This window comes from Oncorhynchus masou, chromosome 6 (assembly GCF_036934945.1).
Source record: "Oncorhynchus masou masou isolate Uvic2021 chromosome 6, UVic_Omas_1.1, whole genome shotgun sequence".
NCBI lineage: Eukaryota > Metazoa > Chordata > Actinopteri > Salmoniformes > Salmonidae > Oncorhynchus > Oncorhynchus masou.
This window is the reverse complement of record NC_088217.1, coordinates 57,067,364-57,355,721: the sequence shown is the minus strand read 5'-3', so window position 1 is coordinate 57,355,721 and position 288,358 is coordinate 57,067,364. Positions and strand designations below refer to the sequence as shown.

General features: G+C 43.5%; 3 protein-coding genes across 4 annotated transcripts; 2 read left to right on the top strand and 1 right to left on the bottom strand.

Annotated features, from left to right (window-relative positions):
• The first annotated feature begins 27,102 nt into the window (after positions 1 to 27,102).
• LOC135541164 (transcription factor Sp7-like) lies at positions 27,103 to 36,744 on the top strand. The gene is made up of 2 exons (XM_064967276.1): positions 27,103 to 27,201; positions 34,558 to 36,744. The coding sequence occupies exons 1-2, from the start codon at positions 27,181 to 27,183 to the stop codon at positions 35,881 to 35,883; spliced, it is 1,347 nt and encodes a 448-aa protein (XP_064823348.1). The 5' UTR covers positions 27,103 to 27,180; the 3' UTR covers positions 35,884 to 36,744.
• A 58,290-nt stretch (positions 36,745 to 95,034) lies between these two features.
• Positions 95,035 to 238,211, bottom strand: LOC135542333 (kinesin heavy chain-like). Its single transcript, XM_064969219.1, has 30 exons — positions 237,641 to 238,211; positions 188,081 to 188,168; positions 184,154 to 184,227; positions 182,965 to 183,069; positions 176,420 to 176,468; positions 173,626 to 173,681; positions 169,446 to 169,533; positions 168,931 to 169,055; positions 167,631 to 167,735; positions 167,287 to 167,435; positions 146,945 to 147,093; positions 146,028 to 146,260; positions 144,258 to 144,326; positions 142,425 to 142,511; positions 142,187 to 142,306; positions 141,734 to 141,880; positions 133,749 to 133,937; positions 132,256 to 132,373; positions 131,970 to 132,034; positions 131,709 to 131,818; positions 127,280 to 127,381; positions 123,238 to 123,298; positions 122,745 to 122,816; positions 117,873 to 117,977; positions 103,739 to 103,955; positions 101,709 to 101,943; positions 101,296 to 101,564; positions 101,090 to 101,117; positions 99,198 to 99,301; positions 95,035 to 98,656 (listed from the first exon to the last, which is right to left on the bottom strand). The coding sequence occupies exons 1-29, from the start codon at positions 237,767 to 237,769 to the stop codon at positions 99,214 to 99,216; spliced, it is 3,432 nt and encodes a 1,143-aa protein (XP_064825291.1). The 5' UTR covers positions 237,770 to 238,211; the 3' UTR covers positions 95,035 to 98,656; positions 99,198 to 99,213.
• A 7,235-nt stretch (positions 238,212 to 245,446) lies between these two features.
• On the top strand, positions 245,447 to 283,379 carry LOC135542332 (dynactin subunit 2-like). 2 transcript variants are annotated; one of them, XM_064969218.1, is made up of 13 exons: positions 245,447 to 245,657; positions 262,608 to 262,676; positions 266,617 to 266,713; positions 268,582 to 268,643; positions 268,859 to 268,957; positions 269,157 to 269,317; positions 269,778 to 269,928; positions 270,146 to 270,250; positions 270,540 to 270,617; positions 270,816 to 270,887; positions 271,201 to 271,303; positions 272,668 to 272,759; positions 281,453 to 281,712. In XM_064969218.1, exons 1-13 carry the CDS (start codon positions 245,622 to 245,624, stop codon positions 281,537 to 281,539), a joined length of 1,212 nt encoding a protein of 403 aa, XP_064825290.1. In that variant the 5' UTR covers positions 245,447 to 245,621; the 3' UTR covers positions 281,540 to 281,712. The 2 variants fall into 2 exon arrangements, with proteins under 2 accessions (XP_064825290.1, XP_064825289.1); XM_064969217.1 differs by lacking the exon at positions 272,668 to 272,759 and having other exon boundaries at positions 281,453 to 283,379.
• Positions 283,380 to 288,358: the final 4,979 nt, after the last annotated feature.

Below are 288,358 nucleotides of genomic sequence, written 5' to 3'. Positions count from 1 at the left end.
TTTAAGTGGATCGATTATATTTGTATATTTTTTTTATGCCTGTTTTTCAAGACAGGTGCATGATAATGATCCATTCTAAATCAAAACAAAATTCACACATAAATTATTTAGTGAATATGTAAAGACAAGATTAAATAAAGAATAGTGTGATGGGTGACAATATAGTGAAGGATTTCCAGCTTAACGCAAACAGTGCATGCTTTCTTTGTGACTTAGTCGCTCACCTCACATACCCTAGCAAATAGGCCTGTATGTCTGAATAAGGTTTGTATCACAACTAAAGTGCCCAAATAACTTCGTAAAATTAAGCACATTAATCCACTTTACAATGGGTGTAGATCCTAACTGACATACATATGCAGCGTGAGAGTTTCAAGTTTGGGGAAGATAATTTTCACCATAAAAACATACCTTTATAATAAAAGCATAATCTTATTTTTGGTCACTTTTGAGAATGGTGTTTTCCTGTTAATGGAACATTCGTGCTCACGGCCTACTGCCGTGTTGCGCTTATAATGTGAAGTAATAGTTTATCAACATTAACATTATCAACATTCAACGTTCTCATCTGTTGCATTTCTTAAAACAGGTTTTTTTGACATTCGTTGTTGTTTTCATTTGGGATCTATAGCATCTCACAATTGTGTCAGACTATGTTTGGAATATTTATTTATCGCACAGAATAAAATAGGTAAACTTTTGTACTATGGGGGGCAGTAGATTGACATATGACATAGCCTAGTGCTTTTGCTGTTCGTTAGGCTGATGAAAAGTAAATGTGGACAGTTACACATTTACACATTTAAGTCATTTGGCAGACGCTCTTATCCAGAGCGACTTACAAATTGGTGAATTCACCTTATGACATCCAGTGGAACAGCCACTTTACAATAATGCATCTAAATCATTTAAGGGGGGGTGAGAAGGATGACTTTATCCTATCCTAGGTATTCCTTAAAGAGGTGGGGTTTCAGGTGTCTCCGGAAGGTGGTGATTGACTCCGCTGTCCTGGCGTCGTGAGGGAGTTTGTTCCACCATTGGGGGCCAGAGCAGCGAACAGTTTTGACTGGGCTGAGCGGGAACTGTACTTCCTCAGTGGTAGGGAGGCGAGCAGGCCAGAGGTGGATGAACGCAGTGCCCTTGTTTGGGTGTAGGGCCTGATCAGAGCCTGGAGGTACTGCGGTGCCGTTCCCCTCACAGCTCCGTAGGCAAGCACCATGGTCTTGTAGCGGATGCGAGCTTCAACTGGAAGCCAGTGGAGAGAGCGGAGGAGCGGGGTGACGTGAGAGAACTTGGGAAGGTTGAACACCAGACGGGCTGCGGCGTTCTGGATGAGTTGTAGGGGTTTAATGGCACAGGCAGGGAGCCCAGCCAACAGCGAGTTGCAGTAATCCAGACGGGAGATGACAAGTGCCTGGATTAGGACCTGCGCCGCTTCCTGTGTGAGGCAGGGTCGTACTCTGCAGATGTTGTAGAGCATGAACCTACAGGAATGGGCCACCGCCTTGATGTTAGTTGAGAACGACAGGGTGTTGTCCAGGATCACGCCAAGGTTCTTAGCGCTCTGGGAGGAGGACACAATGGAGTTGTCAACCGTGATGGCGAGATCATGGAACGGGCAGTCCTTCCCGGGAGGAAGAGCAGCTCCGTCTTGCCGAGGTTCAGCTTGAGGTGGTGATCCGTCATCCACACTGATATGTCTGCCAGACATGCAGAGATGCGATTCGCCACCTGGTCATCAGAAGGGGGAAAGGAGAAGATTAATTGTGTGTCGTCTGCATAGCAATGATAGGAGAGACCATGTGAGGTTATGACAGAGCCAAGTGACTTGGTGTATAGCGAGAATAGGAGAGGGCCTAGAACAGAGCCCTGGGGGACACCAGTGGTGAGAGCGCGTGGTGAGGAGACAGATTCTCGCCCTGCCACCTGGTAGGAGCGACCTGTCAGGTAGGACGCAATCCAAGCGTGGGCCGCGCCGGAGATGCCCAACTCGGAGAGGGTGGAGAGGAGGATCTGATGGTTCACAGTATCGAAGGCAGCCGATAGGTCTAGAAGGATGAGAGCAGAGGAGAGAGAGTTAGCTTTAGCAGTGCGGAGCGCCTCCGTGATACAGAGAAGAGCAGTCTCAGTTGAATGACTAGTCTTGAAACCTGACTGATTTGGATCAAGAAGGTCATTCTGAGAGAGATAGCGGGAGAGCTGGCCAAGGACGGCACGTTCAAGAGTTTTGGAGAGAAAAGAAAGAAGGGATACTGGTCTGTAGTTGTTGACATCGGAAGGATCGAGTGTAGGTTTTTTCAGAAGGGGTGCAACTCTCGCTCTCTTGAAGACGGAAGGGACGTAGGCAGCGGTCAGGGATGAGTTGATGAGCGAGGTGAGGTAAGGGAGAAGGTCTCCGGAAATGGTCTGGAGAAGAGAGGAGGGGATAGGGTCAAGCGGGCAGGTTGTTGGGCGGCCGGCCGTCACAAGAAGCGAGTTCTTCCAATATCTTCAATATTCACCTCAGAATTGGATAAGGACACGCCCAGTTGCATCCATGATGTGTCTGTATTCACTTGTAGCCTGTGAGAAAGACCTGATCACGTGACTGAGCGCCATGTGAGTGAGAGGTACTTCGGCACGCAGCAGGAGAAGGGAATTATAATTATTATATTCAGCCCAAAGGCATAATGGCCACTGGCTGCAAAAGGCATGGATTTTTTTAGGGGGACACAAAGAGGATGTACCTGGGAAAATCCAGACATTATCAAGTGCTTGTCAAATTGGGAATGAGAGACTGATGAACTGTGTACAGCCTGTAAAAAAAACAAAGCAGAGCTCATGCATCATGGAGCCTTAGAATGTATTGAAAATCAAAACATATAGCCCAACATTTGTATCATAACTAAAGTTTCATAAATAACTCGAAATTAAGCATATAGGAGTACCTGTTTCTTTGTTAACCGCTCAACACACAACGCTGCATGTGCGCACTCCCTCAAATTGTTTGGAGAAAATATCCTTCCTATTTCATTCAGCTATGTTCAATTGTATTATTTTTTACTATAAAATAATGCCATGGAAGTCTAGGCAAATCTTGTCTGTTAAATTAACTAGTGTAGCCCACAGTCATATGGCATAGCCAGATCCGGGCCTAACAAAAGGACAATGCAGAATATGCTTTTCTGTTCTTCTGAAATAGACATTTTCTTCATATGATGTTTAAAATAAAATAAATAAAAATAAATAATGGATTTATTGTGACTGTGTAGGCTATATTAAATGGATTTATTAGACTTTTTAAAATGTAGATGTTCTAAAGGTCAGTGGCTTGTAGGCTGTGTGGGAGACAGGAGATGCTAAATGTGTTTATGTTAATTAACGGTCAATTACTGTGAGACCGTCAGTTATTTGCTTGACAATCACCTGCTGACAAAATGTCATGACCGCTACAGACCTAGGCACAATGTATGAATTAATGATTCGATCAGAATCGCAGTTATAATCATTGGACAGTATGGAGAATTAAGTAAAACCACAAATTCAAATCCCTATCTCCATCCGTGGCTAATTTAGGAAAGGGACAATGGTATTTGGTATTTAATGCGATGTGATTGGTGTGAAGCCAAAATCAAAACTGGCTTCCCTTGACACTGTCACGTTCTGACCATAGTTCTGTTATTTTATTCATTGCTTTAGTATGGTCAGGGCGTGAGTTGGGGTGTGCAGTCTACGTTTGTTTTTCTATGTTGGTTTTCGTGTTCGGCCTAGTATGGTTCTTAATCAGAGGCAGGTGTCGTTAGTTGTCTCTGATAGAGAATCATACTTAGGTAGCCTGGGTTTCACTTTTGGTTTGTGGGTGTTTGTTTCCGTGTGAGTGTTTGGGCCACACGGTACTGTTTCGGGTTTTGTAAATTCAGCATTAATAATAATCGTTTTCTTTTCATCCAATTGAATGGGATGTCCTCATTGTCTCATGCTCAGGGCAGCATCACAGCCATAGGCTAGGCTGCGTGGTTGGGCGTGGATAGCGTTAATATTTTGCTGACATGACTGTCAGTGACTGACATAACAAGAGAAAAACTGCTTATGCACAACCAAATTTTGCACTTGGACCTTGTGTATTCTACTATTCTAACTTATCTCATTTATGCCTGGAGCCAGCCCGTTCTTGTAAAAGAAAGCCACAAGAAAGCTAAGCATTTCAACACATTTCACCGGAACTGGAGCCGGAGCTGCTCCTTTAACTAAGATCTCCCCTGGCTATACATTGTTGTTTTATTCTCTAATGACCCAGATGGAGAAAACTCTAGGAATATCTTATTAAGGGACAGCACGCCTACCAAAACCCAACACTACCCAGAACTACTCCAAGGATAACATCAAAATACCCGCCACATCACTATTGCAAAAAAAACAAACATACGTGACAAGAAAGACCTTTTCAAAGTTTCATATTAAAGCAATTTTTTGGAAAGGAATGGACTGTGAATATGTTTGTGCTTATGTGTCTGAGTGTGTGTATAATTCTGCTTGCATAAGATGTATGTGTAAATGCATTTTGTGTGTATGTGTGCATGCGTGCCGGTGTGCATGTGTGAGAGTGTGTTTGCAAAGTGAAGGAGTATGTATGATCAGTGTGGTGATGGTGGTTGTCGGAAGGAGGGGGTCCGACATTGAGAGACAGACGCCAGGCTGGGTTTGGAACAGATCCTGTGGAGGGACTGTGGCCAATGTAGTGTGGCTGGGTGGAGGAGAGGGGGAGAAAGACGGAGAGGGGAGGGGGAAAGAGGGGAATGTTTGTGTTATGTTTAAAAGTGCCAGAGTGATGCCGGGGTGGGTTGGTGGGTTTGGGGGGGGGGGGGGGTGGCTCATTAACTAGGGTGAGATTGGAGTCCCAGTGGCTCGCATTCAACCACATACTGCCTTTGATGAGGGCTGAATCCTCAAGCTCAACCAGTCCCACATGAGAGAGAGAGAGAGAGAGAGAGAGAGAGAGGGTTTACAGGAATCTAATTTTATTTGTCACATTTGCCGAATACAACCTTACAGTGAAATGCTTACTTACAAGTCCTTAACCAACAATTCAGTTAAGAAAACTACCTAAAAAAATAAATAAAAGGAACAACTAAATAAAGAGCAGCAGTAAAATAACAATAGTGAGGCTGTATACACGGGGTACCGGTACAGAGTCAATGTACGGGGGCACCGGTTAGTCGAGGTAATATGTACATATAGGTAGAGTTATGAAAGTGACTATGCATATATAATAATAGAGGGTATCAGCAGCGTAGAGGGGGGGGGGGGACAATGCAAATAGTCTGGGTAGCCATTAGATTAGATGTTCAGGAGTCTTATGACTTGGGGGGTAGAAGCTGTTTTGAAGCCTCTTGGACCTAGACTTGGTGCTCCGGTACCGCTTGCAGAGAGAACAGTCTATGACTAGGGTGGCGGGAGTCTTTGACAATGGTAAGGGCCTTCCTCTAACACCGCCTGGTATAGAGGTCCTGGATGGCAGGAAGCTTGGCTCCAGTGATGTACTTGGCCGTACGCACTACCTTCGATGAGAATGGGGGCGTGCTCGGTCCTCCTTTTCCTGTTGTCCACAGGAAGAAAAGTGTCAAAACAGAACCCAGAATGTCACTTAACCTCTCAATACAGTACTGTCCAAAACAATGTACATAATTATATATATTTGACTGGATGTTTGACTAGGTGCGAGTGTGTGACTATGCATATGTTTGCATGTGAGAGTTTACATATACAGTAACTTCATTGTGTGTGTGTGTGTGTGTGTGTGTGTGTGTGTGTGTGTGTGTGTGTGTGTGTGTGTGTGTGTGTGTGTGTGTGTGTGTGTGTGTGTGTGTGTGTGTGTGTGTGTGTGTGTGTGTGTGTGTGTGTGTGCTTGATCGTTTGACAGGCATGTGGCATGGCATCATTGTGCTGGGTGAATTCGGCATCCATTAGCAATTCTTCTGAAAAGTTCACACACACACACACACGCACGCACACGCACACACACACAGACGCCCTAGAAAGTCGACAGCAGCTCAATATCATTACCCCGTTACAGTACTGAGCAGCAGGAGTCTCATGAGTCACCACCCTCTTCCTTTTCCCTCTTCCCTTCATTATTTAAAGTTACCATTCTGCAGGAAGTAATGAATTGCTTCTCTCGTTAAGTGCATAATTAGTATGCATTTAACTAAATCTAAACATCTCCCTGCTCTCCCAGAAATCATCCCAGGCATTTCTAACACACAGGCCCAGACAAATTAGACAGGCCCACTGGGCTAAAATGGTCTAGCCCATCTGGCATTTACCCGAAATGTCAGGTGGCCAGTCCACCCTTGCACTCAACTGTAGGGTCTGCTCCCCATCTCATATAAGCCTATAGCCTATTTCTGAACAGGCTGACTTAATTTCAATAAAAGTTATATGGATGGTTATGTGTTTTCAAATGAGTTGAATTGACATGTTAAGGTGTGTTTTTGTGATCAGTGAGCAACAACAATTAAACATTCCACAGTAATTCTCCAAACAGAAAGTCAAAAACATCAACACATGAAGACAATCAGATATATATTCATTTTTTAAACTTTAATCTAATTACAATATTGATCCCAAATGAATTAACAATCAAAATGTTTTTCCTGCATGTCGAGGGCATAAAACAGACATTGTTGTAATGTACAAAAACTGGAAAACTGTTTACAAGTTCAGATACATGTTTTAAAGTACTATATAAACTGATTATCTTATCTGGATGGCAACCTGCAGCCTGGATGTTTTCTGACTTATACTCTCAATTGAATCCCTTGTGCTTCTTTGCAGAGGTCGATGTGTTGAGGTTTCTTTATTGGTTTCCTTATTTGGTGGCACTTTCCATTTTTATTTCCAAAAATAGTACTGTGTACTGTATTTATTATGTGTGCATGAGAAACATGTGTATGATAAGTCACCCGTCATAGCTGAAGCTGTGGTCTTTACTGTCAGTCTGTCTGTCAATGGAAAAACACTGAGTTTTTTTATAGACAGGACAGGCAAGGGTTGGAACAGGTTCAAAATACCGAGATTATTTGAGGAACAGAACCCAAACTTGAAACGAAAGTGATCTATATTGTTCCGGAAAATAAACGTTATTTTAAAAGCATGGGAACCGGTTCATATTTTTTCAGTCTACAAAAATCGTAACAAAGCGCATATGCAAAGCCCTCACTCTCTGTCACTCAGAAACTTATTGCAGCGTTTGCCTGCCAGCTGGAAATCTTTGTCAATGGGTGTGCATGTGTGTGTAAGCTGCCTGCCCCTCCCCTCTGAAGCATAGGCTACTGTAGCCTACTGATGATATTGCAAGCGTTATTCAGAAATTAGGGAGAGATTTAAAAGAATGGACTCACTTTTTTCAATCCTAGTTAAGGATACTATAGTTACCACGTTTCACATTGGATTTATTAACTACAAAAAGGTAAGACATGTTTTTAATTCTAATGCTGCTCTGCAAACAAAGCTTGTTAGCTAGTTAGCTAAACCAACTCGGAAGTTCAAAGACATTCAAAGTTCCTCCGTAGAAGCCTCTCCTCCGTAGATATAATTTTGTGGGCCTAATTGAGATAATGCATTTCATAACAAAATGCTTCAAGGCAAGCTTCCTCCATCCTCTCTCGCTCTCTGCTCACCTGCAACATTTCTGTTACATTTTGCTCCCTACACTGTGACTAGCAGCACAGTGTGTGTTTGTCTTTCATTTATGATTAACACAATGATGTTATGGCAAAATACAATTTCTCTTAACAACTTTCCTGTACAGATTAAATCACTTATCCGATCCATTGCAAGCTGCTCTATCTGCACTGATTGGTGAAGTCATTTAATGTTGAGTTAAATGTAAACAAAATATTGATTTCAGAGGTTTAAAAAAGAAGAGACAGGAACAAACGAAATAAACTGTTACATTTTGGCGGTTCGAACCAGTTCAGAACTTTCTTTTCCTGGTCGGAGTGGACAGTGGAACTGATCTAAAAAAACAAATTGTTCTGAAACGATTGTAAAATAATTTTGGTTCCAACCCCTGAAGAACAGGGGGGGGGGCTGAAGGGAACTTCAGTCTCCACATGTAGGAGTAAATTGCACAAAAATACACCAACTGACCACAGAGAGCACAAAGCCACTATTATGGAGGAGTAGAAAAATAATACTTTTGCATAAACACATGTGCATGGCTGCTGAGAAAATAAACAAAACAAATAAATGATCTGCAGAGGGATACTTCAGGAGGGAGAGGAGAGGGGATGAGAGTAGAGGGGAAGAGTGGAGAGGAGAATGGAGGAGAGGAGAAGAGGAGAGGAGAGGTGATGGGAGGAGACAAAAAGAAAGGAGAGGATACTTTTATCTAATATTTGTTAGCCATATTTGAACTTACTGTGAAAAGTTATTCTAATACAATTGGCCATGCATTTTCAAATCATGTACTCAAAGTGTGTACTCCTGCCGTCCAGGAAGCACTCTTCCAAAGATCAACAATGTTCATGAGTCAAGAAGAAACAACTTTGAGGGGCTGAACAAAACACACACAGTTTATTTGAGGTAACGGAATGAGAAGAACATGCACACCACATCACTATATCAATCTCCCTCTCCTCTCCTCCCTCCCTCCCTCCCTCCCTCCCTCCCTCCCTCCCTCCCTCCCTCCCTCCCTCCCTCCCTCCCTCCCTCCCTCCCTCCCTCCCTCCCTCCCTCCCTCTCTTACACACACACACACACACACACACACACACACACACACACACACACACACACACACACACACACACACACACACACACACACACACACACACACAGACACATAGCACACATAGCACTATGCCTTATCAGGCTTCAAAACTATTATTTGGCCGTTCTTCCTTGTAAATGTGATAATTATACGCTTCTAGCATCACAGAACAGTAGGAATACACAAACCCATTCAGCTGGAAAACACAAACCCCATAGGAATTCCCATTCCCATTCCCACCATTCGGCTGTTTTGCATAGAGTGGCATTACAGAGGATTGTCAAATAGCACATATAGGTGTGATTGTGCGTGTGTCTCCGTGCCTGCTTGTTTTTGTATGTATGCGTGCTTCGGTGTATGCCTCTGTGTGTGTTATGTGTTCATCCACATGAAGAAAAAAAAGGTTTACTATAGAATACTACAGTACTTACTATATCATTTTATAAATAACTACAGTATACTGTAGAATACTATACTACACACTGTAGTATCTTTCGAACATGGTCATTATGGATGTTGTTTCAAAGCCTAACATCTCGAAATGGACAAAGCTTTTCTGATGATTAATTCAAAACCCCCATAGGTATATTATAGCATATGCATAGGCTAATATATGAGCCCAAGCCCGAAAAAAAACAACCTGAATTCAAAAAATGATTGTGCCATTATACAATATGTAGCCTACTGCATATTACTCACCACAGAAAAACATTTGAAAAAACTGATTTAAAATGTCTTTAGTACATTGTTGGTCTAGTGTCACGTTCTGACCATAGTTCTTTTGTGTTTTCTTTGTTTTAGTGTTGGTCAGGACGTGAGCTGAGTGGGCATTCTATGTTGTGTGTCTAGTTTTCCGGTTTCTGTGTTTGGCCTGATATGGTTCTCAATCAGAGGCAGGTGTTAGTCATTGTCTCTGATTGGGAACCATATTTAGGTAGCATGTTTTGTGTTGGGTTTTTGTGGGTGGTTGTCTTCTGTCTTCGTGTGTCTGCACCAGACAGAACTGTTTCATTTTTTTCACATTTGTTGTTTTGTATTTTGTAGTGTTCACGTTTACTGTCTTTATTAAACATGATGAACACTAACCACGCGGCGCTTTGGTCCTCTCCTTCGTCCACAGAAGAAAGCCGTTACAGAACAACCCACCAACCAAGGACCAAGCGGCGTGGTAACAGGCAGCGGCAGCAGCAGCGCAAGAAGGAGGAATGGACATGGGAAGACGAGTTGGACGGAAAAGGACCCTGGGCAGAGCCAGGGGAATATTGCCGCCCCAAGGCAGAGCTGGAGGCAGCGAAAGCAGAGAGGCGGCATTACGAGGAGCTGGCGCGGCAGCGTGGCTGGAAGCCAGAGAGGCAGCCCCAAAAATTTATTGGGGGAGGCACAGGGAGAGTGTGGCAGAGTCAGGAGTCAGACCTGAGCCAACTCCCCCTGTTTTCCGTAAGAAGCAAGGAGGAAACCAGAGCCGGTCAGGGCGGTAATGGAGCAGTCGACGAAGTTGAGGGGTGAGTCTCAGATTGTCGAGGAGTTGTTGGACAGATTGGAGGAGAGTGAACGAAGGGGAGATTATGAGACATTCGAGGAGTTGTTGATGAAATTGGAGGAGAGTGAGGAGAGAGAGCTGTTGGTTTGGCGCAGTATGCACGGCACTCGTCCTGAGGTGCGTGCTAGTCGTCTGGTGAAGACTGTGCCAGCCTCACGCACCAGGCCTTCTGTGCACCTTCCTAGCCCTGCACGTCCTGTGCCAGCTCAGCGCTACAGTGCTCCTAGCTGTGCTAACCGTGGCGGGCGTTGTACTGGTCAGGCACCGTGTTGTGTGGTGGAATGCACGGTGTCCCCAGTATGCGTGCTTAGCCCAGTGCGCTACATCCCAGCTCCCCACATCTGCCGGGCTAGGGTGACGATCCAGCCAGGGCGGATGGTGCCAGCCCTGGTCTCAAGATCTCCAGTACGCCTTCACAGTCCGGTCCATCCAGTGCCATCTCCACGCACCAGCCCTCTGGTGGCAGCCCCCCGCACCAAGCTGTCTCTCCGTCCTTTGGCTACAGGTGCTCCCGCCTGTCCAGCGCTGCTAGCGCCTTCCGTCTGTCCAGAGCTGCTAGAGTGTCCCGTCTGTCCAGAGCTGCTAGAGTCTCCCGTCTGTCCAGAGCTGCTAGAGTCTCCTGCCTGTCCAGAGCTGCTAGAGTCTGCCGCCTGTCCAGAGCTGCTAGAGTCTCTCGCCTGTCCAGAGCTGCTAGAGTCTCCCGCCTGTCCAGAGCTGCTAGAGTCTCCCGCCTGTCCAGAGCTGCTAGAGTCTCCCGCCTGTCCAGAGCTGCTAGTCTCCCGCCTGTCCAGAGCTGCTAGAGTCTCCCGCCTGTCCAGAGCTGCTAGAGTCTCCCGCCTGTCCAGAGCTGCTAGAGTCTCCCGCCTGTCCAGAGCTGCTAGAGTCTCCCGCCTGTCCAGAGCTGCTAGAGCCAGTCTGTCCTGAGTCGCCAGAGCCGCCAGTCTGTCATGAGCCGCCAGAGCCGCCAGTCAGCATGGAGCCGCCAGAGCCGCCAGTCAGCATGGAGCCACCAGAGCCGCCAGTCAGCATGGAGCCGCCAGAGCCGCCAGTCAGCATGGAGCCGCCAGAGCAGCCGTCAGTCAGCCAGGAGCCGCCAGAGCCGTCAGCCAGCCAGGAGCCGCCAGAGCCGTCAGCCAGCCAGGAGCCGCCAGAGCCGTCAACCAGCCTGAGCTACCCATCAGTCCTGAGCTACCCCTCAGTCCTGAGCTACCCCTCAGTCCGGAGCTGCCCCTCAGTCCGGAGGAATTTGTTAAGTCCAGAGGTGTCCCTCAGTCCTGTGGGCCTAGGGTTCCCAGGTCGGGGTCGGCGGCAGGGGTCGCCGTTCCTAGGAGGACACTAAAGCAGACAAAGACTATGGTGGAGTGGGGTCCACGTCCTGCGCCAGAGCCGCCACCGCAGACAGATGCCCACCCAGACCCTCCCCTATAGGTTCAGGTTTTGCGGCCGGAGTCCGCACCTTGGGGGAGGGGGGGGGGGGGGGGTACTGTTACGTTCTGACCATAGTTCTTTTGTTTTCTTTATTTTCGTGTTGGTCAGGACGTAAGCTGAGTGGGCGTTCTATGTTGTGTGTCTAGTTTTCCCGTTTCTATGTTTGGCCTAATATGGTTCTCAATCAGAGGCAGGTGTTAGTCATGGTCTCTGATTGGGAACCATATTTAGGTAGCCTGTTTTGTGTTGGGTTTTTGTGGGTGGTTGTCTTCTGTCTTCGTGTGTCTGCACCAGACAGAACTGTTTCGTTTTTTTCACATTTGTTGTTTTGTATTTTGTAGTGTTCAGGTTTACCGTCTTTATTAAACATGATGAACACTAACCACGCTGCGCTTTGGTCCTCTCCTTCGTCCACAGAAGAAAGCCGTTACATCTAGCCTATACTCCAAAATGAAGACAAATTCTAGTAATCACATTTGGTTACTGCGCGTAGCATTGCATGTAAGGGAAGCCAGCGAGCATTTGACCTCCCTACATAAAAAAATAAATAATAATAATAGCCAATCAGTATTGAGGTAAACTGAGTGAGCTCAGCTGTGAATGGTCCTGGCCAATGTTCCCTCTAAGCTGTGCGGGTGCCAGGGAGCAAAGCTCATATTCTTTAGACCTGCATAAAATAAATAATGGATGTATTGTGATGGTGTATATTAAATAGATTTATTATACTTTTTTGAATGTAGATGCTCCAAAGGCCGCATCAGAGGCTTGACTGCTTTTGTATGCGTGGAGGTCTGGAGATGTTGCATGTGTTTCTGCTAATTAATGGTAAATTACAGTGAGACCGGCAGTCTTTTGCATGACAATAACCGTCTGACAAAATTTCATGACTGTCTCAGACCTAGCGCATGCCTGTGCGTTCTTCCATGTGTATTTGTGTGCTGGAAATCCAGAGCAATCATTGTGCAGCAGCTGAACCACAGGCCCTACTTCCCCCCCAAACCGCCACAACAAAAAGCAATTAAGAGCCGCTGCCTTTCCCGCTGAGGAGCCAACCGCCAGCCACACTTCCAGAAACAGGCAGATCTGTTAAAAAGCAAAGGAGAGAGGCAATAAAACAAACCTATACTGAGAGGAGAGAATGGGATGGGGAGAAGAGGAGAGAGAGAGAGGAGTGGAGGAGAGATGAGGTCCCCCTCCACTGATTCAAACCAGGTTTTCACCAGTTTAACCCAACAACCACTCACTCAGTCACTCCCGTGGTCTGAACACCCAATACAAATTATAGGCACTTATAAGGCAGTAATTATTAAATGAGTAAAGGGCATTTAGCTAGAATATGTATTATGAATGATCTTAGTACTGGAAATAGCATGGTCAAACTACAGATCAGTCAAAGAGGTGTTGTCAGCTTAACTCTCCATTTTTATTCAGATTACAGTTGAAGTCGGAAGTTTACATACACCTTAGCCAAATACCTTTAAACTCAGACATTTAATCTTAGTACAAATTCCCTCTCTTAGGTCAGTTAGGATCAACACTTTATTTTAAGAATGTGAAATGTCAGAATAATAGAAGAGAGAATGATTTATTTCAGCTTTTATTTTCTCCATCACATTTCCAGTGGGTCACAAGTTTACGTACACTCAATAAGTATATGGTAGCATTGCCTTTGAAATGTTTAACTTGGGTGAAACGTTTCGGGTAGCCTTCCACAAGCTTCCCATAATAAGTTGGGTGAATTTTGGCCCATTCCTCCTGACAGAGCTGGTGTAACTGAGTCAGGTTTGTAGGCCTTCTTGCTCGCACATGCTTTTTTCAGTTCTGCTCACAAATGTTTGATGGGATTGAGGTCAGGGGTTTGTGATGGCCACTCTAATATCTTGAATTTGTTGTCCTTAAGCCATTTTGCCACAACTTTGGAAGCATGCTTGGGGTCATTGTCCATTTGGAAGACCCATTTGCGACCAAGTGAATGACCCATTTGCGACCAACTGATGTCTTGAGATGTTGCTTCCATATATCCTTCCTCATGATGCCATCTATTTTGTGAAGTGCATCACTCTTGCAGCAAAGCAGCCCCACAACATGATGCTGCCACTCCCGTGCTTCACGGTTGGGATGGTGTTCTTTGGCTTGCAAGCCTCCCCTTTTTTCTCCAATCATAATGATGGTCATTATGGCCAAACTGTTCTATTTTTGTTTCATCAGACCAGATAAACAAAGTACAAGCTTTTTCCCGATATGCAGTTGCAAACCATAGGCTTTTATGGCAGATTTGGAGCAGTGGCTTCTTCCTTGCTGAGTGGCCTTTCAGGTTATGTTGATATAGGACTCGTTTTACTGTGGATATAGATACTTTTGTACCTGTTTCCTCCAGCATCTTTACAAGGTCCTTTGCTGTTGTTCTGGGATTGATTTGCACTTTTCGCACCAAATTACGCTCATCTCTATGAGACAAAACGCGTCTCCTTCCTGAGCGGTATGACGGCTGCGTGGTCCCATGGTGTTTACGTACTATTGTTTGTACAGATGAACGTGGTACCATCAGGCGTTTGGAAATTGCTCCCAAGGATGAACCTGTTACGGTTTTCTAGATGCGAAGGAGAGTCGGACCAAAATGCGGCGTGTAGATTGCGATCCATGTTTAATAAACAAAAGTAAACACGAATCAAATACTAAACAATAAACGTAACAAGAAAACCGAAAACAGCCTATACTGGTGTAAACTAACACAGAACAGGAACAAAAGGACAGGAACAAAAGGACAGGAAAAGGACAAAAGGACAATCACCCACCTAACACTCAAAGAATATGGCTGCCTAAATATGGTTCCCAATCAGAGACAACGATAAACACCTGCCTCTGATTGAGAACCACTTCAGACAGCCATAGATTCACCTAGAACACCCCACTAAGCTACCATCCCAATACACGTGAGAAAACCCCAAGACAAAACACACCACATACAAAAACCCATGTCACACCCTGGCCTGACCAAAACACAAAATAATAAGACCAGGGCGTGACAGAACCAGACTTGTGGAGGTCTACAAAGTTTTTTTCTGAGGTCTTGGCTGATGACTTTTTTCCCATGGAAGTCAAGCAAAGAGGCACTGAGTTGGAAGGGAGGCCTTGAATAATAGAAGAGAGAATGATTTATTTCAGCTTTTATTTTCTCCATCACATTTCCAGTGGGTCACAAGTTTACGTACACTCAATAAGTATATGGTAGCATTGCCTTTGAAATGTTTAACTTGGGTGACCTCACAGGTACACCTCCAATTGACTCAAATGATGTCAATTAGCTTATCAGAGACTTCTAAAGCCATGACATAATATTATGGAATTTTCCAAGCTGTTTAAATGCACAGTCAACTTAGTGTATGTAAACTTCTGACCCACTGGAATTGTGATGCAGTGAATTATAAGTGAAATGACCTGTAAACTATTTTTTGAAAAAAAATTGTTGTATTTTGCACAAAGTAGATGTCCTAACCGACTTGCCAAAACTATAGTTTGTTAACAAGAAAGTTGTGGAGTGTTTGAAAAATGAGTTTTAATGTCTTCAACTAAGTGTATGTAAACTTCCGACTTCAACTGTACAGTAAAGTTATGAAAATACTACAAAAGATTAAGTCAAAAACTTACAAAAGTGCAGTAACAATAAGGGTGAAAAAAAGAAGGTGATGTGTTTGCTTTGTCGGTAGAATTAAGTGAGGGAGCATGTGTAAGATCAGCTTATGATCGGCTATGTTGCAGTTTGACTTTACAGAATCAGTGATCAACAAATCATCTTGCATACCAAATAACTACTCATTAAGTGATCAAGATTAGCGATTCTACGCTTTGCCTGTAATGTTCCAACTGTTTGCCTCAAACATGTTGTATAGTGAGCTCAGTCATAGTTAGAGTCTCAGGGTTTATGTTGTTAGTAGCTGTATCATTATCACCAGCGAGCAAGAGATACCCCATAGCTTCACAACAGGCAGTAGCACCAGCTCCTCCAGGTCAGGACCGCGTTGGTTTAGAGTGGGCACATCGTCTCGTCTCGTGGTGTCTCTGGTCAGGCAGCCTGGAGCCCTTGGGAGCTGGCAAAGGGTGTGGCCAGCCGTGAGGGGCCCCGTCAAAAGCCATCTACGAGGGGCCACACCCACAGGCCCATTATGGTGGAGGGTTGTTCTGGGCTCTCCTTCCCGAGAACAACCGTAGACAGACATTTTTAGAGAGACCACATGCTGTGGCTTTAGGTTTAGGGAAATGGGGGAAGGAAGGTTTTCCTTCTTTATTTTCAGATGAGTAGTAGGCCTAGTCCTACACAGCAAATTGGCCAGTGCAACCAAGTGTTGATTTTTCAGTACAACATTTTTTGTGTTGATTCAGGAATTCAATTAACACTCATTGGTGAAAAATAACCACAGTGTTGTTGTTAATAACCAGTGTTGAGTGTGAGAGTGTGATTGTGTCAGTTTTACTCTGTGGAGAGTAAACCATTCCCATCATTGTTTTTGATATCTGTGTTTTTGTATGTACATTGATTGATGGATTAATCTCATGCTACACAAATACAAATAACAAAAACAACTCAAAACTAATACAATCAGTTAGTTACAGTATATTTATTGCACCTGATAATGAAATGGTTGTTCTAGTTTAATTTGCCTCAATTCGTCAGGGCATGGACTCTACAAGGTGTTGAATGTTTTCCACAACGATGCTGCCCTATGTTGTCTCCCATATTTCACACAGTTGTGTCAAATTGACTGGATGTTCTTTGGGTTGTGGACCATTTTTGATACACACGGGAAACTGCTGAGCATGAAAAACCCAGTAGCTTTGCACTTCTTGAAATAAACTGTTGCGCCTGGCACCTAAATATTTTGCTTTGCCCATTCACCCTCTGAATGGCACACAGACAATGCATGTCTCAATTGTTTCAAGGCTTAATAATCATTCTTTAAATGTTACAGCCGTTGTCGGAATGAGACCAAAGCGCAGCGTGGAAAGTGTACATCTTACTTTATTTTAGATGAACACTAAAAAAATAAAAATAAGAAACTAACATAAAGTTCTGCAGGGCTATACAACTACTGTGCAAAAACAAGATCCCACAAACTCGGTTGGAAAACAGGCTGCCTAAGCATGATTCCCAATCAGAGACAATGATAGACAGCTGCCTCTGATTGGGAACTATACCCGGCCAACAAAGAAATAGAACACTAGAATGCCCACCCACATCACACCCTGACCTAACCCAAGAGAGAAATAAAAAGGCTGTCTAAGGTCAGGGCGTGACATTAACCTGTCTCCTACCCTTCATCATTCTACACTGATTGAAGTGGATTTAACAAGTGACATCAATGAGGGATCATAGCTTTCACCTGGATTCACCTGGTCAGTCTATGTCATGGAATGTTTTGTAAACTCGGTGTATATACACTTTCTAGTGTTAAAAATACTATGAGATGTTATTGCATAACTAAGCACAGTGTTCATTTAACACTGAAAAGTGTGGACACGTATAGAAACTGGCCCTGTTTTCAATATAACACCATCAGTGATTTAACACTGGAGAATTAGCTGCATAGCACAGCATGGCCTAGGGAGAATTTCTCTATTTACAGTGCATTTGAAAAATGCTCCACATTTTGTTACATTACAGCCTTATTGTAAAATGTATTAAATTGTTTTCCCCCCTCATCAATCTACACAAAACCCCATAATGACAAGGCAAAAACAGATTCTTAGAAATTGTTGAATATTTATCACATTTACAGTTGAAGTCGGAAGTTTATACACACCTTCGCCAAATAAAACAGAATTCCTACCATTTGATCCTAGTAAAAATTCCCTGTCTTAGGTCAATTAGGATCACCACTTTATTTTAAGAATGTGAAATGTCAGAATAATAGTAGAGAGAAAGATTTATTTCAGCATTTATTTCTTTTATCACATTCCCAGTGAGTCAGAAGTTTACATACACTCAATAAGTATATGGTAGCATTGCCTTTAAATTGTTTAACTTGGGTGAAATGTTTCGGGTAGCCTTCCACAAGCTTCCCACAATAAGTTTTGTGAATTTTGGCCCATTCCCCCTGACAGAGCTGGTGTAACTGAATCAGGTTTGTAGGCCTCCTTGCTCGCACACACTTTTTCAGTTCTGCCTACACATTTTCGATGGGATTTAGGTCAGGGCTTTGTGATGGCCACACCAATACCTTGACTTTGTAAAGGTATTGGAGTGGCCATCACAAAGCCCTGACCTAAATCCCATCGAAAACCATTTTGCCACAACTTTGGAACTATGCTTGGGGTCAATGTCCGTTTGGAAGACCCATATGCGACCAAGCTTTAACTTCCTGACTGATGTCTTGAGATGTTGCTTCAATATATCCACATAATTTTCCATCCTCAAGATGCCATCTATTTTGTGAAGCGCCTCTGTCCCTCCTGCAGTGAAGCAGCCCCACAACATGATGCTGCCACTCCCGTGCTTCACGGTTGGGATGGTGTTCTTCGGCTTGCAAGCCTCCCCATTTTTCCTCCAAACATAACGATGGTCATTATGGTCAAACAGTTCTATTTTTGTTTTATCAGACCAGAGGACATTTCTCCAAAAAGTACGATCTTTGTCCCTATGTGCAGTTGCAAACCATAGTCTGGATTTTTTTTATGGCGGTTCTGGAGCAGTGGCGTCTTCCTTGCTGAGTGGCCTTTCAGGTTATGTCGATATAGGACTTGTTTTACTGTGGATATAGATACTTTTGTACCTGTTTCCTCGAGCATCTTCTCAAGATCCTTTGCTGTTGTTCTGGGATTGATTTGCACTTTTCGCACCAAAACACGTTCATCTCTAGGAGACAGAACACGTCTCCTTCCTGAGCGGTATGACGGTATGCGTGGTCCCAAGGTGTTTATATTTGCGTACTATTGTTTGTATAGATGAACGTTGTACCTTCAGGCGTTTGGAAATTGCTCCCAAAGATGCCTTGGCTGATTTCTTTGATTTTCCCATGATGTCAAGCAAAGAGGCACTGAGTTTGAAAGTAGGCCTTTAAATACATCCACAGATACACCTCCAATTGACTCAAATTATGTCAATTAGCCTGTCAGTAGCTTCTAAAGCCATTACATAATTTTCTGGAATTTTCCAAGCTGTTTAAAGGCACAGTCAACTTTGGGTACGTAAACTTCTGACTCACTGGAATTGTGATACAGTGAATTATAAGTGAAATAATCTGTCTCTATAGACAGGTGTGTGCCGTTCCAAATCATGTCCAATCAATTTACCACAGGTGGACACCAATCAAGTTGTAGAAACATCTCAAGGATGATCAATGGAAACAGGATGCACTTGAGCTCAATTTCGAGTCTCATAACAAACAGTCTGAATACTTATGTAAATAAGTTAGTTTTTTCCCCCGTCAATTACTAAACATTTAGAAAAACATGTTTTCGCTTGTCATTATGGGTTAATGTGTGTGGATGGATTAGGGAAACAAGTAATTTCTCCATATTATTTTGTTCAAAAGTACCCCACACATCCACGTTATTGAAGTTTGTCTATTTTAAGTGGTGTGGTTTGTGGTAAAATGCAGTAATTCAAACCGCCAGAGATTAAATGAAAATGAAAAACTAAGAACCCAAGATATGATACCATTCCAATGTTTTTATTTTTGTGAGTAATTTCAAGTTTTGTTGAACTTTTTACTCGCTCTTATTGTCTCCACCCCCTCCAGGTGTCGCTTGTTTCCCCCAGTGTATTTATCTCTGTTTCCTGACTCTGTGACAGTTAGTCTTGTATGTTTCCAAGTCAACCAGTGTTTTTCCCGTTCTCCTGCTTCTTGTATTCTCCCTTTTCTAGTCCGCCTGGTTTTGACCCTTGCCTATTTCTGGACGTTTTACCTGCCTGACCATTCTGCCTGCCTTGACCTCGAGCCTGTCTGCCACTCTGTACATCCTGGACTCTGATCTGGTTTGGACCTTTTTGCCTGTCCACGAATATTCTCTTGCCTACCCCCTTGGATTAATAAACATTGTAAGACTCCAACCATCTGCCTCCTGTGTCTGCATTTGGGTCTCGCCTTGTGCCTTGATAGGCACACTGGAGAAGTGTGCTCTTCACGGATGAATCCCGGTATCAACTGTGATGATGATATGAAACGTAATGAATTGGGAGATTTCCAATGTTCAGCAGTTCAACAGCAGTACAGGTTTTTGGAATGGGTGACAGGAGTGTATTACGTTTTCACTGACAAGTCCTTTATTATTTATTATCTATTATGTTGAATACCAATTATACTTTTGTAACATGGTGTTTTGCCCCTGGCCTGTGTTGTGGCTTAGCTCATTCAGTTTTTTAACCTCGGTCTTTGTTCTTGAGCATAATATTCTAGGCTAATATAATTAGCCTACAGCTATTCCTTGCACAGGTGAATTGAGAATTGTTATTGTGCCTTCAGAAAGTACTCACACCACTTGACTTTTTCCACATTTTGTTGTGTTACAGCCTGAATTGAAAATTGATTAAAATCACCTTTTTTTTGTTACTGGTCTACATAATTTCAAAGTGGAATTATTAATTAAAAATGAAAAGCTGAAATGCATTGAGTCTAAGTATTCAACCCTTTTGTTATGGCAAGCCTAAATAAATTCAGGAGTAAAAAAATTGATTAACAAGTCACATAAGTTGCATGAACATGATTTTTGAATGACTACCGCATCTCTGTACCGCACACATACACTGAGGGAAAAAAGTATTTGATCCCCTGCTGATTTTGTACATTTGCCCACTGACAAAAATGATCAGTCTATAATTTTAATGGTAGGTTTATTTTAACAGTGAGAGACAGAATAACAAACAAAAAAATCCAGAAAAATGCATGGAAAAATAAATTGATTTGCATTTTAATGAGGAAAATAAGTATTTGACCCCTCTGCAAAACATGACTTAGTACTTGGCAATCACAGAGGTCAGACATTTCTTGTAGTTGGTTTGCACACATCTCAGGAGGTTTTTTGTCCCACTCCTCTTTGCAGATCTTCTCAAAGTCATTAAGGTTTCAAGGCTGACGTTTGGCAACTCAAACCTTCAGCTCCCTCCACAGATTTTCAATGTGATTAAGGTCTGGAGTCTGGCTAGGCCACTCCAGGACCTTAATGTGCTTCTTCTTGAGCCACTCCTTTGTTGCCTTAGCCGTGTGTTTTGGGTCATTGTCATGCTGGAATACCCATCCACGACCCATTTTCAATGCCCTGGCTGAGGGAAGGAGGTTCTCACCCAAGATTTGACGGTACATGGCCCTGTCCATCGTCCCTTTGATGCGGTGAAGTTGTCCTGTCCCCTTAGCAGGAAAACACCTCCAAAGCATAATGTTTCCACCTTCATGATTGACGGTGGGGATGGTGTTCTTGGGGTCATAGGCAGCATTCCTCCTCCTCCAAACACGGCGAGTTGAGTTGATGCCAAAGAGCTCCATTTGGGTATCATCTGACCACAACACTTTCACCCAGTTGTCCGCTGAATCATTCAGATATTCATCGACAAACTTCAGACGGGCATGTACAGTTGGGCAAAAACGTATTTAGTCAGCCACCAATTGTGCAAGTTCTCCCACTTAAAATGATGAGAGATGCCTGTAATTTTCATCATAGGTACACTATGACAGACAAAATGAAAAAAAAATCCAGAAAATCACATTGTAGGATTTTTAATTAATTCATTTGCAAATTATGGGAGAAAATAAAAGTTTATTTCAATACTTTGATTTTTTGTTGTTATTCTGTCTCTCACTATTCAAATAAACCTACCATTAAAATTATAGACTGATCATTTATGTGTCAGTGGGCAAATGTACAAAATCAGCAGCGGATCAAATACTTTTCTCCCTCACTGTACAAGTATTTTTTTTTACCTTTAGTTAACAAGGCAAGTCAGTTAAGAACAAATTCTTATTTTCAATGACGGCCTAGGAGCAGTGGGTTAACTGCCTGTTCAGGGGCAGAACGACAGATTTGTACCTTGTCAGCTCAGGGGTTTGAACTCGCAACCTTCTGGTTACTAGTCCAACGCTCTAACCACTAGGCTATCCTGCTGCCCCAAGTATCTGTAAGGTCCCTTAGTCGAGCAGTGAATTTCAAACCGATACAACCAAAAAGACCAGGGAGGTTTTCCAGTGCCTCACACAAAGATTGTTAGATTGGTAAAAAAACAAACAGACATTGATTATCCTTTTAAGCACGGAGTTATTAATTACACTTTGGATGGTGTATCAATACAGCCAGTCACTACAAAGATACAGGCGTCCTTCCTAAATCAGTTGCAGGGGAGGAAGGAAAACGGTCAGGAATTTCACATTGAGGCCAATGGTGACTTTACAACAGCTACAGAGTTTAATGGCTGTGATAGGAGAAAACTGAGGATGGATAAACAACATTGTAGTTACTGCACAATACTAACCTAATTGACAGAGTGAAAAGAAAGATACAAATAATACAAATATTCCAAACATGCATCCTGTATGCCACAAGGCACAAATCCAATTACAACCCATCACTGAGTACCACTCTCCATATTTTCAAGCATAGTGGTGGTTGCATCATGTTATGGGCATGCTTGTAATTGTTAAGGACTGGGGAGTTTTTCAGGATAGATTTATGGATTGGAGCTGAGCACAGGCAAAATCCTATAGGAAAACATAGTTCAGTCTGCTTTGCACCAGGCACTGGGAGATGAATTCACCTTTCAGCAGGACAATAAGGACAAGGCAAAATCTACAGTTGCTAATCAAGAAGACAGTGAATGTTCCTGAGTGGCCGAGTTAGTTTTGAATTAAATCGGTTTGAAAATGTATGGCAAGACCTGAAAATGGTTGTCTAGCAATGATCAACAACCAATTTGACAGAGCTTGAAGACTTTTGAAAAGAATAATGGGCAAATGTTACACAATCGAGTGCTCTTAGAGACTCAAAGCTGTAATCGCTGTCAAAGGTAACATGTACTCAGGGTTGTGAAAACTTATAGAATTATATATTTCTGTATTTCCTGTTCAATATATTTGCTAAACTTTCTAAAAACAGATTTTCCCTTTGTCATTATGGTGTATTGTGTGTGTGTAGACAGATGAGAGAGACAAATATATTCAATCCATTTTGAGTCCAGGCTGTAACACAACACAATGTGGAATAAGTCAAGGTGTCACGCCCTGACCACAGAGAGCTGTTTATTCTCTATGTCGGTTGGGGCGTGACAGTGACTAGGGTGGTTTATCTAGGTGAATTATATATTTATGTTGGCCTGGTATGGTTCCCAATCAGAGGCAGCTGTTTTTCGTTGTCTCTGATTGGGGATCAGATTTAGGTATCCATTTCTCCATTGTGCTTTGTGGGATCTTGTCTAGGTATAGTTGCCTGCGAGCACTACTCTGAGCTTCACGTTTCGTTTGTTCGCTTTATTCTTTTTGTTCTTTAAGTTTCTCTTCCAAATAAAAGAATGGAAACATACCACGCTGCATCTTGGTCCTCTCCTTATAACGATCGTGACACAAGGTATATGAATCAGAGTATGTGCTGGAGCGGAGCTTTCCCATTTTTACTGGAGAGTGGAGCGAGATTCCCAAAGGCTGGAGCGTCGGCCTTCTCGTCCGCTCTAATTTCGCTCCAGTGGCACTCACTTCACGAGCTCAGGGCATGCCCGCCACAGCATGCATTTGTAGTCTACTTGTGCTGCTATATAGCCCTTTGCTTTAGCTACTGTCATGAAGTTCGCAAAATATTTTCATAAAAAAAACGGATTGCTAAATCAATGTGACTTACAAAGATGTAGACCAAGAGCAAGAGAGGGAGTGCAGTAATCTAGTGTCCACAACTAAATAATCATTGTGGAATCAGAAAAAACACATATCCCAAAAGCATGATGGTGTACTTACTATGTAAACATGCTAAAATAAAGGAAGGAGATGGGTAGAAAACTACGAGTGTCATTGTAGCAATATATTTATTAACATAAAAATTAGATCTCTTAAATGTTTCGTTTATTTATACTTATATAATAGGCCACAATCGGGTTGGCCGAATAGTCCTGGCATATTCCCACTTTCTGTTTTGTTTGGGTTATTTTCCCTAAAAACCTATTGGCCTACCTATAAAAATTAAATTGTAAAAACTCTGAGGCATATTCTCCGCTGCTGGCCGGCTCTCTAGGCACCATTGCAAGAGCCTGAAGCCACAGACTGGCCAAACTCATTGTTTCTAAAAATGTATCAAAGCCACTTATAAGTCATTTTCGTTTAATTTGTATTTAATTCTAAGTAAGTCATAGCCTATATGTGCAATTTATAGACTATAATGATGCAATACAACAAAATGGTGTTTAAATGCTGAGCGCTTTATTATGTCCCTACCAGCCTATTGTGTCGCACTAGCAAATGCTTCACAATGTATTTATTTTAGACCTTGAAATAATTGAAATAATATAGCCCAAATAATTAATTTCCGTTCATTGTTTGGCTCCCTGTCTGGCTCCTGACATATTTAGTGTGTATATGCTTTTTAGTACGACATGGTATGACATATTTAGTATGACATATGTTCGCTTCTTACATTCACCTTTTCATATTTGTTCAAATACTTTTCATTCAAATCCATATGGTTTGGTTTCAATTCTTAAAAAACAATTGTTATGTCCAGGTAGTCACAAATATAGATGTGTGTTGATTAAAGTGTGATTTTAGTATAGAGCGAAATTGGAGCGAAATGTTTTTATTCTTGTGAGCGGAGAGCGGATTGTAGGAATGCAGTAGAATGGAGCGCCGGAGCGGTGTGCAACGATTGCTCCATGAGCGATGAGCAGGCTTTGCAACCGCTGAACTCTGCTCACTTGCTCTGGTATGAATTCTTTCTGAAGGCACTTTTATATGGTGTCCGCATTGCACTTCTTTCTGATTTAAGTGATGCATGTTTTTTCTTATATTCATATTAATTCATTTTGAAAAAAATAATGCTTATGTTGACAAAGTGGTCATCTCGAATGAAACAATGACATTGCATTTTACCAACTACACTGGTCAGAGATTGATAAAGACATGTTGGATTAAATATCTAGTGTAAAGTTACAACCTGCAGCAACATAGCAAGTGCACTGAGGAATGGAGGGAGCAGTACCACGTCGTCTATACTTCTGTCACTGACAAGTGTCAGTTCTTGTCCATGGTATGTTTACACTCAATTACCATATTAAAAAAAACGGACTGGACATAAGGTAAGCAAACACCAACTGTAATACAAATCAGTCTTCATATTTTGTCTTCTTAATATTTGCGTTGAAATACTTGAATGAATGATGGTGATGACTTATTCTTCCACCTATCCTTCCACTTATACTGTGTTTAAAAATACGACTCAAATACCCCTCAAGAGAGGCATAATAAGTAGTGAAACTGTGTAGAATTGCAGGAAATGCATTTTAAAATGTAATATGTATATATATATTTATATCAGATGAGGACCCTGGACACACTGTCTCCTGTTCATCCACCCAATAACTACACAATTTATCGCTTGCTAGAAACAATTTAAGTTACTTTCCTCAGCTTTATGCACTCTTGGTGAAATGTGATAATCTGAAAACATATTCTCAATCTTCTATAGCCTATATAATTCTGTCGCTATCATTTTTTGACATTCAAGTATGAATATAAATCGAAGTTAGACCTCAGATTAAGCGTTAACCGGCGATAGCAGACAACCACACAGCGGATGTTTTGGTGGTGTTGGATGTGGAACTGTATTGGAGCCTTCAAATCGGTGAGCAGCTGCTCTTGCGATCATAGTCCAACACAGTCTCACAATCATTCTGTACGTATATGCGCGAATTGAATGTGAGGCTGGGCTGCATAGTCATGAAGCCACACCCGCCCACTCCTGTTAGAAGTTCAGAACGATCAAATGTACGCTATATAGAAATATTTATGCTCAAATTGAAAAATCATTAAACTAAATAATGAGGATTTTTTTTATCCCATCATAATCGAGGTGCAGAACTTGTGAACAAGGCTGCATGGGATTTCTCTTAATTAATGCAACGCAGTGCAGCCAACAATGTCCTCTTTAATGGCATGGAGCGGCTTGTGGATTTGACAGCTAGCTATAACGCAGTTCCACTTCCGACACCCAACCACCAAGCAGATGTCGGCAAAAACGGATGTGATTTAATAGAGCCACTAATAAAGGAAGACAGGTGGTGGAAATTATGCTCTATAAAATATACGTTTCAAGAAAGACACAGGCTTTCTATGAGGTAGTCTGCTAAATCACAGCTATTTGCAAAATACAATTATGGAGAAATAATGTTGTAACAGATCTGAAGATGCCTACAGCTGTGTTGGAGTATTGTAAATATAGTAAATATTTCCACATGTAGGTCTACCTATTAAAATCGTCAGAGATTTTCTTTCTGGAGATTTAGGCCTAAACGAGGAAACAAACTCTTGTTCTTACTCCAACCATTAGCTTAAAAGCCGTGTTCGGAATTTATTTTATTTGATGGCAGTATTATTATTATTTTTGTTGTAATTTCGAGCAGTTGAATCCTTTCAATCATTAGAGATCATACCTAAAAAAGTATTCAACTGCGTTTCAGAATATTGAAAACAGAAAGCGGGTTAAAAACTCAACAATAAAACCTGTGAAGCAAACCGCATACCCGACCGGCTTAATTCACAACAATACCGAAAGCAAGCAGCTTTACTGCTAATAATAACATTATTATTATTATTATTATTGACCATAGTAGCCTAGACCCAATGGTATTATTAACTGTAAGGTGTAGTTGAAGTAGGGGCAGTTGAAGTAGTAGGCGTTTTACTATTAAGGTATTATTTTGTTATATTTGAAGATTCGGCCTATTTGGAGACCATAACGCATGCTTTTGCCAGTAAACATAGTTTCTATCAACGCATCATTAGCGCCAAAGATGTTTAACATTATTTAACTTAATATTAGCAGGTAGGCTATAAATAGGCTACCTATATAATGTCGACGCTGACAGAACGCATGCATTACTATATTGTGAACCTGAATGAGCATGGTGGTGGCTTTGATGCAAGCAGGGTGTAAATTACCAGACAATTGAAGTCTTTATCTATTCTTTCATAATAGCCCCTATAATAGCCAACCACCCATTTATTTCCCCAAGATTCATCTGGATTTGTCAATCTGAATTTTGGGAGGTGGGATGTCTTCTCTTCTCCTCCAATGCCCTCATTTTCCCTTCCCTCTCTCCTTTATTGCCTCAGCGAATCTTCAAAGATCGCGGACCCTATAATTAAGGGGCGGGCTCTCTCTTTCCAAAGAGGTCTGTGCGCTCGTGCCGGAGTTCTCCCAAACTGTCCTGGGACCACGAGCAGAGAAGATAACAGTCTATACAACTTCCCTCTCGACTCTTTGGACTTTGTTTCTCAGGGATGGCTGCATCTATCCTGGAGGTATGGAATATACTTGTATGTGTTTTTGAATTAACTTTTAAGTTGTTTTACAGTTAGGGCGCCAATTGCTGCTGTATTTTTCATGAACTGAGTGTCGAGGTCAACTTAATGCGCACTGGTAGGCTACTATATCTGTCTGTTCAGTGAGATCCTTGAACGATCAGTCATGTCGTTAGGGTATGTTCTTGAGGTAATGGAGAAAATGAGAAAGAACGTTGCACTGTTGACATTCCACAAATAGGCTTTTATAAGACAATATTAGATTGTGAAAACCTATAGGCTATGGCCTAAATGTAACGGTTGGCTCTCCATCTGTCAGAATTGGTGTGCGTACCTGCATTCTCTGACAAAAAAAATCTGTCAAAAGCAAGGACTTTATTTTGAAGGTCATCAACAGCATTAAAGTGTAGGTAACCGTTAGGTTAGGCACGTTGGATGATATAGCAGACCTAGGAAAACACGGCCAACATGAAGCTCTATATGACCGAAGATTCTTACTGAAAAGTTTGGTTAGGCCTACTGCTTAGACGACAGCTTGGAGCCCACATGTTTGGCAAATCAGTCAACAACAAAATCAACAAGAAACGCTACATTATGTTACACGCTATGTAATCTCTCTCCAACCCTTCCCAAAAGATTCCACTGCAATTAAATTATTAGCCTACATCTCTGCCGGTCATCAAAACTAAAGCAGGGGACATACAAGCTAAAACTCAACGGGGAGGGGATTGAAAATGGATTGACAGCAATTAACCTGGAAACGGGAGCTATGGCAACAGGATACGCCAAATCGACAGCAGGCGCTTATTAGGGAGACGGGTAAATTCACCCTCAACAGCCATGCGACGCCCTGGGGACTTTGTTGCTTCTGTGAGGAGACTAGAGACCTAATGGTCTTAAGTTTAATAACTTGAATCTGCCAAACAATCGAGTAGGCTATAGGGTACTAGGGGGTAACTAGCCTCCACTAAGAAGAATGTTATTAATTGTTGTTTTTAGAAAAGGGGTGTTTTTAAAGTATGGTGGTTATTGCAGAAAATTATGGCATAGGGTTAATCCATTTAATCAATTTTATTTCGAAATTCTTCTTCAGGATCAGTGGGTCCCCCACGAGACGGTTGAGCTAACGTAGGCTAATGCGATTAGCATGAGGTTGTAAGTAACAAGGACATTTCCCAGGACATAGACATATCTGATATTGGCAGAAAGAATATATTCTTGGTAATCTAACTGCACTGTCCAATTTACAGTAGTTATTACAGTGAAATAATACCATACTATTGTTTGAGGAGAGTGCACAGTTGAAAAGTTATTAATAAACCAATTAGGCACATTTGGGCAGTCTTGATACAAAATGTTGAACAGAAATGCAACGGTTCATGGATCAGTCTAAAACGTTGCACATACACTGCTGCCATCTAGTGGCCAAAATCAAAATTGTGCCAGGGCTGGAATAATATATTATGGCCTTTCTCTTGCATTTCAAAGATGATGGTACAAAAAAATTACAAAAAACAGTTGTTTTTTCATTGTTTTTTCTTTTCACCAGATCTATTATGTTATATTCTCCTACATTCAAATTGTCCACAAACTTCAAAGTGTTCCCTTTAAAATGGTATCAAGAATATGCATATCCTTGCTTCAATGCCTGAGCTACAGGCGGTTCATTTGGGTATGTCATTTTAGGCAAAAATTGAAAAAAAGTGGTAGATCCTTAAGAGGTTTTAACTCACCTGCACATTCATTTTCTTTGTTCTTTCTTCGTTGTTCTTTTTCCATGTAATCCAGTATGTACAATTGCACTAAATATTATTGAAATAATGCAAGAAAATCCCAGCAGTCTTTAAAATGACATTCAGGAGCAAAAGGTTTTCAATACTTGTTGTGAATTCCTAAAATAAAAATATATGAATTGGAATATAATATTAGAATGGAATATAACTAATAACATTGGAATATAAAATTCAATAATAATACATCATAACTCAACTAATTCAATGTAACAATGATGTTGCATCTCTCATGCTCTGCGATTGCACAATGCTAATTTGTACATAGGTCACAAATTAAGCTATGTACAGTGAAATTGGAGCACTACTCATGAAACCAGATCCTGTACTGCTCACACCTAATCCAGTCCCGACCTGTGAATGAAAACAGCTCCTTACAGAAAATACACTCTGCATCCCCTTCTTTGGTGGCTGATGTGGCTTGTTGTGTGGCAACAACCTTCTTTGAGACAACCCTTTTTTAAAGAACTTCTCTTTTCTTCTTGTTGATGTTTCTGTCGAGCATTTTCCTCCATCAACCTTTTGTAAGGTGAGGCTGTCAGCACAGCCGCAGACTCTGCCTTCCTCTTCTTCGGACTCTCCTCCTGGAGCTTCGGCCTCAGGGACAACTCCAATTGAACTGCTGTAGCTGTTGGCTGTTGGTTTAAGCAAAAACAAACAAACAAACAAGAACACGTGAGGATTGGTACAATAAACACTTCTAATCACTATATAGAAATATATATATATATATATATATATATATATATATATATATATATATATATATATATAAAATTTGATTTGATTTGATTTAGAAATACATATATTCCCTAAAATGAGTGCTGACTTTATTTTTTTTAACAACATTTGGAACAAGGGTAGGCTGCAGGGTGGAGGTTGTGGCAGAGGTAGATGTGGTGGAGGTAGAGATTTTGGTGTTAGAGCTGGTGGAGGTGGAGGTACTGTAGAGCTAGTGATGGCAGCGGTAGAGGTGGCAGCGGTGGCGGTAGAGCACTGTGGTTGAATGGAGACTATGCATTCAAAATAAACAACAAAAACAATACATTGGTGTTTGTACAATAAACACTTTCTACCACGTCCATGCTGCTTCTGCTATTTTTAATTCATTTAGATTACTTTTTCTTACCGGCAATGGGCTCAGGCTGCTCTATAACATTCGTGGCCAAGAAGTCCGCCTCTGTAAAGATGTCTTTTTCAAAGGTCACAGCCCACTGGCCCGGAAGCCTCTACTCCTCTCTCCACACTGGCCACCTTGTTATAGGCCTTTGCGAAGAGGCCAGCCATTTGGTTTATACCTATCTTTTCCCCAGGAAGCGTCGTCATCCACTGATCTCCTGCCCTGTTGTAAAAGGCCTTCAGACCCTTGAAGAAGGTACGGTCTAACGGCTGCATCTTCTGGCTGCAGTGGGGTGGCAGAGTGATGAGAATAACTCCCTGGCCTCTTGCTGGCAAGAAAGCCTCCAGGGTCTTATGGGAGTGGTGCCCATCGATGATAAGGATGTGGGGTTCCTCAGGGGTGCAACCAACACTGTGGGCAAAGTGGTAGAGCCAGTTGTCAAAGATGGTACTGTCGACACAGCCTGAGTCACTTACCCTTCCCACGGACCCTGGAGGTGGTCTAACCAGCATCTGTACAAACAATAGTATGCAAGTATAAACACCATGGGACCACGCAGCCATCATACCGCTCAGGAAGGAGACGCGTTCTGTTTCGTAGAGATGAATATACTTTGGTGTGAAAAGTGCAAATCAATCCCAGAACAACAGCAAAGGACCTTGTGAAGATGCTGAAGGAAACAGGTAAAAAAGTATCTATATCCACAGTAAACGAGTCCTATATCGACATAACCAGAAAGGCCGCTCAGCAAGGAAGAAGCCACTGCTCCAAAACCACCATAAAAAACGCCAGACTACGGTTTGCAACTGCACATGTGGTGAAGATAATACTTTTTGGAGAAATCTCTGGTCTGATGTAACAAAAATGAAACTGTTTGGCTATAATGACCATTGTTATGTTTGGAGGAAAAAGGGGGAGGCTTGCAAGCCAAAGAACACCATACCAACCATGAAGCACGTTGGTGGCAGCATCATGTTATGGGGGTGCTTGCTGCAGGAGGAACTGGTGCACTTCAAAAATAGATGGCATCATGAGGCAGGAAGATGATGTGGATATATTGAAGCAACATCTCGAGACATCAGTGAGGATGTTAAAGCTTGCTCGCAAATGGGTCTTCCAAATGGACAATGACCCCAAGCATACTTCCAAAGTTGTGACAAAATGGCTTAAGGAAACCAAAGTCAAGGTATTGGAGAGGCCATCACAAAGCCCTGAACTAATTCCTAAATAAAATTTGTGGACAGAACTGAAAAAGCATGTGTGAGCAAGGAGGCCTATAAAACCTGACTCAGTCACAACAGCTCTGTCAGGAGGAATGGGCCAAAATTCGCCCAATTTATTGTGGAAAGCATGTGGAAGGCTACCTGAAGAGTTTGACCCAAGTTAAACAATTTAAGTGCAACGGTACCAAACACTAATTGAGTGTATGTAAACTTCTGACCCACTGGGAATGTGATGAACGAAATAAAAGCTGAAATAAATCGGTCTCTCTACTGCTATTCTGACATTTCACATTCTTAAAATAAAGTTTTGATCCTAATTGACTTTAGACAGGGCATTTGTACTAGGATTAAATGTCAGGAATTGTGAAAAATTGAGTTAAATGTATTTGGTTATTAAGGTGTATGTAAACTTCAACTGTATATTTTGGTGGGGCAAACAAAAAAGAATAATTATGCATGCCAGCAACCCACAAAACAACACTAAACAATATACTGTATTAATTGCACTATAATGGTGACAAACAGTGCCCGCAAACTGTTAGGGACTATACCTTACAACTGCTACACCTGGCTATCAGCGGAGTCTTGTCTGGCAGTGAAACAGTTCATTCAGCCTCATTTACTGCCTTGAAAAAAATGTATAACTTATATGGCTAACTTGCTTAAACAGATGTGGTTTCTACTGACAATTGAGATGTACAAACTATGGCATAAGGGGATGATGAGCAGATGAGAGGCAGTCCTCTCATGTTTGTCTCAATGTTTATGCCCAATGGCCGATGAGCACCGATACCTTTTATCTATAATTTCTCTTCATTCTTTATATGAAATGTAAAAAATGTAACCCAGTCCTCAGGAACATTCACTGTCTTCTTGGTTAGCAACTCCAGTGTAGATGTGCCCTTGTGCATTAGGTTAATGTCCTGCTGAAAGGTGAATTCCTCTCCCAGTGCCTGGTGGAAAGCAGACTAAACCAGGTTTTCCTCTAGGATTTTGTCGGTGCTTAACTCTATTCCATAAATGTTGTATCCTTAAAAACTCTGCAGTTCTTAAACGATTACAAGCATACCTATAACATGATGCAGCCACCACTATGCTTGAAAATATGGAGAATGGTATTCAGTAATGGGTTGTAATGGATTTGCCCTAGACATAACACTTTGTATTTAGGACAAAAAGTGAATTATTTTGCCAAATGTTCTGCAGCACTACTTTACTGTTTTGTTGTAAACGGGATGAACATTTTAGAATATATATTTTTTTCTGTACAGGCTTCCTTCTTTTTCACTGTAAATTAGGTTAGTATTGTGGACAGTGCGACCCGTCATTCAGGCTGCCCCACCTGTTTTGAGCTCCACCTGATTAGCAATATATATATATAAATATATATTCTAAAATGTTCATATATAGTAAATTGTTTGCAAACTGAGGTGTGAAACATATTAATGACAAAATAACATGCAAAACAGGTCCCACATATTTTGGGGGGCATTAATACGTGTCACATATCAGTTTGCAAAAAAACTATGTAAATACAATCATCATCATCATCGTTGAGTTATTAAAGCCTCATACAAACTTAGTCTCTTTTTTGCTTTCTTGAGTAAGGCAGCTCCAATTTTCAGCCTAGCTCAGTGCTTTCTGTGGTGGGGTAGCCAGCGGAAAAATACTGAGTGTAGGGGTTGGTAAAGTTCTCTAATTATTAGAGAACATTAGTCTAGCGCCGTGATTGGCTCACTGTTCTGCCACTCATGGGGACACTACATCACTGCAAAATTGAAGGGTGGAGTTCGAAAATTCAAGCCCCTTGGGTGCTGCCATAGAGTTACATTAGAAGTGCCCACCCAGGAAGGTTTAAGGTCATTGGCCACAGATACAATTATATCAAATCACATCATATCTACAGTAGCTTTGATTGGACTGATGATGTCAACATCATACTTTCAACATCTTAGCTAGCAAACTAGCATTCATCATCATGGATCAAGTTGACAATCTACTGGCAAATTGAAAATTTAATGCAAGACATGGAAATGGCTGTCTAGCAGTTACAAACAACCAATTTGACAGAGCTTGAAGACTTTTGAAAAGAATGATGGGAAAATGTTGCACAATCGATGATGTGGAAAGCTCTTTGAACTCACAGCCGTAATTCCTGCCAAAGGTGCTTCTACAAAGTATTTCCTCAGGGGTGTGATTAGATAATTCGATATTTCTGTATTTCATTTTCAATACATTTGCAAACATTTCTAAAAATATGTTTTCACTTTGTCATTATGGAGTATTGTGTGTCGATGGGTGAGAAAAAATAAATGTAATCCATTTGAATTCAGGCTGTAACACAACAAAATGTGGATTAAATCAAGGTGTATGAATACTTTGTGAAGGCACTGCATCAGCCTAAAAGTCCTAAGACTTGATGTACACTATACATGCTAGAGGTTTCTTGAGCAACCTGGTCTCAGATTAAAACATATTATATTTTACTAAAATGTGTGCCACTCCCATTTAGTATGATATGTCACTATAGGTTACATTAGGTTAGGTTAGGTTACATTACATTGGCCTACTACAAATGTAATAGAGGTTGTATCATAAAATACGAATTGTAGGACGTATAGTATCCTACATCTTGACCGGTCAACTGCTTTAGTATGATATTCTATGTTTGACTGCTTTAGTATGATATGCTACGTTAGGTTAGAGCAGAGATTCACAAACTCGGCACTCTGGACCCCAAGGGTTGCACATTTCATTTTTTTGTCCTAACACTACACAGCTGATTCAAATTATCAAAGCTTGAAAATTAGTTGATTATTTGAATCAGCTGTGTTTTTCTAGGGCAAAAACCAAAACGTGCACCCCTTGGGGTTCCGAGGACCGAGTTTGGGAAACCCTGGGTTTTGGGTCAGGGTTAAGAGTTAAGGTTAGGGTTAGGGGAAGGATTAGCTAGCATGCTAAGTTGTTGCAAAGTATCAAAAAATTAAAATTCACATTCTAATCACATTTAATTCCTATTTTCCACTTTGCCAGTCACTTTGCCAAAACAAGCAGCCTATATTAAGACAGTCATTTCATTTAAATTCAGCTGAAAAACAAATGAGAGGGGAAAGCAGAAAAAACAGCCTGCCATACTGTTTTGATTAGTGTTGACACTGACAGAAGCAATAGTAGTAGCAGCCATTTCCTGTGTCTAATCCCTCCTGTCTCCTCATCTCTCTAGGAGGAAGCTCGTTATGGCTCCAGTTCTTTTGCTATGCTAACCGCCACCTGCAACAAGTTTGGAAGCCCTGTGAGGGACTCAGCCACACCTGGAAAGACCGGCACCGGCAGCACCGTTCCAGACAAGAAGCAGTATAGCATGACCTTAGACCTCCAGAAGAACGGCAGGGGAGGGGAGAGCATTGAGAACTCCTATACTGGGTTGTTGAGCTCCGGAGGGAGGCTACTCACACCCACCGAGAGTCCACTACCGTCTTCTGGGGGGTACACGTCTGAGTACAACCCTCTCTCCCACCCCTTCCAGACCTCCATGTCCCAGGAGCAGTCCTTGCTGGTGTCCAAAGCCCACGGCACAGCCGACTGTCTGACCAGCGTCTACACCTCCCTGGACATGACCCACCCCTACGGCTCCTGGTACAAGGCTGGCATCCACTCCGGCATCACCGCTGCCCCCTCCAATGCCACATCCTCCTGGTGGGAAGTCCACCCCAACACCAACTGGTTAAGTGCTGCCCAGCCCCAGACCGACAGCCTCCAGGGCTCCCTCCAGCCCATCCCTCCCCAAGCCTCCCTCAGCCCCCAGCTGCCCAGCTATGCCTCTGACTTCACCTCCATCAACGCAGCTCAGTACCCCTCAGTGAGCCTGGGCTCCTCATCACACCTCCTCCAGTCCTCCCAGCACATGCTGCCTCAGGACATGTACAAGCCCAAGCAGGTGTCCGGCGGGGGGCTGATGGAGAGTCAGATGGGCCTGAAGCCTGCAGCTGGATCACGAGGGTATGGAGGAACCACCACTGGCAGGTCTACCTGTGACTGTCCCAACTGCCAGGAGTTGGAGCGGCTGGGGGCCTCAGCTGCATCCCTGAGGAAGAAGCCTGTCCATAGCTGCCACATCCCAGGATGTGGGAAAGTCTATGGGAAGGCCTCGCATCTCAAGGCCCACCTCCGCTGGCACACAGGAGAGAGACCCTTCGTCTGCAACTGGCTGTTCTGTGGGAAGCGATTCACACGCTCCGACGAACTGGAGAGGCATGTCCGCACGCACACGCGGGAGAAGAAGTTCACCTGCCTGCTGTGTAACAAGAGATTCACCCGCAGTGACCACCTCAGCAAGCACCAGAAGACGCATGCAGAGTCTGCCCTGCAGCAGGGAAATACCGGGGAGGGAGAGACCCAGGACACCAGGAATGAGGAGATGGCAGACCCCAATAAACCCAACACGGCCATGCAGAATAATGGAGGAGTCCCTAGTGACCCTACTAACAAAGGAGAGAAAACTGGTTCAGGCAATGGGGTGGAAATGAGCAGTGGACTGCTGGAGATCTAACTTCATTCTATATGTTGTCTTGTAGGGTTAGTTGTTGCACCATTGTTGTGCTGCAAAGTTAACTATGTAGCTAAAAACAAACATCATTCTTTTGTATTAGTACATGCTTCCCACACTCTGACATTGTTTGTCAAAGGATGCATTTGACATTGATCAAGATAACCGGACAGGCAGGTTGAAAATACACATTCTGTGGACCACACACACACATGTACACACAGCCACCACACACAACATTTCTTCATTTTCTGCAAGAGCAGAGGTAAACTTACTAGGAAACCAAAGAAGAAAATAAGTGTAGATAGCATGAGGGAGTTTATGGGGTATTGCTTACTCCATAAAGTTTCATTTTGTACTTTATTACTTCAGTAAGAAACAGACAAGTAGTGGTTTAATCTGATACTGCATACATTTTGTTTTTGGGTTTCCAAATGTGTGTATGTATGCTTTCTCTTATGTATTATTTAATTTTCTATTTACACAAATAATCTAATTTATGTCTTATATTATAAGACTTAAAGATGATCTTGCATTGTGCAGACAGCGTATTATTGCCTCATAAATGGCAAGTTAAAGCTGGCCATTGATGATAATTTAGTAATTAAGATTTTTGTTGTTTCTTTTATTTATTGATTATAACTAAGATGATGTTGTTGGTGCTGTAGTGTTTGAAGGTTTAGTTGTTTCTGAAAACTACTATTTCTACATAACCTTTCTATTGGGAAGTCTGCACACCTGCCACGTTGATAGTTAATGAAAGCCTTTGGTGGCTTGGCTGATTCTAGTGCAGTGTTATTTTTCTGCCCTTCTCTGTTTTGTTGATTAACCTCTTTTACAACTAACTGTAATGAAAATGACACTTGCAACAACAATATTAAAACACTTAAGTTAGATAGTGATCAGATGGTATATTTTCATATCCTACATTTATCACACTAATGCATGATGGATATTTTGGATAATAAACTCTGGATATCTCTTTCATCTTTCCTTCCCTCTGTCCTCTAAATCCCTCTTTCTATTGCCATAATCTTACTGCATGTATTCCCCTCCACCTTGATCTTCTTGCCTCCACCCCTCCACCAAAATACCTTCATTATCTTCTTGCAGGCGCCACAAACAAAGCGGTCGACTGAGATGTACTCTCTGGTCGACACAATAACCCCTTTGACAGAGCCACTGTAGTTACACCACTATAGTTACCACGGAGACAATCAGGTCTCTCTTCAGCCTCACAGAGTCAATTAGACCTAGCAATGGTCCAGGTCCAGTTAAGTGAGGGAAGGAGGGAGGGAATGGGAGGAAGAAGGGAGATGGAGGAGGAAAGTAATTGCATGGTTTATTGAGGGAGTTAGAGAGAGATAAAGGACAAAAAACATGAGGATGTGGACTGGAGGGAATAGTTTCTGCATAGGAGAGGACCTACCTGAAGGTATGGATTACTGAGGTTAAGTTAGAATTAAGTGATTGTCAAGAGAGGTGTTGAGGGAGAAGACCGAGGAACATGGACATCAGTGTTGTCAATGACATGGTACTAAATACATTTTCTTTTGAAAGGAAAGGAAGAGTAATGTGGTTGGTGGATGGAAGGCAGCACAATGCAGTTTATGGGATTACAAAAATTGCTTACTTGAGTCCAAACTATTTTTCTTATCATTTCGAATTATATATTTCAAACTCAATTCACATTTTATTAGTGAGAAAATATGTTTGCGCACAGTGTGGTATACCGTGAAACAATTTCAACATTACATTTCAGAACATGTCACATTAAAGGACAGCTTTCCTCAAGCACTTCAAAGCTGTCCTAACCCCCACCCCCAACTCCCAACCCCCATACAGATTCCCCTGTCCTGCTCTTCCATTTACACTTCCCTTCCTCATGGTTCCAATTTAACTCTTCTAATGAGCTGTAGTTGAGGTCCATTTCTATAAAACATCCCCAGGCCCAGTCTGTCATCAAGGAGTGACATGTTTATAGTGGTCTGAAGTGGGTGCACTGCTCCTGCCGCACTGCTCTATGCTGTCCAGTCCACAACATATTAAAGGCTTGTAGTGGGGGAATGGGTAGGGAGGGTAGGGTGTGTCAGGCAAGGCAGAGTGGAGACAGGGGGTAGAGGAGGGTCAGTGGCTTTTAAGTAGTCTTGTACAACTGGTATTTTTCTCCCTGTTTAATATAGCTACCCCAGACGGTTAGCACAGCAGCAGTGGTGGTAACAGTGGTAGCTGGTAACCTTAACTTTATTTTTAGGAAGCTTAAAATACAGTCATAAAAAGATAAATACATGGCAAGTGAAAAACTGACAATTGACAAAAAAACTGACAATCAAAAAACTGACATATGGTACAGTCAAACTGTACCATATGTCTCTCTCTCTCCTACTACCCCCTACCCCAGACTCACAAAATTCTCTATTTCCTGATTCAACTAGGATACAGGGAGTCCAAAATATCCAAAGGACGCCTAACCAACCTGTTAAAACCATCAACACTGTCTATTCCCCCACCCAACTCATTGCGTGGCCTCATTGCAAACATTCAATCAAACCATGTTTAGTTTAGGAGTTAAGAAGATAGAACATGGAAGAATAACATGGACTGAGATAAAGTTCAATAACCTCACCAAGCTTTATGAATCATCATCACCACTCAGATTTGTCCCTAGGGCAATGTTTTCCTTTTAAAAAGAAATATAGATTGTTAGAATGTCTCAGCATATGTTAATGACACAGTCTTTCCTGCCTTTATCTTAGTATGGCTGAATAGCTGCAGAAACAATGGAGTTTACAGACAAAGCTGATGGGAACTTGTGGAGCAGAGCTTCCACAAGCCTCCTCAGCCCCTGGGTGTAAGAGGGCCAGGGTTATTAAACACAGGACAAAGGCACAGGTGTCTGCAGGTGTGACTAGGGTCTATCAACAGGGCTGGAGGCTGGGGAGAGAGAGAGAAAGGGAGGAGTGGTGACTGGAGGGGGAGAGAGGGAGGAGAATGTTGACGGTAGGCTAGGCAACCAGGCACGAGTGAAAAACAAGATAAGACCTGAGAGAGAGGGGGAAGAGGGGAACAGGGAAAAGGGGGAACTGACCTCTCTAAACCACAACAAGACTGATCGGTCAGTGAGGTCAGGAAGATAGAGGGAATAAAACAGAGAGAAAACATTTAGTTTGGAAGAAATAGACCCAGTTCAGTTTTATTATTAAAGTAATTCCATACCAACACTCCAAACTCAATTATTCCCATAGAAACTCCCATGTTGCTCAATAATACTTTCTACGTAACCTACTAGCCTAACCATTCACAGCCTAACCATTAATAGAAAACTGTCATGAGAGCTCTGTTCTTAGGCTGAGTTATACTGGGTGAACTAAAGAGATTCACCAAAGGCACCATAAATGAGCCCATTTTGTTTTTAGGAACTGTGGGCAGGTTGTAGGTGACTCAGGGGTGGTATCAGGACAAGACCCAGATGCAGACAGTTCAAATCACAGATATTAGTTACAATACAGGGGGCAGGTAAATGACAGATCAAGAGCAGGCAGAGGTCAGTAATCCAGGGAAGAGTCAGTAAGGTACAGAACGGCAGGCAGGCTCAGGATCAGGGCAGGCAGAATGGTCAAAACTGCGCCCATGTATCAACTACCGGGCCAGAATGACATCACTGGATGTGCAACAGGAGACAAAGGGCTGTGAGACCGGGGTTTAATTCTAGATACATGGAAAGCGGGATGTATACTGAGAGTGCGGGGCAACAGAAGGAGAACAGCAGAGGGGCTAAGGACCTTAGAGAAGGGGAAAGGGCAGATAAAATGGAGGGAAAGTTTGCAGAACTCCACATGGAGCGGCAGATCCCGAGAGGACAGCCATACCCACTGCCCGAGACGGTAGCAGGGAGCAGGCGTCCGGTGGCAGTCCGCCTGTCGCCGATACTTGGAGGTGGTCTTGAGGAGGGCGGACTGGGCTCTCTTCCAGGTACGGCGACAGCGGCAGACGAACATCTGGCAGAGGGTATGCTGACCTCTTCCTCCTGCTCAGGGAAGAGCGGAGGCTGATAACCCATGGAACACTCGAACGGCGAGAGACCAGCGGCCAAGCAGGTAAGGGTGTTGTGGGCGTATTCCACCCACACGAGTTGCTGGCTCCATGTGGTGAGGTTGGCGGAGATGAGGCAATGAAGAGTCGTCTCCAGCTCCTGATTGGCTCGCTCCAACTGGACGTTAGATTGGGAGTGAAAACCGGAAGACAGGCTGGCTGATGCCACAATGAAGGTGCAGAATGCCTTCCAAAACTGGGACGAGAACTGAGGACCACATTGTCCACTGGAAGTCCATGGATCCGAAAGAGGTGCTTCACCATCAGCTGGGCCTTTTCCTTGGCTGAAGGTAACTTGGGAAGGGGAATGAAATGGGCAGTTTTGGAAAGCCTATCCACCACCGTGAGGATAGTGGTGTTGCCATCTGATGGAGGGAGACCTGTGATGTCTAGGGAATGGGAAGAGGATGAAGGAGGCCAGCCGGAGCAGAGCTTTATTCTGGGTACACACGGTGCAGGGGGCGTGGAACGCGGAGGAACCAAGGTTAGCCACCAAAAACATTGTAGTGCAAAGGCCAGGTTGGCAGGCCAGTCGAGAAATGGTTGATAAACACAAACCGGTTCAACATGTCACGGATAATGTCATTAACCAGGGCCTGGAACACAGCAGGAGCATTGGGCAATCCGAATGGCATCACCAGATATTTGTAGTGCCTGCTAGCCGTGTTAATAGCGGTATTCCACTCGTCTCCATCCCGTATCCATACCAGATGGTAGGCGTTCCGGAGGTCCAACTTGGAGAAGATGGCAGCCCCCTAGAGAGGCTTGAAAGCCAAGACGATGAGTGGAAGCGTGTAACAACCTTTAACAGTGATGTCATTCAGGCCCGGTAAGTTTATACACGAGTGCAGGGTTTTGTCCTTCTCCACAAAGAAGAACCCTGTGGCCGCTGGGGAGACAGCAGGATGGATAGCCCCTGCAGCCAGGGAGTTCTCAATGTACATTTCCATTGCCTTGTTCTCTGGACCTGACAGGGAATAACGCCGTCCCTGAGGTGAAGTAGTGCCTGGAAGAAGGTCGATGGTGCAGTCATAGGGCTGATGTGGAGGAAGCGAGGTGGCACTGGCCTTGCTGAAAACCTCCCGGAGGTCCTGGTATTCTGCGGGATGATGGAGAGATCGGGGGTTTTCCTGAGCCCGCAGGAAGACGTTCCGGGGTAGGCTGTGCCTGCAGTCCAATCAACAAGGGGATTGTATCTCTGGAGCCATGAAAACCCCAACACAATGGGTACCTGAGGGGATTTGGTGAGTAGAAACTGGATCGACTCGCTGTGATTGCCTGACACTCACAGGTTGATAGGAACCGTGTTGTGGGTGACTCTGCCAATCAAACGCCCGTCCAGCGCTCTGACATCCATGGGAATTTATAGGGGTTGAGTGGGGATTCCCAGCTCAGACACCAGGGTATCGTCCGTAAAACTCTTGTCGGCTGCAGAGTCAAGGATTACTCGGAGAGATTTGGACCTGTCAACCCACAGCACTATGACATGGAGAGGGGTATGAGTAAGGGGAGACTGGACATTATCCGTAATGCCCACCAGTGTACTCATACCTCCTGATGCGCCAAGTTTTTTACAGGACAGGTAGCAATGTAATGAGCTGTAGTCCCACAATTCAGATAGCTCTTGGTATTCAGTCTGTGTAACCATTTGGCGGGAAACAGTCTAGCTCTGGAGAAGAGTCGGCAGACCTCCTCTCCCTCCTACGTTCCCCGAAGTCACCCATCGATCCAGATGGTCAAGGCGATAAGAGATTTGAGATTGATGGGCAGCTCCCGGGCTGCGAGCTCGTCTTTCACCTCCTCCGATAACCCATGAAGGAATGTGACGAACAGGGCTACCGGGTTCCAGGCACTTTTGGCAGACAAAGTGCGGAAATCGACCGCATAGTCTGCCACACTACGAGAGTCTTGGCGTTGCCGGAGTAGCTTCCAAGCAGCCTCTCTCTCGGACAACGGAGAATCAAATACTTTCTTCACCTCCGCCATGAGCTCCACTAGACTGAAACACACAGTGACTTGTTGCTCTCACACTGCCGTAGCCCAGCTGAGTACCCTCCTGGACATCAGTGTTATAAGGTATGCTACCTTCAAACAGTCCAAGGGGGGAAAAAGAGGGCTGTAAGCTCAAAGATGAGGGAGCACTGGGAGAGAAACGCCCAACATGTCGATGAATCTCCAACGAAGAGTTCTGGAGTAGGTAAGCAGGGTTCTCGGGAAGCAATGATGGGTTGGGGGGGACACACGCTACTGGGAGGTTACGGTAGTGGTTAGCTGTCTAATAGACAATCCGCAAACTTGTTCAAGCAATGTATGGAAAGTACCGCCATTGGGTTTTGCCAAGGTCTGGAATCCTTCCATAAGGTTGTGAAGTAGCTCCTCTTGTCTTCCAATGGTGGCTCTGTGGGAGGAGATGGTGTCGCTGAGCTGGTCCGAGTCTATTGGGTCAGTCATGGCCAGTTCGTACTATCAGGATAAGACCCAGATGCAGACAGTTCAAATCACATATGTTTATTATAAAATAGGGGGCAGGCAAACGACAGGTCAAAGGCAGACAGGGGTCAATAATGCAGGGCAGAGTCAGTAAGGTACAGAACGGCAGGCAGGCTCAGGGTCAGGCCAGGCAGAGGTCAGTAATCCAGGGCAGTGTCAGAAAGGTACAGAATGGCAGGCTGGCCTAGGGCAGGCAGAATGTTCAAAACTGGGAAGACTAGAAAAACAAAATCTAGAGCACAGGAAACATGGGAACTCGCTGGTAGGACTTGATGGGACAAGACGAACTGGCAACAGACAAACAGAAAACGGAAGTAAAAATACACAGGAGATAATGGGGACAAATGGGAGACACCTGGTGGGGGGTGGAGACAAGCACAAGTCAGGTGAAACAGATCAGGGCGTGATACCGTGCCCCTTTAAAAAGACAATGCTTCCCATTTAATATCCTCTGGATGACATAACACTTCCAGGGGAAAAACTAAGTTAAGTAAATTATGGTTCACTTAAAAAGACACACTCCCTCAACTTAATTATTTTACTTTCATAATTCAGTTAGGTACCGAACTAATATAAGAACGGCCAAAACCTCTGAATATCCACTTCCTTATTAAGTCATAATTTTAAAAGGCCAGTCAGCCATACATTTAAAGGTCTGCTGATGCACAGTGTGCTTCTTTACTTTGGTTTTATATACCGGTAGATGAGAACATGTCTTTTATTTAGTTTGATACAATTTGTTTTTTAATCTTTATTCAAAAGGTATATTTAAGGCACATGCACATTCATCTCATTGGAACGTACGGTTCATAGACAAGGGTAAATACATATACAGTACACAAATTAAATAGTGTCTGGACAAAACCCAGATAATTAGGGCACATTACAGCTCTAATAACCTTACAAAAGCTCAGTTTATACCTGGCTTCCACATGCGTCAGTTGTCCTGATCTATTCCACATTCTGATTGTGCTCACATTTGTCGAACGATGTAGACAATCAAAAGATGCATTGTGAGCTGATTTGGACTAGATCTTCCTGACCACCTCCTTAGGTAGTTGAAGACCACAGAGGACTCAGGGCCCAAAAGCCCATTTTAGCATGGCAGCGCTATTGAGGACTTTCGCATTTTGAAGTCCACTGGGTGGGACATCCTATGGGCTAAGGAAGGATCACATAATTCCATCCAGGTCATCAGGAGGGATCAGCCAATCAAGTGATAATCCTGAGAAGCCGGTGTTTGGAGGATATATTGGTACGACGAAGTCGAGGGCCAACAAACTGTGCCACTATATCCTCCAAACACCGGCTTCAAAGGCATTATCCCTTTTATACAACGGGTTACAAACATATTCAAATAATGATCGGCATATTTTCATACTATTTCATCCTTCCACAAGATACAGTCCAAAATACAAATCTAGGTTTGCTTCCCAATCCAGCTGGTCATTCGTTCTATCGGTTTGGTTGCCAGAGATCACACAGTCGTCTTTTTGTTCTGTATCTATGGACAGCGACCCAGTTGTTCGTTCTAAATGTTCTATTGCCATACCGGCTGGCAACGTTTTGATCCCTTGCTTGCTAGCAAGTCAACTGTCGATCATTTACATTGACGTCAAGCCAGAATAAAAGCAAAGTAGCTATATTTGCGTTTGTTTAAGCTGTTTTCTAGTGACATTTATTTGGATATATCCATAACAATGAGCTAATGAGGTGCGATTTCGCCTGGCATTGAAAATCAAATGCTAGTCTAAAGGCAATGGGAGATAATGTTTAGATTCTTTTTATAGTGGAGATTAATTAAGTTTATACATTGACTGGCTGGGCTGATGAGACAGTGGATAGCGTGAGATGGAACAGGGTAAATAGGCATTTCAACATCATAGCTTCTTTTTTTACCTTTTATTTTTTATTATTAATTAATTATCTTCGGAGGACACATATTTTTTTTATTTTTTTACATATTTTTTCCGACATATACAGTACATACATTTAAATATACATTTGACATACATGGTATATAAAGCGGTCACATAACAATAATACTTTACCAAACATAAGCTCTCAAATCCCAACCCTCAGCCACTCTCAGCCCATCCCACCTATCACCAGACTACCCTCATTTGGTTTCCATGTGCCATACATTTTTCAATTATGCTGTGATGTTTTACACAATTATTTTTATCTTTGTAATCGTATAATATCCACAGATTGTAAGCTAAAGATAAAAACCTTTCCTATGAGAATTATTATTTATTGACTGACTATGGCTTTCCAAATTGCCCAACATTGCTATTTGTAAGGTTAATTTTAAGTGCATGTTGTGATTTTTTAACCATTCCCGAACCTGTGACCAGAAACAAGCTACATAGAATACATGATCTGTTGATTCTGTCTCTTCTCAGCAAAATCTACAGAGCTGAGATTGTTGTATGCCCCATATATGTAGCATTCTGTTGGAGGCAAAAATTGTATATAATAATTTAAATTGAAAAACTCTAAGTGTTGAATCAAGTGTAGTTTTTTTTTACCAGTTCATAAACCACATGCCATGGAATTGGTACATCGAAAATCTCTTACCATTTATTTTGCAACCTGTATGGTGGAGCTGTCAACATTTTTGTCCTCAAATTAAACTGGAATATTTGTATATTATGCCAGTTCCTTTCAGCCAATTTGTATCTTTAATATATGGTAGGCAAACAAGTTCCCTACCATTTTCCACCTAATTTTTATGGTAGTGCTTTCATCAGTTGGTTGTAAATTTGGATTGGGCAGATATTCCCATATATTTTTGATAACTGCATATGTGGCATAACTCCTCCATTTGTATTCATGATATCATTAATAATTATAATACAATTTGTAAAAGAAATACATAAAGAATGTTTTTTTATTGATCAGCATATTCGAGTTTAACCATAAAATTTAATAGTAGATATTCCAAGATGCCGTAGCAGTTCAGACGTCTTTGTCTTTGTCTTGTCGTGTCCTGTGTATATATATTTTTTTCCTTCGTATTTATTTCGTATATATATATATTTTTTAAGCTCAGTTTCAATGTACTCTCCTGCAATCTGCCTCATCCAATGTGGTATGGATCTTTAGAACCGGAACCCAACAGAAGCTAGTCAGCTAACTAGCTACTAGCTTGTAGTCAGTTAGCCACGGCTAGCGGTCATCAGCTTAGCCTGGTCAACTCCTGCCAGTCTGCACAGCGCGATTCAATCCTGAGTATACTGGACTGCTTTTTCTCCACATCTCCAGTTTCCTACCGCAAGCTCTGAACCTTTTCACCTGGATCATTGCAGCTAGCTGCTATCTGAGTGGCTACCCCCTGGCTAACGTCTCTTTCCCGAAGCAAAAACAGGTGAGCCTGGAACTAGCCTCGTGCTAGGCCCATCTCCTGTCTAGCTGAGCCACTCCTTGGGCTACAATACATATTTTGCCAATTGGCCTGGACCTCTTATACTGCCGACACGAAGCCACGCTGATTCCATCACGACTGGTCTACCGACGTAATCCGCCCTTAAGGGTTTCAACAGGCTCCCCCGTCGCGACGTCCCTTGAAGGCTCATACGTTAGCCTGCTAGCCGCGGCCCGCTAGCTGTCTAGAGCATATCGGACTGTTAGCTGTAGGGGATTATCAGCCAATTTCTTGGGCTACAATACCTATTTTGTCAATTGGCCTGGACCCTTTACTGACTACATGGAGCCCTGCCGATCCAACATGACTGGTTTTGCCGACGTAACTGCCCGCTACAACAGACTTCTTCCGTCGCGATGTCACCCTAGGGTCCTTCTGCTAGCCTGCTAGCCCTGGCCCGCTAGCTATCTGAATCGCCTTGCCTCCAGCTCGCCTAGCTTCCCACTGGTCCCTATGATCACTCGGCTACACATGCCTTTCCCTAATGTCAATATGTCTTGTCCATTGCTGTTTTGGTTAGTGATTATTGTCTTATTTCACTTTAGAGTCTCCAGCCCTGCTCAATAGGCCTTAGCTAGCCCTTTTGTTTCACCTCCCACACATGTGGTGACCTCACCTGGTCTAAATGATGTCTCTAGAGACAAAACCTCTCTCATCATCACTCAATGCCTAGGTTTTTCTCCATTGTATTCACATCCTACCATACCCTTGTCTGTACATTATGCCTTGAATCTATTCTTCCGCGCCCAGAAATCTGCTCCTCCTCTCTGTTCAAAACGCTCTAGACGACCAGTTCTTATAGCCTTTAGCCGTACCCTTATCGTACTCTTCCTCTGTTCCTCTGGTGATGTAGAGGTTAATCCAGGCCTTGCAGTGTCTAGTTCCACTCCCATTCCCCAGGCGCTCTCATTTGTTGACTTCTGTAACTGTAGAAGCCTTGGTTTCATGCATGTTAACATTAGAAGCCTCTTCCCTAAGTTTGTTTTACTCACTGCTTTAGCACAGTCTGCCAACCCGGATGTCCTAGCCGTGTCTGAATCCCGGCTTAGGAAGGCCACCAAAAATCCAGAAATTTCCATCCCTAACTATAACATTTTCCGACAAGATATAACTGCCAAAGGAGGTGGAATTGCAGTCTACTGCAGAGATAGCCTGCAAAGTTATGTCATACTATCCAGGTCTGTGCTCAAACAACTTCTACTTCTAAAAATCCCCATTTTCAGAAACAATTCTCTCACTGTTGCCGCTTGTTATAGACCACCTTCTGCCCCCAGCTGTGCCCTGTTAATTGATTGCCCCCCATCTAGCTTCAGAGCTTGTACTGTTAGGTGACCTAAACTGGGACAAGCTTAACACCCTGGCTGTCCTACAATCTAAGCTAGATGCCCTCAATCTCACACAAATTATCAATGAACCTACCAGGTACAACCCCAAATCTGTAAACACGGGTACCCTCATAGATGTCATCCTGACCAACCTGCCCTCTAAATACACCTCTGCTGTCTTCAACCAGGATCTCAGCGATCACTGCCTCATTTCCTGCATCGGTAATGGGTCTGCGGTCAAATAACCACTGCTCACCACTGTCAAATGCTCCCTAAAACACTTCTGCGAGCAGACCTTTCTAATCGACCTGGACCAGGTATCCTGGAAGGATATTGACCTCATTCTGTCAGTAGAGGATGCCTGATTATTGTTAAAAGTGCTTTCCTCACCATCTTAAATAAGCATCCCCATTAAAAAATTGTAGAACTATGAACAGAAATAGCCCTTGGTTCACTCCAGACCTGACTGCCCTCGACCAGCACAAAAACATCCTGTGGCGGGCTGCACTAGCATCGAATAGTCCCTGTGATATGCAACTTTTCAGGGAAGTCAGGAACCAATACACACAGTCAGTTAGGAAAGCAAAGGCTAGCTTTGCCAAATAGAAATTTGCATCCTGTAGCTTTAACTCCAACATGTTCTGGGACACTGTAAAGTCCATGGAGAAAAAGAGCACCTCCTCCCAGCTGCCCACTGAACTGAGGCTAGGAAACACCGTCACCACCGATAATCGAGAATTTAAATAAGCATGCTAAGCATGCTAATAAGCACACGGCTGGCTATGCTTTCCTCCTGGCTACCCCAACCCCGGCCAACAGCTCCGCACCCCCGCAGCTACTTGCCCAAGCCTCCCCAGCTTCTCATTCACCCAAATCCAGGTAGCAGATGTTCTGAAAGAGCTGCAAAACCTGGATCTGTACAAATCAGCTGGGTTAGACAATCTGCACCCTCTCTTTCTAAAATGATTGTTGCATTGTTGCAACCCCTATTACCAGTCGTTTCAACCTTTCTTTCGTGTTGTCCGAGATCCCTAAAGATTGGAAAGCTGCCGCAGTCATCCCCTTCTTCAAAGGGGGTGATACTCTCAACCCAAACTGTTACAGACCTACAGTGCCTTGCGAAAGTATTCGGCCCCCTTGAACTTTGCGACCTTTTGCCACATTTCAGGCTTCAAACATAAAGATATGAAACTGTATTTTTTTGTGAAGAATCAACAACAAGTGGGACACAATCATGAAGTTGAACGACATTTATTGGATATTTCAAACTTTTTTAACAAATCAAAAACTGAAATATTGGGCATGCAAAATTATTCAGCCCCCTTAAGTTAATACTTTGTAGTGCTACCTTTTGCTGCGATTACAGCTGTAAGTCGCTTGGGGTATGTCTCTATCAGTTTTGCACATCGAGAGACTGAAATGTTTTCCCATTCTTCCTTGCAAAACAGCTCGAGCTCAGGGAGGTTGGATGGAGAGCATTTGTGAACAGCAGTTTTCAGTTCTTTCCACAGATTCTCGATTGGATTCAGGTCTGGACTTTGACTTGGCCATTCTAACACCTGGATATGTTTATTTTTGAACCATTCCATTGTAGATTTTGCTTTATGTTTTGCATCATTGTCTTGTTGGAAGACAAATCTCCGTCCCAGTCTCAGGTCTTTTGCAGACTCCATCAGGTTTTCTTCCAGAATGGTCTTGTATTTGGCTCCATCCATCTTCCCATCAATTTTAACCATCTTCCCTGTCCCAGCTGAAGAAAAGCAGGCCCAAACCATGATGCTGCCACCACCATGTTTGACAGTGGGGATGGTGTGTTCATTGTGATGAGCTGTGTTGCTTTTACGCCAAACATAACGTTTTGCATTGTTGCCAAAAAGTTCAATTTTGGTTTCATCTGACCAGAGCACCTTCTTCCACATGTTTGGTGTGTCTCCCAGGTGGCTTGTGGCAAACTTTAAATATTTCCGGTTCCGGGTTGGAGCGAGCGGTCGCATCTACACTTCGGTCCACAGGTAGTATAACTTTTCATTACATTTCATTATAGTACAACGGTTTGATTTGTCTAATCTTAGCAATTTCTTCTTAGCTAGCTACATAGCCGTCTTTGTATCAAAGATAATTGCGTAATTATCGTATTTCGTCGTCCTAACGTCGTCTACACTGCTATCTGCCCAGCAGCTAGCTAACGTCCACTAGCACAGCAGCTAGCTAACGTCCACTAGCACTGTAGAAACTATTACACTCAACGACTCGATTAGTGTAGTGTTAGCTAGCTACATAGTTGTCTTTGCTGTCTTCGTATCCAAGGTAATTGTGTAGTTTAGAGTGTGTAGACTTAGAGTGATTATCTTAATTTACCGAGGTTAGCTAGCCAGCTATTTGTCGTCCTTAACGTAGGAGATACTGCTAGCTAGCTAGCCAACAGCTAGCCAACGTCTTCCGAATTGAACTTCAACAACCCGGTCAACATTCCGCCTCGCTCCACAGGTAGTATCACATTTTCATTTCACTTCATTACAGTACAACGGTTTGATTTGTTTGATCGTAGCTAGCTAGCTACATAGCCGTCTTTGTATCTAAGACAATTGTGTAGTCTGGAGCGATTTTCTAGGTTAGCTAGCCAGCTATTGTCGTTCTTTTAACGTAACGTTACGTAATCAACACTGCTAGCTAGCCAGCTAGCCCCCGAATAGCAGCACTGTAGAAACTATTACACTCGACGGAACGACTTGATTAGTGTAGTGTCAACAACGCAGCCACTGCCAGCTAGCCTACAAAGTCAACAACGTAGCCACTGCCAGCTAGCCTACTCCAGCAGTACTGTATCATTTCAATCATTTTAGTCAATAAGATTCTTGCTACGTAAGCTTAACTTTCTGAACATTCGATAACTGTAGTCCACTTGTCATTCCAATCTCCTTTGCATTAGCGTAGCCTCTTCTGTAGCCTGTCAACTATGTGTCTATCTATCCCTGTTCTCTCCTCTCTGCACAGACCATACAAACGCTCCACACCGCGTGGCCGCGGCCACCCTAATCTGGTGGTCCCAGCGCGCACGACCCACGTGGAGTTCCAGGTCTCCGGTAGCCTCTGGAACTGCCGTTCTGCGGCCAACAAGGCAGAGTTCATCTCAGCCTATGCCTCCCTCCAGTCCCTCGACTTCTTGGCACTGACGGAAACATGGATCACCACAGACAACACTGCTACTCCTACTGCTCTCTCTTCGTCCGCCCACGTGTTCTCGCACACCCCGAGAGCTTCTGGTCAGCGGGGTGGTGGCACCGGGATCCTCATCTCTCCCAAGTGGTCATTCTCTCTTTCTCCCCTTACCCATCTGTCTATCGCCTCCTTTGAATTCCATGCTGTCACAGTTACCAGCCCTTTCAAGCTTAACATCCTTATCATTTATCGCCCTCCAGGTTCCCTCGGAGAGTTCATCAATGAGCTTGATGCCTTGATAAGCTCCTTTCCTGAGGACGGCTCACCTCTCACAGTCCTGGGCGACTTTAACCTCCCCACGTCTACCTTTGACTCATTCCTCTCTGCCTCCTTCTTTCCACTCCTCTCCTCTTTTGACCTCACCCTCTCACCTTCCCCCCCTACTCACAAGGCAGGCAATACGCTCGACCTCATCTTTACTAGATGCTGTTTTTCCACTAACCTCAATGCAACTCCCCTCCAAGTCTCCGACCACTACCTTGTATCCTTTTCCCTCTCGCTCTCATCCAACACTTCCCACACTGCCCCTACTCGGATGGTATCGCGCCGTCCCAACCTTCGCTCTCTCTCCCCCGCTACTCTCTCCTCTTCCATCCTATCATCTCTTCCCTCTGCTCATACCTTCTCCAACCTATCTCCTGATTCTGCCTCCTCAACCCTCCTCTCTTCCCTTTCTGCATCCTTTGACTCTCTATGTCCCCTATCCTCCAGGCCGGCTCGGTCCTCCCCTCCCGCTCCGTGGCTCGACGACTCATTGCGAGCTCACAGAACAGTGCTCCGGGCAGCCGAGCGGAAATGGAGGAAAACTCGCCTCCCTGCGGACCTGGCATCCTTTCACTCCCTCCTCTCTACATTTTCCTCCTCTGTCTCTGCTGCTAAAGCCACTTTCTTCCACTCTAAATTCCAAGCATCTGCCTCTAACCCTAGGAAGCTCTTTGCCACCTTCTCCTCCCTCCTGAATCCTCCTCCCCCCCCTCCTCCCTCTCTGCAGATGACTTCGTCAACCATTTTGAAAAGAAGGTCGACGACATCCGATCCTCGTTTCCTAAGTCAAACGACACCGCTGGTTCTGCTCACACTGCCCTACCCTGTGCTCTGACCTCTTTCTCCCCTCTCTCTCCAGATGAAATCTCGCTTCTTGTGACGGCCGGCCGCCCAACAACCTGCCCGCTTGACCCTATCCCCTCCTCTCTTCTCCAGACCATTTCCGGAGACCTTCTCCCTTACCTCACCTCGCTCATCAACTCATCCCTGACCGCTGGCTACGTCCCTTCCGTCTTCAAGAGAGCGAGAGTTGCACCCCTTCTGAAAAAACCTACACTCGATCCCTCCGATGTCAACAACTACAGACCAGTATCCCTTCTTTCTTTTCTCTCCAAATCTCTTGAACGTGCCATCCTTGGCCAGCTCTCCCGCTATCTCTCTCAGAATGACCTTCTTGATCCAAATCAGTCAGGTTTCAAGACTAGTCATTCAACTGAGACTGCTCTTCTCTGTATCACGGAGGCGCTCCGCACTGCTAAAGCTAACTCTCTCTCCTCTGCTCTCATCCTTCTAGACCTATTGGCTGCCTTCGACACTGTGAACCATCAGATCCTCCTCTCCACCCTCTCCGAGTTGGGCATCTCCGGTGCGGCCCACGCTTGGATTGCGTCCTACCTGACAGGTCGCTCCTACCAGGTGGCGTGGCGAGAATCTGTCTCCTCGCCACGCGCTCTCACCACTGGTGTCCCCCAGGGCTCTGTTCTAGGCCCTCTCCTATTCTCGCTATACACCAAGTCACTTGGCTCTGTCATAACCTCACATGGTCTCTCCTATCATTGCTATGCAGACGACACACAATTAATCTTCTCCTTTCCCCCTTCTGATGACCAGGTGGCGAATCGCATCTCTGCATGTCTGGCAGACATATCAGTGTGGATGACGGATCACCACCTCAAGCTGAACCTCGGCAAGACGGAGCTGCTCTTCCTCCCGGGGAAGGACTGCCCGTTCCATGATCTCGCCATCACGGTTGACAACTCCATTGTGTCCTCCTCCCAGAGCGCTAAGAACCTTGGCGTGATCCTGGACAACACCCTGTCGTTCTAAACTAACATCAAGGCGGTGGCCCGTTCCTGTAGGTTCATGCTCTACAACATCCGCAGAGTACGACCCTGCCTCACACAGGAAGCGGTGCAGGTCCTAATCCAGGCACTTGTCATCTCCCGTCTGGATTACTGCAACTCGCTGTTGGCTGGGCTCCCTGCCTGTGCCATTAAACCCCTACAACTCATCCAGAACGCCGCAGCCCGTCTGGTGTTCAACCTTCCCAAGTTCTCTCACGTCACCCCGCTCCTCCGCTCTCTCCACTGGCTTCCAGTTGAAGCTCGCATCCGCTACAAGACCATGGTGCTTGCCTACGGAGTTGTGAGGGGAACGGCACCGCAGTACCTCCAGGCTCTGATCAGGCCCTACACCCAAACAAGGGCACTGCGTTCATCCACCTCTGGCCTGCTCGCCTCCCTACCACTGAGGAAGTACAGTTCCCGCTCAGCCCAGTCAAAACTGTTCGCTGCTCTGGCCCCCCAATGGTGGAACAAACTTCCTCACGACGCCAGGACAGCAGAGTCAATCACCACCTTCCGGAGACACCTGAAACCCCACCTCTTCAAGGAATACCTAGGATAGGATAAAGTAATCCTTCTCACCCCCCCCCTTAAATGATTTAGATGCACTATTGTAAAGTGGCTGTTCCACTGATGTCAGAAGGTGAATTCACCAATTTGTAAGTCGCTCTGGATAAGAGCGTCTGCTAAATGACTTGAATGAATGAATGTTAAACGACACTTTTTATGGATATCTTTAAGAAATGGCTTTCTTCTTGCCACTCTTCCAAATCCATAAGGCCAGATTTGTGCAATATACGACTGATTGTTGTCCTATGGATAGAGTCTCCCACTTCAGCTGTAGATCTCTGCAGTTCATCCAGAGTGATCATGGGCCTCTTGGCTGCATCTCTGATCAGTCTTCTCCTTGTATGAGCTGAAAGTTTAGAGGGACGGCCAGGTCTTGGTAGATTTGCAGTGGTCTGATACTCCTTCCATTTCAATAGTATCGCTTGCACAGTGCTCCTTGGGATGTTTAAAGCTTGGGAAATCTTTTTGTATCCAAATCCGGCTTTAAACTTCTTCACAACAGTATCTCGGACCTGCCTGGTGTGTTCCTTGTTCTTCATGATGCTTTCTGCGCTTTTAACGGACCTCTGAGACTATCACAGTGCAGGTGCATTTATACGGAGACTTGATTACACACAGGTGGATTGTATTTATCATCATTAGTCATTTAGGTTATCATTGGATCATTCAGAGATCCTCACTGAACTTCTGGAGAGAGTTTGCTGCACTGAAAGTAAAGGGGCTGAATAATTTTGCACGATAAATTTTTCAGTTTTTGATTTGTTAAAAAAGTTCAAGGGGGCCGAATACTTTCGCAAGGCACTGTATATCCATCCTGCCCTGCCTTTCTAAAGTCTTCAAAAGCCAAGTTAACAAACAGATCACTGACCATAGGTAAAGCTCCGCCTCATCTCAGCTCACTGGTCACCATAACAACACCCACCCGTAGCATGCGCTCCAGCAGGTATATCTCACTGGTCATCCCCAAAGCCAACACCACTTTTGGTCGCCCTTCCTTCCAGTTCTCTGCTGCCAATGACTGGAACAAATTGCCAAAATCGCTGAAGTCACTCACTAACTTTAAGCATCAGCTATCAGAGCTGCTTACCAATTGCTGCAGCTCATACACAGCCCATCTGTAAATAGCCCATCCAATCTACCTACCTCAAAAAAAGCTGTTGACTGTTCTCCTTGAACTCTACCTCCCCCTATGTATCTTCATGCTTCTGGCCACAGAAACCCATTTCATGAAGCTCCCTTATGAACAGTTATTGTGCTGGAACTCGGTAGAGAGTGTTGCAACAGAGGACAGGCGATTTTTCCTTTCTACCCGCTTCAGCATTTGGCAGTCCGGTTCTGTGAGCTTGTGTGGCCTACAACTTCGCGGCTGAGCCGTTGTTGCTCCTACATGTTTCCACTTCACAATAACAATACTTACAGTTTACCGGGGCAGCTCTAAGGCCATTCAAATCAAAATCAAAATCCAATTTATTTATATAGCCCTTCGTAAATCAGCTGATATCTCAAAGTGCTGTACAGAAACCCAGCCTAAAACCCCAAAAAGCAAGCAATGCAGGTGTAGAACCATTCTACTGCCAATGTTTCTCTATGGAGATTGCATGGCTTTGTGCAAGATTTCTTTTACACCTGTCAGCAACGGGAATCCATGCTTTTGTATATATAGTCTAGGATCCATGCTCCAGTATTTCCTTAGGGAGTTCTTCTTCACGATTCCCGTGAGAAGGATTGTCACCAGGAAGGTATACATTTCACCCATTTAGCAAGCTTCCACCTCACTCCTGGCTCTCTCTTCTCCTGTAGCTCAAAAACAGCCTCAGAGGGAGATAAACTGTTGCAATCCAGACTAGGATTCATCAAAGCAAACAGCAGGGTCAGGAGGAGTGAAATGGATGGCATTCTTCCAGATCTCTCGTACTTCCCCCAATGTTGGTCTGCCTCCATCACCACCAGCATCTTCAGAGGGACCTGGAACGTTGTCGCTGGGCAAAGGGTCCCCAGATTCAGGCTTCTCAATGGCCACAAGGTTGGGGGGCAGCTCCTCATTGTCACTGTCGGAATATAATTCCTCACTTTCGTCCTCAGACTCATTGTCAGAATTTACAAAAATCTCCAGAATTTCTACTTTTGAACGAGATTGCTAATGCTACACACTGCCAGCATGTGCCACTTTTATCAATAAATCAATATAAGAAAATAGGGTAATATTTTATTTATTTAATGTTTTCCGATTCGTGCATAATTTGTAATGGACACAAATTATGTGTGTAAAATACTTTTTTGAAGGTTGTACTGATTATGATTACCTAATGCTAAGCTAATTGTCAGCTATGTGTTGAGCCATGTTTGTTGTCTTAATCCAATGCATTCTGGGTGTCATGCTAATGTTTGTCAGACCAAAGATGTTATAACAAAATGAGGAAGGGATTGTTCACTCGTGTTTCGAGTAAATTTCCAGAAGTGAATAATGGGAAGTGAATGACAGTAAGACAACACACCACCTTCAACATGCATTCTGCAAACATACCCAACTCATCTTGTCATCTCTTCTTGTCTTTGGTTGACACTGAAAAACAAACATGGCTGCGCGCACAAACTACCCACCATCCGATTACTTCCAAGTTTTAGAAAGTGTTTCACTCAATTATTTCAATCACTGATGGGCTCACCCATGATGTGATTCATTGTAAATAGTAATTGCTATTAGGTAATTTTTATTATGTTTTCTATCATCCGAGAGATAGCTAAATATGTTAGTTGACTCTTTCCTCCATTAGTACTAGGAATAATGTAAACTACATTCTCCAATTTGAATAAGAATTGGGCTATGCTGCTGCTACTTCTGTTAATGTCTGAACATCGCAATGAAAAATAAACTGATCACATAACATTGTAAAGACTGTGATTGTGCCAAATGTTTCTGTAAAAAAACAGTGTGGCCAGCTCAAATGTTGACTGTTGCATCAATCGTAACTTGATGTTCTAATAAAATGTCCTAATCACACCCATGTGTTCATAAAAATGGTTAACGCACAGTTTTTGTGTTTCAAAACTGTTGGTAGAGTTGAAAATACGAAGGAAACTTAAGCAAAAAGTACATTTTGTGTGCACTACGTCATCACGCACAGATTTGTACACGTAACAAGTTAGTTTGATGGAAACACACCACTGGACATGGGTCCTTATGTAGTTACTGCCATGGGTAGCTTTAGCGTAGCTTAACTTCTTCCAGTGTAAAATAATGGCTGGCTTGGTAAACTATATTTTCAAAGTAGCTTCCACAACTCTGGACATCAGGCACTTGGTATCTAATAAAGTCCATCTAATGAAGTCCAACCGGGATGAGTTACTAGTGCGCAATGGGACAAGGACATCCCTGCTGGTCAAACCCTCACCTGATCTTCAAGAAAAGAATTTGGAAATATGGAAGTATAGATTAGCCAAATTGTTTTACCTGAGCATAACCCCAATACTAAGGACTTATTAGCCAGCTCTACTCTGTTGTTTATGATTTTGTTGTCATGGAGTACTGATTGAGCTCATTGATTTGAGTTGAAAAATAAATGCTGCACTCATTGAATGGTATGCTGTCATGCCCTGGCCTTAGAGATACTTTTTATGTCTCTGTTTTGGTTTGGTCAGGGCGTGAGTTGGGGTTGGAATTCTATGTTTTGTGTTCTTTGTTTTCTATTTCTGTGTGTTTGGCCGGGTGTGGTTTTCAATCAGAGGCAGTTGTCTATCGTTGTCTCTGATTGCTACTGAGATAGCTTTCTCCCACCTGTGTTTTGTGGGTAGGTGTTTTCTGTTTTTGTGTCTGCACCAGACAGAACGGTTTAGTTTGTTCTCTTTGTTATTTCAGTGTTCAGTTTAATAAAAATCATGAACACGTACCACGCTGCATCTTGGTCCTCTTCTTCAAACAGTCGTTACACTTGCATTGAGCACTACTGAAAAGTGTTATTTACATGTGAAAAATGAATTCCATATACTGCATTTGCTATAGACCTATTGTTTACCTTTTTGTTGGTAACACTTTGATATCTTGATAATATACAGTTGTTTAACACTAAAGTTTCTAAAACTGTTTGAATGATTTCTGTGAGTATAACATAACTCATATGGCAGGCAAAATCCTGAGGAGAAATCAAAACAGGAAGTGAGAAATCTGAGATTTGTATGTATTCACCACAGTCCCCAATGAAATCCCCTTGAGATATTAATGATGTTGCACTGCCTAGGGGTTCCACGAAATGTCAACCATCTAAAGAAATTTGAATGAGACTTCTGTGTTGTGGGAGTGAATGAGAGCAGAATCTATCAGGTGTCTGGCAGTCAGCCATTTTCTGATCACGCTTATTCCTCATGTTAAGGGACAAATCAACAGATGAAACATTAACAAAATGATCGCCTTTGTCTCTATTTTGATAAAAAGCTGAGGGATGGACCTCTTCAACCTCAGGAGGCTGAAGAAATACGGCTTGTCACCAAAAACACTCACAAACTTATACAGATGCACAATCGAGAGCATCCTGTCCGGATGTATCACCGCCTGGTACGGCAACTGCTCCGCCCATAACCGTAAGGCTCTCCAGAGGGCAATGAGGTCTGCACAACACATCACCGGGGGCAAACTACCTGCCCTCCAGGACACCTACACCACCCGATGTCACAGGAAGGCCAAAAAGATCAAGGACAACAATCACCCGAGCCACTGCCTGTTCACCCCGCTGTCATCCAGAAGGTGAGGTCAGTACAGGTGCATCAAAGCAGGGACCGAGAGACTGAAAAACAGCTTCTATCTCAAGGCCATCAGATTGTTAAACAGCCATCACTAACATTGAGTGGCTGCTGCCAACATACTGACTCAACTTCAGCCACTTTAATACGGAAAATTGATGTAATAAATGTATCACTAGCCACTTTAAACAATGCCACTTCATATAATGTTTACATACCCTACATTACTCATCTCATATGTATATACTGTACTCTATACCATCCACTGCATCTTGCCTATGCCGTTCTATACCATCACTCATTCATATATGTTTTTATGTACATATTTCATTCCTATACACTTGTAAAGTGTATAGTGTAAAAATAAGGTAGTTGTTGTGAAATTGGTAGGTTAGATTACTCGTTGGATATTACTGCATTGTCGGAACTAGAAGCACAAGCATTTCGTTACACTCGCATTAGCATCTGCTAACCATGTGTATGTGACAATGTTTTTTTTATTTGATTTGGAGAAATGTAACTACTATCAGATTAATAGACAGAGCTATGGACGCAAGGACTGACCATCCATGAAATAAAAGTATTGTTTTAACCATGTTATGAGGCTTTGCAGTGTTTGTTTACATTTTCAATGTTTACAAACATTGGAGTAAAACAAGCTTATATTCTGGGATCTCATGGAGTATGACAGTTTAAGGCATTTATTAAGTTATATTCTGCAAGAATCAATGTATATACACTACCTTTCAAAAGTTTTTTAATAAAAAAAAAAAAATGTTTTTTAAATTTAAAAAGATTGTCCATTAAAATAACATCAAATTGATCAGAAATACAGTTTATAACCATTGTAGCTGGAACCGGTAGGTTTTTTAAAGGATTATCTACAGTTGAAGTCAGAAGTTTACATACACATATGTTGGAGTCATTAAAACTCATTTTTCAACCAGTCCACAAATTTCTTGTTAACAAACTATAGGTTTTGCAAGTAGGTTCGGACATCTACTTTGTGCATGCCACAAGTAATTTTTCCAGCAATTGTTTACAGACAGATTATTTCACTTATCATTCACTGTATCAAAATTCCAGTGGGTCAGACCAGCTTGTAAAATTCCAGAAAATTTGTCATGGCATTAGAAACTTCTGATAGGTTAATTGACATAATTTGAGTCAATTGGAGGTGTACCTGTGGATGTATTTCAAGGCCTAGCTTCAAACTCAGTGCCTCGTCGCTTGACATCATGGGAAAATAAAAATAAATCAGAAAAACAATTGCAGACCCCACAAGTATGGTTCATCATTGGGATTAATTTCCAAATGCCTGAAGGTACCATGTTCATCTGTACAAACAATAGTAAGCAAGTATAAACACCATGGGACCATGCAGCCGTCATACCGCTCAGGAAGGAGACGCGTTCTGTCTCCTAGAGATGAAAGTACTGATTGCAGAAAGTGCAAATCAATCCCAGAACAACAGCAAAGGACCTTGTGAAGATGCTGGAGGAAACAGGTACAAAGGTATCTATATCCACAGTAAAAAAATCCTATATTGACATAACCTGAAAGACTGCTCAGCAAGGAAGAAGCCACTGCTCCAAAACTGCCATAAAAAATGCCAGACTACCGTTTGCAACTGCACAATTTTGGGAGAAATGTCCTCTGGTCTGATGAAACAAAAATAGAACTGTTTGGCCCTAATTACCATCGAAAGCACCTAATTACCATCGACTGACTTGCCTAGTAAAATAAAGGTATGTTTGGAGGAAAAAGGTGGAGGCTTGCAAGCCGAAGAACACCATCCCAACTGTGAAGCACGGGGGTGGCAGCATCATGTTGTGGCGGTGCTTTGCTGCAAAGGGGACTGGTGCAAACCATAGACTTTTCTAGAAAACCCCACTATACCACAATCTCAATACCTACAAAAAAAACAAGACAAAACACACCACATAATAAACCCATGTCACACCCTGGCCTGACCAAAATAATAAAGAAAACACAAAATACTAAGACCAGGGCGTGACACAAGTTAAACAATTTAAAGGCAATTCTACCAAATACTAATTGAGTGTATGTACATTTCTAACCCACTGGGAATGTGATGAAAGAAATAAAAGCTGAAATAAATCATTTTCTCTACTATTATTCTGACATTTCACATTCTTAAATTAATAAAGTGGTGATCCTAACTGACCTAAGACAGGGAATTTTTACTCGGATTAAATGTTAGGAATTGTGAAAAACTGAGTTTAAATGTATTTAGCTAAGGTGTATGTAAACTTCCGACTTCAACTGTACATAGGCGTACAGAGGCGTACAGCAATCATCACTCCTGTGTTCCAATGGCACGGTGTGTTAGCTAACCCAAGTTTATCATTTTAGAAGGCTAATTGATCATTAGAAAACCCTTTTGCAATGATGTTAGCACAGCTGAAAACTGTTGTGCTGATTTAAGAACCAATAAAACTGGCCTTCTTTAGACTAGTTGAATATCTGGAGCATCAGCCTTTGTGGTTTTGATTACAGGCTCAAAATGCCCAGAAACAAGAACTTTCTTCTGAAACGCGTCAGTCTATTCTTGTTCTGAGAAATGAAGGCTATTCCATGTTAGAAATTGCACTACTCCCTTCTCAGAACAGCACACACTGGCTTTAACCAGAATAGAAAGAGAAGTGGGAGACCCCTGTGCATAATATAGCAGGAGGACAAGTACATTCGAGTCTCTAGTTTGAGAAACAGACGCCTCACAAGTCCTCAACTGGCAGTTTCATTAAATAGTACACGTATAACACCAGTCTCAACGTCAACAGTGAAGAGGCAACTCCAGGATGCTGTCCTTCTTGGCAGAGTTGCAAAGAAAAAGCCATATCTCAGACTGGCCAATAAAAAGAAAAGATTAAGAAGGGCAAAAGAACACAGACACTGGACAGAGGAACTCTGCCAAGAAGACCAGCGTCCCGAAGTTGCCTCTTCAAATCAATGCACTATGTAGATATCAATAAAAAGTCATTTCCGTATGGCCTTTGACTACACCTGCTGGCATCCTTAAGTCCGAGTGTTTATTCAAGTTGGATAATCTTGGGATGCTGACAGCAGTTGCACCACTGGAAGGCATAGTGTGCGCTGTTCTGTGAAGGGAGTAGTACACAGCATTGTACCAAATCTTTAGAGACTGTAGCCGACGAAAGCCTATTCCTTCTCTTTTCCCGCAATCAATCATTTGGTGTGTCATCGTAGTGGTCTGTGGTCAGACTCGCTCAGGTGGAACAAACTTGAACTTGCGCCTTTTTTCAATGCTGATTTGAATATCAGTGAGAAATCAGAAGTGGCAAAGATTTTTTTCCACAAACATTGATTCTGAATTGAAAAGTAATCCTCTAAGTAATCATCTACTTTTTCAAAAACATCTGTAATCTGATTACAATATTTTAGCTGGTAACGTAAATGATTACAGTTACCGTTTTTCTGTAATCCCTTACATGAAATGGTGCATGTTGTTTTATAAAGATTTTAGAATATTTGCATGTTTCGTTGTGGGAAGGACCAAAATGCAGCGTAGTTGTGATTCATTTTATTTAATATGGAAACTATACACGATTAAACTAACAAAATAACAAACGTACAAAAACCGAAAACAGCCTTATCTGGTGCAAAACACCGAGACAGGAACAATCACCCACAAACACACAGTGCAACCCAGGCTACCTAAATATGGTTCCCAATCAGAGACAATGACTAACACCTGCCCCTGGTTCAGAACCATATCAGGCCAAACACAGAAATAGACAAACAAGACATCCAACATAGAATGCCCACTCAGATCACACCCTGACCAACCAAAACATAGAAACATACAAAGTCAACTATGGCCAGGGCGTGACAGTACCCCCCCAAGGTGCGGACTCCGGCCGCAAAACCTGAACCTATCGGGGAGGGTCTCGGTGGGCATCTGTCCACGGTGGCGGCTCTGGTGCTGGACCTGGCCCCCGCTTCACCGCAGTCTTCCCCCACCTTGTCCGCTTCCGTGACCTCCCAGCCACGGCAACCCTACCTAACAACACGGGACAGAGGGGCCGCTTGGGACAGAGGGGCCGCTCGGGACAGAGGGGCAGCTCGGGACAGAGGGGCTCTTCAGACTCCGGCAGCAGCGCCGGACAGGCAGGAGACTCCGGCAGCAGCGCCGGACAGGCGGGAGACTCCGGCAGCAGCGCCGGACAGGCGGGAGACTCCGGCAGCAGCGCCAGACAGGCGGGAGACTCCGGCAGCAGCGCCAGACAGGCGGGAGACTCCGGCAGCAGCGCCGGACAGGCGGGAGACTCCGGCAGCAGCGCCAGACAGGCGGGAGACTCCGGCAGCAGCGCCAGACAGGCGGGAGACTCCGGCAGCAGCGCCAGACAGGCGGGAGACTCCGGCAGCAGCGCCGGACTGGCGGGAGACCCCGGCAGCAGCGCCGGACAGGCGGGAGACTCCGGCAGCAGCGCCGGACAGGCGGGAGACTCCGGCAGCAGCGCCGGACAGGCGGGAGACTCCAGCAGCAGCGCCGGACAGGCGGGAGACTCCAGCAGCACAGGAGAGGAGGAAGGCTCTGGCAGATCTTGGCTGACTGGCGGATCTGGAAGAATCTGGCTGACTGGCGGATCTGGAAGAGTCTGGCAGGCTGACGGTTCCGGCAGATCCTGGCTAACTGGCAGATCTGGAAGAGTCTGGTTTTGACTGGCAGATCTGGAAGAGTTTGGCTGACTGGCAGATATGGAAGAGTCTGGCTGACTGGCAGATATGGAAGAGTCTGGCTGACTGGCGGATCTGAAGGAGTCTGGCTGACTGGCAGATCCTGGCAGACTGACGGCTCTGGCTTCTCCATGCTGACTGGCGGCTCTGGCTGCTCCATGCTGACTGGCGGCTCTGGCTGCTCCATGCAGATTGGCAGCTCTGGCGGCTTCTTGCAGACTGGCAGCTCTGGCAGCTCCTTGCAGACTGGCTGCTCCTTGCAGACTGACAGCTCCTTGCAGACTGGCAGCTCCTTGCAGACTGGCAGCTCCTTGCAGACTGGCAGCTCCTTGCAGACTGGCAGCTCCTTGCAGACTGGCAGCTCCGGCTGCTCCATGCAGACAGAGCTCTGGCTGTTCCATGCAGACTGACAGCTCTGGCTGCTCCATGCAGACTGACATCTCTGGCTGCTCCATGCAGGCTGGCAGCTCTGGCTGCGCTAAACAGGCAGGAGACTCCGGCAATGCTGTAGAGGCGGAAGGCTCTGGCAGCGCTAAACAGGCGGGAGACTCCAGCAGCGCAGGAGAGGAGGAAGGCTCTGGCTGAGCTGAACAGTCGGGAGACTCCAGCAGCGCAGGAGAGGAGGAAGGCTCCGGCAGCGCTGGAGAGGCGAGGCACACTGTAGGCCTGATGCGTGGTGCTGGCTTTGGTGGTACTGGGCCGAGGACACGCACAGGAAGCCTGATGCGGGGAGCTGCCATCGGAGGGCTGGTGTGTGGAGGTGGCACAGGATGGGCTAGACCGTGAAAGCGTACTGGAGATCTTGAGAGCGGTGCTGGCACAGGACATGCAAGGCTAGGGAGGTGCACAGGAGGCCTGGGTGCGTATTGCTGGCACCAACTTCACCAGCCGACTAACACGCACCTCAGGACGAGTATGGAGCGCTGACCCAGGTGCCATCAAATCCCCGACACGCTCCGTCGGGCGAATTCCATACTTAAAGCACCAACATAGCAACTCCCTCATTACTCTCTCCTCCAATTTCCCCATTAACTCCTTCACAGTCTCTGTTTCGCTCACCTCCAACACCGGCTCTGGTTCTGGTCTCCTCCTTGGCTCCTCACGATAAACAGGGAGAGTGGGCTCAGGTCTGACTCCTGACTCTGCCACACTCTCCCTGAGCCTCCCCCCAAGAAATTTTTGGGGCTGACTCTCGGGCTTCCATCCGCTTCGCCGTGCTGTCTCCTCATACCGGCGCCTCTCGTCTTTCGTCGCCTCCAGTTCTTCCTTGGGGCGGCGATATTCTCCTGGCTGAGCCCAGGGTCCTTCTCCATCTAATTTGTCCTCCCATGTCCATCTAATTCGTCCTCTATTCCTTTTTTTGTTGCTCCTGCTGTTGCTTTTGCCTGTTACCACGCTGCTTGGTCCTGCTGTGGTGGGTGATTCTGTCACAGCTTTCGTTGTGGGAAGGAGGAGCGGACCAAAGTGCAGCGTAGTTGTGATTCATTTATTTAATACGGAAACTATACACGATTAAACTAACAAAATAACAAACTTACGAAAACCGAAAACAGCCCTATCTGGTGCAAAACACAGAGACAGGAACAATCACCCACAAACACACAGTGAAACCTAGGCTACCTAAATATGGTTCCCAATCAGAGACAACGACTAACACCTGCAACTGATTGAGAACCATATCAGGCCAAACACAGAAATAGACAAACAAGACATCCAACATAGAATGCCCACTCAGATCACACCCTGACCAACCAAAACATAGAAACATACAAAGTAATCTATGGCCAGGGCGTGACAGCATGAAAATCTGTCACAAATTGGATGGAAACCTAGCTACTGAGTCCAGACCAACCTTTTTATTTTTTCAGCACAAGCCACCAAATAATTCCTTGGAACGTTTCTAGGGAAGGAATTTACGAGAGAGAGGAGGGGATTGGTGAAAAAGAGGAAAGGTAGGCAAATCCTCTGAAAAAAGAAAGGTGGAGAGAGAACACAATAAGATAACTTTGCCTTTAAAAGTACACGATGTCAGAGGTAAACAGAGGAAAAGAAAACATGGATTACAATTTGGAAAAAAAGTCAACAAAAAAAAATGAAAGAAGAAGAGAGTGAGAGAGGGAGAGAGAGGGGGATTAGCGGAAGATAGGAGAAATGTGTAATTTTAGTTGGAAACGGGAGCATGGAGCTGGGGTTGGTAGGGGTTTGGTGGAGGGAAGAGTGTGGTGGTTCAGAAGTCCTCCAGCGCGAGGCGCCAGTGTGTCCGGCAGGGGCCCTGACCATGAGCAGCCTCACCGCCCAGAGCCACAGCCCCCCCCCGATCTTTGTGGTTTAACACACACACACACACACACACACACACACACACACACACACACACACACACACACACACACACACACACACACACACACACACACACACACACACACACACACACACACACACACACACACACACACACACACACACACATCACCACCACCACATATAAATAAAATAAGACCAAGAGCAGAGAGAAAATCTCTCTCTTTTTTACAAAATGTTTCAACATCAGTGTAGTAGGAGGAGTGAAAGGAGCTGCATATGTCTGACTCATTCAGTGTAGAGGGAATGGAAGTGTTGACGTAGCTTGGAGATGTGGAGATCCTTGCAGCAAACACAAAATACCTCACACATGATGCTTTCGTGTCCTCAAGATCAAGAAGTGTGTGTTTCAAAGTTGAAGTGCTGGAGGTACAGACCTACATCCTTGAAAAGTGTAAAGGTGGATCTATAGCAACAAAATCTGAGCCCCCAATTGACATCTTGGGATCTTAAGAGAGCCATGGAGTCCATGGCTACCTTAAGGAGTGTAATGTAGCCTATAAATGGGTGTTCATTCATGGAGTTTATAGGTGAAGTAAACGTGCATATGCAAGTCTTATCCTGTGTGTCTTTGGCCATAATAACGCTTGATCATTACAGAGCAATTCCTTCAGACAGCAATCCTTTAAACAGCCTTGGGTTTGGACCCTGTCTCCTCTCTCCTCAAGAGCCACTGCTGCTGCCAAAAATAACACTGGAGCACCACTCAAACCCGCAACTCACCACAGAGAGCGGCTCAGTTGCGTAAGTGAGGGATCAAAACACACACAAAAAAGGAAACACATCATATTGGGTATAGATTTTTTTTTTCTTCACATAACTCTACAAGTTCCTAAAATATATCTTGAATGTACTGGTAACTTGCCAAAAGGGAACCCACACACTCTAAATTGTGTGTGTGTGTGTGTGTGTGTGTGTGTGTGTGTGTGTGTGTGTGTGTGTGTGTGTGTGTGTGTGTGTGTGTGTGTGTGTGTGTGTGTGTGTGTGTGTGTGTGTGTGTGTGTGTGTGTGTGTGTGTGTGTGTAAAAATATTAATAATTAAGGAATAATAAAGGAAACTTGCAAAAGTTTGTATCCAGAGCCACACACAGTCAACAACACACAGGGCTAATTTATTGGACTTAAGCCTTCCTCCGGGACAAAAAAACATGCTTGATGGAGACTATGTTGAAAGTGCTTTGCAGTCCAGGAGTAAGCTTAATATGGGCTTGGCAAACCGGCCCATGCTCGATGGATGTAGCCAATATTAGGGGATATGAACACACAACCTTGCGGTTGATCAGCCCAGTGTGCAAACCAACTAAGCAATGGATAAAATAACTTGATGGTGCTTAATAATAATATAATAGTGATATATGCCATTCAGCAGTCATGCGTGCATGCATTTTACGTATAGAATTGTACCCACTATCCCAACCACTATCCCAACCATGAAGTACGGGGGTGGCAGCATCATGTTGTGGGAGTGCTTTGCTGCAGGAGGGACTGGTGCACTTCACAAAATAGATTGCATCATGAGGTAGGAGAATGACGTGGATATATTGAAGCAACATCTCAAGACATCAGTCGCAAATGGGTCTTCCAAATGGACAATGACCCCAAGCATACTTCCAAAGTTGTGGCAAAATGGCCTAAGGACAACCAAGTCAAGGTATTGGAGTGGCCATCACAAAGTCCTGACCTCAATTCTACAGAAGAATTGTGGGCAGAACTGAAAAAGGGTGTGCAAGCAAGGAGGCCTACAAACCTCACCAAGTTCTGTCAGGAGGAATGGGCCATAATTCACCCAACTTATTGTGGGAAGCTTGTGGAAGGCTACCTAAAATGTTTGAACCAAATAAAACAATTTAAAAGCAATGCTACCAAATACTAATTGAGTGTATGTAAACTTCTGTTCCACTGGGACTGTGATGAAAGAAATAAAAGATGAAAGAAATTATTCTCTCTAGTGATATTCTGACACTTCACATTCTTAAAATAAAGTGGTGATCCTAACTGACTTAAGAAAGGGAATTATTACTTGGATTAAATGTCAGGAATTGTGAAAAACAGAGTTTAAAACAGAGTTTAAATGTACATTTAAATGTACATAAGGTGTATGTACATTTCTGACTTCAACTGTAAGTGTACATTTATTTTGCAATGCTTGCACAAGCGATGCGAGGGGTGTGGTCAGCATGTTCGCGTAATAAAGCAACTGAGGAAAAATGTAATTGCTGCTGTGTATACCACTTGAATATACCACTTGAATGAAGAAGATAAATGCCATTTTTGTTATCTCCATAAAACATGCATTTTTGTCTGCAGTCAACTCCATCAGAGTTTTGAAAGTTCTGATAGAATGGTTGTTTTTATTGGGGATTTTCAAATGAATTATTTTCCATATTTAACAAATGTTTGTATAGAACTTTTAAATGAATTATTTTCCATATTTAACAAATGTTTGTATAGAACTTTTATTTGTAGCGGCAAAAATGTCTGTCAGAGTATCGGTTGTCAACTCCATCACTGATGGAGACAATATTTTTTTGTCAATATTCAGAAAAAATATTTGATTCACTGTTCTACAACAGTGAAGCTAGAGTGTGCCAAATTCAAGTAACACAATTTAAATATTAAACATTCATGACCATACAAGTATCTTACATAATTTAAAAGCTTAACTTCTTGTTAATCCAACCGCATTGTCAGATTTCAAAAAGGCTTTACGGCGAAAGCATAACATGCAATTATCTGAGGACAGCGCCCCACATCAAAATACTTTTTCAACCAGCACAGGCATCACAAAAAACACAAATAGCGATAAAATATATCACTTACCTTTGAAGATCTTCCTCTGTTCGCAATACCAAGGGTCTCAGCTACACAATGAATATTCGATAAAGTCCTCCTTCATATCCACAAAGTCAGTTTAGTTGGTGCCATTGATTTCAGTAATCCACTCCATCAACATGCATACATACAAAGGAATCCAAAAAGCTTCGTCCAAACAAGTCGAACAATATTTCTAATCAATCCTCAGGTACCGTAATAAGTAAATAAATTATCATATTTCATGTGGAAATAACGGTGTTCAATAGAAAAGGAAAATAACGAAGAGCGCACCCTCATTGACGCGCGCCAATGACCTGATGACCAGATGAGAACACCTTGGATAAACTACAACTACTTGTTCATTTTTCAAGAAACAAGCCTGAAACCCTTTCTAAAGACTGTTGACATCTAGTGGAAGCCATAGAAACTGCAATCTGGGTCCTTTTTTATATTTTTTATATATGTTTTAGTATATCCCATAAGCTAGCATTGAAAAGGCCTGTGACCTCAAAAAAAGTATAATTCCAGATGAATTTTCTTTGGGTTTTTGCCTGCCATATCAGTTTTGTTATACTCACAGACCCTATTTTAACAGTTGTAGAAACTTCAGAGTGTTTTCTATCCAATGCTTCCAAGTATATGCATATCCTTGCTTCTGGTCCTGAGTAACAGGCAGTTTACCTTGGGCACATTAGTCATGAGGAAATTCAGGATGCTGCTCCAAGCCTGAAGAGGTTTTAACCAATTTAAGTATTGCTGTGCTAGACCTAAGGGATCATGTTTGCTTTCTAAATGTTGTTTTCTGTTCTAAATCTAAAAAAAACAACTAATTTAGCATTGAATAGTGCTATAAAACAAAACATAACATGTTTGGAGATTTGTATTACATATTTGAATTATCTAATGTTAGAATTAAACAATCAAGGCCTTTAAACACTTGGATTGTAAAAATGAAATACCTTTTCATGGTGTCTGATGGAGATTACATAAATACAGTTATTTGCATTTTATGAAGAAAAAAAATGTATTAGGAGGTTAATTCCTTTTTGATAGCTGATTCTTTGGTAGGCACAACAAGCACCACCTCTTTCTTCTTAATCTGACCTTTCAATTTTTGCCCACCGATCATTCATGGGAGGGCATATAAATACTGGCCCTTAAATGGCTCTGATCTTACATTTGGCCTCACCTCTACCAAGTGGAGCCTGAATATCAGTTATATATGGTTTTAAAGCCCTTTGGCTATCTAGGTTACAATTTAATTCCCTCCCACACACAAGTGGGCTGGGAACCAGAAGAATCACACAACTACTCCGTCTCTCAATTCTCCATAATAGTGTTAATGCCTCCAATAGTAGATCACTCCTATTATATTTGCCAGAGAATAAACAATTAAATACAGACAGAGAATCTGAATATACTATAATTCTGACAGGTTGGAGGGGTGAGTTGACTGGGGGAGTCCATAGTGTAGGGAGGGAGGGGTTTTCTTGCAAAGAAACTTGCAAATAAAAGCCAGCGAAACAATAGGACAGCTTTCTAAGACAATGAAAATGTAATGGGCTGAAATCGGTTGAACCAATCAACTCGCCATCCAACTTCGAAACGGCGCCAGAATATAGGGTGGCCCCACCTCCCCTGTCCACTGTTTTGTATTCTGTTCAACTTATCATCATGGGAGAAAGACACAGACTGTGTCTCAATCAACAAGGATGCAGCCTTTTTGAGGCAGCATTTTGAGACAACTATAAAATTGCAGTCTCCTATTCCCAAGGTATCTTCAAATTTAAGAAAATTAGGCCACAGACTGGTTATCGTGGTTGTTATCGTGTTATTATCATGTAATTGTAGCACTAGGCATTGTATGCCTAGATTCTAAGTATTGTGGGCTTGTTTGCAAACTTGCACAATTCATTCTGAACAACAGAAAACTTAGCCTGCTCCCCGATCTGTTTCTGCTCCTTGTCACTCATCGCCACACATGACCATTTTGTGGAGTTGTCAAGAGAGAAGAAACAGGCTGGTTTCCAGGCTAACAGAAACCACTTCCAGAGCGACATACTTCAATGACACACTCAAGGGCTCAGAAGTGATACTTGTACAATGACACAATTTGTGGTCATGACCAAATGACCAAAGCACAAGATACATTGAGTTTGTTTACCCTAGGCTTTCCAGAATTTCTGTGTGTGTGTGTGTGTGTGTGTGTGTGTGTGTGTGTGTGTGTGTGTGTGTGTGTGTGTGTGTGTGTGTGTGTGTGTGTGTGTGTGTGTGTGTGTGTGTGTGTGTGTGTGTGTGTGTGCGTGCGTGTGCGCGTGCGTGTGTGCGTGCGTGTGCTTGTGCGTGTGCGTGTGTGTGTGTGGCTTTGTGCATTTCTCTGTCTCTCCACCGGTCTCAACTTTTTTAGTTATTCTATTAAGTACAGCCACTAGATGGCAACATTGACCTCTGCTTAATGAGGCAAGAGCTTCTGGTTGCTTCTGTGCTCCTTCCAATTAGTAGTCTGTAAAGACCATAGAGATTAGTTAATACATTTTTTTGCACAGTGGGTCTGTTTTAGCATTAAATTATCATTATCTGGCTAATAATGGAGTCCCTAAGGTTAAAACCTGTGTGTGGTCCTCAATGTATAAAATGGGCTGGTGTGTTAGAAATGCCAGGGCCGATTTCTGGTTCCAATCCGTCCCTGGTTGCAATCTCTACACATCTCTATGATAAATACTTTCTCTACCTACATCTGAGTTTGTAATCAGATAGAGCTCACTCTACTCTATTAAATGGAAGAAGGTGGCATGAGCCCCGTACCCCCTGTAGGCTCCCCCACCCCTTGTCTGCATGAAAATAGACACAGTAAGACCATGGTGCGGTCGGCCCCTATCTGTCCCTCTCCCTCAGCATTGAAACATCAGCAAGGCCATGGTTATCAGAACTCAGAGCTCATCAGAGCTCACACTAATCTCAATTAGTGTACAGTATTGTTCCCTGGGGTACAAAAAAAGATTACATTAACATAAGGCTCTTTTAAAAAACCTAAAGCAATGGTAAATCTTAGCACTGGCAGTAGTGGTATAGGTTTAGGGGATGTGTCAGAAATATTCTTGCTATTTTCACAACTGGAATTATCGGTGCAGTAGCTGGCGGTGGAGTGAAAGCTGGCTGTGGAGTTTTGATGAATAAACAAGTTGTGGATGTGTCAAGGCTTGGCCCCTCACTGGCCAATCAGAACATGCTCATGGCTAAATATGTGGTTGCTTCAAGTTGTGTTTTTATGGTCTTTTATTTATTGTGTTGTCATCAAGTCCATTTCGAATGTTAGTCTATTATAGCCTAGTTAGTTAAATAGCCTGCCTCATATTTGCTATATAAGTTGAACATGTTTGCAGTCCACATTGTTCTATAATTGCATTGATTCAATATGGAAATATATTGTTGAACATAGGCAATGACATTCACACTGAAATAGTGACTAGGCCTTCTGTAGTTGCAGTCTGGACAAAGACATGCCAAACGTAGTCAATAAGTAAGATTGACTTGACTAGGCTATTGATAAATGTTAAAGCCTAAAAAGGCTGTGTGTAATTCTAATAAGAAATAAAAAATGACTTGTTTTAAGTAGGCTATGTCTAAATACAGTTACAGGGACCATAAATGCTCCCCTTGGGTGTATAATAGAGACAGCGCAACTTAGACTATGGAGGGTTTTACGAACATCCAAACTTTTCAAAGGAGCTGGAAAAAGATCCAGAGAAAGGGGGAATGTCCACTCACTATTACAATGCTTGCAAATTTAATGTTTTATAAATGTCATGGAGCCATCTTAAAGATCATAATTGCACTTCTCCAGAAATAGCAGACGAAATTGCATTTATTCAAACCATGTACGTTCTCACAACAAACCCATGGACAGTGAATCTTTCAAATAAGTTTGGTTTTTAATCAAATTAAATTAAATGAAGGAAACAATCATTTTTGTATGTTTCTAAATACGAGATTCACTGGCACAAAAGGCACATATCTACTTCCATGGGCACTGTGCATCACGGCTGGATAGGCTTTGCTTCCTCTCTTAAAATCCATGTAATTTTCAACTGTGTTACCGTTAAGACCTGCTTTTTGTGTATCTTAAAACGTCCATCAGCACTGTATGAAATTGTCACTTTTGCTCTTGTTTTTAAGGACACACCTCAAATATTGCCACCTCTCCCCATCAGTGCAAGATAGCTGATGTTAGTGCCACGCCCTGATCTGTTTCACCTGTCCTTGTGCTTGTCTACACCCCTCTCCAGGTGTCGCACATCTTCCCCATTATCCCATGTATTTATACCTGTGTTTTCTGTCTGTCTGTTGCCAGTTTGTCTTGTTCCTTCAAGTCTACCAGTGGTTTGTCTCAGCTCCTGGGTTTCCCTAGTCTCTCTTTTTCTCGTCCTCCTGGTATTTGACCGTTGCCTGTCCTGACCCTGTGCCTGACCACTTTCTGTATCTGACCCTGAGCCTGCCTGCTGTCCTGTACGTTGGCCTCTGCTCTGGATTATCGACCCCTGCCTGCCTTGACCTGTTGTTTGCCTGCCCCTGTTCTTACAATAAACATTGTTACTTCACACAGTCTGCACTTGGGTCTTACCTTGATTCCTGATAGTTAGACAGGTAGTGTAAATTGCCAAACCTAGCATTAGGGCTGTGAAAATACCAGTGTGCCACTTTTCACATGCCAAAATTGAGAACTAACGTGCGTTTGACACTTGCGGCTCCTTAGCCCCACCCAAAAATAGAGGGCATAATGTACATTCAGAGGTACACAAAATGATCTCACATGGGACTGTTCAGTACATTTTAGGGTACATGTGCGGATATAGAGTATAACTGTATATTTTTTTATCCAATGTTTTGAATATAAATGTACAATAATCAGACTCTCACTCTCAAAAAAGGGGTACAAACGTATTTGCTTACACTCACTGATGAATAAGGTACAATGATGAATTTTAATTAACAAATATTTTTTAACTAATCCAATCAGTGTCACACCTACTCCTGCTCCCTCCTGCACTCGACATCGCAGGTCTACTAACCACCGGTCCTGGCAACCCATATTGCGTACACCTGACAACCGTCATTGGAGGGCAGAGAGGGAGATGAGTGACTTTTCCAACTCCTGCAGGGTGCCCAGACCACAGTGGAGTACGCCCTCACCTTTCGGACTGTGGCAGCCTGCAGCAGATGGAATGAGCCAGCACTCCGCACTCTATTCCACAGAGGACTGCGCGAAGAGGTCCAGATGTAGTTGGGATGACAACATATACTTGGAAGCTTTCGATGGCGATGGCTATCCATCTGGATAACCTTCTTCGGAAGCGCCGGTGTCCACCTAGCCACTCCCCTTCCTCATTTGGCTGTCCTGAGGCAGAGCCTGAATCCATGAAGGTCGGGGCCACTCACCACTCCGCTGCAGAGCGGCGTCCCCGGAGACAGCTGGGGCTCTGTCCCTATTGCGGCCAGGCTGGGCACAAGCTTCAGTGGCGTCCGGTGCGTCCCAACCCAGGGTCCATTAGAGCAGAGGGCATTGGCAGGCGTGAGAATTCCATTATCCTCATTTTCCCCCAACCTTTCTGGTTCCCATTTCAATGGCTGGCTGTCCCTCAAGTGTTGTCTCTCTGCCATGGGGAACTTTATCGACCAGGCTTTCGCCTCCTCCCTGAACTTAACTTCATACCCACTCTCCTCTCCTGTCCCTGGATATGCATCCACTAGGATCCGGCACAAATACGCACATTACAGCACCACTCACCCTCACCATGGACCCAAGCATCAGGAAAGCCTTCCCTTGCCACATGCATCGAATACAACAGGTGTAGCCCTTACCATGAAACGATCAGTTACAAGCCCTTAAACAACAATGCAGTTCGAGAAATAGAGTTTTGAAAATGTGTACTAAATAAACTAAAGTTTTAAAAAATCCTAAAAAAGGAGCACAATACCATAACAATAACGAGGCTATATACACGGGGTACCGGTACCGAGTCAGTGTGCGAGGGTACAGGTTAGTCAAGGTAATTTGGGTAGGTAGGGGTAAAGTGACTATGCACAGATAATAATCAGCGAGTAGCAGCAGTGTAAAAACAAGGGGGTTGGGGGGGGTCAATGTAAATAGTCCGGGTGGCCATTTGATACATTTTTTAGCAGTCTTGGGGTTGGGCTTGGGATAAAAGCCTTTAAGGAGCCTTTTGGTCGCAGAGTGAAAATCTTTGACAATTTTTGGGGCCTTTCTCTGACACTGCCTAGTATAGAGGTCCTGAATAGCAGGAAGCTTGACCCCAGTGATGTACTGGGCCGAATGCACTGCCCTCTGTAGCGCCTTATGGTCAGATGCTGAGCAGTTGCCATACCAGGTGGTGATGCAACCAGCCAGGAAGCTCTCGATGCTGTAACTGTAGAACCTTTTGAGGATCTGGGGACTCAGTCTCCTGAGGGGGAAAATGTGTTGTTGTACCCTCTTCACGACTGTCTTGGTGTGTTTGGACCATGATAGCTTGTTGGTGATGTGGCCACCAAGGAACTTGAAACTCTTGACCTGTTCCACTACAGCCCCGTCAATGTTAATGGGGGCCTGTTTGGCCCGACTTTTCCTGTAGGCCACAATCAGCTCCTTTGTCTTGCTCCTCCAGAGAGCATCATGGACCACGGGGGTGAGAGATTGGATGTTGACCTTAGGCACACACATCCCTCACCACTGGGCACCCAGGTATCACCCGCACCATTCAATCCTTCTCCGATAAATACTGGTGGCCCACCTTCGAGCAGAACATCGGCCACTATGTCATGTTCGGTATGTACTCAATCCAAATCTCCCTGACTCACTCCAGCAGGGAAACTACTTCCTTTGCCTCAGAGGCCTTGGTCACGTCTGTCCATAGACTTTGTAATGGATCTTCCCCTTTCTGATGGTTTTACCACTTCCTTTGTTATTATTGCCAAATTCTCTAAATCCTGTGGTTTTATCTCTCTCTCTGGTCTACCAACTGCTCTGGAATAGTTGCTGAAACAATGTATCGCTTAGTAAAACTGCATAAACCTAATGTCAAGTTAAAGTGTACTGTTAGCTAGGTAGCGTTAGCTGGCTGGCTCGCTCGCTAGCTAAAGTTATGTGTATGCTCTCCACTTTCTGGAGGACCGAGTTTTGAAATGAGTGGAATTTGGGTATGATAGCTAAGGAGATGGTGAAAACACCTTTCTGGATTACATCTGCAAACTAAGGGCAACCATACATGGCATCAGACAGGAGACACATCCAACCATGATGCATATGGGTAAGATAGTGTAGCTAGCTACATGTCTAATTTTGACAGAAAATGGTTTCATTTCAAGTGTACTGTTACCTAGCTAATGTTAGCTAGTTGAGTTGCTAGCTAAAGCTATGTGTGTGATCTTATTCTTCGAATATCAGACACTTTGCTTGACTACTGTAGTTATAACCATAGAACTGGGTGGTTAGCTACCTGCAGATTCATGCAGGGTAGTAACATCATGAGTTGTGATTACGGTCCATTGTTTAGCTAGCTAGCTAGTTTCATGCAAGTATCCATTTCAATAGAATGTCACTGCAACTATGTGATGCACTAGCTGGTAAATTCGCTCTGGCTATCTATTCCGATTTCAGATAACGGATAAGATTAGATCCACATTTTCAGCACTGTTGCAGTCACCATAACAGCCTAACCAGCTCTGCTAGGGTGAGTAATGTTCAGTGAGCTGTTCTCTCTCTCTCTCTTAAATGTCTGGAAGTAGCTGGCAAGTTAGTATAGAACACTTGGATCAACCCTTAACAATATGGCTTAAGAAGGTGTGAAGAATTATGAATGGGTGTAGACAAAGAAGGGCTTTCCAATAGTAGTACCAAAACATTGAGATGGTTTTCTCGAATGTCTCTGAGGACATAAAAGCACACACACATGTACACACCTTTGTCATTTTGTTGCTGGTCAAAATAGTTGTTTGTTCCAATTGGTGTGGTTCTGAACACTAAAAAGCTCCTTCCATTCTACATATTCTTCTAAAATTGATCATGTTTCCATACTGTTCCAATGCATATGCAGCAAACTCCTCTTCCCTTCCCCTCTCTTCTCCTCTCTCTTTCCCCTGCTCCACATTGCTCCACATTCCCTCTACCCATGTTTATCATCTTTCCACAAGAAAAGCACATATTTGGACTCCATTCCTGGGAATACCCTCAACCGTACAGTGTTTTATCATAAGAGCAGAGCACACTGGTCTCGCTGCCACATGGGAACAGTGTATTTATGTGTGTGTGGTTGGGTGGGGCGGTGGGGTGGGGTGGGGGCATCCATCAGTGCGTGCATGTGTGTGTGCCTGTTCATCTGACTGCTAAAGAAACCTATTTCAAATCTGTTACTGTACTTATCAACTATTTGCTAGCTAAGCTGTTGACCACACCAGACGATCATTTTTGTCCCTCAGAAACAGAGTTGATTCTTCAAGTGAGAGACTGATATGTCAAATATAAAAGACTTGAATGGAAACATAGTGTAGCCTACAGTGTTTATGTTGTTTTAAAAGTGGTGTCTTAAATATGACCTTAAAGCATTTTAATATTATTTATTTAAATAGTGATGTCTTTCTTTAGGGATAGGAACAGTACATTTTGGCTTGTATAAAGCAAGGGGAATTCAACCGGGGGTCCACCGCCCCCTAGGAGTCATCGGAGGTACTGCAGAGGGTCTGCAGAAATGTGTATATAAAAAAAAGAAAGTGGAGCTTACGTTTGGAGATACATTCGTGCCAACACAAGGATAACCTTTATCTAAGTCGGGGGAGGAAGTTTATTCTGAAGTGTCTGTCCTAAATCTGAGAAAGATCAGGAATCTATTTGTATATGTATTTAACCCCTTACTTTAGTCACTAATCTATATCCATATACACTGAGTGTACAAAACATAGACTGACCAGGTGAATCCAGGTGAAAGCTATAATCCCTTATTGATGTCACTTGTCACTTAAATCCACTTCAATTAGTGAAAATTGAGACATGGATTATGTATTTTGGATTATGTATGTGTGCCATTCAGAGGGTGAATGGGCAAGCCAAAATATTGAAGTGCCTTTGAACGGGGTATAGTAGTAGGTGCCAGGCGCACCAGTTTGTGTCAACAACTGCAGCTCTGCTGGGGTTTTCACACTCAACAGTTTCCTGTGTGTATCAATAATGTTCTACCACCCAAAGGATATGCAGTCAAATTGACACAACTGCGGGAAGCATTGGAATCAACATGAGCCAGCATCCCTGTGGAATGCTTTAGAGTTGAGTCCATGCCCCAATGCATTTCTGTTTGTATTTATTATGGTTCCCCATTAGCTGTTGATGTTTTGAGGTCAAAAGGGGGTGCAACTCAATATTAGGAAGATGTTCCTAATGTTTTGTACACTCAGTGTATAATTCCAATTGTTTTATAAGCTAGTACCTGGCTACCTTCAGATGAGTCTTGTGAGGCTTGTGGGCATCCTAGAGCAAAATATGTAAGTGTTCGTGAGAGTCTCGACTTTCCGTAGAGGGGTCATAATAGTTCAGACACTACAGACATTTCCGCGAGAAGACACAGATATCTCTTGCTTAAACTGATGGATATTGATGGGGATTTTTTTTATTATGTTAATTTGATTTCCGCGGGGGGTTTAACCAGCTAAACAGATGCTCTTAGCACAAATGTGATTGAAGCTACCTTTCTAGCTAATAGGCAATGTTAGAGTTCACACTTCCTTTTTCAATTATAATGTGGGGAGGTCAAAATAATGAAAAACAATCTACCAAATCTCCAAAAGGACTAATTCAAGCCAGAAAGGAGTTGGAGCACTCAACAAAAACATATATAATTTATTTCAGCTTCCTTAAATCCATTGTTTAGGATGAGTACAGGTGACTAACGTTTTGACGTCAAGCTGAAGTCTTCTTCAGTGTCGAAACGTCAGTCACCTGTACTCATCCTGAACAATGGATTATCATCCTCCTCTGCCTTTTTTGTTGAGTGCTCAAACTCTTTTCTGCCTTGAATTTTCTTTGCACGCCCTTTTCATGACTTTTTGTCATTTTTGTCAAGCACCCTCCCTTTCCTTTGTTTGCTGAAGTGTGAAGGTCCCACTGAACTCTTATCTACCAAATCTATTCTTTTGAAAATGTTGATTTCTTCTCCTTGCCATTATTAGTCACCTGATAATAAGACAAGATTTGAAATTGTTGAAGACCCCTGATATAAAGTATGAAAGTGTACAATATGTGGAAATTATGCATCAACCTCTAAGATAAAGAACGCGCTTTTCAAGCACAAGTTGCATACATACAAAGGAATCCAAGCACATTCTTCAGCTTGAAAGCCTCCCCTTTTTCCTCCAAACATAACGATGGTCATTATGGCCAAACAGTTCTACTTTTGTTTCATCAGACGAGAGGACATTTTTCCAAAAAGTACGATCTTTGTCCCCATGTACAGTTGCAAACTGTAATCTGTCTTTTTTTTAATGGCGGTTTTGAAGCAGAAGCTTCTCCCTTGCTGAGCGGCCTTTCAGGATATGTCGATATAGGACTCGTTTTACTGTGGCTATGGATACTTTTCTACCTGTTTCCTCCAGCATCTTCACAAGGTCCTTTGCTGTTGTTCCGGGATTGATTTGCACTTTTCGCACTGAAGTACATTCATTTCTAGGAGACAGAACGCGTCTCCTTCCTGAGCGGTATGATGGCTGCATGGTCCCATGGTGTTTATGCTTGCGTACTATTGTTTGTACAGATGAACGTTCAGGTGTTCCCAATGCCAAACCAGTTGGAGAATGTTCTTAGAACATATATATATATAAATGTAACCATGTTTTAACTTTTAGGAAAAGTTCTGTTAAAATAGTGAAATTCCAATTTCAAGTTCATTGAATGTGCTGAGAATGTTCCAAAGCCAAGTGTCTTTCCTGCACCATTCCCAGAAAGTTGTGGGAAGGTTGCAATAACCACAGGACTACCAGGCTCTCACGAAGCCCTAAGAAACATATGATTGTAAGAAAGGGATGAGAGCGATTGAGGAAGACCGATAAGAGGCAGTTCGAATCTCTTGGGTGTGAAGATGATTGAAGAGTCAATAATAATATGTCTCAGAGGCAGCCAGCCAAAGATTTTCTGAGCTGTTAGTCTTTTCCAATAGTTGCTGTGGAGTTCCCTCCCACTGGGCACAGACATCAATTCAACATCTATTCCATGTTGGTTCCAGTTAATTTCATTGAATATTGCTACCCTAATACTTTGTGATAATGCGCAAACCATAACGCAAAATATGCTGATTTCAATGCGGATTGTCACCAAAAAATGTGTTCATTCACTTCAATTTGGTCTCTCTCTCTCTCACTCTCTCTCTCACCAAAGATTATCTGTTGGGTTAATCGAGATGTAGCCTATCCGCAATACAGGTGAATGCATATTCAAAAGGAGAAGTGTGTGTATGCATTGAGTTATTGAGTTTGTTTTGGCTGATTTCATGGAGCTACAGATGACAAACATGACAATCTGTTTCCCTTCAAGTTGGGACTTATTTTATTATACAGATCAACAACGTGTACATAGAAGTAGCTTATTCTATAAAAATGGGTGGTGTCTCTTTTTAATGAGCAATGACGTCATTTACTAGGCAAGAGGGGGGCGGCCTGTTGGGTGCAATCAGCTTTGAAATCAGCATATTTTGTGTTATGGTTAGCAAATTATCACAATCAAACTACTAGGGTATTGAATTCATGTTAGCTTTAGCTGTCAGCTAGCCTACAAGATTAAGATTACTTCATTGGTCAATTGCACACAAGGTCCAACCAAAATTTGACTTCCGCTTTTAACCCAACCCCTATCGAAAGACACATACATTTAATACATTACACATTTTTTTGGCAAGGTGCAGGGGGGTGCCACACTGGGTGCCCTGCCGTTTTCCCTTGCTCAAAGGCATCTGGATTTCATACCAGCAACCCTATAGTTGTCAGCTCACTTCCGGACATATTTTCCCCATCGGACCCAGGATTTGAACTGGCAACCCTCCAGTTACTGGCCACCTTTCTAAACGCTAGGCTAGATGCACCTGGCGTATCTGTAGTTAATTACACTTTCAACATTTCTACATGCCGTGTCCCAATTGAAGTGTGTTAACTGCTGTGCAGCATGAGTGGGGAGCTAACATGATGCAGCACACTCCCAGTGCAGGCTAGCAATGAATGAGTGGGGCAGGCTACACTGATAGACAGGCTTCATCTGTGAGACAAATTTAAAATAATTGTCAATCTTCACCTAAAATGACATACCCAAATCTAACTGACTGTAGTTCATGCCCTGAAGCAAGAATATGCATATTCTTAGTACAAAGGAAACACTTTGAAGTTTGTGGAAATGTGAATTGAATGTAGGTGAATGTAACACAATAGATCTGGTAGAAGAAAATACAAAGAAAAAAACATATTTTTTTCTATTCTTTTTCTACCACCATCTTTGAAATGCAACAGAAAGGACCCACATCTAGCCATCACTCTGGTTGTAATTCCGATGGTGTCCACAAGATGGCAGCAGTGTATGTGCAAAGTTTCAGAAAAGGGGACACAGTCCTCCAGCTGATGGTGAACCTCAAGTTGGACTGCATTATTTCTGCCTCATGCACCAGTTCATGTTACTCTAATGACCAGAGAAAGTGAAATATTCCTCAATATTAAGAACGCTTTGCTACACTCATTCACTCATTCATTACAGCTGCAGTGCTGGTTGTACCGTGAGTGGAAGTAGGAAGAACATGTATTTTATTGGCTTATAAAGGTGTTGACAGTGCGGAATAACAACTTAAACATGAACTTACACATAAAACAGCAGCTCTTTGCTGTATTCGTTGAGTCTCTATCTAGTCATGGTTTTAAAAGTTTTGAAAGCGCACAGTATCAAATTTGCTAGTATGGTACCTCTGTATCTGATAGAAGTTTGTGGCTTCTTTTTACAGTCTGACTCAAAGAAACTCCGCAGACAAAGTGATCTGAGCTATCTGATTGGCCAGACGTAGGCCTATAGGTGCACTTGATTTGCTCTCTGGGCCTCTCAGGTAGGGGAGGTCTATCTTCAGACACATGAAATGATTGAAAATGGAACACTTTTTCTTCCCGGCGCTGCTGCTGTATCAAGTGCATCTATTGCCAACAGCGCGAATCAAATAAAAAAATAGGAACGCAAGGCTTTATTGTTGGATTTTTTTACAGAAATGTTTGGTGACATACTAGGAATGCCTTGGAGATTGACCAATAGGTGACCGGTTGGTGGCCACTGATCTAATGGATCCGGTTTATTCCACACGCATGCTTACTCTAGATTGGACTGTCTGTCCATAAATGCTTTTCCATCCCTTTCCATGTGCTTTCTGAAATGAATAAAATAAATATTTTGCATGAGAAGACAACCACAACAGCTAGTCACTTTCATACATTTCCCAACATCTATGTACCAATAAGGAAAAAGTGTTGCTTAAAGGTCATGGTAGAGAGTTTTTCCTGACCGTCTCTTGAACAGGAAAAACTGGGCCCTATATCACACATAGGTCCGAACCTGTGTGTCTTCATAAATACATCTTATACTCACCAACAACAACAAAAACAACAATTCACACAGGTTAGGAACTATGGCTCTTCTAACACTGTACAATTCTAGAATTGTTAGATATTGTTGCAATGTCGGAACTAGAAGCACAAGCATTTCACTACACTTGCAATAACATCTGCTAACAATAAAATTGTATTTTATTTATATCTTGCAGTTATGTATTCCTGAAGTCCTCTCAGACCCTATCAATTCTATATTTGGAACTGAGGTTGCCTGCAGTACTGTTCCAGGGCAGGAATGTCACCTCCAGTCACAGGGTTACACCACGTAAACAATGATATGATTTGCACTGGTCAGAAGTGGACAATCGCCACATAACACACAGTTGAGAGGGAATAATGAGAGGAAGGTAAGTTTTAGGTTTCATTTATTCTCATCAAATAAAATAAGTGAAATACAAAACAGTACAGGTACAAAACTGGTAAAAACGGTGTGCAGGTGAGGTTGGAAGCTCAAAGGGGCTTATATGAAAACCACACCACAAATATAAGAACTTAAAACAATAGTTTGTTCAATCAGTTAAAAGCAAATGATATTTGTACATGATATACTCAGTATACAAGAAAAAACATGTTTGATTATGTGTGTGTCTGTGAGTTTAAGAGTTGATTCTTGGGTAGTTTGGTTCATCAGGCTGGCCCACAATCTTCGCTTGAAGTTATTGAGGGATTTGGAGGTTTTGGCAATGTGAAGATAATAATTCCATAGTATGGTACCTCTGTATCTGATAGATCATTTACTATGTGCGTGGAGAGGGTGAAGGTTATTCTTGTGTTATATAGATGGATTTCAGAATTAACCTGGAAGAATCCATTGAAGGGTTTAGGGAAAGGGGGATACCTAGTGTCGTAGCGTGACTTCCATTAAATGTGAAGACTGTCATATTATCAAATAAATCCTCTATGTGTAATTATTCCTACCTAGAAAAAGTCATCATGTAAACTTTAATTAACTAGGGAATCGGGTCACCATTTGGAAAATGTATAAAGAGTCTCTATTTCCCAGATGAACTATTCTGATATTTTCGTATCTTATCGATTACAGTCTTCTATTACTGTATTACCTCATCAGTCTCATTCCTGAATGTCGTAAACCCTTGGATATCTGCACGAACCCTAGCTTGATAAATCATGAATCAGCGATATACAAATTAGCTTAATTATTTACTTACTAACTAACTAATCAATCACAGAATTACATAAACACATACACAATAGTTATACATTGGTTAAGGACATGATACACTGATAAGTGCCTGGTGGGCTAAGCCGATATGACTGCTTAGTAGACAAAGGAAAGGAGTGGGGCCAGCTCAAAAGTGGGAAACTCAGAGTGGACCCACGTCGACTACACTACACTCATGGAAATGCTAATACTTTGAACATGAACAACCGCTCATTCAAAAAGAAACTGCAATTGACATATTTACGAGTGTATGCCTTTGTTGTCCCTCTCTGTCATCGCCGGTCTGTTTGCTGGATAGTCAGTCGACAGAAAGTCTATGGTTAGTCCACCAGAGATCAAAGTCTTTCGTAGTTGTAGTTTGTTAGAATTTATACATCAGAGTACCATTTGGAAACATTCTTGAGAATGGATCTTTCAAAGTACCATTGTTCTTAGATCGGAGACGTTTACCAGGCTAAAGTATTTTAAACAGCTGAAGCCAGAATAACTGGTATTTTGTTTGTATATTTCTTATAGCCATTTCAACATGGGAACTTCCATCCCTGCGTTTTTAACTAAATATACATTTTGTCACGAGCCCTTTTATTTGAAGACTAAGATCACATTGTTATCTTTCCAGAAGTATTCTTATGCTTAATCATTTGTTTCATACAACATTCAGATGCAAACCCCATAATTGAAAAGTGTATACAAACAAAGAAGCAGTAATGTGTGTCTCCTGTCCTTCACCAAATGAAACAAACTCGACAAGACTGTTCCTCAATTATTCAACCTTTTGATGTCAAGGTTTGACCAAGTGTCTCTCTGTGTTCCACAGTCACATTACAATCTCCATACTACAGAGCCCAGAAGCAGAGTATTTTACGATTGCCATAAAGCGGCATTCCACTATTCCACCTCTCCCCCTCTGCGGGAGAGAAAGATGGCACTGTAGGGCTGTCCCACTGTAATCTGATCCTTCAGATATTTACAGGAGAGTCATGACACTAGTCAGTTGTACAACTGAAAGCATTCAACTGAAATATGCCACATTTAACCCAACCCCTCTGAATCAGAGAGGTGCAGGGGGCTGCCTTAATCGACTTCCACGTCATCGGCACCCGGGGAACAGGGGGTTACTGCATTGCTTAGGGGCAGAACAACAGATTATTTCCTCGTCAGCTCGGGGACTCAATCCAGCAACTGTCTGGGAATTTGTAGATGGAAGTGCATAATTGGAGTTCATTAGTGTCGTAAATAGACAACATATTGAGTTTATTAAACAAAGGTGTAGATGGAGCCAGGTAATTAGAGGAGGTGGCAAGTCTTGCAAATATATTTTGTATGATGAGTAATTTGTGTAGGTAGGAGGCTTATGTACTGGCCCAGACAATATTACAGCAAATATGAGATATGGGTAAATTAAGCTATAGTATAGAGTTAGGAAGCAAGCCTGATCAACCAAACCACTAATCTTTCTGATGATACCAACAGATTTCCTCACTTTGAGAGGAATCTAGTGGATATGACTTGTTCCATTTCATTCCCTCCAATTGAGATTCTGGCTTTTTTTTTAGCATTTTTGTTATTCTTACCAGTAAATACATTTAGATTTTTTTTTTTCAATTAAAGATAATTTGTTAAATACTGGAACCACTCAGAAAATGTGGCTATACCAGAGTTGGCTTCAGAATCAAAATACTTGTGTGATAAAATCAAATTGGTATCATCAGCAAAGAGAATGGGAAGTATGTAGAAGACACAGCAGCAAGGTCATTGATATAGATTAGGAAAAACAATGGTCCAATTATCAAACTGTCAAAGGAATTTAATAATTCTCTTTGCTTACATTAGACACACACACACACACATTCCTTCCTACACAATGGTTATCATTTCCAATTTTTTTATTTTTTTATTTCACCTTTATTTAACCAGGTAGGCTAGTTGAGAACAAGTTCTCATTTGCAACTGCGACCTGGCCAAGATAAAGCTTAGCAGTGTGAACAGACAACACAGAGTTACACATGGAGTAAACACTTAACAAGTCAATAACACAGTACAAAAAAAGGGGAGTCTATATACATTGTGTGCAAAAGGCATGAGGAGGTAGGCGAATAATTACAATTTTGCAGATTAGCACTGGAGTGATAAATGATCAGATGGTCATGTACAGGTAGAGATATTGGTGTGCAAAAGAGCAGAAAAGTAAATAAATAAAAACAGTATGGGGATGAGGTAGGTGAAAATGGGTGGGCTATTTACCAATAGACTATGTACAGCTGCAGCGATCGGTTAGCTGCTCAGATAGCACATGTTTGAAGTTGGTGAGGGAGATAAAAGTCTCCAACTTCAGGGATTTTTGCAATTTGTTCCAGTCACAGGCAGCAGAGAACTGGAACGAAAGGCGGCCAAATGAGGTGTTGGCTTTAGGGATGATCAGTGAGATACACCGGCTGGAGCGCGTGCTACGGATGGGTGTTGCCATCGTGACCAATGAACTGAGATAAGGCGGAGCTTTACCTAGCATGGACTTGTAGATGACCTGGAGCCAGTGGGTCTGGCGACGAATATGTAGCGAGGGCCAGCCGACTAGAGCATACAGGTCGCAGTGGTGGGTGGTATAAGGTGCTTTAGTGACAAAACGGATGGCACTGTGATAAACTGCATCCAGTTTGCTGAGTAGAGTGTTGGAAGCAATTTTGTAGATGACATCGCCGAAGTCGAGGATCGGTAGGATAGTCAGTTTTACTAGGGTAAGTTTGGCGGCGTGAGTGAAGGAGGCTTTGTTGCGGAATAGAAAGCCGACTCTAGATTTGATTTTCGATTGGAGATGTTTGATATGAGTCTGGAAGGAGAGTTTACAGTCTAGCCAGACACCTAGGTACTTATAGATGTCCAATATTCAAAGTTTACTCCAGAATCCAACACTGGATACCAATCAAGAACCTTACTGTACTAGAATTCCATAAAAATTGGCAAAATAGCTTTTTAGCAAAACTTTTTCTCAAGCAAGAATTTTGCTAAGCCTGTCTGGGAGTGGTCTGAGTGGGAAGGGGAAAACAGAAAACTAGTTGGCATAGATGGTGATGTCACCATGGAAAGCCGAAACTCCCCCATGCAAACCTGCTGATTAGAAGGTCTTGTGTAGATTGTATTTTCAACCAGCAATTATTTTCAACCACACTGATAAAAAAATATTGTTTTATCAGCTATTGTACAAAATGATATAAAACACAGGAAAAAACGGAATTTTAACTGTACTGGGCCTATAAATATTTCATATTATGGTTACTAATGGTTCATTAGATGTGATATTGTATCCTTTTTTACATTAATCTATTTTCTCATTACATTAAGACATAATGCAACAGCTTCAAAACCCCACAATACTATTTGTAGTAATAAAACCATACACACTGTGAGTAACTTAATATCGAGACCTAAGTGTCGTGATATGAATCATCTTTATTGAAAGAGTTTCATCGTTAATTGTCATAACATTTTTTTTCAGAAGCTACAGAGTCATGTAGTGCATGCACTATCCCAAACACTATAATCAAACAAACAAATAAACATACAAAGGTGGTTCAACTCGACTGTAGGTTGGTACATTGGTTTTAATATTCTTTTTTAGTATATACTGTATTAGCCATTATTTTATGCTTGTGATGCCTGTAGCACAATGTACTACAGTACCCATAATGCTCTGTAGGTGCTACAGTATCAGAGATATGACCAGAACATTTTTCATATTGATTTACAAATCAGACAAGAGTTTCATCATCATAATCACCATCCCCAAACCTTACAATTTCCACATCAAAACCTACAGTGCAGAGATCCAACCCACTATCTGTTCCTAGGTGGTCTGTATTGAGTTATACTAGGGTTCCCTTCGGATACTGTACACTTCTTACACTCTGTTGTAAACCGTTTTACATCAATACATCAACCTTTTACACCTAGAGTTCAAACTCTAAGTACTAGTGTTTATTTATTAAGGAAAGGCTGCTTTCAAATATTATTCAAACAAGTTGTTTACCTAAAGCACACAATGCATTATTGATTTTAAAGGGGCTGTTCCATTACACACAAAAAACATGTGACATTTGCAGTTTTACATGTGAAATGGCTGTTTTCACATGTTGACCTTAAATTTCACACGTGAAACCATATTTTCACATGAAATAAATGTAGAGTTCACATGTTAACATCACCTTTTCATGTGAGTAAAATAACATGTTTTCAACTCATGTGAAATGTAAGTTTACATTTGAAAAACATTAACGTGTGAATCTCTTTTGCAGTTTCACATGTAAGAAAACCCCATATGGAAATCTCACTTTCACAAGTGGAATTGCAAGTGAAAGTGTTTTTATAATTTTTGTCATTTAGCAGATGCTTTTATCCAGACCGACTTGCAGGAGCAGTTAGGGTTAAATGTCTTGCTCAAGGGACATCGACAGATTTTTCACTTAGTCGGCTCGGGATTTGAACTAGACCTTTTGATTACTAGCCCAACGCTCCTAACTACTTATTCTACTCACATATGAAAAAGGAGGGGTTATATTGCAGTAGCAATGTTTTCCACAAATGATTACTTATTATTTCTGAGCTACACCATTATTATTGTAGTCCTCCATGGTGTTGCATTGATATACGTGTATACTTAGCGCTACCACTAGGCAGAGGCATTCAGAGTGTTACTGCTGCAGGTGCGCGCCTCTCTTTTTCGTACGTTGGTCTGTGACCATTGGAAGAAGCCGAGTGAAAAAAAACAAAAGCTAGCTCTCTGTGTCTCCTTTTAATCTGGTTTGTACGCATAGTTACTTCATCAAAATCTAGAGAACTCAACACAGTTTAGTTAAACATGTTTTCCTGTCAATTTGATGTCTCATTGAACTGTTTTGACTGAGTGAAAAACAAGTGAGAGCTATTTGAAACTGTGTTAATGTGTTCGCTTTTGGAATGAATGTAAACAGTTACTTTTCTACAAAGAGATGATTTTGAATTGGGGCCTCCAGAGTTAATCAGGTAAATTGTGTTAAAGTAAACTCACTCACTTTTGTACATCACCTTGGTCCGTACAATTGACCTTATTTTAGCGCCCAAAAAACGTAATACTTCCAGATCAACTGTAATGTCAATACCATTGTAAAGTACAATTTCTCCCCTTTCCAACAGAATTCATGGCGAGACCTCCACGCTGCCTGTTTCTGCATGATTGAAGACGGCAATGAGCTCTTTCGGGTCTTTTTTAAAAATGGCGGGTGGGGAAGCGAAACTAATGCGTGGTAGAGAGAAGGAGAGGAGATGTGTGAGAAAACGCCTTTTTTCACTCGATCTGTCCATCTTATCACCTTATCCCTCTAAAATGTAAATACAACACTATAAAGAGTTTATATAATGTGTCATTACATACAGTGGGGAGAACAAGTATTTGATACACTGCCGATTTTGCAGGTTTTCCTACTTACAAAGCATGTAGAGACAGGTCTGAAATGTTTATCAAAGGTATACTTCAACTGTGAGAGACGGAATCTAAAACAAAAATCCAGACAATCACATTGTATGATTTTTAAGTAATTAAATTGCATTTTATTGCATGACATAAGTATTTGATCACCTACCAACCAGTAAGAATTCCGGCTCTCACAGACCTGTTAGTTTTTCTTTAAGAAGCCCTCCTGTTCTCCACTCATTACCTGTATTAACTGCACCTGTTTGAACTCATTACCTGTATAAAAGACACCTGTCCACACACTAAATCAAACAGACTCCAACCTCTCCACAATGGCCAAGACCAGAGAGCTGTGTAAGGACATCAGGGATAGACCTGCAGAAGGCTGGGATGGGCTACAGGACAGTAGGCAAGCAGCGTGCATGGTGAGAAGGCAACAACTGTTGGCGCAATTATTAGAAAATGGAAGAAGTTCAAGATGACGGTCAATCACCCTCGGTCTGGGGCTCCATGCAAGATCTCACCTCGTGGGGCATCAATGATCATGAGGAAGGTGAGGGATCAGCCCAGAACTACACGGCAGGACCTGGTCAATGACCTGAAGAGAGCTGGGACCACAGTCTCAAAGAAAACCATTAGTAACACACTACGCCGTCATGGATTCAAATCCTGCAGTGCACGCAAGGTCCCCCTGCTTAAGCCAGCGCATGTCCAGGCCCGTCTGAAATTTGCCAATGACCATCTGGATGATCCAGAGGAGGAATGCGAGAAGGTCATGTGGTCTGATTAGACAGAAATAGAGCTTTTTGGTTTAAACTCCACTCGCCGTGTTTGGAGGAAGAAGGATGAGTACAACCCCAAGAGCACCATCCCAACCGTGAGGCATGGAGGTGGAAACATCATTCTTTGGGGATGCTTTTCTGCAAAGGGGACAGGACGACTGCACTGTATTGAGGGGAGGATGGATGGGGCCATGTATGGGCCATGTATGTATATGAGATCTTGGCCAACAACCTCCTTCCCTCAGTAAGAGCATTGAAGATGGGTCTTGGCTGGGTCTTCCAGCATGACAACAACCCGAAACACACAGCCAGGGCAACTAAGGAGTGGCTCCGTAAGAAGAATCTCAAGGTCCTGGAGTGGCCTAGCCAGTCTCCAGACCTGAACCCAATAGAAAATCTTTGGAGGGAGCTGAAAGTCCGTATTGCCCAGCGACAGCCTCGAAACCTGAAGGATCTGGAGAAGGTCTGTATGGAGGAGTGGGCCAAAATCCCTGCTGCAGTGTGTGCAAACCTGGTCAAGAACTACAGGAAACGTATGATCTCTGTAATTGCAAACAAAGGTTTCTGTACCAAATATTAAGTTCTGCTTTTCTGATGTATCAAATAGCTTTGTCATGAAATAAAATGCAAATTATTAAAAATCATACAATGTGATTTTCTGGATTTTTGTTTTAGATTTCGTCTCTCACAGTTGAAGTGTACTTATGATAAAAAATGACAGACCTCTATATGCTTTGTAAGTAGGAAAACCTGCAAAATCAGCAGTGTATCAAATACTTGTTCTCCCCACTGTACCTATTTGAAGGTTTGTGTCGAATTCGGTTTTTAGGGCAGTGCTAAATTGATCTTCAGAAATAAACAGCGGCTTTGAGAGTGACGATCGCTTACAGTGATGACGCAAAAAACGACTAGGTATCCCCCTCTTACCCCCGTCACTGTCCATTTCTTGTTTTTAAACGATGAGAGAAGTGCTACACTTGGTGGAGAGAGATTGTAACACAGAAATAGTTGCTTTACATAACGGCATGACACGTCACAATGTAACGGAGGGTCAGTTTTTTCAACTTTTCTCCAATACCATAGAGCCATTACCATGTCGATCAACGCTTGAATAGAAACGTAGTTCACACCCCATATTTTGAAGTCAACACAGTCGCGACAGTCCCATTACTTTTCTTTGCAGACTCGTTTGAATGTCGCGGTTGCGCACATTTGTGCGGAATGGGGTGGGTGAGTTTATGTTACCTTTTTTTAATACCATGTCATTGTTGAATACTTGTTTCTGATTGGCTTGAAGGGCATTCTAGAACGTGCATTATGTACCTATAACGCACAGTATATTTGCAGGGTAAAATTCAATGGCTATAGTTCATTCTTACATGTTCTATGTTTGAGCTGCTTTTGAAAGCAAAAGTCGAATTTAAAACATTATTGACTTGGTGAATTAGACTTTCCTAATGGCAAGCTAGGACTGATGGTTTGGTTAGCTAAACTACCAAGTCTGTTTGTTTTGTTACCATGGCAAGTACTGTACCTATCTAGTAAACTTGCTAGCTACTTCAGTGGATGTTGAACATATTTCTACTGACAAATGAACACATTTCTAGCAGCAAATGTGCTAAATTATAACCATGGTGTAAAAGGGATAATCAACTCAGGGCTCTAAGTGATCTCTGGAAAATAATGCAACTCCATGGAAGGTCAGTTCCACTACTCTAGCCCTCATTGATTATACCTTACTTATACCATGGCTTTGTTGAATAATCATTTCTGATTGGCTTGAAGGGTATTTTAGAGCATGCATTATTTCCCTATAACTGTCACGTCTACTCATTTACTGACAATCGGTCCTGGCAACCCATCATTACGCACACCTGGCAACCCTCATTATGCACACCTGCTCCCCATCATTAGGTACACATGGACTTCATCACTTCCCCTTCATCTAGCAACCCGGGTTCCACAAGAGCAGAAGGATGGCCCCGTGATCATCTGCCTCTTGGGTTAGGCTTGAGTATTCCATCATCATCACTTTCTGCAAAACCCCTTTTAGTATCGATTTCACTAGCTGGCTGTCTGAACTCTAGTGGATTCCGGTGCCACTGGGAATTTTATTGATCAGACCCTTGCCTCCTCACTGAACATCACGTCATACCCACTCAACCTCTCCGTTTCTGGTTCAAGCGCTGGATCATCGACCACTGGATTCTGGGACTATCACACACATCACAACACCACTCACCGTCCATACATCAAGAAAGCCTTCCCTTTCTCATCATCAATGTACCCGTACACAAGATCATCCTCGGCCTCCCATTGCTCCAACGCCATAACCCCACCATCTCATGGTCGGAGATGTCTGTCACGTACTGGGCACCCGAATGCCTGAGGACCTGCTTTCCCTTCCCCTGTGGTTCCACGTCGATTGAGAGTGTTGTTGTAGCCCAACATCCCAGAGGTATACCAAGGCGAGCCCCACCTGTCTCCCTCCTCATCGCCCCTGGGACTGTGCCATCAACCTGCTTGCAGGCTCTGCGCCTCCGCATCTACTCTCTGTCAGTGGCTGAAACCAAGGCTATGGAGGAGTACACCCATGAGGTGCTCCAACAGGGTTTCATCCACATGTCCAACTCCCCTGTGTCGACAGGCTTATTCTTCATGGAAAAGAATGATGGAGGGTTACGCCCGTGCATTGATTGCAGAGGTCTGAATTCCATCACCACGAACTACCGTTACCATCGGCGTTACCCTCGGATGAATGGAAAACAACTTTCAGCACAGTGTCTTATGGATTAGCCGACGCTCCATCAGTGTTCCAGGCATTTGTAAAAGAGATGTTCCGGGACATGCTCGGACGCCAGGTGGTCATGTACAGTGCCTTGCGAAAGTATTCGGCCCCCTTGAACTTTGCGACCTTTTGCCACATTTCAGGCTTCAAACATAAAGATATAAAACTGTATTTTTTTGTGAAGAATCAACAACAAGTGGGACACAATCATGAAGTGGAAGGACATTTATTGGATATTTCAACCTTTTTTAACAAATTGGAAAAATTGGGCGTGCAAAATTATTCAGCCCCCTTACTTTGACATCCCAGTAGTCCTGGAACGACTCCTGGCTAAACACCTGTATGTCAAAGCGGAGAACTGCCAATTCCATCAGGAGGCCGTCTCCTTTCTGGGTTACCAGATTGGCTTGCAAGGAGCGAAAGTGGACGGTAAAAGAAGGTAAAAACTGTCAGGTCATGGCCAGTCCCAACCACCATAAAGGGGTTACAACGGTTTTTGGGGTTTGCCAACTTCTTCTAGCACCATTTCATTTAAGGACTTTAGCTCTATCGCCTCTCCTCTCACCTCTCTCCTCACGGGTATTCCCTGTAAGTTGGGGTGGAGTTCTGCAGCCGACCAAGCCTTCCACCTACTGAAGGGACGTTTCACCTCCACCACGTTGCTCAAATACCCAGATCCTACGCTGCGCTTCGTGGTGGAGGTGGACGCTTCAGATGTGGGTGTAGGGGCTGTCCTGTCCCAACAAGGAAATCCACAGAAATTGCCTCCATGTGCATATCACTCAAAGAAACTCCTGCAGAGGAACTATGACGTTGGCGATCGGGAGCTCCTGGTAGTGAAGTTTGCATTAGACTAGTGGTGACACTATCTGGAGGGTGCCAAGGACCATTTCTCATCCTCACCGACCATTGGAACCTGGAGTACATGCTGACAGTGAGGCGGTTTCACCTGCACCAAGCAAGATGGGCCCTTTTTTTCCACTCGATCGATTTCATTTAATATCATCCAGGATCAATGATGTAAATGTGGTCATTCGCCAGGCCCTGGGGAAGGAACCCTCACCCAGCTACCTGTCCTCCTGAGCGCATCTACGTTCCCACAGGGATAAGGGATCGGCTGCTGACCTGGGCGAACACAGCTGTCATCGCTGGACATCCAAGTATGAACCAAACTATTCAAAGTACTTCTGGTCTACCTTTGCACAGGACATCACTCGCTAAATTCCTCTTCCGTATGTGCACAAACTAAATCACCCCGGCACGCTCCAGCAGGGAAACTCCTTCCCGTGCCTCAATGTCCTTGGTCTCATCTGTCCATTGATTTTGTCACTCATCTCCCCTCCTCTGAGGGTGGTTGTGGACAGAATATCTAAATCCTGCCATTTTAACCCTCTCTCTGGTCTCCCTACCGCTCTCTCTAACTAGACAATAATTTGTTCCAGGTGTGATATCCCTCCTAAATAACTCGGGCTAGTGTTCCTATCAACTCAGTAAGGCCAGCAGGCTAGTCTTTAAAAAAATGTATGTATTGGTATGTAACTGTTATGAAAGTTGTATTGCCAATTTTGTTTTGTATTTACACGCCATTTTAAACGTGTACAAGACACTGCAACAACATTTCCCCGTGGGGACAATAAAGTCAGTAAGTAAGTAAGGTTGCTGCGGTACTGTTCCAGCAGGTCTCAGATCTGCCCCCAATTCATGTCACGGGTTTGGAAAGTCTTCATTTAGAAGCTGGGTGTCATGGTCTGCCTCACTTCCGGGTACCGGCCTCAGTCTAATGGGCAGGTGGAGAGGCTCTAGCAGGAGCTGGGGAGGTTCCTGAAGAGTCAATGCCAGGACCAGCAGGGGGAGTCGGCCCGATTCCTTCCCTGGGCGGAGTACGCTTACAATTCATTGCGTCACTACTCCCCCGGGCTGACTCCCTTCCAGTGTGTTCTGTGTTATCAGCCAGTCCTGGCTTCATGGACACCGAACCAGACCGAAGCTCCTGTGGTGGACGAGTGGTTCAGGCACGCAGGAGAGGTTTGGAACAATGCCTACGTTAGGCTCCAGCCACCAGAAGGAGCCGGCGGATCACCAACGCAGTGAGGCTTCTGTGTTCCATCCTGGGGATAATGTCTGCCTCTCCATCAGGAACCCCCCACTCCGCTTGTCCTGTAAGAAGCTGAGCACTCGGTTTGTGGGGCCCGCTCAAGGTCCTCGGGAGGGTCAACGAGGTGACGTATAGATTACAGCTCCCCACTATCTATTGGATCTCACCCTCTTTTCATGTTTCCCTCCTCAGGCCAGTGGTTAGTCGTCCCCTGGCGTAGGCCTTCCCCCACGACACCCCTCTGCCTCTCCTGGACATCGAGGGGAAGCCCCACCTATGCCGTAAAATCCCTCCTGGACTCCCGATGTCGTGGGGGTTGGCTCCAGTACCTGGTGGACTGGGAGGTGTACGGTCCAGAAGAGTGGTGTTCGGTTCCGGTGGACGACATTCAAGATCCCAACATCATCCGAGATTTCTAACTTCGGCATCCGGACCGGCCCCGCTCTTCACACTCGGGCCATCCAGAGCGCACACTGGACATTCTGGACGAGGAGTAGTGTTGATCCGAGTGTTTTGACAGGTGTTGATCATTCGTAAATTCATCAGTGATTATGCACAAATCGGTGTAGATAGCCAGAGCAAAGTTACGAATGCACCCTTTGAATCACTCTACGGTCTTTATTGATAAACTCACCAACTGCACCTACTTCCTTACTCCCAGCGTCATTGTTACAATAATGCACTATTTAATTGAATGATTATGAAGTTGTTTCTTACACGTTGTATGCTTGAGCTGCTTTTGAAAGCAAAAGTCAAATTGAAAACATTGGCATTGTTGAATTCGATTTTCATAACAGCAAGCTCCTGTTGGAGGACTGTAATGTCAGCTAAACTAGCAATTCCGTTTGTTTTGTTATCAAGGCAAATACTGTAGCTATCTAGTAAACATGGATGTACTCCTCCATAGTCTTCTTTGACTGCACATGGGCCCAATGGCGGCCGGTCCATTATGGAGTCATTGTTAAAAAAATGTAAACAAAATAAATTATATAATTCATGGATTGTTTAAATGTCCATAAAGTGTGTTCAATGTGTACATTTTACTGTTTCAAAAACAAGCTGTTCAGTTATCTACTTGGTAACTCTCAGCAAGCAGCAGCTGTGTTCAGCCGCCCAGCGCTTGGATTGCATTGCCAGTTTTGCTAATGGGGGAGACTGCATCAATGAGATTGCAGGATTTCATCACATGAATTTCACAACAAAAAGTAAATGGACCATCTTGGGGCACTGGAATGGGTGCTCAGGCCTTCGGCATCTGCTCTTTCAGGTACTAAACAGATGGCACTAAAGAGAAAATTTCAATGAACTTAAATAATCATGACAGTCATTGGGAGCCTGGGAGAAATTTTTTATTTAACCTTTATTTAACTAGGCAAGTCAGTTAAGAACAAATTCTTATTTACAATGACAGCCTACCAGGGAACAGTGGGTTAACAGCCTTGTTCAGGGGCAGAAATACAGATTTCTACCTTGTCAGCTTGGGGAATCAATCCAGCAACCTTTTGGTTACTGGCCCACCACTCTAACCACTAGGCTACCTGCCCCCTCAATAAGCCAGACGTTCATCCATCAAAGGACAGAGGGATACACTAGATATAACCTTCTCGCGTAGCTGTTAGAATCAATAAAACATAGCTCTGTGCCTAATTCGCAACATTGCTTTTTGTTTCCCCTGCTATTCATCATATGCTAGCTAGTGGGCAAGCTATGTGCTGGTAGCTTGCTAATTTCATGTCTACTGAAGTTAACCTGTGGGGTCATGCTTGTGACATGCTAGCTATCCCCATTTAGATAATTCATTTTCACTTGTTGTATCTGTGCTTGTGCCACCAATGCACTCGTGAGCTGGCTGCTCGTGAGCTGGCTGCTCATTCTAATCTAAATAGTTGGCAATCAAAACAGTCGCAGCAGTGGTGATTCTGTTTTTGCATGCAAAACTGAAATAGGTGTATTTATGCTGTTGTTGAAATGCACCGATCACTTTATATATACTGAGTATATAAAACATTAAGAACACCTCTTTCCATGACAGACTGACCAGGTGAATCCAGGTAAAAGCTATGATCCCTTAATGATGTCACTTGGTAAATCCACTTCAATCAGTGTAGATGAAGAGGAGACAGGCTAAAGAAGGATTTTTTTGGTCTTGAGACAAATGAGACATGGTTTGTGTATGTGTGCCATTCAGAGTGTGAATGGGCAAGACAAAAGATTGAAGTGCCTTTGAAAGGGGTATGGTAGTAGTTGCCAGGCTCACCAGCTTGTGTCAAGAACTGCAACGCTGCTGGGTTTTTCACATTCAACAGTTTCCAGTGTGTATCAAGAATTGTCCAGCCAATTTGGCACAACTGTGGGAAGCATTGGCATAAACAAGGGCCATCATCCCTGTGGAATGCTTTCAACACCTTGTAGAGTTCATGCCCCGATTAATTGTGACTGTTCTGAAGGCTCAGTGTATCTTTCCAAAAAAGAAACAACCAGTAATTTGAATGCTGCTTTGTGTACCAGCCCTGTCTACAACCAAAATGTATTCTGATTGATCAGTTAGCATTCAATAAACAATGAATGAATAAATAGTATATATTAACATAAGAACAACCATGTGCAACTCAAGAGTAAACATATACAGTAAATAATATCACATTCAACAATAAAAAATGAAATAATGAACAGTATAAAAATAGTTGCTACACAATTACTAAATCTGTTATTTTTTACCCAGTTATATTTTCCATTCTGTGTTGGTGAATGTAATCGAAAACCACTGGACACATCACAGCAGAACAAACATGTTGAGATGAAGGTACATCAGAAATCTAGAAAACCCTATAGAACCTTAGAACTCTATGGAACATATAGAACACTAGAGAATCCTAGAGAAACCTACGGAACCTCATGTAACCTACAGAACCTCCAACCCAGGTAGATAAAGTAGTATCTTACAGCTCCAAAGTATCTCTGTCTTTCTTTCTTCATAGAATATATATACTGTACAGTATATAGCTCCCTTCTTTCAGTCTTGTATTGATGCATTGAGAAGCACAACATTTTTTTTTTAATCCTGTCATTTTTTTCACCAGACTTTTTATTTTTTACTGTTAGTAGTTTGCATCCTAGCAGATAACTTATTTGATGAAAACCTTAAGAGTTACTGCATTAGTAAGCATACATTAAAGCATGCATTACTCTGAAAGCAAGCCTTGAAGGGCTTGGTTGGAGCGTCAGCATAGATAGACATGCATACACATACAAGTACAACAATGAACCTGCTATAGGAAGTTTGCGTATGACCTATGACCTAACTCATCCACATTCATCAGCTATTTACTCTGAGTATGATGCTGCTGTAAGCTCTATTTCTTATGGCATTTAAAAAACACTGCCACTAGCACAGCAATCTTGATCTGCCCTCTACCTACAGTACTGTTCAGAAGTCTCCAACCACACTTGGCCTGACCAGTGCCATATTTACAAAATAAGTAACTATATGGCTCTGGGCCTGACAACTCAACCGGCCATAAGGAAGAGAAGAAGTCATCTGTTGTCTTAATGGTATTGTGGAAGTTAAAGAAACAGCTGTCTGCTATGTTAACCTGCTCAGTTAGCAAACAGTATCATTATTACTATGACATCAGTCAGCTGTGTAAAATACTTGTCCAATACAAAATCAACCTTAATGAGGTGCATATATACATCGGTATTGTATATACTTCTATATACATGAATAGAATAGAGTGAAAAATGGTAACGTATGAATATGTTCACTTTTAAATTAAGACGTTGCCGTGCTCTGCGTGTGTGTATTACTTCGATTAATCTCCAATTGCAAGGTGGTTGTTAGTTTCGGTTGTTGTCTATTGTCACGCTCTGACCTTAGAGATCGTTTTTATGTCTCTATTTTGGTTGGGTCAGGGTGTGAGTTGGGGTGGGCATTCTATGTTTTGTGTTCTATTTTTTTCTATTTCTGTGTGTTTGGCCGGGTGTGGCTCTCAATCAGAGGCAGGTGTCTATTGTTGTCTCTGATTGAGAACCATACTTCTGTAGCCTTTTCCCACCTGTGTTTTGTGGGTAGTTGTTTTCTGTTGAGTGTGTGTATCACCTGTCAGAACTGTTTTGGTTATTCCTTTTGTTATTTTGTATATAGTGTTCAGTTTCGAATAAATAATTTGAACGCGTACCCCGGTGTACCTTGGTCCTCACCGTCTTCCTATGAATGCCGTTACATCTATTTTACAACCGATTCTCTTTGTGTTGAATAGAGGTATTAGGCTTATATACTCTTATTTTTGATATAGGTACAGAAAAGTCCAAAAGAGCCTAAAAGGATCATGTCTCGTCATTTACCCTCACAATGTACTGTACCTCCTAGACGGAGAAGAGCAGGATGAGTGCGCCCTATTGCCACACAGAACACTGCACCTTCACGCTCCAATCCTCATTGGCTAGTACAGCTTCAATTCATTCCAACAGGGTCAGAGGAATAGTAAGGGCTTAGAGGAAGAGGAAGCTGCCAATTCTAGGTTGTGTGTCGAATGGCACCCTACTCCCTTTATAGTCCACTACCTTTGACCAGAGCCCGACGGGAATAGGGTGCCATTTGGGACCTAAGCCTAGTGGTTCAGTTACAGAGTTTTCTATGCTGCCATGGTTCCTTTGTATACACAATCCATACAGTAGGCCTACTATACATACCCCCATACCCACATAGTACAGTACGTTATATTCATATCACCTACAAAGTATTGGACAAATGGTTCAAGAAAGTGGACAGGCGGATAGCAAGCAGGAGAGGCAGAGGGGAAAAGGTGGAGAAAGGGAGAGGGTGGAGGGCTACAGAGAATTCTACAGAGGGAGGAAGAGAGTTGGTATTACTGGGAAAGAGGGGAGGAGGATAGAGGGGTGATCAGAGGGCCGCTGATCGAATTTACGAGGTAAGTCTTGGCAGAACCGGACACCTGGAGAGGGAGAGAGAAGGAGAAGAATAAACAAGGCAGTGAGTCAAATAAGTACTTGCAGGCTTAGATTACGTCTGATAATATAGTCTTTATTGTGAGTGGGAAGAACTGTGGAGTTGAATTTCACTAGACTCAGCTGGAGTCTAATGCTGAAATTAACTCCTAGTTTGCATCCCAAATGGCACCATATTCCCTATATAGTGCACTACTTTTCCATTTAGGACGCATCCATCGTCCAACTCCTTATTTCCACCCAGCCAATTAGAAGGCAAGATGAAGCCATACTAATAACAATAATTCCTACATCTACCCAATAGGGGGTATATTAGGGGCTCTCTGGCCATTTGGAAATCAGCATAAGCACGTCCAGTCCATTGCACTCCATCTTCTTCTCCCTTTCTATCTCCCTCTCCCGGAGAGAAACAGAGAGAGGGGTAGAAAGAGAGAGGGCAGAAATACACAAGGCAGTGAATCTGCCATCTTAGATTGTCTGTTATGACATACTCATTCAATATTTAATATTCTCCCTCCCCTTCCTTACCTATCGAGCTGGGTCACTAGCTGGCAGTCTGTTCTGGCTGGATGACGTGGTGCAGTTTGGCTGGGTTCTCCTGGTTGTGGTTGTCGCAGTGCTGCACATCATTCCTGGAAACAGCAACAGTAGAGTGGACACTCAGAGACATGCTATACAACACCAGGCAGGGCAAGCGGGAGGCACTCAGGAAGGTAGGCCACAGCAGCAGAACGAAACCAGCAGCAGCACAGCATAGCAGTGAGGCACAAATTACAAAATTACATATAGGTTTTCGCACTCTGTAAACAGTCTATGGACGAGGTATGACGGCAATCCATGCTTTGGTTTAGTTTCCTGGCACTGTTTCCACATGCTAACATTTTAGCGTTCACTGCCTAAATCCCATTCAAGTCATGGGACAGATATGAGCATTTTTTGCGCATCATGGTCAAATCATCTGTAAGTGACTATGTTGAGCTTCACAATAGATTTTTGATACTTTTGCATGATTTGGACATGTGCAAAAAATGCTAGATACATTTTGGGATTAAGTAGGTTAAAATCTTATGAAAAGTAAGAGGATGTTTTATTTTTTTATTTAACTAGGCAAGTCGGCAACAAATTCCTATTCACAATGACGGCCTACCCCAGCCAAACCCGGATGATGCTGGGCCAATTGTGTGCCGCCATACGGGACTCCCAATCACAGCCAGATGTGATAGACACTGGATTCAAACCAGTGACTGTTTTGCCAACCGGGAGCACAGAGGGACATTTCAAAATGCGGACGTTTGCATTTTAGCAAGGCTTGATTTATGGATTTGTCTATGTGGTCTTTATTCAAATGCACTTCATGTAATATAACAGGCTTTTCAATATTTGTGCATAATCTTTACTTAAAATATCAAAGGGATACACTGTGACGGCCCTGAATTTTTCTGAACCGTCTCAGTGCAGCTCCTTCCAATAGGTTGCTTTCCCTTTAAATCCCAATTAAATAGCCAGCATCAGCTGCGCAAAAAGGGGGGTTGTGATGGAGACGTGAATGAGGATGTGTTCAACCCTTAGTTCCCGACGCGTCTCTATTCCGTTGTTTTGTTGCCGTTAAACGTGTGTTTTGTAGCCTAATTAAGTTTTACCCAGGATCGGATCCACTCTTTGCTTCCGTGGACTACACTTCACTGTTCTTCATGGCCTTTCTCCGCTGGAGATCTATTGGCGGATTGTCTGACTGACCACCACGTTTTTGTATACGGTATTTCATTTGTTTTGATGTCATGTGTACGGTGATTTATGTAGTTAGTTGTAGTTGAGGACTTAGTAAGAGTTGATACGCTTTAAAGTTCTGTGGTGAAATAATTGTTGTATGGATTGTATGATTAATACTGGGTTTACGCTACACTGAATGAACGGACAAACATTGCGTGACAGAAGTCACTTGAGTTCCCTGAACTCCTTTACCGGGCTGGACTCTTTTTAGGCCCGAGGTACAGGACATTTCTGGAGGAACCAGAACTCATTGTTATATTATATGTGTGTGTAATCATTGATGTTGCTAATACAACCCACACAAAATAATAGTTGTTTTGGACGTTATTTCCAATGTTTTAATGGTTTATGAAAAGTTTATTTCCATCCTGACTTTTACATAAGTCCTTTTGTATTGGTGTAGACTTGACGGACCAGATGGGACTCATTCCCTCCCAAACTAAAAGGAGAAACCAATGTTTTCTCTGGTAGGCACAACCTACCTGGCACCCCTATAAATAATAGCCTCAAGTCAAAACCGTTACAAGACAAGGCACTAATTTTGTGGAACGAGATTTGCATGCCACATAGTAGTGTGGTGTAGTACAAGCCTGCAGGGGGATTCAATACATAACGGCAGCCAGGTCTGTGACAGTGGTGGGCAGTCTTACCTGTTGTCATTGATATCTGTAGTGTTCCCTGTGGATAGATGAAGCAGGTGTCAGGGTGAGGATGCAGTCAGGCCAGTGTATAGTGAACAGCGAGGAGTGCAGATCATAGAAATAGAATTACACTAATTATATCTACTGTATTTCTATGGAGCAGACCAAGTGAGGAGTGAGTTGAAGTGGGGAACATTGAATGCTGTTAACCTTACCGTTGACACTGTCAACATCCACCATTTCTGTAGAGTTGACTGTAGGGTCCTTCAATGTAGAGCCTTTTTCTGTAGTGTCCTTCTCTGTAGGGTGCTTCACTGCGGAGTTATTCACTGTAGTGTTATCCACTGGAGGGTGCTTCACTGGAGAATGATCTACTGTGGCGACATTGTCCACTGTTGGGTTATCCACTGTAGTCTTCTGCACTGTAGTGTCCTTTACTGTGCCGTTGTCCACTGCTGTGGTTTTGATTGGCTCAGCTGGCACCCTACAAGACAGACAGACTCATCAGTCACCTAGTCATGAATGTACAGTGTTTCAATCAATAATGTAAAATTACACTTCAGTGTCATGTTTGCACTTTTGTATAAAGCTCATACACAGCGAGCTCCATTCCTATGTTTGTACTCACGTCTTGGTCTGATGGCGGCTCGTCTCACTGGAGTGGTGATTCTTGGTCTGGGGGGGGTTGGAGTTAGATGCTGTAGCTGGGGGAGTGGCAGGGTGGCTGGTGTGATGGCTAGCTGTCTGGCTGGGGATCTGGAACATGGCGTTACTAAAATGGATGGAGTGTTGCTGTTCAGTAATGCGAACCCATGGGTTGGTGGGGGAGCAGAGTGGGAACTGGCCCGGACGGACGGGCTTGGCTGGAAAGAGAAAACAAAGCAATGTTGGTATCAAAATCATCATTGTCATCATCGTAGTTATAATCATCATCATCATGGCACATGGTTAATAAATAGATATGCAACACGACAGCGGATTAAAAACTTTGAAGTTTTCAATTTAAATGATTATACTAAATTATTGAAACCAATAGAATTTTATATAAAATCAGCAAAAAAAGAAGCGTCCTCTGAGTTAATTTTCAGCAAATGTAACATGTGTAAATATTGGTATGAACATAACAAGATTCAACAACTGAGAAATAAACTGAACAAGTTCCACAGACAGGTGACAAACAGAAATTGAATGTGTCCCTGAACAAAAGGGGGGTCAAAATCAAAAGTAACAATCAGTGTGGCCACCAGCTGCATGAAGTACTGTAGAGCATCTCCTCCTCATGGACTGCACCAGATTTGCCAGTTCTTGCTGAGAGATGTTACCAAGGCACCTGAAAGTTCCCGGACATTTCTGGTGGGAATGGTCCTAGCCCACACCCTCCGATCCAACATGTCCCAAACATGCTCAATGGAATTGAGATCCGGGCTCTTCGCTGGCCAATGGGAAAACACTGACATTCCTGTCTTGCTGGAAATCACGTACAGAACGAGCATTATGGCTGGTGGCATTGTCATGCCTGAGGGTAATGTCACGATGAGTCTGCAGGAACTCCACATGAGGGAGGAGGATGTCTTCCCTGTAATTGTCTACAATGACAACAAGCTCAGTCCGATGATGCTGTGACACACCGCCCCAGACCATGACGGGCCCTCCAACTCCAAATCGATCCCGCTCCAGAGTACAGGGCTCGGTGATACGCTCATTCCTTCCACGATAAATGCGAATCCGACTATCACCCCCGGTGAGACAAAACCGTGACTCGTCAGTGAAGAGCACTTTTTGCCAGTCCTGTCTGGTCCAGCGACGGTGTGTGTGTGTGCCCATAGGCAACATTGTTGCCGGTGATGTCTGGTGAGGACCTGCCTTACAACAGGCCTACAAGCCTTCAGTCCAGCCTCTCTCAGGCGATTGCGGACAGTCTGAGCACTGATGGAGGGATTGTGCATTCCTGATATAACTCGGGCAGTTGTTGTCATCCTGTACCTGTCCCGCAGGTATGTTCGGATGTACCGATCCTGTGCAGGTGTTACACGTGGTCTGCCACTGTGAGGACGATCAGCTATCCGTCCTGTCTCGCTGTAGCACTGTCACAGTACGGATATTGCAATTTATTACCCTGGCCACATCTGCAGTCCTCATGCGTCCTTGCAGCATGCCTAAGGCACGTTCATGCCGATGAGCAGGGACCCTGGGCATCTTTTTTTGGTGTTTTTCAGAGTCAGTAGAAAGGCCTCTTTAGTGTCCTGTTTTCATAACTGCTTCCTTAATTGCCTACCGTCTGTAAGCTGTTACTGTCTTAACGACCGTTCCAATTGTTTATGGTTAATTGAACAAGCATGGGAAACAGTGTTTATCCTTTTCAATGAAGATCTGTGAAGTTATTTGGATTTTTACGAATTATCTTTGAAAGACAGCGTCCTGAAAACGGGCCTTTTCTTTTTTTAGTTTAGTATGTATAATCTGGAAGTAGAAGCATAAGTTCATTAGTTTGCTCCAATTAGTGTTAGTAATAATGATGTTAAAAAAAAAATTACTATCATTGTGTGTGTTAGGTATCTGAGCTGCGTGTGTTTGGGTGTGTGAGACCTGTGTGTTACCTACCTGAGTGGTGTTCATGCATTTATGTTTGTCTGTGCGTGTGTGTGCGTGTATCATTACCTATCTGGGCAGCATGTTGCCTACGGAGGGGGTTCTTGGCCCTCATAACGTCTTTGATACTCTCCACTTCCTGTTGATAGCGTCTACGGTCCTTCATGGCCCCCTCCTTAGCCTCTTTCAGTGCACCTTCCAACGCCCGCACTCTCTCAGCTGTAGACCGAAGACGCTTCTCCAGCTTAGGAAGCTCACAACGCAGGTCTGCATTATCACGTACCAACTGGAGAGAAAAAAAAGAGATGGGGAGGCAATAGTCATGAGAGTGATTAAAAATAGCCTGATGTCAACAACATATCTAATATTCGCTATTGGAATAGACACTATATATACAAAAGTATGTGGATACCCCTTCAAATTAGTGAATTTGGCTATTTCAGCCACATCTGTTGCTGACAGGTGTATAAGGTCGGAAACCCTGCCATGCAACCTCATAGACAAACATTGGCACTAGAATGGCCTACTGAAGAGCTTAGTGACTCATCGTGGCACCATAATACGATGTCACATTTTCAACAAGTCAGTTCTGCAAATTTCTTCCCTGCTCGTGCTGCCTCGGTCAACTGTATGTGCTGTTATTGTGAAGTGGAAAAGTCTAGGAGCAACAACGATAGCTGCGAAGTAGTAGGCAACAGAAGCTCATAGAACGGGAAGGTTGAGTGCCGTAGCAAGTAGCATGTAAAAGTCTTCTGTCCTCGGTTGCAACGCTCACCACTGAGTTCCAAACTGCGTCTGGAAGCAACTTAAGCACAAATGTTCGTCGGGAGCTATATGAAATGGGTTTCCATGGCCGAGCAGCCGCACACAAACCTAAGATCACCATGCACAATGCCAAGCGTCGGCTGGAGTGGTGTAAAGCTTGCCGGCATTGGATTCTGGAGCACTGGAGACGCGTTCTCTGGAGTGATAAATCAAACTTTACCATCTGGCAGTCCGACGGACAAATCTGAGTTTGGCAGATGACAGGAGAACACTACCTGCCACAATGCAAAGTGCCAACTGAAAGTTTGGTGGAGGAGGAATAATGGTCTGGGGCTGTTTTTCATGGTTTAGGCTCCTTAGTTCCAGAGAAGGGAAATCTTAACGCTACCGCAGACAATGACATTCTATACCATTATGTGCTTCTAACTTTGAGGCAAAAGTTCCTTCACTGTTTCAGCATGACAATGCCCCAGTGCACAAAGCAAGATCCATACAGAAATGGTTTGTCAAGATCTGTGTGGAAGAACTTGACTACACTTTCTGTCGTTTCCCCAAGGTGTCTGCAGCATTGTGACGTATTTGTAGGCATATCATTGGAAGATTGACCATAAGAGACTACATTTACCAGGTGCCCACTTGGTGTCCTCCGTCAATTATTGCGTAATCTCCAGCTGCGTGCATTTTTCCAGTTGCTTCAGAGGAGAAAGTCAACTGCCACGAATGATTTATCATCGAATAGATATGTGAAAAACACCTTGAGGATTGATTCTAAACAACGTTTGCCAAATAATCTTTTTGGAAAAACTGAACATTTGCTATCTACCTGAGAGTCTCCTCATTGAAAACATCCGAAGTTCTTCAAAGGTAAATTATTTTATTTGAATGCTTTTCTTGTTTTTGTGAAAATGTTGCCTGCTGAATGCTAGGCTTAATGCTATGCTAGCTATCAATACTCTTACACAAATGCTTGTGTAGCTATGGTTGAAAAGCATATTTTGAAAATCTGAGATGACAGTGTTAACAAAAGGCTAAGCTTGTGAGCCAATATATTTATTTCATTTCATTTGCGATTTTCATGAATAGTTAACATTGCGTTATGCTAATGAGCTTGAGGCTATGATTACGCTCCCGGATACGGGATTGCGCGACGCTAGAGGTTAAATACAAGTAAAACTAAATGCATGCTCTTCAACTGATCACTGCCAGCACCTGCCCAACATCACTACTCTGATTTAGAATATGTGGACAACTACAATTACCTAGGTGTCTGGTTAGGTTATAAACTCTCCTTCCAGACCCACATCAAACATCTCCAATCCAAAGTTAAATCTAGAATTGGCTTCATATTTCGCAACAAAGCATCCTTCACTCATGCTGCCAAACATACCCTTGTAAAACTGACCATCCTACCGATCCTAGACTTCGGCGATGTCATTTACAAAATAGCCTCCAATACCCTACTCAACAAATTGGATGCAGTCTATCACAGTGCCATCCGTTTTGTCACCAAAGCCCCATATACTACCCACCACTGCGACCTGTATGCTCTCGTTGGCTGGCCCTCGCTTCATACTCGTTGCCAAACCCACTGGCTCCAGGTCATCCACAAGACCCTGCTAGGTAGTCCCCTCTTATCTCAGCTCGCTGGTCAACATAGCAGCACCCACCTGTAGCACGCGCTCCCGCAGGTATATCTCTCTGGTCACCCCCAAAACAATTCTTCCTTTGGCCACCTCCCCTTCCAGTTCTCTGCAGCCAATGACTGGAACGAACTACAAAAATCTCTGAAACTGGAAACACTTATCTCCCTCACTAGCTTTAAGCACCAGCTGTCAGAGCAGCTGCACCTGTACATAGCCCATCCCTACTGTATTTATCTATTTATTTTGCTCCTTTGCACCCCATTATTTTTATCTCTACTTTGCACATTCTTCCACTGCAAATCAACCATTCCAGTGTTTTACTTGCTATATTGTACTTACTTTGCCACCATGGTCTTTTTTGCCTTTACCTCCCTTATCTCACCTCACTTGCTCACATTGTATATAGACTTATTTTTCTACTGTTTTATTGACTGTATGTTTGTTTTACTTCATGTGTAAATCTGTGTATGTATCGAACTACTTTGCTTTATCTTGTCCAGGTCGCAATTGTAATTGAGAACTTGTTCTCAACTTGCCTACCTGGTGAAATAAAAAAATAAAAAATAAGAAAAATAGCCGAATGCACTAGCGGTTAGAGCGGTGGACTAGCAACCGGAAGGTTGCAAGTTCAAACCCCTGAGCTGACAAGGTACAAATCTGTTCTGCCCCTGAATAGGCAGTTAACCCACTGTTCCTAGGCCGTCATTGAAAATAAGAATTTGTTCGTAACTGACTTGCCTGATTAAATAAAGGTAATTTAAAAAAAATGCATATAGTGTATTATGTTACATATGGATAGGCTCGAAATACAATTTCATGTGATCAAAAAATCACATTTTTGTCACCTGATTTGTAAACAACAGTAAACTAACATTGAAATGCTTATATACAGGCCATTCCCAACAATGTAGAATACAGAAAACAAACAAATAATAACAAAACACAAGGAATGAATGAACAATGATAACCTGGCTCTATACACACGGGTACCAGTACCAAGACTTAGTGGTCTGGTACCGTTTGCCATGCAGTAGCAGTGAGAACAGTCTATCTACAGTCTTGACAATTTTTAGGGCCTTCCTCTGAAACCACCTTGCATAGAGGTTCTGGATGGCAGGAAGTTCACACTACCCTTTGTAGGACCTTGTTATCAGATACCAGATACTTCACTGGGATTCTGGAGACGGTTGTAGACACAATAGGACCATAGCTGCAGCCACTTCTTCCAGTTCAGCTTGAATTAGTGGTTTATTAAAACAATAGAAAAATAAATATTGAAATGTTTGAGAAACTGCTTTGTCAGTGGATTATAAAATTAAGTGTTGATATTAAATGAATATCATGAGTGGTTACATTTCCACAGCCCCATCCCTGAGCTGTATAACCTAAATACATTTTGTGGACTGTGATGCGCATTGTCAAGTCACACTGGTGTCTTCTTCCCTTTCCACAAAGCTTTGAAAAGTAGCTATGCGAGTGTATAGCCTAATGCAGATTTAATGCGGCCTACTGTTTAAGCAATTGAGAATCAGTAGATGCTGTTGATAAATGGTTTACATAACTAAAACTACTATAACTTAGAAAGTTGAAGGTTTTTCTATATAAGAGTGAAGTCGTGATGACAGGATTAATCAGGAAATGTTTTAAATATTCTCTGCATTGTTGTCCTCTTCTTGATGTCACTTCTTCCTGTTTCTCCAATTAAGGTATTTGTCTCTTCGTGTCTTTCCCAGATGCTTTTTGAATATTTTGCACTTGTTTTCATGTTTCTATGTCACGATTGTCGTATGGAGGAGACCAAAGCGCAGCATGGTGTGAATGCATACTTTAATGATTGACGAAAACACGAAGTACACTAAACTAATAAGACGACCATGACCGCTATTGAAACAATGTGCTAAATGCAACATAACACAGACAATAACCCACGAAATACCAAAAGAAGATGGCTGCCTAAATATGGTTCCCAATCAGAGACAACGATAAACACCTGGCTCTAATTGAGAACCAATCTAGGCAACCATAGACATATATAAACACCAAGATGGTAAGCAACCCCATAAACTTACAAAACCCCTAGACAGTACAAAAACACATCACCCATGTCACACCCTGACCTAACCAAAACAATAAAGAAAACAGAATACCCAGGTCAGGGTGTGACATTCTATGACAATAAATATAAAAATTATTGCAATTAAGAGATATATAAAAGTTGAGCGACGTCATTTCTGGTCACAACTTGCAGACTTGTTTACGAGTTGCTTTTTACGAGTTGCTGTGTTTTGTTGCCAATCTATTTTGCTACCTGACAACTTTACGGTTTTTACTTTTTAATTATTGTTTATATTTTAGTTTTTTCCCTCAACTTTTTCACTCTGGACGATTTATCTGGACACGGTTCGTCAGGACCTCCAACAGCCGAAGCTAAGTAGTAACATAATGCCTTCTAATTGCAATCGCTGTACTCATACAGGAGAACGATATCCTTACGGCGAGGATAGCTGTGCTACAAGCCCAGCTTCAGACGCAATCGTTAGGCAAGGGTAATTTCAGTGTAGGAAAGGATGAAACAGCGTCTGTGCCACCAGTAAGTACAGATAGTAGTATAAATCCCCTGGCACAGTCCCCGCAGCCGGACAACTTTCTCACGGTTTCTGGAAGGCAATGCTGTAGGAATGCTCAACCGGTGTCGCTCATTCAGCCGACAAACTTTCAACCGGTTTTCCCCAAACCTCTTGATGCTATGGGGGTGCTATTTCATTGTTGGATAAAAAGACGTGCCCGTTTTAAGCGCAATATTTTGTCACAAAAAGATGCTCGACTATGCATATAATTGATAGCTTTGGAAAGAAAACACTCTGACGTTTCCAGAACTGCAAGGATATTCTCTGTGGGTGCCCTAGAACGGGAGATACAGGCAGAACCAAGATGAAACGGCATCCAGGAAACCAGCAGGATTTGAGGCTCCGTTTTCCATTGTCTCCTTATATGGCTGTGAATGCGAGAGGAATGAGCCTGCCCTTTCTGTCGTTTCCCCAAAGTGTCTGCAGCATTGTGACGTATTTGTAGGCATATCATTGGAAGATTGACCATAAGAGACTACATTTTCCAGGTGTCCGCCCGGTGTCCTGCGCCGAAATTGGTGCGTCTTTTTCAGCTGCTGGTATTTTTCCATGGGATTCTGAGGGGAAAGCAGGCTTCCACGAACTGCATATCAATGAAGAGATATGTGAAAAAACACCTTGAGGATTGATTCCAAACAACGTTTGCCATGTTTCGGTCGATTATTATGGAGTTAATTCGGAAAAAGTTTGACGTTTTGGTGACTGAATTTTCGGTTCATTTCGGTAGCCAAATGTGATGTACAAAACGGAGCGATTTCTCCTACACAAAGATTCTTTCAGGAAAAACTGAACATTTGCTATGTAACAGAGTCTCCTCATTGAAAACATCCGAAGCTCTTCAAAGGTAAATGATTTTATTTATTTGGTTCTGGTTTTTGTGAAAATGTTGCGTGCTAAATGCTACTCAAAATGCTAAGCTAGCTTAGCATACTCTTACACAAATTAGTGATTTGCTATGGTTCAAAAGCATATTTTGAAAATCTGAGATGACAGTGTTAAGAAAAGGCTAAGCTTGAGAGCAGGTGCATTATTTTCATTTTATTTGCGATTTTCAGAAATCGTTAACGGTGCGTTATGCTAATGAGCCTGAGGCTTTATTCACGATCCCGGATCCGGGGTGGGGAGTATCAAGAGGTTAAGCAGCGAGTCGGAGTCAGAGGCCGAGTCTTCTCTGGTCTCTACTCCTCCCGTTACGGGGTCTGAGACGCCGAAGATTCCCACCGTTAGCTCTGACAAATTGAAAACTCTAGTCATTGGCGACTCCATTACCCGCAGTATTAGACTTAAAACTAATCATCCAGCGATCAAACACTGTTTACCAGGGGGCAGGGCTACCGATGTTAAGGCTAATCTGAAGATGGTGCTGGCTAAAGCTAAAACTGGCGAGTGTTGAGAGTATAGAGATTGTTATCCACGTCGGCACCAACGATGTTAGGATGAAACAGTCAGAGATCACCAAGCGCAACATAGCTTCTGAGTGTAAATCAGCTAGAAAGATGTGTCGGCATCGAGTAATGGTCTCTGGCCCCCTCCCAGTTAGGGGGAGTGATGAGCTCTACAGCAGAGTCTTACAACTCAACCGCTGGTTGAAAACTTTTCTGCCCCTCCCAAAATATAGAATTTGTAGCTAATTGGCCCTCTTTCTAGGACTCACCCACAAACAGGACCAAGCCTGACCTGCTGAGGAGTAACGGACTCCATCCTAGCTGGAGGGGTGCTCTCATCTTATCTACCAACATAGACAGACAGGGCTCTAACTCCTCTAGCTCCACAATGAAATAGGGTGCAGGCCAGGCAGCAGGCTGTTAGCCAGCCTGCCCGCATAGTGGAGTCTGCCACTAGCACCGTCAGTGTAGTCAGCTCAGCTATCACCATTGAGACCGTGTCTGTGCCTCGACCTAGGTTGGGCAAAACTAAACATGGCGGTCTTCGCCTTAGCAATCTCACTAGGATAAAGACCACCTCCACTCCTGTCATTATTGAAAGAGATCATGATACCTCACATCTCAAAATAGGGCTACTTAATGTTAGATCCCTTACTTCAAAGGCAATTATAGTCAATTAACTAATCACTGATAATCTTGATGTGATTGGCCTGACTGAAACATGGCTTAAGCCTGATGAATTTACTGTGTTAAATGAGGCCTCACCTCTTGGCTACACTAGTGACCATATCCCCCGTGCATCCCGCAAAGGCGGAGGTGTTGCTAACATTTACGATAGCAAATTTCAATTTACAAAAAAATGACGTTTTCGTCTTTTGAGCTTCTAGTCATGAAATCTATGCAGCCTACTCAATCACTTTTTATAGCTACAGTTTACAGGCATCCTGGGCCATATACAGTGTTCCTCATTGAGTTCCCTGGATTCCTATCGGACCTTGTAGTCATAGCAGATAATATTCTGATCTTTGACTTTAATATTCACATGGAAAAGTCCAGACCCACTTCAAAAGGCTTTCGGAGCCATCATCGACTCAGTGGGTTTTGTCCAACATGTCTCTGGACCCACTCACTGTCAGTCATACTCTGGACCTAGTTTTGTCCCATGGAATAAATGTTGTGGATCTTAATGTTTTTCCTCATAATCCTGGACTATCGGACCACCAATTTATTATGTTTGCAATTGCAACAAATCATCTGCTCAGACCCCAACCAAAGAACATCAAAAGTCGTGCTATAAATTCACAGACAACACAAAGATTCCTTGATGTCCTTCCAGATTCCCTCTGTCTACCCATGGACGCCAGAGGACAAAAATCAGTTAACCACCTAACTGAGGAACGCAATTTAACCTTGCGCAATACCCTAGATGCAGTTGCACCCCTAAAAACTAAACATTTCTCATAAGAAACTAGCTCCCTGGTACACAGAAAATACCCGAGCTCTGAAGCAAGCTTCCAGAAAATTGGAACGGAAATGGCACCACACCACTGGAAGTCTTCCGACTAGCTTGGAAAGACAGTACCGTGCAGTACCGAAGAGCCCTTAATGCTGCTCGATCATCCTATTTTTCTAACTTAATTGAGGAAAATAAGAACAATCCGAAATTCCTTTTTGATACTGTCGCTAACTAAAAAGCAGCATTCCGCAAGAGGATGGCTGTCACTTTAGCAGTGATAAATTCATGAACTTCTTTGAGGAAAAGATTATGATTATTAGAAAGCAAATTACGGATTCCTCTTTAAATCTGCGTATTCCTTCAAAGCTCAGTTGTCCTGAGTCTGCACAACTCTGCCAGGACCTAGGATCAAGAGAGACGCTCAAGTGTTTTAGTACTATATCTCTTGACACAATGATGAAAATAATCATGGCCTCTAAACCTTCAAGCTGCATACTGGACCCTATTCCAACTAAACTACTGAAAGAGCTGCTTCCTGTGCTTGGCCCTCCTATGTTGAACATAATAAACAGCTCTCTATCCACTGGATGTGTACCAAACTCACAAAGTGGCAGTAAAAGCCTCTCTTGAAAAAGCCAAACCTTGACCCAGAAAATATAAACTATCGGCCGATATCGAATCTTCCATTCCTCTCAAATGTTAGAAAAGGCTGCTGCGCAGCAACTCACTGCCTTCCTGAAGACAAACAATGTATACGAAATGCTTCAGTCTGGTTTTAGACCCCATAGCACTGAGACTGCACTCATAGCACTGAGACTGCACTTGTGAAGGTGGTAAATTACATTTTAATGGCATCGGACCGAGGCTCTGCATCTGTCCTGGCCTGGTTTAGATCTTATCTGTCGGAAAGATATCAGTTTCTCTGTGAATGGTTTGTCCTCTGACAAATCAACTGTAAATTTCGGTGTTCCTCAAGGTTCCGTTTTAGGACAACTATTGTTTTCTCTGTATTTTACCTCTTGGGGCTGTTATTCGAAAACATAATGTTAACTTTCACTGTTATGCGGATGACACACATCTGTACATTTCAATGAAACATGGTGAAGCCCCATAATTGCCCTTGCTAGAAGCATGTGTTTCAGACATAAGGAAGTGGATGGCTGCAAACTTTCTACTTTTAAATTCGGCCAAACAGAGATGCTTGTTCTAGGTCCCAAGAAACAAAGATCTTCTGTTGAATCTGACAATCTTAATGGTTGTACAGTCGTCTCAAACTGAAGGACCTCAGCGTTACTCTGGACCCTGATTTCTCTTTTGAAGAACATATCAAGACTATTTCAAGGACAGCTTTTTCCATCTACGTAACATTGCAAAAATCAGAAACTTTCTGTCCAAAAATGATGCAGAAAAATTAATCCATGCTTTTGTCACTTCTAGGTTAGACTACTGCAATGCTCTACTTTCCGGCTACCCGGATAAAGCACTGAATAAACTTCAGTTAGTGCTAAACACGGCTGCTAGAATCCTGACTAGAACCAAAACATTTGATCATATTACTCCAGGGCTAGCCTCCCTACACTGGCTTCCTGTCAAAGCAAGGGCTGATTTCAAGGTTTTACTGCTAACCTACAAAGCATTACATGGGCTTGCTCCTACCTATCTCTCTCTGATTTGGTCCTGCCGTACATACCTACACGTACGCTACGGTCACAAGACGCAGGCCTCCTAATTGTCCCTAGAATTTCTAAGCAAACAGCTGGAGGCAGGGCTTTCTCCTATAGAGCTCAATTTCTATGGAACGGTCTGCCTACCCATGTCAGAGACGCAAACTCGGTTTCAACCTTTTATGTCTTTACTGAAGACTCATCTCTTCAGTGGGTCATATGATTGAGTGTAGTCTGGCCCAGGAGTGGGAAGGTGAACGGAAAGGCTCTGGAGCAACGAACCGCCCTTGCTGTCGCTGTCTGGCCGGTTCCCCTCTTTCCACTGGGATTCTCTGCCTCTAACCCTATTATAGGGGCTGAGTCACTGGCTTACTGGGGCTCTCTCATGCTGTCCCTGGAAGGGGTGCGTCACCTGAGTGGGTTGATTCACTGATTGTGGTCATCCTGTCTGGGTTGGCGCGCCCCCCCTTGGGTTGTGCAGTGGCGGAGATCTTTGTGGGCTATACTCAGCCTTGTCTCAGGATGGTAAGTTGGTGGTTGAAGATATCCCTCTAGTGGTGTGGGGGCTGTGCTTTGGCAAAGTGGGTGGGGTTATATCCTTCCTGTTTGGCCCTGTCCGGGGGTGTCCTCGGATGGGGCCACAGTGTCTCTTGACCCCTCCTGTCTCAACCTCCAGTATTTATGCTGCAGTAGTTTGTGTCGAGGGGGCTTGGGTCAGTTTCTTATATCTGGAGTACTTCTCCTGTCCTATTCGGTGTCCTGTGTGAATCTAAGTGTGCATTCTCTCCTTCTCTCTTTCTCTCTCTCTCGGAGGACCTGAGCCCTAGGACCATGCCCCAGGACTACCTGACATGATGACCCCTTGCTGTCCCCAGTCCACCTGGCTGTGCTGCTGCTCCAGTTTCAACTGTTCTGCCTTATTATCATTCGACCATGCTGGTCATTTATGAACATTTGCACATCTTGGCCATGTTCTGTTATAATCTCCACCCGGCACAGCCAGAAGAGGACTGGCCACCCCACATAGCCTGGTTCCTCTCTAGGTTTCTTCCTAGGTTTTGGCATTTCTAGGGAGTTTTTCCTAGCCACCGTACTTCTACACCTGCATTGCTTGCTGTTTGGGGTTTTAGGCTGGGTTTCTGTACAGCACTTTGAGATATCAGCTGATGTACGAAGGGCTATATAAATACATTTGATTTGAAATGCATTTTTATATGATTGAATTATTTCTACCAAATCAAAATCTAACTTGTGAAAATCAAAGTTTGTAAAAGTAGGACAGGCCTCTGTAGAATAATTAGCACCTGTTTTGATGTTTCTCTGACAATCATTGCAAACGTTATTGCGAACAAGAGATTTAAATGCATTTTTATATGATTTGACTATTTATATCATACCAACACTTTACTTTTTATGCAAATCAAAGGTTGTAAAAGTAAGACAGGCCTTTTTAGAATAATTAGAACTTGTTTTGATGTTTCAATGCAAAAGGTATTGAGAACAAGAGATTTCACGGAGAATGTCTGTTAATGTCTGATATAAAACCTACTTTACCTCAGTCCACAGGCTGTAGCGAATTTAGCTACAGTAGCTATGCCAGAGGTAACGTTAGCTGGGATTAACAATGCATGAATGCAACGACTTTCTATAAATGCATTAACTGGATTGTGTTTCGGAATGAACTTAGCTATATGTCATGTTGTCGATGGAATTTATTGACAGTCGGCTATCCATTGTAGCGTACAGCTGAGTAGTTTGATAAAGTTAAAACAAAATGCAAGTCTATTGTTCTTGGATCTACGTGGTAAAATAAGCTGATTGTCCGAAAATAGACTGACTGCATTGTGACATTTATAGTTACCAAGTGTCTATTTAATGTTGATAAGTTTAAATCTGTGCCAATATGTATAGGATAGTTACTATGATAAATCTGTAAAATGCATGAGCAGCCAACTAAAGGAAACTAAGGGGATTGTGAGGGAAAGTTAGGTAGAGAGGAGGAGCAGGACAGCCTTTTTATGGAGCCATTAAAAGTTATTGTACGCTATCTTTTTACTGGTAAGTATTTTTGAAAGATATGACAACTTTGTCTGATGAACATGTTTGTGTCCACAGGACTGTGTCCACAGGAGGCCTTGACTGCTCTCACACAACCCGACACGGTAAATTCAGCAAGGGCTCAACACAACCATCCAACTGCTATTTTCATGTAGTATTTGCGATTTACCTTCAATGTCCCTCATGCTTTGTGTACTGTATCTCTATCTAATCCTCTCTTCCCATTGTTTCTGTGCAGTCTTCAGATATCAGGCAGAGGCTAGCGACTGAACGAGCTGCAAAAAACACTCAAACTGGACCTGAACTGAAAAGAAGAGCGACCCAGGGATGTGTGTGCTTTGGGGACGTTTAACAGAATGTGACTGGCAGAATGGGTGTTGTATGTGGAGGATGAGGGCTGCAGTAGGTATCTCAGATAGGGGGGAGTGAGGCCTAAGAGGGTTTTATAAATCAACATCAGTGGGTCTTGTGACAGGTATACAGAGATGACAAGTTTACAGAGGAATATAGTGCAGTGATGTGTCCTATAAGGAACATTGGTGGCAAATCTGATGGCCGAATGGTAAAGAACATCTAGCCACTTGAGAGCACCCTTACCTGCCGATCTATAAATTAAGTCTCCGTAATCTAGCACAGGTAGGATGGTCATCTGAATCAAGGTTAGTTTGGCAGCTGTGGTGAAAGGGGAGTGATTACGATAGAGGAAACCAAGTCTAGATTTAACCATATGTCCAATCCAATAGTTTCAGAAAAGTAGTCACTTCTTGAGATCTGTATTAAAATATTTAGTTTAAGTAGTTGCGTTCTCAGATCTGAATTCAAATAGCTTAAAAAAGTTGTAACTTTCTGAGATCTGTATTCAAATGGTTTTAAAGTTTTAATTTTGTGTTGTCCTCCAGGAAAAATGTTTCTTTCCACAAAGCATAGTTAACTATAGTTAACCCAGGTCTGGTGTGTGTGCCAGTCAGCAGGTAAATCTACCAAAAGAAAGTGTGTGTGCACGCACTGTGTGCGTGTCCATTCGACCCAGTCTGTAGAGCCACCTCTATGTATTACAGCAGCAGCAGTATAAGTAACATTACATTTCCTGATGCTGTGTTTTTAGAGGGACTTTTATCTGGTTCTGCAGTACAGGGTGATTGATGTAGCTGGCTCTACAGTACTTAGTACCCAGAGGAGAGCACAGCCAGGACAAAAATAATTTGTTTTGTCCCTTTTGTCCCTCTCCTACTTATTCTGCTCTCTTTAAATTCCCCTCATTCTCTCACTGGTGCTCAAACACTAAGTCATAGGTGCACTTTTAGAAAAAAAGGTGTAAGTAGAACCATTCAGGGTTCTTCGGATTTGTCCCCATTGGGGAACTCTTTTGTTGCTGGCTAGGACCCTTAGAACCCCTCTGCAATCTATAAACCTCTATGTAGGATTCTTCAAAGAACCCCCTGTATAGGGTTCTACCTAGAACCCTCTATGAAGAACCATTTTATAATCTAAAACATTCTTCCTCGAATTGTCTATGAAGGGTTCTACCGAGAACGCTTTTATCTTTGGAGGGTTCTTCATAGAATGGGTAGAACCCACCAACCTTAGCCTTTCAAATTACATTTTTTATGACAATACATATGTATATCATAAGGCCTTTCTTTGAGGGTGTAGTTATACCCTAACACAATGGTGTTAGGAATCTCCAGGATTACAGGCCACATCAGGCTTGCAAGTCACATTATGCTGGCTTGCAAAGTGATGTGTAATTCCTATTGGAATCCAGCTAGAGTTAAGATAGCCGACAAGCGGAATTGTTAATCACACGCAACCTGCATTCAGCCAGGGTAGGGAAGATTTAATACTGAGACCTCAATCATCTACACTGGAACAACCAACAGTAAATCCAATTACTAACAGATTGGATTAGTTTAGAAATCTGTATGTTATTTATGTTTGTGTAGCATAAAATTTTATCAACCAATCAATGTACATGCAAAAACACATATTACAGTAAAACAAACAATTCTGAAAATTTCCCGGCAAATTATAATGCTGGGAATTATGCTGCGCCACTCTGGAGGCCCATGTAGAACCCTTCCTGCCTTCCAAAGAATCCTTCTTGCCTTTCAAATAACTATTTTTTTCCAAAAACAATTCTTAGTATGTTAAAGGTTCTAGGTAGAACCATTTGACTTACAAAGAACCCTTGTCTTCCAAAAAGGGTTCTTCTGATCAGAACAGTTTTTGGTAGAACACTATCCCTCAAATAACCTGTTTGGAACACTTTTTTTCTAAGAGTGTGTGTATGGAATAGAAATGGGCTTTGAAGTTTTTATGCAGGCTAGGGCCAGGGCCTGTATTCAGAAAGAGTCTGAAAGAAGGTCCCTGCTGGTCTTATATAATCTAATTCATTATGAACCTTAAAGACAAACCAGGGGGCCCAATGTATCTTTGCATATCAGAGTAAGACTGCAGATCTAGGATCAGGTCCACCTGTCCATATTATCTTATTCATTATTTTTATAATGTTATTCAATTAATCACTATTTTAGCACTCCTACTCTGAGACTTGGTCAAGAGTCCAGGCCGCTCTGCTCCACACACTCAACACTCATCCACCTACCTGTTTGTGAACTTTTGTAAGCTGGTCCAGGTTGTTCTCAAGAAAGGAAATCTTCTGCTTCTGGTGGCTACATCCACCGCTATCATCTGGCTCCATCTCTGAATGCTGCAGCGGGAAGAAACAGAGAAACACAGAGAGAGAGACAGAGAAAATGAGAATGTGGTTAAGATCACACTAGATATCATTAACTATTAAATCATTTAGATTAATGGTCACCAACCGGTCAATGGATCCTAGGCATTCCTAGTCGGTCACCAGACATTTATGTAAAAAACCCAACGATGTAGTCAACCTTGCATTCCTATTTCTTTTATTCGTATCGAGCTGTTTGCGGTAGGTGCATTTGATTCAGCAGCCCTAGCGCCGGGAAGGCAAAGTGTTCCCATTTTTAACCATTTCATGTGTCTGAAGATAGAGCTCTGTCTACCTGGCAGGTCCAGAGAGCAAATCAAGTGCACCGATAGGCCTACCGCTGGCCAATCAGATAGCTCAGATCACTATGTCTGCACAGTCGAGCCATAGACTGTAAAAAGAAGTGACAAATGCACAGCAAAGTTGATACAGTGAGATTTCAAAACGTTTAAAACCATGAGTAGAGAGAGACTCAATGTATACAGCAAAGAGATGCTGTTTTTATGAGTAAGTTCATGTTTAAGTTGTTATTCAGCACGGTCTTGGTTCAACACTTTTATAAGCCATAACCTATGCTTTCTCGCTACTTCCACTGACGCCACAAGTTCTGAAGCTGCTATACTCATTTATTGCAAAGTGTTTCCGGTAAGCTTGCGTTGCTACTATTAGCGGCTTGTGTCTTTTTTAATATCGAGGAATATTTAACTTTCTCTGGTCATAGGAGTAACAACATGAATTGGGGCATGAGGCAGAAATAATGCAGTGCGACTTGAGTTTCGCTATCAGATGGGAGATACCCTTTTTCTTAGCGGAGGGACAGTGAGGTGAGTAGAGTGTGAGGGAGCCTCACACTGCTCCCCCCATCTGCCTCATTGCCTTCATCCGTAATGGGTCAGCGGTCAAACGACCTCCACTCATCACTGTCAAACGCTCCCTGAAACACTTCAGCGAGCAGGCCTTTCTAATCGACCTGGCCAGGGTATCCTGGAAGGATATTGATCTCATCCCGTCAGTAGAGGATGCCTGGTTATTTTTTTAAATGCCTTCCTAACCATCTTAAATAAGCATGCCCCATTCAAGAAATTTAGAACCAGGAACAGATATAGCCCTTGGTTCTCCCCAGACCTGACAGCCCTTAACCAACACAAACATCCTACGGCATTCTGCATTAGCATCGAACAGCCCCCGTGATATGCAGCTTTTCAGGGAAGCTAGAAACCATTACACACAGGCAGTTAGAAAAGCCAAGGCTAGCTTTTTCAGCAGAAATTTGCTTCCTGCAACACTAACTCAAAGTTCTGGGACACTGTAAAGTCCATGGAGAATAAGAACACCTCCCAGCTGCCCACTGCACTGAAGATAGGAAACACTGTCACCACTGATAAATCCACTATAATTGAGAATTTCAATAGCTGGCCATGCTTTCCACCTGGCTACCCCTACCCCGGTCAACAGCACTGCACCCCCCACAGCAACCTGCCCAAGCCTTCCCCATTTCTCCTTCTCCCAAATCCGTTCAGCTGATGTTCTGAAAGAGCTGCAAAATCTGGACCCCTAACAAATCAGCCGGGCTAAAGAATCGGGACCCTTTCTTTCTAAAATTATCTGCCGAAATTGTTGCCACCCCTATTACAAGCCTGTTCAACCTCTCTTTCGTGTCGTCTGAGATTCCCAAAGATTGGAATGCAGCTGCGGTCATCCCCCTCTTCAAAGGGGGGGGGGGACACTCTTGACCCAAACTGCTACAGACCTATATCTATCCTACCCTGCCTTTCTAAGGTCTTCGAAAGCAAAGTGAACAAACAGATTACCGACCATTTCGAATCTCACCATATCCTCTCTGCTATGTAATCTGGTTTCAGAGCTGGTCATGGGTGCACCTCAGCCACGCTCAAGGTCCTAATAGATATCTTAACCGCCATTGATAAGAAACATTATTGTGCAGCCGTATTAATTTATCTGGCCAAGGCTTTCGACTCTGTCAATCACCACATCATTATCGGCAGACTCGACAGCCTTGGTTTCTCAAATGATTGCCTTGCATGGTTCCCTAAGTACTTCTCTGATAGAGTTCAGTGTGTCAAATCGGAGGGTCTATTGTCCGGACGTCTATTGTCCGGACCTCTGGCAGTCTCTATGGGGGTGCCACAGGGTTCAGTCCTTGGACCGACTCTCTTCTCTGTATACATCAATGATGTCGCTCTTGCTGCTGGTGAGTCTCTGATCCACCTCTACGCAGACGACACCATTCTGTATACTTCTGGCTCTTCTTTGGACACTGTGTTAACAACCCTCCAGGCTAGCTTCAATGCCATACAACTATCTTTCCGTGGCCTCCAATTGCTCTTAAATACAAGTAAAACTAAAAGCATGCTCTTCAACCGATCGCTGCCTGCACCTGCCCGCCTGTCTAACATCACTACTCTGGACGGCTCTGACTTAGAATACGTGGACAACTACAAATACCTAGATGTCTGGTTAGACTATAAACTCTCCTTCCAGACCCACATCAAACATCTCCAATCCAAAGTTAAATCTAGAATTGGCTTCCTATTTCGCAACAAAGCATCCTTCACTCATGCTGCCAAACATACCCTTGTAAAACTGACCATCCTACCAATCCTCGACTTCGGCGATGTCATTTACAAAATAGCCTCCAATACCCTACTCAACAAATTGGATGTAGTCTATCACAGTGCCACCCGTTTTGTCACCAAAGCCCCATATACTACCCACCATTGCGACCTGTACGCCCTTGTTGGCTGGCCCTCGCTTCATACTAGTCGCCAAACCCACTGGCTCCATGTCATCTTCAAGACCCTGCCACCTGTAGCACATACTCCAGCAGGTATATCTCTCTGGTCACCCCCAAAACCAATTATTTCTTTGGCTGCCTCTCCTTCCAGTTCTCTGCTGCCAATGACTGGAACGAACTACAAAAATCTCTGAAACTGGAAACACTAATCTCCCTCACTAGCTTTAAGCATGAGCTGTCAGAGCAGCTCACAGATTACTGCACCTGTACATAGCCCACCTATAATTTTGCCCAAAGAACTACATCTTTCCCTACTGTATTTATTTTGCTCCTTTGTACCCCATTATTTTTATCTTTACTTTGCACATTCTTCCACTGCAAATCTACCATTCCAGTGTTTTTACTTGCTATATTGTATTTACTTTGCCACCATGGCCCTTTTCCCTTATCTCACTTCATTTTCTCACATCGTATATAGACTTGTTTGTACTGTATTGTTGACAGTATGTTTATTTTACTCCATGTGTAACTCTGTGTCGTTGTATGTGTCAAACTGCTTTGCTTTATCTTGTCCAATTGTAAATGAGAACTTGTTCTCAACTTGCCTACCTGGTTAAATAAAGGTTAAATAAAAAATCTGACCATCAGATGCAGGCCATCAGTCCAGTAACAACAACAAAAGCTACCATCAGTCTAGTAATTTAAAAAAATATATGAATATGGTCACATAGCTATGCGTCACAAGTACATTGAACAAAAATCTAAACGCAACATGTATAGTGTTGGTTTCATGGGCTGAAATAAAAGATCCCAGGAAGTGTCCAGATGCACAAAAAGCTTTTTTCTCTAATGTGTCCTGCACAAATTTGTTTACATCCCTGTTAGTGAGCATTTCTCCTTTTCCAAGATAATCCATCCACCTGACAGGTGTGGCATGATCAAGAAGCTGATTAAACAGCATGATCATTACACAGGTGCACTTGGTGCTGAAGACAATTAAAGACCACTCTAAAATGTACAGCTTTGTCACAACAATGCCACAGATATCTAAAGATTCCAGGTGGCATGCAATCGGCATGCTGACTGCAGTAACGTCTACCAGAGCTGTTATCAGAGAATTTAATGTAAATTTCTCTACCATAAGTCGCCTCCGACATCGTTTTAGAGTATTTGGCAGTGCGTCCGACCGGCCGCACAACCGCAGACCACGTGTGTGGCGTTGTGTGGGCGAGTGGTTCACATTGTGAACAGAGTGCCCCATGGTGGCAGTGGGTTTATGGTATGGGCAGGCATAAACTACGGACAAAGAACACAATTGCATTTTATCGATGGCAATTTGAATGCAAAGAAATACCGTGATGAGATCCTGAGGCCCATTGTTGTGCCATTCATCCGCCGCCATCACCTCGTGTTTCAGCATAATAATGCACCGCCCCATGTCGCAAGGGTCTGTACACAATTCCTGGAAGCTGAAAATGTTCCAGTTTCCGCCAATATCCAGCAACTTTGCAAAGACATTGAAGAGGAGTGCATACGCACTGTGACAAACATGCTTATCTGTATTCCCAGTCATGTGAAATCCATTAATTCATTAGGCCGTAATCAATGTCAATTGACATATTTTCTTATATGAACGGTAACTCAGTAAAATCTTTGAAATTGTTGCATGTTGCACTTACAGAATATTTTTGTTCAGTGTAATATAACAAATTATACAGTGTGATCACACACCTAAAAAAATGTTATAATAAAAAAATGGTCTGTGAAGAACAACATTGACAGGGCAATTCAAGCTTAGCCAATATACAGAGATAATGTATTGGGCCTACTGCACAAACCTCATTACTACAGAACTGTTTTTAACTGGTTAATATTGCATAACATAAGCTGACGTCATTTCAAAAAAAAAAAGCTGAGCGGTAGATCTCTGCTTGGAGTCTTCCTCTCCCTCCTTTACTCCCTCTCTTCGTCCTTTACTCACTTACCCTTTTGACTCGAGTTGTGAGGTCTTGAACAAAAAGCTTCCGCAGGTTGTGCAGGGTCTGGAGTTCACGGGCCTGTGGAATAAAGAGAGAGAAAAAGACAGGAAGAGAGAGAGAGAAATAGCGGGAAGAAATAGAGAGAAAAAGAAAGTGGGAAAGAAGAAGGGATAGAGGCACGGCGGGTTGAAGGGATAGAGGCACGGCGGGATGGAGAGAGGAGGGAGAGAGAAAAGGGGAGAGAGAGGGAGAGAGAGGAGAGAGAGAAAGAGGAGAGAGGAGAGAGGCACGGAGGGTTGGAGAGAGAGAGAGAGAGAGGGAGGTGAGAGGAGATATGGCGAGAGAAAAACAAGAGGTTTGCACAAAGAGTGAGCAAAGAGAGAGAAAGAGGAAGAAAGAGGTGCATTAGTGAATTGTGATCAAATTCTCCTACAGTGGATTAAATTGAATGTCAGAGAGAGAGCGAAAGTGAGAGGGAGTGAGGGAGAAAGATACTCACCACAGTCTCTTCCAGTCCTTTAAGGTCCTGCTTTGACTGCTCGTGGCGCTCATGAAGAAATCTGGCAAAATGTGGAAGGAGCAAATAAATACAGTTGAAGTCAGAAGTTTACATACACCTTAGCCAAATACATTTAATCTCAGTTTTTCACAATTCCTGACATTTTATCCCGGAAAAAATTCCCTGTCTTAGGTCAGTTTTTTTAAGAATGTGAAATGTCAGAATAATAGCAGTGAGAATTATTTATTTCAGCATTTATTTCTTTCATCACATTCCCAGTGGGTCAGAAGTTTACTCAATATACTCAATTAGTATTTGGTAGCATTGGCTTTAAATTGTTTAACTTGGGCCAAACGTGTTGGGTAGCCTTCCACAAACTTCCCGCAATATGTTGGGTGAATTTTGGCCCATTACTCCTGACAGAGCTGGTGTAACTTAGTCAGGTTTGCAGGCCTTCTTGCTCGCACACACTTTTTCAGTTCTGCCCATCTTCTATGGGATTGAGGTCAGGGCTTTGTGATGGCCACTCCAATACCTTGACTTTGTTGTCCTTAAGTGATTTTCACACAACTTTGGAAGTATGCTTGGGGTTATTGTCCATTTGGAAGACCCATTTGCGACCAAGCTTTAACTTCCTGACTGATGTCTTGAAATGTCGCTGCAATGTATTCATAAAATTTTCCTACCTCATCATGATGCCATTAATTTTGTGAAGTGCACCAGTCCCTCCTGCAGCAAAGCACCCCCACAATATGATGCTGCCACCCCCGTGTTTCATGGTTGGGATGGTGTTCTTCGGCTTGCAAGCCTCCCCCTTTTTCCTCCATACATAATGATAATCATTATGGCCAAATAGTTATATTTTTGTTTCATCAGACCAGAGGACATGTCTCCATAAGTATAATATTTTTCCCTATGTGCAGTTGCAAACCGTCGTCTGTATTTTTTATGGCATTTTGGAGCAGTGGCTTCTTCCTTGCTGAGCGGCCTTTCAGGTTATGTCAATATAGGACTCGTTTTACTGTGGATGTAGATACTTTGTACCTGTTTTCCTCCAGCATCTTCACAAGGTCCTTTGCTGCTGTTCTGGTTTTTATTTTCACCTTTCGCATCAAAGTACGTTCATCTCTAGGAGACAGAACGCATCTCCTTCCTGAGCGGTATGACGGCTGCATGGTCCCATGGTGTTTATACTTGCGTACTATTGTTTAAACAGATGAACGTGGTACCTTCAGGCATTTGGAAATTGCTCCCAAGGATGAACCAGACTTGTGGAGGTCTACAATATTTTTTCTGAGGTCTTGGCTGATTTCTTTTGACTGCCCCATGATGTCAAGCAAAGAGGCAAAGAGTTTGAAGGTAGGCCTTGAAATACATCCACAGGTACACCTCCGTCTAAAGCCATGACATCATTTTCTGGAATTTTCCAAGCTGTTTAAAGGCACAGTCAACTTAGTGTATGTAAACTTCTGACCCACTGGAATTGTGATACAGTGAAATAATCTGTCTGTAAACAATTGTCAGAAAAATGTAAAACTCTGAAAAACTTGTCCCAGAGCATATCCCAGAGCATGTTTTGTTTTGTTTGTTTGTTTGCTTGCTTGCTTGCGTGAGTGCGTGCGACTCAGAGCATGTTCAGTCAGCTAAATGTTAAGGGTTCTTGGTGGTCTCATAATGGTAAATAAACAAACAGCTGGTCTCAATTCGCTCCCTACCCCCCTGGCCATAACCTTTCAATGTTTACTGATCTGTAAGGTTGAAGGAATGTGTTGGGAGCTCTGCAAATATTGAAGGGTTAAGGGTATTTCCCTTGAGAGGTGCAGAGTGAACCAACCGGCTGCGCCAGGCGCCAACCGGTGCGCCCCATGGTGCTTTAGCGTCAGCGACGCTTAGTTCAAAGTTCAAGTAAATTGCACTCTGTGCTGCGGCCGGCTTGCCTATTTCAAGTGAAAGGCCTTTTAGGGCTAAGACTGTGGGGTTATTTGTGGAGTTATAGGGTTCTATCAACAACCGTTTTCATCTGAAGAACCCTTTTTGGAATACGAGGGTTCTTTGTAAGACAAACTGTTCTACCTTGAACCTTTTTCATCCTAAGAACCGTGAACCAACAGTGTATTGTCTGGCACACAGAAAATTGGCCAGTGTTACCTAGTGTTGATTCAGGAGGTGAATTAACTCTGTGAAGAGTTAAATTAACACTCGGTGGTGTAACCCCAGTGTTGATGTTAACAACCAGAGTTAGGTGTGATTGATTATAGCTGCTGTCAGCCTACACTTTTAGGAAAAAAAAGTGTATTGGTTGATTAATTTTATTCCACACAAAGATAAATAACACAGTTTTCTAAATTTAATTCAAATCAAATTGTATTTGTCACGTGCCGAATACAACAGGTGTAGACCTTACAGTGAAATGTTTACTTACAAGCCCCTAACCAACAATTCAGTTTTAAGAAAAATAAGTGTTTAAAAAATAGATAAGTAAAAAAATATATATATATATATAAAAAATAACGAAAGTGAGAAAGAGCAGCAGTAAAATAACAGAGAGCAGAGATACAGAGGGTACCAGTACAGAGTCAATGTGCAGGGGCAGCGGTTAGACGAGGTAATTGAGGTAATATGTATATTTACAGTAGGTATAGTTAAAGTGACTATGCATAGATAATAAACAGAGAGTAGCAGCATAAAATGGGGGGGAGGGGGCAATGCAAATAGTCTGGGTAGCCATTTGATTAGCTGTTCAGGAGTCTTATGGCTTGGGGGTAGAAGCTGTTAAGAAGTCTTTTGGACCTAGACTTGGCACTCTGGTACCGCTTGCCATGCGGTAGCAGAGAGAACAGTCATTGACTAGGGTGGCTGGAGTCTTTCACCATTTTTAGGGCCTTCCTTAGGGTAATTAATCAAATCTGTTCATTTTCTAAACTAATCCAATCTGTTAGCAATTGGATGTGTTGCATCTGTTACTGAGATGGTTGGTCCAGTTTAGATGATTGAGGAAATGTCAGTATTTAATCTTCCCTACCCTAGTAGTCATTCTGAAAGCAGGTTGGGTGTGATTAACAATTCCACTTGTCGGCTGTCCTAACTCTTGCTGGATTCCAATAGGAATTACATATCACCTTGCAAGCCAGCATAATGTGACTTGCAGGCGTGATGTAAACCAAGAGATTCCTAACACCACTGTTTTAGGTTATAACTAGGTTATAACTATGCCCTATAACTGCGTAATGTATTGCCGTAAATATTTACATTTTAAAAGGCAAATAAGGAAGGTGGATTCTACCAGTTCTAGGAAGAACCCTCCAAAGATAAAATGGTTATTGGTAGAACCCTTCATAGAGGGTTCCAGGAAGAACCTTTCCTAGAGTATTCTAGGCAGAATCAAATACAGGGGTTCTTTGAAGAACCTTACATATAGGGTTCTAGATAGAAGAGTTCTACGCAGCACCAAAAAGGGTGCCCCTATGGGGACAAACCGAAGAACGCTGTATAGTTCTTGTTAGCACATTTTTTTAAAGGGTGCACCTATGACTTAGTGTTAGTGCACCAATGAGAGAGTGAGAGGAGTTCAAACAGAGCAGAATATGTAGGAGAAGAAGAAAAGGGACAAATCAAATTATATTTGTCCTGGCTGTGCCGCTCGTCATTTCTATCCTCTGGGCATATTTTTTCTACAAGTGTAGTGTCAGCCTATAAGGAGTTGGTAAGTGAAATGGCATTGTGGTACATGAAAAACAACCTCTCCCTCAACATCAGCAAAACACAGGAGTTGATTGTTGACTTCAGGAAGCAGAGGAAGGAACGTGCCCTGATCCAATGCAGTAGAGAGAGTCAGCAGTTTTAAGTTCCTCGGCGTCCACATCACCGAGGACTTGACATGGAACAACAATTCCACCACTTTTGTCAACAGGGCGCAACCATCTCCAAATGGTTCTACCTAGCACAAAAAAAGGGTTTGCCTATGGGGACAAACCGACGAACCCTATATGGCTCCAGTATAAAAGTGTATGGAGTGAATTGAGATGGTCTAAAAGAGACTCACGTCAGCTCCTCCAGTTGCAGTGTCTTGTGGTGCTCCTGACTCCTAAGACGGTCAAAGTCGCTCCTCAGCCGCTCCAACTCCAGATGAAGACGATGGTTGCGACTGATCAGGACAGAAGAGGAGGGAGGACAATATATTATATTAGAAACAGTTTGGTGTAGCCTTCCTAGTCTAGAATGCCAGGGGGTTAACTTTACCACAAATGTCATACGTTTAGATCCCATTTTATGAGGAAATGGTTCTGGTTATGACTGATAGACAGGAGAGGAGGGTGAAAATGCGGGTGGAGAGAGGGCAAAGACAGAGAGAGTAGATGCTGTAAGGAACAATCTGATCTTAATACACTTCTAGGGGATTAATTTAACAACAATTTAAGTACATTTACTTCCAAAATGGGACAAAATGTTTTATATATCTAAAATGTATATAATGAATATATAAATCTCTGGAATAGATATACACTTGCTATGCTCTTACAATAAAATGGGATAGGAAAGTATAAGGCTGAGGCTGAGATTCTGGGTAGACATTTAGAGATTATATAGGTGATTTTTCAACATGTGGTGCGTTGTTAAAATAGGCGTGTTAAAATATGCAGGCAGATGCTGTGTTGGTTGGATAACAGGTAGGGTATAGAATAGCAAAATAAAGGTACTGACAGGGAGGTCGTCACACAGCAGCACAGCTGCTATCTTGTGACTGAGGTAACACTGTGAGCATAACAAAGAGAGGGAGAGGTCGGTACTGGCTCAGCGAGGTCGTCAATGATCTTTGTAACCAGCACACTAGCACAGAAATCTACAGATGGAGGTAAGGTTGTGAGTCAAGTTAGGTAGAATGACAATGAGAGAGCAATGGGAGGGAGGAGAGAGGGAGAGAGGACAACAGTACAGATACATAGCGTGACAAAGCATGACAAGGGTAGAGGCTGACAGTAAGAAGGAGATGAAAGTACTGATTCACAGAGGTCGTCCCACAAAGCAGTACATCTGCAGGCTATGTAGTGAGGTGACACTGTGAGGTAGAGTAGAGAATGACAATGAGCGGGAATCGAAGGGAGAGGAGGGAAGTGTCGTGGCTCTCCTGACAGTGGATCAAAGGACCCATCAGCTAGGCAAATGCTTTAACCTGTTGATGCTCTGGGGGCGCTATTTCATTTTTGGATGAAAAACGTTCCCGTTTTTAACAAGATATTTTGTCACAAAAAGATGCTCGACTATGCATATAATTGATAGCTTTCGAAAGAAAACACTCTGACGTGTCCAGAACTACCAAGATATTTTCTGTGCGTGCCCTAGAACGTGAGCTTCAGGCAAAACCAAGATGAGACGGCATCCAGGAAATGAGCAGGATTTTTGAGGCTCTGTTTTCCATTGTCTCCTTATATGGCTGTGAATGCGAGAGGAATGAGCCTGCCCTTTCTGTCGTATCCCCAAGGTGTCTGCAGCATTGTGACGTATTTGTAGGCAGATCATTGGAAGATTGACCATAAGAGACCACATTTACCAGGTGTCCGCCCGGTGTCCTGCGACGAAATTGGTGCGCAAAAGTCAGCTGCCAGTATTTTTCCATGGGATACAGAGAGGAAAGCAAGCTTCCACGAACTGCATATCAATGAAGAGATATGTGAAAAAACACCTTGAAGATTGATTCCAAACAACGTTTGCCATGTTTCGGTCGATATTATGTAGTTAATTCGGAAAAAGTTTTACGTTGTAGGTGACTGAATTTTCGGTTCGTTTCGGTAGCCAGACGCAATGTAGAAAACGGAACGATTTCTCCTACACACAGACGCTTTCAGGAAAAACTGCGCATTTGGTATGTAACTGAGAGTCTCCTCATTGAAAACATCAGAAGCTCTTCAAAGGTAAATGATTTTATTTATTTGGTTATCTGGTTTTTGTGAAAATGTTGCGTGCTAAATGCTACTCAAAATGCTATGCTAGCTTTGCATACTCTTACACAAATTAGTCAATTTCTATGGTTCAAAAGCATATTTTGAAAATCTGAGATGACAGTGTTGTTAAGAAAAGGCTAAGCTTGAGAGCAGACGCATTATTTTCATTTTATTTGCGATTTTCAGAAATCGTTAACGTTGCGTTATGCTAATGAGCCTGAGGCTTTAGTCACGATCCCGGATCCGGGATGGGGAGTTCCAAGGATAGCCAGACCCCCTGTCTCCCACAGAAGAGGGGGGGGGGTAATGTGCCAGTCTTGACACCTTAACACTGGGTGGTACATTTAGAAAGAATGAAACTCCTTTGTTATTGAGAGACTCTTGCCAACCAAAACATTTTTTTCCACGTCACGAATGGTTAAAACTACAAGATCAGACAGCGTGGAGCAGTGGCTACCCGGCAGAAAATGGTGATACCCGTACATTGCCGGGTTGCTACTGGCATGTAAAGTGGTTGGGAGCTGAACCCTGAATAATCAACCATAGATTCCAAAAGATGTGAGACGTTAGTCTACACGTTGAAATAGTGAGAAACTGAAGCTCTCAACCTCAACACTAGAAAAGAAGATAACCTCACTTAGGAGACCAGAAACGTTCACAGTCTGCAGCTGAACTCTCAGTTCCAACACACACTCTACTAACAGAGAAGCTCTACAAAGAAGTAGGACATTGTGACCTTAGGTGGACAATCAGAGCCTCACAGCAAGCCGCTACCCATAGACTGATCAATTGGTTTCAACAGAGAGACAACAGAGAAAGACATATACGCATAAATACAGTATATGGCATTTCTTATCCGAATGAGAGGTGGTTAGGGTGCTAAGTATTCTGGTTACTTGGAGCGTAGTTTCCAAATGTATTTGCGATAAGTTGACTCTCTTTGTCTCTGTCTCTCTTTCTTTCCCCACCCCCTTTCCATTGTATAACAAGCCATCATATCGTGTCAGTCCACTAGGGACTTTTATTTCATGTAAATGTGTATGTGTCTACTGTGTTACTATTTAGTTAGTTAGTAAATAAATAATTAAGCCAATTTGTGTATTGATGTATGCAACATTCAGAATGAGACTGATGAGGTAATGATTGATGTAAGTGATATCTATATATCTTTAGAGTTTAAGTTGGGAGATAGTAACTTATTAACTTCTTCGATATAGGGGGCGCTCTTTTAATTTTTGGATAAAAAAACGTTCCCGTTTTAAACAAGATATTTTGTCATGAAAAGATCCTCGACTATGCATATAATTGACAGCCTTGGAAAGAAAACACTCTGACGTTTCCAAAACTGCAAAGATATTATCTGTGAGTGCCACGGAACTGATGCTACAGGCGAAACCAAGATGAAATTTTAAACAGGAAATGGCCCAGATTCTGAAGGCGCTGTGTTCCAATGTCTCCTGGCTGTGAATGCGCCAGGAATGAGCCTACACTTTCTGTTGTTTCCCCAAGGTGTCTGCAGCATTGTGACGTATTTGTAGGCATATCATTGGAAGATTGACCATAAGAGACTACATTTACCAGGTGCCCGCTTGGTGTCCTCTGGTGAAATTATTGCGTAATCTCCAGCTGCGTGCATTTTTCCATTTTCTTCAGAGGAGAAACACAACTGCCACGAATGATTTATCATCGAATAGATATGTGAAAAACACTTTGAGGATTGATTCTAAACAACGTTTGCCATGTTTCTGTCGATTATTATGGAGTTAATTTGGAAAAAAGTTTGGTGATGTAATGACTGAATTTTTTCTTTTTTTTCTTAGCCAAACGTGATGAACAAAACAGAGCGATTTCTCCTACAGAAATAATCTTTTTGGAAAAACTGAACATTTGCTATCTAACTGAGTCTCCTCATTGAAAACATCTGAAGTTCTTCAAAGGGAAATTATTTTATTTAAATGCTTTTCTTGTTTTTGTGAAAATGTTGCCTGCTGAATGCTAGGCTAATGCTATGCTAGCTATCAATACCTCTTACACAAATGATGGTGTAGCGATGGTTGAAAAGCATATTTTGAAAATCTGAGATGACAGTGTTGTTAACAAAAGGCTAAGCTTGTGAGTGAATATATTTCTTTCATTTCATTTGCGATTTTCATGAATAGTTAACGTTGCGTTATGCTAATGAGCTTTGAGGCTATGATTACGCTCCCGGATACGGGATTGCTCGACGCTAGAGGTTAAACAACTCTCCCGTGGCGCCCCAAATTCCTTAATTGTTACATGATCAATTTAATTGAGTAAAAAGTAAACATATTTAATTGATTTTATAAATAACAGTCATCAGGTTAATGATAGTCACATCACGACAAGAGGGAACGGGAGCAAGAGAAGAAGATGATGAGAGAGAGGAGGAGAGGAAGGTACTTACTCAGTGAAAGGGAGATGAAGGGTGAGAGAGTGACAAATGGATATCTGAGGAGAGGGGGAGAAGGGGATAGAGGGGTAGAGGGTTATGGAGGGGAGAGAGGTACTGACTCAGTGAGGTCGTCAATGATCTTCTGTTTCTCGTTGATGTCGTCTCGGAGACGTCCCAGTTGCTTGTGGTGCGTCTCACGGTGAGACTCCATCTGCTGCACCAGAGCCCTCTGAAATAGGGAGAGCAACAGACAGTTAGCACTCACACACAAACACAGGGAGACAGACATGCACACACACACACACAGCGTTTAATACACAAAATACTTTGAATAATGATAATTTTATCATTTCCACCACATAGTCAGTAAGCATAGTTACCTTAACATCAGCAGACTCTTCGATGTCCGCCTGGTTCTCTCCCTTTGTCACCTCTGACATGCTCTCTGAAACACACAAATATTTGCATTTCAGCGTATGCCTACAAACAAGTCATTTCACTCGTCATTTCAGCGTCGCTGGAATGCATACACAGTGTTGCACTAATTGTAGTGTCAGTCAATGAGTCATGTACCCTGGGCCAGAAGTTTTACTTTGCACCTGGAGTTTAAAACTCAGTTTAACACTGCACTGCATTATGTTGTAGTCATTGGGATGTCAAATTTACCTTGGGCATGGAGTTTGGCCAGCTCTTCACTCAGAGAGTCATAGTTATCCTCCAGCTGTCTATTCTTCAGCTCTATGTTCTGCATGTACTCTGTCAGGGAGTGGATCTTCGCCTCATGCTGCACACACATAAAACACAATCAATGATACAACCAATGTTATGACCAATGACAATCAACCTCACACCCTAAACAAGATGATGAGGTGCAGGAAAATACTTGAATGAAAGCACAAGGTCCACACATCTGGCATCAGAGCAAATTAGCTTTCCACTTGAATGACTAAGCGCTCCAGAATAAGCTGAAAGGTGCTCTCAGACTAAATGAAGAGTTTCATTCCCAAATGCTATATATCCATTTTCAGAAATGTTGGTAAATTACCTTGGATTGTTTAAAGAACTTATAAAAGATTGGTGTGTTTTCACTGTCTAATCACGGCATGGGGTTGACATGTAGAGTATTTGTGTGTGACGGAAGACAAGACAAAACCAATGGAAAATGAAAAATGGATCAGTGATGGCTAGAAAGTCGGTGACGTCGATCGCCAAATCACCCGAACAAGGAGAGGGGCCGACTTCGGAGGAATGCAGCCCGCGGCCCCCCTTTTGTAGGCCTGCAACCGGGGGGCCTCTATGTATTTTGTAAGTCACTCTCACTCAGATATCATATGAAAAACTGCAAACAGTTCTCTCCAACCTAAGGCAAAATGTGTAGAATTTCAGGAAATGAGTTATAATGTTATAACATTTTAGTATCTTCTTTTGCTAGCAAGTTGGATGGGCCCCTCCAACAAATCTTCACTTAGGGCCCCCAAAAGGCCGGCTCTGACTGCATACGTGGAGATGGATGTGGGATGCAGACCTCTGAGCCACTGTGGCCCCTCCTGATGAGTTATGATTTTTTGTGTTGCCCATCCCTCACCTCCATCACACAAAACACAAAGGGTGTTCTTTAATGGAAGCCTCTCCAAGATAATCCAGGTAGAATTAGGAATTCCACAGAGCAGCTGTCTAGGTCCCTTAATTTTTTAAATCTTTACTAACAACATGCAACTGGCTTGGAGTAAAGCCAGTGTGTTTCTGTATGCGGATGACTCAACACTATACACGTCAGATACTACAGAGACTGAAATGACTGCACTTAACAAAGAGCTGCAGTTAATTTCAGAATGGGTGGCAAGGAATAAATTAGTATTTCAAAAATCTAAAAGTATTGTATTTGGGACAAATCATTCACTAAACCATAAACCTCAACTACTGTAAATCTTATAATGAATAATGTGGAAATTGAGCAAGTTGAGGTGACTAAACTGTTTGGAGTATCCCTGGATTGTAAACTGTCAGGGTCAAAACATATTGATACAACAGTAGCTAAGGTGGGGAGAAGTCTGTCCATAATAAAGTGGTACTCTGCTCTCGTAACAGCACTATCAACAAGGCAGGTCCTCCAGGCCCTAGTTTGTCCCACCTGGACTACTGTATGCCCTGTCCCTGACCTGTGAGATGAGGAGTTGGCAGGAGGACAGCTCTCTTCCCGTCTCCTCCATCTTCCTATGACACTCCATCTGAAGGTTCTCCAGCTGACGACAGCGTTTCATCATGGACTTGACCTCCGACTTGATCTTACTGATGTAGAGACGGGCCACCGTAAACTCCTCCTCGATCGCACCCGTTATTTCCATCGGCTGGGGGAAGAGACAAAGATTACCATTATCATTGATTCAGTATGTTCCTATTTGTTTGCTTTGGCAATGTATATGGTTACACTTTCCATGCCAATAAAGCCTTTTGAATTTGAGAGACAGAAAAAGGAGATGGAGAGGGAGAAAGAAAGAAAGAGAATGAGGCAAAGAGAAAAATTTCTGCCGTTTATTTGTAAAAACAAACATCCATTATATTACAGATCATTTAGCAAACGCCACATCAATTACCATCTAAATGTGACAACGGTGATGTTGTTGACAGAACTCTGCTCTATCTTCCTGACAACTGGCATGCTGTACTTCCGCTGAGGGCCTTTTGGAGTGAAACTTCAAAGTAATGTTTTTCATACTAGAAAAAGATGAACTCTTAAAATCATAAAATGAGAGATAGCTGTGCCTATATTCATAAAGTATATCAGGAGTGCTGACTGGATCACGTTTGCCTTTTAGATCACAATGACTAAGATACAGTGGCAAGAAAAGGTATGTGAACCCTTTGGAAGTACCTGGGTTTCTGCATAAATTGGTCATAACATTTGATCTGATCTTCATCTAGGTCACAACAATAGACAAATAGACAAACAGTCTGCTTAACCTAATAACACAAACAATTATGCGTTTTCATGTCTTTGTTGAACACCCCGTGTAAACATTCACAGTGCAGGGTGGGAAAAGTATGTGAACCATTGGATTTAATAACTGGTTGACCCTCCTTTGAAAGCAATAACCTCAACCAAATGTTTTCTGTAGCTGTGGATCAGAACTGCACAATGGTCAGGAGGAATTTTGGACCCTTCCTCTTTACAAAACTGTTTCAGTTCAGCAATATTCTTGGGACGTCTGGTGTGAAGTGCTCTCTTGAGGTCATGCCACAGCATCTCAATCGGGTTGAGGTCAGGACTCTGACTGGGCCACTCCAGAATGCGTATTTTCTGCTGTTGAAGCCATTCTGTTGATTTATTTCTGTATTTTGGGTCATTGTCCTGTTGATTCATCCATCTTCTGTTGAGCTTCAATTGGAAACAGCCTAACATTCTCCTGCAAAATGTCTTGATAAACTTGGGAATTCATTTTTCTGTCGATGATAGCAAGCTGTCCAAGCCCTGAGGCAGCAAAGCAGCCCCAAACCATGATGCTCCCTCCACCATACTTTACAGTTGGGATGAAGTTTTGATGTTGGTGTGCTGTGGCTTTTTTTCTCCACACATAATGTTGTGTGTTCCTTCCAAACAACTCAACTGTAGTTTCATCTGTCAACAAAATATTTTGCCAGTAGCGTTGTGAAACATCCAGGTGCACTTTTGCAAACTTCAGATGCGCAGCAATGTTTTTTATGGACAGCAGTGTCCTCTGTGGTGTCCTCCCATGAACACCATTCTTGTTTAGTGTTTTACGTATCGTAGACTCGTCAACAGAGATGTTAGCATGTTCCAGAGATTTCTGTAAGTCTTTAGCTGAGACACAACTTCATTGAGCTTTCTGCACTGTGCTCTTGCAGTCATCTTTGCAGGTCGGCCAATCCTAGGGAGAGTAGCAACAGTGCTGAACTTTCTCCATGTATAGACAATTTGTCTTACCGTGGACTGATGAACATCAAGGCTTTTTGTCAGGACCCGGTTACGAACCTGGGTCTCCGGAGTGAGAAACAGTCACTTAACCAACTGAGCCACGAATAGTCAGCAGAACCCAGAAGATGAGGCAGACACAGCAGTACTTAAGACGGTGTATTTAATAAAGTAAAAAGGAGAAGTCCTAAAATACAAAAATGGCAAATCCAAAAGGTGGTAGGAATAGCACAAAAAAGCCTCAAGAAACACTCAAAAACAAAAACAGAATTCCACAAGAGTATCCACTGGAATCGACAGGAAAACACAGAACACTAGGGCTGGGTGCTAACATACAAACACAGAGCACAGAACTGAGGGAAACTAAGGGTTTAAATACAATCAGGGGAAACGAGGTACAGGTGCAAATAATAATGGGGAACAAGGGAAAAAACATAAGGTCAAAAAGCACAATGGGGGCATCTAGTGACCAAAACCCGGAACAACCCTGGCCAAATCCTGACAGAATCCCCCCCCTAGGAACGGCTCCTGACGTTCCTACCAGCTCTCTCGGGGTGGAGGGCCCTGAACTGACGAATGAGGTCAGGGTCCAGGATGTCTTTGGCAGGAACCCAGGAGCGCTCCTCGGGACCGTAGCCTTCCCAGTCCACCAGATACTGCCAGGACCGCTGCACCCGGCGGGAATCCAGTATCCGATGGACGGTATAAGCCGGCTGGCCTCCAATGACACGAGGCGGAGGGGAGGTCTGTCTGCCGGGACAAGGGGAGAAAAAACAACAGGTTTTAACAATGAAATGTGAAATGTGGGATTAATCTTAAGGGATCTGGGTAAGTGTAGGCGATAAGAAACTGGGTTAACTCTCCTGGCAACCTTGAAGGGACCGATGTATTTTTGGGACAGCTTGCGAGACTCCACCCGTAGAGGTAAGTTTCTTGTGGAGAGCCAGACTCTCTGGCCGGGGCGCAGGGTAGGCCCGGGACGGCGACGTCTGTTGGCTTGTTGTTGGTACCTCTGTGAGGAACGCATAAGATTAAGACGGGTCTTCCTCCACATAAGCCGACAGCGTCTGACGAACTTCAAGGCTGAAGGCACTCTGACTTCTGCCTCCTGGTCCGGGAACAATGGAGGAGCATAGCCAAACTGACACTCGTGGGGGACATACCAGTGGAGGAGGAGCGCAAGGTGTTGTGCGCGTATTCGGCCCAAACAATAAAGGATGACCATGTGGACGGGTTGTCACGAGTCATACATCGGAGGGTGGTTTCCAGCTCTTGATTCATCCTCTCTGTTTGGCCGTTGGACTCCGGATGGTACCCTGAAGATAGACTGGCAGAAGCCCCCATGAGTTGGCAGAAGGCCTTCCAAAACCTTGAGGCGAACTGGGGACCTCTGTCAGAAACCATATCTTGAGGAATGCCGAAGACTCGGAACACATGATTAATTACCAACTCAGCCGTTTCCTTGGCAGAAGGTAACTTAGTCAGAGGGACGAACCTGGCCGCCTTTGAAAACCTGTCGATTATGACTAGGATAGTAGTATTGCCATGGGATGGAGGAAGTCCAGTAATAAAGTCCAATGAGATATGGGACCAGGGTCTGTGGGGAACAGGTAAAGGGTGAAGGAGTCCTTGAGGGCGGAGGTGAGAAGATTTGCCCTGGCAGCACACGGGACAGGCATTGACGAAAGTGGCAACGTCTTCTCTTATGGTAGGCCACCAGAACTTACGCTGGATGAACTCCAAGGTGCGACCTACGCCCGGATGACAGTTGAGGCGAAAGGAGTGCCCCCACAGAAGGACCTGAGTCCTCACTGCCTTGGGGACAAACAACCGATTGGCAGGACCTCCTTTCGGGTCCGGTTCGCTAGCTTGAGCACGTCTCACGGTATCCTCAACTTGCCACGAGATCGGAGCCACAATCTTAGCAGCAGGAAGGACAGGCATGTCCGTGTCATCTCGAATGGCAGGAGCGTAGACTCGGGACAGGGCATCCGGTTTGAGATTCTTCGACCCGGGCCGATAGGTGAGGATAAACTGGAATCGATTGAAGAAAAGAGACCATCTAGCTTGTCTAGAGTTCAACCGCTTCGCCTGCTGGATATACTCCAGATTTTTGTGGTCCGTAAGCACTTGAAACGGGTGAGAAGCCCCCTCGAGCCAGTGTCTCCATTCCTTCAATGCCATCTTAACCGCTAGGAGTTCACGATCCCCCACATCGTAGTTCCTCTCAGTCGGGGTAAGCCGGTGTGAGAAGAAAGCGCACGGATGAAGCTTCTTGTCTTCACCCCTCTGAGACAGGACAGCTCCAACACCAACCTCTGATGCGTCTACCTCCACCACAAATGGTTCATCCGTAGTCGGTAGTATCAGGATGGGAGCAGAGAGAACGCGCTGCTTGAGTCCTTGGAAGGCCGTCTCAGCTTCTCTTCCCCACAAAAACCTTGCATTGCCACCCTTGGTTAAAGCTGAGAGAGGGGCTGCCACCAAGCTGAAGTTCTTGATGAACTTGCGGTAAAAGTTTGTGAAGCCCAGGAAACGCTGAACTTCCTTAACTGATTTGGGGGTGGGCCAATCCGCTACCGCCCCTACCTTCCTGGGGTCCATTTGGACTCGACCGGGTTCCACTACAAATCCCAGGAATTGTACTCGGGATGAATGGAATTCAAATTTTTCCGGCTTAACGTACAGATGGCTGTCCAGGAGGCGTTTGAGTACTTGTCTGACATGCTTAGTGTGTTCTTGAAGGGAGCTCGAAAAGATGAGGATGTCATCCAAGTAAACGAACACAAATATGTTAAGCATATCCCTAAGCACATCGTTTATGAGCGCTTGGAACGCCGCTGGGGGCGTTGGTCAGGCCGAAGGGCATCACCAAGTATTCATAGTGACCAGTAGGCGTGTTGAAAGCGGTCTTCCACTCGTCACCAGGTCTGATCCGCACAAGATGGTATGCGTTCCGCAGGTCAAGCTTAGTGAAAACAACTGCTTCCTGGAGCAGCTCGAAGGCTGTGGCCATAAGGGGTAGCGGGTAACGGTTACGGACGGTTATGGCATTGAGTCCCCGGTAGTCGATGCAAGGACGTAATCCACCGTCTTTCTTGGCCACAAAGAAAAACCCTGCTCCCGCCGGGGAGGTGGATGGACGCATGAGGCCTGCTTCCAGAGCGTCCTTGATGTAGGTATCCATAGCAGCTCGTTCGGGTGGAGATAGGGAAAAGATCCGACCCCTGGGGGGGCAAGTGCCCGGAAACAGGTCGATGGGGCAATCGTAAGGTCTCTGGGGTGGTAGCATGGTGGCCCTCTGTTTGCTAAACACCAGTTTGAGGTCATGGTAACACTCGTTTGAATTCCTCAGCAAAGGCAGAGTAGCTGGCACAGCAGGAACTATGGGCATCCCACACAGCAGTAGCCCAGGCCAGGGCTTTTTCCGACAGCAGGGTGATGATATAAGCGATCTTAGACCGGTCGGTGGGAAACGACGAGGGTTGTAGCTCAAAGGAGAGAGAACATTGGGTGAGAAACCCTTTACAAGCACTTGGATCACCTGAGAACCGTTGGGGAGGTGGAAGACGAGGTTCAGCCAGGGGGTTAACTGCCATGGGTACGTGAATCTGAGGTACTGGGACGGGAACTGTTGCCGGGGTAAGACGATCAGATATTTGCTTAATGGAAGTCAGCATCTCCGACAGAAGATGAGAATGTCTAGCCATTAAGGCCTCTTGCTGAACCAGGGTGGCTTCGTGGCGTTGGACAGTCTCCTGGTGGTGGGACAGCATGGCAAAAAGGTCCTGGGAACTGGCTGCCTCTGGGTTCATTTTTGGCTCTGTGTTTCTGTCAGGACCCGGTTACGAACCTGGGTCTCCGGAGTGAGAAACAGTCACTTAACCAACTGAGCCACGAATAGTCAGCAGAACCCAGAAGATGAGGCAGACACAGCAGTACTTAAGACGGTGTATTTAATAAAGTAAAAAGGAGAAGTCCTAAAATTCAAAAATGGCAAATCCAAAAGGTGGTAGGAATAGCACAAAAAAGCCTCAAGAAACACTCAAAAACAAAAACAGAATTCCACAAGAGCATCCACCGGAATCGACAGGAGAACACAGAACACTAGGGCTGGGTGCTAACATACAAACACAGAGCACAGAACTGAGGGAAACTAAGGGTTTAAATACAATCAGGGGAAACGAGGTACAGGTGCAAATAATAATGGGGAACAAGGGAAAAAACATAAGGTCAAAAAGCACAATGGGGGCATCTAGTGACCAAAACCCGGAACAACCCTGGCCAAATCCTGACACTTTTAGAGATTATTTTGTAACCCTTTCCAGCTTCATGCAAGTCAACAATTCTTAATCGAAGGTCTGAGATCTCTTCTCGAGGCATGGTTCTCATCAGGCAATGCTTCTTGTGAATAGCAAACTCAAATATTGTGAGTGTTTTTTTATAGGTCAAGGCAGCTCTAACCGACATCTCCAATCTCCTCTCATTGATTGAATTCCAGGTTAGCTGACTCTTGACTCCAATTAGCTTTTGGAGAAGCCATTAGCCTAGGTGTTCACATACTTTTTCCTACCTACACTGTGAATGTTTAAATGATGCATTCAATATAGACAAGAAAAGTGTGTTAATATGTGTGTTATTAGTTTTAAGCACACCGTATTTGTCTATTGTTGTGACTTAGATGAATTATCAGATTAAACCAATTTATTCACATACTTTTTCTTGCCACTGTATATGGACTGGGGAACCTAGCCTCGACCTCCAGTGTTCTAGGAGAGGTTCTCAGAGATAAGTGTTTAGAGTCTAGATCAGCACTCCTATTTTTTATACAGGTGTACAGGCCGTACACGCTTAGAATTATTGGTGACTCAAGGAACCCTGGTGATCCTCATGGAACCCCTGGAATTCCTAAAGAAACCATTGCTAGTCAATGGTTCATATTCACACCTTCAGTTAGTTGAGGGGTTCATAGAGGAAACTTGAATGGTTCAATGTAGGAACAGGTTCCTGGTGGAACCCTGGAGTGGAGGCGTGGCTTAGTAGTGGCGTGGCTTTAAGATAGGTCCGGCAGTTGGCCTAGTGGTTAGTGCGTTGTAACCGAAAGGTTGCTAGATTGAATCCCTGAGCTGACAAGGTAAAAATATGTTGTTCTGCCCCTGAACAAGGCAGTTAAGCCACTGTTCCCCGGGAGGCTGTCATTGTAAATAAGAATTTGTTCTTAACTGACTTGCCTGGTTAAATAAAATAAAAAGATATGTTTTGGGCCACCTGTTAGAGCAAATGTCATTACATCTCTTAGTGCCATTAGACGTTAAGGTTGAACTCTGACAGTTTTGTAGTTTCAATTAAGCTAACAGAGGTGTATGATCCCCTCAAAAGCCTATGCAAATCCCAAAGATACCCCTGTATTACTATATGTAATCAGCAATGTTAATATTATATTAGAATATATACTGTAAAAAATACCCAAGAAACATTTTAATTTGCACAAACTTAACATGATGAACAGGAATGACATTTAAGCTAAAGGGTGACCAAAAATAAATATCTGAATGCCAAACTTCCAATAAGCTAGACCTTCAGTCTGATAGGCTGCCACCTCTACATTACATTATTAAAAATACCCTTTTCAGAAGGGGAACCTTTTTCAGCGGGAAAGGTTCTGTATGTACGGCAACCCAAAATGTTCTTTCAGGCACCTTTACTTCTATGAGGGTGCAGCAGGTAGCCTAGTGGTTACTGTGTTGGGCCAGTAACCGAAAAGGTTGCAAGATCAAATTCCTGAGCTGACATGGTTAACATTTGTTGTTCTGCCCCTGAACAAGGCAGTTAACTGTGGCCGTCATTGTAGATAAGAATTTACTCTTAACTGACTTGCCTATTTAAAAAAAGGTCAAAAAAATAAGTGTACTCTTGGTAGTAGCAGACCACCGGAGGTTGGTGTCACCTTAATTGGGGAGAATGGGCTTGTGGTAATGACTTGAGTGGAATCAGTGGAATGGTATCAAACACATGGTTTCCAGGTGTTTGATTCCATTTGCTTCATTCTGGCCATTATTATGAGCTGTTCTCCCCTCAGCAGCCTCCACTGTAGCAGACGTACCAGTTTGATGTCCTTTTTGTTAAGTAAAAGTCAGGTATCAAGAATCAACAATCAAGCAAAGTGAAGTCAACTCAGAAATCATCTTTTTACAACTAAAGTAAAGTACTGACCAGTTTGATGTCTTTGTTGCCTACGATGGCACTGAACTCAGAGAGGTCCCTCATTAGGCCATTGAGAACCTCAGCGATGCGTTTCCTCTGATGACTGCTCACTTCCTGTAGACGAGACAGCTCCGCCTCAATTCGCATCAGGTGGGTCTGGAGTTGGGAGGAAAAGAAGAAGAGACTGTGACTTATCTTTTTTCATTTATCCTATCCCCCTGAGACACACACATAAGTACTCACCAAAGGAATAGAATGATAGATAGAACTGTAGATGGATGGATGCATGGATGGAGGAAAGGCACTGTACAAATACACATTTAGATTGATGGATTTATCAAAAGGTTACAGTAATGCACATAGGGATGGATGGATGGCTGGTTGTGTGGATGGGCGGATGGGGACAGTTGTACGTAAAGGACGGACGAACAGATTAAGTGTAATCCCCTCCCTCTGACATACCATTTTCTTGGCCAGTTCCTCAGCCAGTAGTTTGTTCTGTAGACTCTTATCCTCCACCTCCTGGCTCTTCTCGTCGTAGTTAACAGCCAGCTCCTCTAAGGCCTGTAGAACCTCCTTCACCTATAGACCACAAGTGAAATCAGTAACTGACTTTATTATTGTAATTTACCGGCTCTATATGTATTCAATTGTCAAATAAATTCAATCAATCAATCACTCAATTAATCGGCCAACCAACCTCCGCCTTGGCAATGTCACTCTCCATCTGTAGTCTGCCCAGCTCTGATGACACCTTCTCACTGTCCCCACGGGAGGAGACCAAGAGCTGGGAGTTACACAAAAACCCAATAACCATCACTCACTTATCTTCGATAGCTCTTTAGAGCATAGCACCTCAACATTTGGGCCAGTTCCCAGGCTGAATAACCATAACCATAGCATTAGAAATAAAATAAAAGTGATGACAGATTATCCAACGTGAGTTGAGTTCTCAATACAATTGCCAAATGAAATTACACTGAACAAAAATAACTGAAGCATGCAACAATTTCAAAGAGTTTTACTGAGTTACAGTTCAAGGAAATCAGTAAATTGTAATAGATTAATTCAGGCTTAATCTATGGATTTCACATATCTCCTTTGCAAAGAGTTGATCAAACTGTTGATTGTTGCCTGTGGAATGTTGTCCCACTCCTCCTCAATGCCTGTGTGATGTTGCTGGATATTGGCGGGAACTAGAACAGGCTGTCGTACAAGTCAATCCAGAGCATTCCAAACATGCTCAATGGGTGACATGTCTGATGAGTATGCAAGCCATGGAAGAACTGGGAGATTTTCAGCTTCCAGGAATTATGTACAGATCCTTGCGAAATGGGGCTGTGCATTATCATGCTGAAACATGAAGTGATGGCGGTGGATGAATGGCAGGACAATTGGCCTCAGGAGTTCATGAAGGTATCTCTGTGCATTCAAATTGCCATTGATGAAATGCATTTGTGTTCGCTGTCAGTAGCTTATCCCTGGCCTTAACCCCACTGTCACAATGGGGCATTCTGTTCACAACTTTGACATCAGAAAACCGCTCGACCACACAAGCCCCTAATTGCTGTCTGTCATCTGCCTGGTACAGTTGAAACCAGGATTCATCCGTGAAGTGCACACTTCTCCAGCGTGCCAGTGGCCATTGAAAGTGAGCATTTGCCCACTGAAGTAGGTTACGACAACGAACTGCAGTCTTGTCAAGACACTGGTGAGGCCGATGAGCACGCAGATCAGATTCCCTGACATGGTTTCTGATAGTTTGTCCAGAAATTATGCATTTGTGCAATCCATAGTTTCATCAGCTGTCCGGGTGGCTGGTCTCAGACAATCCCGCAGGCGAAGAAGCCGGATTTAGAGGTCCTGGGATGGCGTGGTTACATGAGGTCTGCGGTAGTGAGGCCAGTTGGACATACTGCCAAATTCTCTAACACAACATTGGAGGCGGCTTATGGTAGAGAAATTAACATTCCATTCTCTGGTATCAGCTCTGGTGTACATTCCTGCAGTCAGCATGACATTGCACGCTCCCTCAAAACTTGAGACACCTGTGGCATTATGTAGTGTGAATTATCTGCACATTTTGAGTGGCCTTTTATTGTCCGCAGCACAAGGTGCACCTCGGTAATGATCATGCTGTTTAATCAGCTTCTGTCAGGTGGATGGGTTATCTTGGCAAATGAGAAATGCTCACTAATCGTGATGTAAACAAATTAGTGCACAAAATTTGAGACAAATACGCTTTTTGTGTGTATAGAACATTTCTGTGATCTTTTATTTCAGCTCATGAAACACTTTACATGTGTTTATATTTTTGTTCAGTATAAATGAAATTAAATCACCCTGCAGATTCATTTTTCATTTGACAGTATTTTTGGCACAGATTTCTGCTCTTTTGCTTGACAAAAATGTCAATTAATCATCTCCTACCAACTACTCAGTCTAAGTGGAGCTCAGATGGGCTGAATAACAAAGGGATAGAGGAAGATAGATGGGGAAGAACATTGGGCTGAGTAGAGGGAGGGTGTTGTACCTCTTCCTGGTCCAGCATCTGCTCCTTCAGCTTCTCCGCCAGCTGACTCTGCTGGTTGATCTCATCATCCTGTGTAGACACACAAACAAACAAAACACACACACACACACACACACACACACACACACACACACACACACACACACACACACACACACACACACACACACACACACACACACACAGAAAACTAGGTATGTTATACAGAGCATTATGGGTAAAGTAGTTCATCATGCACATAGACAACCCACATGAAAAATACTATAGTATACTATGGTATAAATATCGTACTATTACTATATTTTTTTATACCAAAACATTGTTGAATACTTGTTGCTGATTGGCTAGAAGGACATTCTAGAATGGACATTAAAACCAGATAACGGGACAGTTGGAAAAGGAATCTGGACAGTTGGAAAATATTCACTAGGTGCTCTATGTGTGGTTTAGGTTAATGTTCCATCTTTTATGGATCTGGCTGTCAAGCAGCAGGAGGTGGCAATTGCCCATGTATTTGTCCATGTAATGTGTATAGCTAGCTAACTAGCTGATAATATTTGCAAATTAGTACCAGTAGCTAGAAACTTTGCACAGTGTCAGTTGGCTAAATGTACTTTTTTATTTGTAGTTAGCTTGCTAACACAATCCCCTTTTCAACATTGTTTTTAAGAGTGTCTAATGCTGCTAACAGATATAATAGGCTACATTGAATGATTGACCACATCAAATTACCTAGCTAGATAAAGACAGGTCATGTCAATTTGGCTAGTTGTGTTTTTTCTCAATCACGTACAAGCATATTTTGGGATCTGTGTTGAAACGTATCTATAGCAGAACAGCAAGTGTATGTAAACTTCTGACCCACTCGAATTGTGATACAGTGAATTATAAGTGAAATAATCTGTCTGAAAAATTACTTGTGTCATGCACAAAGTAGATGTCCTAACCGACTTGACAAAACTATAGTTTGTTAACAAGACATTTGTGGAGTGGTTGAAAAACGAGTTTTAATGACTCCAACCTAAGTGTATGTAAACTTCCGACTTCAACTGTAAGTACGACTGTGATAATCTTTTTGCATCAATATAGATATTGATGCATCAATATCTATCCTGCAATTTTGACAGTATAATATATCTTTGATTAATGTATTTATGTTTTGAGAAGGCAACTACATATTGAAAAATTATTTACTGTTTAGCAAAAGGACACATAGTTCTGTAATGCATGTTGTGAACTCTGTTTTGAAAATCGATTTTTAAAAAATGATTGAGAAAAGCTATAACAAGTTAACTTTCAGGGGATGAACTAGATAGCTAGTGATCTCATTGATTGATTTGCTTGACATCTATTAGTAGTGATGACAGTAGTCAAACTGGAACTTTACCTGGATGAGTTTTGACTCAAATACTTGTCGATGTCAAGCTCTTTCCAAAACAAAAGCCAATTTGATAACTGACACAAGTTGTTTGCTTAGCTAGCTATCTACAGTACATGCCAAATAGGTAGGCCAACCACACGTACCTAAAAATTTATTGATGATCAGTTGATAACAACCTATATTATTCTACAGTATACTACAAAATTCCATAGTATGTGCTACACATGATCGAGGGATACTACAATGTAGTATAGTATTTTACCAGAGGATGCTGGTGGGAGGAGCTATAGTAAACTGTAGTATTTTTTATGTGGGAATGACACTCCACTTATGTCACATCAAGCACCAACTTCAAATAGATGTTACATTTTGTGTGTGAACCCCCTCACCTTGTCGTCCAGCTGCTTGTAGAGCTTGCGTATCTCCTCCTCATACTTCTGTCTTTCCTCCTCTGAGATCCTGATCACTATAGATGAGGAACTGTCTTCTCTAGGCAGCCGACTCAGACCGTAGGAGGAGCTCTCTTCTCTGGGGAGCCGACCCAGACTGTCTTCTCTGGGTATCAGACACTCAAGAGACACAGCACCAGGACACAACTGATCCAGCTCTGAGTCCTCCTCATCTGAGGGAGGGACAATGGATCATGAGAAGGACAGGCCTCATTGGGGGAGGTATGGGTGTGTGTGTGTGTGTGTGTGTGTGTGTGTGTGTGTGTGTGTGTGTGTGTGTGTGTGTGTGTGATCTTCTTTAGGGCTAGCCAAGGAGGCCCGATGTGTGTGTCCCTCTCTTTATGTGGATCTGGAGCAGCAGACAAAGTGTCTACAGTCTAAAATATATGAGTCCATGTGTGTCTTGAGTATGTGGTGTCTACAGTATATAACGTACCTCTTAGGAGATGTTCATTTTTTTCTTTACCCTTTTTTTAACTAGTCAAGTCAGTTAAGAACAAATTCCTATTTACAATGACAGCCTAGGAACAGTGGGTTAACTGTCTTGTTCAGGGGCAGAACGACAGATTCTTAACTTATTCTTACCTTACCGTCCAATGCTCTAACCACTAGGCTACCTGCCGCCCCAGGTAGCCTAGTGCTCGGAGGATTACTGAAATATAAGAATCCATAAAGCATAAAGGCACAAAGAAATCTGCCTCCAGGACACCGTGGGAGAAGTCAATTAATCTTTGAGAGTATGTGTTCGTGTGTGTGTTTGCCTGCTCGTGCCGCGTGTATTTGTCGTGCATGCCTGTGTGTGTGTCTCAGTGTCTATGTGCCTGTGTGCCGGTGTGCGTGTCCGTAGGTGGCCTCACCATTCATCCACCTGTTGAGCTCAGACTCCAGCCTCTGTACCGTCTCCTTCATCATCCTGTTCTTCTCCTTCTCCTTCTCATACTTCTTCTTCCACTGTTCTGCCGTCAGCTCCAGATTCACTGACGCTGTGTTCCTGATCGTCTTAGCTCTGGGGGATAGAGAGAGACAGAGGAGATGGTAGTGAGGCATAAGGCTGTATGAGTTAGGTAGAGATTGTGTAATTGTATGGATTCTATTTTTCTGGATTGCCTTAGTGATTCAATGGAACATGCATAGGTAATGACTCAGTTGGATGAAATATGTAGGAGAATGTAGTGATGTATAGATAGGCTCTGTAAGTTTGACATGACATTGTTCTTAGGTACAGATTCTATAATTGTATGGATTCACTCTTGCCTAAATCTGTCCAGAATATGCCCAATGTGTTTATACGGGTTTAAAGGGGAATGGAAACACTATGAATTAAAACGCCAGCTAACAGTAACTGTAAATCGCCATATTGGCATTGTTGCGTCACTGGCAGGAGAGAACATATTGGAACTCCCAAAAATGTCTGATTTTACCGAGTCTGAGAAGGAGTTTATGACAGAGAATTAAATCATTTAAGTTAGGGAGCCAATAAACCTACTGAAGCCATTCATGTTTGAGCCGATCGTTGCCCCAGATCTCGTAGCAGTAACAGCACATAAAGTATATGCTGCCTGAAGCACCTCAGCTAGAGGGTCGGCGTAGGCAAACACAAACTGGTGTGAGTGGGGATGCTGCCAGGTAATGGCTAGAGTAGAAGTGTGTGTGTTGTAGAGAGATGGTGGTGATACAGCACATCCAGTCAGAGGTTCCTGTCAATCTGTCTGGATGGCGATGTATTTACTGGACGTGTCGGTGCTCAAAATATATAATCGGTATCCTATAACAATGTTTATCATCAGCGCTGTTTGGCGTGTTGGTAACACATTTACATTTAGATCAGACGACCGGGGTTCCAATCGCAGACAACATCATGATTCGTGAAATCTCATTCTAACCAATAATGGGGCGTGCTCATTATAAATACATTGTGATTAAGTTTCGGTAGCAGGCTAACTTTTTTTAATGATTTTGTTTGCAGAGCATACAGGCTGGCAGTTTATCGCCATTTCACCCTATGGGCAAAAGAGAGAATTGTACGAGATGTATGGCGTCTCATCCCTGTGTGTGTCGTTTCTTCCATAAGGCGTGCATAGCCAGAAGCAAAGGCATTGAATAAAAGTTTGAATTAAACCAGGAAATTTAGTAAATCTAGCCTAGCCTAAGACATAATAAACCATATGACATTAGTTTTCCATATCTCCCCACTGACAATTCACCACATACTTTATGATAGAATTATTGTTACATTATCCACTTTTTGGAAGTTAGAGTTTTGGAAAGGCAAAAGTCTCTGGAGACAAAGGGACATTCCTTTATCCAATACTGGAGGGTAGAGAGAGAGTCCTCTCCTGCTTAATTTATGACCGGGTGTGGAGGTGTCAAAACCATCCAGCATCTAGTGGATGCTCACAGGACAGTCATGACAACTACATGACCAAAAGTATGTGGAGACCGGGTGTTCGACCATCTCATTACAAATTCATGGGAATTAATATGGAGTTGGTCTCCCCTTTGCTGCTATAACAGACTCCACTCTTCTGGGAATGCTTTCCACTAGATGTTGGACCATTGTTGTACCCCAAACTGTTGCCACGAAGTTGGAAGCACAGAATTGTCTAAAATGTCATTACACACTGTACCGTTAAGATATCCCTACACTGGAACTAAAGGGGCCAAGCCAAACCATGAAAAACAACCCCAGATCATTATTCCACCTCCACCAAACTTTACAGTTAGCACTATGCATTCGGGCAGGTAGCATTCTCCTGGCATCTGCCAAACTCAGATTTGCCTGTCAGACTACCAACCGAGGACAAATTATTTTTACGCGCTACACACTTCAGCACTTGACGGTCCTGTTCTGTGAGGTTGTGTGGCATACCATTTCGCAGCTGAGCCGTTGTTATTCCTAGATGTTTCCACTTCACAATAACAACACTTACAGTTGAACGGGGCAGATTTAGCTGGGCAGAAATTTGATGAACTGACTTGTTGGAAAGGTGGCATCCTACGACAGTGCCACATTGAAAGTCACTGAGCTCTTCAATAAGGCCATTCTACCGCCAATGTCTGTCTATGGAGATTGCATGGCTGTGTGCTCGATTTTATACACCTGTCAGCAACGGGTATGGCTGAAATAGCCGAATCCACTAGTTTGAAGGAGTGTCCATATACCTTTGTATATTTACTGTATATTGATGTTTTGCCAAAATTATATAGTTACTCCTCTAAATAAAATCTATCAAAATACTTCACCAGAGAGAATGACTTAGCCACAGACGATCATTAGCTTCTTTCTGGATTGTTTCAAATCAAGTCGGTAGGCCTATGCCTATTTGGGAAGCTCGCAATTTCGGTAGCCCGTGACAATATACCAAGTTGATTATTGAGTTGCGGCTGTCAGTAATAAGCATCTATGAGTAAAGATAATGTGTCTTGAGTATAATTTTAAATATGAGACAAGGAGAAGGGTGTGTGGCTAAGATATGGCTCATCTCTCTTCAGAATGTATGCAATCAGCTGTTCCCTGACAATTGTTGTGCATTCATTGTTTTATTGTGTGAATATTTGCCCTTTGATTGTTTATTTTTATAAATTCCACAAGCACATATGGCCTAGTAAATGTACCGTTGATCCCAGTCACATTAATTTCTGTTAATGCATGTATTAATTACATTCGTTTACTGTTCTCATTCTCAGAGTGGAAACGTTGTTTGCATAGTTCACAACCTGCTACACTTGTGAGAAAAAGGTTTTGATTCATTTCATAACCATTTGAGTTGTCTTCTTTGGAGTGCTCCATGTGAGCAATGAGCATGTGTACGTTTCTCTATCCTGATAATGTTGTGGGAGATTGCGTGACTGAGCACACATAGCAGTACCTGGCCTGCTGCACCCAAATGTAGGAAAGGGATGTCTGATTTCTGATTGTATTAACTCACCACGTCTACCACTAATAACATGAGCCTCTCAGTAATTTTTCCTTCACCTCGTAGCCGACAGTCTGTTTTTCTAACATCCATTGCGAATGATAATAGTTCCTCACAAGCTAGGTTTTCATCCTTTTGGCAACATGATTTTCATTGGAGTCTGTAAGTCACAAAAGAAAATGTGTGTTAAATTATAGCGAATGTGCCACTCTGGTCTTGGCACATGTGTTCTAGCCAACAGCTGGCAGATACAGTGTGGGTATAGCCTACATGATGAGATTATTATGGACAAAATAGTGAGTTTGTCTTTAATTGTCAAGCCAAGCATCGTTCATCATGTCACCAGATTAAGATCCTCGATATTTATTGTAGTGAAGCTTCAAGCTTATCACCATATACAGTGCCTTGCGAAAGTATTCGGCCCCCTTGAACTTTGCGACCTTTTGCCACATTTCAGGCTTCAAACATAAAGATATAAAACTGTATTTTTTTGTGAAGAATCAACAACAAGTGGGACACAATCATGAAGTGGAACGACATTTATTGGATATTTCAAACTTTTTTAACAAATCAAAAACGGAAAAATTGGGCGTGCAAAATTATTCAGCCCCCTTAAGTTAATACTTTGTAGCGCCACCTTTTGCTGCGATTACAGCTGTAAGTCGCTTGGGGTATGTCTCTATCAGTTTTGCACATCGAGAGACTGAAAGTTTTTCCCATTCCTCCTTGCAAAACAGCTCGAGCTCAGTGAGGTTGGATGGAGAGCATTTGTGAACAGCAGTTTTCAGTTCTTTCCACAGATTCTCGATTGGATTCAGGTCTGGACTTTGACTTGGCCATTCTAACACCTGGATATGTTTATTTTTGAACCATTCCATTGTAGATTTTGCTTTATCTTTTGGATCATTGTCTTGTTGGAAGACAAATCTCCGTCCCAGTCTCAGGTCTTTTGCAGACTCCATCAGGTTTTCTTCCAGAATGGTCCTGTATTTGGCTCCATCCATCTTCCCATCAATTTTAACCATCTTCCCTGTCCCTGCTGAAGAAAAGCAGGCCCAAACCATGATGCTGCCACCACCATGTTTGACAGTGGGGATGGTGTGTTCAGGGTTATGGGCTGTGTTGCTTTTACGCCAAACATAACGTTTTGCATTGTTGCCAAAAAATTCAATTTTGGTTTCATCTGACCAGAGCACCTTCTTCCACATGTTTGGTGTGTCTCCCAGGTAGCTTGTGGCAAACTTTAAATGACACATTTTAAGGATATCTTTAAGAAATGGCCACTCTTCCATAAAGGCCAGATTTGTGCAATATACGACTGATTGTTGTCCTATGGACAGAGTCTCCCACCTCAGCTGTAGATCTCTGCAGTTCATCCAGAGTGATCATGGGCCTCTTGGCTGCATCTCTGATCAGTCTTCTCCTTGTATGAGCTGAAAGTGTAGAGGGACGGCCAGGTCTTGGTAGATTTGCAGTGGTCTGATACTCCTTCCATTTCGCTTGCACAGTGCTCCTTGGGATGTTTAAAGCTTGGGAAATCTTTTTGTATCCAAATCCGGCTTTAAACTTCTTCACAACAGTATCTCGGACCTGCCTGGTGTTTTCCTTGTTCTTCATGATGCTCTCTGCGCTTTTAACGGACCTCTGAGACTATCACAGTGCAGGTGCATTTATACGGAGACTTGATTACACACAGGTGGATTGTATTTATCATCATTAGTCATTTAGGTCAACATTGGATCATTCAGAGATCCTCACTGAACTTCTGGAGAGAGTTTGCTGCACTGAAAGTAAAGGGGCTGAATAATTTTGCACGCCCAATTGTTCAGTTTTTGATTTATTAAAAAAGTTTGAAATATCCAATAAATGTCGTTCCACTTCATGATTGTGTCCCACTTGTTGTTGATTCTTCACAAAAAAATACAGTTGTATATATTTATGTTTGAAGCCTGAAATGTGGCAAAAGGTCGCAAAGTTCAAGGGGGCTGAATACTTTCGCAAGGCACTGTACTTTCACCACCCTGTGAAGTTCACCATAATGTATTTAATCTGCAATAGAGGGTTTCCCAACCTTGTGAAGATACTGGAGGAAACAGGTAGAAAAGTATCTATATCCAAAGTAAAATGAGTCCTATATCGACATAACCTGAAAGACCGCTCAGCAAGGAAGAAGCCACTGCTCCAAAACCACCATAAAAAGCCAGACTACGGTTTACACATTACACATGGGGACAAAGATCGTACTTTTTGGAGAAATGTCCTCTGGTCTGTTAAAACAAAAATAGAACTCTTTGGCCATAATGACCATTGTTATGTATCGAGGGAAAAGGGGGAGACTTGCAAGCTGAGGAACACCATTCAACCGTGAAGCACGGGGGTGGAAGCATCATGTTGCGTGTGTGCTTTGCTGCAGGAGGGACTGGTGCACTTCACAAAATGCTGTCTTCAACCAAGATCTCAGCGATCACTGCCTCATTGCCTGCATCCGTAATGGGTCAGCGGTCAAACGACCCCCACTCATCACTGTAAAACACTCCCTGAAACACTTCAGCGAGCAGGCCTTTCTAATCGACCTGGCCAGGGTGTCCTGGAAGGATATTGATCACATCCCGTCAGTAGAGGATGCCTGGATATTTAAAAAAATGCCTTCCTAACCATCTTAAATAAACATGCCCCATTCAAGAAATTTAGAACCAGGAACAGATATAGCCCTTGGTTTTCCCCAGACCTGACTGCCCTTAACCAACACAAAAACATCCTATGGCGTTCTGCATTAGCATCGAACAGCCCCCGTGATATGCAGCTGTTCAGGGAAGCTAGAAACCATTATACACAGGCAGTTAGAAAAGCCAAGGCTAGCTTTTTCAAGCAGAAATTTGCTTCCTGCAACACTAACTCAAAAAAGTTCTGGGACACTGTAAAGTCCATGGAGAATAAGAACACCTCCTCCCAGCTGCCCACTGCACTGAAGATAGGAAACACTGTCACCACTGATAAATCCACCATAATTGAGAATTTCAATAAGCATTTTTCTACGGCTGGCCATGCTTTCCACCTGGCTACTCCTACCCCGGTCAACAGCACTGCACCCCCCACAGCAACTCGCCCAAGCCTTCCCCATTTCTCCTTCTCCCAAATCCGTTCAGCTGATGTTCTAAAAGAGCTGCAAAATCTGGACCCCTACAAATCAGCCGGGCTAGACAATCTGGACCCTTTCTTTCTAAAATTATCTGCCGAAATTGTTGCCACCCCTATTACTAGCCTGTTCAACCTCTCTTTCGTGTCGTCTGAGATCCCCAAAGATTGGAAAGCAGCTGCGGTCATCCCCCTCTTCAAAGGGGGGGACACTCTTGACCCAAACTGCTACAGACCTATATCTATCCTACCATGCCTTTCTAAGGTCTTCGAAAGCCAAGTCAACAAACAGATTACCGACCATTTCGAATGTCACCATACCTTCTCAACTATGCAATCTGGTTTCAGAGCTGGTCATGGGTGCACCTCAGCCACACTCAAGGTCCTAAACGATATCTTAACCGCCATCGATAACAAACATTATTGTGCAGCCGTGTTCATTGATCTGGCCAAGGCTTTCGACTCTGTTAATCACCACATCCTCATCGGCAGACTCGACAGCCTTGGTTTCTCAAATGATTGCCTCGCCTGGTTCACCAACTACTTCTCTGATAGAGTTCAGTGTGTCAAATCGGAGGGTCTGCTGTCCGGACCTCTGGCAGGCTCTATGGGTGTGCCACAGGGTTCAATTCTTGGATTGACTCTCTTTTCTGTATACATCAATGAGGTCGCTCTTGCTGCTGGTGAGTCTCTGATCCACCTCTACGCAGACGACACCATTCTGTATATTTCTGGCCCTTCTTTGGACACTGTGTTAACAACCCTCCAGGCAAGCTTCAATGCCATACAACTCTCCTTCCGTGGCCTCCAATTGCTCTTAAATACAAGCAAAACTAAATGCATGCTCTTCAACCGATCGCTACCCGCTCCTACCCGCCTGTCTAACATCACTACTCTGGACGGCTCTGATTTAGAATACGTGGACAACTACAAAGACTTAGGTGTCTGGTTAGACTGTAAACTCTCCTTCCAGACCCATATCAAATATCTCCAATCCAAAGTTAAATCTAGAATTGGCTTCCTATTTCGCAACAAAGCATCCTTCACTCATGCTGCCAAACATACCCTTGTAAAACTGACCATCCTACCAATCCTCGACTTTGGCGATGTCATTTACAAAATAGCCTCCAATACCCTACTCAACAAATTGGATGCAGTCTATCACAGTGCAATCCGATTTGTCACCAAAGCCCCATATACTACCCACCATTGCGACCTGTATGCTCTCGTTGGCTGGCCCTCGCTTCATACTCGTCGCCAAACCCACTGGCTCCATGTCATCTACAAGACCCTGCTAGGTAAAGTCCCCCCTTATCTCAGCTCGCTGGTCAACATAGCATCTCCCACCTGTAGCACACGCTCCAGCAGGTATATCTCTCTAGTCACCCCCAAAACCAATTCTTTCTTTGGCCGCCTCTCCTTCCAGTTCTCTGCTGCCAATGACTGGAACGAACTACAAAAAGCAATGAAACTGGAAACACTTATCTCCCTCACTAGCTTTAAGCACCAACTGTCAGAGCAGCTCACAGATTACTGCACCTGTACATAGCCCACCTATATTTTAGCCCAAACAACTACCTCTTTCCCTACTGTATTTAATTAATTTATTTTGCTCCTTTGCACCCCATTATTTTTATTTCTACTTTGCACATTCTTCCATTGCAAATCTACCATTCCAGTGTTTTACTTGCTATATTGTATTTACTTTGCCACCATGGCCTTTTTTTGCCTTTACCTCCCTTATCTCACCTCATTTGCTCACATCGTATATAGACTTGTTTATACTGTATTATTGACTGTATGTTTGTTATGCTCCATGTGTAACTCTGTGTCGTTGTATGTGTCGAACTGCTTTGCTTTATCTTGGCCAGGTCGCAATTGTAAATGAGAACTTGTTCTCAACTTGCCTACCTGGTTAAATAAAGGTGAAATAAAAAAATAAATAAAAAGTATAAATAAGTTGTGACATTCAAATACTATATGACTCTTTCAACATGCCTCTGAAAAGGTTGAAATATGCAATTAATTGTATTATACCTGAAAATGCTGCATCGTTTGCATTTGCAAATATGCAAATAGCAAGTTAGATCCTTAGCAAAAACAACTTTGAAACCTCTTTCTCCATCTGGGGGTAAGTGTTCACATGGTAAGTGTTCACACAATACCATATTTAAAGGGATAGTTCACTCGGAATACAAACTAACATGATTTTCCACTTACCTTGACAGTAGTTGATTAAAGGCCATTTTGGAATATTTTGTTTCCTGTCAAGACTTATTAGCCATATTTTTTACTGTTGGCATTCTCAGTAAGACTTAAAATCAACAACAATGCACTATTGTAATAATCAACGTTACTTCACATGTAAAATAACTTGTCAAGTGTTACTGTGTTACCTTATGTCTCACTCATTATGAAAATATATTTGTTAGCCATTGTGAAGCTGCAAAAGGGGTCTACTCTAAAGTTGACATTCCATGTCCCTTATGTATTTAATTCCAGGCTATAGCCAATATGAAGATTCACAGAAGAGCCCTTCAAACCAATTGATTACGATCATAATGTATATTTAGACTAATTCAACTAACTGTTGTAGTTTTTGTATCTTCATCAAATATTTGTCAGCCATCAAATACATATTTGTGTGTGTTCAAATGACTTCCTTATTTATATTCAATTACCTTAAAACATGATTTGGTTTTCTGAGAGGTATTCAAAATACTTTCCAATATCTTTTGTTTTTCTGAGACCTGTATTTGAATTTCATAGAAAGTAGTTGCCTTTTAGTTAAAACTGACTACATAGAGTATTTGAAAAGTTGGCATTTTCAAATAAAGTACAAAATACCACTATTTTCTGCCCAGGTCTGTGTGAATGTGTGAGTGTGTGAGTGTGTTTTTATTTATTCCTTATTTTACCAGGCTATCTGCGCTAATGTTGATATTTTGTAGAAAGCCATTGTTGATACTAGCCAGTTTGCAACAGCTACAAGATCTACAAGATGACAAAGAAACAATGTAATTCACTCTCCATAATCCCATACTGCCAGTGCCAGCTCACTCTCCATTACCCCATACTGCCAGTGCCAGCCCATAGCCATACAGTATGTTTAGCTACAGTAGCTAGCTAGCTAAGGACACTGCAATAACTCAGCAGCTAACACAGGCAGCTGTTGGAAACTAGCTAATCCATTGTGATTTTATTATCATATTAATACCAGCTACAGTGGTTAGCTAGTGTGGAAGAATTATTTAGTGTTGTGTGCATTGCATCTCTGCACTTAGCTAGCTACCATCCGTGGATAAACTGAGAAAATGCCCTATTCTTTATTTTTTTTGTTAGCTCCCCCACGCGGGGGTTTGCGCTCTCTGATTGGCTCAAAGTCAACTTGTTGGCCACTGATGACTGTTGCGATTCTATAGATATGGCCAAAAGTTTTGAGAATGACACAAATATTATTTTTTACAAAGGCTGCTGCCTCAGTTTGTATGATGGCAAAAGGCATATACTCCAGAATGTTACGAAGAGTGCTCAAATGAATTGCAATTAATTGCCAAATCCCTCTTTGCCATGCAAATGAACTGAATCCCCCAAAAAACATTTCCACTGCATTTCAGCCCTGCCACAAAAAGACCAGCTGACATCATGTCAGTGATTCTCTCGTTAACACAGGTGTGAGTGTTGACGAGGACAAGGCTGGAGATGTCATGCTGATTGAGTTTGAATAACAGACTGGAAGCTTCAAAAGGTGTTGGTGCTTGGAATCATTGTTCTTCCTCTGTCAACCATGGTTACCTGCAAGGAAACACGTGCCGTCAGGATATTGCTGCCAGTAAGATTGCACCTAAATCAACCATTTATCGGATCGTCAAGAACTTCAAGGAGAGCGGTTCAATTGTTGTAAAAGCTTCAGGGCGCCAAAGAAAGTCCAGCAAGCACCAGGACCGTCTCCTAATCAAATCAAATCAAATTTTATTTGTCACATACACATGGTTAGCAGATGTTAATGCGAGTGTAGCGAAATGCTTGTGCTTCCAGTTCCGACAATGCAGTAATAACCAACAAGTAATCTAACTAACAATTCCAAAACTAATTTCTTATACACAGTGTAAGGGGATAAAGAATATGTACATAAAGATATGAGTGAGTGATGGTGCAGAGCAGCATAGGCAAGATACAGTAGATAGTATCGAGTACAGTATATACATATGAGATGAGTATATAAACAAAGTGGCATAGTTAAAGTGGCTAGTGATACATGTATTACATAAGGATGCAGTAGATGATAAGAGTACAGTATATACGTATACATATGAGATGAATAATGTAGGATATGTAAACATTATATTAGGTAGCATTGTTTAAAGTGGCCAGTGATATATTTTACATCCTTTCCCATCAATTCCCATTATTGAAGTGGCTGGAGTTGAGTCAGTGTGTTGGCAGCAGCCACTCAATGTTAGTGGTGGCTGTTTAACAGTCTGATGGCCTTGAAATAGAAGCTGTTTTTCAGTCTCTCGGTCCCAGCTTTGATGCACCTGTACTGACCTCGCCTTCTTGATGGTAGCGGGGTGAACAGGCAGTGGCTCGGGTGGTTGTTGTCCTTGATGATCTTTATGGCCTTCCTGTAACATTGGGTGGTGTAGGTGTCCTGGAGGGCAGGTAGTTTGCCCCCGGTGATACGTTGTGTAGACCTCACTACCCTCTGGAGAGCCTTACGGTTGTGGGCGGAGCAGTTGCCGTACCAGGCGGTGATACAGCCCGCCAGGATGCTCTCGATTGTGCATCTGTAGAAGTTTGTGAGTGCTTTTGGTGACAAGCCGAATTTCTTCAGCCTCCTGAGGTTGAAAAGGCGCTGCTGCGCCTTCTTCACAATGCTGTCTGTGTGAGTGGACCAATTCAGTTTGTCTGTGATGTGTATGCCGAGGAACTTAAAACTTACTACCCTCTCCACTACTGTTCCATCGATGTGGATAGGGGGGTTGATTCACCTGTGGGATCGGGGCACCACCAGTACAAAGCTTGCTCAGGAATGGCAGCAGGCAGGTGTGAGTGCATCTGCACACACAGTGAGGCGAAGACTTTTGGTGGATGGCCTGTGGTCAAGAAGAGCAGCAAAAGAAGGCACTTCTCTCCAGGAAAAACATCAGGGACTAACTGATATTCTGCAAAAGGTACAGGGATTGGACTGCTGAGGACTGGGGTAAAGTCATTTTCTCTGATGAATCCCCTTTCCGATTGTTTGGGGCATCCGGAAAAAAGCTTGTCTGGAAAAGACAAGGTGAGCGCTACCATCAGTCCTGTGTCATGCCAACAGTAAAGCATCCTGAGACCATTCATATGTGGGGTTGCTTCTCGGCCAAGGGAGTGGGCTCCCTCACAATTTTGCCTAAGAACACAGCCATGAATAAAGAATGGTACCAACACATCTTCCGAGAGCAACATCTCCCAACCATCCAGGAACAGTTTGGTGACGAACAATGCCTTTTCCAGCATGATGGAGCGCCTTGCCATAAGGCAAAAGTGATAACCAAGTGACACGGGGAACAAAACATTGATATTTTGGGTCCATGGCCAGGAATCTCCCCAGACCTTAATCCCATTGCGAACTTGTGGTCAATCCTCAAGAGGCGGGTGGACAAAAAAAACCACAAACTCCAAGCATTGATTATGCATGAATGGGCTGCCATCAGTCAGGATGTGGCCCAGAAGTTCATTGACAGCAAGTAAGGGCGGATTGCAGAGGTCTTGAAAAAGAAGGGGCAACACTGCAAATATTGACTCTTTGCATCAACCTCATGTAATTGTCAATAAAGGCCTTTGACACTTATGAAAGGCTTGTAATTATACTTCAGTAGCCCATAGTAACATCTGACAAAAATATCTAAAGACACTGAGGCAGCAGACTTTGTGAAAAGTTATATTTGTGTCATTCTCAAAACTTTTGGCCACGACTGTACAAGTAGAATCGGTAGGTTCGCCGCTACCGGGTTGGAACGCAACAGGTACCACTTTTGTTCTTTCAAGAGTAGGAACGGCCTACCACTGTTATAAGTACCTATCAGAAGTGAGATTCTCGTGTTTGAGTTTATTTGAGTTTATTTTATTTTTACAGGGACAGTGCACATTAATCAATGTTTCAGTAAAAGTGCCGGTTTTAGCCAGCCGGCTAATTTTCAACCTCAGTCACTGAGCAGGTTATTAAAAACAATTGCAATACAGACAATCAATGAGCAGTGAGCACACACAGAGCAACATAGGACAAGTAAGACATAGCATACAGACAGAGCAACATAGCGCAAAAAGCAACCAAACAAAATCCATAAAAGCAACAATATTCTGCCCTTGAGTTGCGTTCCCATGCAAAACTAGACAGATAGCTAATAACTAAGTCTTCAATAAAACTCCCAAGGCGTGACTTTTCTTGAATGAATATATTGAAAACGTTTATGTTGTGAAACTGTAAAATACAGAAAAGAATATACTTTAGTATTCAATTCACACCGACATACTGTAGCTGTACATTAAACATTTGAAGTTGCATAAATACAAAGCACGCGCTAAGGTACCATGCATCTGGCATGATGCCAAACCATATAGCTAATTGTTAACCATATGGTAATTGGCTCCTTTCATTACTCTAATAATGTACAACCATCTATGTAGAATAACAAAGCATATTACACTAGAAACAGTAACAAAACTACAGTATTGTATATTTTACAATTTGTTTGCATGACGCATAAGCAAAGTAATACAGCTAACGACATACATTAAAGGCATTGCAATTTGTGAGTAAATGCAACCAACATTGATATGTAAGCAACTCTATCAATAACAAGATTATCATCATTAGCTAAATGCTTGAATCGAACTTACAAACAAATATTTTTCCAAGGCTGAAGCGTGACAAGAAATAACTACATTGAAAGACCTGCATCGCTACGATGCTGTTTGTAGCTGCTTCTATGCGTGCAGAACAAATTCTGTACTTCCTGTTTGCGTAGTCTTTCTAAGTACCAGAAAGCGCCACTAGGGAGCAAATAACACCATTGAACACAATGAAAATCCAATTTAACCATTGTAATAAAATAATCTGTTACCTTCTAACAGGATGGCAGCACACTCCCCGCCTGGTATAATGAAATTGTGCCACTATGAAATAAAACATATCAAGAAACAAATAATGTCCTTTCTATTTTTATCTTTTGTCTCTAGGATGCTTCAGAAAGAAGAACAACAATCTCTGAGATTGGTCTCAGAAACACCTTAGCAGCTCCTTGCTTGACAATTTTTAGTTCTACTTTCCTAACCTTTTTGTCAGTACTGGGAAAGGTTTTTACCACAAGCCCGACTGGCCAGTCATTTCTGTGTGCCTGACTGTCTTTCAATAAGACAACATCTCCCACTTTTACATTTGGCTTTTCTGCTGTCCATTTTCTGCGTCTCTGCAGCGTTGTCAGGTACTCCTGTTTCCACCTTTTCCAAAAGGTGCCAAAAGACACTGGACTTGCTTCCACTGTTTTCCATGAAGGTCGTTCATGCTGAAGTATCCAGAAGGGGCTGAGGTAGCGCTGGTCTTTTTTGTAAGTAACATTGAGAGGGTGTGAGAATGGTAGGCATGTCAGGGTCGGTTGACACTGACACTAAGGGTCTCGCATTGATTATTGCCATAACCTCTTGAAACTCTGGGGGCAGTATTTCATTTTTGGATGAAAAACGTTCCCGTTTTAAACAAGATATTTTGTCACAAAAAGATGCTCGACTATGCATATAATCGATAGTTTTGGAAAGAAAACACTCTGAAGTTTCCAGAACTGCAAAGATATTGTCTGTGAGTGCCCCAGAACAGGAGCTACAGGCAAAACCAAGATGAAACTGCAACCAGGAAATGAGAAGGATTTTTGAGGCTCTGTTTTTCATTGTCTCCTTATATGGCTGTGAATGCGACAGGAATGAGCCTGCCCTATCTATCGTTTCCCCAAGGTGTCTGCAGCATTGTGACGTATTTGTAGGCATATCATTGGAAGATTGACCATAAGAGACTACATTTGCCAGTTGTCCGCCCAGTGTCCTCCGTCGAAATTGTTGCGTCATTTTCAGCTGCTGGTATTTTTCCATGGGATTCTGAGACGAAAGCAGGCTTCCACGAACGGCATATCAATGAAGAGATATGTTAAAAAACACCTTGAGGATTGATTCTAAACAACGTTTGCCATGTTTCGGTCGATATTATGGAGTTAATTTGGAAAAAGTTTGACGTTTTGGTGACTGAATTTTCGGTTCGTTTCGGTAGCCAAATGTGATGTACAAAACGGAGCGATTTCTCCTACACAAAGATTCTTTCAGGAAAAACTGAACATTTGCTATGTAATTGAGAGTCTCCTCATTGAAAACATCCGAAGTTCTTCAAAGGTAAATGATTTTATTTATTTGGTTATCTGGTTTTTGTGAAAATGTTGCGTGCTAAATGCTACGCAAAATGCTAAGCTAGCTAGCAATACTCTTACACAAATGCTTGATTTGCTATGGTTCAAAAGCATATTTTGAAAATCTGAGATGACAGTGTTGTTAAGAAAAGGCTAAGCTTGAGAGCAGGCATATTAGTTTAATTTCATTTGCGATTTTCAGAAATCGTTAACGTTGCGTTATGGTAATGAGCCTGAGGCTGTATTCACGATCCCGGATACGGGATGGGTAGTATCAAGAAGATAACTTCAGACATAAGAGTGCTCAAGACCTCATGTGTAAGACGAGTGGAGCCCGTCTGAAACAGCATAGCATCAAGAATACGTCTGGCAACCCCAATGGCTCTCTCCCAAGAACCACCCATATGAGACGAGTGTGGAGGATTAAATATCCAAGTACATCCCTCATCTGAGAGGTATTTAGTCAGTTCTGAGTCATTTGTGTCGATACCCAGTTCCCTGCAGGCACCTATAAAGTTTGTACCTCGATCAGACCGTAGCACTTTTGCTGGACCACGGATAGCAAAAAAACGCCTCAGCGCGTTGATGAAGCTGGATGTGGACATGGATTCGATAAACTCGATATGGACTGCTCTAGTAGACATACAGTGCCTTGCGAAAGTATTCGGCCCCCTTGAACTTTGCGACCTTTTGCCACATTTCAGGCTTCAAACATAAAGATATGAAACTGTATTTTTTTGTGAAGAATCAACAACAAGTGGGACACAATCATGAAGTGGAACGGCATTTATTGGATATTTCAAACTTTAACAAATCAAAAACTGAAAAATTGGGCGTGCAAAATTATTCAGCCCCTTTACTTTCAGTGCAGCAAACTCTCTCCAGAAGTTCAGTGAGGATCTCTGAATGATCCAATGTTGACCTAAATGACTAATGATGATAAATACAATCCACCTGTGTGTAATCAAGTCTCCGTATAAATGCATCTGCACTGTGATAGTCTCAGAGGTCCGTTAAAAGCGCAGAGAGCATCATGAAGAACAAGGAACACACCAGGCAGGTCCGAGATACTGTTGTGAAGAAGTTTAAAGCCGGATTTGGATACAAAAAGATTTCCCAAGCTGACGCATAAGCAAAGTAATACAGCTAACGACATACATTAAAGGCATTGCAATTTGTGAGTAAATGCAACCAACTGATTATCATCATTAGCTAAATGCTTGAATCGAACTTACAAACAAATATTTTTCCAAGGCTGAAGCGTGACAAGAAATAACTACATTGAAAGACCTGCATCGTAGCGTTGTTTGTAGCTGCTTCTATGCGTGCAGAACAAATTCTGTACTTCCTGTTTGTGTAGTCTTTCTAAGTACCAGAAAGCGCCACTAGGGAGCAAATAACACCATTGAACACAATGAAAATCCAATTTAACCATTGTAATAAAATAATCTGTTACCTTCTAACAGGATGGCAGCACAAACAAAGTGTCACAAGTTACAGACAACAGACAACATGGAAAGTGACAATACAGAGCTAGGGATTATGTTCACAAATCTGATTGGCCTTTAGCCATGTCTTCATGTTTTTTTGTGAAAGTGTGATAGGTGGTGCAGTTATGGGTGTCTGATTGCAGTGTTCCAGACATGGGAAGCTCTCACAGAGAAAGCGGATTTACTAAAGGTGCTTTTCCTTAAGGTCACCTCTCATGGCAGACCTTGTGGAACTGCTGCCATATGTTTGGGTTTTCTGTTTAACAAAAATACTGAGTGGAGGGGGAACCAGGCCATTTACGATCTTGAATATAAGACACGCGTGGGTGTATTGCACAAGATTTTCCCAACTCAGGAGCTCATGCTTTCTGAGGATGTAACAGTGATGATGGCTATTGGGCTTACTCTCAAGCACTGAGAGCCTGCTTGTAGACAGACTGAATGGGTTTTAATGTTGTACAGCAAGCTTGGGCCCAACTAGTCAAGCAGTACGTTAAAGTGGAGGAGTATCATAGATTTGAAGTACAGTTTTGCTACCTCTGTAGTCAAACAATTTAGTATAAATTGGAAATTAGCTCGGTTCAATTTGGTTATTTGAATTACCTTTTTCACCTGCTTTTTAAAAAAGTGGTTGGAATCCAAGGTACTTCAAATCAGATACCACCTGGAGCTTCGCCTCTGACACATAGACATCTGGCTCAGTAGCATCTGTTTGCCCTCTTTGTGAAGAACATGCAGACAGTTTTTTTCACATTGAGATGCAAACACGAGTCACTGAGCCACATTGTAACCTGGACCATTACAGTAGTGAGTTCTTGTGCAGCTTGTTGTTTGCTCTTTGCATGCACATATATCACTGTATCATCTGCATACATTTGAACTTCAGACCCAGTACAGACAGAAGGCTGATCATTAATGTACAGGCTGAACAGGAGGTGCTCCAGTATTGACCCTTGGGGCACGCCCACATCATAGCTAAGAGTGGGCGACAGCTCATTGCTCACTCTGACACACTAAGTTCTGCCTTCAAGGTATAATTTCATCCATCTCAAGGCATCTGGGGAAAAGTTGAACTTGGACAATTTTGTGATGAGAATCTCATGGTTAGCAGTATCAAAAGCCTTCCTTAGGTCCAGAAACACAGCCCCAACAACGCCCCCTTTGTCCATCTTGGACTTCATACAGAAAGCAGTTGGCCGTTTCTGTGGAGTGTTTCGCTCTGAAGCCAAACTGCATGGAGTGTAATGTGAAGGGGCTGTTGTTGAGGTGGGCAATCAGTTGTTCTCCTACACACTTTTCAAAAATCTTCGACACCACAAGTAGTATACTAATGGCCTGTAGTTACTCACGTCAGCAGAGTCACCTGATTTAAAGATGGCCGTTATTATGGCTGACCCCTGGAAACACACCCTGACCAATATATGTGTTGGTGACCTTAGTAATGGGGCCAATGAGTGACTCTATGTAGTTTTTAAGAAAGGTAGAGTCCAGCCCAAACACATCTTTGGCTTTAGAGTTATTTAGTGAGCTAATCACCTTGTTCACCTTTGACTGAGAAATCTCCCTTATTGATGAAGACAGGTTGAGCATCATTTACTAGCACTGAGCCCAATAAACCAGTGGAGGGGTTCTGTGTCAGTACATTGACAGAGTAAATAAAGTAGGAATTGAAGGCTATTGCAATTTCGACTCTATCCTGTGTTAGATTGTTATTCACCATGATTTCTAGTCTTTTTGTAGTGTTACTATGGTCTTTCCCTGTTAACTTTTTTAGATTCTCACAGATAAATTTAGAATTTCCCTTTGCTTCACCAATTATGTTAATAAAAAAGTTTGCCTTGGCCTGTCTGATTTCTTTCATCATCTTATTTCTAAACCTACATCTGTCATGCTCTAATTTGGATTTTGGGCCTTTTTTTTTAGCATAATCTCGTTCTTTCATCAATTTCCAGATTTCCCCATTTAGCCAAGGAAGTGTGCTCTTTTGGCCAGGTTTGGATTAGATTTTTTTTAGGAAACCATTTATTGTAGTCTGGATTGTGGATAGAAAAAACTGACTCCAGTTCCTTTCCTTAATTGCGTTTTCAAAATAATTGAATTCTTAGGTATTCTTAGTTGATCCGGCTTTCTAACAGTAGAGAGGTTAAACCTTAGACAGCTTTCTGGCTATAAAGTGTCAGATTATGATCAGATAGCCCAGTAACCACATTGAATGATTTAGTCACGCTCTCTGGTTTATTACTGAACACCAAATCAATCTGTGTTTTAGAGGAACAAGTCACCCTGGTTGGCCCTTTAACTAGCTGTGTAAGGTCAAAGGTATTAGTGATCCGTTTGAGGGTTTTCCTACAAGACTTGTCTTCATAATTAATGTTAAAATCTCCCATTAAGATGACCTCTTTCCCCTTTCCCAATAAGGGTAAAAGACATTTGGGGAGACAGTGTAACATTCAGGCCAATACATTCTAGTTCATTATCACATGACCAATAAATTTCTTTACATCAGATATGTTCTTTAATGTAAATCATCACACCCCCTCGTCTTCCTTCAATCCTGTCTCTCCTGAAAACATTGCAGCCAGGCACAATCAAAGCAGCATATGGAGAGTTTTTTTATGGAGCCATGTCTCTGAGAGGCAGAGGAAGTTGACAGGAGTTCACCTAGGGGTCATGATTGGGGCTGTACCAACTGATTGATGTATTGATTATGCTTATGTTGTATTAAAAGAATGGGATGGGTTATAAGACCACTCCCTCCTTACATTTATAGGGTCCTAGACTACAGATTAACAATATATATACATTATGAGGTTTTAATATTGTTCCACAGTTGTTTTCTAGTTCTCTCTCTCTGGCTCTTATAAAGAGACCCCTCTGAGAAATGTGTGACTGAGACAGAACTCTGCAGGGGAGTGTAGGAGATAAGACGAGTCAGACATTCCACTATAAATCAACTTGGACAATTACTGTTAAGCTTTTAGATAACACGAAAAGCCTTGTTCATATAGATGTGACTATATGGTTTTGGTCTCATGAGTACAAGGTAATGATGTAGGCAGTGACATCACTAAGGCTGGACTTCGGGTTTAATAAAAGCAACTTAAGACCTTTTCTATTTTGCAGAACTTACTCAGAAACATGTGTGCTATGTTCAACTTCTGTCTGTAATTGCATTAATAAAGGTTTTGAATGATTTAATTAAAGATATTGTCATAAGCCTAATTTCACCAATTTCACAAGGAACAAGGAAACGAACCCCAACAAAGTCAAGGTTGGAGTTTGTGAGAAGATGTTGAATTTGATCACTTTCTGGAATGACACTACGAATGTTCAAGTGCCCCCCTAGTAGTCCCTTGGGCTTAGCTCGTGGGCCCCAGATGACTCGAGAGTGATTTACACATAAAGTCACATTTTCTGTGTTTTCTGACGGCTGGGTTTAGGCCGTTCTGTTTAGTTTTGATTAAGGGCAGTTTGGTAGCGCAATTAACAATCCCTCCCGCTTGCACTGGATCTGGGGAACTAATTAAGGCAGCTTGCGTACCAGAAACAGAGTCGGGGATCGCATATAGCGACTTGGGTATGTTTGAAGAGTCAAATTCCATCCTGGAGCCGGGTGAGTCGAGAGAGACCACGGCGACGATCAGTGGACGAGGCCACCCACTGCTTTCCACTCCTGTGAGTATCGCTGGCTCGGTCATGTTAGGCCCAGGGTTGAGTTGCACATCCCCAGAGAGCAGGAGGGTAGTGAACAGGTAGTTTAACAGTTTCCGATAAATGTTGGACTTGTGTTTGTAATGCCTAAGCGGTTCAGTGGAATAGGGAGCGAGGTCGACTTGGCCATTATTCAGAACATTATTGGATGCTGTGTACTGTCCGTTCCCGTGGAACGGTGTACCAATGTGTTTGGTGTTGATATTCTCCAGCATTAGATTGATTTTGTCATCCCAGCAAGGATGCACTGAGATTATCAGTAGAGCAGCTACATAACTGACAATCATGGCAATGTACTGGAGATAAAACACATAATTGCGCTTTAAATCTTTGCATGAGCTACTTAGCTGGGGTCGACGAACACCTGATGTTTTAGATAAAATAACAGCATTCGTAGGAGAAGCGGCACCTGCCGCACCACTCTCCCTTCCGTCTGCCATTTTGTTTCATGCTTTACAGCAACGACCAAGGAATGTGCATGTGTGTGTCCGTGCATGCATCCGTGTGTGTGTTTTACCGTTGTCCAAACATGAGTGTGGACTTGGTCTCCTGGTCGTTGTAGCTGGATGGAGAGCAGCAGATGAACATGGTGGTCCTGCAGTTCCCCCCTAGAGAGTCCTGCAGGATACGGGTCATCTTACTGTCACGGTATGGCACATGGGTCTTCTACAGGGAGGGGGGGGGGTTAGAGTAGAATATACATGAATCGCTGAACCGGTCACTTTCTACATCATTGAGTCCACATTCCAGTTTCCTTTTATTTTTGAATATCTTTTTTTATTAATTACAAAATCCATTAATTTACATTTGATTTCACAACACCAAGATGAAGAGTCATGGATGTAATAGGACTAGACTTACGGTTCCCTCGGCCAGAGCAGAGATGACGTTTCCTAGAGAAGATAGAGACTTGTTGATGTTCTTAGCTTCATCCAGCACAGCTCCCTCTGCTCCTGTCTTACTGACCTGTGGAAGCACATTACAAAAAACATACAGTACAAAAGATTATGCACAGAAACGTCACACACATTTTGTACTGCGTGTAATAAAGATCGATCAATATATACTGTACAGTCAGGTCCATAATTATTGGCAACCGTGATAAAGATGGGCAAAAAGACAAAATAAATACAAAGTTACTAAATTGTATGCAAACATTATAAAAATTGTTTACTAATACAATTGTTCAGAGAAAGATATTTCGCTTAACAACTAAGAACAAAACAAATCTAGAAAATATAGGAGTAAAAATGATTGGCACCCCTGTTTCCAATATTCTTGACCTTAACAAGGGCCACATGACCAGTGGATGCAAAATAGCCCTATAACATCAAAGATGGTTCACAATATTTTAACATAACACCGTCTGGAGTTTTATAGATGGCATTGGCACTTGGATTGGAACCGGTGCTATGGTCAGATGACCTGAAAAAATAGAGCTCTTTGGCCACACCAGTGGTGGGTTTGGCATTGAAAAACAAGCATATGCAGAAAAGTACATGATACATGCACCTACGGTAAAATATGGTGGTGGATCTTTGATGTTATGGGGCGATTTTGCTTCCGCTCGTCCTCAGGCCCTTGCTAGTTCACCAATGACCTATTACTGGAGAGCTGAGAGCTGAGTGCCAATACAACGCTAATAAACACACTTGGGACTATATTAAGTGCTGTGTGCAGAATCTACTTTTTTCTGCTGTAGTCAGCAGCAAGAACACTGGTCCCAATGCACATAGGTATAAATTAAGTTGCTAACTGTGGCCAATACAGAGTAGAAAGAAACCCATTTTAACATGGCAGACCAGTTGTACTGATCTGTGACTGAGATGGATGGAAGGAAAAGATAACAGAACAGCCAGATGAAAGAGAGAGAGAACACGTCTCTTGGGATGCAATAAAGATGGTTCATTAGTTACCCTAGGTAACTAGACTAGGTCTTCACCTCACCTCCTCACCTTACCTTCTCAGCCAGGTATATAATTCAATCACTAAAGGCTAGTTTCTCCGACAAAGATTATGCCCAGTCCTGAACTAGACATGGAAATTCTTTATTAAAATAGGTTATTCTGTGGCCCTAAATGACTAGACGCATACTAAGTGTATTGGGATACAATAAAGATGCTTTGTTACCATTAACTACAGTAGGCTTTAACCTCCTCACCTTCTCACTCCCAGCCAGGTCCACCAGGTAGAGCTTCCCACACAGTTTTTGTTCTGTCTCCACGTGCTCCTGCTTGATGTTGATCAGGAAGATACTGTGACTCCTGGAGCTGTGCTCATTCATATCTGGAGAGGGGAGGAAAGGAGAGGTGATGTGATGTGAGGAGACGTGTTTGTGTGAGAGTGGAGGACACAGTATATATAAAAATAGAGAATGATAGAGAAAAAATATATATAAAAATATAAATGTATATAAATATAAAGATAGATATATAAAAAATATATAGCAAAACACTGTGATAAACACCCCAGACACTATATAAGATTCTACAGATGTGACTTTACACTTCACACTATAAATTGTACTTAAGTGGCAGACTGCCAGAGTGGTGGCGGGACTTAATGATGACAGCAACATGGCAGGGATGTAGCAAACACTATGTCAAAAAACCTGCCACATACAGACTCTACAGATAATTTTTAAAGTGTCAGTGTCAGAGTGTCATTGGGACTTACTGGTGACAGCAACATGGCGGTTGGCTTTTCCTTCATCAATAACATCCATCACCTCCTCTGGGCTGGAGACAAAGCGCTCAGTGCAGCCCTGAGATTCCACAAATAAACGTTAGAATTGTTCGAATTAATTCCTGTTCACAAGAACAGGAATGACCTGCTATAACAGGCCACCTGCTATAATGACTAACACCCTGTAGCACTAACATATGTAACCATGAAGTGCATTGAAATGGTAGTTAGGTCACATCAATGCCACCATCCCAGACACCCTAGACTCAGTCCAATTTGCATGCCTCCCCAACAGATCCATAGACGACGCAATCTTAATTGCACTCCAGACTGCCCTTACCCACCTAGGTAAGAGGAATACCAACAGTGCATTCAGAAAGTATACAGACCCCTTCCCTTGTTCCACATTTTGTTACGTTACATCCTTATTCTAAAATGGATTAAATAAAACAATTCCCTCATCAATCTATACACAATACCCCATAATGACAAACTGAAAACAGATTTTTAGAAATGCTAGCATATTTATGAAATTAAAAAAAGAACTTATTTACAGTTGAAGTCAGAAGTTTACATACACTTAGGTTGGAGTTATTAAAACTCGCTTTTCAACCACTCCCCAAATTTCTTGTTAACAAACTATAGTTTTGGCAGGTCAGTTAGGACATCTACTTTGTGCATGACACAAGTCATTTTTCCAACAACTGTTTACAAACAGATTATTTCACTTATAATTCACTGTATCACAATTCCAATAGGTCAGAAGTTTACATACACTAAGTTGACTGTGCCTTTAAACAGCATGGGAAAAATCCAAAATATTATGTCATGGCTTTAGAAGCTTCTGATAGGTTAATTGACATAATTTGAGTCAATTGGAGGTGTACCTGTGGATGTATTTCAAAGCCTAACTTCAAACTCAGTGCCTCTATACTTGACATCATGGGAAAATCAAAAGAAATCAGCCAAGACTTCAGAAAAAAAAATGTAGATGTCCACAAGCCTGTTTCATCCCTGGGAGCAATTTTCAAAAGCCTGAAGGTACCACGTTCATCTGTACAAACAATAGTACGCAAGTATAAACACCATGGGACCATGCAGCCGTCATACCATTCAGGAGGGAGATGCGTTCTGTCTCCTAGAGATGAACGTACTGATTGAGAAAAGTGCAAATCAATCCCAGAACAACAGCAAAGGACCTTGTGAAGATGCTGGAGGAAACAGGTACAAAAGTTCTATATCCACAGTAAAGCGAGTTATATATCGACATAACCTGGCCGCTCAGCAAGGAAGAAGCCACTGCTCCAAAACTGCCATAAAAAGCCAGACTACATTTTGCAACTGCACATGGGGACAAAGATTGTACTTTTTGGAGAAATTTCCTCTGGTCTGATGAAACAAAAATAGAATTGTTTGGCCATAATGACCATCGTTATGTTTGGAGGAAAAGGGGAGGCAAGACAAAGGACACCATCCCAACCGTTAACCACTTTTTACTAGGATTAAATGTAGGAATTGTGAAAAACAGAGTTTAAAAGGTTTTTGGTTAAGGTGTATGTAAACGTCCGACTTAAACTGTACATAAGTACTCAGACCCTTTGCTATAAGACTCGAAATTGAGCTCAGATGCATCCTGTTTCCATTGATCATCCTTGAGATGTTTCTACAACTTAATTGGAGTCCGCCTGTGGTATATTCAATTGATTGGACATGATTTGGAAAGGCACATGACAGGTTCCTCTGTGGAGATGGGAGAACCTTCCAGAAGGACAACCGTCTCTGCAGCACTGCACTAACCAGGCCTTTATGGTAGTGGCCTGCTTCGAGTTTGCCAAAAGGCACCTGAAGGACTCTCTGACCATGAGAAACAAGATTCTCTGGTCTGATGAAACCAAGATTGAACTCTTCGACCTGAATGCCAAGCATCACATCTGGTGGAAACCTGGCACCATCCCTACGGTGATGCATGGTGGTGGCAGCATCTTGCTGTGGGGATGTTTTTCAGTGGCAGGGACTGGGAGACTAGTCAGGATCAAGGGAAAGATGAACAGAGAAAAGTACAGAGAAATCCTTGATGAGCTCTCAAGACCTCTGGACTGGAGTGAATGTTCACCTTCCAACAGGACAACAACCCTAAGCACACAGCCAAGACAACGCAGGATTGATGTCTCTAAATGTCCTTGAGTGGCCCAGCCAGAGACCGGACTTGAACCCGATAAAACATATCTGGAGAGACCTGAAAATAGCTGTGCAGTGAAGCTTCCCATCCAACCTGACAGAGCTTGAGAGGATCTGCAGAGAAGAATGTGAAGAAACTCCCAAGTACAGGTGTGCCAAGCTTGTACCATCATACTCAAGAAGACACAAGGCTGTAATCGCTGCCAAAGGTGCTTCAACAAAGTACTGAGTAAATGCTCTGAATACTTAATTTTTTACAAATAAATGTACAAACATTACAAACATTTCTAAAAAACTGTTTTTGCTTTGTCATTATGGGGTATTGCATGTAGATTGAAGGTAGATTGATGAAGGACTTTAAAAAAATCTATATCTATCTATTTTAGAATAAGACTGGAACGTAACAAAACGTGGAAAAAGTAAAGTGGTCTGAACACTTTCCGAATGCACTGTATGCTGTGAGAATGCTGTTCATTGACTACAGCTCAGCATTCAACACCATAGTCCCCTCCAAGCTCGTCACCAAGCTTGGGACCCCGGGACTGAACACCTCTGTCTGCAACTGGATCTTGGAATTCCTGACTTGCCGACCCCAGGTATTGAGGGTTAGACGATATCACCTCCGCCATGCTGACCATCAACACAGGGGACCCACAGGGGTGTGTGCTTAGTCCCCTCCTATACTCCATGTTCACCCATGACTGTGTGGCCACGCACGACCATCATCAAGTTTGCTGACGACAAACTTGAAAGCCTAACGGGAAGAGGTCAACCTCCTCAACCTCTCCCATAATGTCAGTGGATGTCATAAGGTGAATTCACCAATTTGTAAGTCGCTCTGGATAAGAGCGTCTGCCAAATGACTTAAATGTAAATGTAATGTAAATGTCAGTAAAACCAAGGAGCTTTATTGTGGACTACAGGAAACAGGGGGGTGTAGTGGAGTGTCAAGTTCCTCAATGTCCAAATCCCTAAGGATGTAAAATGGTCCAAACACACAGACACACAGTCGTGAAGAAGGCGCAACAGCGGCTCCTCCCCTTCTGGAGGTTGAAAAGATTTGGTTGTACTGCTGCACCATTATACTGCTGCACCATTGAGAGCATCTTGACTGGCTGCATCACTGCTTGGTATGACAACTGCACCGCAGGTGGTAGTGCGGACAGCGCAGTACATCACTAGGGCCGAGCACCCTTCCACCCAGGACTTATAACAGGAGGTGTGAAAGGAATGCTCTGAGAATTGTTAAAGTCCCCAGCCACCCAAGCCATAGACTGTTCCCTCTGCTTCCGCACGGCAAGCGGTACCGGAGAAGCAAGTCTGACACCAAGAAGCACCTGAATAGCTTCTATCCCCCTTTTTTACACTGACTATGCACACTCACAGGACTCTACACACTCTCACATTCACAGTGACACACACACACACACACACACACACACACACACACACACACACACACACACACACACACACACACACACACACACACACACACACACACACACACACACACACACACACACACACACACACACACACACAGAGACTGTACGCACACACACAATCTTTGTATACTGCTACTCCGTTTATCATATTTCCTGATGCCTAGTCACCTTACCCCTATACATAACTACCCCTACCACTCCAGTATCCCTGCACATTATAAATATGGTATTGGCACTGTACAGTATTAGATTACTTACTTTCTCGTGTTCTTCTTCTTTATATTTCTCGTGTGTTTTTGCTCTATTTACTTTATTGTACTACGAATATTGATTATTGCATTGTTGGGAAAGAGCTTGCAAGAAAGGCATTTCACTGTACTTGTGCATTTGACAATAAAACTAGACATTTGAATTAGTTGGAATTGTTTCCTGACGTAATAATGTTATCATTATGCCGATGACACTTAATGTAGAGCCCATCACAGATGAGACCCACAATTTACAGATGACCAGTTAGTTAACATCCCATCAGCAGTCTGACTCACCTTCACATATGGAACCCTGTTCTTGTCCTCATGCACTGCCAGATTGGTTTTAGTCACTGAGAGAGATGGGTGCAGAAGAAGAGAGATGTCATTATTACCCTACAAGTACAATCACCAGAACTGGACAGGAACACCTGTTACAGTGCCTTGCGAAAGTATTCGGCCCCCTTGAACTTTGCGACCTTTTGCCACATTTCAGGCTTCAAACATAAAGATATAAAACTGTATTTTTTGTGAAGAGTCAACAACAAGTGGGACACAATCATGAAGTGGAACAACATTTATTGTATATTTCAAACTTTAACAAATCAAAAACTGAAAAATTGGGCGTGCAAAATTATTTATATCTTTATGTTTGAAGCCTGAAATGTGGCAAAAGGTCGCAAAGTTCAAGGGGGCCGAATACTTTCGCAAGGCACTGTACTTACAGCATTTTCACACATAGTTCTGAGCTATAGTTCGATTCAGAGTTTGATTATTTGTTACATTGTATTTTTTCTTCTTCTTTTGGTCCAGTGGATTTCACATTGCTAAATGTCAAACGAATGAATAGGTCAAAACAAAACGATGAATTCGTGGAAGTCATTTGTTTATTGGAGAAAAACTCTCACGTTAAATCCATCTATGAGAAGCATAAGCCTGAGAAGCTTGTGTCTCCCAAACGTCATTTTACTTTGGTCCAAGAACCTTGGCGTGATCCTGGACAACACCCTGTCGTTCTCAACTAACATCAAGGCGGTGGCCCGTTCCTGTAGGTTCATGCTCTACAACATCCGCAGAGTACGCCCCTGCCTCACACAGGAAGCGGCGCAGGTCCTAATCCAGGCACTTGTCATCTCCCGTCTGGATTACTGCAACTCGCTGTTGGCTGGGCTCCCTGCCTGTGCCATTAAACCCCTACAACTCATCCAGAATGCCGCAGCCCGTCTGGTGTTCAACCTTCCCAAGTTCTCTCACGTCACCCCGCTCCTCCGCTCTCTCCACTGGCTTCCAGTTGAAGCTCGCATCCGCTACAAGACCATGGTGCTTGCCTACGGAGCTGTGAGGGGAACGGCACCGCAGTACCTCCAGGCTCTGATCAGGCCCTACACCCAAACAAGGGCACTGCGTTCATCCACCTCTGGTCTGCTCGCCTCCCTACCACTGATGAAGTACAGTTCCCGCTCAGCCCAGTCAAAACTGTTCGCTGCTCTGGCCCCACAATGGTGGAACAAACTCCCTCACAACGCCAGGACAGCGGAGTCAATCACCACCTTCCGGAGACACCTGAAACCCCACCTCTTCAAGGAATACCTAGGATAGGATAAGTAATCCTTCTCACCCCCCCTTAATGATTTAGATGCACTATTGTAAAGTGGCTGTTCCACTGGATGTCAGAAGGTGAATTCACCAATTTGTAAGTCGCTCTGGATAAGAGCGTCTGCTAAATGACTTAAATGTAAATGTAAATGGTCTTCCAACAACATGCAAAGCCACTCTAACTGCGACTTGAATAGACTATATTCAGTAGCCTACATGCCCGGTGGAGCCCGTGTTCCCTAATCTGCAATGGATGCGCTCATAAATGTAATGCTACTCAGAGATATCAAGTTATGGTACTGTGTGCTCGCAGTCAAACAACCAATAATACTACGGTGAACCACACCACAGTACAAATGGAATCAACCGAGACCACCCCTTTTTGAGCGAACCACGTTGCGTTGTTGAGTGGGCCCCCGAGTGCTGATAGTGTTCACACCAGTCCAAACAAACCGAAGTAAGTGGGGAAAATGCGCCAGAGTCCAGAAAAACCGCACCAAATCAATTTGGTGTGAAAGCCCTCTAAGTTCAGAGACTTTACTTTCATATTTGCCCAAAGGCCCAAAACAGTCAAATCAAATCAAAACACATTTGGAGTGCATTTCAGAGACACTTTACAAAGACAGACACAACAGTTGCTTTATGTTTCAACTTTGTGTCTTTGATGGGAGATCATATTCAATCAGAACAGATTTACATCAAGGCTGTGTATACTCTAAGAGGTGTGTGTGTAATCTTTTTGTGTGACTGGAGTGTTTCTGAGCCTGTCAAATCTGTTGCTGCTCTGACTCGAGCCCTCCTCAGGACCTGACTTCCAATTTAATTTCAACTGGAAACAAGCGGTAAAAAAGACTAGGGCCATGTATGTACAGATAGTTACGTTATGTTTCAGGTTTGTGTGAGAGATCATATCCAATCAGATCAGATTTATGCCAAGGCTGTGGATACTCTCAGATGTGTTTGTATGTGTGTTGTTTTCTCTTTCCATCAGTGTTGTTTGTCTGCTTTCTCCCTTATTACCTCCTGTCCTTCCTTAGTGATCCACTGTTCTCTTGCTCCCTCTCCCCCTTCCTCTGCGCCCCCTCTCTCTCTCTCTCCAGAATGTAGATGGGAACTCTCATCTCATCACTGCCTTAGGCTGCTGTCATATTGTCTGCATCCCAATGTCACCCTATTCCCTTTATAGTACACTATATAGTCAATAGGGTTCCATTTTGTATTTTATTTATTGCCTTTAAATAAGCAGGTACGTCTTTGAGAATACATTAATTGCCTCTGGCTGGTGTGATTTACCAAGATAGACATCTACCATATACTTACAGGGAGTCTAGCCACAGCCCCTCTGGAACCTCACATATACTATCATAAGGGTATCATTTTACTGTTGCACATACAAACAAAATACTAAATTGAAGTGGAAATGACAAGTCACATTGAAAACTGCAGTGTGTGTGTGTGTGTGTGTGCATGATTTTAGTGCTGTGAATACACTTACCATCCAGAAGATCTCTGATTTTGTCCATGTATATTTCAAAATAGGACACCTGGGGAAGAGAGGAGAGAGCATATATTGAGAGAAATGAATCTTTGAGAGGACAGCGGACTAATTATACTAATATGTCAAATATGTTAAAGTGGTCTTCTTGGCTCACAGGCATTCTGATAGGTCTAGTCTCTTGTGAGCAGAGAGATTAGTTTCTGCGTGCCGGGTATGTCAGGTATTAGTTGTGAGATATTATAAGATAGTTTTTATTTAGGCAAATGTACAAATATGACAAGATACTAATGATTTATTAATATCTTGTGTCTATGCATTCCATAATTCCAGAGGCTATGCACACAGACATCATACACAGTTCATGGTGAGGTGATGCAGTAGACTGGTTTAGTCCAGATGTTTATGCTTTAAGTAGATATTGATGTTTGGGATGTTTTATTGCACATTGTGCACCATGCATATTCATCCACAGTAACTCCAGTGATTATAGAGCGCTATAGCTATGATGGATTCAGACACACAGTTTTCAGTCATGGTGAGATGGTGCAATAGCCTGGTCCAGTGATCTGCATGCTATGGCAGGACAATTATAGCCAGAATAGTTGTCTGAAGCACATCTTTACCAGACTACTGGTGTGGACACATTCACATTTACAGTGATTACAGAGGGTCATGGTGAATTCTGACATCACACTCTCATGTATGGTGAGCTGGTGTAGTAGCCTGGTACAGTGATATGTATGCTATGGCAGGACAGTAATATCCAGAATAGCCGCAATACTGGCCCAAACACAGTAACTCCAGTGATTATAGTGGGCTATAGCTATGGTTGATTCAGACAATACACAGTAGTTCTCAGTTATGGTAAGCTGGTGCAGTAGTCTGGTGCATATCTATGTTTATTGCTCGACAAAATAGCCAGAAGAGCGTAGAGACATAGTAGAGACACATTCACATTCACAGTGTCTACAGTAATTCCAGAGGGCTACTGTGGATTGAGGCATCACACTATCAATTATGGTGAGTTACATGGTGCCATATAGTGGAGGCTGCTGAGTGATTATAGTGGGCTATAGCTATGGTTGATTCAGACAATACACAGTAGTTCTCAGTTATGGTAAGCTGGTGCAGTTCTGGTGCATATCTATGTTTATTGCTCGACAAAATAGCCAGAAGAGCAGTAGAGACACATTCACATTCACAGTGTCTACAGTAATTCCAGAGGGCTACTGGAGGCATCACACTATCAATTATGGTGAGCCATATAGTGGAGGCTGCTGAGTGATTATAGTGGGCTATAGCTATGGTTGATTCAGACAATACACAGTAGTTCTCAGTTATGGTAAGCTGGTGCAGTAGTCTGGTGCATATCTATGTTTATTGCTCGACAAAATAGCCAGAAGAGCGTAGAGACATAGTAGAGACACATTCACATTCACAGTGTCTACAGTAATTCCAGAGGGCTACTGTGGATTGAGGCATCACACTATCAATTATGGTGAGTTACATGGTGCCATATAGTGGAGGCTGCTGAGTGATTATAGTGGGCTATAGCTATGGTTGATTCAGACAATACACAGTAGTTCTCAGTTATGGTAAGCTGGTGCAGTAGTCTGGTGCATATCTATGTTTATTGCTCGACAAAATAGCCAGAAGAGCGTAGAGACATAGTAGAGACACATTCACATTCACAGTGTCTACAGTAATTCCAGAGGGCTACTGTGGATTGAGGCATCACACTATCAATTATGGTGAGTTACATGGTGCCATATAGTGGAGGCTGCTGAGGAGAGGACAGCTCATAATAATGCCTGGTAGATAGTAAATGGAATGGTATCAAACGTGGTTTCCATGTGGTTGATACCATTCTATTTACTCCATTCCTCAGAAGCCTCCACTGGTTCTCGAGTGTGGTCGGGTCCCAGATGTGCTTTAGCTAACTCCTCTGAACTATTGGAGCATGACAATAATAACCATAGGAGTTGTCTGGAGCACATAAACTCATAGAAAAAAAGTGCAACCTAGAACCTAAAAGGGTTCTTCGGCTCTCCATATCAGAGAACCCTTTTTGGTTCCAGGTAGAACCCTTCTGGAAACAAAAAGGGTTATCTCATGAACCCTTTTTTTTAAAGAATGTGGAGATGTGGACGACTGACACATCCTAATAATAACCATAGGAGTGGAGGCTCCTCAGCGCAGGAAGGGAAGGACCATCCTCCTCAGTGAATTTCATAAAAATAAAAATAGTGAAACATTAAAAAAGCTATCCTTTTTAGATAAAACTATACTAAATATATTCACATGTCACCAAATGATTTATTAAAACACACTGTTTGTTTTGCAATGAAGGTCTACAGTAGCCTCAGCAGCACTCTGTAGGGTAACACCATTGTGTAGCCAGGGGACAATTGACTTCAATTCAAAACCTAGGAGGCTCATTGTTCTCCCCCCTTCCATAGACTTCCATAGTAATTATGACAACTTCTGGAGGATGTCCTCCGATTTACCAGAGCTCTTGCAGCATGAACTGACATGTTGTCCACCCAATCAAAGGATCAGAGAATGAATCTAGTATTGAAAGCATAATCTACAGCTAGCAAGCACTGTAGTGCATAAAATGTTGTCAGTAGTTGTCTCAAAGAGAGAGAAAGAAAATAGTTAAATAGTTTTGAACAAATTCATTTCTTTAAAAATGAAGGAGAAGCAAGAGAGAGAGAGAGAGTGAGAGAGAGAGAGCTATAATTTAGTAATTTTACTTTCACTTTCCCTTACTTAGCTAGCAAATGCAGATAGCTAGTTTAGCCAACACAAACGCCCAGCTCAAACAGAGGGATGCTATGTTAGCTAGCTGGCTATGAATATGAAACCCTGGAACTCATCCAAGTCAAGGTAAGCTTTTGGTTTTACTAATGTATTGCCACCGGGTCCCGCCGGTGTAACTGCTAAATTGCTTACTGACTGTACACTGTACTGCATGATTGTAGCAGATCTACCAACGAGTTAGTTCTATTAGCTAGGTTGACTATAACGATACTTTAGCTAATGTGGTGACAACGATGTAGACTGTGTGTAGCGGTTATGTCACACCCTGGTCGAAGTATTTTGTGTTTTTCTTAATTTATTTGGTCAGGCCAGGGTGTGGCATGGGTTTTTTGTATGTGGTGTGTTTTGTATTGGGATTGTAGCTTAGTGGTGTGTTCTAGATAAGTCTATGGCTGTCTGAAGTGATGCTCAATCAGAGGCAGGTGTTTATCGTTAGCTCTGATTGGGAACCATATTTAGGCAGCCATATTCTTTGAGTGTTTCGTGGGTGATTGTCCTATTGTCCTTATGTCCCTGTTCTTTGTTTATTTACACCAGTATAGGCTGTTTCGGTTTTCGTTACGTTCATTGTTTTTTGTAGTGTTTTGTAATTGATTCGTGTTTAAGTCAGTTTATTAAACATGGATCGCAATCTACACGCCGCATTTTGGTCCGACTCTCCTTCACACCTAGAAAACCGTAACAGAATCACCCACCACAACAGGACCAAGCGGCGTGTCAACAGGCAGCAGCAGCAGGAGATACATAATAAGGATTTCTGGACTTGGGAGGAAATGCTAAACGGAGGAAGACGCGAGGAGGAAGAACTGGAGGCAAAGAAATCGGAGAGGCGCTGGTATGAAGGGGCAGCACGGCGACGCGGATGGAAGCCCGAGAGTCAGCCCCAAAAATGTCTTGGGAGGAGGCTCACAGGGAGTATGGCGACGTTAGGTAGGAGACCTACGCCAACTTCCTGTGGTTACCGGGGGGCTAGAGAGACCGGGCAGGCACAGTGTTAAGCTGAGGTGCGCACGGTGTCCCCAGTGCGGGTGCATAGCCCGGTGCGGTATATTCCAGCTCCGCGTATCGGCCGGGCTAGATTGAGCGTCAAGCCAAATGCCATGAAGCCGGCTCTACGCATCTGGTCCCCAGTGTGTCTCCTTGGGCCGGCTTACATGGCACCAGCCTTGCGCACGGTGTCCCCGGTTCGCCTGCATAGCCCAGCGCGGGCTATTCCACCAGAGCGACCGGGAGTATTCAACCAGGTAAGGTTGGGCAGGCTCGGTGCTCAAGAGCTCCAGTGCGCCTGCACGGTCCGGACTACCCTGTACCACCTCCACGCACCAGCCATCCGGTGGCAGCTCCCCGCACCAGGCTTCCTGTGCGTGTCCTCGGCCCAGTACTACCAGTGCCAGCACCACGCATCAGGCCAACAGTGCGACTCGCCTCTCCAGCGCTGCCAGAGCCTTCCTCCTCTCCTGCGCTGCCGGAGTCTCCCGCCTGTTTAGCGCTGCCAGAGCCTTCCTCCTCTACAGCGCTGCTGGAGTCTCCTGCCTGTTCAGCGCAGCCAGAGCTGCCAGCCTGCATGGAGCAGCCAGAGCTGTCAGTCTGCATGGAGCAGCCAGAGCTGTCGGTCAGCATGGAGCAGCCAGAGCCGCCAGTCAGCATGGAGCAGCCAGATCCGTCAGTCTGCCAGGATCCGCCAGTCAGCCAGACTCTTCCAGATCCGCCAGTCAGCCAGACTCTTCCAGAGCCGCCAGTCAGCCAGACTATTCCAGATCCGTCAGTCTGCCAGGATCCGCCAGTCAGCCAGACTCTTCCAGATCTGCCAGTCAGCCAGACTCTTCCAGATCTGCCAGTCAGCCAGACTCTTCCAGATGCACCAGTCAGCCAGACTCTTCCAGATCCGCCAGTCAGCTAGGATCCGCCAGTCAGCCAGACTCTTCCAGATCTGCCAGTCAGCCAGACTCTTCCAGATCTGCCAGTCAGCCAGACCCTTCCAGATCCACCAGTCAGCCTGGATCTGCCAGAACAGCCAGCCAGCCAGGATCTGCCAGATCCAACTACCTGCCTGAGCTTCCTCTCAGTGCTGAGCTTCCCCTCAGTGCCGAGCTTCCCCTCAGTGCCGAGCTTCCCCTCAGTCCCGAGCTTCCCCTCAGTCCCGAGCTACCCCTCAGTCCCGAGCTGCCTCATTCCCGAGCTGCCCCTCAGTCCCGAGCTGCCCCTCAGTCCAGTGGGGTTCTGGGTGAGGACTACTAGGCCATGGTCGGCGGCGAGGGTGGCCTATCCAAGGACGCGAGGAGGAGGGACTAAGACTTTGATAGAGTGGGGTCCACGTCCTGCGCCGGAGCCGCCACCATGGATAGACGCCCACCCGGACCCTCCTCTATGGTTTTTGTTGTGCGTCCGGGAGTCCACACCTTGGGGGGGGGGGGGTTCTGTCACGCCCTGGTCGAAGTATTTTGTGTTTTTCTTCATTTATTTGGTCAGGCCAGGGTGTGGCATGGGTTTTTTGTATGTGGTGTGTTTTGTATTGGGATTGTAGCTTAGTGGGGTGTTCTCGATAAGTCTATGGCTGTCTGAAGTGGTTCTCAATCAGAGGCAGGTGTTTATCATTATCTGATTGGGAACCATATTTAGGCAGCCATATTCTTTGAGTGTTTCGTGGGTGATTGTCCTATTGTCCTTATGTCCCTGTTCTGTGTTCATTTACACCAGTATAGGCTGTTTCGGTTTTCGTTACGTTCATTGATTTTTGTAGTGTTTTGTAATTGATTCGTGTTTACGTCAGTTTATTAAACATGGATCGCAATCTACACGCCGCATTTTGGTCCGACTCTCCTTCACACCTAGAAAACTGTAACAGGCTATGATATGGTTTGGCTTGGAAATGTTTTTTCACCTGGTCACAAACAGCTGATGTGTTGTGCATTGAAGTCCACAAGCGCAGGAAAAAGGTAAGAGGAGGAGAGTGCGTAGATGCGAGAAGGAATACAATGGGCTGCTATGAAAGTGAACAGTCTTTGCATGTGATTCACTCCACCAATTCTGTTGAAAACGTTTCTTAAACGGAAGCAAACGAAACGGGGATAAACATACCTGAATTGTCCAATAGAAATTGTAATTTGCAACTGTTGGACTAATGATGTCTGTCACCTCAAATTTTTGTAGCAACCTCATGATGAGTATAGATTAAATTTGAGTATTATGTAGTAGCCCAAATATATCCATGTTACATTGAACTGGGTGAATGGAATATGAATGACAGTTATCCAATATGCTGTAAAAGAAGTAAGGTCAAAAAAGTCCTCCCTCATCTTAAACAGCACTGACCGACACTGACAGAGATTGGGTACACCACCGAGCAACTGGTGCAGAAAATGTTGTCACTACAGCCCAGAGGGTCATGGGGGAATACAGACATCACACTGTTCTCAGTACTGGTGAGATGGTGCAGTAGTCTGGTCCAGTAATATGTATCCTATGGTGTGATACAAATAGGCAGAAGAATTGGCTAAAGGACATTCAGATCTAGGACACCAGACAGTGTTTTTAGAGACATCATCAACTAGATAGATGTTGAGATAAAAGAGACGGCAAGACAAAATTAAAAGTGGCAGAGCAATTTTCAAAGTGAGGTCCAGAGGGGCAATGTGTGGTCCGGAGTCGGCTGCACTACCACTTGAGCAGACTATGGGACTATTGGTGCAGACAGACAGTGTTGTCAGCAGAGTACAGACCTTGATGTGGAACTCAAGGTTTTCATCCATTGCGAATATGTGATTGAAGATATCCTCTGCAATTCTAGGGATGATCCCCATCCCATGAGGGTCATGCAGCTTGCCCTGAAAGAAGACAGAAGGGATGTGGGAAAAGAAGACGAGATGTCAGAGAAGACGAGAGGAAGAATGGATAAGAGAAAAATACTTGGGGGAGGTCACTTGGCGGAGGTTAAAGGAGAATAAAAGACTAGGGGGAGTTAGAGAGGAGAGGGGGAGGAAAACATTGTGAAAGGATGAGGGGGAGAGAGAGAGACGCGGAAAAGAAGGATGAACAGGGGACAGGGACTTAACTTGGAGGAGAGTCCGATGATATTTAGAGGAGAGGAGACAAGACGGTAAATCATTTAAAGCAAGGGGACTTCAGCTACTGGAGTGTACAATGATTTATGCCAGTTAGTGTTTTTAACCACTCAACTAATCATCAATCCATTGATTAGTTCTGATGGATTCTAAGTTCTGACTCCTAAAACTTGGAATAGGGTTAATTATCAGGTATCCTGTTGAAATATTGAGTGCTATGGTTTAGAGGGTCGACACCAGAAGTTATTGGTTATCTGTAGGAGGAAGGTATATGGTAGGTGCAATTAAGCTTGGAATGTACTGAGTGTAGGGAAAACGATCACACGTGGCAGGCATTGATGAGGGGAGAGAGCTATGGAGTAATGATGAAGGGGTCTAGGTCAGGTCACGGTAAGGGAGAAGGAACAGTTTATTGCCCTATCACTTAGTTTCCTGCCTAGAAACGAAGATACAATGTTTAGCGAGGAGGAGAAGACTCCACCCAATGTATATGGTATGTATACCACCACCGGTGAAACCATGTCTTTGTCGGTTCAGCTGTTAGACCCTTTGGGATGAATAAACTTGGTTTACGCTTTCATTGTGTCCGTCGAGTTCTTAATCTGGTAATTAGAACCTAACAGTTCAATAAGGTGTGCTTTGCTGGGCTGGAACAAAATCGTGCAATCGGCAGGGTACTACCCGAGGACTGCAGCTGAGAATCACTGGTTTATATCACTCTACATAAAGAACACTCCAGTCTACGTCCCAAACTGGACAAAAGTAGTGCACTTTATAGGGGATAGGGTGCCATTTAGGATACAAGCCAAGTCTAATCTCTGTGGTGATGTGGTCAATGAAAACATACCTCCATGGTGTGTGTTTTTCCAGAGGAGGTCTGTCCATAGGCGAAGATGGTGCCATTGTATCCCCCGAGTACATCTAGAGACAGGAGACAGGGAATACAGTACGTTCAAAAGAACAGCACATCTATAAAGTAGGAAAGATACAGGACAATGGACAATAGATATTAGATATAGGAGACAGGAGGCAGAATGCAGGAGAACAGAGGCAGAATAAGGAGACAGGAGTAGGGAGAGGATGCTAGACATAAGACAACAGCCTCCTCATTCAGCCCATAGCAACAAGACACTGCACCAACAAAGATTGCCCACCTACAGAACAACACACACACATACGTGCTCACACACACACGCACACGCACGACCACACACCCACACCTACAGAGAGCACGATACAGCAAGCACTAACAAGCAGCACAACCTCTGTTTTGTCAGTCAGTGGGCAGAAAGTCAAACATACATACCAACTACCAGGCTAGGAGCCGGAGGGAACCATAACTTCTTCCATCCTATACCATTTAATTTCACACTCCTTTTATCTTTCCTTATTTCAGTTGCTTTCCCTTTCTCTCTGTCTCTCTACATCTGTCTCTCTCTCTCTCTCTCTCTCTCTCTCTCTTTCTTTCTTTGTAAGCTATTCTAGTCATGCTGGTGCTGGAGCGAGCCGAACCGTGACATAAACAAGTAATTCAAGACACATGGAATCTGTCTCTGAGAGGAGAGGAGAAGGACGATAAGAGGCCAGAGCCAGAGAGACAATTAGGCCAGTGCAGCTGGGGGGAGGGGGGGGGGGAGAAAGAGAGAGAGAGAGAGAGATCCAATTATCTCTGTAGACCAGCTCTATGGCATCTCTTTCACTCTGTTCTCCCTTCCTTTCCTTTCTTCCTTGTCTACAGTATGTTTCACACCTCTCTTATTTTCCTTTCCTCTCATCCTTTCTTTTTGTTCTCCCCTCTCTTCTTTATTACTACCTTTGATTTCCTATGCTACACTCTGGCTGTGTTCTCATCTGTTTTCTCTATTTCTCTTTCTTCTGACAATGCTGTTCTTTCCCTTTCATTAATCTGTCCCAGGCTCAATCACAGGCAGACAGCATAGCACTCGTTTGTCATGTTAGACAACGGGATTGAAATCTGCAATCTACACTGTCTCTCTATGCATATGGGAAATGAGAGGGAAGGCTGGACAGCAAGATGACAGAGAGGGGAGAGAGAGAGATACAGAGAGAGTGAGAGAGAGAGCATGCAAGGAGGAGAGAAAGAGCAAGGGAGAGACTGAGAGCAAGATAGATAGCTCACATGTTTTTATTCAAGATAAGCTTGCACATTATTGTTACTTTAATTTCTTTTCATCAGGGCCTAAATAATACTGGAATTAAATTTCAGAAACAGAAAGTGCATGCAATGAATGGTCTATCAGATATCAGTTGTTCTATCAGCTACGGTCTGCTCTGGACTCACCTTTGACTATATGTTTGGGACAAGTGTTGTACATACACTACCGTTCAAAAGTTTGGGGTCACTCAGAATTTTTTTTTTTTTTAAATCAAATCAAATTTTATTTGTCACATACACATGGTTAGCAGATGTTAATGCGAGTGTAGCGAAATGCTTGTACTTCTAGTTCCGACAATGCAGTAATAACCAACACGTAATCTAACTAACAATTCCTAAACTACTGTATTATACACAGTGTAAGGGGATAAAGAATATGTACATAAGGATATATGAATGAGTGATGGTACAGAGCAGCATAGGCAAAATACAGTAGATGGTATCGAGTACAGTATATACATATGAGATGAGTATGTAAACAAAGTGGCATAGTTAAAGTGGCTAGTGATACATGTATTACATAAGAATGCAGTCGATGATATAGAGTACAGTATATACGTATGCATATGAGATGAATAATGTAGGGTAAGTAACATTATATAAGGTAGCATTGTTTAAAGTGGCTAGTGATATATTTACATCATTTCCCATCAATTCAAATTATTAAAGTGGCTGGAGTTGAGTCAGTGTCAGTGTGTTGGCAGCAGCCACTCAATGTTAGTGGTGGCTGTTTAACAGTCTGATGGCCTTGAGATAGAAGCTGTTTTTCAGTCTCTCGGTCCCAGCTTTGATGCACCTGTACTGACCTCGCCTTCTGGATGATAGCGGGGTGAACAGGGAGTGGCCCGGGTGGTTGATGTCCTTGATGATCTTTATGGCCTTCCTGTAACATCGGGTGGTGTAGGTGTCCTGGAGGGCAGGTAGTTTGCCCCCGGTGATGCGTTGTGCAGACCTCACTACCCTCTGGAGAGCCTTACGGTTGAGGGCGGAGCAGTTGCCGTACCAGGCGGTGATACAGCCCGCCAGGATGCTCTCGATTGTGCATCTGTAGAAGTTTGTGAGTGCTTTTGGTGACAAGCCGAATTTCTTCAGCCTCCTGAGGTTGAAGAGGCGCTGCTGCGCCTTCTTCACGATGCTGTCTGTGTGAGTGGACCAATTCAGTTTGTCTGTGATGTGTATGCCGAGGAACTTAAAACTTGCTACTCTCTCCACTACTGTTCCATCGTTGTGGATAGGGGGGTGTTCCCTCTGCTGTTTCCTGAAGTCCACAATCATCTCCTTAGTTTTGTCCTTGTTTTTCAAAGAAAAGCATTTTTTTTGTCCATTAAAATAGCATTAAATTGATCAGAAATACAGTGTAGACATTGTTAATGTTGTAAATTACTATTGTAGCTGGAAACGGCAGATTTTGAATGGAATATCTACATAGGCGTACAGTGGCCCAATATGTGTTCCATTAGAGTGTCTAGTTTGAGAAACAGATGCCTCACAAGACCTCAACTGGCAACTTCATTAAATAGTACCCGCAAAACACCAGTCTCAACGTCAACAGTGAAGAGGCGACTCCGGGATGCTGGCCTTCCAGGCAGAGTTGCAAAGAAAAAGCCATATATCAGACTGGCCAATAAAAATAAAATATTAAGATGGGCAAAATAACACAGACACTGGACAGAGGAACTCTGCCTTGAAGGCCAGCATCCCGGAGTTGCCTCTTCACTGTTGACGTTGAGACGTTGAGACTACACACTCTAATGTTCTTGTCCTCTTGCTCAGTTATGCACCGTGGCCTCCCACTCCTCTTTCTATTCTGGTTAGAAACAGGGTGCACTGTTCTGTAAAGGGAGTAGTACACAGCGTTGTACGAGATCTTCGGTTTCTTGGCAATTTCTCGCATGCAATAGCCTTCATTCCTCAGAACAATAATAGACTGACAAGTTTCAGAAGAAAGGTCTTTGTTTCTGGCCATTTTGAGCCTGTAATCGAACCCACAAATACTGATTCTCCAGATACTCAACTAGTCTCAAGAAGGCCAGTTGTATTGCTTCTTTAATCAGAACACACTTTTCAGCTGTGCTAACATAATTGCAAAAGGGTTTTCGAATGATCAATTAGCCTTTTAAAATTATAAACTTGGATTAACTAACACAATGTGCTATTGGAACACAGGAGTGATGGTTGCTGTTAATGGGCCTCTGTATGCCTATGTAGATATTCCATAAAAAATCTGCAGTTTGCAGCTACAATAGTCATTTACAACATTAACAATGTCTACACTGTATTTCTGATCAATTTGATGTTATTTTAATGGACAAAATAATGCTTTTCTTTCAAAAACAAGGACATTTCTAAGTGACCCCAAACTTTTGAATGGTAGTGTAGATAGAAGTACATATAGACACAGAGAGATAGAGAGGGAGGGAGAGAGTGTGAGAGACGGGGCGAGAGCGAAAGAGATCAAAAGATAGAAAGAGCGAGAGAGAGAGAGAGAGAGGGTGAGAGAGAGAGAGAGAGAGAGAAAGAGAGAGAGAGAGAGAGCGTGAAAGACATGACAGGGAGAGATGGAGATGGAGACACAGAGATGGAGGGGCTGGCACTCACCTTTGACTATCTGTTTGGCGCAGGTGTTGTACACCTGTTCCTGTGTTGTGTTGGTGGGGAACACCCGGTCAAACACATATGACTTCCCCTGTGGAGCCAAGACACACAGTTCCTGGGTCAGTCAATACATCAAAACAAACACACAGACAAACACCGTCTCTGGCTCTGGATGCATCTCAAAAGGCACCCTATTCCCTGAACAGAAAACATGCACTACTTTTGACCCAATTCCCTATATATTAACCTATTTCCCTATGTATTACACTATCATAGGGCTCTGGTAAAAGTAGTACACTATATAGGGAATAGTGTGCATACAGAGACAAACACAGCCCTTAACACGGTCCATGAGAATGTTGCCGCAGGGAATGGGGGCCTATTGGTAGATGTATAAAAAAAAGCAGACATTGAATAACTCTTTCAGCATGATGAAATTATTAATTACACTTTGGATGTTGTATCAATACACCCACTCATTACAAAGATACAAACGTCCATGTTAACAATTGCCGGAGAGGAAGGAAAACACTCAGGGATTTCACCATGAATCCAATGGTGACTTTAAAACAGTTACAAAGTGTAATGGCTGTGATAGGAGAAAACTGAGTATGGATCAACAACATTATAGTTACTCCCCAATATTAACCTAATTGACAGTGAACTGAAGGAAGAATAAACATATTTCAAAACATGCATCCTGTTTTCAACAAGGCATTAAACTAATATTGCAAAACATGTGGCAAAGCAATTAACATTTTCAAGCATAGTGGTGTGTGTGTGTGTGTGTGTGTGTGTGTGTGTGTGTGTGTGTGTGTGTGTGTGTGTGTGTGTGTGTGTGTGTGTGTGTGTGTGTGTGTGTGTGTGTGTGTGTGTGTGTGTGTGTGTGTGTGTGTGTGTGTGTGTGTGCGTGTGTGCGTGTGTGCGTGTGTGCGTGTGTGCGTGTGTGTGTGTGTGTGTGTGTGTGGAAAATGGTCTAGAAATAGAGGGATGGAAGGATGGCGGGACAGAGGGGTGGAGGAATGGAGGAGCAAAGGGATGAAGGGGCGGCCCTCCCTCCATCCCATCACTCCACCCCTCCCCTGCTGTTAGCCAGCACAGATTCAGTAATTAGTCCATCTGCCTCACTTTTCCTCCTATCATCTTCTCCCTTTCTCCTCCCCTCGCCTCCTATTCACTGCTCTCTCTCTCCTAAACCCACTCCTTCTTTCTCATATTCTTCCTCTCTCATCCCCTCTCCCTTCCTTCTCATCCTCTCCTCTCATCATATCTCTCCTCCTTTCTACTGCTCCTCTTACTATGACCTAGTTGAATAGACGTAGAGTGTTTTTTGTACTTCCCACTTAAACTGAAAAGGTTTTCAAGTGTCACAATTTCACCGCCGGTCAATATCTACTGACTCACTAGCTTTAAGATTTCAGTTAAACATTTTTGCTGCAGACAGGAAAATACACAGTATACTGTATGGAGACATTTTCCTGAGGTTCTGATTTGACATTTTTGAATAGGTAATAGACTGCATGTTTTTTGTCATCTGACATGGGTTTCAAATAACTGAAACTGTTTTTAACTGTCACAAATAAACCTCCGAGCTGGCCAGGTGAAAACAAGCTTTCCATTAGGTCTGATTACCATTGGGTACGGTTCCTTAGGATGTGCTCCACACTGAGCAGAACGCTGCACCTAGCAGAACAACTGAAAATGTGTTGGGGCTTGTGAATGACATGAAATGCTTACATGATGTAATGAGGATCAAACATCCCTATTGCTTTGCTAAGCCGTTTCTTATTCTGATATCCCTGCTTAAAGCTAATCTGCTATTTTGTTTTGTTCTGTTCTGCATACATGTGCTATATACGTTTCTCCATTATGGGTGTGTGTGGTTTTGTTTGTGTGTGCTTGTGGGTTGCATGTGAAATACAGCAGGCCAAGGCCTCCCTTCCCGCAATCTGTTGTTAGCGTGAGAGTTGGGGAGTGGGGGAGAACTATAGGGGAAAACAAAGAGAAGGGTGTGACAGGAGAAGGAGGGAGGGAGGGAAGGGGAGAAAGAGAGAGCGACAGAGAGCAGCTGAATGTAAATGGAGGTCTGGCAGGGAGAAATGGGCTGAGCTTTGGGGACCATCAGAGCTCTGCTGCTCTGCTCTCTCTAACCAGACAGAGGCCTTGGTGTGTGTGTGTGTGTGTGTGTGTGTGTGTGTGTGTGTGTGTGTGTGTGTGTGTGTGTGTGTGTGTGTGTGTGTGTGTGTGTGTGTGTGTGTGTGTGTGTGTGTGTGTGTGTGTGCACGCTAGACTCAGGGGTGGGCAACTCCCGTCATCGGGGGCCTGATTGGTGTCACACTTTTTCTCCATCACTAGCAAACACAGCAGCTAGAGGGTTGGGCGTGGTGGGTTTAACCGGGGCAGCAGCTACATAGCCACGGCATTTGCTTTAAAGCTTCCTTTTCACACTCTACTACCTTCCCTCTCATCTATCTCTCGCTTCTCTCGCTTTGCATGTCAATGCATCACTGGCTACATCTTGTGGGTTGGTAAAAAAAACACACAAAAAACACAGATTGATAAATAAGAGGCTTTGGGATTTGGTGATAGTCACTGCATGTGTTGTTCTCTCCCACTTGACTTGACTCTCTGCTGTGGCGGGGGGGAAAAGAGATCGTCTCCTCTCCTCCTCTCAGAGGTATGAAGGGCCCTACACACGGGACGTTTGTGTGTGTGTCACATGGGATGGCCTGCTTACACCGGATGCAGCCTGCTCTCAGGGCAGGTCTCTGGGCAGCTATAGACTGCTCTGGACACAGAATCTACATGGCTCTGGGATGCTGGCTCCCTACAGCTAAACCACAGACAGACAGATAACAACATAATTCAACTCCCCATCAACAATGGCAGGCACAAGAATACATTACATGAAAATAATAAATTACAAAAGGGTCAAATAAGCTCTCTCTCTCTAGAAAATGCCTGTTAAACTGCTACACAATCCGTGGATACCACCAGGCTCTCTAAATAGGAGGCATATTTATACACCATGGTTACAAATTACAATACACTGGGTAGGCCTACACGATGGTTGCTAAGGGAGACATGGAGAATGCGAATTCTGCAGAAAAAAAGGAAAAAAAAGGAAATACTTTAGTTTATCTTTCAAATCAAAATTTATCACAAAGCTTTCGCTTAGATAACTAGACGTTTCTCACTATCGTTATGCTTTGATATAAATAGCAGGTTTTTTAACACTCAAAAACTGGAGCAAATAGTATTTTATGGAACTGGAGCACTCTGCATTATTCATTAAGAGACTGTGAGAGGGAGAACGAGAGAAAGAAATAGGAAAGAGCGAAAGAGCAGAGAAATGGAAAGGTTCTCTTTTTTTTCTTTTTTTTGAGGGTGGATCAGCTTAATTGTTATGTACTTGAGTGAAGACCCAAAAGCGGTTTTAACAGAAAACAGAGTTCTTTAATGAAAAACAGGAATGGCATAAATCCTCTTCCAACGTTGACAATGGAACAAAAAGAACGTAGTATAGTGCAGGATGCACCTGCCAGGCAGACTCCGACAGGATAGGACAAGGTGGAAGCAAACGAGACGACAGCTTGCTTCTGGCATCAAAAACACAAACAAGAATCAGACACTGAAAGTAGCAGGAACAGAGAGAAATAGAGACCTAATCAGAGGGGAAGAGAGAACAGGTGTGAAAGAGTGAATGAGCTAGTTAGGGGAGATGTAGAACAGCTGAAGAATGAGAGACAGAGAAGGTAACCTAAAAAGACCAGCAGAGAGAGACAGAGTGAAGAGAAAGGACAGGAACAGACATAACAAGACATGACAGTACCCCCCACTCACCGAGCGCCTCCTGGCGCACTCGAGGAGGAAACCTGGCGGCAACGGAGGAAATCATCGATCAGCGAACGGTCCAGCACGTCCCGAGAGGGAACCCAACTCCTCTCCTCAGGACCGTACCCCTCCCAATCCACTAGGTACTGATGACCACGGCCCCGAGGGCGCATGTCCAAAATCTTACGAACCCTGTAGATGGGTGCGCCTCGACAAGGATGGGGGGAGGGACGAGCGGGGGCGCGAAGAACGGGCTTAACACAGGAGACATGGAAGACCGGGTGAACGCGACGAAGATAGCGCGGAGAAGAAGTCGCACTGCGACAGGATTAATGACCTGGGAAATACGGAACGGACCAATGAACCGCGGGGCCAACTTGCGAGAAGCTGTCTTAAGGGGAAGGTTCTGAGTGGAGAGCCATACTCTCTGACCGCAACAATATCTAGGACTCTTGGTCCTACGCTTATTAGCGGCCCTCACAGTCTGCGCCTATTACGGCAAAGTGCCGACCTGACCCCCTTCCAGGTGCGCTCGCAACGCTGGACAAAAGCCTGAGCGGAGGGGACGCAGGACTCGGCGAGCTGAGATGAGAACAGCGGAGGCTGGTACCCGAGGCTACTCTGAAAAGGAGATAGACCGGTAGCAGACGAGGGAAGCGAGTTGTGGGCGTACTCTGCCCAGGGGAGCTGTTCTGACCAAGACGCAGGGTTACGAAAATAAAGACTGCGTAAATTGCGACCAACAGTCTGATTGGCCCGTTCGGCTTGACCGTTAGACTGGGGATGAAAGCCGGACGAGAGACTGACGGAAGCCCCAATCAAACGGCAAAACTCCCTCCAAAATTGAGACGTGAACTGCGGGCCTCTGTCGGAAACGACGTCAGACGGAAGGCCATGAATTCGGAAAACATTCTCGATAATGATCTGAGCCGTCTCCTTAGCAGAAGGGAGCTTAGCGAGAGGAATGAAATGAGCCGCCTTAGAGAATCTATCGACAACCGTAAGAATAACTGTCTTCCCGCTGATGAAGGCAGTCCGGTGATGAAATCTAAAGCGATGTGAGACCACGGTCGAGAGGGAATGGGAAGCGGTCTGAGACGGCCGGCAGGAGGAGAGTTCCCAGATTTAGTCTGCGCGCAGACCGAACAAGCGGCGACAAATCGACGCGCGTCACGTTCCCGAGTGGGCCACCAGAAACGCTGGCGAATGGAAGCGAGCGTACCCGAACGCCGGGGTGGCCGGCTAACTTGGCAGAGTGGGCCCACTGAAGAACGGCCGGACGAGTAGGAACGGGAACGAACAGAAGGTTCCTAGGACAAGCTCGCGGCGACGGAGTGTGAGCGAGTGCTTGCTTTACCTGCCTCTCAATTCCCCAGACAGTCAACCCGACAACACGCCCTTCAGGAGAATCCCCTCGGGGTCGGTGGAGACCTCAGAAGAACTGAAGAGACGAGATAAAGCATCAGGCTTGGTGTTTTTGAGCCCGGACGATAAGAAATAACAAACTCGAAACGAGCGAAAAACAGAGCCCAACGAGCCTGACGCGCATTAAGTCGTTTGGCTGAACGGATGTACTCAAGGTTCCTATGGTCAGTCCAAACGACAAAAGGAACGGTCGCCCCTCCAACCACTGTCGCCATTCGCCTAGGGCTAAGCGGATGGCGAGCAGTTCGCGATTACCAACATCATAGTTACGTTCTGACGGCGATAAGCGATGAGAGAAAAACGCGCAAGGATGGACCTTGCCGTCAGAGAGAGAGCGCTGAGAAAGAATTGCTCCCACGCCCACCTCTGACGCGTCAACCTCAACAACAAACTGACTAGAGATGTCAGGTGTAACAAGAATAGGTGCGGATGTAAAACGATTCTTAAGAAGATCAAAAGCTCCCTGGGCGGAAACGGACCACTTAAAGCACGTCTTAACAGAAGTAAGGGCTGTGAGGGGAGCTGCCACCTGACCGAAATTACGGATGAAACGACGATAGAAATTAGCGAAGCCCAGAAAGCGCTGCAGCTCGACGCGTGACTTAGGAACGGGCCAATCAATGACAGCCTGGACCTTAGCGGGATCCATCTTAATGCCCTCAGCGGAAATAACGGAACCGAGAAAAGGGACAGAGGCGGCATGAAAAGTGCACTTCTCAGCCTTCACATAAAGACAGTTCTCCAAAAGGCGCTGGAGGACGCGTCGCACGTGCTGAACATGAATCGAGAGAGACGGTGAAAAAATCAGGATATCGTCCATGTAAACGAAAACAAAAATGTTCAGCATGTCTCTCAGGACGTCGTTAACTAGTGCCTGAAAGACAGCTGGAGCGTTAACGAGGCCGAAAGGAAGAACCCGGTATTCAAAGTGCCCTAACGGAGTGTTAAACGCCGTCTTCCACTCGTCCCCTCCCTGATGCGCACGAGATGGTAGGCGTTACGAAGGTCCAATTTGGTGAAAAACCTGGCTCCCTGCAGGATCTCGAAGGCTGAAGACATAAGAGGAAGCGGATAACGATTCTTAACTGTTATGTCATTCAGCCCTCGATAATCCACGCATGGGCGCAGGGACCCGTCCTTCTTCTGAACAAAAAAAAACCCCGCTCCGGCGGGAGAGGAGGAGGAGACTATGGTACCGGCGTCGGCGAAACCGACAAATAATCCTCGAGAGCCTTACGTTCGGGAGCCGACAGAGAGTATAATCTACCCCGGGGGAGTAGTTCCCGGAAGGAGATCAATACTACAGTCATACGACCGGTGTGGAGGGAGAGAAGTGGCCTTGGAACGACTGAACACCGTGCGCAGATCGTGATACTCCTCCGGCACCCCTGTCAAATCGCCAGGCTCCTCCTGTGAAGAAGAGACAGAGGAAACAGGAGGGATAGCAGACATTAAACAGGTCACATGACAAGAAACATTCCAGGATAGGATAGTATTACTAGACCAATTAATAGAAGGGTTATGGCGCACTAGCCAGGGATGACCCAAAACAACAGGTGTAAAAGGTGAACGAAAAATTAAAAAAGAAATGGTTTCGCTATGATTACCAGAGACAGTGAGGGTTAAAGGCAGCGTCTCACGCTGAATCTTGGGGAGAGAACTACCATCTAAAGCGAACAAGGCCGTGGGCTCCCCTAACTGTCTGAGAGGAATGTCATGTTCCCGAGCCCAGGTCTCGTCCATAAAACAGCCCTCCGCCCCAGAGTCTATCAAGGCACTGCAGGAAGCAGATGAACCGGGCCAGCGGAGATGGACCGGAAAGGTAGTGCGTGATCCAGAAGGAGAGGCCTGAGTAGTTGCGCTCACCAGTAGCCCTCCCCTTACTGATGAGCTCTGGCTTTTACTGGACATGAGGTGACAAAATGACCAGCGGAGCCGCAGTAGAGACAGAGGCGATTGGTGATTCTCCGTTCCTTCTCCTTGGCCGAGATGCGGATACCCCCCAGCTGCATAGGCTCAGCATCCGAGCCGGCGGAGGAGGGTGGCAGTGATGCGGCAGGTGGCAGTGATGTGGAGAGGGGAGCAACGGAGAACGCGAGCTCCTTTCCACGAGCTCGGCGACGAAGATCAAACCGTCGCTCTATGCGAATAGCGAGGGCTATTAAGGAGTCCAGACTGGAAGGAACCTCCCGGGAGAGGATCTCATCCTTAACCTCGACGAGGAGACCCTCCAGAAAACGAGCGAGCAAAGCCGGCTTGTTCCAGTCACTAGAGGCAGCGAGAGTGCGAAACTCAATAGAATAATCCGTTATGGATCAATTCCCCTGACATAGGGAAGACAGGGCCCTGGAAGCCTCCTCCCCAAAAACAGAACGGTCAAAAACCCGTATCATCTCCTCCTTAAAGTCCTGAAACTGGTTAATACACTCAGCCCTCGCCTCCCAGATTGCCGTGCCCCACTCACGCGCCCGTCCGGTAAGGAGAGAAATGACGTGGGCGATGCGGGCTGCGCTCCTGGAGTAAGTGTTGGGCTGGAGAGAGAACACCACATCACACTGAGTGAGGAATGAGCGGCACTCAGTGGGCTCCCCAGAGTAACAGGGCGGGTTGTTGATCCTGGGCTCCGGAGACTCGGAAACCCTGGAAGTGGGCGGTGGATCGAGGTGGAGTTGGTGAACCTGTCTTGTGAGGTCGGAGACTTGGACGGCCAGGGTCTCAACGGCATGTCGAGCAGCAGACAATTCCTCCTCGTGTCTGCCTAGCATCGCTCCCTGGATCTCGACGGCGGAGTGAAAAGGGTCCGGAGCCGCTGGGTCCATTCTTGGTCTGATTCTTCTGTTATGTACTTGAGTGAAGACCCAAAAGCGGTTTTAACAGAAAACAGAGTTCTTTAATGAAAAACAGGAATGGCATAAATCCTCTTCCAACGTTGACAATGGAACAAAAAGAACGTAGTATAGTGCAGGATGCACCTGCCAGGCAGACTCCGACAGGATAGGACAAGGTGGAAGCAAACGAGACGACAGCTTGCTTCTGGCATCAAAAACACAAACAAGAATCAGACACTGAAAGTAGCAGGAACAGAGAGAGAAATAGAGACCTAATCAGAGGGGGAAGAGAGAACAGGTGTGAAAGAGTGAATGAGCTAGTTAGGGGAGATGTAGAACAGCTGAAGAATGAGAGACAGAGAAGGTAACCTAAAAAGACCAGCAGAGAGAGACAGAGTGAAGAGAAAGGACAGGAACAGACATAACAAGACATGACATTAATATTGCGGAAAGAATGTTGCTTCCAATGTAATTGTCTGCATAATTTCCAATCCCCCATATTTTTGGGGTAAATATATATATCCATACACGCATGCATATACAGTATATACACATATATACATACACATACCTATATAGACATACAGTACATACTTTTTTAAAGAATATACCTTTATTATTATTCCCCGCAAACCCTACCGCCGATCCCCCAATTGAAGTAAACTAATAAACACTTCTGCTTCTACCTTCAATCCATACATCTTATACACATTCTACAGACACAGTCTACTTTACAATAGTTCTCTCTTGTTTGTTCTTAGTCCTTCCTCTATTTCTGATGTCCATCCAGTTTGATTTCTATTTGTAACTCTGCTATTTCACAAAAGTTCCGAACCTATATATATTTTACAGATCCTGTATGCTTTACATGTTTATCTTGTTATTATAGTCCCACCCTTCAGCTCCATTCAACACCTCCCATCTGTCTCTCAACATCATCCATTTCGGATTTCTACTTGCCATATATTTTTCAACTGTGCTGTGATGCTTCACAAAATAATTGAACCTTCCTATACTCATAGCTTCTACAGATTGTAAATTAAAAATAAACATGTTTGCTAAAATAATTATTATATTATTGATTGATTGACTATGGATTTTCAAATCACCCGGTATTGCTATCTGTTGTCACGCCCTGGTCTTAGTATTTTGTGTTTTATTTATTTATTTGGTCAGGCCAGGGTGTGACATGGGTTTTGGTATGTGGTGTGGTTTTGTCTTGGGGTTTTTCACAGGTATTGGGATTGTAGCTTAGTGGGGTTTTCTCGCTTAGTCTATGGCTGTCTGAAGTGGTTCTCAATCAGATCGTTGTCTCTGATTGGGAACCATATTTAGGCAGCCATATTCTTTGAGTGTGTCGTGGGTGATTGTCCTTGTTACTGTCTATGTGTGACTTTGCACCAGGCTGTTTCGGGTTTTCGTGTTACGTTTCTTGTTTTGTAGTGTTTGTGTTTAGTTGTTTTTTTATTAAACATGAATCTCAATAGCCACCGCCGCATTTTGGTCCGACTCTCTTTCACATGAAGAAAGCCGTTACAGAATCACCCACCACAACAGGACCAAGCGGCGTGGTGACAGGCAGCGGCAGCAGGAGCTACGAAGTCTGGAGTATACGACTTTGGAGGAAATAGACAGGTGGGCGGTCGACCCAGGGAGAGTGCTGGAGCCCGCCTGGGATTCGCTGGAGCAGTGCGAAGAGGGTTACCGGAGAATGGAGTTGGAGTTGGAGAAACAAGCACGGCGGCGTGGATGGAAGCCCGAGAGTCAGCCCCAAAAATGTATTGGGGGGTGGCTCACAGGAAGTATGGCGAGGCCATGTAGGAGACCTGCGTCAACTTCCTGTGGTTACCGGGAGTCTAGAGAGACCGGGCAGGCACCGTGTTATGTTGTGAAGCGCATGGTGTCCCCAGTGCGGGTGCATAGCCCGTTGCGATACATTCCAGCTCCGCATATCGGCCGGGCTAGAGTGGGCATCGAGCCAAGTGCCATGAAGCCGGCTCTACGCATCTGGTCTCCAGTGCGTCTCCTTGGGCCGGCTTACATGGCACCAGCCTTGCGCATGGTGTCCCCGGTTCGCCTGCATAGCCCAGTGCGGGCTATTCCACCTCGCGCACTGGCAGAGCGACCGGGACCATTCAACCGGTTAAGGTTGGGCAGGCTCGGTGCTCAGGAGCTCCAATGCGCCTGCACGGTCCGGTCTATCCGTCACCACCTCCACGCACCAGCCAACCGGTGGCAGCCCCCCTCACAAGGCTGTCTCTCCGGCTCATCCGTACAGGTGCTCCCGTCTGTCCAGCACTGCCAGAGCCTTCCTCCTCTGCCGGAGTCTCCCGCCTGTTTGGCTCTGCCAAAGGCTTCCGCCTCTACAGCGCTGCCGGAGTCTCCCGCCTGTTCAGAGCTGCCAGTCTGCATGGAGCAGCCAGAGCTTCCAGTCTGTATGGAGCAGCCAGAGCTGCCAGTCTGCAAGGAGCTGCCAGTCTGCAAGGAGCTGCCAGAGCTGCCAGTCTGCATGGAGCAGCCAGAGCTGCCAGTCTGCAAGAAGCCGCCAGAGCTGCCAGTCTGCAAGGAGCTGCCAGAGCTGCCAGTCTGCATGGAGCAGCCAGAGCTGCCAGTCTGCAAGAAGACGCCAGAGCTGCCAGTCTGCAAGAAGCCACCAGAGCTGCCAGTCTGCATGGAGCGGCCAGAGATGTCAGTCAGCATGGAGCAGCCAGAGCCATCAGTCAGCATGGAGCAGCCAGAGCCGTCAGTCAGCATGGAGCAGCCAGAGCCGTCAGTCAGCATGGAGCTGCCAGATCTGCCAGTCTGCATGGAGCAGCCAGAGCTGCCAGTCTGCAAGAAGCCGCCAGAGCTGCCAGTCTGCAAGAAGCCACCAGAGCTGCCAGTCTGCATGGAGCAGCCAGAGATGTCAGTCAGCATGGAGCAGCCAGAGCCGTCAGTCAGCATGGAGCAGCCAGAGCCGTCAGTCAGCATGGAGCAGCCAGAGCCGCCAGTCTGCCAGGATCCGCCAGTCAGCCAGGATCTTCCAGATCCGCCAGTCAGCCAGGATCTGCCAGTCAGCCAGACTCTTCCAGATCCGCCAGTCAGCCAGGATCTTCCAGATCCGCCAGTCAGCCAGGATCTTCCAGATCCGCCAGTCAGCCAGGATCCGCCAGTCAGCCAGACTCTTCCAGATCCGCCAGTCAGCCAGGATCTGCCAGAACCGCCAGCCAGCCAGGATCTGCCAGAGCCAACTACCTGCCTGAGCTTCCTCTCAGTGCTGAGCTTCCTCTCAGTGCTGAGCTTCCTGTCAGTGCTGAGCTTCCTGTCAGTGCTGAGCTTCCTCTCAGTCCCGAGCTACCCCTCAGTCCCGAGCTACCCCTCAGTCCCGAGCTGCCCCTCAGTCCCGAGCTGCCCCTCAGTCCAGTGGGGCCCTTGGTGAGGGCTACTAGGCCAAGGTCGGCGGCGAGGGTCGCCTATCTAAGGGCGCGAGGAAAATGGACTAAGACTTTGTTGGAGTGGGGTCCACGTCCCCCGCCGGAGCCGCCACCGTGGACAGACGCCCAACCGGACCCTCCCCTATGGGTTTTGGTGTGCGGCCGGGAGTCCGTACCTTGGGGGGGTTCTGTCACGCCCTGGTCTTAGCATTTTGTGTTGTCTTTCTTTATTTGGTCAGGCCAGGGTGTGACATGGGTTTTGGTATGTGGTGTGTTTTTGTCTTGGGGTTTTACACAGGTATTGGGATTGTAGCTTAGTGGGGTTTTCTAGCTTAGTCTATGGCTGTCTGAAGTGGTTCTCAATCAGAGGCAGGTGTTTATCGTTGTCTCTGATTGGGAACCATATTTAGGCAGCCATATTCTTTGAGTGTGTCGTGGGTGATTGTCCTTGTTACTGTCTATGTGTTACTTTGCACCAGTATAGGCTGTTTCGGTTTTCGTGTTACGTTTCTTGTTTTGTAGTGTTTGTGTTTAGTTGTTTTTTTATTAAACATGAATCTCAATAGCCACGCCTCATTTTGGTCCGACTCTCCTTCTCATGAAGAAAGCCGTTACATCTGTAGTGTTAGTTCTATGCAAATGTTGCAATTCTTCCATGGAATGGGTACATCGAAAATCTCTTCCCAACTATTTTGCAATTTATATGGCATAGCTGTCAGTTTTTTGAAATTGGTATATGTTTTTATTTATCACACTTTTCTTTAACCATTTATGTTCTTTAATACAGGGCCGACATACAAGTTCCTTATATTTTTCCCCTTCTACTTGCCTCTTCCATTTTTGTGGTAATGCTGCCGTTAATTGGTTGTAATTTTGGGTAGAGCAGAGATTTCCATATGTCTGTGTTAGCTGCATGTGTGACATAACTCCACCAGTCCTATTTATGATATCATTCACTAAAATTATACCTTTTTTAAACATTTCTTCGATAAATACAGATTTTTTTATCAATTAGTATATTTGAATTTAACCACAATATTTGTTGTACTATTTGTTCCGTCCTTGCAGGTGGATTAAACTGAAATTGCAACCAACTTTCTAAGGCATGTTTAAAAAATAAAGATATTTTGGAGATTACACCTGCTCACTTTCGGTTGTTTGAAAAGGAAATAATCTGAATAATGGGGAAAAGGCCCTTCCTGAATATAGGATGAGACATTCGTACCAATTGACAAGAGAACCAGTTTGGATTTAGGTATAACTTTTGTATGACTTATGCCTTTAGTGAGAGGTCTAATGCTTTAACCTCTTACACCTATGGTGGCGCTATTTCATTTTTGGAAGAAAAACGTTCCCGTTTTAAACAAGATATTTTGTCACAAAAAGATGCTCGACTATGCATATAATTGCTACTGTTCGAAAGAAAACACTCTGACGTGTCCAGAAATACAAATATCTTCTCTGTGCGTGCCCTTTAACGTGAGCTTCAGGCAAAACCAAGATGACTTGGCATCCAGGAAATGACAAGGATTTTTGAGGCTCTGTCTTTCATGATCTCCTTATATGGCTGTGAACGCAAGAGGAATGAGTCTGCCCTTTCTGTCGTTTCCCCAAGGTGTCTGCAGCATTGTGACGTATTTGTAGGCAGATCATTGGAAGATTGACCATAAGAGACCACATTTACCACGTGTCCGCCCGGTGTCCTGCGCCGAAATTGGTGCGCAAAAGTCACCTGCCAGTATTTTTCCATGGGGCACAGAGAGAGAAGCAAGCTTCCACGAACTGCATGTCAATGAAGAGATATGTGAAAAAACACCTTGAGGATTGATTCCAAACAACGTTTGCCATGTTTCGGTCGATATTATGTAGTTAATCCGGAAAAAGTTTCACGTTGTAGGTGACTGCATTTTCGGTTCGTTTCGGTAGCCAGGCGCAATGTAGAAAACGGAACGATTTCTCCTACACACAGACGCTTTCAGGAAACACTGCGCATCTGCTATGTGGCTGGGAGTCTCCTCATTGAAAACATCAGAAGCTCTTCAAAGGTAAATGATTTTATTTATTTGGTTATCTGGCTTTTGTGAAAATGTTGCGTGCTACATGCTACACAAAATGCTATGCTAGCTTAGCATACTCTTACACAAATTAGTCAATTTCTATGGTTCAAAAGCATATTTTGAAAATCTGAGATGACAGTGTTGTTAAGAAAAGGCTAAGCTTGAGAGCAAACGCATTATTTTAATTTTATTTGCGATTATCAGAAATCGTTAACGTTGCGTTATGCTAATGAGCCTGAGGCTTAGTCACAATCCCGGATCCGGGATGGGGAGTTTCAAGAGGTTAATATTTAATCATTTCTGCCCACTGAATTCATATTCGTTATATAAATAGGCCCTTTTAATTTTATCTGGTTTGCCGTTCCAAATCAAATTGAATATTTTTTGTTCATATAATTTAAAAAGCAGGTCACGAGGTGTAGGCAAAACCATAAGCAAATAGGAAAACTGTGATATAACTAAGGAGTTAAAATTAATTCAGGGTGATTTTTCCACAAATAGACAGGTATTTTCCTTTCCATGGTAGCAAGATCTTATCTATTTTTGCTAACTTTCTATACAAATTTATTGGAGTGAGATCATTTCTTTCTTTTGGCATTTGTGTACCGAGTATGTCCACATCTCCGTCAGACCATTTAATTGGTAAACTACATGGTAATGTAAAATGTGCATTTTTTGTGATCCAATACGTAATATGGTACATTTATCACAATTTGGTTTTAATCCAGAGAGGATAGCAAAAGTATCTAGATACTCTAAGAGGCCGTGGAGAGACTCCAATTGTGGTTTTAAAAGAAAACATGAATCATCAGCGTACAATGACACCTTAGTTTTTAAGCCACGGATTTCTAATCCCTTAATATTATTGTTTGATCTAATCTTTGCAGCTAACATTTTGATGGCAATAATAAATAGATATGCTGATAGTGGACAACCTTGTTTTACTCCTCTAGATAGTTTTAAACTTTCTGAGATGTAGCCATTATTTACTATTTTACACCTAGGGTTACTATACATAACCTTAACCCATTTTATAAGAGATTCCCCAAAATTGAAATATTCTAGGCATGTATATATAAACTCCAGTCGTACTTTATAAAAGCCTTTTCAAAATCAGCTATGAAAACCAGGCCTGGTGTCCCCAGGAAAGGTTCTCTTTGTTCCTGGATCGATTTTCACAATTTAAGTCAGGAGAGGAGAGCTAAGCTAGAGGAGAGAGAGAGTAGTCAAAAGGAGAGAACAGTTAAAGAGAAGAATATTTCCCTTGGTTCCCTAACTCTGCAGTGAGGAGAGAGTGGGCGAGAGAGAGATGGAGTAAAGGGATAGAGAGAGGGAGAGGGAAGAGAATCCCTGGGAAGTGACTAATCCAGGGGAACAAATGCCACCTAGCCCCCACGAAAGAGATTGTCATGGTCCCCTCGACAGCAGACACACACAGAGAGGGTAAGAAAGGACGAAAGAGAGTGAGGAGTGAGAGAGCGACAGAGGGAGCGAGGCTGTGTCCGACTAGCAGCGCAAGGGGGGGGGGGGGTGACAGAGAGAGAGAGACAGAGAGAGATGGAGACCTGCAAGAGCAAAGGAGTAGAGCCTAAGCGAGCCCATTTCTCATTTTAAATGCCAGTTCAAGCCTTGATACAGCCATGAGTGAGAAAGACAGGCATGTCAGATGATGGAAGTGCTTTCGTATCAACCTGACACTTCTGAGTTTTACTGTACAGTCTTCCAGTGATGCACACATTAACATGGATGGGTTTAGCGGACAGACACTACAGCCGACACACAAGTACACAGACAATCAAAGTTAACAAAAAAAGTGTTTAAATCCACTTGAATTACATACATTCAAATACATGTAATTAATCAACCACAACCTTAGGGGAGAGCTTAATTTTAACCCCTCAAACTAAGAGTCTGTGTCCTGATGTTACACCTTTTCCACCCTGAAGTGTTACCTTGCACAGTTACTGACATGGATTTGAAAGTGGGGTAGAGAGTCAGGACTCGGGACACATCCAGAGACTCTACGCACTGGGCAGAAACTGTTTGAACGTAACATATTCTGAATTGGAATTTAAGTGGAAAATGCATTGGATTTGAAAAAAGTATCAACATAAACTGTTGTTGAGGGTGAAACTTCAATCACAGGTAACCAATTTTCAACATTGACAAACCTTTTATGAAATATTTTGAATTTATACCTTTTGATGAAATATCCACGTTAAGAAAAAAACTACAGGCTGGTCAACACCTATTACTGGAGAGTTGATCTAAACTTCTACAGCTACCCTTTGGTCTCCCATCCAGGGTTTTAACCAAGCCAGGCCCTACTCAGCATAGACATTTGTCACCGACTTTTACCAATGTGCTATTGTGAGTGTAATTGTTGAGAAATCTCCACTTAATAGATTCACTGTTGCTTATCAAAGTCATTTGAAAAGGTAGGTTTGATATGGATATATTATTGAGTTAATTTCGGAAAACGCTAACTAATTAAATAAACTTTTCCCATGGTGCCGCAAATTCCTAATGAGTTAATTGTTACATTATTAATTTAATCTACCAATGATTAAACGTAGTAGGTACAGTTGAAGTCGGAAATTTACATACACTTAGGTTGGAGTCATTAAAACTCATTTTTCAACCACTCCACAAATTTGCAGATTTCTCCATTTAGCCAAGGAAGAGTGCTCTTTTGGCCAGGTTTGGATTTGATTTTCTTTAGGAAGCCATTTATTGTAGTCTGGATTTTGGATAGAAAAAACTGACTATCAGCCTGCATATCTGTATAGGACAAGAGATCATTCCAGTTAATTCCCTTAATTGCGTTTTCAAATAATTTAATTCATTCTTAGGTATTCTTAATTGATCCGACTTTCTAACAGTAGAGAGGTTAAACCTGCTCTTAGAAAGCTTTCTAGCCATAAGTGTCAGATTGTGATCAGTAATCATTCAGTAATCTTACTCTGATTTGTCTTCCAGAGTGTCCCAGAGATCAAATGTAGAATAGTTTTGTTTGATCAAATCCATTTCTATATTCAAATTTAGCGACTGTGTACTACAGTTTGAACCCCTGCAGTCTCTAGATGACTGTTATTTATTTAATCATCTATGTTTAATTGTTACCTGATTAAATTAATCACAGTCATCGGATTCATGAAAGTAAAGTCACGACATATTGGAGCCCTCGTGTGAGGAATCTAAGACAAAATTAAGCCTTACTGTTGAACAGTCTATATGAATTGTCTAGCAAATTATGTTATACACCAATAGAGCTGTAGGTAGGATTATCGTTGAGAGTGAGTGATTCCTTTTGACTAAGATACTAGAAAGATTGCCTCCTGTGTTGTATACGCGACAAAGGGTCAGAGTGAGTAGACTCAACAATTATTAATATGGAAATATGGACCAGCCGATTAAGGACATTTGAGAAAATATAATTGTATGGCAAAGCAAAGTATTATATCTCTGTCTCTCACGATTCACGAGTGAGCACTCGGCTAGTATTAACTCCTAGAGCTAGGACATACTGTATGGGCCAGCCGATTAAGGAAATTTGAGAAAATATATTAGTTTGGCCGAAGCAAAGTATTATATCTCTGTCTAACACGCTTTAGAAGCGTGAGTATACACAGTGAATATTTCTTTATGTTATCGCGTGTTTTTCGGTAACAATACTAGTAAGAAAATCAGATTGGGTTGAACGTGAGACGTCGTTAGTAAAACCCTGGTCCCGTATTGAAGGGGACCTTGTTTGTGCTGGAAAGTTAACATTCTTGTGCAAGAACGGCTAGCTTTGCATTAGATGCTAAGCTAACAAATAGAGAGCAGCCATTTTCCTTTGTTCACAGCGAACTCCCACGCGTTGTGGGAATCAAGTGTCATTTCAGGTTTCAGCGTGAAATCCTATGCCTTGGCCGACGCAAGTCCCACCTCTGCTGGAATTCTCTGGAATTCAGCTCTCTGAGGTACGTGACCCCTTGTGCTGAAGAGTCAACAGTATATTTTTTTTGCAAAAAAATAGAATTTCAATTTGAGGGCCAATGTCTTCTCACATTTGTAAGAACTGGTTACACTTTAATAATATCCAACCAATCTCAACGGATTGGATGTCATTGTCTCATTCGATTTAACAAGGAAGTTAAATTGCCAAACAAACCAAACAAACCAGTTTGATCACTCAGATAATGACCAAATTAATTTGTTCCAACCAATAAGACATTTTAAACTTTTCTACATTAACCTAGATACAACAATGCTTTCTGGTTAATTAAAGTTGAATTCCCAGATAGCCTATATAGGTATGATTAATCTTTAACTTTACTTAATCAACTAAATTTGCTTTCGCAATTTCATTGAAGCCCAACTCCCACATTACTGATCCAGTATTGACGGAAGTCCCACTTTTGCTGGAATTCCGTGTGGTTTCAGCTCTCAGGGGTAAGTGACCCCTTGTGTGAAAAATCGGCAGTAATTTTTTGTGGAATAGAAATTCCAATGTGAGGGCCAACGTCTTTTCACATTTGTAACAACTGGTTACACTTTAATAATATCCAACCAATCTCAACTGATTGGATGTTATTGTCTCATTCGATTTAACAAGGAAGTTAAATGCCAAACACACCAAACAAACCAGGTCATTCACTCAGATAACGACCAAATGAATTTGTTCCAACCAATGAGACATTGTTGTTCTGATTAAAGAAGCAATAAAACTGGCCTTCTTTAGACTAGTTGAGAATCTGGTGATCAGCATTTGTGGGTTCGATTGCAAGTTCAAAATGGCCAGAAACAAAGACCTTTCTTCTGAAACTCATCAGTCTATTCTTGTTCTGAGAGATTAAGGCCATTCCATGCGACAAATTGCCAAGAAACTGAAGATCTCGTACAACGCTGGGTACTACTCCCTTCACAGTACAGCGCAAACTGGCTCTAACGAGAATAGAAAGAGGAGTGGGAGGCCCCGGTGCACAACTGAGCAAGAGGACAAGTACATTAGAGTGTCTAGTTTGAGAAACAGACGCATCACAAGTCCTCAACTGGCAGCTTCATTAGTACCTGCAAAACACCAGTCTCAACGTCAACAGTGAAGATGTGATGCAGGAACAGGAACTCGATTTAACCAAAAATAAATATGATGAAGTCCATGTCAAACTAAATAAATCTGACGAGTTACCTAAAAACAGGAGCACGCAACTTGAATACATGTGTGCAGTTTTGATGAATGTTACTCATAGCAATAATGTTCTAGTACAAATGTTGCAGACCAAAGAAGATCAACACAATGACAAAGTTGGATGACAAAACAGCTGAACTAATTGAAGTCACTGACCAAATGATTGATGAGAGAACCCAGGTGAGAAAGATGGAAAAATGTATCTCCATGCAAGCGGAGGAAATCTCATCACTGAATCTCTCACTCCGCACTCAAGACCTCTACCTGCAAACCATGACAGATAAGTATGAAAACGAACAGAGCAAGTGCGACACTCACATGTCTAAAATAAGTACTCAGTGCACCCAAGTAGACTCTGCTATGCTGATAGGTACCATCTGGAGGAATTCCAGAACAGTCATGTGCTACAGCGTGACTAATCAACCAAGCAACCAAGCTCACAACCAGAGCTCGTGACACAAAGGAGTGAAGACGAGAGAAGGTTTTAGACTTTTACCTCTCTCAGGTGTCCCTCAGTCTTCTCCTCTTGGCCATTCGGCACAGAGTAATATGGCACTTCCTTGCCATCAAAGCCAAAGCTTGGCTTCTCCTCTTGGCCTTTCGGCCCACAATTCCCTAGAGGATGAAGCCAACCCTCTCTGTGCACTTGGCATGGAACGCCTTGACAAAATCTTCAAGGGTAACAAAGGGTTCAATGACGATGCTCTCTAGAAGCTCTACTAAGAGAAAAGTGCAAACAATTTGAGCAAAGAGGAAAAAGGTGAGTCACCATGAGTAGTCGTGGATTTCCCCGGACAACAGGTGCGCCAAAATTAAGACAATTTATTAGGACGTAAACAATCAAATGACTCCAGCTCTCACTCGAGACCCTATCTAGGGCCCGCTCAATCTAGAAACAAGCCCATAGGCTTTGACTATAGACTCAGATACAAGGGTAAAGTTAAACATCGCAATAGCCAATTCCACTCAAACTCCAATAAGTCGATCTATTTTAACCATGAACACAAATGACACATCACGCCGTTGCGAACAATCACTCCACTTTGTGGAAAATATCACCACAAATGCACTTCAAAGAGGCCATACCTCAAAGCAGTCCTGAAGGACTGCTTAATCATCTCTCAAACATTGTTCAATGATCGCAAAAGGGCTTTGAACCCAGCTAAATGCGGGTTAAAAATGAAACGATGCGATAATAAACTTTGAGGTTTCACTCAGACTACCTCGCCTCTCACAATGTGACTCATGCTGAAACTACACTTCCAAGATGTATCGCTTGTTCATCCTGTGTATGTTACCAGCCTGATACTGAATATCTGCTACTCAGAGCAAACTTTATGGATCGTTTGGTCCCACTGATGGATTGGAAAAGCAGCCAATTGTGGTCACAGGTAACCGTGCCTTCTCCTAACTCTGATTGCAACACAGTCATCCACAAAGAGTATCTGTCAAAAGGACCCCTTGGGAAACAAACATTTCGACACATATTGGTGCAGAATCTGACTCAAGCAGATATTACGATATCTCGTCACATTCAATCAGCCAACCGGATTGAATATTCTTTTCATGATTTCGATCATGCAGTCTCTGTGAGTGAGCAACTTCCCTCCTCCGTGGAGTCATGCAATACTGTAGCTAGGATTAACTTCCCTTGTCCTTCAGACACTTCTGCAAGCACCGCGGCCATCTCAGGAAACATAGCATCAACGTGAAGAGTGGAATCTGCTTCTGATGATACATTTTCCCGATTTGAGAGAGACTGAAACCCCTTTCTATAGAAATAATGGCATCTGATGACTCCCACTGGTGAAACACTGTGCGATATAGCGGAAATATATCCTCATCTCAGTTTGCAGGTACTGGAATGGTTACCACACGCAGACGCTGTGGTGACTAGCAGGCCACCAGGAGATTTGGTTGAAAGGTTACAGCCAATCTACTAACAAAGTGGCTGCTGACAATTTGTACAAAGGGTCCGACCTTTTCGTTGGTGCCTTGGAGTCCAACATCAACCACTGGTGGGGGGGTCCCGAGACAGAAAGGGGGGAGATTACTAGCCCAGACCTATGATGAGTGCGGGGGGGGGGGGGTGAGACTACGTGCAGCACTGTACAAGGCACTATCCTAAGCAACACACTGCTAAGTAGGATTGCCCTAAATATGACATTAGACAAAATGCCATGATAGAGTAATTTAGCCAAGAACGTGGACATATATAGAATATAGTCCATTAGATGATTGAGGTATATCTTTTGTTTGTGTTTTAATTCATTTTTGTTTAATTTTCTTTGACACTTAGGAAGTGATAGAGCCACAAACAACTTCCCCATACCCATACCAGTTAGTGCCACAACACCACTCATTTGGGAAAGAAATGTAATGATGTATTTCATGAATGTTGTGCGTTATTAACGTCTGTCTAAGTTACTGCATAGATCCACATTTACATTACATTTAAGTCATTTAGCAGACGCTCTTATCCAGAGCGACTTACAAATTGGTGAATTCACCTTCTGACATCCAGTGGAACAGCCACTTTACAATAGTGCATCTAAATCATTAAGGGGGGTGAGAAGGATTACTTATCCTATCCTAGGTATTCCTTGAAGAGGTGGGGTTTCAGGTGTCTCCGGAAGGTGGTGATTGACTCCGCTGTCCTGGCGTCGTGAGGGAGTTTGTTCCACCATTGGGGGCCAGAGCAGCGAACAGTTTTGACTGGGCTGAGCGGGAACTGTACTTCCTCAGTGGTAGGGAGGCGAGCAGGCCAGAGGTGGATGAACGCAGTGCCCTTGTTTGGGTGTAGGGCCTGATCAGAGCCTGGAGGTACTGCGGTGCCGTTCCCCTCACAGCTCCGTAGGCAAGCACCATGGTCTTGTAGCGGATGCGAGCTTCAACTGGAAGCCAGTGGAGAGAGCGGAGGAGCGGGGTGACGTGAGAGAACTTGGGAAGGTTGAACACCAGACGGGCTGCGGCGTTCTGGATGAGTTGTAGGGGTTTAATGGCACAGGCAGGGAGCCCAGCTAACAGCGAGTTGCAGTAATCCAGACGGGAGATGACAAGTGCCTGGATTAGGACCTGCGCCGCTTCCTGTGTGAGGCAGGGGCGTACTCTGCGGATGTTGTAGAGCATGAACCTACAGGAACGGGCCACCGCCATGATGTTGGTTGAGAACGACAGGGTGTTGTCCAGGATCACGCCAAGGTTCTTAGCGCTCTGGGAGGAGGACACAATGGAGTTGTCAACCGTGATGGCGAGATCATGGAACGGGCAGTCCTTCCCCGGGAGGAAGAGCAGCTCCGTCTTGCCGAGGTTCAGCTTGAGGTGGTGATCCGTCATCCACACTGATATGTCTGCCAGACATGCAGAGATGCGATTCGCCACCTGGTCATCAGAAGGGGGAAAGGAGAAGATTAATTGTGTGTCGTCTGCATAGCAATGATAGGAGAGACCATGTGAGGTTATGACAGAGCCAAGTGACTTGGTGTATAGCGAGAATAGGAGAGGGCCTAGAACAGAGCCCTGGGGGACACCAGTGGTGAGAGCGCGTGGCGGGAGACAGATTCTCGCCACGCCACCTGGTAGGAGCAACCTGTCAGGTAGGACGCAATCCAAGCGTGGGCCGCGCCGGAGATGCCCAACTCGGAGAGGGTGGAGAGGAGGATCTGATGGTTCACAGTATCGAAGGCAGCCGATAGGTCTAGAAGGATGAGAGCAGAGGAGAGAGAGTTAGCTTTAGCAGTGCGGAGCGCCTCAGTGATACAGAGAAGAGCAGTCTCAGTTGAATGACTAATCTTGAAACCTGACTGATTTGGATCAAGAAGGTCATTCTGAGAGAGATAGCGGGAGAGCTGGCCAAGGACGGCACGTTCAAGAGTTTTGGAGAGAAAAGAAAGAAGGGATACTGGTCTGTAGTTGTTGACATCGGAGGGATCGAGTGTAGGTTTTTTCAGTAGGGGTGCAACTCTCGCTCTCTTGAAGACGGAAGGGACGTAGCCAGCGGTCAGGGATGAGTTGATGAGCGAGGTGAGGTAAGGGAGAAGGTCTCCGGAAATGGTCTGGAGAAGAGAGGAGGGGATAGGGTCAAGCGGGCAGGTTGTTGGGCGGCCGGCCGTCACAAGAAGCGAGATTTCATCTGGAGAGAGAGGGGAGAAAGAGGTCAGAGCACAGGGTAGGGCAGTGTGAGCAGAACCAGCGGTGTCGTTTGACTTAGCAAACGAGGATCGGATGTCGTCGACCTTCTTTTCAAAATGGTTGACGAAGTCATCTGCAGAGAGGAGGAGGGGGGGAGGGGGAGGAGGATTCAGGAGGGAGGAGAAGGTGGCAAAGAGCTTCCTAGGGTTAGAGGCAGATGCTTGGAATTTAGAGTGGTAGAAAGTGGCTTTAGCAGCAGAGACAGAGGAGGAAAATGTAGAGAGGAGGGAGTGAAAGGATGCCAGGTCCGCAGGGAGGCGAGTTTTCCTCCATTTCCGCTCGGCTGCCCGGAGCTCTGTTCTGTGAGCTCGCAATGAGTCGTCGAGCCACGGAGCGGGAGGGGAGGACCGAGCCGGCCTGGAGGATAGGGGACATAGAGAGTCAAAGGATGCAGAAAGGGAAGAGAGGAGGGTTGAGGAGGCAGAATCAGGAGATAGGTTGGAGAAGGTATGAGCAGAGGGAAGAGATGATAGGATGGAAGAGGAGAGAGTAGCAGGGGAGAGAGAGCGAAGGTTGGGACGGCGCAATACCATCCGAGTAGGGGCAGTGTGGGAAGTGTTGGATGAGAGCGAGAGGGAAAAGGATACAAGGTAGTGGTCGGAGACTTGGAGGGGAGTTGCAATGAGGTTAGTGGAAGAACAGCATCTAGTAAAGATGAGGTCGAGCGTATTGCCTGCCTTGTGGCAGGCAATGGACGACTGGATGACGGTCAATAACACAATAGAAAAATCTATATACAGTGTGTGCAAATGTAGTAAGATTAGGGAGGTAAGGCAATAAATATGCCATAGTGGTGAAATAATTACAATTTAGCAATTAGAATGAATGTGCAAGTAGAGATACTGGGGTGCAAAGGAGAAAAAAAAACAATAAGGGAATGAGGTAGTTGGGTGTGCTACTTCATGTCCAAGATGACGTAGCAGTGCAGAAGTGGTTTGTAGTCCTCTCGTGTACTTTTGTATTTTTAGTCTTTTTTTGTATATATTTCAATTTATTTTCAATCTCTTTTCCATTTTTACATTCAATATACCTTCCAGTAACCCGCCTCACCCAATGTGACACGGATCTGCAATTATTTTTTAGACCTTATAGCCAGAACCTCCATGAGAAGCTAGCCAGCTAATTAGCTACTAGCTATTTAGCCATTGTTAGCCACTGCTGGCGGCCTTTTCTTCTGCACAGACACCAGCCATTTTTTTAGCCTGGATAATACTCACCAGCATCGGACTGTTTTCTTCACTACAATGCCGGATTCCTGCCGTAAACCCAGGAGCATTATTCCTGATCATCACAGCTTGCTAGCTGCCACCGAGTGACGCAGCCCCGAAGCTAGCCCTGAGCCAGGCCCACCTCCCGGCCTACTCTGTGATCACCCGGCTACTCCGCCGATGCCTTCCGGACTTTACCCCAACATGGCTTGAATCCACCACTCCACCGGATCCTTGTCGTAAGCTCTGGACCTGTGCATCAGATCATCGCTGCTACCGAATGGCTATAGTGGCTAACACCCCTGCCCCGAAGCTAGCACCCGATAGCCTCGAGCCAGGCGCATCTCCCGGCTAGCAAACGAAATGGCTACAACTACAATTACCTCTTTCGCCATCTGGTCTGGACCCTTTGTCGACACAGCACCCCACCGTACCACCACGACTGATCTGCCGACTTAACTCTATCCGCTGTAACCGGCCTTCGCCGGACGTCGGAGCAGACACTTCTACTTACCCCAGCCTGCTAACTTTAAACGTTGTGTCTCCCATGTGCAAGCGTTGTAACAACTAACAACTACTCCATCTATTGCTGTTCACTGGACCCGATGATCACTTGGCTACATAACCGCTGCCTGCTGGACTGTTCATTAATCATGGGACTCCATTTTGTTTATTTATCTCTCAGCCCCAACTCAGGCCCTGTGTGTAGTTAACCGACCCTCTCTGCCCATTCATCGCCATTTTACCTGTTGTTGTTGTCTTAGCTGATTAGCTGTTGTTGTCTTACCCGTTGTTGCCTTAGCTAGCTCGTCCAATCAACACCTGTGATTGCTTTATGCCTCGCTTTATGTCTCTCTAAAATGTCAATATGCCTTGCACACTGTTGTTTAGGATAGCTATTATTGTCTTAGTTTACTGCGGAACCCCGAGTCCCACTCAACATGCCTCAGATACCTCCTTTGTCCCACCTCCCACACATGTGATGACCTCACCCAGCATAACTAGCTAGTCCAGAGATTAACCCTCTCTTATCATCACTCGGTACCTGGGTTTACCTCCACTGTACCCGCAACCCACCATACCCCTGTCTGTACATGATGCCCTGAATCTATTCTACCACAACCAGAAATCTGCTCCTTTTATTGTCTGTCCCCAACGCACTAGACGACCAGTTTTGATAGCCTTTAGCCGTACCCTCATCCTACTCCTCCTCTGTTCCTCAGGTGATGTGGAGGTTAACCCAGGCCCCGCATGTCCCCAAGCACTCTCATTTGTTGACTTCTGTAACCAAAAAAAGCCTTGGTTTCATGCATGTTAACATCAGAAGCCTCCTCCCTCAGTTTGTTATACTCACTGCTTTAGCACACTCCGCCAAACTTGATGTCCTTGCCATGTCTGAATCCTGGCTAAGGAAGGCCACCAAAAATTCTGACATTTCCATCCCCAACTACAACATTTTCTGTCAAGATAGAACTGCCAAAGGGGGAGGAGTTGCAATCTACTGCAGAGATAGCCTGCAAAGTTCTGTCATTCTTTCCAGGTCTATGCCCAAACAGTTTGAGCTTCTAATATTAAAAATGAATCTCTCCAGAAATAAGTCTTTCACTGTTTCCGCCTGTTATAGACCCCCCTCAGCTCCCAGCTGTGCCCTGGACACCATATGAGATGGGGTGCAATCAATTCAATCTTCAGAGTTCGTTCTGCTAGGTGACCTTAACTGGGATATGCTTAACACCCCGGCAGTCCTACAATCTAAGCTAGGTGCCTTCAATCTCACACAAATTATCAAGCAACCCACCAGGTATAACTCTAAATCCATAATCATGGGCACCCTTATAGATATTATCCTGACCAACTTGCCCTCCAAATACACCTCTGCTGTTTTCAATCAGGATCTCAGTGATCACTGCCTCATTGCCTGCATCTGTAATGGGTCAGCGGTCAAACGACCTCCACTTATCACTGTCAAACGCTCCCTGAAACACTTCAGCGAACAGGCCTTTCTAATCGACCTGGCCGGGGTGTATCCTGGAAGGATATTGATCTCATCCCGTCAGTAGTTAAATGCCTTCCTCACCATCTTAAATAAGCATGCCCCATTCAAGAAATTTAGAACCAGGAACAAATATAGCCCTTGATTCTCTCCAGACCTGACTGCCCTTAACCAACACAAAAACATCCTATGGTGTTCTGCATAAGCATCGAACAGCCCCCATGATATGCAACTTTCAGGGAAGATAGAAACCAATATACACAGGCAGTTAGAAAAGCCAAGGCTAGCTTTTTCAAGCAGAAAATTGCTTCCTGCAACACAAACTCAAAAAAGTTCTGGGACACTGTAAAGTCCATGGAGAATAAGAACACCTCCTCCCAGTTGCCCACTGCACTGAGGATAGGAAACATTGTCACCACCGATAAATCCACCATAATTTGAGAATTTCAATAAGCATTTTTCTGCGGCTGGCCATGCTTTCCACCTGGCTACCCCTACCCCGGTCAACAGCACTGCACACCCCACAGCAACAAAATAGCCTCCCATACCCTACTCAATAAAATGCAGTCTATCACAGTGCCATCCGTTTTGTCACCAAAGGCCCATATACTACCCACCATTGCGACCTGTACGCTCTCGTTGGCTGGCCCTGGCTTCATATTCATCGCCAAACCCACTAGCTCCAGGTCATCTACAAGGCCCTGCTAGGTAAAGTCCCCCCTTATCTCAGCTCGCTGGTCACCATAGCAGCACCCACCTGTAGCACGAGCTCCAGCAGATATATCTCTCTGGTCACCCCCAGAATCAATTCTTCCTTTGGCCGCCTCTCCTTCCAGTTCTATGCTGCCAATGACTGGAACGAACTACAAAAATCTCTGAAACTGGAAACACTTAACTCCCTCACTAGCTTTAAGCACCAGCTGTCAGAGCAGCTCACAGATTACTGCTCCTGTACATAGCCCATCTATAATTTAGCACAAACAACTACCTCTCCCCTACTGTATTTATTTCCTTATTTATTTTGCTCCTTTGCACCCCATTATTTTTATCTCTACTTTGCACATTCTTCCATGGCAAATCTACCATTCCAGTGTTTCACTTGCTATATTGTATTTACTTCGCCACCATGGCATTTTTTTTGCCTTTACCTCCCTTCTCATCTCATTTGCTCACATTGTATATAGACTTATTTTTCTACTGTATTATTATTGACTGTATATTTGTTTTACTCCATGTGTAACTCTGTGTTGTTGTATGTGTCGAACTGCTTTGCTTTATCTTGGCCAGGTTGCAAATGTAAATGAGAACTTGTTCTCAACTTGCCTACCTGGTTAAATAAAGGTGAAATAAATTATAAAATAAAAGCTAATCTCTTGCTCTTGGCTAGAGCTCCAAGCCCTTTTATATTGGATCAACAAGATCAGATTGCAGCAGAAAATATACATTATATATGGTAGCTACAGTTTACAAGTACGGAGAAGCCAAACCTACAGAAAATCTCTGTTTGTGACACTAGCCTAGCCTGGAATCCAAGTGGAATACCCCTCAATTGTTTCAATGAAGTGTGTTGATATAGCTTGGAATCCCAACTAAATATATCTTTGTTTCACTATTATACTGTTTCACTACACTGAAATAATATAATAGTGGGCAATACAAACTGATACTCAGGATTCCAAGCTAAATTAACACAGATTGCAGCAGCGGGAAGAAAATGGATAGCGAGCTACAGATGGGATAGGCCACACTTTTCATGCATGGATAGACCAAACCGACATCAGAAGCTAAAAAGCTGTATCATATTATACCATTAATGTAAAGCCCCATTTGTGACTACAGTTCATCATAAATCGTACCAGAACAAGACAGTGAGGGTAAATAAATGTGCTACAACCATATTCACCCCATAGTGAGTGAGTAAGTGAGTGAGTGAGTGAGTGAGTGAGTGAGTGAGTGAGTGAGTGAGTGAGTGAGTGAGTGAGTGAGAGAGTAAGTGCTTTTGATACCATCGATCACCACATTCTTTTGGAGAGATTGGAAACCCAAATTGGTCTACACGGACAAGTTCTGGCCTGGTTTAGATCTTATCTGTCGGAAAGATGTCAGTTTGTCTCTGTGAATGGTTTGTCCTCTGACAAATCAACTGTAAATGTCGGTGTTCCTCAAGGTTCCGTTTTAGGACCACTATTGTTTTCACTATATATTTTACCTCTTGGGGATGTTATTCGAAAACATAATGTTAACTTTCACTGCTATGCGGATGACACACAGCTGTACATTTCAATGAAACATGGTGAAGCCCCAAAATTGCCCTTGCTAGAAGCATGTGTTTCAGACATAAGGAAGTGGATGGCAGCAAACTTTCTACTTTTAAACTCGGACAAAACAGAGATGCTTGTTCTAGGTCCCAAGAAACAAAGAGATCTTCTGTTGAATCTGACAATTAATCTTAATGGTTGTACAGTCGTCTCAAATAAAATTGTGAAGGACCTCGGTGTTACTCTGGACCCTGATCTCTCTTTTGAAGAACATATCAAGACCATTTCAAGGACAGCTTTTTTCCATCTACGTAACATTGCAAAAATCAGAAACTTTCTGTCCAAAAATGATGCAGAAAAATTCATCCATGCTTTTGTCACTTCTAGGTTAGACTACTGCAATGCTCTACTTTCCGGCTACCCGGATAAAGCACTAAATAAACTTCAGTTAGTGCTAAATACGGCTGCTAGAATCCTGACTAGAACCAAAAAATTTGATCATATTACTCCAGTGCTAGCCTCCCTACACTGGCTTCCTGTCAAAGCAAGGGCTGATTTCAAGGTTTTACTGCTAACCTACAAAGCATTACATGGGCTTGCTCCTACCTATCTCTCTGATTTGGTCCTGCCGTACATACCTACACGTACGCTACGGTCACAAGACGCAGGCCTCCTAATTGTCCCTAGAATTTCTAAGCAAACAGCTGGAGGCAGGGCTTTCTCCTATAGAGCTCCATTTTTATGGAACGGTCTGCCTACCCATGTCAGAGACGCAAACTGGGTCTCAACCTTTAAGTCTTTACTGAAGACTCATCTCTTCAGTGGGTCATATGATTGAGTGTAGTCTGGCCCAGGAGTGGGAAGGTGAACGGAAAGGCTCTGGAGCAACGAACCACCCTTGCTGTCTCTGCCTGGCCGGTTCCCCTCTTTCCACTGGGATTCTCTGCCTCTAACCCTATTACAGGGGCTGAGTCACTGGCTTACTGGGGCTCTCTCATGCCGTCCCTGGAGGGGGTGCGTCACCTGAGTGGGTTGATTCACTCATGTGGTCATCCTGTCTGGGTTGGCACCCCCCCTTGGGTTGTGCCATGGCGGAGATCTTTGTGGGCTACACTCAGCTTTGCCTCAGTATGGTAAGTTGGTGGTGTAAGATATCCCTCTAGTGGTGTGGGGGCTGTGTTTTGGCAAAGTGGGTGGGGTTATATCCTTCCTGTTTGGCCCTGTCCGGGGGTGTCCTCGGATGGGGCCACAGTGTCTCCTGACCCCTCCTGTCTCAGCCTCCAGTATTTATGCTGCAGTATGTATGTATGTGTCGGGGGGCTGGGGTCAGTTTGTTATATCTGGAGTACTTCTCCTGTCCAATTCGGTGTCCTGTGTGAATCTAAGTGTGCGTTCTCTAATTCTCTCCTTCTCTCTCTCGGAGGACCTGAGCCCTAGGACCATGCCCCAGGACTACCTGACATGATGACTCCTTGCTGTCCCCAGTCCACCTGGCCGTGCTGCTGCTCCAGTTTCAACTGTTCTACCTTATTATTATTCTACCATGCTGGTCATTTATGAACATTTGAACATCTTGGCCATGTTCTGTTATAATCTCTACCCGGCACAGCCAGAAGAGGACTGGCCACCCCACATAGCCTGGTTCCTCTCTAGGTTTCTTCCTAGGTTTTGGCCTTTCTAGGGAGTTTTTCCTAACCACCGTGCTTCTACACCTGCATTGCTTGCTGTTTGGGGTTTTAGGCTGGGTTTCTGTACAGCACTTTGAGATATCAGCTGATGTACGAAGGGCTATATAAATAAATTTGATTTGATTTGAGTGAGTGAGTGAGTGAGTGTGTGTGTGTGTGTGATAATCAATAGTGTTACATCAACATTAATATGCTAATGCCGACAGCTAAATGTGTTGGAACAGAATATCGTCATCTTTGAAATTTACACAGAGCCCTAGTTGAGTGAGCAGTATTGTATTCATTAAAGGTGAACACTGTTACACAGAATCACTTTCATAAAAGATCTAGGCAGATAATTAAATTAACCAGAAATTGAGGGAGCAATAGAGAAAAGGAGGAGAGAGGGAGGGATAAAGCGAAGGAGGAGAGGTAGAAAAAAAGAGAGAAATAGGCTACCGCGTTGTTGTTGCCAAGAAGCAAAGCATCTCAAGAGACCTCAAACATTAGGAAAGATTTCATTCAGAAACAGATTTAATTCAGCCAGCCCGAAGATATATTATCTCCCACTTTAACTACATTTGGTAAAGGATTTGATTATTAGGCAAGAGGAACATCAAGGAAGAGGAGAAGAGCGATAGGGAAAGAGGGAAGGAGAGGAGGTTAAGAGGAAATGGGTGACCGCGTTGTTCTTGTCAAGAAGCTAAGAATCTCAAAAGGAATCTGAAACATCAGGACATAAACAGATTGAAACAGATTAAGCCTACAGATAATGATTTGCTTCAGTCTGCAGTAAAGGATTTGCTTATTAGGCAAGGGGAACATCCAGAACAAGGAGGAGAGAGGGAGGGATAGAGAGAAGGAGGAGTGGTAAAAAAAGAGTGAGAAATACTGGGTTGTTGTTGTTGCCAAGAAGCTTAAAGCCGGTGTACGCTACAAGATTTTGGCCCCGATTTAGCTGTCCCAGACAAGTTTTTGAGATCGGAGACAAAATCCCCATGTTGTTGACCAATCGGGGCACTCGGCCAACCACCGACGCTTGTTTAATGTGAACGGGTCAGAGACGCAATCTGAGGGCTATCGATCTCGTCTTTGAGCAGTACCAGATGTCCCGATATTTTCAAACATGCTTGATTTAATCTGCAAAGCTCTTGTAGTGTGTGATGTGCAACGACAAGTTTTGAGAACGGTGATGACCAATAGCCATTGAGAGCTCCCCAGAGAAGAAACCAGTGAGATGATGACGTTGTATCGCATCACACATAACGTGTAGACTCTCAGGAAGGAGCGATGACTACTCTTAGTATGCTTTTGTACTTGCCTTTAAACTAAGCCAAAGTGCCAAATCGTTACAGCTCTGAAGTTCACAAGCAATGTTATTCAATTCAAAATGTTGGCTAGATATTTCAACTCTGTGCGGCAAGCGTGAATGTCTGATGGAAAACATTTGAGGCTGCTTTGAGCAGAGGTCGCTGTAGCCATGTTAAATCTAATCACATCATCACATCATTGTTTTCGCGAGACAACATGGTATCTAGAATCCTCAAGACCAAGTGAAGAATCGCGTGTGACCCCCCGTCTCTGCCACATCGTTTAGTGTGAGCACCACTACGTTGGCAAGACAAAAGAACAACAGGAAAGATGGTTGTTTAATGTGAGAGGTTTAGTGATGTTAGGATTTTGACAATCGTGCAGTGTACATCCGGCTTAAGCCATGCATCTCAGGGGTGATCTCAAACATTGAGACAGAAAGAGAATGACTCAATTCCGCCTGCAGATACTCATCTGACTCATGTTCCACTATCAGTTCTTCTGAGTCCAGGGGTGTGTATATGCATCACATCATGCACATGTGTGTGCATGTGCTCTGATATGGATATTTAAGCTAGATGCCCTCAGAGGACACCACAGACAGACAGGGAATGATGTAAGGGTTAACACTCCCCTTGGCATAACCAGACATCAGAACAGACTTGTGACATAAAAGAGAGAAATGGGCACAAAACATACCTCCAGAAAGAACAGTCTTATGGAGCATACTTATTTTTAGCCCAAATTGCATGCAAATTGAAATTATGTTCATTGTCCGTAGCTTATGCCTGCCCATACCATAACCCCACTTCTGTTCACCACGTTGACATCAGCAAACCGTTCGCCCACAAGATGCCATACACACTGTCTGCCATCAGTTGAAACCGTGATTCATCTGTGAAGAGCACACTTCTCCAGCGTGCCAGTGTCCATCGAAAGTAAACATTTGCCAACTGAAGGCGGCTACAACAGAAAAACTGCAGTCAGGTCAAGACTCTGGTGAGGACGACGAGCACGCAGATGAGCTTCCCTGAGACAGTTTCTGACAGTTTGTGCAGAAATTCTTTGGTTGAGCAAACCCAGAACACCCAGTTTAATCAGCTGTCCGGTTGGCTGGACTCAGATGACCCCGCACGCTAACTATCAGGTACAGTATATATATGAGTCATATATTTATGCATTTGATAAGAGGACACATTCTCCCAGGGAATCCCATTTTAATAATAATGGGTCCCTGACTCCAGGTTTGGGAACCACCGTACTACTAACATCTCTCTCTGCTTGCTTCCTCTCTTTTTGTCTCCTTTGCCTCCTGCATTGCAGCCTGTCTCACCACTGTCTCTCTCACTACTCTCTGTAATAAGAATTTCAGATTACAGCTACTGCCGAGGTCAGGCTCCATTTAACATTAGCTTCTAACTTCATCCTTCTAGTTAGCTAGTTCTACCAAGCTAACAGTAGCCAGAGCCCTTGAGCTAACTAGCTAACATTAACTAGCTATCCACCTGACTGAAATATCAGCGACTATTTACCAGTTGTACATTCATTCTCCAAGAGTCAGTTTTTTTTGTGTGTGTGTTGAAACGGCAGGAGTCGAGCGATGTTAAAAATAATTGCCTCATGTCCAGTCACAAGCCCACTCTCAGTAGCGTCTTAACATGCCACTTGCCAGCATTGGTCAGTCTGGGCTGAGGTAGTTAATTTCACGTCCCGGCATGTGTCGTGGAAGGAGATTTGCCATTGGACAGAGTGGTGAATGAATGTGCTGTTAACAAGTGTGTTGATTTTTTTATTTTACCTTTATTTAACTAGGCAAGTCAGTTAGGAACAAATTCTTATTTTCAATGACAGCCTAGGAACAGTGGGTTAACTGCCTGTTCAGGGGCAGAATGACAGATTTGTACCTTGTCAGCTCGGGGTTTAAACTTGCAACCTTCCGGTTACTAGTCCAACGCTCTAACCACTAGGCTACCCTGCCGCCCCAAGAGTGTTGATCAACGCTGGGATTGCAATAAGAAGTGGGTAAACGATAATTAACTAAACAGAAAGGTGAGTAAACGCTATTTCACAAATAAAAAGGTGAGTTTACCCACCACTACATCACTGAGCATAGACAACCTGTGTATTTTCCCTAGTGGCACGCACTGTTGAGTTTTGGCCACATTAGAGAAAAATGCAGTGTTTTTGTCTGACAGTAATGCTATACTACACTATTATATTCGGTTCTGTTATGTAGAATATTATCATTATGTGATCTTGCAGACATTGGTTCAGCTTTAAACTAACTTTAGATTACCATTCGAGCACCATTCGCCAGAGTAGCCTGCAGCCTGCAGTAGAGGAGAGTAGAGCAGAGACTGTGTAAAATAAATAAAAAAGGAAAAGGAAAGGGGGTTACCTAGTCAGTTGTACAACTGAATGCCTTCAACTGAAATGTGTCTTCCGCATTTAACCCAACCCCTCTGAATCAAAGAGGTGCGGGGGCAGCCTTAAACAACATCCACGTCTTCGGATGACCAGAACGTGATCCGCACATGTCAGAAGCGTCAGGATCTTTAGTCCGGGGATCTGCAGCCACTCCATTATCTCTATGGGTACACCAATCTCTGAGGGTACTCTTCTCCCCTAGTCGTTAGTAGTATGCACCTAGGAATTAATGAGCTTTTCCCTTTGAGCCTCTCTATGTACAGTATCTGAGACCGTTCGCTCTCTCTATCTGTCTCGCTTCCTCAATCTCTCTTTCTTTCTCCTCTTCTCTCTCTTTCTTATTAACGACAGCCTTTCCCTTCAATGTTCTCTCTCTCTCGCTCTCTCTCTCCATCCCTCCCTCCCTCCCTCCCTCCCCACTTGTGGTAATTATAGTTCTGTTCTGTCCTGCTTGGAGCAGTGAGTGAGAATGGCAGTGAACCGTGACAGGATGGATGTTGCTATGTCCTAATTAAAAACTATTGACATATCTCCTCTCTAGTTAAACAGATGCTTAAGTGATAATGCCTTCATCTCGGGACAGCAAACCGTGTCAATATATGCACCAAACACCAGCTTCGAGGGTATTATCACTTTTATACAACAGGTTACCAACATATTAAAATAATGATTGACATATTTTCATTAGAAACATTATTTATTCATACTATTTAATCGTTCCATGAGCTATAGAAGGTACAAGCTCTCTCTGTGGTGTAGCTCATTGACATTCATATCGGTTGCTGGTGTTGGCATGGACATGACATTAGAAATAAATTCACATTTCTGAAGCAATGGGAGAGAATTATTGTATTATTGAGCTACAGTCAGGTCCAAAATCATTGCCCCCTTTGATAAAAATGAGCAAAGAAGACTGTATAAAATAAATGCCACAAATACTGAGCTACAGTATATTGTATGCAAATGTTATACTAGTACATTTGCTCAGACAAATAGATTTTGTTGAACAAGTAATACTTAAAATCTAAAAAAAAGAAGGGTCAAAATGATTGGCACCACTGTTTTCAATGCTCTGCAAAATTCCTGTTGCGAGGTTAACAGCACCGAGCCTTTTTCTAAAATGTTTTATGAGATTGGAGAACACATTCGGAGGGATCTTGACCATTCCTCCATACAGAATTTTCCAGATCCTTGATATCCTTCATCTGCACTTATGGCTTATAGACTGTCCGGACACTGAGATGGTCATTGCAAAAGTATCATGTTGCGGTCAATTAAACATTTCTTTGTGGAGTTTGATGTGTGTTAGGGGTTATTGTCTTGCTGGAAGATCCACTTGCAACCAAGTTTCAGCCTCCTGGCAGAGGCAACATAGACTCGTACAAATCTTGCGAGCTTACATTCTATTTTGCTACACGGATACATTTAAATTATAATTCTACTTGGTAAATGTAGTATACTATAATTGCAGCAGCCTCAAATGCCATAGGTACTATGTGAAACTGTGAAATAACCAGCCAACCAGATATGCAGGGTGAGCCTACCACCCCGGAGCCCCAGACCATCCTCCCACCTCGTGCCTGGTGATGGCACTCAGCGGGGGAATAGGGAAACAGGTCCGGGAGGCGCAACAGTCCCAGCCGAACCCTGGGGGGGTGCCCAGATAACCAAATGTTAGTGCCTGACGCTGTCCACTTCGTGGTCCTGGATTAGGCCCATTCCTCAAGGCTCCCATCAGACCCTGGCCTTCGTGTGACAACTATTTTGGTGGCCTACTATGGTTCCGGATATCGCTGCATTTGTCGCTGCCTGCACAGTCTGTGCTTAAAACAAGACTCCTCGGTAAGCTCCGACTGGTCTTCTGCAACAACTGCCTGTCCCTCACCATCCCTGCACGTCTTCTGGATCGATGGACTCCCCGTGGACATGGTCTAAGACCGGGGTCCTCAGTTCTCGCCCCAGTTCTGGAAGGCGTTCTGCACCCTCATTGGGTCATCGACCAGCCTGTCCTCTGGGTTCCACCCTGTGTTCAATGGCCAGTCGAAGCGAGGTAACCAGGACCTCGAGACTACTCACCACCTGGAGCCAGCAGCTTGTGTGGGTGGAATATGCCCGCAACACCCTTCCCTGCTCTGCCACGGGCCTATCGCCATTTGAGTGTTCCCTGGGATATCACCCCTGCTCTTCCCCAAACAGGAAGAAGAGTTCGGCATACCTTCTGCCCAGATGTTTGTCCGCTGCTGTCGTCATACCTGGAGGAGAGCCCGGTCGGCACTCCCCAAGACCACCTCCAGGTATCGACGACAAGCGGATTGCCATTGGACCCCGGCTCCCCGGTATCGTCTCGGGCAGAAAGTATGGCTATCCACCCAGGATCTGCCTCTCCGGGTGGAATCCCGCAAACACTCCCCCTGGTTTATTGGCCCGTTTCCCAACTCTAACATTATTATCCCCTCTGCTGTTTGTCTTCTGTTGCCCCGTACCCTTTGTATACAACCCACCTTTCATGTGTCCAGAGTTAAACCCATGTCTCACAGCCCTTTGTCCCCTGTTGGATGAATAAACTGTTGTTAATTCGACGTTGTCTGCATCTGGGTCTTATCTTGAAATGTGATAGTGGCTGGCATGGCCAGCACACGTAAGATTTGGTTCTGGGTCCCTCATGAGGTTTAATGGGAATATGAATTGCCCCAAGGGGACAAATAAAGTTGTTTGAATGAATTATTTTCAACTCACAGCACAGGGAAAGTATATACTCCATCTGTCTGAGAAAATTAAAGGAGAAACAGCAGGCAGGTGACTCAGAGGGTAAAATACTGTATGCCAGCAAGCTGCAGTATGTGAGCCAGTGGCATACAAAGAGAAATATAGAAGTAAGCTATATGTAAGCCACTGGATAAACGTAGCCTGTGAAGAAAAACTAAAATCGAAAAACCCTGAGCCTTCCACTTAGGGACAAGGATTGAGCAGCCAGCAAGGTGAACTGAAAAACTCTTCAGTAACATTCACTGGCAAGGTTTGCAATTTCATGTGGTTTTTGCCTTGTGTAGCCTATGTGAGATACTGATGGCAACAACAGCTACAGAAATCGCAAACCAATTCCAAACAAACCAAATCAATTCAAGAAACTATTCAATAAATGGACACAAAATCGAAACGCTACCTCCCACTGTACTTCAAGGCCATGATAATACCAAGGGGAGCAGCTGACTGAGCATGAGCTATGTTGAATGCTTGTGGCAAGCCATTGCGTGAAAAAGTTGTGTGTCACGCTACGACCCAATGCTAACCAAAACACAGACGTTATTTTATGTGTGTGTGTGTGTTTGAGCGTGTGCATGCATCTGTCTCTGTGTGTGCATGTATGCTTCTGTCTGTGTGTGTGTGACACACACCACGTTGTTTTCATTTTTTTTATTCCTTTATTTCAACAAGGAATACAGACTGAGACCAAGGTCTCTTTTACAGCTGGGCCCTGCGTATACATGTGTACAAATACAGTGTAGGTACAATGATTAAGAAACTACACAAGACAAACAAAACCATCACAGATAACACAAAAAAATACAGCTAACAGATTACATTTTCACACAGGTTATTCTACTAACAGCACAAGAACCTGCATTACCCGAAACAGTTACAAGCAATACAAAAATAAAAATCATCCAATAAATATTTAAAATGGTCGACAGGGGGACAAGAGTCTCAAGTTTAAGTTTAGTCTGCAGGCTATTCCATAAGCAAGGAGCGTAACAGGAAATGGCAGCCATACCCAACTCTGTGGAAAACACATGGGCCTCAAGTGTAATCCATGCTTGAGACCTGGTTTTAGGAATTCTAATTCTAATATTGATGAGTGATGATAAATAAGAAGGTAGCTTATTCAGAAGTGCTTTATAGACAAACACGAGAGCATGTTGTTCTCATCTCACGGACAGCGAAGTCCAACCCACATTTTGATATAAAACACAATGGTGAGTTCTGTAGCTAGCACCTGTAATAAACCTAAGTGCTCAATGATAAGTAGCATCCAGCGATTTAAGTCTGTAAATAATATTCCCATAATCTATAACAGGCAAAAAAGTAGCTTGCTTCTATTTGTAGAGTACAAACATGTCCTGTTTCTATAACAAGAACACTCAGATACCCAAGTCAGAGTACACCCTCTGCATACTCCACTGTCCCCAGGCTGAGATGAGAATATTCTTGCCAGAGGAACAGCGGCCGGGTCCCACAGGCACCATTCAATTTACCCTGCTGCTGTATGCTGATGAAGAACTGGAGAAACACCAGTGACATGACTCATCAGCACATTAACCAAATTATTGACCAAATTATTATGTGATTCTGTCAGGAAATTAACTCACAATCTTTACTTTACTAGTGGCATCATGGTCTTACCAACTGAGCCCGCACAGGACAATGGAGGTAGCAAGGCCAACAATGACAATGAAAATCCATCACAATTTTAAGACCATCAAAGTCTGTCGATTTTTGTTTTCACTAACCGCCTGGTGGCTTTGCTGTGACACACACAACTGGTCCCGTGTATCTCTGGTTTACTGTGATGTTACTAATCCTAAATTAATCTGATGGCTGAATCGTAGCCCTACTGCTCTTTACTGACTGACACACACACACACACACACACACACACAGTCTTTCTCTCTCTCTCTCTCTCTCTCTCTCTCTCTCTCTCTCTCTCTCTCTCTCTCTCTCACACACACACACGCATTCACTCTCACTTTCTATCTCTTTTCACTGACAGATTCCCTAGAAGAGATCCATCCCAGTGGCTGAGACATGTGTGGAGGGAATAGGATACACACATGCATTTGTATGATAGCCAACCAACAACACAGCCTGTCTGTTTCGCCGTCCTTTCATGAATGATGATGTAGGCAGGCCTACAGTGGGGCAAAAAAGTACCACACCGGGGGACCTAGTGAATGACCTGCAGAGAGCTGGGACTAAAGTAACAAAGCCTACCATCAGTAACACACTGCCAGGGAATCAAATCCTGCAGTGCCAGACGTGTCCCCCTGCTTAAGCCAGTACATGGCCAGGCCCGGCAACACGGACTTTCAACTCCCTCCAAAGATTTTCTATGGGGTTGAGATCTGGAGACTGGCTAGGCCACTCCAGGACCTTGAAATGCTTCTTACGAAGCTGCTCCTTCGTTGCCTAGGCGGTGTGTTTGGGATCATTGTCATGCTGAAAGACCCAGCCACATTTCATCTTCAATGCCCTTGCTGATGGAAGGAGGTTTTCACTCAAAATCTCACGATACATGGCCCCATTCATTCTTTCCTTTACACGGATCAGTCGTCCTGGTCCCTTTGCAGAAAAACAGCCCCAAAGCATGATGTTTCCACCCCCATGCTTCACAGTAGGTATGGTGTTCTTTGGATGCAACTCAGCATTCTTTGTCCTCCAAATACAAAAAGTTCAATTTTGGTTTCATCTGACTATATGACATTCTCCCAATCTTCTTCTGGATCATCCAAATGCTCTCTAGCAAACTTCAGATGGGCCTGGGCATGTACTGGGTTAAGCAGGGGGACACGTCTGGCACTGCAGGATTTGAGTCCCTGGCGGTGTAGTGTGTTACTGATGGTAGTCTTTGTTACTGTAGTCCCAGCTCTCTGCAGGTCATTCACTAGTTCCCCCCGTGTGGTTCTGGGATTTTTGCTCACCATTCTTGTGATCATTTTGACCCCACGGGGTGAGATCTTGCGTGAAGCCCCAGATCGAGGGAGATTATCAGTGGTCTTCTATGTCTTCCATTTACTAATAATTGCTCCCACAGTTGATTTCTTCAAACCAAGCTGCTTACCTATTGCAGATTCAGTCTTCCCAGCCTGGTGCAGGTCTACAATTCTGTTTCTAGTGTCCTTTGACAGGTCTTGGCCATAGTGGAGTTTGGAGTGTGACTGTTTGAGGTTGTGGACAGGTGTCTTTTATACTAATAACAAGTTCAAACAGGTGCCATTAATACAGGTAACGAGTGGAGGACATAAGAGCCTCTTAAAGAAGAAGTTACAGGTCTGTGAGAGCCAGAAATCTTGCTTGTTTGTAGGTGACCAAATACTTATTTCCACCATAATTTGCAAATAAATTCATTAAAAATCCTACAATGTGATTTTCTGGATTTCTTTTCTCATTTTGTCTGTCATAGTTGAAGTGTACCTATGATGAAAATTACAGGCCTCTCTCATCTTTTTAAGTGGGAGAACTTGCACAATTGGTGGCTGACTAAATACTTTTTTGCCCCACTGTAAGTTAGAAACTCAGTACACTATAAGATCTTCACTCTACGATAAGATCTGCAACATGGTAAAATAAGGGGCGAAAGGTAGTCTCAAGGTTAGAGCGTTGGGCCAGTAACCAACCCTTTGCTGGTTCGAATACTGGAACCAACAAATCTGTTGTTGTGCCCTTGAGAAAGACAGTTACAGTGGCAAGAAAAAGTATGTAAATCCTTTGAAGTACCTGGATTTCTGCATATATTGGTCATAAAATTTGATCTGATCTTCATCTAGGTCACAATAATAGACAAACACAGTCTGCTTAGACTAATAACACAAACAATTATATGTTTTCATGTCTTTATTGAACACACCGTGTAAACATTCACAGTGTAGGGTGGAAAAAGTATGTAAACCATTGGATTTAATAACTGGTTGACCCAGCAATAACCTCAACCAAATGTTTTCTGTAGTTGCGGCTCAGACCTGCACAACGGTCAGGAGGAATTTTGGACCATTCCTCTTTACAAAACTGTTTCAGTTCAGCAGTATTCTTGGGATGTCTGGTGTGAACTGGTGTGAACTGCACTCGAGGTCATCCCACAACATCTCAATTGGGTTGAGGTCAGGACTCTGACTGGGCCATTCCAGAAGGCGTATTTTCTGCTGTTGAAGCCATTCTGTTGTTGATTTACTTCTGTGTTTTGGGTGGTTGTCCTGCTGAATCACCCAACTTCTGTTGAGCTTCAATTGGCAGACAGCCTTAAATTCTCCTGCAAAATGTCTTGATAACCTTGAGAATTAATTTTTCTGTCGATGTTAGCAAGCTGTCCAGGCCCTGAGGCAGCAAAGCAGCCCCAAACCATGATACTCCCTCCACCATATTTTACAGTTGTGATGAGGTTTTGATGTTGGTTCGCTGTGATATTTTTGTCCACACAGTGTTGTATGTTTTTTTTGGACAGCAGTGTTTTTTTCCGTGGTGTCCTCCCATGAACACCCTTCTTGTTTAGTGTTTACATATTGTAGATGTTAGCATGTTCCAGACATTTATGTAAGTCTGTAGCTGACATTCTAGGATTCTTCTTAACCTCATTGAGCATTCTGCACTGTGCTCTTGCAGTCATCTTTGTAAGACGGCCACTCCTAGGGAGAGTAGCAACAGTGCTACACTTTCTCTATTTATAGACAATTTGTCTTACCGTGGACTGTGGACATCAAGGCTTTTTTATAGATACTTTTGTAACCCTTTCCAGCTTTATGCAAGTCAACAATTCTTAGGTCTTCTGAGATCTCTTTTTTTCTAGGCATGATTCACATCAGACAATGCTTCTTGTGAATAGAAAACTCTAATTTTGTAAATGTTTTTTATAGGGCAATGCAGCTCTAACCAACTTCTCCAATCTCATCTCATTGATCAGATCAAATTTGATGACCAATTTATGCAGAAATTCCCAGTTATTCCAAAGGATTCATGTACTTTTTCTTGCCACTGTAACCCAAATTGTGGGTGTTTCAGGGGGAGTTGGGATATGCAAGAAACACAGTTGTGTGTAACAGGACAAACATGGGCCTCCCGAGGGCACAGTGGTCGAAGGCACTGCATCGCAGTGCTAGCCAGAGAATTGTATGTTGGTTTCTCTACAATAAGCTGCATCCAATGTTGTTTTAAAGAATTTGTCAGTATGTCCAACCGGCATCAAAACCGTAGCCAGACCAAGACCTCCACATCTGGCTTTTTCATCTACGGGATCATCTGAGACCAGCCACCCGGACAGCTGATGAAACTGTGTGTTTGCACAACCAAAGAATTTCTGCACAAACTGTCAGGGAAGCTAATCTGCGTGCTTGTCGTCCTCACCAGGGTCTTGACCTGACTGCAGTTCAGCATCGCAACTGACTTCAGTGGGCAAATGCTCACCTTTGATGGCCATTAGCATACTCTTCATGGATGAATCACAGTTTCTTCTCTTATTTTTCACTCCTTTAAAAAAAATCTAACTCCAAAAGCAAAGCACAGTTTAGATATGATCAAAAATGTCTACATGTTATTAATGACATGGGATATACCAGTCGATATCAGATCAATCCAAGCCTATTAGTCCAACCCCAGCCAGATGAGATATTGATGAAGTGATCTCTAAGTCAGTCTGATATAACAGTCTGATATTTATGGCCTGGGTTGCATCCCAAATGCACCTTATTCCCTTCTTACGGATTAAGTACCTGTACAGGAACCAAATCAGTGGAAATTCCAGAGCGCCAACTAATTGTACTCGATACAACTCAAACTTTCATTAAAACTCACATGCAAGGTACTCAAAAGCCACACTCGTTGTGAATATAGCCAACATGTCAGATTTGTAAAATGCTTTTTGGCGAAAGCATGAGAAGCTATTATCTGATAGCATGCAGCCCCCAGAAACACACAATGGGGACGTAAACAAAGAAATTAGCGTAGCCGGCGCTACCCAAAATGCAGAAATAAAATATAAAACATTCATTACCTTTGGCGGGCTTCTTTTTTGGCACTCCTATAAACATCACAATTGGGTCTTTTTTTCAGTCCATATATACCCAAAATGTCCATTTATGAACACCGAGAAATCCATGGAAAAAGTCACGAACGCGACGTCATTTTATAAAATTCATAAGGTTGCCTATAAACTTTGACAAAACACTTCATCCTACTTCTGTAATCCAAGTTTAGGTATTAGTAAACGTTAAAAAACAATCAAATTGATCACGGAGAGATCTATATTCAATAGCTAGAAGTTTTCAAAACAAAGTCCATTTCCTCACGGACATTTTTTTCAGTTGCGCACCTGAAGACAGGATGTGCCATTGACTAATCTGACCAAGGATAAAGGGCCCTGGTAATCACAACACTGGCGAAATCGTGTGGAAGCTGTAGGAATTGCAAGCACAGTTCCATCATTTATGGCAAGCCATAGACAATACAAAGACTGGCGGATGGATTTTTTCTTTGTCGATTTTGTGATCAGGTTTTCTTGCGATTTTGACCACGGAACTCGTTCTGTTATAGTCACAGACACCATTGAACCAGTTCTAGAAACTTCAGAGTGTTTTCTGTCATGTCTTGTTATGTCTGTTCCTGTCCTTTCTCTTCATTCTCTCTCTCTGCTGGTCTTTTTAGGTTACCTTCTCTGTCTCTCATTCCTCAGCTGTTCTACATCTGCCCTAACTAGCTCTTTCACTCTTCCCCACCTGTTCTCTCTTCCCCCTCTGATTAGGTCTCTATTTCTCTCTCTGTTCCTGCTACTTTCAGTGTCTGATTCTTGTTTGTGTTTTTTGATGCCAGAAGCAAGCTGTCGTCTCGTTTGCTTCCACCTTGTCCTGTCCTGTCGGAGTCTGCCTGGCAGGAGCATCCTGCACTATACTAACGTTCTTTTTGTTCCGCTGACAACGTTGGAAAAGGATTTTTGCCATTCCTGTATTTTCATTAAAGAACTCTGTTTTCTGTTAAAACCGCTTTTGGGTCTTCACTCAAGTTCATAACAGAAGAATCAGACCAAGAATGGACCCAGCGGCTCCGGACCCTTTTCACTCCGCCGTCGAGATCCAGGGAGCGATGCTAGGCAGACACGAGGAGGAATTGTCTGCTGCTCAACATGCCTTTGAGACCCTGGCCGTCCAAGTCTCCGACCTCACAAGACGGGTTCACCAACTCCACCTCGATCCACCGCCCACTTCCAGGGTTTCCGAGTCGCCGGAGCCCAGGATCAACAACCCGCCGTGTTACTCTGGGGAGCCCACTGAGTGCCGCTCATTCCTCACTCAGTGTGATGTGGTGTTCTCTCTCCAGCCCAACACTTACTCCAGGAGCGCAGCCCGCATCGCCTACGTCATTTCTCTCCTTACCGGACGGGCGCGTGAGTGGGGCACGGCAGTCTGGGAGGCGAGGGCTGAGTGTATTAACCAGTATCAGGACTTTAAGGAGGAGATGATACGGGTTTTTGACCGTTCTGTTTTTGGCGAGGAGGCTTCCAGGGCCCTGTCTTCCCTATGTCAGGGGAATAGATCCATAACGGATTATTCTATTGAGTTTCGCACTCTCGCTGCCTCTAGTGACTGGAACGAGCCGGCTTTGCTCGCTCGTTTTCTGGAGGGTCTCCACGTCGAGGTTAAGGATGAGATCCTCTCCCGGGAGGTTCCTTCCAGTCTGGACTCCTTAATAGCTCTCGCTATTCGCATAGAGCGACGGTTTGATCTTCGTCGCCGAGCTCGTGGAAAGGAGCTCACGTTCTCCGTTGCTCCCCTCTCCACATCACTGCCACCTGCCGCATCACTGCCACCCTCCTCCGCCGGCTCGGATGCTGAGCCTATGCAGCTGGGGGTATTCGCATCTCGGCCAAGGAGAGGGAACGGAGAATCACCAATCGCCTCTGTCTCTACTGCGGCTCCGCTGGTCATTTTGTCACCTCATGTCCAGTAAAAGCCAGAGCTCATCAGTAAGAGGAGGGCTACTGGTGAGCGCAACTACTCAGGCCTCTCCTTCTGGATCACGCACTACCTTTCCGGTCCATCTCCGCTGGCCCGGTTCATCTGCTTCCTGCAGTGCCTTGATAGACTCTGGGGCGGAGGGCTGTTTTATGGACGAGACCTGGGCTCGGGAACATGACATTCCTCTCAGACAGTTAGGGGAGCCCAGGGCCTTGTTCGCCTTAGATGGTAGTTCTCTCCCCAAGATTCAGCGTGAGACGCTGCCTTTAACCCTCACTGTCTCTGGTAATCATAGCGAAACCATTTCTTTTTTAATTTTTCGTTCACCTTTTACACCTGTTGTTTTGGGTCATCCCTGGCTAGTGCGCCATAACCCTTCTATTAATTGGTCTAGTAATACTATCCTATCCTGGAATGTTTCTTGTCATGTAACCTGTTTAATGTCTGCTATCCCTCCTGTTTCCTCTGTCTCTTCTTCACAGGAGGAGCCTGGCGATTTGACAGGGGTGCCGGAGGAGTATCACGATCTGCGCACGGTGTTCAGTCGTTCCAAGGCCACTTCTCTCCCTCCACACCGGTCGTATGACTGTAGTATTGATCTCCTTCCGGGAACTACTCCCCCCCGGGGTAGATTATACTCTCTGTCGGCTCCCGAACGTAAGGCTCTCGAGGATTATTTGTCGGTTTCGCTCGACGCCGGTACCATAGTCTCCTCCTCCTCCCCCGCCAGAGCGGGGTTTTTTTTTGTTCAGAAGAAGGACGGGTCCCTGCGCCCATGCGTGGATTATCGAGGGCTGAATGACATAACTGTTAAGAATCGTTATCCGCTTCCTCTTATGTCTTCAGCCTTCGAGATCCTGCAGGGAGCCAGGTTTTTCACCAAATTGGACCTTCGTAACGCCTACCATCTCGTGCGCATCAGGGAGGGGGACGAGTGGAAGACGGCGTTTAACACTCCGTTAGGGCACTTTGAATACCGGGTTCTTCCTTTCGGCCTCGTTAACGCTCCAGCTGTCTTTCAGGCACTAGTTAACGACGTCCTGAGAGACATGCTGAACATTTTTGTTTTCGTTTACATGGACGATATCCTGATTTTTTTCACCGTCTCTCTCGATTCATGTTCAGCACGTGCGACGCGTCCTCCAGCGCCTTTTGGAGAACTGTCTTTATGTGAAGGCTGAGAAGTGCACTTTTCATGCCGCCTCTGTCCCTTTTCTCGGTTCCGTTATTTCCGCTGAGGGCATTAAGATGGATCCCGCTAAGGTCCAGGCTGTCATTGATTGGCCCGTTCCTAAGTCACGCGTCGAGCTGCAGCGCTTTCTGGGCTTCGCTAATTTCTACCGTCGTTTCATCCGTAATTTCGGTCAGGTGGCAGCTCCTCTCACAGCCCTTACTTCTGTTAAGACGTGCTTTAAGTGGTCCGTTTCCGCCCAGGGAGCTTTTGATCTTCTTAAGAATCGTTTTACATCCGCACCTATTCTTGTTACACCTGACATCTCTAGACAGTTTGTTGTTGAGGTTGACGCGTCAGAGGTGGGCGTGGGAGCCATTCTTTCTCAGCGCTCTCTCTCTGACGGCAAGGTCCATCCTTGCGCGTTTTTCTCTCATCGCTTATCGCCGTCAGAACGTAACTATGATGTTGGTAATCGCGAACTGCTCGCCATCCGCTTAGCCCTAGGCGAATGGCGACAGTGGTTGGAGGGGGCGACCGTTCCTTTTGTCGTTTGGACTGACCATAGGAACCTTGAGTACATCCGTTCAGCCAAACGACTTAATGCGCGTCAGGCTCGTTGGGCTCTGTTTTTCGCTCGTTTCGAGTTTGTTATTTCTTATCGTCCGGGCTCAAAAACACCAAACCTGATGCTTTATCTCGTCTCTTCAGTTCTTCTGAGGTCTCCACCGACCCCGATGGGATTCTCCCTGAGGGGCGTGTTGTCGGGTTGACTGTCTGGGGAATTGAGAGGCAGGTAAAGCAAGCACTCGCTCACACTCCGTCGCCGCGAGCTTGTCCTAGGAACCTTCTGTTCGTTCCCGTTCCTACTCGTCCGGCCGTTCTTCAGTGGGCCCACTCTGCCAAGTTAGCCGGCCACCCCGGCGTTCGGGGTACGCTCGCTTCCATTCGCCAGCGTTTCTGGTGGCCCACTCGGGAACGTGACGCGCGTCGATTTGTCGCCGCTTGTTCGGTCTGCGCGCAGACTAAATCTGGGAACTCTCCTCCTGCCGGCCGTCTCAGACCGCTTCCCATTCCCTCTCGACCGTGGTCTCACATCGCTTTAGATTTTATCACCGGACTGCCTTCATCAGCGGGGAAGACAGTTATTCTTACGGTTGTCGATAGATTCTCTAAGGCGGCTCATTTCATTCCTCTCGATAAGCTCCCTTCTGCTAAGGAGACGGCTCAGATCATTATCGAGAATGTTTTCGGAATTCATGGCCTTCCGTCTGACGTCGTTTCCGACAGAGGTCCGCAGTTCACGTCTCAATTTTGGAGGGAGTTTTGCCGTTTGATTGGGGCTTCCGTCAGTCTCTCGTCCGGCTTTCATCCCCAGTCTAACGGTCAAGCCGAACGGGCCAATCAGACTGTTGGTCGCATTTTACGCAGTCTTTCTTTTCGTAACCCTGCGTCTTGGTCAGAACAGCTCCCCTGGGCAGAGTACGCCCACAACTCGCTTCCCTCGTCTGCTACCGGTCTATCCCCTTTTCAGTGTAGCCTCGGGTACCAGCCTCCGCTGTTCTCATCTCAGCTCGCCGAGTCCTGCGTCCCCTCCGCTCAGGCTTTTGTCCAGCGTTGCGAGCGCACCTGGAAGGGGGTCAGGTCGGCACTTTGCCGTAATAGGGCGCAGACTGTGAGGGCCGCTAATAAGCGTAGGACCAAGAGTCCTAGATATTGTTGCGGTCAGAGAGTATGGCTCTCCACTCAGAACCTTCCCCTTAAGACAGCTTCTCGCAAGTTGGCCCCGCGGTTCATTGGTCCGTTCCGTATTTCCCAGGTCATTAATCCTGTCGCAGTGCGACTTCTTCTCCCGCGCTATCTTCGTCGCGTTCACCCGGTCTTCCATGTCTCCTGTGTTAAGCCCGTTCTTCGCGCCCCCGCTCGTCCCTCCCCCCATCCTTGTCGAGGGCGCACCCATCTACAGGGTTCGTAAGATTTTGGACATGCGCCCTCGGGGCCGTGGTCATCAGTACCTAGTTGATTGGGAGGGGTACGGTCCTGAGGAGAGGAGTTGGGTTCCCTCTCGGGACGTGCTGGACCGTTCGCTGATCGATGATTTCCTCCGTTGCCGCCAGGTTTCCTCCTCGAGTGCGCCAGGAGGCGCTCGGTGAGTGGGGGGTACTGTCATGTCTTGTTATGTCTGTTCCTGTCCTTTCTCTTCATTCTCTCTCTCTGCTGGTCTTTTTAGGTTACCTTCTCTGTCTCTCATTCCTCAGCTGTTCTACATCTGCCCTAACTAGCTCTTTCACTCTTCCCCACCTGTTCTCTCTTCCCCCTCTGATTAGGTCTCTATTTCTCTCTCTGTTCCTGCTACTTTCAGTGTCTGATTCTTGTTTGTGTTTTTTGATGCCAGAAGCAAGCTGTCGTCTCGTTTGCTTCCACCTTGTCCTGTCCTGTCGGAGTCTGCCTGGCAGGAGCATCCTGCACTATACTAACGTTCTTTTTGTTCCGCTGACAACGTTGGAAAAGGATTTTTGCCATTCCTGTATTTTCATTAAAGAACTCTGTTTTCTGTTAAAACCGCTTTTGGGTCTTCACTCAAGTTCATAACAGTTTTCTATGCACACATACTAATCATATGCATATACTATATTCCTGGCATGAGTAGCAGGACGTTGAAATGTTGCGTGAATTTTAACAGAATGTTGAAAAAAGTAGCTCGATCTCCAACAGGTTTTAAAGCTGCAACATGTAACTTTTTGGGTGACCCGACCAAATTCATATAGAAATGTGAGTTATAAATCTGACATTCTCATTGAAAGCAAGTCTAAGACACAGTAGATATGTTCTATGCGCTATTTCTATGTTTCTCATGCGTAAATGTTGTCTTTTATTTTCGGGTTTTGTACACCAGCTTCACAGCTGAAAATACAATATTTTTGGTTATGGTACAATGATTATCAACACTATACTTGTCTGTTTTGTCACATAAACTGAAATTAGGCAAACTACTCAAATTTTAACAACCAGGAAATGGTGGAGCGATTTCTGCATAGTGCATCTTTAATGTACTATTTTTGTCCAGGGCCCATGGGACACTATATGGTGAATAGAGTGCCGTTTGGGACGGAGCCTTTGAAAATGTCAAGCCCATTGGATGTCCTTTCTGAAACTGATCACCACAGCCCTATAAAGACATGCTAAGTGATCTGTGTTATTTGAGATGACAGATCTATCCTACTGTGCAAAAACAGATTCAACCAACTTGTTTCTATGTCATTTCGACACAAAAAAATGTGATGATGCTGAAACAACATGGAAAACTGATTGACCTAAATCCAATGACATGGTGACATTTTTTTGTTAATTTAACGTTGAATTCACGATAGTTGACAACTCAACCAATTGTAAATCAAAACTAGACATTCAACTGATGTCTGTGCCCAGTGGGCTATTGTCTCACGGGTCATGCAATGAGCTCTTTCCCAATAATCGATAGGTTAAATCTTGTTGGCTGATCAGAAATTATACATACATACAGCCTATTATGGTACACTAGGGTCTACCACTACCTGAATGGTTTGAATCCATGCAATAGGTGAATTGACTATTATTCCAGAAAACTGATGCTTGATGATGGCGAGGACTGGAGGAGGATGATAATTATTGTCTGTATGGTTTCATCAAATCAGTTACTGGCAATACAACAAGGCTGAACTTCAGGGAAACTGTGTCCAGACTTGACCAATAGTGAGAGGGTGATAATGTTTGTAGTGTAATGGTTTGTAAAGACACTACGTAGGCCTAACCCCTGCATCACCTTTTTGGATGATGCATCATCATCATAATCATCATCAATAAAATGAATGGCAACAAATCTGTCAAAGAAGAATGAGCAGAAATAACAACTTACCGCGATACTGACGGTGTCATCTCCTTGGAACAAGGGGATGAATTTGTCTCCACGGATAATTTCGGACTGATTCAGAGGACGGAAGCGACATAGCACCTTGATGTTACATTCTGCGCTAGCATCGGCCATTGTGAGAAAGGAATCCGATGTGCCTCCGAAAAGCAAAATATATATTTTTGAAACCAAGTTACTTTTTGCCTTAGACTATTTAATCCAACATAAGCCCTATTGATGTCGACAATCTCTTTTTTTGCAATGGACAAACTGAGAGTTGGCATTAATTAGAATTTTCTGCTTTTTGCTTAAGGCCAATTTCGATTTAAAACAAAATGGTTATGTACATCTCGGAGAGTTTGCTGGCTTAAAATAGCGCACGAACAAATAAATATACTTGAATAGGCCAACATTTGTATAATAGTATGTCCATGCAGTCCGTTATAATTTAAATGTTAAGAGTATTCCAAGTGGCTCCGGCTCCAGACGGTCAGCTGTTGTAGTGAGAGAGATGCAGGAGAAGAGGTTATTGAAGGGTGCCTATTATACCGAACGCTTAGCATCAGCGGCAGGTCTCGTCTTTAGCACCGGGCGTGGTCTGCACGGATCCAAGCCAACGTTATTAAAGTGGTAGCCTACTCGCATCACTCTCATCAGCACCACTGACGATAGAGTGGTTGCCTGTCGGCCAAATCCGGTGTTATATTTTGTCTAACAGCTCCATGATGCGACCCATTTTTTTTGACAATTCATTTGACATTTAATAGGCCTATATGTGATATTTAGAGTGATTGAAAGAGATGGATATGCTATATATTTAAATCGACTTAGGCTATTTAGGCAACTTACATCTAGGCTAGTAGGCCTGGAATAGGCTATACTTAGCCTAACAAACGTTTTGATTCACAATTCCAATTCCTTATTCCAATTGTCCATTTCATAAAAACAGGCTTTTAGGATTACATTCCCGAATCCAGGGTTCTCCAAACCTATTCCGGGAGAGCTACCGTTCTGTGGGTTTTCACTCCAAACCTGTTGTAAAAAAATAAAGTGTATCAACCAGCTAATTATTATAATCAAGTGCGCTACATTGGGTTTGGAGCGAAAACATACAGGACTGTAGCTCTCCAGGAACAGGGTTGGAGAGCCCTGGTTTATTAGGTCCGTGGAAAAGTAGGTTTGAGTTTCGATATTCGGTAGACATTCGGGAATTCAAACTTCAATAGCTCGAGAATGTTTTGAGCTAAATACCTCAGGTTAGGCTCTTTATGAAGGGAAAAAGGTGTACAACATTGCACAGGTCTTATTTTCCCGATTTCGACCCGAGTTTCATAATCACATAGCAATGGCCTGTCTGACACACAGTCAATGCAACTACTTAGGGACCGTCAACAAAGTGCATGATCACAATAGTCACATTTCAAGAGCTCTTTAACCACATGATTTAACAACCTCATTTCAATTGTCCATTATGCCTTACATAGAGAGGCATGTTGAGCACCCGTTGGTTTTTCTCATAAAATGCTCCCAATATGTTTATATATACACTGAGCAAAAATATAAACCCAACATATAAAGTGTTGGTCCCATGTTTCATGAGCTGACCATCTCTATGTGAAGGAGAGGTGTCGCGCTGCACAAGGCAAATGGTGGTTACACCAGATACTGTTTTTTTATCTACGCCCCTACCTTTTTCAAAAAGTTATCTGTGACCAACAGATATATATCTGTAATCCCAGTCATGCGAAATCAATAGATTACGGCCGTATGAATTAATTTCAATTGATAGGAACTATCAATCAGTAAAATCTTAGAAATTGTTGCATTTATATTTTTGTTGTGTGTGTGTGTGTGTGTGTGTGTGTGTGTGTGTGTGTGTGTGTGTGTGTGTGTGTGTGTGTGTGTGTGTGTGTGTGTGTGTGTGTGTGTGTGTGTGTGTGTGTGTGTGTGTGTGTGTGTGTGTGTGTGTGTGTGTGTATATATATATATATACAAGGTCACATGCTATATATTTCGCAAGGTCACATGCTATACAGCTGATGTGTTGTGCATTGAAATCCACAAGCGAAGGGAAATGTGAGAGGAGGAGTGCGCATAGATGTGAGAAGGAATACAATGTGGCTGTTCTGAAAGTGATCTGTGTTTACTTGTGATCAGGGGTGTATTCATACTGCAGACTCTCGCATAGATGTGAGAAGTAATACAATGTGGCTGTTATGAAAGTGATCTGTGTTTACTTGTGATCAGGGGTGTATTCAAACTGCCGATTCTGTTGAAAAGTGTTTCTTAAACGGAAGCAAACGGAATGAAACGGGGATAAACATACCGGAATTTGTTTAATAGAAACTCTCGTTTGCAACTGTTGATTACACCATAGATCAGTGAGATGTAAGCAAGAGTGTGCAAGGCGGTATTGAATGTGTCACTACCTGTCCATGTGTTATTTCTTGTCACCTCCAATTTTTCTCTCGAAATGTGTGCACCTGCATTGTAAACTTTCATTCATAGGCTAGGTTCTTTGATTTGATTTGATTTGATCTAGCAACCTCGTGATGGGTATAGGGAAAATTTGAGTATCATGTGGTAGCCTAAACCTATCGCTGTTACATTGAACTGGATGAATGGAATATGAATGACAGTCATCCAATAATAGAACGGCACCGACCGCCACTGGTGGAGACACATACTGTAGGCTACAATATGAGGAGGAGATTATAGTCCTAAAATGCTTTCCAGTTTAATTGACTCACCCAATAATGCGCTGCTAACTCACGGGTGATTGCCGATGTGTTCGGGGTAAAAGCCTTACTTTATAAAACAGTTTGGAAGTTTATCAAATATTTTGGTAGCCTACAGCAGAAAGATTAGTCTTCTGTTCTCTTTACAGCAGGAGCTACTCGCTTTCTAATCTGTGTTTTCCAGCAATTGTATTTGAAATATTGAGAAAGGCCTGTTTTGTCTGCATGCTACGCATCCCCGACTGTAGGCTATGCCTTGTTATTGGCACACACACAATCCACTGATAGACAATTTTTTTTAAATAATCTATTGATCCTCTGAGGCTAAATGATATGCCTACTCATTGTATAGTAGGCTATTCTGAATTATTTCATAACATTTTTTAACAGACATCAGTCATTCTTTAAATTTGGCAAATGTATTTTAATTCATCAGGGGTACTGCAGCTCCTCCAGAACCCTTCAACTGGCTATGATTCTATATGGAAATAAATGATGATGAGTCGCAGGCTCATGTCTATCAAAGCTGTTTTTAACAAGCAATTTCATTTAGATTTTTTTCACAATGAATGGCCTTATAAAGTAACATTTTACTCCAGCAGCAATCAGCAGAGGAGCTGCAAGAGAAATTATGCTCAAAATAGACTCTGTATGCTGTGCAGGTGTGATAGTAGTGTGGGATAAATAAAATACATGATGACTAACAAAAATACACACTTGGTCAATTTGGTCATGTATTTTCATCAACTGGTATTTCTATCAATTAATAAAAAGCAACTGCCGTCTAATGGAAACCCTGCTCCTTTCACATGTGAAGCTGGGATACACTACATGACCAGAGGTATTTTTTTTTTTACCTTTATTTTACTAGGCAAGTCAGTTAAGAACAAATTCTTATTTTCAATGACGGCCTAGGAACAGTGGGTTAACTGCCTGTTCAGGGGCAGAACGACAGATTTTGTACCTTGTCAGCTTGGGGATTTGAACTTGCAACCTTTTGGTTACTAGTCCAATCCTCTAACCACTAGGCTACACTGCCGCCCCAGGTACACCTGCTTGTCCAAAACATGCTGAAACAGGAAAGGGTCTTCCCCAAACTGTTGCTACAAAGTTGGAAGCACAGAATCATCTAGAATGTCATTGTACTGTATGCTGTAGCGTTAAGATTTCCCTTCACTTGAACTAGATGGCATAGCCTGAACCATGACCATTATTCCTCCTCCACCAAACTTTATGGTTGGCACTATGCATTGGGGCAAGTAACATTCTCCTGTCATCCGACAAACCCAGATTTGTCCGTCGGACTCCTGAGAATGTGTTTTCACTGCCCCAGATTCCAATGGCGGCGAGCTTTACACAACTTCAGCTGACGCTTGGCATTTTGCATGGTGGTCTTAGGCTTGTGTGCGTGCGGCTGCTCGGCCATGGAAACACATATAATGAAGCTCCCGACAAATAGTTGTTGTAATGAAGTTGTTTCCAGAGGCAGTTTGGAACTCGGTAGTGAGTGTTGCAACCGAGAACAGATGAATTTAACTTGCAACGTGCTTCAGCACTCGGCATTCCCGTTGTGTGAACATGTTTGGCCTACCACTTAGCGGCTGAGCGATTTTTGCTCCTAGTCGTTTCCACTTCACAATAACAGCACTTACAATTGACTAGGGTAGCTCTAGCAGGACGGAGATTTGGATAACTGACTTGTTGGAAAGGTGGCATCCAATGACGGGGCCATTTTTAACGTCACTGAGCCATTCAGCAAGGCCATTCTACTGCCAATGTCTGTCTATGGAGAGTGTATGTGTGCTTTTAGGGCACAGTCAATAGCGCACTGGACTTCAGGCTAGAAGGTCAAGGGTTCAAGGCCTGCTCCCTGCCTGTTTCATTACAGTATATATAGTATATCTAGCTACCAGCTGACACTAGTAGCTAACGTTCGCAAACTTGAATGAAATAAATATATAATTGCACTTATTCACTAACACCGATTCTTTACTTTCATATTCCATAATTTGACTCCTTCGAATCATTTACTCCCTCGAAATGTTTTGAAAATGCTGGGAAAGGAGCTGGCGCACTACAGTAGGGAAGTTCTGTAATACTTTCCAGGTCTATGCCTAAACAGTTCGAGCTTCTAATTTTTTTAATGAATCTCTCCAGAAATAAGTCTCTCACTGTTGCTGCCTGTTATAGACCCCCTCAGCTCCCAGCTGTGCCCTGGACACCATATGTGAATTGATTGCCCCCCATCTATCTTCAGAGTTTGTTCTGCTAGGTGACCTTAACTGGGATATGCTTAAACACCCCGCCCGTCCTACAATCTAAGCTACATGCCCTCAATCTCACACAAATTATCAAGCAACCCACCAGGCACAACCCTAAATCCGTAAACATGGGCACCCTCATAGATATTATCCTGACCAACTTGCCCTCCAAATACACCTCTGCTGTTTTCAATCAGGATCTCAGCGATCACTGCCACATTGCCTGCATCGGTTATGGGTCCGCGGCCAAACGACCACCCCTCATCACTGTCAAATGCTCCCTAAAACACTTCTGCGAACATGCCTTTCAAATCGACCTGGCCCAGGTATCCTGGAAGGATATTGACCTCATCCTGTCAGTAGAGGATGCCTAATTGTTTAAAAAAATAAATAATGTAGAACTAAGAACAGATACAGCCCTTGGTTCAATCCAGACCTGACTGCCCTCTACCAGCACAAAAACATCCTGTGGCGGACTGCACTAGCATCGAATAGTCCCCGCGATATGCAACTTTTCAGCGAAGTCAGGAACCAATACACACAGTCAGTTAGGAAAGCAAAGGCTAGCTTTTTCAAACAGAAATTTGCTTCCTGCAGCTCTAACTCCAAAATGTTCAAGGACACTGTAAAGTCCATGGAGAATAAGAGACCTTCCTCCCAGCTGCCCACTGTGATGAGGCTAGGAAATACTTTCGCCACCGATAAGTCCACGATAATCGAGAATTTCAAAAAGCTTTTCTCTACGTCTGGCCGTGCTTTCCTCCTGGCTACCCCAAACCTGGCCAACAGCTCCACACCCCCCGCAGCTACATGCCCAAGCCTCCCCAGCTTCTCCTTCACCCAAATCCAGATAGCAGATGTTCTGAAAAAGCTACAAAATCTGGACCCGTACAAATCAGCTGGACTAGACAATCTGGACCTTCTCTTTCTACAATTATCCACCGCCATTGTTGCGACCACTATTACTAGTCTGTTCAACCTCTCTTTCGTGTTGTATGAGATTTCTAAAGATTGGAAAGCTGCCGCAGTCATCCACCTCTTCAAAGGGGGTGATATTCTAGACCCAAACGGTTACAGACCTACAGTATATCCATCCTGCCCTGCCTTTCCAAAGTCTTCGAAAGTCAATTTAACAAACAGATCACTGACCATTTCAAATCCCACCGTATCTTCTCCGCTGTGCAATCTGGTTTCCGAGCTGGTCACGTGTGCACCTCAGCCACGCTCAAGGTACTAAACGATATCATAACCACCATCGATAAAAGACAGTACTGTGCAGCCGTCTTCATCGACCTGTCCAAGGATTTTGACTCTGTCAATCACCGAATTCTTATCGGCAGACTCATCAGCCTTGGTTTCTCAAATGACTGCCCTGCCTGCTTCACCAACTACTTCTCAGATAGAGTTCAGTGTGTCACATCCGTTCTCTATATATATCAATGATGTCGCTCTTGCTGCGGGTGATTCCTTGATCCACTTCACGCAGACAACACCATTCTGTATACATCTTGCCCTTCTTTGGACACTGTGTTAACTAATCTCCAAACAAGCTTCAATGCCATACACCACTCCTTCCGTGGCCTCCAACTGCTCTGAAACGCTAGTAAAACAAAATGCATAATATTCAACCGATCGCTGCCCGCACTCGGCCCGCCCGACTAGCATCACTACTCTGGACGGTTCTGACTTAGAATATGTGGACAACTACAAATAGCTAGGTGTCTGTCTAGACTGTAAACTCTCATTCCAGACTCATATTAAGCATCTCCAATCCAAAATTAAATCTAGACTCGGCTTCCTATTTCGCAACAAAGCCTCCTTCACTCACGCTGCCAAACATACCCTCGTAAAACTGACCATCCTACCGATCCTCGACTTTGGCGATGTAATTTACAAAATAGCCTCCAACACTTTACTCAGCAAATTGGATGCAGTCTATCACAGGGCCATCCGTTTTGTCACCAAAGCCCCATATACCACCCACCACTGCGACCTGTAAGCTCTCGTCGGCTGGCCCTCGCTACATATTCATCGCCAGACCCACTGGCTCCAGGTCATCTATAAGTCTTTGCTAGGTAAAGCTCCACCTTATCTCAGCTCACTGGTCACCATAACAACACACACCCATAACACGCGCTCCAGCAGGTATATCACACTGGTCATCCCCAAAGACAACACCTCCTTTGGCCACCTTTCGTTCCAGTTCTCTGCTGCCAATGACTGTAACGAATTGCAATAATCGCTGAAGTTGGAGACCTATATCTCCCTCACTAGCTGTAATTATCAGCTATCTGAGCAGCTCACCGATCGCTGCAGCTGTACACAGCCCATTTGTAAATAGCACATCCAATTACCTACCTCATCCCCTTATTGTTTTTATTTACTTTTTTTGCTCTTTTACACACCAGTATTTATACTTGTACATCTATCACTCCAGTGCTAATTTGCTAAATTGTAATTACTTCGCTACAATGGCCTATTTATTGCCTTACCTCCATACTCCTTTTGCACACACTGTTTATAGATTTTTTTTATATTGTTATTGACTGTACTTTTGTTTATCCCATGTGTTATTGTTTTTTGTCACACTGCTTTGCTTTATCTTGGCAAGGTCGCAGTTATAAATGAGAGATTTTTTTGTTCTCAACTGGCCTACCTGGTCATATAAAGGTGAAATTAATACAAATAACAAAGTAAAGAGGAAGTAGAATCCTTTACTTCCGTTGTTTATATGTGCCCATAGCAACGTTCGAAAATGAGAGGGATACTTAACCCGTACAGTAGGTGGCGGTATCCACCACTAACGTATGTTTGTGGACTTCCGTAATACCATAGACGAATATTCGTTTGCTGTTTGTTTATTCCGTTGGTGATAGCTATATAACGGAGTAAAAACGTGTCCACACGGTCTATTTCAAAGACCGTTGGCAGATTTTTTTCGTTCTTGTCTACTCTTCCACCACGGGTCTCGTCATTGCATCCTCACAAATGGCTGATCCCAAATACGCCAACTTGCCTGGAATTGTAAGTGGCTTATTAGCTTGCTTGATATTCACATTGTCGCGTTGTTAGTAGGTAAGCACAAGTGTTTATACGATGTTTGATGAATGCTAGCTAAACTCTAATCAAAACCACAGAGTTCCGGCAGCTATAGTTAACTATTTAACGAGTTATCCAAACGTTTGCTAGCTAGCATTGGTTTGTCACACATTAGCCTGATATGATAAAAAATAATAAAAAAGCCTGATATGATAACGTTATCCTACTAGCTAGTGACCTAAGCTAACGGTAGCTAGCCAGTGTCAGACTCCTGGTTAACTTATATGTATTGAAATTGACCGTTAAATAACAGACATGTCTACAACTCATCACATTTCTAAACGTAGTCTTTGGACGGCTAACTAGCTATTAGTCAGGCTAACAAAACATGCAGCAGCTAGCTAATCCAGTGGTGTGATTGAATGTTGGCCAGCCAAAGCTAGCTTGCTAACTAGCTAGTTAGCGAAATTTGCTTTTGGTGGATCCAGTCATTGGGTGGGTGGTTCACTCTATAAAACTGATGACTACAGCCAGTACAGGGAACTAATTTGGCACTTCATCTCTTTTTATTCCTGATATTTACAATAGTGATTTGACAGAAGTAGGCGTACATATCCTGAGCTATGTAACGTTAGGCATTAAAAAAAAAATGTTATTAACACAACAAATACAAAAAAACAGAATGTACAATTTCATAAACCTAACAGTCAATTTGTTAAATACTTTTGTGGTGCATATTGCTTTTTTTTGTTTATACATTTACTGATAATTTCAAAATAATATTTCAATTCTATCTTAAGTCATGTGAAGAGGGGTTTGTTCTCTGCCCACTTCATTTTATGGACAAAGAATCTTCCATGAAAGATAAACAAATTAACAATGAAAGTTAAATCAGGGTCCATATCATTTGGATCCAAAATAAAACATAATATCAGTCTTTGAAATTCATATTACTAGTTGTTTCTTTTAAAATAAAATATTCTAACTCACACCAATCTTCTGACATAAGAGCAGTTCCAAAATAAATGGTCAAGAGTCTCTGGGTCACAATCACAAAATACACATTTGTTATCAATAGCTATGTAATAGCTCTGTGTATAATAAAGGTCTTTACAGGGTAGATTCTATGAATGAGTTTGTATGATGCTTCTTTCACCTTTATTAGATGTACAATATTTACCAGACAACAATGCAACTTTGTTCCAGTTCACTTGTCCTTGGGCTGCATTCCTGTACATTTTAGCAGAGGGAATAGTAACATATTGACAGTTTCTTTATATACATGTTGTTACATTTATAGTTTAAAATGTAAATTCCTTCTAACTGTATTGAGGCTTCACAATTCTCAACAGTTGCACTTGGAGTATTGTTATATTCTCCTAAAAGAAGAATAGCACCTTTAGGGATGGCTCTAACAACAATTTGATACTCCTCAGGACTGAATGTAACATTGTGTGTTCTAATAAATTCTGGATAATCATATAGTTGTCCATCATTATTCAATAATTGTTTAACCCAAATAATGTTGTCAAACCAGTTTTGGAAAAACAAAGACTTGTTTTTGTATTTTATGTCTTTATTATTCCAGATTGTATACCTATGAGGGGAATAATTGTTTGTACATGAGGTTCCAAGTTAGAAATACTTGTTTATGAAAGTTTGCAAGCTTAATAGGGATTTTACCCATATCTGCATTTTAAAATCATATTAAATTAGGGATGATATTCCAAATGCAATCCTTATTTATTAAATAGTTTGGTATCCATTTAATCTTAAATATTATATTGGAGGTTTTAAAATCCAGAACATTCAACCCTCCCTCACCTTGGGTGCTACAAACGTTAGGCATTTAGCTTTCCCGACACTGAATTGGAAATGCAAATGAACAAACTAAAAATCAATATCATGTTTGTAATGGCTTTTCCAGAATGGAAATACATTTTTTTTGTGACAATTCAAATTGAAATACAAAAAAGATATTGAATTATCATTTTCATGATAGAGTATGCATAATAAATAATAAATAGCAAAGTGTGTCATTTCCATGCCATGGTGCTAACCAGTACAACACTGACACATTTAAAAACGAAATGTAAATGCTGAATTGACATCATTTCTCATGTTTGCCATTATGTTTCCTTGTGACAAAAAGAAAATGGCAAGTTACAATAATTTTCCATACTGCGTGGTTTAAAGGGATACTATAGGATTTTATATTCTACTGACACACAATACTACTGAATACTACTGACACACAATCAGTTAACTGCTACTCTAACATTGAAATCTAGTATATACACCCTTGTCCCCACCATTCCACAGACAGGATCCTGTGAACCATCTGTATATGTCCTTAAAAACACATAAACCGATTTTTATCTATATATCTCTTCACACAGTCTCATCCCATTCTCTCCTGCCCTCAATCATGTCCACATCTACACTTGGTTTAGGAAACTCCCCCGAGGCCATATTCTACCACCTTCTGCCCGATTGTCCACCCGTATGTCCTCTGCTTACCAACTACTTGCTCCCAGCATTCCCCAGTTGCCGTATGCTTCTGAACCCCCTTTCAACCTCGCCCAGTACGCTAATACAAGTTTGTCCTGCCTTATCCTCCGTTGCAGTTGACCACTATCCACAGGGAGGCGAACTAGTGAGAGCCCAAAAAGGTGACACTTTTTGGGCCCTGCTAGGTGGATAAAAAAGAAATACAAAATTCTAGTGATTTAGGCTGGATCCCTTCTTTAAATGCAGTTTTTAATAACTGTTCTTATTAAACCCCAAATAATATGATATACATTATCAGTCTCTGTGTGTAAAATAAAGTGGTTAATGTGATCCTACCTCGTAACAGCAACAAAAAGTGTTACCTAGACTTTACTACAAATTACACTCAAGTCCACAGAATAAACAATACATTAATATTGCAGTTCGTGTTGATAGCCTTTATAATAAGATGCTTGTGACCACACACATTTAAATATTGCTCTTGGGGGAAAACCCCATCTTAAAGTAGAAGTAGAATTAAGCAAACAGGCATTCAATTTTTTTCTCTATTATAGTGACCACTATAGTAGACATCGATCAAGTGCACAAGGATACATGTGCAAAAATAACGTTCACTGAGTAAAAAATTAAATAATCCCCCTGTTATAGTATGTAAAGTTCAACAAAACAAAAGTAATATCTTTGGGCTACAGTTGCAAGAAAAAGTATGTGAACCCTTTGGAATTACCTGTTTTCTGCATAAATTGGGCATAACATTTTATCTGATCTTCATCTAGGTCACAACAATTGACAAACACTGTCTGCTTAAACTAATAACACAAACAATTATGCATTTGTATGTCTTTATTGAACACACCGTGTAAACATTCACAGTGCATGGTGGAAAAAGTATGTGAACTGGTTTACATAACCTCAAACAAACGTTTTCTGTAGTTGCGGATCAGACCTGCACAACGGTCAGGTGGAGTTTTGGACCATTCCTCTTTACAAAACTGTTTCAGTTCAGCAATATTCTTGGGATGTCTGGTGTGAACTGCTCTCTTGACGTCATACTTTTCCCATCGGATCTACACGGATCACGTTGGTTACCTATTTTGGATTTAAACACGCTGAATTTCGCCGAAAGGTGACTAGTTTGCATCCCTGTATCCACCTGCAATGCCTCAACAGTTGCCGTCTTGAAGGCCCCCACACACAATCTCAGGGTCCTAGACTGTATCCTTTCCATGCGCTGTCGTACTGTTTTGGCTGCCGATCCATATACACCCATAATTCAAAGATGACCTTATACCTGGTACATATTTTTTTAAATTTAACTAGCCAAGTAAAGAACAGATTCCTATCTCAGTTGTTGAATCTTGTTATGCTCATACAATTATGTACACATGTTAAATATGCTGAAAATAAACACAGTTGACAGTGAGAGGACGTTTCTTTTTTTGCTGAGTTTATCTGAGTTATTCAGGAAATAATCTTTGCTATGCTGGCTCGGCCCGCCGGTGAGCAAGGCGGTTGAGGGAGGGGATACGGGGAGACTGACAGGACATTATGCTTGCTGCAAGCTACTAGTAATGATGGCTAGTATCTATACTGATCAAAAATAATAACTGCAACATGCATAATTTTCAATGTTTTTAGTGACATAGTTCATATTAGGAAATCAGTGAATTTAAATACATTTATTAGGCCCTAATCTATCGATTTCACATTAATGGGCAGGGGCGCAGCCATGGGTTGTGATGTGAGGGCATGGGCCCACCCAGCCAGTCAGTGAGGTTTTTCCCCACAAAAGGGTGTTATTACAGACCGATACTTTTCAGTTAAATTAGCTGCCCGGGTGGCTGGTCTCAGATTATCCCGCAGGTGAAGACACCAGATATCTGGGCTGTTGTGGTTACATGTGGTCTGCGGTTGAGGCTGGTTGTACAAACTAGAGGTCGACCAATTAATCGGAATGGCCGATTTAATTAGGGCCGATTTCAAGTTTTCATAACAATCGGTAATCCGCATTTTTGGACACCGATCATGGCCGATTACATTGCACTCCACGAGGAGACTGTGTGGCATGCTGACTACCTGTTATGCGAGTGCAGCAAGGAGCCAAGGTAAGGTGCTAGCTAGCATTAAACATATCTTATAAAAAACAATCAATCTTAACATAATCACTAGTTAACTACACATGGTTGACGGTAGTATTGCTAGATATTATCTAGCGTGTCCTGCATTGCATATAATCTGACTGAGCATACAAGTATCTAAGTATCTGACTGAGAGGTGGTAGGCAGAAGCAGGCACTTAAACATTCATTCAAACAGCACTTTTGTGCGTTTTGCCAGCAGCTCTTCGTTGTGCATCAAGCATTGCGCTGTTTATGACTTAACATTAGCTTTCTTACATAACACATATTGCACTTTTACTTTCTTCTCCAACACTTTGTTTTTACATTATTTAAACCAAATTGAACATGTTTCATTATTTACTTGAGGCTAAATTGATTTTGATGTATTATATTGAGTTAAAATAAGTGTTCATTCAGTATTGTTGTAATTGTCATTATTACAAAAAACAAACAAATTTTTGGTCCTCCAATAATCGGTATCGGCGTTAAAATCATAATCGGTCGACCTCTTATGTGGAGCGCAATAGAGATTGTGGATCTGTTTGGGCGGTATGCAAATTAGCATGGGTCTATGGTTTCTGGGATAATGGTGTTGATGTGAGCCATTACCAACCTTTCAAAGCACTTCATGGCTACGGACGTGAGTGCTATGGGTCTGTAGTCATTTAGTCAGGTTGCCTTTGTGTTCTTGGGCACAGGGACTATGGTGGTCTGATTGAAACATGTTGGTTTTACAGACTCAATCAGGGACATGTTGAAAATGTCAGTGAAGACACCTGCCAGTTGGTCAGCACATGCTTGGAGCATACGTCCTGGTAATCCGTCTGGCCCCGCAGCCTTGTGTATGTTGATCTGTTTAAGGGTCTTACTCATGTTGGCTACGGAGAGCGTGATCACACAGTCGTCCGGAACAGCTGATGCTCCCATGCATGCCTCTGTTGCTTGCTTCGAAGTGAGCATAGAAGTGATTTAGCTCGTCTGGTAGGCTCGTGTCACTGGGCAACTCGCGGCTGTGCTTCCCTTTGTAGTGTGTAATAGTTTGCAAGCCCTGTCACATAAGACGAGCGTCAGAGCCAGTGTAGTATGATTCAATCTTAGCCCTGTGTTGACGCTTTGCCTGTTTGATTGTTCGTCACAGGGCATAGCAGGATTTCTTGTAAGCTTCCGTGTTAGAGTCCTGCACCTTGAAAGCGGCAGCTCTACCCTTTAGCTCAGTGCGAATGTTGCCTGTAATCCAATCACCTTGACTTTTGTGAAATAGTCACAGCCCAGCAATTCAGAAAGGTACAGCAGTTCTGGGAAGTTTGATGGGCCTGCTCCTACTTTGTTAGATGGTACAGACATTTAAAACCCTCAATGAATGCTTCGTGCTCAAGCACTGTGGTTGGCTTGAATGCAACCATGACTGAGGAGCCTGTGAACAGGACACACAGACCGACCGAGAGAGGGGACAGCACAAACACAATGTGAGACCTGTGCCAAAAAAGGAAACTAAAACAAAATAAAATGTTAGATTGCACTATATAGTCTGACCACTTTCAGATAATTCCTTTGTTTTTGAATAGCCACATACCAATATATCCCCCTGTAGAGTAACTTTAGTGCATCATAGGTTGCTAGCTATCTGGTAGAAAATAACCATGCTAGCTAGTTATCCAGCTAATTGTTTCAATCCACCTTCCAAATGTGAAATTACAAGCCACTTGTACCGTACCTAAAGGTGTTCTACGCTGGTGTCTTGTTGTGAAGGTAACCAGCTAGCTATGCTAGCCGGTGCCAGTGGGCAGGCAAACTAACATTAGCCAATAGTTCCTTTTTCATAGCCAGCTAGCGATCTAACTTACTGGTAGCTAGCTACATATATTACCATAATTAGCTAGCTACTATTAGCTCCATGTGTCCCCTCCACTGAGCTTTATAGTCCACTCCAGTGAACTTCTCGCACACACTGACTATTCTTCTTCTTCTGTGGGGTTTCACACTGGCTGTTCTTCTTTCGGATTGGGTTGGTGGTAGCTATCTTAAAGGGGCATACAATGCCACCTACTGTACTAAAGTGTGATGCCAGGCACGGCCTACCTACATTAAATTATCTTCATTATTCTTGTTCCTAAAAGGAAAAATGTGCACCACCAACTAACCTTAATTTTTTTGTAATGTGATATATAGGTGTATCATCACCCCATAAACTCTTCTGCAGTAAGATCTCGTACTCCTCTGCAGCTGCCACCTACACTCATTAAAAACCCACTACCCCATTCCACTACTTTGACCCCATCTGCTCCTGCACCATGCCAACGACCTGTGAGGACGGGACATCATCCCTCAACACGCTGTAACTCTTCTGAAGTCAAATCTCGTATACCCAGATACGTCTCTGCAGCTGACACCACAATATCTATTCATTGTGATTTACGTTCCATTTCTGTGGTACAGTTGATAACCGTTGCTATGAACGCTAAGAAGCCAACCTTAGTGAAGCATAACTCACTCGTTTCCCTATCCCTCTGTGCTGGCACAAATCTACATCTCTGGGATCCTCTCTGGATCCCTTACACTTGACCTATCCTCCTCCACTTTCTTCACTGCTTCAGCAAAGGTCACCTTCTGCTCTATTCTGACTGGCCTCTCGCAATGGACATCAACCTGCCTCTCGCAATGGACACTTCTGATCCCCAGCTACATGAGCAACCCTACAGTTGACACGCACAACTTTATCCACCGAAATGACACGATCCTCTGTCCCATGCCCTCCTGCACACTTCCCACATCTTAGAATCTCCCTCCTACTACATGACCATAAAGTTGCACATGAAACAGCGCAGTGGATTCTGAACAAAAGTCCAAACAGGATATCTAAAATATCCTAACAGAACTTTGTCTGGTAGAGACTCGACTCAAAAGGACTGACAAGGACTCCTCTGTTTCACCTCGCTCCCCACCGGTTCTACGTCACAAACACCAGGAATTTTCAACTTCAATTGCTCCACCTCCACACTTAACTCTACCACATAAATCATTCCTTTCAATGGTGCCCTGTTCCTAAGAGCAAAGCAAGAAATAGATCTTGACCCAAGTTGCGTGACATGGAACGCTGGCTCCCTCTGGTCAGAAGAAACACAAACAAATATCACAAATCCACTACAGGTTACCTTCACTGATTCAACTGCCCCAACTCCTTTCTCACTCATGCTGAAACCACAAGTGGATCATCCAAAAGGCAAGGGTCCACTTTCTCTGAAAATGTCACTCCTACTGGTCCAGATTGTTATTTATCAAGTCTGACGCCATTCTTCCTCAACATTCATCTTCATACTACACTCAGTTTTTCTTCTTCCTCGCTGTCTATAATCATATCTATCCGTTCACCACGCTCATCATCCACTGCATTGCTTGCAGAGCACACACTGATGGTGTTTCTTCAAAACCCAACTTCAGTTCCTTTGCCCATTTTACAAGTCTGGCTATCTCGGACCTCTCCGTGCTTCCTTCACCTTCCAAACATTTACCACGCCGCGGCTCTCCAAACTGGCGGTTGTTGCCGGGACAGCCTAAGTACACCCTACAGCACGGGTGTCAAACTCTGGCCCGCGGGGTAATTATATTTGGCCCGCGAGACATTTACATTACATTTACATTTAAGTCATTTAGCAGACGCTCTTATCCAGAGCGACTTACAAATTGGTGAATTCACCTTCTGACATCCAGTGGAACAGCCACTTTACAATAGTGCATCTAAATCATTAAGGGGGGGTGGTGAGAAGGATTACTTATCTTATCCTAGGTATTCCTTGAAGAGGTGGGGTTTCAGGTGTCTCCGGAAGGTGGTGATTGACTCCGCTGTCCTGGCGTCGTGAGGGAGTTTGTTCCACCATTGGGGGGCCAGAGCAGCGAACAGTTTTGACTGGGCTGAGCGGGAACTGTACTTCCTCAATGGTAGGGAGGCGAGCAGGCCAGAGGTGGATGAACGCAGTGCCCTTGCTTGGGTGTAGGGCCTGATCAGAGCCTGGAGGTACTGCGGTGCCGTTCCCCTCACAGCTCCGTAGGCAAGCACCATGGTCTTGTAGCGGATGCGAGCTTCAACTGGAAGCCAGTGGAGAGAGCGGAGGAGCGGGGTGACGTGAGAGAACTTGGGAAGGTTGAACACCAGACGGGCTGCGGCGTTCTGGATGAGTTGTAGGGGTTTAATGGCACAGGCAGGGAGCCCAGCCAACAGCGAGTTGCAGTAATCCAGACGGGAGATGACAAGTGCCTGGATTAGGACCTGCGCCGCTTCCTGTGTGAGGCAGGGTCGTACTCTGCGGATGTTGTAGAGCATGAACCTACAGGAACGGGCCACCGCCATGATGTTGGTTGAGAACGACAGGGTGTTGTCCAAGATCACGCCAAGGTTCTTAGCGCTCTGGGAGGAGGACACAATGGAGTTGTCAACCGTGATGGCGAGATCATGGAACGGGCAGTCCTTCCCCGGGAGGAAGAGCAGCTCCGTCTTGCCGAGGTTCAGCTTGAGGTGGTGATCCGTCATCCACACTGATATGTCTGCCAGACATGCAGAGATGCGATTCGCCACCTGGTCATCAGAAGGGGGAAAGGAGAAGATTAATTGTGTGTCGTCTGCATAGCAATGATAGGAGAGACCATGTGAGGTTATGACAGAGCCAAGTGACTTGGTGTATAGCGAGAATAGGAGAGGGCCTAGAACAGAGCCCTGGGGGACACCAGTGGTGAGAGCGCGTGGCGAGGAGACAGATTCTCGCCACGCCACCTGGTAGGAGCGACCTGTCAGGTAGGACGCAATCCAAGCGTGGGCCGCGCGGAGATGCCCAACTCGGAGAGGGTGGAGAGGAGGATCTGATGGTTCACAGTATCGAAGGCAGCCGATAGGTCTAGAAGGATGAGAGCAGAGGAGAGAGAGTTAGCTTTAGCAGTGCGGAGCGCCTCCGTGATACAGAGAAGAGCAGTCTCAGTTGAATGACTAGTCTTGAAACCTGACTGATTTGGATCAAGAAGGTCATTCTGAGAGATAGAGGGAGAGCTGGCCAAGGACGGCACGTTCAAGAGTTTTGGAGAGAAAAGAAAGAAGGGATACTGGTCTGTAGTTGTTGACATCGGAGGGATCGAGTGTAGGTTTTTTCAGAAGGGGTGCAACTCTCGCTCTCTTGAAGACGGAAGGGACGTAGCCAGCGGTCAGGGATGAGTTGATGAGCGAGGTGAGGTAAGGGAGAAGGTCCCCGGAAATGGTCTGGAGAAGAGAGGAGGGGATAGGGTCAAGCGGGCAGGTTGTTGGGCGGCCGGCCGTCACAAGAAGCGAGATTTCATCTGGAGAGAGAGGGGAGAAAGAGGTCAGAGCACAGGGTAGGGCAGTGTGAGCAGAACCAGCGGTGTCGTTTGACTTAGCAAACGAGGATCGGATGTCGTCGACCTTCTTTTCAAAATGGTTGACGAAGTCATCTGCAGAGAGGGGGGGGGGGGAGGAGGATTCAGGAGGGAGGAGAAGGTGGCAAAGAGCTTCCTAGGGTTAGAGGCAGATGCTTGGAATTTAGAGTGGTAGAAAGTGGCTTTAGCAGCAGAGACAGAGGAGGAAAATGTAGAGAGGAGGGAGTGAAAGGATGCCAGGTCCGCAGGGAGGCGAGTTTTCCTCCATTTCCGCTCGGCTGCCCGGAGCTCTGTTCTGTGAGCTCGCAATGAGTCATCGAGCCACGGAGCGGGAGGGGAGGACCGAGCCGGCCTGGAGGATAGGGGACATAGAGAGTCAAAGGATACAGAAAGGGAAGAGAGGAGGGTTGAGGAGGCAGACTCAGGAGAAAGGTTGGAGAAGGTATGAGCAGAGGGAAGAGATGATAGGATGGAAGAGGAGAGAGTAGCGGGGGAGAGAGAGCGAAGGTTGGGACGGCGCGATACCATCCGAGTGGGGGCAGTGTGGGAAGTGTTGGATGAGAGCGAGAGGGAAAAGGATACAAGGTAGTGGTCGGAGACTTGGAGGGGAGTTGCAATGAGGTTAGTGGAAGAACAGCATCTAGTAAAGATGAGGTCGAGCGTATTGCCTGCCTTGTGAGTAGGGGGAAGGTGAGAGGGTGAGGTCAAAGAGGAGAGGAGTGGAAAGAAGGAGGCAGAGAGGAATGAGTCAAAGGTAGACGTGGGGAGGTTAAAGTCGCCCAGGACTGTGAGAGGTGAGCCGTCCTCAGGAAAGGAGCTTATCAAGGCATCAAGCTCATTGATGAACTCTCCGAGGAACCTGGAGGGCGATAAATGATAAGGATGTTAAGCTTGAAAGGGCTGGTAACTGTGACAGCATGGAATTCAAAGGAGGCGATAGATAGATGGGTAAGGGGAGAGAGAGAGAATGACCACTTGGGAGAGATGAGGATCCCGGTGCCACCACCCCGCTGACCAGAAGCTCTCGGGGTGTGCGAGAACACGTGGGCGGACGAAGAGAGAGCAGTAGGAGTAGCAGTGTTATCTGTGGTGATCCATGTTTCCGTCAGTGCCAGGAAGTCGAGGGACTGGAGGGAGGCATAGGCTGAGATGAACTCTGCCTTGTTGGCCGCAGATCGGCAGTTCCAGAGGCTACCGGAGACCAGGAACTCCACGTGGGTCGTGCGCGCTGGGACCACCAGATTAGGGTGGCCGCGGCCACGCGGTGTGGAGCGTTTGTATGGTCTGTGCAGAGAGGAGAGAACAGGGATAGATAGACACATAGTTGACAGGGTACAGAAGAGGCTACGCTAATGCAAAGGAGATTGGAATGACAAGTGGACTACACGTCTCGAATGTTCAGAAAGTTAAGCTTACGTAGCAAGAATCTTATAGACTAAAATGATTGAAATGATACAGTACTGCTGGAGTAGGCTAGCTGGTAGTGGCTGCGATGTAGCTAACCTAGAAAATCGCTCTAGGCTAAACAATTGACTTAGATACAAAGACGGCTGTGTAGCTAGCTAGCTACGATCAAACAAAACAAACCGTTGTACTGTAATAGTTACTACAGTGCTGCTATTCGGGGGCTAGCTGGCTAGCTACGTTAAGAGAACGACAATAGCTGGCCAGCTAACCTAGAAAATCGCTCTAGGCTACACAATTGTCTTAGAATAGAGACAATACCAAATTACTACTAGAGCTGGCCCGCCGGTATTATACAGCGCATTCACCACTAATACTACGAATCCCATAATGCTCTGCTGTTTTCGCGCGCCAATCAGGACAGGACCCAGAAACGCTCTCTACTCTGTGACAGTAGTCATAGCAACATAGACGCTACAACTGTCAGCGAGCTAACCCTTTCCAAAAATGGCGAAAAGAAAGGCAGAAAACAGGAGCTTTCTGGACAAGTGGGAGGCAGAATATCTGTTTACATATGTAAAAGACAAACCTGTTTTGTCTTGTTTGTCGAGTCAACGTGGCTGTAAGTAAGGAGTACAACATTAGACGACACTATGAAACGAAACACCATGACAAATACAAGGACCTGGACATGACTCAAAGGAGCCAGAAAGTAGAGGAGATGAAAAGAAGCTTGGTTTCACAACAGAATATGTTTAAAAAAGCCACATCACAAAGCGAGGCTGCTGTAAAGGCTAGTTATATAGTGGCAGCAGAGATCGCAAAATCAGCCCGGCCCTTTATTGAGGGAGAGTTCATGAAAAAGTGCATGATGAAGGCTTGTGACCTCGTATGCCCAGAGAAAAAACAAGCATTTTCAAACGTGAGCCTGAGCAGGGACACAGTAGCTGATCGCACATGTGATCTTGCCACCAATCTGTATGACCAGCTGATGGAAAAGGGAAAAGATTTTGTTGCGTTCTCCCTCGCTGTGGATGAGAGCTGCGACGCATCTGATACTGCTCAGCTGTCAGTCTTCATCCGTGGAGTGGACTCAAATCTGTGTGTTACGGAGGAGCTATTAGGATTCAAATCAATGCATGGCACAACCACAGGAAAGGAAATCTTTGAGGAGGTTTCCAAATGTGTAACTGAAATAAAGCTGCCGTGGGATAAACTCGTTGGATTAACGACAGATGTGCGGTAGCGCCAGCGATGTGCGGTAAAAAGAGTGGACTGGTGGGCATGGTTCGGGAGAAGATACGGGAAGAGAACTGTGTAGGTGAGCTAACTGTTTACCACTGCATCATACATCAGGAAGCACTGTGTGCCAAAGCCCTAAAGATGGAACATGTTATGACCACAGTAACACAGGTAGTTAACTTTATAAGAGCCAAAGGTCTAAATCACCGCCAGTTTAAATCTTTTCTGGAGGAGTGTGGTTCGGAATACGCAGACGTGCCGTATCACACAGAGGTGAGATGGCTAAGCAGAGGAAAAGTACTGAACAGATGTTTCGAGCTGCGTGAGGAAATATGTCAATTCCTGGAAACCAAAGGGAAGGATACAGCAGAGCTCCGGGAGCAAAAGTTCCTGTGTGAGCTGGCCTTTCTCTGTGACATCTCGAGCCATCTCGATGCGCTGAACCTGCAGCTTCAGGGGCGGGGGCGCATCATCACAGACATGTACGCTGCAGTGAGGGCCTTCAAAACTAAACTGTGCCTGTGGGAGAATCAGATGCTGCAAGGAAACCCTTGCCATTTTCCCTGCTGCCAATCCATAAAAACGCAGATCTCTACCGCCGTGTTCCCATGCGCACAGTTTGCTGAAAAACTCAGTGTTCTCGCCGCTGAGTTTAGCCGGCGATTTGCCGACTTCGATGCCCAGAAATGCAAGTTTGAACTGCTTAGTAATCCCTTCGCAGTTGATGTGGAAAATGCACCAACCAACATCCAAATGGAGCTGATTGAACTCCAGTGCAACGACGCGCTGAAGTCAAAGTATGATGCTGTGGGCGCCGCACAGTTTCCACGGTTCATCCCTGACACAATGCCTCAGCTCCGCACCCAAGCTGCTCAGATGCTCTCCATGTTCGCCAGCACTTATCTATGCGAGCAACTTTTCTCCTCGATGAAGATGACCAAAACAACTCACAGGAGTCTGACTGAACATCTTCGCTCGATACAAATCAAATCAAATTTTATTTGTCACATACACATGGTTAGCAGATGTTAATGCGAGTGTAGCGAAATGCTTGTGCTTCTAGTTCCGACAATGCAGTAATAACCAACAAGTAATCTAACTAACAATTCCTAAACTACTGTCTTATACACAGTGTAAGGGGATAAAGAATATGTACATAAGGATATATGAATGAGTGATGGTACAGAGCAGCATAGGCAAGAGTAGTTATTCTCGACTGTATGTAATGAAACCTAAGATGACCTGGGGTACTAATGTAAGAAATAACACGTAAAAAAACAAACTGCATAGTTTCCTAGGAACGCGAAGCAAGGCGGCCATCTCTGTCGGCGCCGGAAGTAGGATGGATACTAAGGATTTCTTCAGCTCAGAGCTTGAGCCCAGACATTGATGAACTAGCATCCAAGAAGAGATGCCAGGTATCTGGCTTGGGCACATCAGATTAGACCAGTGTGCAATTATTAACGTTTTCTTTATGCACTTTTTCTTGCTACAAGGCATGGGCTTGAATGGTTGATTGATTTATTATCATTTTATTTGTAAAATTATTAGCCAGTGGAAAAAGTTTATTTTGGTATTTAAATCAGAAGGCTGCAAATAGAAAAGAGGCATACAATTTTTATTTATTTAATAAATGAATGCCATTGATGTGTTTTTTCATTTGAAATTCAATTTTGCATGTCTCCACTATTAAATTATATATTGTATGGTAATAAGCGATGCTTGTTCCATATTCAATGTTAAAGCAAAACTTGTTTGGGTCCATATTAAAAGGTTAATTTGTTCAATGTTGGCCCGTGACTTTGTTCAGGTTTTACATTTTGGCCCACTGGGTATTTGAGTTTTACACCCCTGCCCTACAGCGACACAGCTGCGACTGAAAGTGATCTTATTTTTTATGGGGGTGTAGATCAGCTTTAATATTGCAGATTGTGGCTTCTATCAATGTATAGTTTAAAAAAATATATATTTGTATATATATTTACTCTACCATCCCTCCCCTAATTGGAGTAACCTAATGGACAACAGCACTTAGCATGTATAAGCTGGCAGTAGATGCCTATTATACATTTTATGGACACGGTACCATAATTTCCGGACTATAAGCCGCTACTTTTTCCCCACGCTTTGAACCTCGCGGTTTATACAATGACGCGGCTAATTTATGGATTTTTTTTCCCGCTTTCACAAGATTTATGCCGCCAAAAAACTGAGCACCGTCACATAATGTGACGTAAATCGAGTGTGCTCAAACTTCCCATCATTCTGATTACGGTAGTCATTTTGTCACCCTCATCATGGCAAAGACACGGAGAAATGCATATGATGCAGCTTTCAAGTTGAAGGCGATCGATCTGGCTGTTTGGCCTTAATGAGTCGATGATAAGACGTTGGAAACAGCAGCGTGAGGAACTGACTCGGTGCAAAAAGACAACAAAAGCTTTCAGAGGGAAGAAAAGCAGATGGCCTGAAACAGGAAAATGAGCTTGAAGACTGGGTCAACACACAGAGAGCAGACGGCCGAGGTGTTTCAACTGTGCAGATCCGACTGAAAGCCAAAACAATCGCCACCGCAATGAAGTTTGAGGATTTTAGAGGTGGACCATCGTGGTGTCTAAGATTTATGAGACGTAAAGGCCTGTCCATCAGGGTACGGACGAGTCTGTGTCAGCAGCTCCCTCCCGACTACGAGGAAAAAGTTTCAAACTTCCGCAAATTCACTGATGCAAAGAGAGAGGAGCATTCCATCGGCCCTCACGACATCATAAATATGGATGAGGTTCCTCTGACGTTTGACCTGCCTCTCACTCGGACTGTCAACAGGAAAGGCGAATCATCTGTCATGCTGAAAACAACTGGGCATGAAAAAACGCACTTCACCTGTGTTCTGAGCTGCACGGCATCGGGAGAAAAGCTTCCACCGATGTTGATTTTTAAACGCATGACGATGCCAAAAGAGAAATTCCCGAAAGGAATTGTTATGAAAGTCAACAAGAAAGGATGGATGACGGAAGGTCTAATGCATGAATGGCATACGGAGTGTTACGGCAAGCGACCGGGAGGATTCTTTCACAAAGAACAAGGCATTGCTCGTGTTGGACAGCATGAGGGCCCACATAACAGATTCTATGAAATAAGCCATCAAGAGGACAAACTCAATTCCAGTTGTGATTCCTGGGGGCACAACAAAGTATTTGCAGCCACTTGACATCAGTGCATTTAAGGTGGCGCTCCGTGTTCAGTGGGAGGCTTGGATGACAAGTGGGGAGAAATCCTTCACTAAAACGGGCCGCATGCGAAGAGCGACTTATGGTCAAGTCTGCCAGTGGGTCCTGACAGCGTGGAGCATTGTCAAAAAATCCACTATCATCAACGGGTTTCGAAAGGCTGGACTGCTGCGTGTTGTTGAGGGCAGTTCAGCGGGGAATTTGCCCCCGGATGAAAGTGACGAGAGCGACAATGAAAACGATCCAACATCGGAGGCTATTCAACTCCGACACCGAAGGAGATGACTTCAGTGGTTTCAGTGCACAGGAGGAGGAAGATGGTGACCAATGACTTTATTGGAAGGCTACTGTTTAATTTTTGTTACAAGCCGTGTTTCGTTTAAAGGCTGTGTAAAGTTCATTTGTTTCAATGTACTGGTAGGCACCTGCAGCTTATAGACATGTGCGGCTTATTTATGTACAAAATCCATGTTTTTTTTTTTTAAATCAGTTGGTGCGGTTTATATTCAGGTGCGCTTAATAGTCCAGAAATTACGGTATATTTTACATTTAGTTATCTTTTGTTTGTTTTTAGTCCCATCCTTCAGCTACACTCAACCCCTCCCTTCTATCTCTGAAGACTATCCTGTTTTTATTTCTATTTGACATATATATTTTTAAACTGAAAGTGACAGTTGCTAGCAAGCACGGGCAACCTAACCTCTCTTCCACCTCATGTTACCGAAACCCCACCCACAGTTTTTGACAATCAACACAGGTCGAAAACGGTAACACAAATGAGGAAACTAAATAGCAAATTAAGCATTGTGAATGATTGATAATTTTGACAGTCTTAAACCACAGAGTATGGAAAATCATTGACAATTATTTATATTTTGTCACAGTTTATGCTATCACAACAAGGAAACTAAATGGCAACTCGACTTCATCTCGGGCCTAACACCCGTGCCAATACCCTCCAAACACCGGTTTCTTGGCCTTTATCACTTAATCAGAACACAAGTAGCTAGCTATGTTAATGAAATATTGATTGATTGAATGATTTTGTATTCATAGGCGTCCAACGAGCCAGATGTATATGAGACCAGCGAGCTGCCAGAAGATGACCAGGCACAGTTTGAGTCGGTGAGTGAAAGTTGGAGGAGAGCGGAAAGAAGGGATTGTGGAGAGCGAAAGGAAGTTTCGACCCCCAAATACAGTTTTGGAATCATCTGTTGTGGCGTAGCAGCATGACTTCCTCTATGATAACCACTGCATGATACAGAGTGGTTGGTTGATTGATTAGCATCTCTATCATCGTGCTGGCTCATGGATCAAGTCTGCTGTAGAACATACTTAAATGTCGTTTGACTCCCACTACAACCTAATAGTGGTTTCCCTCCCATATCCCAAACCCTACCCCTCCCTCCGCGTGTCTTGTTGTTGCCTTCTCTCCCCACCCACCCCTCCTGGAAGGCTAGTTTGTACAAGTAAGAGGTTATTTTTGTCTCAGTGCGGTTAACAGCATGTGTTGTAAATCCTTCATGTCCCCTTTTTCTTCCCCTCTTCAAATTGGGTGGAAATTGAGAATAGCCTACTTACCTGACGACGTAATGTGTCCCATTGCTCTGTATCAATTCTGTTTTATTAATATTTTTTTTTGTAATGTGCACTTGGCCAAATGGTTTATCACTTTTGTAGGGAGTGGTGTTTTTCATTTGATTAGTGTTCATGCAAGACATTTAGTAGGCCTAATAACCCTCCGTTTTCACCTCGACATAGAATTGTCAGAGGATATTGAATCTAAGATGTCTCTGTTATTGTGTGTGCTGATAAGAGATCTGCTAATGTATTTGTTTTAACATCCCTTTCGCCCATTCTTAACAGTGTACATGTTAACAGAAGCTTAGTAACTGAAGATTGTTACGAACTACATTGCTTATCAAACACTAGGTGTGATACTGCAACACACTCTGAAACCATTCAGAATGTCAATTGCAGATTAGCCTACTTTTAATATCTGAAGACCATCAGGATTTCGTCATACCCACACAGTTTCTTAATGGATGGGTGTTGCACTCGGTTGAGTTTATTTACTTCATGGCGCTAAACCTATTTTCTTTCTAAGCATCTCGTCTTTGACTTAGGGGCTCAGAAATGGCTTTTCCCTCCTGACAATCCCCTCCTTCCACTGACTACATGATGCTAACAATACCAAGTACAGGATTAGAGGCTTCAGTAAATAGAGGGGCTCAGGGCATATGTTGCCTACACACACAGGATATCAGTCACACATTCAGTGTGTGTGTGTGTGTACTGTATGATTTGTGACGTCAACAGTCTAACCAATGCTGCTAATGTATCACAGTAACCACAGCGCAGGCCCTGTGGGGCTGAGAGAGAGAGTGAATCGCAACGTCATGATGATCAGACGGTCAGCCTAGCTCAGAACAATGTTCTCTTTCTTGGCAGTGACGGGCTGGCTGCTACTGTTGTGCGTGGCATGTGATAACCACATTAATCTGTGTTTCTCTCTCTTTTCTACTCTTCCCCCCGTGGTCTTCCTCTTTCTCTAACTTTCCTTGGGAACCCAAGGAGCTGGTAAGATCCTCAGTGACTGACTGACTTACCCCTCCCTCCCTCCCTCCTTCCTAACATCTACTTGTCAGTCTTTTGCATGCATCTCTGTATGTGTGTCTTTTTTTACTGTCTGTATTAGTGGTGATTAATCCCATGAGCCCCTTTTGATGTGAGCTGATCATTTGAACCTTAGACACATTGATGACTTTATACTCAACCTAGTGCACAATTGCCTGAGGCTCAAGAATGATGCTCTTCAAGTTTGATTAGTCGTAGGTTCCCGGAACAACTAATGATAGGAGTCTGACTCTTCCAATGACTAGATGCATGTCACGGATGGATTTATTAACAGGTAATAGCTGATCTCATAGAAGTCATGCAGAGATGAAAGACCAAAGCCACAGGAAAACTCTGAATACCAAATAAGCTAAAGGCTGAAACTAAAACCAAACTCTACCATATGATGTGCTGTGGGTTTCATGCTACTGTATTCTTCGCTCCCCCCTACCATTTTCCTAAGGTTTTAAGCCCCATAGCTTCCATCAGTCAGCTGTCCATGCGGTTCATTTTCATGTAGAGCAGTCGTTCTTAGATACCTCAGAGTCAATGTTAATTTTCCATCCACGTTCTCTTCACACCCTCTTACACAATTAGTTGTTCCGTTTCATTGGTCAATAAAGAGCTTGTTTAATTAGTGCGGAAATCCCGCTAGAGGGATCAAATTCGACAACATCCGGTGAAATCAGAGTGAGCCAAATTCAAAATACAAAATCGTAATATTAAACATTCTTGAAAATGCAGGTGTCTTACATAATTTAAAAGCTTAACTTCTTGTTAATCCAGCCGCTTTGTCAGATTTCAAAAAGGCTTTACGGCGAAAGCATACCACTCGATTATCTGAGGACTGCGCCCCACACACAAGCATTAGAAACATTTTCCAAACCAGCACAGGTGACACAAAAGTCAGAAATAGCGATAAAATAAATCCCTTACCTTTGAAGATCTTCCTCTGTTTGCAATCCCAAGGGTCCCAGCTACACATCAAATGGCCGTTTTGTTCGATAAAGTCCATCTTTATGTCCCACAAAAGTCTGTTTAGTTGGCGCGCTTGATTCAGTAATACACCGGTTTCCCTCGTTCAAAATGCACACAAAGGAATCCCAAAAGTTACCATTAAACTTTGTCCAAACAAGTCAAACAATGTTTCTAATCAATCCTCAGTTACCCTAATATGTAAATAAACACTCAAATTTAAGACTGAGAATAGTATGTTCATTAACGGAGATAAATAACGAAGTGAGCACCCTCATCCACACGCGCTATAATCCTACAGCCAAAATGGGAGCCACCTAGAAAAACTTGAAAATCAAGCTAATTTTTCAAAAAACAAGCCTGAAACTCATTCTAAGGACTGTTGACATCTAGTGGAAGCCCTAGGAACTGCAGTCTGGGAGGTATTCCTTTGATTTCCCCAATAACAAGGATTTGAATGGGCAGACACCAAAAAAATAAAAAATAATTCTGGCTTCTCCTCGGGTTTTTGCCTGCTATATCAGTTATGTTATACTCGCAGACATTACAGTTTTAGAAACTTCAGAGTGTTTTCTATCCAATTATATGCATATCCTAGCTTCTGGGCCTGAGTAACAAGGAAGTTTACTTTGGACACGTCAGTTATCCGAATTTCTCAAAACTGCCCCCGGCCCTCAAGAGGTTAAAGATAGCTGATTGTGGACCCAGTTGAAACCATACATGCCATACCTTCATAACTTTGTGTTCAGGATTAAATTGTTTCTCTTTTCCTGATCAAATCATAAATCAGCCATTTCGGTTTTCCTTCCTGGAGAATAGACTGGTTTCTCCAACTGTGTGTGTGTGTGTGTGTGTGTGTGTGTGTGTGTGTGTGTGTGTGTGTGTGTGTGTGTGTGTGTGTGTGAGATGGAGCTGTCGTTGATTGGCATCTCACTGGGGTCCTCTTTCAAACAGTGTGAATAAACTCTTCATTGAGCTGTATCTTTGACTGGTTTAATGTATTGACTGTTAAAGACTACAGATGACAATTCGTTTTATGGCTAGAATCTGGTCCATGAGCCCTGTAAAATAAATAAATTCTGGAGGCTGGATGTACACATCTAATGGTTCTGGTTGTACAGATGCATAGGACTAGTTCCCAGATCATATTTAAAGACAGATGTGACAGATGGCCCATGGTTAGAACACTAACAACAGAAATCCCCATCAATCTATCAATCAACTGGGAATCAATCCTGAAGAATAATTTTGCCCTAGATCCACTCGCATACTTCTCTATTCCCAAACCATGTGTAGATATGCGACTTTGTCGAGATTGGCTGGTAAGATCTCTGAGTGGATTGGAGATGAGAAAGTGAAGAATATGGCTGCATCCCAATAGTATAAAGAGAGCTGAGATACAGCCTGTGTCTGTTGCGTATTCCTGTGGTGTATCTGACATTACGTTCTCTCTGGGTGCCTCCCTCCATAACAGGAAGAGCTGGGCAGTGACAATGTGGAGAGGATCGTGGTCAACCCTAATGCAGCTTACGACAAGTTCAAGGACAAACGCGTCAGTACTAAAGGAATCGGTCAGTCTACAACATCCAACAGCTGGATGTCCAGGCATGATATACAGCGCATTCAGACCCCTTGACTTTTTCCACATTTTAAGTTACAGCCTTATTCTAAAATGCATTACATTTGTTTTTGTTCATCTTCAATCTACACACAATACCCCATAATGACAAAGTGAAAAGTTGTTTTAATTTTTTTTTTTTTGCATAAACAAGTAACCGTTACCTTATTTACATAAGTATTCAGACCTTTTGCTATGAGACTCGAAATTGAGCTCCGGTGCATCCTGTTTCCATTGATCATCCTTAAAGTTTCTATAACTTTACCTGCGGTAAATTAAATTGATTGGAAAGGTACACACCTGTCTAAATAAGGTCCCACAGTTGACGGTGCATAGCAGAGCAAACTCCAAGCCATGAGGTCGAAGGATTTGTCCGTAGAGCTCAGACACAGGATTGTGTCCAGGCACAGATCTAGAGAGGGTACCAAAAAATGTCTGCAGCATTGAAGGTCCCCAAGAACACAGTGGTCATCATTCATCAATGGAAAAAGTATGGAACCACCAAGACTTTTCGTTGAGCTGGCCACACGGCCAAAATAACAATAGAGGGAGAAGGGCCTTGGTCAGGGAAGTGACCAAGAACCCAATGGTCACTCTGACAGAGCTCCAGAGTTCCTCTGTGGAGATGGGAGAACCTTCTAGAAGGACAACCATCTCTGCAGCACTCCACCAATCAGGCCTTTATGGTAGAATGGCCAGACAGAAGCCAATCCTCAGTAAAAGGCACATGACAGCCCACTTGAAGTTTGCCAAAAAGCACCTAAAGGACTCTGACCATGTGAAGCAGTATTTTTTTTTTGGTCTGATGAAATCAAGATTTAATTATTTTTGGCCTGAATGGCAAGCGTTTTATCTGGAGGAAACCTGGCACCAATCCCTACGGTGAAACATGGTGGTGGCAGCATCATGCTGTGGGGATGTTTTTCAGCAGCAGGGACTGGGAGAATAGTCAGGATCAAGGGAAAGATGAACGGAGCAAAGTACATAAAGATCCTTGAAAACCTGTTCCAGAGCGCTCAGGACCTCAGACAGGATCGAAGGTTCACCTTCAAACAGGACAACGACCCTAAGCACTCAGCCAAGACAACGCAGGAGTGGCTTCGGGACAAGTCCTTGAGTGGCCCAGCCAGAGCCCGGACATGAACCCAATCGAACATCTCTAGAGAGACCTGAAAATAGCTGTGCAGCGACGCTCCCCATCCAACCTCAGAGGTTGAGAGGATCTGCAGAGAAGAATGGGAGAAACTCCCCAAATACAGGTGTGCCAAGCTTGTAGCATCATACCCAAGAAGACTCTAGGCTGTAATCGTTGCCAAAGGTACTTCAACAAAGTGATGCGTAAAGGGTCTGAATTCTTATGTAAATGTGATAATTCAGTTTTTTAATACATTTTCAAAAATGTCTACATCTCTTTTTGCTCTGTCATTATGGGGTATGGTGTGTTGATTGAGGATTTGATTTTTTTCCCATTTTAGAATAAGGCTGTAACTTAAACAACATATGGAAAATCAAGGGGTCTGAATACTTTCCGAATGCACTGTAGGGGCAGTAGTTTTCCCCTCACCACACGACCTGACCTGGAAGAGCTTTTCCTGCATATTGTATCTTATTATTGTTATTGTTATTGTTATTATTATTATTATAATTATTATAATATAGTCTATATGCAGAGCAGTTAACCTCAGTTACATGATCAGGAAGACTCATTGCTCGCCTAACAGGGTCAGGGCAAACGTCTGGGCCCTAGACATCAGGCATTTCATGAATTGGTCACAAATCACCTAATATTCTGCTTTCTCCTGTAATAAATGTCTCTTCCAGACTTCTCAGACTGTATCAGTAAGAACAAAAGAGTGGGCTATGAGTCTGGAGAATATGAGATTGTGAGTAGACTCTGGGCCTACATTATTGAATTTCATATTGATCATCTTCGTTATATAAATATAAATAACACTTGAATTTCAGTGAAATCAATGGCAAGACCTTTTTCCATTCTAATCGTGTGTGTTATTTGCTGTCTGTTCAAGTGCTTCACTGTTTTAACTGGTTTTCCTCTCCCTCTCTTTTTTCACTTAATCCCCCTTTTCTCCCTGTCTAGTTGGCGGAGGGCTGTGGGGTGAAGGAAACCCCCCAGCAGAAGTACCAGCGGCTGGTCAATGAGATCCAGGAGCTCAGTCATGAGGTGGAAACCATCCAGGTAGGGCACAGACACAGTTCCAAAGAAACCTGTTTGCTTCCTAGCCCTTACACCCTACCCCCTAGGCCTAGACTATCCAGGTCAGACAGGAAAATCAGGAATCCCTTAAACCATCCTTTATGTACTGTATACACCATTTGACCTAGACCTACCCCAAATCAGTGGTTGCCCTTTTCACATCTGTCTCGCTGTCCCCCAGGCGACCACGAAGTATAGCAGTGCAGAGGAGCATCTGACCCCAGTAGTCCTAGCTCAGCAAGCTGCCCAGCTCAAACAGCAGCTGGTCTCTGCCCACCTGGACACTCTGCTGGGACCACAGGCACATATCAACCTAGCTGACCCAGACAGAGCACTGGCCAAGTAAGTAAGTAAGGGAGGGGAAGGGACTCCCTTCTGGGTCCCAGAAGAGCTTGCCAAGTGAGAGGACAGGGAGGGAAGTAGGAAGGGATTAAAAATGGTAGCAAATGCAATTTAGTCTCAAATGGTTACATACAGTAGTTGTCAGAAAGGGAGGCGATATTACTTTGTCTTAGCAGTCGCTGCTCTTATTAAAGACTTAAAAGGTGTCCGGAAGCCTAGCGGTTAAGAGCGTTGGGCCAGTTACCGAACGGTTGCTGTTTTGAATCCCTGAGCCGACTAGGTGAAAAATCTGATGTGCCCTTGAACAAGGTACTTAAACCATAATTGCTCCTTTAAGTCACTGCATAGGAGCATCTGCTAAGTGTAAAAGACTGTCTTCTTATCCCCCTTATGTTTTTTCCTTACCTTCCCTCTCCCTTCTCCACCCTTTTGTTCTCTATTTGTTTCTCTCCACCCCCAGGCGTCTGCTAACCCTTCTGGAGGCAACGAGGAGCAGTAGGAGGAGTACGGTGGAGGGGAAGGCCTCAGCAGCATCTAAAGCTCCCGATGGTGTGGTGCTCTATGAGCTGCACAGCCGGCCAGAGCAGGAGAAGTTCACAGACGCTGCCAAGGTAAGGGACCCCGGGGCCATGGCTGTGTGTCTGCCAAATGGTCACCAGTTGCTGTGCATGCGCATGTGAGTGAAGAGAGCTCAATGAGTGTTAGCTTTTGTGTCTGTTGTGCTAGATGGGTTGGTGATGTAATGTTAGGTGTGTGAGGTCTGTTGACTAAATTATTTGTCTTTGTTACATGATTTAGTAGTTAATTCTCCATCTCTCCTGTGTGTAGATGGCAGAGCTGGAGAAGCGGCTTGCAGAGCTGGAGACTGCTGTGGGCTCTGGATCAGACAAACAGGGTCCTCTGAGTGCTGGGGTGCAGGGAGGCAGTCTCATGGTGAGTCACTTCTGCACTCTTTTTTTCAGTACTGAACTCCACCCATATCGTCAATCACTGTTAACCCTTTGACTGATAGAATGTCTCAATCTGTGTCATCAATCACTGTTTGGTACTGAGGCAGAATTACTAAATATTATTAAGTTCAACCTACATAACCACAACTTCACTTCGTGGTCATGATTGGAAGCCAATGAATCCCTGTTAACCTTGTGACTCTCTCCCTCTCCCCCCCTTTCCATCTCCCTCTTTCTATTCTCCATGCTGTCTCTTCCCCCCCGCCCCCCAGGACACCATGGAGCTGCTGCAGGCGCGGGTCAGTGCTCTGGACTCAGCCACTCTGGACCAGATAGAGGCCAGACTGCAGGTTAACACATTTTTACCATTGCAGAGGCAAATACAAAACGGATCAGTGTCTGGGGCAACTTCAGCCTACTCCACACTGTGTCTTACCGCTTCTAGTTGTCAGAAGGCCTGGAGGGACCTTGACAACTAACACCATTTGTTGTCGTACTGCAATACGACACTTATGTACATGTGATGATTTTGTGTTGTCTATGTATAGAGTGTCCTTGGGAAGATTAATGAGATTGCAAAGCACAAGGCAGCCATCGAAGATGCTGATACACAAAACAAGGTCAGTAACTACCTGGTTTTTATGTCAACTTTTAAAATGTGGACTTTATACCGCATCTTAGGACTATTTCACACAACATTTTTAAAGTAATTGTGGGCTGACCAGGAAAAACTATTGGCACAAACTATGCCCTATTGATCAAACCCTGACAATCCACTACTAACCATATAATTATTCCGACTGCATTTTACAGCAACTCGTTCTGCTGTCAGTCAATATTGTTCACACCCGACCTTATCATTATTTGGTCTGCAACTTGTTCCATTAACTATTTTATTTACATTATTCCAATAACTGTTATGTTGTCTGTCAGGTGTCTCAGCTGTATGACGTGGTGAAGAAGTGGGACGCCATGGCAACCTCTCTGCCTCAGGTGGTGCAGAGGCTCATGGCTGTCAAAGAGTTGCATGAAGAAGGTAATAACTAGGGCTGGTTCAATTACTGTGTAACTGACGGTTATGGATAAGGACATGAAAATAAAATAACAGTTAAAAAATACGGGGTTGGGGGAACAAACAGGTGACGGAAGCCGGACATTTGTGCGGTTGAGTCGGTTTCTGAGGTAACATGGACTCTTAACAACGTGATGAAACTTTGTTGCTCCTTGCTGAAATAAGCAACAAATAAAATAAAGCTTTATTTATACAGCACATTTCAGACATGGAATGCAACACAATGTGCTTTACAGGAAAAAACTAACAATGAAAATAAAAGCTGAAATAATTTACTACACAACAGGATAAAAAAACAAAAGAATGACAAACTGAACAACTAAAAAGCTCCTGAAGGAAAAGCAAAGCTAAAGATGTTTTTTAAGATCTCTTTTAAATATGTCCACAGTTTTGCCCCCCCCTCCCCTCCCCTCATGTTTTCTGGCAAGCTATTCTATATATATTTCACCTTTATTTAACCAGGTAGGCCAATTGAGAACAAGTTCTCATTTACAACTGCAACCTGGCCAAGCAGTGCAACACAAACAACACAGGCTGCCTGTCCAATGCGTCTTGGTCCTGGGATAGTTAAAGGCCAGTTCCAGAGTACCTAAGGGACCTACTGGTTTGACTGGTAGACTCATTTGTACACTCGCAATGGCTGCCTAGTATTGACATTTCCATGTAATATAGAAGAAGTTCATTCAAATGATAACTGATGTGGCACGTGGAATGTACTGTATTTATTTATAATTTTTTGTTATGTCAGTTGAATCTCCAAATCACTTCACATATTGATAGGTACACTTCCTGCTTTGCTCCTCTGGGGACACTCGCAATGGCTGTCAGTCCACCCATTATGCAATCATTGACTTGAATTGAGACACCCTTTCTGTTTCTATGGCAGCACATGCAGTCAGGAGCACATGCTGTAAAAAAATGTTTTGCTATTCCAAAGGTTATTACGGAGACCATGGTCATTTGGCTGGCCAATTACGATCATCCAAAAAGCCATGACTGTAACAACCCTAGTAATAACCTGACAATCTCACCTGTTGTCCATACTTTTGGCAAACAAATTGTTATTTGAGTTGTACTGGATTCGGCTAGAATTTTGCTCTTTTGGGACTTGGCTTGACTCGCTGGCTGTGATTTACACAGGCAGCCCAAATCTGATATTTATTATCTGATATTTATTATCTGACAATTATTGGCAAAAGATCTGATTGGTCAAAATATCAGAATTGGGCTGCCTGTGTAAATGAAGCTATAGTAATGCAGATTGCTTAACTCTGATGGACAGTGTCTGTCTGTGATGACCTGACTCATCAGTCTTAGTCTATCTATAGCCATGCAGTTTGGTCAGCTGCTGACCCACCTGGACACCACCCAGCAGATGATCAACAACTCTCTGAAGGACAACGGAACACTGCTCTCACAGGTAGGAAACACTACATCACTCACCACTTTCACACTGCAGTGGGACACATTTGACCCTGCTCTCACAGGTTGGTAGGACTGCTGCAGGGACTGATGTGACCTTTACACGACTGAGCTCTTGTACCTTTCACACTGTATTGAGCTGAACTGTACTGCACTTGTCTGTTTACCCATCCATCATAGTTGCTGGAACTGTGCTGAAAAGGAGAATGTGAAATGATGGTGTGGAAAGGGTAATAAAGTTATCTCGTCTACCCGGGACAAACATGTCCATGTACTTGATCCCCATGGTGTCACCTGTACATCGTGCATTGTCTTTTTGTTGACAAAAGGTCTTACTCTTGTGTAGCTAGACAGCCTGTCCATTCAATACATTAAACCAAATAAATGCACTTAACTCAAAATCATTGTTTATGAATTACCATAGACGTATGTAATGATTTTGCAAGAAATAGAAGTCTTTTTATGTACAGTGCTTTCACATCCCTTGACTTTTTCCACATCTTGTTGTTTTATAGCCTAAATTTTAAAATGGATTTAAATTGAGCTTTTGTGTCACTGGCCTACACATATTTTTACAAATGTAATAAAAAGCTGAAATGTCTCATCTAGGTATTCAACCCCTTTTATTATGGCAGGCCTAAATAAGTTCAGGACAAAATTTGCTTATCAAGTCACATAGGTTGCATGGACTCACTGTGTGCAACAATAGTGTTTAACATGATTTTTAAATGACTACCCCATCTCTGTACCCCACACATCTCTAAGGTCCCTCAGTCGAGCAGTGAATTTCACACACAGATTCGACAACAAACACCAGGGAGATTTTTAAATGGTGCGCAAAGAAGGGAACCTGTTATTTGTTTACAGTGCATTCGGAAAGTATTCAGACCATTTTGTTAAGTTACAGCCATATTCTGAAATAGATTAAATGTCCCCCCACACATATCTACATACAATACCCCATATTCACAAAGCAAAAACAGGGTTTTATATATTTTTGCAAATTTGTAAACAACGGAAATATCACATTTACATGAGTATTCAGACGCTTTACTCACTACTTTGATGAAGCACCTTTGGCAGCGATTACAGCCTCAAGTCTTCTTGGGTATGACGCTACAAGCTTGGCACACCTGTATTTGGAGAGTTTCTCCCATTCTTCTCTGCAGATCCTCTCAACCTCTGTGAGGTTGGCTGGGAAGTGTCACTGCACAGCTATTTTCAGTTCTCTCTAGAGATGTTCGATTGGGTCCGGGCTCTGGCTGGGCCACTCAAGTACATACAGAGACTTGTCCCGAAGCCACTCCTGCGTTGTCTTGGCTGAGTGCTTAGGGTCGTTGTCCTGTTTGAAGGTGAACCTTCGATCCTGTCTGAGGTCCTGAGCGCTCTGGAACAGGTTTTCAAGGATCTTTATGTACTTTGCTCCGTTCATCTTTCTCTTGAGCCTGACTAGTCTCCCAGTCCCCGCTGCTGAAGAACATCCCCACAGCATGATGCTGCCACCACCATGTTTCACCATAGGGATGGTGCCAGGTTTCCTCCAGATAAGACTCTTGGCATTCATGCCAAAAATAATTCAATTTTGGTTTCATCAGACCAAAGAATATTACTTCACATTGCCAGCAGCATACCACCCTGCATACCACTGTTGGCTTTCTTCTGAAGTTAAGCAGGGTTGGTCCTGGTCAGTCCCTGAATGGGAGACCAGAAGCTGCTGGAAGTGGTGTTGGAGGGCTAGTAGGAGGCACTCTTTCCTCTGGTCTAAAGAAAAATATCCCAATGCCCCAGGGCAGTGATTGGGGACACTGCCCTGTGTAGGGTGTTGTCTTTCGGATGGGATGTTAAATGGGTGTCCTGACTTTCTGAGGTCATTAAAGATCCCATGGCACTTATCGTAGGGGTGTTAACCCCGGTGTCCTGGCTAAATTCCCAATCTGGCCCTCAAACCATCACGGTCACCTAATAATCCCCAGTATACAATTGGCTCATTCATCCCCCCCTCCTCTCCCCTGTAAATATTCCCCAGGTTGTTGCTGCAAATGAGAATGTGTTCTCAGTCAACTTACCTGGTAAAATAACAGATAAATAAATAACATGGTCAGAGTCCTTTAGGTTCCTTTTGGCAAACTTCAAGTGGGCTATCACGTGCCTTTTACTGAGGAGTGGCTTCTGTCTGGCCATTCTACCATAAAGGCCTGATTGGTGGAGTGCTGCAGAGATGGTTGTCCTTCAAGAAGATTCTCCCATCTCCACAGAGGAACTCTGGAGCTCTGTCAGAGTGACCATTGGGTTCTTGGTCACTTCCATGACCAAGGCCCTTCTCCTTCTATTGTTATTTTGGCCGTGTGGCCAGCTCAACGAAAAGTCTTGGTGGTTCCAAACTTTTTCCATTGAAGAATGATGGCCACTGTGTTCTTGGGGACCTTCAATGCTGCAGTACCCTTCCCAGATCTGTGCCTGGACACAATCCTGTCTCTGAGCTCTATGGACAATTCCTTCGACCTCATGGCTTGGAGTTTGCTCTGCTATGCACCGTCAACTGTGGGACCTTATTTAGACAGGTGTGTACCTTTCCAATCATGTCCAATCAATTGAATTAAAGTTATAGAAACATCAAGGATGATCAATGGAAACAGGATGCACCAGAGCTCAATTTTGAGTCTCATAGCAAAGGGTCTGAATACCTATGTAAATAAGTTAACCGTTATTTGTTTATGCAAAAAAAAATATTTAAAACTGTTTTCGCTTTGTCATTATGGGGTATTGTTTGTAGATTGAAGATGAACAAAAACAAATGTAATGCATTTTAGAATAAGGCCTTAACTTAAAATGTGGAAAAAGTCAAGGGGTCTGAATACTCTCCCCGAATGCGCTGTATATCATGCCTTACTTGTCCCGAAGCCACTACTGTGTTGTCTTGGCTGTGTGCTTAGGGTCGTAAGTCCTTTCCGAAGGTGAAACTTCGATCCAGTCTGCGGTCCTGAGTGCTCTGGAACAGGTTTTCAAGGATCTTTCTGTACTTTGCTCCGTTCATCTTTCCCTTGATTCTGACTAGTCTCCCAGTCCTTGCTGCTGAAAAACATCCCCACAGTATGGTGCCAGGTTTCCTCGACATGATTCTTGGCATTCAGGCCAAAGAGTTCAGCAGGCTGTCATGTGCCTTTTACTAAGGTTTCAGTCTGTCCACTGTACCATAAAGACCTGATTGATGGAGTGCTGCAGAGAGGGTTGTCCTTCTGGAAAGTTCATCCATCTGCACAGAGTAACTCTGGCTCTCTGTCAGTGACCATCGGGTTCTTTGTCACCTCCCTGACCAAGGCCCTTCTCCCCCGATTGCTCAATTTAGCTGAGTGGCCAACTCTAGGAAGAGTCTTGGTGGTTCCAAACTTATTCCATTTAAGAATGATGTAGGCCACTGTGTTGTTGGGGACCTTCAATGCTGCAGACATTTTTTGGCACCCTTCCCCAGATTTGTGCCTCGACTCAATGCTGTCTCGGAACTCTACTGAAAATTCATTCGACATCATGGTTTGGATTTTGCTCTGACATGCACTATCAACTGTGGGACCTTATATAGACAGGTGTGTGCCTTTCCAAATCATGTCCATACAATCCACCACAGGTGGACTCCAAGTTGTAGAAACATCTCAAGGATGATCAATTGAACCAGGATGCACCTGAACTCAATTTGAAGTCTCATCGCAAAGGGTCTGAATAAGTATGTAAATAAGGTATTTCGGTTTGATTTAAAATACATTTGCATTTTTTTTTTATTCACCTCGTCATTATGGGGTATTGTGTGTAGATTGAGTTCTTTAATTTTAGAATTTGGCTGTAACGTCACCATGTGGAAAAAGGGAAGGGGTCTGAATACTTTTTGAATGCCCTGTATGTCAGGGACCATGTAGGGTAGCCTAGTGGTTAGAGCGTTGGACTAGAAACCGGAAGGTTGCGAGTTCAAACCCTCGAGCTGACAAGGTACAAATCTGTCGTTCTGCCCCTGAACAGGCAGGTAACCCACTGTTCCTAGGCCGTCATTGAAAATAAGAATGTGTTCTTAACTGACTTGCCTGGTTAAATAAAGGTAAAATTACAACAACAAAAAACATTATATTCCACCAGATTTAGCTAGACAGCTAATTTTAATCTGTCCCTGGGTAGAAAACAATCAACATCATTACAATGCTATTTAAAATGTGGGTGGTTGGGTGAGTGGATGGATAAATATACAGTAGTACATGTAAAAAGTTTGGACACCTACTCAGGGTTTTTCTTTTTTACTATTTTCTACATTGTAGAATAATAGTGAAAATGTCAAAACTATGATTGGTTGGTTTCTTGGTTTGTCAAATGATTTCCTCGCCTGGTTCACCAACGACTTCTCTGATAGAGTTCAGTGTATCAAATCAGAGGGCCTGTTGTCTGGGCCTCTGGCAGTCTCTATGGGGGTGCCACAGGGTTCAATTCTTAGACCGACTCTCTTCTCTGTATACATCAATGATGTCGCTCTTGCGGCTGGTGAGTCTCTGATCCACCTCTACGCAGACAACACCATTCTGTATACTTCTGGCCCTACTTTGGACACTGTGTTAACAACCCTCCAGGCGAGCTTCAATGACATACAACTCCTTCCGTGGCCTCCAATTGCTCTTAAATACAAGTAAAACTAAATGCATCTTCAACCGATCGCTGCCTGCACCTGCCCGTCCAACATCACTACTCTGGACGGCTCTGACTTAGAATATGTGGACAACTACAAATACCTAGGTGTCTCGTTAGACTGTAAACTCTCCTTCCAGACTCACATCAAACATCTCCAATCCAAAGTTAAATCAAGAATTGGCTTCCTATTTCACAATAAAGCATCCTTCACTCATGCTGCCAAACATACCCTTGTAAAACTACAAAATAGCCTCCAATGCCCTACTCAATAAATTGGATGCAGTCTATCACAGTGCCATCCGTTTTGTCACCAAAGCCCCATATACTACCTACCACCGCGACCTGTATGCTCTCGTTGGCTGGCCCTCGCTTCATACTCATACTGCCAAATCCACTGGCTCCAGGTCATCTACAAGACCCTGCTAGGTAAAGTTCCCCCTTATCTCAGCTCGCTGGTCACCATAGCTGCACCCACCTGTAGCACGCGCTCCAGCAGGTATATCTCTCTGGTCAACCCCAAAACCAATTCTTTCTTTGGCCGCCTCTCCTTCCAGTTCTCTGCTGCCAATGACTGGAACGAACTACAAAAATCTCTGAAACTGGAAACACTTCTCTCCCTCTCCAACTTTAAGCACCAGCTGTCAGAGCAGCTCACAGATTACTGTACCTGTACATAGCCCGTCTATAATTTAGCCCAAACTACCTCTCCCCCTACTGTAATTATTTATTTTGCTCCTTTGCACCCCATTATTTCTATCTCTACCTTGCACATTCTTCCACTGCAAATCTACCATTCCAGTGTTTTACTTGCTATATTGTATTTACTTTGCCACCATGGCCTTTTTTTGCCTTTATACCTCCCTTATCTCACCTCATTTGCTCACATTGTATATAGACTTATTTTTCTACTGTGTTATTGACTGTATGCTTGTTTTACTCCATGTGTAACTGTGTTGTTATGTGTCGAACTACTTTATCTTGCCAGGTTGCAATTGTAAATGAGAACTTGTTCTCAACTTGCCTACCTGGTTAAAGTTGGGAAAAAATGAAATAACACATGGAATCATTTAGAAACCAAAAGAATGTTATATATATTTTAGATTCTTCAAAGTAGCCACCGTTTGCCTTGATGATGACAGCTTTGCATTCTCTCAACCAGTTTCATGAGGTAGTCACCTGGAATGCTTTTCCAACCGTCTTGAAGGAGTTCCCACATATGCTGAGCACTTGTTGGCTGCTTTTCCTTCACTCTGTGGTCCCACTCATCCCAAACCATCTCAATTGGGTTGAGGTATGGTGATTGTGGAAGCCAGGTAATCTGATGCAGCATTCATCACTCTCCTTCTTGGTCAAATAACCCTTCCACAGCCTGGAGGTGTGTGTTGGGTCATTGTCCTGTTGAAAAACAAATGATATTCCCAGTAAACACAAACCAGATGGGATGGCGTAACCAGCATGGCTGCCACAGCATTCTGCAGCGATAAGTGTACCTTGAATTCTAAATAAATCTGTCAACAGCAAAGCACCATCGCACCACCTCTGCTTCACAGTGGGAACCACACATGCGGAGATCATCCGTTTACCTACTCTGCGTCTCACAAAGACACGGTGGTTGGAACCCAAAAATCTTAAATTTGGACTCAGACAAAAGGACAGATTTCCACCGGTCTAATGGCCATTGCTCGTGTTTCTTGGCCCAATCAAGTCTTGTCTTTTTAGTAGTGGTTTCTTTGCAGCAATTTGACCATGAAGGCCTGATTCACGCAGTCTCCTCTGAACAGTTGATGCTGAGAGGTGTCTGTTACTTGAACTCTGTGAATAATTTATTTGGGCTGCAATCTGAGGTGCACTTAACTCTAATGAACTTATCCTCTGCAGCAAAGGTAACTCTGGGTCTTCCTTTCCTGTGGCAGTCCTCACGAGAGCTAGTTTCATCATAGGCCTTGATAGTTTTTGTGACTGCACTTGAAGAAACTTTCAAAGTTCTTGACATTTTCCAGATTGACTGACCTTCATGTCTTAAAGTAATGATGCACTGTTGTTTTCTCTTTGCTTATTTGAGCTGGTCTTGCCATAATATGGACTTGGTGTTTTAGGGCTATCTTCTGTATACCTTGTCACAACTGACTGGCTCAAACACATTAAGAAGGACACATTCAACAAATGAACCCTCAAGAAGGTACACCTGTTAATTGAAATGCATTCCAGGTTACTACCCCACGAAGCTGGTTGAGAGAATGCCAAGAATGCAAAGCTGTCATCAAGGCAAAGGGTCGCTGCTTTGAAGAATCTCTAATATAAAATATATTTTGTTTTGTTTCACACTTTTGGTTATTACATGATTCCATATGTGTTATTTCATAGTTTGTCTTCACTAGTATTCTACAATGTAGAAAATAGTAAAAATAGAAACACTGGAATGAGTAGGTGTATCCAAAATTTTGACTGGTACTGTATATGAGTACAAAAATATAACCACAACATGTAAAGTGTTGGTCCCGGGTTTCATCAGCTGAAATAAAAGATCCCAGATTTAAAAAAGCGAGACGCTCTTGTCGTCCTTGTATTATTCTTGCAATATGTAACACACTGCTTAAGAGGTGGTGGGGCAAGGTCATGAGTGATCATAAACAGCAGAGTGGTGTTGGCAAGGCATAATAATCTGTCCAAGCTCAGGTTGTATTGCTTAATGATATTGCAGTGGTAGACGGGTAAAAAAAAGCAGACATTGAATATCCCTTGAGCATGGTGGATTTATTAATTACACTTTGGATGGTGTATCAATACACCCAGTCATTACAAAGATACAGGTGCCTTTCCTAACTCAGCTGCCAGAGTGGAAGGAAACCGCTCAGGGATTTCACCATGAGGCCAATGGTGATTTTAAAACAGTTGGTTTAATGGCTGTGATAGGAGATAAGAGGATGGATCAACAGCATTGTAGTTACTCCACAATGCTAACAAATTACAGAGTGAAAAGAAGGAAATATTCCATAACATGCACCTGTTTGAAATAAGCCACTGCAAAAAAATGTGGCAATGAAGTAAACGTTTTGTCCTGAATACAAAGCGTTATGTTTGGGCAAAATCCAAAACATCACTGAGTACCACACTTCATATTTTCAAGCATGGTGGTGGCTGCATCGTGTTATGGATATGCTTGTCATTGGCAAGTACTAGGGAGTTTTGGGGATAAACAGAATATAGCTAAGTACAGGCAAAATCCTAGAGTAAAATTACCTAAAACACAAGGCCAAATATAAACAGGAGTTGCTTACCAAGACATCGAATGTTCTTGAGTGGCCTAGTTGCAGTTTTGACTTAAATTGACTTGAAAAGCTATGGCAAGACTTTGACAATTTAGAAATGATCAACAACTAACTTGACAGAGCTTTGTAACAACAATGTTTGAATATTTTCTGAAAGCACTATACTTTACCAATATTTACAATGACACCCCTGTTTGTGCATGGCCATTCGGTTACTTAAAACCTCTTTAGTTTGATGGTGCCCAGATATGACTTAAATGTAAATGTTTACAACTTTGACACTCTACCAGCCCCAAAGACATAAGTTAGTATTTGTATAATTCATACAATCTTAGTTAAAATCACTTGTTTTCATAATTTGGCTGCTTGGCTCAGGGTCATTAACACTGTTACAATTGCCCCAAACCCTTGCAACCATGATAAAACCATATGCCTAGCAATAAACAAGTGGTAAATGTAAATGTTTAGCTAAAATAGTGATTAAGTTATGTTTGTTTGAATTCTTTGATGTTTATGCTCAGGACAATAAGAACAATGCAGCCAGTGTAAAAAATTACTTTCACCCATTAAAACATGCAAATAGTGAGATTTGGGTGAAAGCAGGGTGAGAATCTAAAAGGACATGTGCTGAGTGAATTTCATCACTCTAGCATGTTTCTGTTTGGGGAAATTGAAGGTGTTTCAATTGTCCCTTGTCGCTATTGCTGCCGGTCTCCCCTACTGTACATGCATTGACTCTGTTAACATATCCCCCTCCCAGGTGCATACGACCATGAAGGAGAATCTCCTGTCGGTAGAAGAGAACTTTGCTGCCCTGGACCAGAGGATGAAAAAGTTGAACAAATAAATCTGCTTAGTTTGAAAAACTGCTCTTTGGTCGAGTTTGGAAAATGTCGGAGAGGGAGAGATTGGCGTCTTTTCCACTTCTCTCCCTGTCTGTCTTCATCTAATTCCGCTGCCTTTTTTTCTGGAAGCCGGAATGTTTGATCAAGTGGATTATAATAAAAAATGGAGACCAAATGTTCTTGTCTATTCTCCCTTCCCAACCTCTTTTCTTTCCCATTGAAACACGTTATATTTGGTATGCAATGCAATACACCACCCACTATACAGAATCCCATTGAAATGTTTACTTTGGCTGAAATGCATTATTATTATGGAGTGGCTGCGGATCTGACCATTTGGGGATCTTTAGTCCAAAGCTTCTGCACATGTGCGGATCACGTTCCTGCGCAGGTGTATATTCTCCACTTTACGCACAGAACAGGCTACTCAGGCAGATGATGCTACTTTTAATAGTCATATTAAAGCTCAATGTCTGCAAGATCACATAATGATCACAGTATTCTACATAACAGAACCTAATATAATAGCCTAGTTTAACATGACTGTAAAACAGAAACACTATTCAATAGTGAATGATCATTCAAGTTTTACAGGTGAAACATCCATGTGGCATAATTCTGCATTGTAAACATTTGATCTTGATCAGTTTCATGAGTATACGCATTTAGGTGTTCTTGAGTTATACAGTGTTTTGAAGTAGCCTGTTGTTTTGAATGATGCACAGGGAATGAATTTTAGATCAGATGGTGTTAACTGTAGCCTGCCTGTGTATTTTGTCTAGTGGCGCGCGCGGTTGAGTTTTGGCCGTGAGAGAAATGCCATGGTGTTTTTGTTTTACAATAACATTTTACTATGTTTTGGTTCTGTTATGTAGATTACTGTGAATATTATGTGACCTTGCAGACATTGGTCTAAACTTTACTAAACAAGCACCATTCGACCTGAGTAGCCTGTTCTCTACGAGTAAAGTAGAGAATACATGCGTAGATTGTTATATTTTTGATTTAACCTTTAACTAGGCAAGTCGGTTATTTACAATGACGGCCAAACCCTAACGTCGCTGGGCCATATGCCCAGAAGCTTCAGCTATTTTCTTTTCTGACTAAAGATGGCTCCACAGACTCCAACTATATACACACACATCACTTAATATTCACGTTCCCTTCAAAGCTTGATTGCTTTTAGACTGAAATGATTCTCAATGAAAATGGATCCATAACCTTTCAACCTCTTCAACCACACTGTTTAGGTATTTTCAACAACATTCATTCAGCTAAGTCAATTTATTTTCCTGTTTTGGCAGAGCTCTATGTAAAGATATGGCTCTGGTTTGAGAAGTGTTCAGAACAACAACAAAAACAATGGCATGTTTAAGAAAGGACATGTCTACAACTGCACAAAAACTAACCATCGGTTGCATCCCAATTGTCTACTCTTCTCCCAAATGTGCACTTGCACACTTCCCGTCATGGATATAGCAATGGTGGAAACGTCCTCTAGCCAATGCTTACACCAAACCAATGGGGAGGTGTGCAAGTGCACACTGGCAGAAGGGTGGAGAATCGGGATGTGCATTGTCATCCATCTTCCTACTGGTGTAGCAGCAGGAGCACCTACATTACCTGTGTGTGCTGGGGTCTGAAGTCATGAAGTAATGCTTGTAAATACACTTGTGTACTTAATGTTTCATGCTCAGTTGCTTGTAACTATTGTATTATGACAGACTACAATGCCACAGACAAACTAATTTTAATCTACTGTGTCATTGCTTACGATGGACTGTAATTGTACCTGAACCAGTCTGGTGATGGGATATCTGAATAAAACATGCTTTAACTACACTCAATTTTTGAGAGGGAGAGAAACTGCATATTCTACTTCATTATTACTTGCATTGTTTAAATGATGACTTGTACCCTGAAAGACCCATGACAATTAAGTCCTCTGACTTGATGTTTTTGTGTAAAAATACAGAACATTGCTCCTGTGCACAGACTGCATCTGCCAGACTGGGGTAATCTGACCCTAGATCTGTGGTTACCCGCAACTTTTTCTGGAGCGCCCTCGTCTAGTTACAATCTGTTTGTAATGGTGTAAAGTGGCCAGCAGAGAGCAGCATAGACCCTTATAAAAAGCATCACTTGAGTTCATATAGTAGGGCACAGAGTTTGCCTTTGGTAAGGTTTCCACCTCTCATGCCGTTATTGCCAACTAGGCTACAGTGCAGCTCAAACACAGTGAAATTGAACTTTGGATCTTTTAGCAACCTTTCAAGTGTATTTACTAAAACCCTGATGTACACTGAACAAAAATATAAACACAACACGTGTTGGTCCCATGTATCATGAGCTGAAATAAAAGATCCCAGAAACATTCCAGATGCACAAAAACCTTATTTCTCTCTTTGTGTGCACAAATTTGTTTACATCCTTGTTAATCTGCATATCAAGCAGATTAAATAGCATAATCATTACACAGGTGCACCTTGTGCTGAGGGCAATACAAGGCCAGTACAATGTGCAGTTTTGTCACAACACAATGCTACAGACGTCTCAAATTTTGAGGGAGCGTGCAATTGGCATGCTTCAGAGAGGTTGGGTAAAATGCAGAAATTTCAGTTGAATGCATTCAGTTGTACAACTGACTAGGTATCACCCTTTCCCTGACTGCAGGAATGTCCACCAGAGCTGTTTCCAGATCATTTTATGTTAATTTCTTTAACATAACCCCCTCCAACGTCATCGTAGAGAATTTGGCAGTACATCCAACCGGCCTCACAACTGCAGACCACGTTGAATCACGCCAGGCCAGGACATCAACATCCGGTTACTTCACCTGCAGGATCATCTGAGAAAGGATAGCTGATGAAACTAGGCTTGCACAACCAAAGAATTTCAACACAAACGGTCAGAAACCGTCTCAGGGAAGCTCATATGCGTGCTTGTTGTCCTCACCAGGGCTTTGTAGTTCGATGTCGTAACTGACTTCAGTAGGCAAATGCTCACGTTCGATGGACACAGGCACGCTGTAGAAGTGTGCTCTTCAAGGATGAATCCCAGTTACAACTGTATCAGGCAGATGGCAGACTGTGTATGACATCATGAGGGTGAGCGGTTTGCTGTTGTGAACAGAGTGCCCCATGGTGGCGGTGGGGTTATGGTATGGGCAAGCATAAGCTACAAACAATGAACACAATTAGATTTTATCAATGGCAATTTGAATGCAGAGATCCCATGATGAGATCCTACCATATTGTCCATGGCATCCTTGGCACTCGTCAGTGCTTTGTTCCTCCTCCTACCTCTCCTGGCTCCTGTGCGTGTTGCACAGGATCCAGGTATCCCCCGCCCTCTCACCTGCTTTCGAGTTCGCTTGGGGACTTGTTACCAAATTCAAAGTTTCAAGTTCCTATTATTCCTTGGGAGTTTTCCTTCAGGCGTGCTCGGTCGCTGAGAAGTGAACTTTGGAAAATCCTTTCCACTGACAATGCACCTGAAGAGGCACTCTGCAATTCTGTTCTCTGTGCAGTTTCAAGGACCTGAGCTCCCTCTTCTTTTTTTATTATAGGCTATAGTAAGCCAAACAATTGATATGTGTGTGTGTATAAGGTTATGAGTGTGTGGAGAGAGCACAGCAGAATGATGCCGCCATCAAAAAAACTCCAAGAGGAGATGGAACACACAGCACCCATTACTGTGTCTTAATCCCCTCTATATTGACTGACCAGATGATCCAAGCTTATCATACCAACCCCATGTGTGGCCATCTTGGAGTCTTCAAGACCACACGAAGATTACAGGAGGTGGTGTAATGACCAGGCATGTGGATCGATACCAAAAGGTTTGTACAGCAGTGTGAAGTCTGCCAGGAATACAAACCAGACATGGGCAGACCTGCCGGGAAACTGCAGCAGACCATTGTGAACCGTCCCAATGAAATGCTGAGAATTGACCATGGGGCCTTTTCCTCCCAGCCAGGGAACCCGGAATGAATTGTTATTAGTGCTAGTGGTCTACTACACACACTGGGTGGAGTTGTTTCCACTCCGCAAAGCCACTGCATCCGCCATTGCTCTAATTCTGTAAATGGAGGTCTTTACCAGATTCAGGATTCCAAACCAGATTCTCTCTGACCGAGGTCCACAGTTCATCTCAGGAATCTACAAAGAGCTCTGTGCCTACAGGGGTGTAGTTGCCAAGCTGTCCACGGCCTACCATCCTCAGACCAACCTGACCGAGAGGTTAAATTGCATCCTTGAAGGGGATGATTGCTTCATTCGTGGGGGGATCAGCACACAAGGTGGGATCAGCATCTTCCTGAGTTTTGCTTTGCACTGAACTCTGCGGTCCAGGAGACTTCTGGGGTCACTCCCGCCGAACTCCACCTGGGAAGACCACTAAAAGGTCTGATGGACAGAGTCTTGCAGAGTTACAACGTTTCACCTGACTACCCAGCATTTTATGCAGTCCAACACCACCACACCTTGCTAGCCAGAGTGGAGGCTAGCAGAATCAAAGCCAAACAACGGCAGCTCAGAAACTAAAACAAACATAGACTAGACGTGTGTTTCCCACCCCAGTCTCATATCTGTGTCCATTCTCATCATCTGTCAAAGGCGTGCAAGCAGTTCACTGCCAAGCTAGCTTCGAGATGGGAAGGTCCTTACCATATGGTGCAGCAGTTGGGGCTGGGAAACTACAGTGGTTGCTTTACTAAAAGTTTTGTGATTATGCTATGGGACTTAGAGGTCATTTGTGGTTTAGTACAGTACCCTGCATCACCACTTCATTGCTCCAGAACACCGCAAATGGGTGTTAGAACACTGATTATACGTTTGGGTCCTACTGTCTCTAACTGAAAATGAATGGGTGACATAAACGTAAATAGAAACTGATAAATGTGCACGACTTCAGTATTACTTACTAAAACTGTTGTTACACTAAGATATTTATTATTTTATTTTGTTATGATTATTTAGCTCTTACTGTAGTACTGTAGACCAGTTATGTTGTACAACGCCTGAGTGGCGCAACGGTCTAAGACACTGCATAGCATTGCAAGCTGTGTTGCTACAGATGCTGGTTCAATACATGTGCTGGCCTCGAATGAGGGACCCATGAGTTGACTGTCGGTGTTTGGTTTCTCTCCCTCTAAAAACAGAAATAAATCGTCCTAAATAACAAACTTGCTTTATTTACAAATTAGTAACAATGTCTCACCCCATGTTCAAGTATGGCCATTTTCTCGCTCCTTTTACGTTATTTGAAAACGAAATCATCTCCAAAATATTATTTTTTAAACAAAGCAATTATTATTATTAATTTAGAATTATATAAAAGCCCATTGGATATTCTCACAGATATATTATTAACCCTGTTATTAGCAGGACAATAAATGTTGTTCATGTCTCCCGAGTGGCGCACAATGGGATTACCTTGCAGTTCTCCAGCTGTATCAACAAAGCGTGCAATGTTCAAGGCACGAGGGCATGGGGCACGGGATGGGCCGCAGAGCCACTCACAGAAGACCGACCTAAGCCATGGGGAAGGGAGGAGGGGGGGGGGGGAACCCCCTCCCCACCACACTGGATAGCACAGAGCAACACTTTAAGGTGCATTGCACTAATAATGGAGCTGAATAGGGAAACGTTCCCGCTGTTTTTAGTGCCAGTCTGCACGTTCAAACTAAAACAATTGAACTAATAATGGCATCTTTATGCTTTCACAATTAAATCATTATAAAAATACTCTTTCAAAATGTCGGCATTTATTTAGTTATGGATCCATAACGAATTACTATGGGAATAAATATAACTGAATTACAGAAATATCCTCCAATCCTCTATATGTAATTATTGGCGGAGAGTCGCGTCATATTTTTCGATATACTGTAGGCCTACCGTAGGCGCCATGAGTCTCACTAGTGTTGAGTAATGTACTGTTGAAAGGGGTCTAGGTCTTATTTATTTAAAGAGCATACTGAAGTTAGAAGCAATAGGAGTTTAAGCAATAGCCTACAACATTTAGCACTGCTCTGAGACAAGCATGGGGACTGGTCTTGATAAATGAATGACATTTTTATTTTGACTGAATCTCCGTTTGGGTATTGGTTAGACTACAATTCGGGTGTAGAAATGTTATGCTCTTAGTGTAACCTTTATATAACTAGGCAAATCTCTTGGAACTACCCATCCCGGATCCGGGAGAATTGTCAGCAACTACACTAATTAGCATAGTGCATTGGTGAAATAATCTTACTAGAAAATATTCATATTCATGAAATCACAAGTGAAATATAGTGAAACACATCTTAGCCTTTTGTTAATCACCCTGTCATCTCAGATTTTGAAATGATGCTTTACAGCGATAGCAAGACAAGCGTTTGTGTAAGTTTATCGATAGCCTAGCATAGCATTATTGTTTTTTATTTTTTTATATATTTATTTTTACCTTTATTTAACTAGGCTAGTCAGTTAAGAACAAATTCTTATTTTCAATGACGGCCTAGGAACAGTGGGTTAACTGCCTGTTCAGGGGCAGAACGACAGATTTGTACCTTTAACTAGGCAAGTCAGTTAAGAACAAATTCTTATTTTCAATGACGGCCTAGGAACAGTGGGTTAACTGCCTGTTCAGGGGCAGAACGACAGATTTGTACCTTGTCAGCTCGAGGATTCGAACTTGCAACCTTTCGGTTACTAGACCAACGCTCTAACCACTAGGCTACCCTGTCCAGCTAGCAGCAGGAAGCTTGGTCACGAAAATCAGAAAAGCAATCAAATTAACCGTTTACCTTTGATGATCTTCGGCCGTTTTCACTG

Coding starts and splice junctions, on each gene's coding strand:
- LOC135541164 (XM_064967276.1), top strand. CDS start 27,181: ATGGCTGCATCTATCCTGGAG. Junction 27,202..34,557: donor TGGCTGCATCTATCCTGGAG/GTATGGAATATA, acceptor TCATCTCTCTAG/GAGGAAGCTCGTTATGGCTC.
- LOC135542333 (XM_064969219.1), bottom strand. CDS start 237,769: ATGGCCGATGCTAGCGCAGAATGTAACATCAAGGTGCTATGTCGCTTC. Junction 167,436..167,630: donor CTGCTCTGGCCGAGGGAACC/GTAAGTCTAGTC, acceptor CCCTCCCTGTAG/AAGACCCATGTGCCATACCG. Junction 127,382..131,708: donor ATCATTGACGACCTCACTGA/GTCAGTACCTCT, acceptor TGTCCTGATCAG/TCGCAACCATCGTCTTCATC.
- LOC135542332 (XM_064969217.1), top strand. CDS start 245,622: ATGGCTGATCCCAAATACGCCAACTTGCCTGGAATT. Junction 268,644..268,858: donor AGTCTGGAGAATATGAGATT/GTGAGTAGACTC, acceptor CTCCCTGTCTAG/TTGGCGGAGGGCTGTGGGGT. Junction 268,958..269,156: donor ATGAGGTGGAAACCATCCAG/GTAGGGCACAGA, acceptor GCTGTCCCCCAG/GCGACCACGAAGTATAGCAG.